Here is a 243,221-nt window from a genome sequence, read left to right as displayed (position 1 = left end):
TGCAAGGCCTCACATTCAGCCAGTGCATAACCTTGGACATGGGCACACCTTCCAGACCACCACGGATACGTGAGAGCTTATCAAGGTCTACTACGACTGTTCCCTGGGTCTCACTTAAATTTCTGGCTGCTCTATTGCTTGCCCCAACCAGTGCTGCAGTCTCAGCCAGCTGTAATATTAATTTTTGGTGATCATTTACCACTTATTTTCTAAGATCATTTGTTTCCAACAATACTCTGGACACCAAATTAAGCCATCACCCTCCAAGCAGCAGAGCTGCTGGTTTTCATGGCTTGTCCTGTCCTGATAGAATCATCATGTTGGAGTTGGGGGTAGGGAATAGGGAATGAGAACAGCCTCTGATGCCCCAGATCCCTACTTTTCTTAACAGAGGTTCGGTTGTTGTTGTTCTTTTAAATAATGCTTTTCAATTTGTTGTGTACTTCTGGTTAATTTCCCCCCCAAAATCTTGAAATGATTGTTTTGATAATTTTGTATTATTTTAATGTGACTTTTTGGATAGATGATTTGTCAATCTCCTCAGTCCATCATTCTGGAAGTGTTCCCAATGTGGAGGTTTTTTTTTTTTTTTTCCCTAGTCTTTTATTGGATGAATGTTGATAACAGTAATTTAAAGAATTGTAAGCCCTTTCTAAATACATTGAATAGACATTTATAGTTTGCTGTGAGGAGAAGAAGAAATGAGTAAGAAAGTCATTGTTTTTGAGAAGTTTATAATCTAAGAGTGGAGGTACGTACTATGTAAACATGAGGACTGAGTAACCGTGATGTACAGTGGAACTTGATAAGTAGCATAGAACAATGTCTGGGGAGTTGAGAGTGGCAGAGGTTACTTCCAGTTTGGCGACCTTGAGAGGTACCTGCACCAGGCTGGAAATCTAGGTATGATTCCAGAAAAAAAGTGCATCATGGAAAAAATCCCATGAAAGGGAAATATTCTTTGCATTTGGGGCAAATGAAAAATACATGCCAATGTGGAGTTTTAATGTCCTAAAAACTGACACAGTATATATTGACAGACCCAGCTGCTTTTTAAAAATTAATATATTGATCTTCCTGTTCCCTTCCAATTTTATAACCCTCCTAACCTTTTAAAATATAACTCTTTTAACTCTCTCTCTCTTTTTAATTGAAGTATAGTTGATTTACAAGGTTGTGTTAGTTTCAGATATACAGAAAAGTGATTCAGTTATACATACATATGTATGTATTTTTTTGAGATTCTTTTCCCTTATAGATTATTAAAAAATATTAAGTGTAGTTCTCTGTGCTATATAGTAGGTCCTTGTTGGTTATCTATTTTTTGTTTGTTTGGTTGGTTTTTGCAGTACGCAGGCCTCTCACTGTTGTGGCCTGTCCCATTGCGGAGCACAGGCTCTGGACGCACAGGCTCAGCAGCCATGGCGCACGGGCCCAGCCGCTCCGCGGCATGTGGGATCTTCCCGGACTGGGGCACGAACCCGTGTCCCCTGCATTGGCAGGCGGACTCTCAACCGCTGCACCACCAGGGAAGCCCGGTTATCTATTTTTAAAAAATATAGTTATTTATTTATTTGGTTGCACCAGCTCCTAGTTGTGGCAGGTGGGCTCCTTAGTCACGTCACGGGGGCTCCTTAGTTGTGGCATGAGAACTCTGAGTTGCGGCATGCATGTGGGATGTGGTTCCCTGACCAGGGATCGAACCCGGGCCCCCTGCATTGGAAGTGTAGAGTCTTATCCACTGTGCCACCAGGCAAGTCCCAGTTATCTATTTTATATGTAGTAGTGTGTTTATGTTAATCCCAAACTCCTAATAACTCTTAACTCTCTTAAGATTTACTTTTACATATTCTTTAGGATGAAATTTATGTTTATTCTTTCCATCAATATTTCTTTATTTGTTCAGTGGTCATTTATTAAGCCTCTGTTCTGTATTGATGTTTGGATGTATTTCCATTCCCGGAAGCTCTAACAAGTGGAGTAGGAAACCAAATTTCTAGGGTTAGTTTTATACCAGTCCTAGAGAAAACTTTACTTATATTTCCTGGTCTGTACTAAGTTTACCTAATTATAATTAAAGGTATACTCTATTTTAAGAAATAATAGAAATAAATTAAGATTTTAAAGAAATAATAGGGTGACTATATCATTTAAAATGTACTATTTACACTCAAATATTTGTATCTTTCAGTTTTGTGACTCTTTCATCCAGTCACATACCATCCCCTTCACATTTTGTGGAGAGTGCATAAAATGGTCTACACACAAAGTTTTGTTTTGTCTTGTTTTTTCCCATGAGGCCCAATAGTAACTAAGGTAAAGATGTTCTGTTTGGGAGGGAAGGAGCAGATTGGGTGGATATTGGAAGTAATGGCTGGTGGCTGTGGAATATGGAGAAGGACCTCATAGTTGCAGTGGCTCAAATTGTTATCTGAGGCGCCCTGACTACAGGATAAGGCAGGCAGGTGGAGAGGTATGCCACATTTCCTATTACTTTGTTACTTGGGCCAGGGAAATTTTGCTCTGGGTTGTGGACTGGGTAAGATTTGGCGTAAGATGAGTGGGGCATAGGATGCTTTCAGTGTGAGAAAAGGGGAAGACAATATGGGTGATGGGATTGTAGCAGAACAGAACAGGTAGGCTGGTGGAGAGAGGAGGTACAAAAAAGCTGACTAGGCTGTATACAAGGCAGGAGGTTTCTCTAGCTGATAGTAGGTGTTCTGAGTCAACACCTAGATCCTCATCATGCTTTTTGCAGTTTAAGAAAGTGAGGTGAGGTCAAAGGTTTATTTTAGTAGATATGACAGTAGGATTTTTGGATCCATTATCTGGTACATAGTGGGGACAGAAGGAAATGTACTAGAAAATATTTCAGACAAATAGGTTAGGTCTGGTCCTCTAACTTAATCTTTGATTTAATTTTTGTACTGACATCTCACGAGATGTTAGTTAGATGCTAGCTTAGCATCAATGCTAGCACTTGTAAAATAAAATGTTAGAACAAAAATTAAGATAATGGATGTAAAATATTTTGAAAAATTAATTGCTATATAAATGCAAGAAAATCTTATCATTGTATAATGCTAAAGTATTTAGAGCAGCTGCTAAATGAAAATTTCTTGTAAGATAAAGCTTCACCAAAATCATGATGAAAATTAATAGAAAGATAAGATTTAATTTACCAGCAAATTTCAACAACCATGTACTGAGTATATGCTTGTTGAGCAGTGAGGTCCATGTATGTTAAAAGTGACGGACAGATCACTTGTTAGAGATTCTAAAGATACCATCATTTAAAAATCCTCTGTGCCCTTTTCTGCTTATTGTGTTCATGATGCTAGTTAGACTCAGTACATTTGCTTTGTAAGAAGTCAAAGAAGAAGATTTTTCCAAAAAAAGATGATAGTCTGTTTATCTAGGCCCTCCAAAAGCATTTCCTGCCAGGCAGTTGACATGTAGCCTTGGCACAATTTCAGGAAACTATTTGCTTCTGTTTACCCTTTCCAGATACAGCATCTCCTAGGAATTGAGATGAGGAATCTCCTTTAACTCTTTTAAATTTTAGAAGCATACTTTATATAACACTTTAGAATCTACTCTTTATACTAGCACAATGAGAATTCTTGTGCCTTTAAAAGAAAAATGCGTCTGTTTTAGTAATTCCCTGCTAGGAAAATCAAAGCCTTTAACTGAGTTAACCCAATAAAATGTACTTAGAATATTCCTTTCCCCTAAGATTGTTAAGATAAATCTCTTTCAGAAAACTCAATGCAATTATATCTGAATATGTAAAACTTATTAAATTATGGGACAACTGATAACATTTCCAAAATCTTTCCTCACTAAGAAAAAGAACCCACCATTGAATTTCTTCTGAATAATATGTTCTACTTAATTCATTTATAATATTTTTCTTTTTATGTAACATTTCAGAAATATTTTGTTAAGTGGGCTGTACTATATTTAAAATAAATTACTCAAAATTTTTATTCCTTTTAGGGAGCCAATTTGTTTCTAAATGTTCTTAATACTCATTTTACAGTTAGGAATGCAAGAGCATACTATATATAGCTTTATTATAACCTCAGAAGACATGTTATTTTAATTAAGTATAAATATATCTTTGAGGGAATGTGATGGCAAATGTATTAATTTAAAGAGAGAAATTTGAGATACAGAAAGGTATAATTACGTGATGTACATACTACAGTTAAATGTGAGCAAATTTAGGTCTTCTCTGTACACTGTTGTTAGATAAACTAATTATTACTTACCTCCTTTGTCCTGCCAGAATGAGCTAGAAAGGATTCTAAAATTCTAGCCAGCCCCAAACTATAGGCAACAATGTATGCGGAAGGAGGACAAGAAACTGTGGTGAGACTGAAATAAGTGGCATGAGCATAGGTGGCAAGAGAATAAAGTTTGTGATCAGGCCTGGGCTAGGGATCCAGAGCCAGATAAGTGTTTGAGATTGGGCATATCCATGATCCAAGATCAGAACAAGGCCATGGATCAGAATCAGATAGCCTCTGAATGGCAAGGCTCAGGGCAAGCAACAGATCAAAGACAGAGTATAAGAGATTGACATACAAACACCAGTGGCATGGGTAGATGGGGAATAATGAGCACATGTCCAGGGTCTGGAGTCTCAAACTTAAGGTCTACCATTAGAATCTGACCCCTTATACATCTGGACGACATAGGTCTCTCACTTCCCACCCTCCTTTCTCTCTGTCATTTACAAGATTTCAGACTTAGTTGGAAGTCATGACCCTGCTTTCGCACACTGATACTGAAGGCTTAGGTGCTGAGATGAATGGCTCCCTGCTTTAAGGGAATCAGAAATCTACATAGCTTGCTGAGGTCCACAGAGTTCTGCCTTAGAGGCTGGAGTTGTAAGGGCAAAAGATTAAGCAAACCTAGGGTCATCACTGGTACCACAAACAAAGAGTTATCTTGGCCTTGTGAATTGGTGGCTTTGGTCCCTTCCGTGACTTCTTAATCTGTGTCTTGAAACCATATTGACTTCCGGACTGTGTGGCCCTATAACCATCTGATCACCGAGTGACTGCCTTAACCCGATACTCAGAATTTATACTACCTTGATTTTTAGGACTTCCAGCTACATATTCCAGAGGAAGTAAAGAATAGGAAATCCAGAATCAGGATGAAACAAGCAAAATGACTGAGACATCCATTCTATTAGTCAGGAAACTAGCATCACTGTTCTTTGTGGACTGAACTCATCCCCACCCTCACTGCATTGCCTGTCCTGGATTAAGCCCTTAATAAATATTGGTTGAGTATTGAATTATGGGGTCTGCAAGTGATGGAAGTAACTGAATGGGAGAAGGAGTGAGGGCATAACTCCTGACATAGGCACAGAGCCTGAATACAGCTTTCAGATGTGAGAAAGATGGAACTGTATTACTATATAGAAATGTCCTAGAAAAGAACTAAGGCACAAAGAAATTATTGACCTATCCAAGGTTATAGAACCATTCAGGGAAATTAACTGGAAATTAACAGTGTCTTTGTTCCTAGATTTTTGCTGTGCACACTAAACAAATGGGTTATAAATATTCAAAACAGTGCTTAGGCCAGCAAAAAAAGTTTTTTTAATTAATGTAAAATTTGAGTAAGTGAAATTTTGAAGATGGTGGAATCTAACTGATAACTTCCTTACTCTTTAACCTGTAAATAATCTCCCTTTTCAAAGTGCTCATTATGTATAGTAGTGATTATGCAGAGAAAAAGCCTGTGATGAAAATGTGGTATAAAATTGTGTTCTTTGTTCAGCAAGTTAAAACAAGCTGGTCTGTAAGCAATTATTATCTTCATCAAAATTCCTAGCTCTAATATTTTGGCTTCTTTGGCCCAGCACGTATGCCTTCTCAAACAATTGGATGGATTTAAAACACTTAGGAGATGTTTGTGCCTATATCTTAATGTAGCATCAGTTCAACAGGAAAAAGAAAAAAATGTAAGATTTGGCATTGTGGCATGGTTTTAAAAAGAAAAATCAAACCAAAACTAAACTAAACAAAAAGCCCCGAAAGCTTAAATCCCTGCATACCAAATGAACATTCTTTATTCAGCTCTTAGTAGCAATATACAAATGTTAATGTGAGTAACCTTTCAATAACTTAGTATTTTAACAGAAACTCCCTAAACATTTATCATTCCATTTGTCAAGAAAATAATTATTTTGTTATACTGTTTATTTGAAATCACTAAACGTGTAAACTTGGTCATTTTAGGATTAGACATCTCCTCCTTGACTCTAACCTGTAGTCTAGAATTTCCCATAGAGTTTTTTTCAGTTATAGGTGCCTAGACCCTACCTCTAGAGATTCTGGTTCAGAATATCTAGAGACACCCTGGACCAGAGCATTGCATTTTGAAAACCTCCTCGGATGATTTTTTTCCCCAGAGGACAAATATTTTATTCTTTACAGAAATATAAAGAAATTAGAAGATGACTATAGTTCTCCTCAGGTGATTTCTGATGTGCACCAGAGGTTGAGGATTGCTTTTGTTCATACTTTACTCAGCACATTGCATCCAGAATTATTTTCCTCAAGTACACATCATGTCACTTTTCTCCTCAAAAATATTGTTTCTCTACGCCCTTCAGAATAAGATTAAAATTTCTTAATATTGTTCTCATGGTCTTCCTGGATCTGACCCTCTATTAGTCAGAGTAGGATTAGTTTACACTGCAGTAACAACCCTTAAAATTTCAGTGATTTAAGATAGCAAAAGCATATTTCTTACTCATACGACAAGTCCAGCGTGGGCCAATAGGGAGGCCCTCATTTATTCAGGGACACAGTCTTCTCCATTGTCTCACAGGGCTTTGCAGGGGAGACAGGCATGGCCTCTCTTCTCTTACCCATTCTTCAGTACTTTGGCCAGGAAGTGACATGTGTTGCTTCTGCTCACAGCCTGTTTGCTAAAACAGCCCCATGGCCCTGCGTAACTGTAGGGTGACTGGATGATATAAACTTCTGAGGATTGGGAAGAATATTAGTAAGCACTAGTAGTTTGTACCACCGACCTTTAATCTACCATTTAAAAAAAAAATTGAGGTGGAATTCATACAACATAAAAGTTAATCATTTTAAAATGTGCAATTCAGTGGCATTAATTACATTCACAGTGTTGTGCAACCATCACTTCTAGTTTTCTTTCTGTCTCTATACATTTACCTGTTTTGGATAGTTCAGAGAAATCATACAATATAGTGACCTTTGTGTCTGGCTTCTTTCACTTATATGGTGTTTTAAATGTTCATCCACATTGTAGCATGTATTAATACCTCATTCCTTTCTGTGGCCAAATAATATTCCATTATATGAATATACTACATTTTGTTTGTCCATTCATTTGTTGATGAACAGTTGGGTTATTTCTCCCTTTTGGTTATTATGAATAGTGCTGCTGTGAACATTCGTGTACAAGTATTAATTTGAACATCTGTTTTTAATCTTTGGGGTATATACCTAGGAGTGGAATTGCTGGGTCATATGGTAATTCTGTGTTTAACTTTCTGAGGAACTGCCAAACTGTTTTCCACTGAATCTACATTTTTAGTCTGTGTTACCGTAGTCAAATGAGGACCGGTCATTGTTCCTAAAGCTACTATTTCACAGCTCAGGCAATTCCTTTGGTTTTGAATTATCTTCCCTTCTTTTCTATTTATTGAAATGGAAATTCTAACAATCATTTAAGGTTCAGTTCCAGCCCTCTCTCCCTCAGTTCTCAGTAAGAATCTCTACTACTTCTGCAAATTTCTATATTTCCTCCTCATTGTCTCTTTTATACCACTTATTTTATTCTGACTAGTTGTTTATATATAGATTATAAACTTGCTTGTACAATTTATTTCTCTTTTATTCCCTGTGATCAAAATCAGTTTATTGCAGGTGTTTAATAAACACTTGTTGAGTGAATAAATAGCTATATTTATATAATCATTTTTTCTTATTTATTGTAGGTTCTTTTTTTGCAAGTAATATGGACTAGAAGATATTACATTCTTATAATTCTTATTTCGGGGATGCTTGTTGGGCAAAATTCAGTGAACTTAGTGACAAGGGCAAGTCATTCTTTAATGTAGAGATATTTCTTCGATATAAGGCTGACTAAGCCAGCCTTTCTGAGCTTGTTCTTGTCTCTAATCCATCTAATGAGCACCTGGCATCTCATCTTATTCTCTGTCAGGTTCAGCCCACCCAGCATCATCAGTCAAGCTATCCTAATACTTTCTTTAAATAAATACTAAATAGCCTAGTATTTGGAATAAAACCCCAAACAACATTATAGAACAAGAAAAGAAATGAACTTAGGTCTGACCGAACCTTTTTGTAAACTGATTATAGAAAAAAAACCTTGCTCTTAGGTACTATATCTTTCATGTACTTTGGAAGGGGAGAGTGAAAGGCACTATTTAGGCAAGGAAAATAGATTCTACTATGAAAAAGGAGATAAGTGAAGTAGTTCAGTTCCATTATCCCTTAAATACTTTAACAAACTAATAACTTATTTGTAATTTTATGTTAAAATCCCAGTTAAAACACTTAAGAAAGTAATAATCACTGAAATCCAAAGGAGATTTACTATCTTGACAAAATTAATTTGTATCTTAAAGGATAGGTTCTTAAGATCTTTATTAATAACCTCAAACATATGTTAATTATATCTACCAGCAATACTGTTAATTTTCCCCTTTAAATTCTGTGTAGATATAAATAAAATCTTTATTTTATCCCAATAGAAAAATTTCAGGTTGTGAGAGAAAAATATCTACTGTCTTTGTGTATGTATATGCCAGAAATTTCTTACAGATTTTCATTGTCAGTCAGTCAACAGGAGGAACTATTTATTGGAGGAATTGTTTGAGAAAAACATAAAATTAGGAGGTTATTTACAAACAGATGTGGTATTTTTGAACCATATCTGTACGTTAACCAACATTGCTTGCTGAAGCTATTTTGTAGTCTGGAATTGTGCATAGTAATATTCACAAGCAAACTGAAAGTTGAATCCTGCTAATCCTACCAATACACTGGGGTAGAACTTGAACCCTTAGCCTTGCTGGTGATTTTTACCTTTTTTGAGATTATGAACCTCTTTGAAAATCTGTTACAGTATATGGACCTCTCCTCTCAAAAATGTATTATGCACACATAAATAATTTTGCATTCCCTTTGAAAATTTCTGAAAAAATATACAAGAAACTCCAGTGATTGCCTGAAGAGAGAGGAACTGGAGGACAAGAGTGGGAAGGAAGACTTTTTTATATTTTCTTTTATACTGTTTTTGAAGTTTTTAAACCAGGTATATATCTTACATATATATATATATATATATATATAATTTTTTTTTTTTTTGTGGTATGCGGGCCTCTCACTGTTGTGGCCTCTCCTGTTGTGGAGCACAGGCTCCAGATGTGCAGGCTCAGCAGCCATGGCTCACAGGCCCAGCTGCTCCACGGCATGTGGGATCTTCCCGGACCAGGGCACGAACCTGTGTCCCCTGCATCGGCAGGCGGACTCTCAACCACTGTGCCACCAGGGAAGCCCTATATATATATTTTAATGTGTTTTCTTAAGTCACAATGTTAAAAATTTTTGTACACAATTTTGGGTTCTGTAATTCTTCCCCCTACAATCAATTCCTCAATTTCAAAATCTTCTTAAACTTTTGTAAACAATGTGTAGTAGGAATAACTTTTTAAAGCATTCAGTTTAAGGATTTTTTTTTTTTTCAAAGTTAGGCTGTAAAGGTAACTGTGCTCCAGTATGTTGCTTACTGTGAAGGAAAGAACTATATTCTATTTCAATTCATATGATATCTTGCTTGATTCCTTTAGGAAAGCCTCTATGAATGTATGGTGATAGAGGGGCTTTCTTCTAAGGGAAAATTGCCATACATACAACTGACAAAGATCTTAGAATTAGTTTAGTCTAGTGTTTTTTAAATTTGGGGATTCTAATTCTGTAGATCTGGGACTGGAGCCAGAATCTGTATTTCTGACAAGCTTCTTATGTGATTCTGAAGGGTTAGGAGATGTAGGAATTAGTAATCTAGTACACACTATTACGCTTTACTGACTGCAAAAACTAGTTGCTAGGATTCATACTACTGACTTAGTTAACATCTGTGTGAATATAAGTAAGCCCCATTCGCCTTTTGAGGGGCTTGGAAAAGAGGAAAGTAAAAAGCCAAAGGGAGTGACAAGGTCATCCCTTTGCACTCTTGATAGCTATTTCTGAGGTGTGCTGGGCCCTGGAGATTACAGATCAGAGGTTGTTTTATGTCAAAACTGGCCCAAAGTCTTAAAGCTTATGGAAAAACTCCAAGGGTAAATAATGGGGTGCTTTAGAAATGAGGCTCTACTTACATTTAGGGAGAATGGAAAGCAGGATTGGATTAAATAGTACTTGTTGAGGTTATGGATTAGTGATTAGTAATTATTTTCTTTAAAAAATGTTTTAGGATGATTTCAGTCTTTAGCATTTAAGTGTAGCTGTTTCAACAAAACATACTATTTTTATTAAAAACAAAAATTTTTGAAAAAAGGAAGTGATATGTGGAAGAGCATGACCTAGAAAACTTAAAGGTCATCTGGGCCGACCATCTTTTCCAGTTGCCCACCTTAGAGAAACCTGGTTATTTGGATCATGTGGCATAAGTAAGCCACCATTGCCCTTTTAATGACCACATATAATATTATAGGCAGAGTACCTAGGAGGAAATAACTGCTTCATGAGTACTAGACCTGTACACCTGAAAGACTTCCTTGAAAATCTTAAGCCCTTTGTTCCTCAAAGGAAAAAAAAATGCCAAAGCAAAATCCATGAACCAGAAAACCCAAACTACTCACCATGCTCAAGCACAGAGTTTAAAATAGCAAAAGGAAGTAAAGCCCATCTCTGTGACATCAAGTGCTATTTTGGTATACGGCAAAATAGTTGAATTATAAATCCTTCAAAGTTAAAATATTAAACAGACCCTTAGCTATAAGATGTGTTGCCAGGCATCTGTATGGAATATAACCATGTAATCAGAGTGTATTGTACTTCTCCACACAAAGAGAACCAAAGCTACTGCTTCTAAAGATTAGGAAACTTTCATTAGACTGACAGAAGACAGTACAGAGGAAATGGCTTGGGGGTGGAGGAGATGTATGAGAGAGGATGAAAGGAACAGCATTCATACTATCCAAATTAGAGCCAGGATGTTTATGCTCAAATCTTGTCTTGGCTCTGTGTTGAGGGGACTGAATAATGGGGACATGGGAAAGTGTATCTCTGAGATCCCTAAATTAGGCACGAAATACACCAAATTCTTCTTATAAACGCTTCTTATTTGCAGCAGTCTCTGCACATTTCTGAATATATATTGTGATTAAAATCCAAACCCAGCTAATGCTAATGATTCCTTCCTCTCTTTTTGTTGCTGGTATCCTTTCTAAAGATGTTACTTCATTCTGTTGTTTTCAAGTCACATGCCTCTACTGAATTGTAACCTTATGAGGAGTGTTTATATTTATCTTTCATTTATTCAAATAGCATATATTTATTGTGCACCTCTTTCATGCTGGGCACTGTGTTAGGCACATAGGCTACAGTTTTTAGCAAGATAGGCCTAGTCCGTGTCCTCATAGAGCTTATACCTCCCTTAGCACCTTATACATAGTTGGCTTTTTTTGTCAAGTGATGTGGACATTAGGTTAATGCAAATCACTAAATTAATACCATTTAAAATAGCTTTAAAAACATTTCAGATGTCAGTGTCTCTAATAAATCTTTGGCTAGTATTAAGATGAACTAACACTGACATCAGTGGAGTTTAGACTCAAGACTATATTTAGAAAAGCTAAGGGATGTTACTTTTATTTCTGAAAGAGAATATCTAATTAAGGTTTTTCTTAGGAATTAAAAAAGTTTGACGCATAGTTTGCAAAGCATTGGCAAACAAAAAGAACAACTATTTGTATGTCATTATTGCTCTCTTACTTTTCTTTAGCACATGTAAGAGACAGCAGCAGCAGTAGCTGCCAGAGATGAAAACCGTTACTATCCTGGGTCTGAAGAGAGAACATCTTGATGCTTTCCAGTGAGTTGGCTTTCTTTACAGGTGTCACGCACAAGAAGAACAAGACTTTAATAGAAGTTTTAATAGTTTTGGAAGTGGGAAACTTAAGTACCTCTGTACAGAGCTTGGGAGCTGCAGGTGGAATTTGCCTGGAGCATTGTTAAGTTTTGTGGCTTGTGTTCCCTGAGGATTCTTCTACATGACTTCTCTTGTTGCTTGTGGAGGGTAGAACCACCCTAATTTGAGATTGGAGAAGACTGGAGAAGGCTCAGTCCATCCAGATAGCCCAAGTCTCCTGAAGGGTTCAAGCATGTCAGTGAACTTTTTGAGTTTGGAGTAAAGTTTGTTTTGATTTCCCTAGTTTCAGGTTTTCTCCTGTGTTTACCAGTAGAGAAATGAAAATCTTGGGTTTTCCTTATGTAGAACCAATTCACTTTACCAAAGACTGACATATTTTTCACACATAGATAACTATGTAAGGCCTTCTGCTAGAAAGGCCAAACATATGCTCTGGCACCAATTTTATTGAGATAAAGCATTAATACTAGTAATTCATGTTAATATCCTTTTTTGGCAAAGGAACAATAGACTATCAGTTTGGTTCTTGCCACTTTTTCTGTTGGATCAAGAACAAGTTAAATTATCTTCAAGATGTATCAATATCTTAAACTCCCCATTTTTTCCCCCCCATTATTTTTGATGCTTGCCCTGCAACTGAGTAAGTACTTCTTTAGGGTATGTGACAGTTGAATTGGCTTGGGCTTTGGAAACATGTCTTGGCCTTAGAGTCTGTTTATGGTCATTCTTTTTTTAAAAAAAACAAATTTTATTTATTTATTTAGTATATTTATTTATTTATTTATTTTTGGCAGTGCGGGCTTTCTCTAGCTGTGGCAAGTGGGGGTTACTCTTCGTTGTGGTGCGCAGACTTCTCATTGCAGTGGCTTCTCTTGTTGAGGAGCACAGGGTCTAGGGTGGGCAGGCTTCAGTAGTTGTAGCACACAGGTTCCGTAGTTGTGGCTCGCGGGCTCTAGAGCGCAGGCTCAGTAGTTGTGGTGCACGGGCTTAGTTGCTCTGAGGCATGTGGGATCTTCCCGAATCAGGTATGGTCATTCATATACGTTTGCTCCTACAAAATGTAACTAGGTTTGTGAAAGTCAATTTTGTGCATTTCAACATTAAGTTCTATTTATAGTGACTTATGGGATGAGAAATTGGGCTACATGGCTTCCTAACATCCCACCAAGTATGTATGGGTTTCGATTTTAAGTGATTTGCATTATTCTTTTACAAGTGGATAGTCATACTGAGTTAACAATTTCTTTAAGAATTCCGCTAATAAATCACAGATTCTCACTGCTAGTATTACATTGCTTTTTCTTTAATGACACCCTTTTCCAGTTTTTGGTTTTGCAAGCTAATGGAGTATTTAAAACAAATTCTCAGAATGCCCTTAGAACTTTCGGTTCAGACCAGACGCCTTGGAACCCTAGTGCTTTCAGAGTTCTTCCGCTACTCCTGCAATACCAAATGTAGCTTCTTTTAGCGTCTTTTTGGGTTTTGCAGGGCTCCCCTAGCCTAGGGCTGGGAGAGCGGAAAGAGCTCATCGGTTAGTTTGAAGGCAGGCGGGCTGTACAGGCAGCTTTTCCCAGACTCTCCCAGCTCCGGCTTTTCATGCATACCAGCAGAGCCGCTTTTTTCCTCCAGTGATTGAAACCATCTGGACTGCAGGGGGGTCACGTGTGTATGAGAAAATGACATAAAGTTTCAGACCCCCTTGTGCTTTGCTCCAGACCCAGACAATTCTTGGTCGGATGGTCCGAGGTGAGGGCCGGTCCAGTTTGAGGACCAACTCCTCACCCTGCCCCCGCGCCCTGTCTTCCCATCCCCAGCGCCCTCCCTTCCCCCTTTGCGCACTTTCAGCGCGGTTTTCTTGTTCCCTCCAGAGCCTCCGAGCACAACCCCTCCGCCAGGCTCCAGCAGCCCACCCTTTCTGTCTCGGGTGGAGGCACACCTCCTCCACGCCCCCCTCCGCTCAAATCTGTGCTCCCTCCCTTCCCTCTCCCTCCAGCCCGGCCGCAGCCCTGGGCGCGGATGCCCGCCCGACGACCGCCCTCTCTCCCGGAGCGGCTCCTCCTCCGGGCTGCGCGGCTGCAGTCAAGCCCCCATCCGTGCGAGCGCCCAGCCTGGCTGGGGAGCGCAGAGGTAAGTGCGTCCGGGCCGCCGCCCCGGCTTTCCCTGCCCGTCTTCTCGCCGGGAGGTTGCTTGCTTGTCCCAGTGCCCTTGCTCCAGGCCGGGTGGCGGGCAGGAGGGCCGCCGGTTCCGGCTCTGCGTCTGCCGCGCCCTGCCCTGCCGCTGCAGTCCTAGCCCTTTTCCCGCTATTCACCACTCCTCGCCCCGGAGGTGTTCCAGCTCTGGGAGTGTTTGCGTTCGGGGGCCTCTGAAGGCGCAGACGAGTTGGGCTGTTGGGGGCTGCCCTCCGGACGGTCGTGGCTAGCCCTACTTCCCGGCTCCGCTGGGGCGCGCAGTTAGGGGTGGGGAACATGGAGCCGAGGGTCTGGGGAAGTGCAGAGCTGTGGTGTGCGACGAGGAGCCCGAAGTCCGAGCGGTCCTGGGAGTAGGCTCTGTGCGAGCCCCTGGACGCGCCCGGGCTGCTCTGCAGCTCTTACCTGGAGCTGTGGTAGTTTGTGTGCAGGCTCCTTCAAGAGCACACACACACAACTCAAACAAAGGAAAATGAACTTCGCACTCTACTACTTTGATTACCTTTCCTTTCTCGCCCTTGTTCTGAAGTGCACTAAGTATTAAAAGTGTAGTGTTAAGTGACCCAAGACTAAAGGACCACACTTCAGCCAACGTTTTATGCCACCTTATTAAAGAATTCAGTAGTTTGTAGAGTTCAAGAGACTGAACGTTTTCAAGTGTTTCTAAAGAGAGATTATTGCATTTTCCTGTGGTCTTTATGAGAATGTGGTTTATAATTACTTGAACCTGAGTAAAACAACTAAGTGAGAGAATTGGCCTTAATGCTGCCTTAGTCCAGCTCTTATCCCCATGCAGGTGTTTCTGCTGTTTGGACCACAGGGTCTTGGGAATGGTGAAGGGGTCATTATCCCATCTCCAGGGCTGTTTTGAGCTATCCCTTATGTGCACATATGTCAATTGGCCATCTTAGGACGGGCCACAAGGTTAAAACCCAAGTGACTGTATTACTGTTTGTTTGTTTTTTTCTCCAAGTAATATTTTCAGAAAGTGAATCCCTTCACTGATGAGATTTTTCAGAAATAGGGGTTTCTAATGGATCAGAAATAGTCTAGGTTCCAGAAAGCTAATCAAAGGTAGAGACCAGATTGCTCTTAATCTGTCTCCCATGGTGAATTAAGGGCAGCACAAAGCAAGGGCTCAAAAAGAACCTGTTGAATGCATGGAGTGAATTAAAGCTTCTTGGACTCTGCCAGCTTGGCTGAGAGTCCCCCTGTGACTACATAGATGAAGGCTTCATTTTCATTTACCCCATAAGTATTACCCTTGGAAAAACTCTCCAAGATACGGGCGAGATTTGGTCAAGTGTATGTGGGAAGTGGTATTATCCCCTAATTGGGCCAGAAGGGCAACCATTATTGGTAGACAACCCCAAGGCAACTGAATCTTCAAAGTATTTTTCATTGAACACTTACATTGTTATTGGCTTGACAATTGATAAAAACTTTGCTCTTGTGTTGGTGGACTCATCGGGGAAAGAGGAGTGACACATAAGAGAACAATAAAAATTTTAGATCCATTGGCTTAGACTATAAGAACTATAGAAGCTCAGAGGAGAAAATGATTATGAGCCAGGGTAGTTTCATAGAAGAGAAAAGATTTCAATTAGGCGTTGAAACAAAGCATGGTTCTGAAATTAGTGGAAAGTTGATGGGGAGAATTTTCAAGAGAAGAGAGAGTCGACCTTTTGGATTGGAGCTAGGGAAAGAAGTGATGCTTACTGAGCATCTACTCTGTGCCATATGCCATGTTCTCTCTTCCATCTTGTAGTGCTATGAAGTAGGTATTGCTGTTCTTGTTTTAAAGAGAAATGATCAAAAAGATAAGCAACCTGTTCAAGATCACACAAATAGTAAGAGGTAAAGCTGGAATTGCAGCTCCCTGAGGTCTGATTCTAAAGCTTGTGCTTCCCCAGCTGCCTTCCACAATGGCAGTGGCAGGTTCAGTGGAAGCAGACTGGTCAGCTTGAATTCTGGCTCAGGAGCTGGAACTTTATCCTGTAACGTTGTCTAAAGATTTTTGAGAAAAGAAGTGATGGGCAATGTTTTTAGATTAATGTGACATCTGTGTACAGGAAGGTGACACACTCATCTTAGGTAAAGTGCAAGATGTAGTTCTTAATTAGCAGGTTAAAGAAAGTGAGTGTAGTCAGGATATCTGGGTGTGTAAATTCCTGCCCCGTTTCCCGTATCCTTCGATGGCTTTGTTCACTAGGTAAGAATGGGTTGCACAGACCACAGGGCTGCCAGGGATCAGAGAAGAGCTGGGTCCGAGCAGGTGAGCGTTGACATGGAACGTGTATGTGAAGCAGCACGACTGCTGGTTTGTCATTTATGTTCCCCATGTGTTTTTCAATGCTTTGGTTAAAAATTGTTTTCTTTCCTGACTACCCTGGGATGTAGATCAATGTTGTAATTTGTTTAAAAGCCTTTCCTAAGTGGCAAAGTTGAGCTCCCAAACTAGGGCCTCTGCCCTAAAGATGTTTAAGTTGAGATGCCCTTTTCCCCCCAACATTCTGTTGCTTCTTATAAATGCTGAATTTTTTTTTTTTTTTTTTTTTTTTTTTTGCGGTACGCGGGCCTCTCACTGTTGTGGCTTCTCCCGTTGCGGAGCACAGGCTCCGGACACGCAGGCTCAGCGGCCATGGCTCACGGGCCCAGCCGCTCCGCGGCATGTGGGATCTTCCCGGACCGGGGCACGAACCCGTGTCCCCTGCATCGGCAGGCGGACTCTCAACCACTGCGCCACCAGGGAAGCCCATAAATGCTGAATTTTAAAACTTGGCACTAGCAAGGTAAAAATGAATTGAGATTACCTTTCTTATTAATAAGACCAGTTAAGAGAAAATGTACATTTATTTCACTTTTTGTTATGGAGGAGCAATAGAATGCCTTGGGGTAGTTACTGTGTGGGAATTTAGAAGGGATAGGAAAGCCAGGATTTAGAGATGTGCAAAGCTCTTTCTACCTGGCCACATTTCTTACCAGTTAATTGTGTTATTCATGTGTACAGCTAGGGAGCTTACAGGGCCATAGACTATCCAAGTTTATAGGCAGGCCCTTTGATTCTCTGCAGATAATGGGCTCAGGAAGGGCAGCAGTGGGTGGAGCCATTTTGTTGGAATTGTCTCCCACTTTGAATGAATACAATCTAGATTTCTTGCTCTTCCTTGTGCAACCTCTAGGCCTTTTCCTCCTCTGAATGTGTCAGTGCTCTGAAGACTTGGTTCTTAGGCCAAGGAATATCAGGTAACAGGAGGCTGCACAAAAAAGGGCAGCTGACGGAAAAATCAAGTTTGTCAACTAGAGAAGTTTTAACTAATGTTAGAGTCAACCATTTTTTTTGTAAAATAAAAAAATGCAAAACCAAAATTTGATCTCAGTTCTCCAAATCCATTTTTACCTTTAGGAGCCTCTAACTGGAGAGCTTGCCCTATTTAATGAGGCTTTGGTGTGTAAAATTCTCACCAGCACCTCTAAATGTGTCAGGACATGACTCAGTTTGGGTTTTGGACCTCTGAGGAATGTGACCTCTTGGTGTAGGGGATTTAGAGTCCAAAGATATGGGTTAAGGTTCCAGCTTTGCCATTTATTTAGAAGTGTCTGGAATTCGATGTTGGAGGGATTTCTTAGCTCAGTTTATCTATTTCTTCTAGATCAGGGTAATCTCCCAGGATGAACTGTAGTTCATGCCCTGATAAATCCCTTGGTTCCTTCTCCCATTTTGTATCTTGTATCACCTGAAAGCCATTTTGTTTTATCTGTAGCCTGTGGTTATAGATGAGAAAGGAAAACCATCTAGGATTCTCTCCAGAGAATGGCAGATCTCATTGTTAGTTTACTGGTGATCTTTTGGTATGGATTTCTGTGAGAATGCCCTTGAGGTTAGTTTTGAGAGTTGGGGTCTCAGAAAGAGACTTTGGCAGTGCTCTTGTTTAAATGTCAGAGATGTTTGGTTGCATTTTTGGCTCATTGCTTACACGGTTGTTAATGTTTTTATATTTCGTAAGCATCTGTCATTTTTATAATTTATTAAAGGAGTGATTTAGATTTTCTAAGATAGCTAAAAGCTTAGAAAAATAAGACTAGAATATCCTTTTGATACTCAGATGTAATCTCCTAGTATAGTAGAACCACTTGACTATTTTAACCCACTCCATCTCCAAATATCCTTAAATCTCCACCTCCAAATATCCTTAAATTTTTCTCAAGAGATTTGCTCTCTCTCAAGAGACTTCGCAGCCTCTCCAGGAAATGTTTTCTGTCTTTCCAGACTGATGATCACAGATTATCTCCTTGTCGTTAGCCTGAGTTTTCTTTTAGTGTTTCTTACTTTTACTGTTTTCCCATCCCTCTTCAATGCATAGTTGTTCACAGAGTGGACAAATGGTCTTTCCTGGACCCTAACGTCAGCTACCAAAAGTGCAGATTGTTCCTTCTGTACCCATCCTTCCTTTCCCTTTCTCTGGCTAAACAAGCTGAGCTTTCTCCGTTTAAGTCTTGCTTTTTAGACAGATGATTATACTTGTTGTTTTGTGTGTTGTTTTATGCAGGAAGTCAATATCAGATATGTTGGCAATTAGAGCTTTCAGATTGAAGGGAGCCTTTTGGAAATAAAATGTGCTTTTTTTCTCCCCTATCAGCATGAGTAATTGTGGAACATATGTAAACTCTGGAGATGATCTTTTTAAAAAAAATTATCAACAAAAGAATTTTGCCCAGGTCCTTTAAGGACTTAAAAAGAATCCAGCCTTTGCAAGATTGCACTAAAAGTACCAGAGTAACCCAATTAAGGCCTTTCTAGAAGTGTGGGAATCATTTGTTCAAACCGGAATTTAGGACCCCCAAGCAAATATGATAGAAATAATCTGCTTAACCCTTTATTAATAGCATAAGAAAGAAAACCCTTTTTAATGGACCTCTTGTGATAAAGGGCCATAGTGATTAGAACATGCTGAGAGTCCTGATTGTCAGTGTTCTGGAAACTGCTTTGAGTGGACAAGTGTCAATGTTGGTGGCTTTTTGTCTTTCTTTGACATGTAGTTGGGATCTTGGTGTTAATTTAGCTAAGGACAAGTTTGAATATAGATATTTGTAGGGTTTTTTCCCCCTTCTCCCTACTCTTCCCTTTCTCGAAGGCTAGATTGGAGTAGATATAGCCTCTAGTGAAGGAGTCAGTGTCTTGGGACATTTTGTCAGACACTGGTCTTCAAGGAAGCACTCTGTATTGCTACCATTTGTACACTCTGGTGTTCAACTAATGTTATTTGAATATCTGCTATGGACAAAGCACTGGCTAGTGCTTTCAAGCATCTGTTTGTTCTCTTATTGCTTTTCTTCAGTGAACATGCTTAATATTAGGTGTTTGATGAATTGATTAGTGGGTAGAGTTAAGAAGTTAGATGGGAAGTAATTTTTGGATACCCCCGATTGGATTACTGCTATGGGTAAGTGGCTGTTTGTACATCACTCTGGCTTCTGCTCTAGATGCTGAGATGACCCCTGATAAAGAGGCTTAGCATGTGGGCATGTATTTTCTAGTGAGCGAACAGGGTGCTGTCAGTTATTTTTGCTATTAGTCACGTTAGGTTACGTATACTGTTGCCGGGAACTCCACTTAGTGTAATATCTCCTGCATTAGAAAGTGCCCAGTGCGTTAGTAGTAAGGATTGCCTGGAGAAGTTTTTCCTGAAAGTCTGGCCTTACCTCTTGAGCCAGGGATGGATTCTAGGTGCTTAGACCCGAAGGGCTTCTACACAAACCAGAGTGATCCTAACACTGGGATTCAAAGGGAATGGAAGTTCTCCTGAAATTTTGTACTGCTATGGGAGGGGAATCAAAGCTTTTGCTTCTCAGTGGACATTAGATTCTATACACAGAGACCTAGGGATGAAGAAAACCAGCTTACAAATGAATATTTAGTGCTGTATAGGGTTAGGAAGAGCATGGAAAAATGGGATTTAAGGTCAGAGTGTTCATTTGAGTCCTTAATGTACAATTAATCAGAGATAACAGCAGTGACGTTTTGTTTTGCTGTTTTTTTCCCTCCACATCTGTGTTTTGACAGGTCATTGCCTTGAATTAGAATAGAATTTAGTACCAAAGTGTTTATAAGGAAAGTGATAGCAGAGTCATGGGAGATGGGCAGAGGACACTTTGTATCTTATTTCAGATGGACCATTTTTACAACCCCCATAAGTAGCTCAGTGGTCCAAATTAGTTAGAAATAGCTTTGCTGAAATGTATTGGTAAAATAACATTTAGCAGCCTTTTGTCTGTTCCAGGTTTAGATATGAGTGAGAAAGCCAATTTGGAAGCAGTTTCATGTGCTCAGCTCTGCCCACATTCAAATCGCCGACATAGTTCCCATATCCTTGTCACTGTTACTGGTCCCTGGGGGCCCAGGGGCAGATCTCAGGATCTGAGGCGCAGATGTGGTTGAAGCCACATCAAGAGTTGGTCCTGGTGGGTCAGCATTATTTTCTGTGGTTATCACCAGCGCTGGGGGCGTGGGGAGGAAGGTGGGTGGGACAATGAAGAAAAACGGAAGGGCAGGGCTTCCCTGGTGGCGCAGTGGTTGAGAGTCCGCCTGCCGATGCAGGGGACGTGGGTTCGTGCCCCAGTCCGGGAGGATGGGCCCGTGAGCCATGGCCGCTGAGCCTGCGCGTCGGGAGCCTGTGCTCCACAACGGGAGAGGCCACAACAGTGAGAGGCCCGCGTACAGCAAAAAAAAAAAAAAACAAACAAAAAACCAAAAAAACCCCAGAAGGGCATATAGTTCTGTGGAAATTGAGTAAAGAAATAAACTCTTAGAACTTCTTTTCCCCCCTCATTGACTTTTACCGTTGTTCTGTTGGAAACTCGTATCACTTGAGGTCATTTTATAAATACTCAGAGTCACTAGCCAGAGGCATTGTGACACCTGTGCATTGGTGGAAGGAGCCCTCCTAGATGATTCTCTGGATGTGTATTTGGCTTCTGCCCATTTTCTTTCCCTCTTTTCACCTAAGTTTTGATGCTGTTGTTTTCTTAAGGAATAATTTGGCTTCAGTGTCCAGAATTCTTTAGGGCTATAGGGACTGGGGACCAGGGGCCTGAGTGTGACATGTTGCCAGATAGGAGAGACTTTTACACCTAGACAAATCTCCAGGAAAGAGGAGACAGAAAAGTTTATACACAAAGCATAAGGATTGGGAGTCAGAAGGGAAAATGGCGTGGCAGGTGCTTTGGCCATTGTGACTATCTCTAGCAAGATGGGCCTGATGGTTGGATGATGGTGTGATACTAAAGATATCTTATAATCCACATCATTCCTTGAAGAAGATGAAGAAGTTTTTTTGCTTAAGAGAAAAATATAATAATATATTGACTTTAAAATTTTTAACTTATGTGATGTGTCCACAAGTGTCTGACTCTGTGCCAAGCATGGTAGTGGGTATACAAGTATGTGAAAAAAACAAAAAAAAACAACCCTGAACTTAGAACATATAATTGTTGCCTAAAGAACTCTATAAAGTATTAAGTTATAAAGTTTTAAATTGTGAGTTACATACAGGGCCTTTGGGGCCCCAGACAAGGCTTAGGACATTGCAGGTTTATGGAAAAGCCTTGGGTTGAATGGAGGCCTTTGGAGATGTTGGAGTGCCCCAGGGCTCAGGCTCCAGCCCCCTTTTCTTCTCTATCCGCACTTTTCTTAGGTGATCCCATGGCTTTAAAGTACTAGCGTTCATGGAATGTTTACTTTGTGCCAGACTCTGTTCTAGGGGCTTTACATGCATTAGTTTAATCTTCAGACAACTTGGTGATGTAGGTACTATTACCCTCACTTAAAGATGTGGAAACTGAGGTCAGAGAAATGAACTTTTTTGAGATCACACAGTTCATAAACTGGAGAGTCAAGATGTGAACTTAGTTGGAGACTGGATGCCAAGCCCTTAACTGGTTCTGTTTAGCCTTCTAGCTGGTCCTGAACTCCTCTACCCCTGTCCCTTCTTCCCATAGCAACCTAAGTATTATGTTCGTCCCCTTCTTTAGCCCTTATAAGGAATCCTGCCCATCACACTCAGAAATAGAATTCACATTTACTACCAAGTCCTTACGTGCTCTAACTCGTAGCCCTCCCACCGGCTCTTCGCCTTCCCCCATCTCTTCTGTCTCAGAGCCTTGGCCCTGCACCTGGGATGCGCTTCTTGAATATTGCTCATCTGCACCCTCACTTCATTCAAGTGTCGGCTCAAATGCACCTCCTCGGGGAGGCTTTCCCTGACCATCCGATGTAAACTAGTCAATCTTTAATGCTTGCTTTGTTTTTCTTCCTAAAATTACATTACATATTTGTGTGTTTTTCCTGTCTGCTTTTACAAAAATAAACAAACGCCATGAGGTTAGGGAGTTGGTCCATCTGTTTCCTGGTATCTTTACTTTTTAGAACAGGACATGGAAAGTTTTCCTTAAATATTTGTTAAATGAATAAATGGTGTCATATGCATTTTATGTTCATGTTTAACATTACTTGGATAAAAAATAGTGGAGAGGAAAGGGATATACAGGTGATACATACAGGTCTGGGTCTTACTTGGCTTTATGTTTATTACCAAGGCTTTGCCATAATATCTGGCCAAGAAAATGCTCAGAAAATCTTAGTTGAATGAATACATTGTTTGATTTATTTTGAATTCCAGACATAGGAGTTCAGAGAAGAGAGAGTATTGTGGACTGGAGTGCTTAGAGAAAATTCACAGAGGACTTGCAGACTTTGAAGGAGAGGTGGATTTAGTTAGTCATATAGGAATCATAGAGTAGTTTTTAAAAATTAATTAATTAATTAATTAATTAATTTCTGGCTTTGTTGGGTCTTCATTGTTGCATGTGGTCTTCCTCTGGTTGCGGCGAATGGGGGCTACTCTTTGTTGCGGTGTGCGGGCCTCTCATTGCAGTGACTTCTCTTTGTTGTGGAGCACGGGCTCTAGGTGCGTGGGCTTCAGTAGTTGTGGCACGTGGGCTTCAGTAGTTGTAGCTCGTGGGCTCTAGAGCACAGGCTCAGTAGTTGTGGCGCATGGGCTTAGTTGCTCTGGGGCATGTGGGATCTTCCTGGACCAGGGCTTGAACCCATGTCCCCTGCGTTGGCAGGCAGATTCTTAACCACTGTGCCACCAGGGAAGTACCATAGTGTAATTTTTTTAACCTGGGAGGATTATTAAGATGATCTGGCTCAATCTTTCTATTTATAGACAGGGAAACTGAGCCCAGAGACGCAAAGGACTTATCCAAAGGTACACAACTAGTGTATGTCAGAAATGTCTCTGGAATCCAGGTATTAAGTTTCCTAGGTCAACTCTCTTTCCTCTATACAGTGATGTTGGCTTGTGTGGGATAGAAATTGGCATGGAAATTAGGCCATCCTAACTGAATCAGAAGGTTTATACAAGAGATACATGGGAGATATCGGAAGCTGAATAAAGTAAAGACGAGATCCTGGAGGATCTTGAATGTTATCGTGAAGACTTTAAATTCAGAATGACAGGGAGGCATGTGAAAATGCTTTAAGTCTTGCCCTGTCTTTTTTCTCCAATGAAGGTGACATAATTGGTAGTATAGAAAATGGATTGGAATTAAGAAAGAAAAGTGGAGCCTTGAGGAGTTAGGAGGCCCTTGTAACGATCCAGCTATTAGTGTAGTTAGGGGCCTAGTAGCATTTCAGTTTTTTTTCTTGTTTTTGGAAATTCGTGGTTTTTGAAGATGACATGTAATCCTTTGGTAAGATGTGTGTACCTAGGTTTTTAAGAGAGTTTGGGAGTAAAAAGCCTGGAGAACTGGTATTTTACTTTAATTCTGTACATGGTTGTAAATGACATTTTAGTATCTAAATGATAATTCCTCTTAAAGAAGCCAAGCCAGGTTAGCAAAGTAGGGATAGAAGATAACACTATACCAGTGTGAAAACAGTGATGGAGGGGATGGGGAAGGGCAGGAGGAACAGACGGATAATGAATGGGAGCAGCTTCTAAGAGAGGGCCTGGACCTCTCTGTCAGAGGAGCTGTGCTGTGTCTGGGGAGTCAGGCCTCCAGGGACCCCAACTTTGCACTGTTTTTTTAGGACTCAGGAGGCCGATGGAAGTAAGACCTGCCTCCTGGGCCCACAAATGCTTTGGGTGGATGGGTTGCAATAAAGCCCAGGCCCATACATGTAGTCCACATAAATTTTCCACCAGAGCTGATGAGAACAGATTGATACAGTCCTTACCAGGCCAGTGAATTGGCACAGGGTATGATATTTTATTTATTTATTTATTTATGGCATCAAAAAATCTGAGAGGTTTTTTTTATTTTAATTTTTTATGTTGTAACAAGATTTTGGACCAGAAAGGAACATTCCTTTTTAGACATTTTCAAAGAAAAGAGTTAATACAAATTCTTCTAAGGGAGGTATTATAAAATTAACTGTAGTTTCAGTGAGCATTTATTATTAGTTGAGGAATGACAGACTCTTCCAGCAAGTCAGGTTTATTCACATATGAATCACAGATGTTTGTATTTCAAAGTGTCAGTGGGTAAATTATTTTCTGAGCATTATAAAAAGCAATTCATTAACATTAGATGAAGATACGAGGTTATTACTGATTGTAACAGTGTTGAGCCAGGCTGAAAAGCTTGCTCAGGTTTTGCATGCCTCTATCCATCCTACCGAGCGTCTGAGCACAGATTTCGTATTAGGCACCGTGTTAAGTGCTTTGGGGAATTCAGAGATGAAGGAGATTACAATCCCTTTATATTTCAGAGCCAATCTTTCTAGCTGTATCTCCTGCCACTTCTGATAATGTCTACACCTGAACCACAGCACACTCACTGCACACTGTTTTCCAATCATAGCTACAAGTTTTGGCTCAGGTATTCTTTCTTTGAGAATGCCTTTCCTTTCCTTTTTTGCCTAGCAAAAAGCTTTCAGGGTGTGATACTTTAAAAGTTTTTTCCATCCTCAGGAATCTTTTTCCATCTCTAAGGAAAAACTTTAAAAGTCAGCAAGAAGTGAGAACACAGACCTTCAAATAATATCTCATACTGGATCTGAGAGTTTGGGTTGCAGAAAAAATCCTAGGGTATTCAGCATTCAACAGATACTTATTGAGCAGGGCCTATTAAACACCAGATACTGTGCTGAGCATTGGAGCTTTAATCTTTTGATCATATTGCATCAAATGTTATTAATATAGAATATTAACATTTGGTTCTATTTTTCATTAACGTCTTTAAGCCCCCAAGGTTATATGGCTCGGTCCATAAGATCTCAGTTAGTTCAGACTGTTCACTTATGCTTGCATTCACTTGTTGGATGTGTACTGTGTAACAGCCAATATGCTGAATGCTGAGACAGTTTTGAAGAAAAGTAAGAATTGGTGAGGGTCCTCAACTGGTTGACTGGAATTTGCCAGGTAGATCTGGTAGCTTCCAGTTTGCTGGGATTCCTGGCCAAGAGGGGAGTGTTGTCAGCAGTACTGTACCTCCTTCATTTGTTCTACCCACACTGGGCACTCCCCTCTCTCCCTTACCTCTGTCCCTGGCCCTGTCTTTAAATTTAAGAGAAATGAAAATTAGCTTCTTTGCATTAAGTTTGGGAAATTCCATTAAGGGCAGCACTTCCTGATGAAACCTGTAAGTTTGCAGTCTTTCCAGAAGAATTTCTTTTGCCCATGTGATCCCTAAGAAGAGCCTTTTCCATGGGAACTTTTTTCCTTCCTCTGAAAGTTGCTTTGCCTGTGTTGTAGACACTGGGCACGCAGAGTTTGGTATTTCTCTGACCCTTCACTTCTGCCTGCTTCATTGGCTCTTTGGGGTTGCTGAGAGGGGCATGGTGTCTTGTTTTCGTAGAATGAATGACACAAATGAGAGGGAGGCAATCATGCTAAATTTCCCCATCGTTTGGAAAAAGCAGCTGCTCAGAACAAAAGAAGACAGTTGCAAAAGAGGAGTGTTTTATTGAATCTTTGGATTGCCATCTGGAGTGAGGTTGTTTTCTCTTCCTTTGCTTGGCATCTGGAGCTAGCTTGTGTACAGTCTGAGGTTTGCTCTGCTTTCTTCGTGTCTGTGGGCTTCTTTAATAGAGAACTACAAAATATAAAATTATCTTTATCTTCAACTTTAAATTGGTTCTTTTAAAAATATAATATGTGGGACTTCCCTGGTGGTCCAGTGGATAAGACTCAGTGCTCCCAACGCAGGGGGCCCAGGTTTGATCTCTGGTAAGGGAACTAGATCCCACGTGCCACAACTAAGAGCCTGCATGCTGCAAGTGAAAGATTACGCATGCCGCAACTAAAGATCCCGCATGCCGCACTGAAGATCCTGCACGCCACAAGTAAAACCCAGAGCAGCCAAATAAATAAATGAATAAATAAATATTAAAAAAAAGTATATATATACACATATATATAAATATGTGTATTGCAGTAAATTATAAAAAAAATTAAAACCTTCACTTTCCCAACACCCAGAGATCACCACTGTTAACATCTTTGTGCACCCTCTTCTAGACCTTTCTCTAAGCATATCTATGTACATATTTGTATTCTTTGTTTTTCACCAAAGCAAGATCACGCTATACATACTGTATTTCATTCTATCTTATTTTTTAATTATCTCCATTTTTCCTGTTCAGTGAATTTATATTTTAACTAATTCCCAGGCCATGTTTCAGATTTCCCCATTGATCCTCAAGCATCCTGTCATTTTTTCTGTACCAACGTTGAACTTATAACCACATGCTATATCTGGTTGTTATGTCCCTTAAACTTCTTTTATTCTAACCCAGTCAGTCCCTTTTGTATGATATTATCTTGTTGAAGAATTATCCTTGGGCTTCCCTGGTGGCGCAGCAGTTGAGAGTCCGCCTGCCGATGCAGGGGACGTGGGTTCGTGCCCCGGTCCGGGAAGATCCCACATGCCGCGGAGCGGCTGGACCCGTGAGCCATGGCTGCTGAGTCTGCACGTTCGCAGCCTGTGCTCCGCAACGGGAGAGGCCACAACAGTGAGAGGCCCGTGTACTGCAGAAAAAAAAAAGAAAAAAAAAAAAAGAATTATCCTTAATAGACTCCTTTGACTGAGTGCTGACTCTGTGACCTGTGTATCACTAAGAGTTTTACAAATGTCATCTCATTTAACCCTTGTGACAACACTAAGAAGCATGTTATTCTGCATTTTTGCATACTCTCTTCCTGTGAGATCTCAGCTATCCCCAGGGCTTCAACTCTTTCCTTTATGTGAGAGACTATATCACCTATATCTCAGTGGTCACCTTAAGAGCCTGAACTCTTGAGCCAGATGGCCTAGGTTCAAATCCTTTTTCCACCACTTATATCTGGTCCTGGACAAGTCATTTAACCTCTCTGTGCCTCAGTTTCCTCATCCGTAAAATGGGGTAATAATAGTGGGTACCTCATAAGGTTTTTGTGAGGTTAAATGAATTAATATAATATAGGTAAAGTACTCAGAACTACCTGGCATGTAGTTAGTGTATATAATTATTGCTATTGGACAGCTGGATGATCCACAAGCACCTCAGACTGCCCGATTCAATACTTATCTGTGGAAAGCTGCTCTTTTTTCTCCTGTATTCACCAGCTCCTTTACAGACTCATCTCTGATTTTTCCTTCTCTCTCAGTAATCACACTCATAAAGTCTTGTCACGCCATTTCTCAAAAGTCCTCCTTGCTCTCTTGCTGCCTCTAACCCATTTAAAGTCTTAACCATCTTCTTCCTGGAATGCAGCTTTAATGTCTCAGAATGCCTGCCCCTGGATTTTCTTAAGTCAATCTCCCAGGCTGCTCCCAGAGTGAGCTTTCTAAAATACAAGTCACTTACCATACTTCCTTGCTAAAAACTTTCCTTTTTATGAGAAATAACATACAGTAAAGTGCACAAATATTAAGCATATAGCTTAATGGGCTTTAACATTTGTGTTTGCCCATATAACTACCACTCAGATCAAGGACATTTTCAGTGCCCCAGAAGGTTGCTTTCTGTCTCTTCCCAGCGAGTATATGCATCCTTATCCCTAACCACTCTTCTGTTACCATTTGTTTTGCCTTTTCTTGATCTTCATGTAAGTGAATCACAAAAGCTCTTTATTGAATCTTCTTTGACAGGATAATTCCAAACTCATTTAACATGACATTAAAAAATCTTTGTCATCTGGCTTTTACTTCAAGTCCTTCACACATGGCCTCCCCTTCCTGCCATGCTGAAATGGCCTGTGGTTTGCCAACACAGGCTCTTATTCCCTTTCATTTTTTGTGCTTGATATTCTCTTGGCCTTCTGACTTCATTCCCTGGCAAATTCATCCTTTAAAACTCAGCTCCAGACAGAATCCAGTGCAGAAAGCACTCTGGAGGCATGATTATTATAGGTAGTTACTTATTTACACGTCTTTCTCTCTATTCATCATTTAAGAGCCCATGGATGGGGCATTCCCCCCCTAATTAGTTTTATACAAGTAATTCATATTCTTTCTTGAAAAATTAGAAAACAGAGAGAAAAAAATCACCTACAGTTCTACTATACAGAGATGACCATTGCTTACATATATACCAAAATCTGTACCAACACTTTAAAACAAATAAATAAATATGCACTCATAAAATACTACTTATCCACTTTAACCTATTATTTAAATTTAATTTTTTCCCTATTTTTTCTATTATAAAAACACTGTGATGAACATCCTGATGCCTGTATTTTAGTGCAGTTCCCTGATTGTTTTTGGAGGATTCATTCAGAGGTAAAATGGATAGATGAAAGAGATGAACATTTTCAAGGGCTTTTGATGCATTTAGCCAAATCACCCTCCAGAAAGTCTTTAAGGTGTGTACATTTCTGCTAGGGTGAGTGAGTGTCTGTTTATAGCCATCCTTGCCAAGAATGAAAGAATGAAAGTATGAAAAGAATGAAAGTAATATTTGCAAATCTGATATGATAAAAATGGTATTGCATTGTTGTTTAATTTGCATTTCTTTGATTGCTACTGAGGTTGAATATTTTCTCATATGTTTAATGCCATTTAATTGTATTTCTTTTGTGATTTACATGTTCATGATTTTTATATTTTATTTTTACTGATTTTACCAACCCTTAATATTAGGGATATTGACTCAACACACACACACATATATATATATATATATATGTATTTATATATATATATATTTATATATTTATATTTCCCCCAGTTTAACTTTTGACTTTATTGCTTTCCACATATAAACAATTAAAGTAACTTAATGTAGTGAAATATATTAATCTTTTAACAAAAATTTTTTACCTGTAGTGTCATTCGTAGAAAGATCTTCCCTCAGCAAGATTAAGTAAACATCCATTATATATTCTTCTACCTCTTTTATGGTATCATTTTTTTAATTTTAATATTTACTCAATCTGGAATTTATTCTGTTATAATAGTAATAGCTAATATTTTTGAGTGCATATTATACACCAGGTACTAATGCCAGGCACATGCTTTACATGTAATGACTCATTTAATACATTCAACAAACCTGTGATGTCGGCACTGTTATTTTCTCTGTTGGTATCACTGTGAAATTGACCTGTTGACTGTTGCCTGGCTAGTAAATGGCAAAGACAGAATTCAGGTTCAAGTATTTGAACCACAGAGCCCATGCTTTAACTACTCTGCTAACTTTATTTTTGCCAAGGAATTGTCCTAATGTTATTTGTTAAAGAATCCATTCTTTCCCCACTGTTTTGAAAATGCCAATTTTAATCATGTGGTAAATTCATATATATAACAAAAGTCTAGAAACACACCTAAGTGTGTTTCTAGACTTTTGTTCCATTGGGCTGTCTGTCTGTTATGGTGATAATGCCAAACTGTTTTAATTTGTGTAGCTTAAAGACTATATTCTCCTCACCTTTGCACCCCCAGTGCCTAGTAGTGACTGTCACCTTGTAGATGTTTAATGAATATTTGCAGAATGTTGTAATCCTTGGAGGTTCATGGATAGAATTCAGAGGGTCTGCAACTTGGGTAGAAAAATTACATCATCATTTTCACTGACCCCTTACTGAGATTTAGTATTTCTTTTAATTATGAGTATAGGCGATAGAGCACAGTAGTAATAGTACTACCTGTGACTTTGTCACTGATAGAAATCATAGATATTTGCCTAGGTGAACCCTAGGTTAAGAACACTTACTTCACTGTGTTTCTTTCTTGAGGCCGTTTTATCACTGTGTCTAATACCAAGGCAGAGCATGATACTTAGTACGTGCCCAATAAATATGTTAATTAAAAAAACTTTAAATTTTCCCATATATCCTTATCCAGCATCAAATATTATCAACATTTTTCCAACTTTGTTTTATTTATTTAACTCTCTCATCATTTCTGGAATTTTGAGTTATTTTACCCAATAATATTTCAGAAAACATATCTAACTGATAAGGACTTTAAAAATATATAACCACCAGAAGTATTGTTTGATATCGCTTATATGTGGAATCTAAAAAAAAAAATGATACAAATGAACTTATTTACAAAACGGAAACAGACTCACAGACTTAGAGCTAATGAATTTATGGTTACCACGGGGGAAGGGTTAGGGGGGAGGGATAGTTAGGGAGGTTGGGATTGACATGGACGCACTGCTATATTTAAAATGGATAACCAGCAAGGACCTGCTGTACAGCACAGGGAACTCTGCCCAATATTCTGTAACAACCTAATTGGGAAAAGAATTTGAAAAAGAAAAAAAAAATTTTGTGCAAGTTAAAAAAAAAAAATATATATATATATATATAACCACTCTCATCACATTTAACAAAATTAGCAACAATTCCTTAATATCATCTATTACCCAGGCCACATTCAAATGTCCTCAGTTGTCTCAAAGATGTCTTTTACTTGAATTGGATGTTTGCATGGGGATCTACACAATGCCCACACTTTGCATTTGGTTGGTATGCCTCTTCTGTAAATGTCACTGACATTGTATAAATTACTTGTTAATTTATCTTCATGTTCTGATACTGCTTCTCCTCTTGTCTGTTGCTTCTTACTTTTTGTATATTTTTACTAATGACTTATTCTTGACAATTGTTATTTCCCTATTTAGCATTTTATTTATCTTTTTAATAAGAAATTGTTGATTGTGGCTATTTGATCTTATTTTTTAAACTTAAAACATTTAAGTCTCACTTAAAGTTGTTCTTTGATCTGTATTTTGGACTTGAGGTATGTGATGGGTATATTTCTTAATTTGTTTTCATTTTCTCAAGGCATCTTCTCATCTTGTTAAAAAATTTGAGGTGAAATACTTTCTCAGAGCTTTTCATACATATCTGGGCATTAATTATATCCTCTGCAAAACTGGAAGAAAGTCAAATTTGGGTCTTCTCCATACATAGAGTTTTTTCTTCTCTTCATACTTAAAAGGTATGAGAATGTCATACATAGTGTTAGTTCCTCATTGTTGATTTTGTTTAGGATTCTGTAATCTTATTTTCGGACCAAACTCTTTAATCACTTCTGGACAGTTTGCTTCTGTTAAAATTCTGATTACAGATTTGAGGTCATTTGTTCAAAGATTTCTGTTATTTGCAGGTGGTTCTCTGAGCTGCATCCCTTCTCATGATTGTGATTTTTTGCATTCTTTGAATCTATTTCTTTCATTAAAAATTTTTTCTGTATATTATATCTTTTTCTGATTAGCTTTTTCTGTAGCATCATTTCTATTTTTATTACATTCATCTATTCATTGATTTAGTATGGACCTCATGTTTTTACTATTTCTTTTGCAGCCTGTACTATTTATATAGTCAGTATGATAGTCTGTTTTATACCTCGAGAATCAATATCAGCCATTCTGTAAATTTAATTGATTGTTTACTGTGAGGAAGGCATCCAGTTAAAGGGATTGGCTTTGTTCTTCTTTTCTACCGTAAGGCTTTTTTTTTTTTCTTTGACTCATATCTTTTTCCTATTTATTCATTTTTGTAAGTTTACTTGTTGATCCTCCTTTCATAGCTTCAGACTATTTTTGTTTGTACTGTATTTACTGAGATTTGTGAGAAGTCCTTTTCAATATATCGAGATTTCATTTCAGGCTCATTATAAAGGTTAAGGAATTGGGCCATTTAAAATTTTGTGATGTTGAATTTAATTAATGGTCACTTAATTACAAACCCCTCATTTTGGAAAATGACTTTGTATAAGAGAAATGGAATTCTGAATTCCCATTTCATCTTTGTTAGGATTAACTTGAAGGAAGAGCCCTCCAGTGATAAGAGAAAGCTTTTGATGGACGTGGTTTGTACCTGAGAGACACACCGTTTGGTCCTGTTTCTGGAGCGCTGGCTGCTTGGTTCTACAGCCTCCAGGTCTGTGAATACAGTTGTACTCAAGATGTCCCCTTTCTCAGTCACTCTTCTCTCACTTTACAAAAAGAAGACATAGCATTTCTCATCCTGAATCTTGCTGTTTGTGTGCTGACTGTGTGAAAACTTCCCAGTTGGCTAGCAAAGGAGCAATTAAAAATACTTTTAGAGAAAGTGAATGACTCTGAGTAACAAATCCTTTTCTAAATCAGATGGTTTTTAGTTTTTGCTTTCAACAAAATTGAAAGAATTGTCAGTTGGTAGATCATTAAAAATTTTTGATGATAGACCACTGTCTAATTTTGGCATTTAGCTCAGGAGTGCAAAGGTTGACTGATATTACTGTAAAAAAAACTTCCTTCATTCCTGTCTAGTTATTTATGTAAACAGTTTCTTGGCACTTGCAACTATAAAAATGGAAAATTAATGTATTTGCAATACAATTTTACTTTTTATATTTAATAATACAAATTTGTAATATGTTTTGATCAATTGTATATTAATAACAAAGGTAATGAAAGCCCAATCCAGAAGAAAAAAATTTTTTTTAACGTTTAGAGCTTACTGTTATAGGAGAATTAAAAAATTTATATATATCAATTTATATATAATACTTATAATGCAGAGAACTATCATAGGCTTACCAGTAAAATATTTTCAAGCGTAAAATATTAGGGTAAAATTCTGAGGAGGAAGTAAAAATGATAAGTGTATATGGAAAAAAAAGAATGGCATAAAATTTCATGTTTTTTTTTAAATGAATGATGGTAGATTTCAAATCACTGTGGTATTTAGATTTCATTGGATTCATTTAAGAGAGTAACGTAGTAATTTTATTTTAAAATGTCAATGTTTATTACGTGCCAGAAGGTATATCTCTTAAATGTTGATTTAAATATATGGAAGGAGTACTTGTTTTGCAAAATTCACTTAGGGCATCTTTGAAAAATGAACATTTACAATAGAGTATGATAGCGAGGAAAGGGAAGAATAATAAGGAAAAATGCAAAGGAAGCCCCAGGGTCAGAGAAAGCAGCTAGAAGCGGTGCTGTGGGGACTGAATCTTGAGGGACTCTTGGAGCTGGCTAGCATAATAGAGGTGGGAAGACATTCCAGGAAGAGGGAACAGTTTATGCAAAAGGCTCAGAGGTATAAAAGAACATGAAAACTTTGGGGGAGATGGCAGGAGTGGCATGAACCAGATGGTGACTTAAAGCCAGCCCAGAAGTACACTTTGATGGCCCAAAAGGGAGATGCAGTGGGGTTGGAGGTATGGGGAGGGAGCTCTCGGCCAGGCATGAGGTAGTGAGGGCAAGAGCGATCCATTAATGGTGCTTCCTTCCCAGTGACTGTTTTCCTTATTGGTAATCTTCTGTTCCTTGTTTACATTTTGCTAGGGGAGTAAAATGAGGCCCACCCAGGGTTATTCCTCTTACAGGTTTTGTTACCTTAGTAGCAATGGGCAGACTGAGACTAGTGCTAGAGTCCAAGGGCTCTTACCTGCTTTGGCCACCTGCTTGGTTGAGGTCATCTGCTTGTCATTTAAAAGGGTGACTCTAATTTTGGAATTGAAATTTGAGATCTTTGGACCAATAAATACTTTTTTTTCCGATTTTTGAATTTGTTTACATGAAAAACTTTTACAAATTTCTGCAAATTAAATCAAGCTTAACATTTCCATTTACTAAATAACGCTTGTTATAAAGAATTCAACTGTGTAAAATTCTATGGTCCTGGAAAAGGTAGTATGTGAGGTCACTCTTCTGGCCCATCTCGTACTGGGAATTCTTTTGCTTTCCTGATGGAGAGGCTGCCATTAATAGGGATCAAAATAGGAGTACTATAACATGAGGCTGTATGTAGTCTTGAAAAAATTGATTATGGTTTTTTTGTTGCCTGTTTGGAACATTTGTTCAGCAAAGTACAAGAGACCTGATTCAGTATTTGCTCAGAGCAGATTGAAGGAACTCCAGAAGGGTTGATTCGATACTACACAGAAACATGAGGTGGTGAGCTGAGTGGTTTTTCCACATTTTAATAGTTTCCAGGATGACACTGAAAGCCCTGCCCTTAAAGAACCCTGAGCCACCTAATTATTTATTCTTCTAGGCTCTTAAGAAGGAGAAGAGGGAGATTTATACCATAAAATAGGTGCCCCGGCCTTTCCAAAAGAGGCTGGAAAGGAATTGTGGACAGCTATGGAATGTAACTAGCAAGGCAAGGTAAGGAAAGCCGCATGACTTTGAGTTCTTGTGGGAAAAGGTTGTACTTGGCTTCATTATTTCCAGATCTCTGTTTTCAAAGAACTCTCTGAAGAGCCTGGCTCTTGGGGGACAGTAGGAGGGAATGCTGACAAGCAAGAACTGAGTCAGTGCAGGAGACCTACTCTGTGCTAGTCACTGCTTGATACGCTCCTAAATTCCACTGATTGTCTTGAAGAGGAGGAAATCATGACTCAGAGAAATCAAGTAACTTTCCCAAGATCCCACATTTGAACCCAGGTTCATTTGATTCCAAAGCCCTTTCCACTACATTGTGATGATGCTTTGTGCTGAAATCATGGAAAATGAGCGATCTTCTGGATTGAATTAGGGAACTCATGGTATCCAGCTAACTTTTCTGAAAAACTCTGAGTACGCTTTATTTGGAGGCTTTTGGGGAGAGGAGTAATGCTGGTGAGGAGAGAGGTCTTGAGGAGGAAGATACTAGGAATTCTTCAGACTGTCTCTGTTTCATGTGAAGGGATGCTGTGGCATCTAGTCCTTGGTGGTTTGAAAGAAATGGCTCCTCAATTCATTTGCCACCAGTTGTCTCTGTGGAGGAAGATGGGAAAAGACTAGCATACTATAGGATATTGAATTTCATAAAACACAGTTGTTTGTTTGTTTATTTTTTGAGGCCAATATAGAATTCCTAGATTTTAAGATATTTTTCCCAGGAAAAGAGGCCAAAAATAAACAAAAACCCCAAACCTGTCATCATCACATCATATAAGAAAGGACATTTGAAAACCAGAATAATAAATTAAAAACAATAACTAAAATAGGATAATAGGGCAGCTCTTTGCAAGAAAGCACCTAATTCTCCTCTTTTACAAAATTAGGTTAGATTTAAACTATTTTGAATCAAGAAAAATTACAACATAAAATTTATTGATGTGTTTGTCAGTTTGGGGAATTTTTATTTGTTAGTACCTCAGGAGAAGCTTGACTCTCCAGCTTGTTTCACACTTTATTTTATCACAGTTACTGTTGATAGTGCATTTCAACAGGTATGTTGATGAAAACAGCATCAACCGTCAGAGTAATTCACACAACATGGAATATTCTGGTGAATGGAGAGAAGTGGGTAAGTTGTTCGGCTTTTAATTCTGTGGCCAGGCCAAGGAGAAAGCAGAAGTCATAGCTCTGGTGTCTGACTGGTGAGGGCTCCAGGAAGAGTGCTGCCAGAACCTGTCTGGGACTGGTTCATGTACCAGGCCAGGGCTGCACAGGACCCTTACTGCCCACTGTGGATCAGGTAGGAATTTGAGAGGGATGCTGTACATGATAAAAACTTTAATCATGGCCTGGGCCAGTATTTAAGAGAACCACTCCTCTAAAGGAATTATCCTGTTTGGTTCTCCAAGATAATCTAAAGGCAGAGGCACAGACAAAGGCCCATTGTTTTCTCCAGGGCAGCTGTTTATTGCATCGGAGCTAAGGAGGACTGTGGGAAGCCCGCAGGCCTGTGGCCTAGGTGCTCAGATTTGGAGGTTGTCCTGCTGTTCCTCCTGGTTATTTTCTTCTGATTCTCTCTTGTGGGAACTTTGGGCAAACTGCATTTTCCTCCAAGCAGTAAAGTCTTAGCTTTACCTTCTACTTGGTCTCTGTGCCCGGGAGTTTTTGTGAACTCTCTGAGTGCCTGGGAACTCGGAGGAAAAAAATGCCCAAGAGCAGCCTGGGAATTCCCCAACTCCCCCAGGCTGCCTGCCTCATCTAAGGGAACACCTAACTTCTGCATTTCCAGGGCCATGCTGGGGAAGTGTGTGTTTTGGCCTCTCTGGAGAAGGGCACATTAGCTTCCCTTGGCCTGTTTACATTAGTTTGGTCCTTTCTGCCTTTGATTACACATGAAGCTTTGGGGTGGGGGGTTTCCCTGTTTCCATGGAGTTCACTCCTTCCTTTTGTCTGCCTTCTCAAATTTTCCACCTGGGGAAGAGCTGCCCTCTCCATTCCCCCTATCCTTTTAAAATACTTTCCTTGGCTTAGCTCCTTGTCTCATAGACTTTGCCTAGTGAGTGAATCAGTTCACAATCAGGAAGCAATTCCTCTGTCTCCTAAAATTCCCTTTTGCTATGTTCTGTGACTATTAGACCATTTCTCATTTGCTCATCACTGTCTTAGTTGTCAGTACTCTCCTTTTTATTTTTTAAAGGTTTTTTTTTTTTTTATTTATTTATAATTTTGGCTGCCTTAGGTCTTCGTTGCTGCACGCGGGCTTTTCTCTAGTTGGGGTGAGTGGGGGCTACTCTTTGTTGTGGTGCACGGGTTTCTCATTGTGGTGGCTTCTTTTGTGGCAGAGCACGGGCTCTAGGCATGTGGGCTTCAGTAGTTGTGGCTCGCAGGCTCAGTAGGTGTGGCTCGCGGGCTCTAGAGCACAGGTTCAGTAGTTGTGGCGCACGGGCTTAGTTGCTCCGCAGCATGTGGGATCTTCCCGGACCAGGGCTCGAACCCATGTCCCCTGCATTGGCAGGCAGATTCTTAACCACTGCACCACCAGGGAAGCCCGGTACTCTTCTTTAAGAAAGGGAATAGTCTTCCAAGCCCAGAGGCTGGATGACTTATGGGAGCTTGTTGAGCTAAAGTGTTGATGCAGGATTTCTTAGTTCTTTGGGGGTTTTTTGTTTGTTTTTTTGTGTGTGTGGTAGTGGGCCACTCCGGACGCGCAGGCTCAGCGGCCATGACTCACGGTCCCAGCCGCTCCGCGGCATGTGGGATTTTCCCGAACCGGGGCACGAACCCGCATCCCCTGCGTCGGCAGGCAGACTCTCAACCACTGCGCCACCAGGGAAGCCCTCTTAGTTCTTTGGGATGTGTGTCTTGGCTGCTCAAATAGAACGTAAACCTGTTGAGGGTAAGAGCTCCAGGTTCTTTCTTTCCCTTTCCTCCAGCCCGAGGGTGACCACCAGTGGCCACGTTTGCTGGTGAGGTTACCTCATCCTTGCTCCCAATCAGCCTGCCTACGAGAATGCAGGCACAGCAAACAGCCTCTCTGAGGCTGACCTCACTGTGTGCTCTCTAAGATAACTGGTCACAGGAGTGCTAGAGAAAACCCTTTTGCCCCCAGGGTCAGTGGTAGAAGGCCTGCCTCAGACCTCTTTGTTCTGTTGTGGAAGCCTCCCTTTTCTTTTTGTTCATTTAACACAATTGAGGAGTCCTATGCCCTTTGAAGCCTTTTCTTTCTTAAAGGTTCCGGGAAAGCTCAAGTGGCGTTTCCTTGGTGGTAAGAACTGTCCCATTCCACAGCTTTCGAACTCTTTGGAGAGTTTCTCTCTTGCATCATCAGGTAGATTTCTTTTTTCTTTCTTTTTTTTTTTTTTAAACCAGGGGACCTAGTTTTGTACAGTGACGACTTCTGTTCCCCCAGCCTTCTTTCAGCTGAATGATCTTGGTGCTTTTTCTCCTTTTGGAAGAACCTTGTCTAGGTCCCTTGAGTTCCCTTCCAGTTCTACTAGTGATGCCCCGCGGTAGTGCTTCTCTGCCTCTAGCCTTGAGTTCCTAGGCACCCCCATCTCACTCCCATAGATTCCTGTCTTTATGACTTGATATTGTGATACATTTTCTTCTGGCTTCTCTTTAGTCAGTTCGTAGATGACAGTCTGTTTACATTCACGTTTAGATCTGGAATCCTAATTTTAAATCTCAACATTAAAGAAAAAATCTGATTCCTGTGCCCCTAGCTTGTCCTCAGTTTAATATTGCATTTTCCCTCTTTCGTCGCCCATCTGCTGGCCTTTGCAGTGGTTTTCTCTTCAGTTTCCCTGTGTCCTGTGCCTACCTCACTCCCACAGTCTTCCCCTCCGGCGTAGATCACAGAGGAAATATTTAGTTAGTCTCTGCCAAACATTCTGGCTGTGTTGTTTTGCTTAAGAAGACATGCAGATAAACTGTTTTGATTCTTGGTCTTGGTGCTCCAGAGCAGATGTTTCTCTTATAACGGAGGTATTGTGGTCAGTTGGAAACAGTGCTGGACTAGAGTTCAGAGAATTGGATTCTAATCCCTGCTGTGCTACTAATTTGCAGTGTGATCTTGTGCAAGTCACATTTCTATGTCTCAATTTCATTTTGTCAAAAGGGGCCTTATGATAAAGAAGACGGGAATCTATAGAGATAGGAACCCAGAGAGTAAGCCTGGGGGATCAAGGAGAGTAGATGGGCTAGAGGCAGAGAACCGTGACCATGACTATCATTAGTGGAGCCAGAAGGAAACTCACATCCAAATATAGATAAAATGAATATGTCTAGTCACTTTGAAAAAGTATAAACTGTGATAACAAAGTGGTGGAAATTCTCTGACAAGGATGACTTCAAGAGATAACTGCCTTGTCCACCACTGGGGCTGCTCTAGGTCCACACCTGTTTGCTGTCACCCTTGAGGTGTGGGAGGCTTGGCCTTTTGTGGGTTCAGTTCCAGAATTCTGCCTCCCACCTTCCACCTCCTTCATAAACCCAGAAATATTTGAAACTCAGCCCAGATCTTCACCTGGCTTTGATTTCCTCATCATGTGGAGAATGGTCCTTGGAAGTAGTAGTTTCCAGAAACCTTAAATGTTTGCTAACATGTCCAACTTCTGCATTTGTTGATCACTCCTTCTGTGCATGGCTGCGTTCCAGTTCTTGTGCCCTGAAGGTGGTATGGTTTGGTTCCAGCAAGGAAGGGGGTGATATTTGGGGGATCCTATCACCAGGAACTAGGAACTAAAAGTAGACAGAAGAACTGAGAGATGCCCCGTTGGTGTTCGTGAGAGGCAAGTCTTTGAAGAAGAACAAAGTAGTTTAACGTCTGCCTATGTAAACCATAGCTCTCACACACATACTCAGATAGGCAGAGGTACATTTCTTCCTGATCTCTCCCTGTCCCCTTCTGAAATGATTCTGGGATTTAATCAGGTCTTGCCTAGTTTATACTTTTTCTTTCCAGTTAAAGATTTGTGTTGGTTTCCTCCAGTGCAGATTTGGAAGACATCTCCACAGTCTTTTGCTGCCCTGTGATCCTGTGTCAGGCATAATCAGCAGAAACTTTGGTAAATGAGTTCAGAGGGATATTTGTCCCTGCAGGGTTAGTGATAAGGACCTGCACTCACTCTTGCTACACCCAACCTCAGGAGGCTCTCAGGCTGCTGCACCTTGCTAGGGAAAGTCATGGAACTGAGTAGAGTAGTTCTGGGGAGAAGAGTTACATAATTGACTCTGTATGTGTTCAACTGGGCCTTCTTTGCTATTCTGCAATCCTTTAATTTATCTTAAGTCCCTGTGACATACACCACAGTGCTCCTTTCTCTCTCTTTCTTCCTTTCTTCCTTCCTCCTTCCCTCCCTTCCTTTCTTCCTTCTTTCCTTCCTTCCTCTCTCTCTTTCTCTCTCTTTTGTTTTTGTTTTTTTAACATACTCTATATGCTCTGACTCCATCCTGACCCTACATCACCAGTGAGATGCCTTCTACTTTACTGGGACTGTTAGAGCTAGATGACGTGGAGCTCTGGGATAGTTCCTTTCCTTTAGATAGCTAGGTACTCCAACTCATCCAGCTCCAAGAGAACAGGCATAAACATTTCCTATAGGCTCTATAGATGTGTTTGTTGTGAATGCCAGCATCGTCTGGGCGAAATAATGGTTTGATTTGGGGCTTGATAAGAGTTGTGAGCCCATGTCTGGCTATTTGGTACTTTCCCCCGTCTCACTTGTTCTTAAACCAACTTGTCCTAGGAAGATGGCCCAACTGATAGCTGTCAGGTAATGCCCGATGTGTCCTCCCTGCCACTCCAGCCCTGGATACTCACAAACCCTCTGCCTTCTGTGTTTCTCACGAGTCATAGCTCATAGTTCCCCTTCAGGTAGGTGTTTTTCAAATCCTACTCACATCTTCTTTAACCTTCTTCCTCCACTCTCTTTCTCTTCTACCTATTTTGCGTAGTTACCTCAAGAAATACTCTCCTTGTCCCCTTCCCTCTTTGATTGTGGAGTGAAAGCTACCCCCAGTCATAGCTGATAAGCATGATACCAAGAATACTTTGGAAAGGAAAGTCGCACATTTGGGAGTGAAATGAGATGATGTGAAGAATGAGTGCTGTCAGTGTTGTCCTTGTGAATACCTTTTGGAATCCTTAAAAATACCTATCTTTCAATTAATCTGTCCTTCTTCCAGGACCACAATTTTGGGATATGTAAAAATTATTTAATTTTATTTCTCTTATGTTTTGTTGTATTGCAAGTATTTATTTACACAGGTAACTTTTCTTGTATCTTTATATAAACAGTATTTTAGCCATGTTCAGTAATGAGCCTATTTGGGCATGCAGCTACCATATCTAATATTGTTTCTTTGGGAAAATTTCTTCAACTTGTAAAGGTGACTGACTGACAAAGGAGTGTTCAGTGCAAAACCAGTCTTCATCCTCTGGCCCCTAAGGGTGATATTGCTGTGGAAGGGGCCAACTCCATTCCTGTCATATGGAGAGGAAGAAAAGTGCTTCCAAAGGAGGCCTGGTACTCCATCAGGAAAGCTGGGTCCTTCCTTTGGTCTGAGTCTCTGCGTGGCAGCTGGAGGTACTAGAGTGTGCCATGCCTGACTAAGCTCTTCTCTCTCCCTCTCCCTCTCCCTCTCTATTTTTATTTATTTATTTTTTTGCTATGTGTAACTTCAGGAAATACTTTAGCTTAAAGCCTGAAGACGTCCCCCTACTTTGAATATCATGATCCAATTATGACAGGACCACATTCTTGAAACAAGTTGTTTAGTGGAGTTAATTGAATTATCTGCTCCTATTCTTGAGTAGGAAATAATACATTCTTGTTGTGTTGCTGTGTCAGGTCTTAAATGGAAAGCTTCTAGTTTGAAGCTGTGTCTATTTCCAGTGGGATAAATCTGCTGCCAATTTATGAAAACTGATGATGTCCCTGTGCTCTGTGTGTAAACTGTAGCATCTCTTTGTGGAATGAAGAATTCAGGAAAATGGAACAATTTTTTGAATAAAATTCCAAGCTCTACTAGGTTCCAAGTGACTGAGAATTTCCTGTTAGAGTGGGAAAGTTTATCCATATGTTTTTGCCTGGGGATAGTATATGTCATGTAGTTCTAAAGAAGTAGGTCCGTAACTGATTACCTCTTCCTTTGTCTTTCTTTCTGTGGTGCCCAGAGATGGTTTGAGCTCATCTTTGGTCTCGTCTCTGCAAAAAGCAGCATGCATTTTGATCAAGGGACGGGAGTAAAACCTATGGCCACAGGGCAGGGTGAAACTAATGATTTGTATAAGGAGCAAACCTTTCACCTTTGTCTCACTGGTACCAGGCTGTAAGTAACTGAACTAACTAGCTCCAGACACTTATTTTGCAATCTTGAGGTGAGGATGGGCAAAATCCCAGAGGCTGGGAGGCAGACATGTGGCTACCAGAGAGATGACGTCAGCTGGTTTACTGGTGCTGTGGAGGAAGGGGGGATTCCAGGTGCTTAGCCTCCTTCCTGCACTTGGGGGTGTCTAAAGCCACCCCCAATCCTATTGGGAGACAAGGCCTTTGCTTGGGAAAAGCCTTCGTCTAATTCTTGCCTCCTGCTGTCCCCACAGGGACCTGAAGTTGGAAGGGGTCTTGTAACCTTGGCTGTGGGAACAAGGCTTTGAGGAGTGAACAGACGTGTGTGTCTCTGTGTGTCTGTGTGTATTTTGTTTTAATGCTGACAACTGATGAGGGTTTCCAAACTGGGGTTAGATATGAGAGGAGAAGGAGAAACGTTGTCTGGGTTTTTGGGAATCTGTATTAGGAATTGCCCTTTTCTTGGAAGGGAAAGCAGTTTATGATTTAACTCATTTTTCAATTAAAATTATTTGATTATTTTTGTTTGGTATGTTTAATGTGGCTGCTTAGTATACAACAGGAGGTGTTCCGAATCACCTCCTTTCTATGTTCTGCCCCTTCCCCTATGCTTATCCTAGAACAGAGCCTCACAAAGCCATAATATGTGACAAATTGGAGAAAGCACGTCTGCAGGGAAGATCTTCCTCTTTGCTCAGCCTTGCCTCTGTATGGGTTTCTGGGAACTGTGGTGGGGCTCCTTGGGAAGCCTACAACTCACAGTAGGAATGGAAGAAGCTTTGTGTCCTCTGGAGCATGACAAAGAGAACAGAGCTGGGAGGCACTGGAGCCTATGAAGCCCATCTGCTGAGTAGCTTTGTGTTCCTGTCAGATGTTGGGTACCTGCTCTCGTTCCATCCTCCTCCCCCAAGATGTGGAAAAAAATGAAGCCCCTGCATGGAAGGCAGGTGGTAAAGCCACCAGCAAAAGCTTATACTAGGTGGTTCAGACATCCCCATCCCAGGCCTGCCTTGGGTTCCTTTGGGGCCATCAATAGCTTCGGGTTTCTGTAAGACTCTTGCTCACGTTCAGCATAGCCACTGCTTACTGGAAGCCATCTGGGGCCAGCCCAGGCTTGTTCTGTCCAGGCGTATTCCCACCACGGTACTTTTCTCGTCTTTAGGGCTTTCAGATATGAGGACCTTCAAGGTCTCTGAGCTGCTGAAGTCTTTCTTCTGAGAGCCTAGTTCCTCCCCTTCTGGGCCCAGGAAGCTGTGGTAAGCTCTTGGTTTTCTTCTCTGCTGGGCACTTCTGGGAAGCGTCTGCATTCCTTTCTGCCTAACTCTCTGCCTCTGGGGCTCTGTGGGGTGCGGTTGCTTCGTGCCTCTGTGATGCAGAATGCGAGGGCAGTTCCATGGAGATCAGCCCCTGGAGATAACCAGGAGTTTGAATGTGGAGTTGCCCTTTCTTGCAGTCCTGGGACCAGGAGCTAGCTTTTCATGGGGTGCCGTGTGGTATTGATTCTCCTTAAAACTTTCTCTGACTTGCTTCCCTGTCTCCTTGCCACTCTGGAAGGAAGGGTCCGAGGAGGAAGATTAGTGCTCGGTTTCCTGTGATCTTTGGCTCTGGAGATGGGTGCAGCAGATGCCTTTTGTGAGGAAGGAGCTTAGAGGCGGCAGGTAAGAGCATGTGTCTTCTGGGTGTCTTTCCAGTCTGGTTACGTTGACGCTCTGGGTGGTGACAGCACATGTTAGCATCCCTTGGCAGGGATGGCCAGTCAGAGTCCCCACCTCCAGTTTGTTGGCTCCCTAAGGATGAGAAGCATTTTTGCAGTCCTCAGTGGCATGGCCTGTAGAGGTGTCTATGTGCTGACAGGTTACAGAGCCTTCCCATGGATGTCCTGCCTCTTTGGCGCTTGAGAACAGATGGGGCTTAATTTGAAGCAGACCTCCCTCAAGGGCCCAAATCTGAAATGTATATTACAAAATCCCTGCTAGTTTTTGGCTCTTCCTCCTTCTGCATTTCTCTCTTGCCTTTACCTTCCCGTCACTGTCAGGGGTTGTAAGCAGCTGCTGCTATCATGCGGACTGATCAAGACTGATCAGGATTAAGAATGGAGCTAAATATAACTGCCTAAATATAACTAAATATTACAGAGCATACTGCTCTGATGTGCTGAGACTCATCCTTAGGGAAGAAGTTGATTTGAACCTGTGATAGAGGGTTCAAACAGAATAGGTGAAAGTTGGGAGGAAATGGTGGGAAGGTACTTCAGGAGTTGGGGGAGTATTGATTCCACCCCTTCCCTTCCCCACTCCCCGCACCCCCAACGTTTCCTATGAAAGGTCAAGGGCAAAAGATCTTGCTTTTCAGCCATCAAACAGTCAATAATACTAGCTGAATTTTTCAGCTTAACCAACATTGTGATTCAAATATTATATAAAGCTTTTTTAATCACCGAGGGAATTTATCGTCTATTGGGAGAGACAAAATTTGTTAAACAAATAGAGAATATAGAGATCTTAACTGTGTTTGGTTACTAACTGTGAATGTGTTTATAGTTCAGAAATAAGAAGGTTCTTAAAACTATAGGAAAACTTTCTTGGCGGAGGCAGGATCTTTTCTGATCTTTGAAGTTTGGATCGACTTTATATAAGCAAAGGAGAGGTGTTCTGGTTGTGGAGAACAGCAGGGACATAGAAAGGGTGTGGCTTTCCAGGGTCCCTGTGACGACGATCTGCCTTGGTGCTCAGGGGATGGGAAGGGATGCAGCGAAAGTGGAATTTCGTGGGAAGCACTCTTGTGGAAGAGAGTAGGCTAATTTTGGAGAGGACAGAGATTGGCAGTAAGGAGACCCATCAAAGAGTATGGGTCATCCGCAACCAGAATAGAGAGGAAGGGGGTGAATCCTAGAGAATATTCAAAAGTAGAATAAGTAGGACCTGGACATGGGATATTAAGGGTAAAATTGAGGGGAAAGACGTAGGATGCCAACATTTCTGCCCTGTGAGAGTTGACCATTACGATATCTTATGTTTATGAAGTGCTTTTCAAAGCACTTTTTCATTCAGTACGTATCTCAGAGTTGTCTGGGCTCTTAGAGTTCATCTAATCTGGCTTCATTGTCCAGATGGGGAGATTAGAGCCAAGAAAGGAGAGGGTACTATTCCCAACTCGCACAACTATTTAGTGGTATAATGGGACCTCCAATCTTGGCCTTCTATCTCCTAGGGGAAATTTAAGACGAGAAGCATGGAGGAAGGAGTCTGGGGTCAGAGAAAAGTCCTGTCTAGTTAGGTGACATTAGGTGATTACCAGTCTCTCTGAGCAAAATGAAGCTTATTCAAGAAGCTTCAGACTAAATCAGTGGTTCTACTACTAGGAACTCTTTTTGAGAACCACTATATAAGGAGGACGGACTCCTTGGGTCCTTCTAGTTCTGAGATTCTTAAGAGTGCCTGAAAATAATGTATATGAAAAGTATTGAATTGGGTTTCCTCAGAGACTGTGGCTGGTTTCCAGGGTGGTGCCTTTTTAAGGGAATTTCAAGAGTAATTTGTTTCCACATGATTTTCATGTTATATGCTGACCCCAGAACCTAACTACCGAAGAGGACACACTCTGCTGTTAGTAGGCTGTGGCCGATATTTGAACTCAGTATTTGCAGAGTTATGGCTGTTTGTGTTATCCATGTCCTCTCCCCACCTCCTCTTAAAATACACACACACACACACACACACACACACACACACACACACACACGCATGCATGCACTTCTCTCCATTCCCCTTTTCCTCTTTCCTTCCTTTCCTTTTTTATTTTTTCTCCTTAACTATTTTTCTAGTCTAATTCCCCTTCCTCCATCTCTGTTCTCTCCACTCTTGTCTGTCTTGTCTAGATAACTTCCTGTGTTGGAGCAACTTCCTCTCTTGGTTAAACTCAGACATGACTACAGCATAGCACCTTGGAATATTCTGTTTTGTCTCTATTCCCTGCTGTGGTGGCTGGTGCTCAGCGATCAAGCCGGAACCTGGGAGTCATTCTGGACCCTCCTTCACCTCCACAGTCAATTACCCTTCAAGTTCTTGCTTTCTATTCAAAGAGCTCTTGATCTCCCTCCTTGTGTTCATTCTCACCGCCCCATACAGCAGGAGACAGAGCAGAGAGAGATCACGGTTGAAGAAAGAAAAATAGAGTTGGGGTCACCCTCACTGTCCTCAAAATCATTTTGCAAACCTCCACAGCCCAATTTAGTCTCCTCTTCGCCTCTCACAGCTCTCACAGCTGTCTCTGGGTCTCTGACCCTTCGTGATTGGCTGGTGGCTATGTTTCTGCGGGCTGTGTTTGGAGAAATCCTGAGTCTGAAGAGGAACACTAATTTAATAAGCAGTGGTTACTCTCTTGGAAGCACATAGACACAGTCATGCCTCATTTTCTTGGTGGATTTTTCCTGAGTAAACTTCCCCTCCTCAGCTCCTGTGGGCCTTTTCCTTGGAAGAGGAGTGTCCCTGCATCACTGACTGCAGATGTTATCTGCGTCGATGATGAGTGGCTGCAGTCTTTCATCACCTTGAGGACTCTTAACGTGGTTGACTTCCTTTGCTTGCTTGGGTATGAGGAGAGCCAGTGTCTCCCAGTTATAGCTTCTGGAGTCCCACGGCTTGTGAGAAAGAAGTCTTCTGCTGGCAACTGCTGTGCTGGGGACAGTAGTCCTTGATCTTTTGTGTGTTTTTTTGTTTGTTTGTTTTACTCTGCCCTCTTCCTAATAATGCTGTCATTAGCAGCGTCAGCTAACCCGTTACATGGGCTATAGACAATCATGTTCACCCAGGTAAGGAATATAGGCTTTCTGAATTTTTTTCTTTCCTTCAAAGGCTAAGTGCTACTCAGATATGTTCTTTGACATCCCAGGGAGTAATGCTCAGGAATTCCCCCAGATATGCTATTCTCAGACTTCCAAACAAGCTTCCTCCTGTTTCTGTCCTTCAGGATCTTAAATTGCACTCTTCTCTCCCTCCACGTTCCTCTGTTTTTCCTCTCATCATCTCACCTGTTCTCTGAGTTGATCTCTAAGTGAATGAATGTTTATAAGCACCTCTTTTTATACAAAAGGCAGACTAGCTCTATTTTACATAAAAATGGGATACACCTAGTGTATGTATTGTTAAGGAAGGAGCTAATCATTGCATAAATTAGAAACTTCTAGGTTCCTATCCTTGGGGGAAAAGAGAGAGAAGGGTTTAAAAAATGGCATCTTCTACCATAGGACATTGAAGTTTATTTAGTAGGACACTCATCTGTAGACCAGGGCCACCATCCATGTCCCTAGGATAAGCACCGAATTTTGAGGGGCCACTGCTCTTCTCTCCTCCTGATTCTTCTTAAGTCCTTAGAAGCACTGTAGTTTCTCATTACGGGAGATACACTGGTATGTATACGTCCCAGCAATGCCTGATGGAGCTGAACTGCTGCATTCCTACTGTCTAATGTTTCAGTTACAACAGTCAAAGCCGAGTCCTTGCTCACAAGAGCTATCAGATGACAGCTTAGTATAGAAGGTTAAAGATCCACAAGAATTCACTCTGATGGTTAAAAACATCACTTTGTAATTCTGATCATGATGAACCATGGTTTGGGGAGATGACGGGTAAGAATTGTTTGCATTCCTGAGCTTCTCAGCATCCTCACTAGAACTTGGATGATCAGAGCCCCAAATGAGAGGCTCTCATGTAAGTAGTGGAAGGCACAAAGGGCAGATCAGGCAGGGCTCAGCTGTCTCTTCTTTCTGTGAGCTTTCTTTATCGCATCTAGCCACTAGTTCCCAGAGATGACTCCATGGGGAGTAAGTTATGGGGTAGTTTTTTATCTTCCTGTTCTGTAGGGGGTCTTAAGAGCTTCATGAACCAGAGATGTTATCTTATTTCTCAATTTAAGGGACTCCACAGACTTGATTTTCTTTTTCTCTTCAGCATACTTGCCTGGGATATTATTAGGGCTTCTGTTACCCTTGGGTCTGCAAATATAGTGTGTGTCCCCTGGATACACTATTGTTCTAACCAGAATGGAGCAAAGTAAGACATGGACCTCATTTGATCTGGACTCTGTATGTCGGTCAGTAAACTCAAAATCACAGGGACTCATCAGTTGACTCATATTGAACCATTCCTCAAGTGTCTTTCACTTATACCATTCTTTTTTTTTATTCAAACAGAAAGTCACAAAAATTTACTTCTACCATTTTCGTCCTGTTGTCATGCAGTTTTTTTTAATAAACTTAAGTGTAAAATGATATCTTTTGTCCTTTTAAAATTTAATCTTGTTATACTTAACCTGTGGTTCTAAGTTTTTGGAGGCCCTTTTTTTGGAATTATCTCTAATATGTTAATTTTCCCTCCCAATTAATTTGTTATGTGCATTTTTGATAAGCGTGCCTTACCCAGTCATTGATAAAAAAGGGTGACCAGGCTAGGATTAGAACAGATGGGAATGTCCAGACTTCTAGGAGTTCCAGAGTACTCCTTCGTAGTTGATACTGATCCATTTTGCGCTTCCATTTGGACCCAGCTGTCCTGAGTTACCAGATGGTGCTACTGCCAGTGCCTTCCTGTTTTATCCATAAGATCAAGAGAGATTTTTCTGAAGTGCAGATAAATTGTGTCCTGGAATTCTTTGATATATGTGTGTGCATATGTTTATTTATGTGACACATAATATATATCATATGTAAATATATATTATGTAAATATGTGTGCATATTATTTTTAAACCCCCAGACTATTATTTATAGACCACTTACTATCTATTGCTGAGTGTGTTACATATATTATCTCCTTTATTCTCTACTATAATTCCATGTTAACTGTATTAAATAAAAGTAATGACTTTTTTAGCATGACTTTATTTAATCTCCAGTGATCAGTGCTTCCTTCTTTATGTCCTTGCTACTTTTTGTGTTTCATATACTCTGTTCTGGAGTTTTGCCTATGATATTGCCTATTTAATAAATACTTATTGAGCATTTGCTGTGTGTAAAGAAAACACTGCATTATAGCCTGTTGGAAGTTCAAAGATGAATAAGAAATGGTCCTTTTGCTCAGAAGAGCTTATATGTGATTTAAAGTATGAAGGCATAAACAATGGCTTAGTGGGAGGGGGGGGAAAGGGAAATCAAGGAAACACACTAAAAGAGAGTCCTGAGTGTGAATGGAACGCTGAAACTAGCCCACCTACAAAGTTCTAAATGGAAATCTTTAGGAGACAGGTTCTAACATGTTACAACCTGTTTACAAAAATGGAAGGTATCCATTTGACTGATGGTTTTAAATCCTATCCCACACTTTGTTGGAGTGTCTGCTTGAGTTTGAGGGTGAGGAGAGGCAGACCTGAAAAAATGGTCCACTTTTGCAATCTTTCATTTTAAAAATATTATTAAAATATAGTGTATATGTTTTTTATATGTACAGTTTAAATGTGAGTATTCATGTATCTACCACCCAGCTTAATACAGAAAACATTACCATTAGCTTTGAAATCTCCTATGTACCCTTGCCAATAATTGCATTAATTTTAGAAAATAAATATATGTTAAATTGTAGAAGTAAAACAGTAACCGTGTGGCATATGTAGAACTTAGTAAGAAGGAAAAAATTGCTAATGTGGTTATTGTTTTGGTATAATTTCCTTTTTCGCTTGTATGTGTTTTCTACATTTTAATGTAGTTATAACTTTGTTATGCAAAATTAGCATTGTCTGATACTGTTAAAGTCTTCACAGTCACTTTTTAAATAAATAATACATGTATGTATTGCAAATTCAAAAGGTACAAAAAGATGTACGGTGAAAAGCAAATCTTCCTCCTACGTTCTTTCTCTTTTCTTTCCCTAGAGCCAATCACTGTTACCAGTTTGTGGATTGTAGTCATTTCTTTTAATGGCTGCACAATTGTCCATCTAGTGCAGTGTTTCTCAGACTGCAGGTCATCATTAGTGGGATGGGGAATCAATCTAGTGGGGCTCTACAAGCTTTGTTTGTTTCCTTAATGAAATAGATTAGGGTAGAAAATGGCAGAGAGCATCACACATAGTAAAGATAAGTATTGTTTGCAGAAACTTTTTGGTTCAGTTTTGTATACATACACACGTGCACACACGCTCTCTCATACATGCACATTCTGTATTACTATATAAAATTTATTTTTTAGTATGGGTAGTGGTCAAAAAACACTTGACATTTACCAATTTAGTAATGACTCACATGGAGTTTGTTTCTAATTTTCATTATTATAAATAATGCTGGGAACATGCATTTTTTCCCCTTATACTTGGGCATTTTATTCTTAGGACAGCTTCCCAGAAATGAGGCCACTGAGTCACAGGATATGAGCATTTTAATTGATCTAGCCAAGATGCTTTCCAAAAGCTATATCCCATTTACTATTTAATAAATGCCATCTGTACTTGGTTCAGGATAGGTTATCTTTATTTCAATACAGACATTTTTTCTATGCATTATATATGTGGCATATATATATATATATTTAACAAAATGGGATAATTACTTTCTCTCCAAGTAATGTAAACTGAACACTTGCCCATTTCACTAAATATTCTTCTACAGCTGTTCTTCTTATTCTGGGGAAGCTTTCCTTGGAGGTAGGGTTTGAAGGGTGGCCACTCTTGCTTCTCAAACTTGAGTCATTCTCACCCATGTTTATGATATGTACCATATATACTTTTATTTATTTATCTTTAAATTAGCTTTTACAAGACTTTTTATTTTTAAATAATTTTAGAGTTGCAGAAAGTCTGCAAAGGCAGTACAAAGTCCCCTAATCTAACATAACTATGGTATACTTATCAACTAAGAAATTAACGTTGGTATAATGTGAACTATAGCCTTAATTGTATTTCATTAGTCTTTCCCATTACGGTCCTTTTTCTGTTCCAGGGTGGAATCCAGGATCCCACATTACATTTAGGTGTTGTGTCTTAGTCTCCTCCAGTCTATGGCAATTCTTCCGTCTGTCCTTACCTTTTATGACCTTGAGACTTTTGAGGAGTACTGGGAAGGTATTTTATACAATGTCCCTCAAGTTGGTTTGTTTGATGTTTTCTCATAATTAGATTAAGGTTATGGATTTTTGGGAAGAACACCACAGAAGTGCAGTGCCCTTCTCATTGCTTCATGTCAGGGGTACATTATGTCAGTGTATCTTATTACTAATAATGTTAACTTTGATCACTTGGTGAAGGTAATGTCTGCCAGGTTTCTCCACTGACAAGTTTCCTGTTTCTTCCTTTGTAATTAATATATATTCTGAGAGAGATACTTTGAGGTTGTGTAAGTATCCCATTTCTCTTTAAATGTTTACCCACTAATTTTAGCAAAACAAAACTAAATGCAAACAAAAAACATATATACCTTCTTTAGCATTGGTCTACTCAATGACTTCAGTGAAAATGGAGTTAATAGCTGGTTATCTTTTTAAAAAAATACACATTAAGATAAATACAAGAGCATTAAAAAATTTTTAAATGTTCTTATACCACTTGTAATCATCTTGTATATATGTACCACACCTTGAAAACCTTGGACCACCCTGAGGTGCTAAGCACCAAATGGTTTAGGTTCTGTGGTGATATTGTTGATCCCTTATTTGTTAGATCGATTAGTTGGTTGGTTTCTTTAGTCCATATGTTAAAAAATTATTAATTGTACTCGGTACAGAACCCTAAACTAGGCTTCAGAGTTAAGACATAGGCTAGTAGGAGAAATGAGCTGGGTAAGCCTTGGTGCACTAAAATATGAAAATATGAGCTAAATATCACTAAAATATGAACACGGCAGATGCAGGAGTAGTAGACTGTCCCAGGGAGTACAGGGGGTGGAGGTAGAGAATCCAGTCCAACCTGGGAAAATAAGGGGGGACAGTATGGAGGAGGTGATATGGCTGGACCCACATTTCCCACAGCTTTGCCCAGATCTTATTCTAAGGGATACTCCTTTCTGAGGCTCAAGGTGTTTTCTTGGTTATATCATGGAAAAGCTGTTTGAGTGCACATTCCTCTTATTCCTCCATCTCCTTTTCCTTCACTTTGTACCCTACCTGCAGCTTTAGTCATGACGGGTAAGATCTTGGTTGAGCTTGGAGTTCTGAGCCAAGTAAACATGAGAAGCCCATTCTGGAAGGGTAAATGGGGCTTCTAGAGGGGGTCTGGGATACTGCCTCCTTGGTCCAGTTGTTCCTGGCCCCAAGACTGTGTTTATGTGGCCCAGTGTTAAAATGCTTGGACTTAACAAGGGGCAGTGGTCAGGGGCCTGTGGATTTGAGAGAGTCCAGAAATTAGCCTATATATACACTCTGTGACAGATACTCTGAGGGACTGGATCAAGGCACTGAGTACCTTGTCTCCTGGGGATCTGAACTTTGAGCCTCATATTGAGGGTTGTGAGCCGAGTGGAGGTGGACTGGGGCCGGAAGGCTGGCGCACAGAAGGAGAGTGTGCTCAACCCAGCATGAAGATGTCCAGTAGCCGCTTCACCACAGGGCAGTGGGATCTAGGATAATTATAGGCTGAGCCCACACTTTCTGAGTTCAGAGCCTCAGGGTCGGAGGGGAGTAGGTGGGAAAAGGGTCGGAGGCAGGCGGGATTAGGTCAGGAATAAGGACCTGGAAGAATTTCCTACCATAAAATGCCAGGACTTGAGCAAAGAATCGGTATTTCTCTGTTTTCCCAGGAAGGCTGTGAAGCAAAGTATGTGTAGCAGTGGCCAGCGCACTGGAGGTCCTGCCAGCTGTGGCTCCCAGGCAGAGGAGGGCTGGAATTGCCATCTGGAGGAACGCGTTTGTTTTGTTGATGCAAAGGCCCTGGTAGAGCCCATGAAGAGACTGCTTGATTGGCAGTAAGCAGATTGTTTTCCAAGAGAACTTCATTAGATATTGCCAGTGCTTCTGCTTTGTAAAGGCTGCTTTGTCTCAGACTGATGGCTGGGAATGAGTCCCTGGCAGAGCTGCAGTCTTCTTCCAGGCACTTCCCAGGCCATTTCCTAATTTCCCCACCCTGTGTTTGGTGCCTTTCTTCTCTTAGGCCAGCTGCTTTTGGGCAGGGAGTCTGAATCTCCCATCTTTTCCTCTAGGAAAGGTTGCCTTATGTGGTGATGGTCTTCTTCTATCTGATCCCGAGCAGATGACTCCAGAGCCCCATGGGGTTCTGCTGAAAGGATTAGATGGAGGCTCTGTAGCTCCTGAAACAAGATGTCTTTCTGCTGCTTTGGATTCATTCAGAAAGCAAGGGGACTAGGTGACTAGGATAGAACCACGGATCTGGGTGACTGCCAAAGAACAATGCAGTAGAACATTGAAGCTAGAAGGGACCACTGGAGAACAGCTAGTTCCAACAGCCCAATACCCCTCTCATTATATGCAGGAAAAAGCAGAGGCCCTGTGGGGGACAGGGACTTGCTCAGGATCTCACCGCCCTGTAACCAGGACCTGGACTCCAGTCTGATGACTCTTTTCTCTACTCCTGAATTTTTAGTTTTTCCCTTCTTAACCACATTGCCACTCAGAGGTAGAAAAGGAAAACTGTAAAGTCCTAAAGAGCTCTTGTGTAAACCTGCCTACTCACATGGCAACCAGAGCCCAGTGTAGGAAAATGGGCAGGACACATGGGTAGAACTGGGTGTCTTCAGTGGACATGCTGCTGGACCCCAGTCTGGTGGGCACTGGGAGCTAGGCTCTCTAGAGGCATCTGAAGTTATACTGCATCTCTTAGGCATTCTAGGATCCAGCCAGTAATATTGAGATAACAGCTTTCTTTTCTTGAATTCCAATGATCCCAAAGTAAGGAGTGACTTTAAAAGATTTATTCTGCTCCTGTGTTTTCAGAATTGGCATTTCAGTTTTTAAAGAAAAGTTTTTTAAAGAAAAGACTATAATTTCTTCTAGTGATCAAATCTAGAACCTAATGATCATATACACACATATATATTAAAATATATATATATATATAATTTTTTTTCTTCTCTTGAATCTGAGTGGATAGACTATGTAAGGCTATCCACTCAAATTCCCTCATCTAATGGAGGGGGCAGCTGTTTCTGTGGGTTTTTTTTTTAAAGAGTCTTTTTAAGTGTTTCATTTATTGAACACATTAATTGGTTGCCCACTCTGAATGAAATATGAAAGTAGATAGACTTCAAGGGGCTCACAACTGTGGGGGAGAGGGAGTGCAAGTAGCAGTGATAAAATGATATAAATACCATGATAAAGGCATCCTAAACTGCTGTGGGCTTGCAGAGTAGACAAACAGATCCTGCCAGGAGATCAAGAAATATTTCACAGAGGAGGTGATGACTGAGTTGGGCCTTGAAGGCCATTTGGTTTTGCTAGTTAGGGAAGGGGAGGCACTCAGAAAAAGGTAACAGTGTGGGCAGCTGGGGAGGGAGAGGAGAAATGCAGTTTTCAGAGCACCAGCTGGTGTGTGATGGTTGTGCCTGTAATGGAGTGGTGGTCGTGGGGGAGTGTGGCAGGAGAGGAAGCCGGAAGGGATTTCAGATTTTGGTGGCCATGTCTGTCACGGGAGGGGTTTGGGCTTAGGCACACTGCTGTTGCTATTATTTAGGCCTTCATTATTTTTCCCCCAGACAGTAGTTTTCAGTTTCTTTTCAGTAATGGAAAAACATTTTTTCAAACAATATTTACACCCATCTCCAAATTATAAAACATAAGATGACTTTTTAAAGTAAAAGTGTATTTTCTGTAAGCACAGTGACCTGCACAGTGGAGGTGAGAGAAAACATTTTTGTCCTTGAATGGAGCTGACCCGGGAGAGCCTTCCCATCTGTGGGCGTTGAGCCATTCCTGCATCCCACTTGGTTTGGCAGTGATACTTGTGCTGGAGTGCCTGTGAGTGGGCACTCTGGGACTGGGAAAGGCTGTAAAACCCTGGAGTGCGTCCCCGGAAGAGTGACCTTACGAGGAAAGTTCTGGGAAACAAACCACAGGGAGACTTTACAGGAATTTTTGGTTGAGCCCACAGGCAAGGCACATGAGGAAAAGACATGTAATTATAGTTTGTAAGTCTATGAAAAGATACAATGAGTGACGTGAAATGGCTGTTCTAAGTTTCTTCTTCCTGTTGGACAGGAAGAAAGGGGGTTTTATGCATTCATTCAGCAGATTTTTATTGTGTGCCAGCTATGAGCTGGGCCCTATCCTAAATGCAGAGAATATGGTGGTTAGCAAAACTTTCAAGGTTCCTGCTCCTAAGGAACTCAGGGGGGAAGCAAGTAATCGCACAAATGAGCAATTGCAGGTTATGGTAAGTGCCATGGAGGGTGAGTCCTCATTTACACTGGAGGATCGTGAAAGACTTCTCTGCAGAGGTGAGAGGCAAGTTGAGGCTAGGCGAGTAAGATTCAGCTGGGTGAAGACTAGGGTGTGGGGGAGTGTCCCAGGCAAGGGGAGCAGCCTGGAGAAGATCTGACACTTTGGGAAACTAAAAGGTGGCCTGTGTAGCTGGCACCCAGAGTGGGAGGGTAGGAAATGTGCTGAGAGGAGAGGAGGCTGGAGAAAGATCATGCTGGGCCTTATAGGTCCTGGTAAGAATTCAGATTTTATCCTAAATGCAGTGGGAAGCCATTGAAGTGTGCTAAGCAGGAAATGACATGATTTGGTGTAAAAGGGTGATTCAGACAGCTCTGTGGAGAACGGAGGTGTGAGGGCAAGAGTGAAAGCTGGGGTGATTAGGAGGTTGGTGCAGTGGTTAAGGGGAAAGACTGGGGTGGCAATGGAGGTGCAGAAAAACGGACAGATAAAAGATAAATCTTGGAAGTAGAATTATTTGGAGTCGGTAAGTGGATTGGCTGCGGGGAGTGTGAGGTAGGGATGTGCAAGGATATCTCCTGGGTTTCTGGCTGAAGTCTGCATGTGGGCCTCCCAGCAGATACTAGACCACATACGGCTGTAAAAGCCCTATCCTTCCGGGAAGGTCAGGTAGGATTGATCTGAATCCAGCATTGCAGAGGCAGCAGAAGGATTCAGCTGTCCTTTCGCTCTGCCCAGTTCAAGGAGCTTATACACAATAGCAGCACCCAAGCAGCGATTTCAGTTCTCCCACTAATGCGGCCCTTACTATGTCCCTACCTGGTCCCCCCAGGGGAGGGCCCTAAGGAACCGCTGTAACCCCGGTGTGCCACTAGGGGGAGCATGGCCTGCATTCTGTGTCTGGTCTGGAGGGCTTTTTGAAGTTTGCATTACTTTAGAGACTGACTTGTATCAGCTTTAGTACTCAACCTTGTCCCTTCATGCTGCTTAGAAGAATGCCTGACATATGGTAGGTGCTCAATAAACATTAGTTGGTATTAATATTATAACTGTGACTATTGTCTTATTGTAAAAATGAATGGGCATCACCTCTGCTTTCTCATCATGGAGACTGGGCAAGTGGAATGTGCATTTTGGGCATCAGGAGCAGAGCAGAGGGCTGCCTGTTGGGAATGGGATGGGGGAGAAGTTTAGTGATTTGATGGTATTGCCCTTGCCGTTTCATCTTGTCTTCCTTTGCAGATGGGGGTGGGGGACACTAGGGCCTATGAGGAATTCCTGAGTTGGTACTTGGGTCAGGGTATTGGGTTGGGTATTTCTAGTAGGTGGTTGAGTATACCCTCTTTGAAGCTCTGATTGCTTCACTGAAGCAAAAGTGCCCCCCACTTAGGGTTTGTGCCATTCTGTTATTTCCTGTTGTATTTTGTGACATACCTCCTACCTTATCTCCTGACATATATTTACCTTTTAAACTTGACTGAATTAAAATCTTGTTTTAAGAAATTTGTGGTATATTGGACATTAGTGAAAAACACAGAAATTCTGCAAGGGATCTCAGCCTTAAAGATTCCATCAGAATCTCTCTAGCACGGTTTTAGGAAGCAACGTTGAAAAATGTCTTCCTTGAGCCTCAGGGGCCTCTTCTTGGGGGCAAACCAACTGCCCCAGGTTTTGTTTGTTTGTGGTGAAGAGCAGCTGAGATGAAGTTCTTAGCTCAGTGCCTGTGAAAGAGAATGCTTTCACACACATCTTTTCATGCTCATCCCAGCCCTGTCACTTGCCCAGGGGACAGGTTTTATATGGAGACTGGGAGGCTAGGTGATCTGCCCGGAGGCACATGGCTGCTGTGGAGCCGGGGCTACCTGATCTTCTGACCCCTGCTCTGTCTGGTGCTCTTGGAACTACTCTGCTTAATATACGGAAGAGGTTGAAAGGCTTGGCTACTATTTCTAGATCTGTTATCTTCTGGTTCTGTGACCTGGGCCAAGTTATTTGGCCTCTCTTTTAGATTTTTAAAAAAATCTGTTAAATTAGTATGATAGTACCATCCTAACTGTGGGTCTCTTGGGTTGAACAGATGAGCCAAGATTTGTAAGAGTACTTTGGAGAAGTGTAAGGTAATTTATAGCTATAGGGCAGGACTTTTTTTCTCTCATCTGTGCACCTGTATGTTTCATATCTCATAGAGGCTATCGTAGAGCCTTCAGGCTAAAAGATGATAGTAGGGCCTATTTGATCACGACTCAGAAGGAGTCTCTATCTTCCCCAGGGAACCCAGCCTTGTATCTCATAACTGGCTGTCAAAAAAACTGTTAGTTTGTAAGATCAGATGGCAGTGTACCTTAGAGGAAAGTACCAGACTAGGGGGCAGCGGACTGGTCTCTACTGTTAGTTCTTCGACTGCCAAACTGGCTTTGTAACTGTGGACTAGATATTTGATCCCTCTGAGCCTTAGTTTTCCCATCTATAAAATGGTGATAATGATATCTATCCAGTATACTTCAAAAGGTTTTGGGGATCGAACAAAATAGTGCATGTAAAAGAATATTACAAAGCAGAGGACTTCCCTGGTGGTCCAGTGGATAAGACTCCGTGCTCCCAATTTAGGGGGCCCGGGTTTGATCCCTGGTCAGGGAACTAGATCCCACATGCCACAACTAAGACCCGGCACAGCCAAATAAATAAATATTTTAAAAAATATATTACAGAGCAGAAATATGCATCGGGGGATTACGCTTAGAGGGCCTGCTGTGTCCCAGGCACTGTGCTAGCTCTTTAACAGCACTGATATTATTTCTGGCCATGACGACAGCTCACAGAAAGCCTGGGCTTTAGGCTGTATTTGTATCACATTTGTTGCTTGGGCTGTGACTCTGACTTGCCCAGGACACTTACTGGACCTGACCTGGTGTCTTTCCTCTCCATTGCAGGAAGATGAGAGACTGCTTTGGCACCAGCACTAGTACCATGAGTCCCTGCACTGGTTAAAGCCATCACCACGGCCTGGGCAGGCAGCAAGGTAAGAAGAGAGGCCAGTTCAGGCGAGCTCCAGGGAGGTGAATGCATTTCCGCCTCAGCTGCTGCCGGGGAAAATCCCAAGCGCACAAACAAGTCGAGGCAGTGCATCTGGGTCCTCCTACCCTCCCCTCACTCCAGGACCCAGAGGAAGGGCTTGCTTCCCCTCCAAGTGTTCCAGCTAGCTCCCTCCCCCCTGACCAGGACTCTTCCAAGTTATAAAAAAAATGAGACACTGGTGGGGAGCAGAACAAGTCCACTCACTGTCTTCTCCCTTCTCCCCTCTGAGCTGTTGAAGCGAGTTCCCAGGAGCAGCCCAGAGCCCTTGTCTGACTGGGAGGGAGGTAGGAGGAGTGGAATGCGTGCAGAGACCGAGCTGATCAAAAGACAGTGCTGTTTCATGAAAGCCTCCCAGAACTGAGGGAGAGAGAGGGAGACAGCGAGGGAGGGGTCGGGGGAGAGAAAGGGAGGGAGAGAGAGAAAGGGAGGGAGGGAGGGAGAGATCGGGAGCGAGCGCTGGCGAGAACAGGGTCTCCATGACGACTGGCCTGGCCGGCCAGCAGTGCTCCGCTCATTTGGCTGGAAGGAGCGCCACGAAAGGTCAGAGGAAGGAGCCGTGGGAAGCTCGCAGCAGGTATCCGAGCCGGAGCGAGTGGATTTGGGGGCCCTGGGCTCCCTAACAGACTGTGGTGTGAGCCAAACTGCTGAGAATGGAGTGGGCAGGAAAGCACCGGGACTTTCAGGTAAGGTCAGCTCCAGGCTTGGATTGTTTTTCCTCCTTTCCTGGCCAGTCTTGGGCTGTTTTCTGGGAGGCAGGCAAGTGTCTGTACTCTGTGCTCGGGGTTTGGGGCTCAGGAATGATGTCATGCTCCAACAGTTGGATTCTATTAGCTTAAGGAGGAGGGAAACAGCCAATTTTCTTGACTTTGCAGATCTAGCTGATCTCACTCTTACTGAACCTGAGGTGTTTAGACTTCACTATAGGAATCATCATCTTACTTTTATTTAGCACAAAGTCTCAGGATATTTTACAGGAAGGGTCTTTTATGTAGAAAAATGAGTTATCATCACTCCAGCATTGTGTTTGTAGTTCTTACGTGGAAACTCCAGTGTCTTTTGAGTGGCTTGGTTTGTTCTAGTGAACACTGTCTGTTTTGTCTCTTGGTGCTGCTATGTCTGACCTAATGAAAAAAAAAAAAAGCTAATTAACTCAGCTGGGAGCCTGTGGTGAGCTCCAAGTCTCTCCGGAGTAGTTATTAGGACAGAGGGACTGTCCTAGGGATATCTGAACCGGGGTTGGTCTCTCTCTCTGGCCCCCAGGTAGCTTGGTAAGAAGCAAGCTGTCCTCCTTCATTAATAAAGTCCATCACAGGCTTTCCTTAGAAAATACATGGGGTGGAGGCAGGTGGTGTCTGGGGGCTGGGGGACCTGCAAAGAGGTTTTTCTTATCCAGATATCTCAGAGTGAGCTGCTGCTAAGAGCTAGGTTACCTGAGGAGACATGAAGTGCTGTGGTTGTGCTGAATGGATTCCTTGGTTAATATTTTAACCAACTCTCAGGGCATGCAGTGTCCATGCCGCACGCCCCTTCTACACTGTCCTATGTTTCGGTAAAACTTGTTCTGACCTAGAGGACTAGTGTGTGGTGAACTCATTGTGGCCTAGGAGAGGAGACTGTTCCAGAAAGGCACTTTCATAGGTGATGAGGTAGCTAAGGTTGTCAGTGATCTTATCAGGAGGGTTAACGCAGTGGACACTCCCTGCAGTGGAGACCCATCGGGATGTGCTTCCGCTTCAGCCATGTTATATCTTAAACTTACTGCTGGGCCTCAGGAAACTTGGTGGGTGCCTTTGGTTTCTCTGTGGGATGAGGGAACAGCTGCCATCCTGGCTCTTTGGTTTTTCTTCTTGAACTTTCTGAACAGAATGTCTTTTGTACTCTGGCAAACAATGAGGGGGGCCTTCTGATTAACTTCGGGTCAGCTTGCCAATGAAAGCACTGGCCATGTCCCCAAGCGGGCTCCCTGAATGTGGACATGTGTACATCATTGTTGTGGCCTGAGGCTCCATAAGGGTGAACTCCATGGCCCTGGACCTCAGACGGGCCGCTTCTAAAGTGATGCCTCCTTTCACTGCACTCCAGGGCTCCTCTGCTTGGTTGACACCTCGGTTAACTGGGGGGATGTGGCATGGCGCTGTTGGCTGGGACTCAGTTTGGGGGATGTGAAGAGGAGGCCTCTCTGAGTCAGTGGCCCCTTCGGTGGACAACGCAAATCCAGGATCTCAGTTCTCCTCTACTCGTGTGGATGTGTTTGGGCAGCTCCTCCAATTTTATGGTCCCCGCACGTGTGAAGAGGGCTAGCAGATGATCTTTCTTTTGGTGTAGCAGAATGAATAATGGATTTGGGTTTAGGAGACGTGAACCGTGGCCAGGTTCTGCTACTTACCATAAAGGTAGCCATGGGCAAGACCCTCAACCTCTACGACCTTCAGATTTATTGGCTGTGAAATGGGGATAATGATAATAGCTCCTTCATAGGACTGTTGCGGGGAGCAAATGAAATAATTTCCATGAACGTAGTTTTAAACAAGTCAAGTCCTATATGATGTAAGATGTTATGAATTGACACTTGATGGATGGTCCCTCTTTCTTCTGGAAAGTCACTTTGTTCTGGTTTTCCCATTTATAAAGTCCCTTCTTCTCTTTTGCATTTATAAATAAAAATGAGAAAATCCTTTTAAAACTTCTTCAAGATGTGAAAAGAAACAAATAGTGCTTTCTTTGGGTTGGGAAGTTTAGTGATGTTCACTGTAGACTTTGAGCCATAAATGATCCTTCAGAGATGAAGCTTTCCTTGGGTCACCTGACTCACATGTTTTAGTATGGAGGAGAGGGACTCCAAGAGACCCTTTGCTTTTCCCACAGCTGCCTGGCGCTTACGGAGTCATAGATTTTAGAAGCTGGAAGAGAGGCTACTGGTTGCCAGGGCTGGTTCCCTCATCCTGTTAGGTTCTGCTGGGGAAACTGTTGCGAGTGAGCAGGGAGGCCTTTCTCCTCCGTTTTGGGTTTGAAAGGCAGGGTTCTAACTGGCAGGAAGTGTTATTGCTCTGAAAGGTCCTTGGGGGCTAGGCAGCTCTTTTAGGAACCTGTGGCTACAGCTTAGAGGGAAATAAGAAAGAAACAAGGAATTGGGAATTCCAAGGGCAGAGATACTCGATATGCCGTGGGACTGTGCAAGGAACAGAATAGCAGGGGAGTGGAGCCTCTGGGCAAGGGCGTCCCAGCTCTGTCCTCAGAGACTCCGGGAGGCTCCTGGCATACTAGGTGGGAACACGGGAAAGGGCCGGCACCCCACCTGCAGCCGCAGCTTTTGTTGTAGGGCAAGGGCACACCTGCCAGCCAGGCCCTGGAGTAGTGCCTTGGAAGAAGCCCCTGAACAGACAGATTTTTTTTTTTTTTTTTTTTTTAAATAACGGAGCCTTTTTTCCAGGTGAATCTTGTCACAGCAGCCTCTCCAGCCTGAGGGGAAGCTGTCCACAGCTTAGCTTGGGGCTGCAGCTGTTCCCCACTCCTTGTCAGTCCAGTTTCCCAGAGCTGAGTCACAAATCGGATCCCTCCATGTTCCTTAAGGATGAAAAAGTAACATTCTTGTTCTTACTCCCTCTCTCCCCCTTCCTTTACTCCTCTTCCTGCACTTTCTCCCCCTGGGCTCCTTCTCTCTGTAAAATTAGAATAATCAGTTACCCAGGGAAGTTGCAATTCTGAAATACTTTGGAGGACAGGCCAAGGCCGTCCTCAGTTCTGCTGGCTCTGCCCCTGTCCCTGGAATGCAGGGCTTGGGTGTACCATTTGGACAGGCTCCACAACTCCAGATATCACAGCCACACTGCTGGCCCGGGACTAAGAGAGGCTGCGTCCCGTCCCCACCTCACCTGATTCTAATGACTACTTCCGGGAGGTAGGAACCTGAGACAGGTAGAGGGTCTGAGTCCTGGGCTGTCCAAAGCACCTCCCTGCAGGCTGGCAGGACTGAGAGGCTGAGAGCATGTCATCCTGTTGCTTCTCTTAGCTGTTACCTGTCACTGCCCTGGAGACTCCTGATTTCTCATGTTGGGCCCAAGAGAGTTTGCTGAGGCAGCCAAGCAAAGGGAACGTGTGTGGAGCCTGGGGGAGGCCGGGCAGCAGCCCTGCACGGCTTTGGCTTGTCTTCCTTCTGTCCCTCCGCCTTAGCTTGGGAGAGCAGGCTGTAGGGAGGGGGCCTCACAGGAACCATGCGAAAGTGGAAAAGGGGCCAGGAGGGCATGAAAGAAAAAAAAAAGACCACCTGGCATGGTCTGCAGAGAGTTCTCTTTCTGTGGGAAAACTTGCACTAGTGAGTGGCTTCTTCTGGGGGTGGGGAGGGAGACTGTGCATCTCTTTTATGCTGGGGAGAAGCTGCTCTGTGCACCTGTCCCAATAGGTGGGTGGGGTGAAATGCGGGTGTATCCATCTGAGGGGAACATGCCACGTGATATATTGTCTGATAGAAAAAATCCAGGGTCTCTGTTTCTAGCCATGGGCCCTAGAAAACTGGCCTGCACGTGTGTATGTGTGTATGTGTGTTTTGAGGGGAGAGGAAGATGCTGAATGAGTCTAGACTACCTTATTGAAGGATTTCTCCAAAGATCCCTTCTCATTTTTTTTGGCTCAGGTATACTGCTGTTGAGGGGCTGTTGAAATGATCACAATACTCTTCTCTGAAAACTGCCTGAATCTTAGATTGCACTGTCTCTATAAAGGGTGAATTATATGCAATCAGGATATGAAGCCTTCTTAACCAAAGCTGACCTGTTCCTAAGAGTTTGTCATGAAACCACCTGTTTCTCAAAGATCCAGACTCTTTTTCTGTGTGACTTGTCACTGGGATTTGTATGTGAGCTGGAGATTGGCTAATAGGAAGCGTCACAGTGGATGAAGGACTATTTGAACCTGGGAAAAAGGAGATAAACATAGGGTTATGGGAGATCTGAAGCAGTAGGAAGATTACTAGAAGGAACAGGAGAAAGGCCCTGGGAGGGGGATTGAGGAGAGGGTAGTTGTCAGGGACAGGAAGGGTGATAGAGGGTGTACCTGGGCTGACCTAGGAGGCCTTCGTGATACTGCAGAATGCCGGCCCGCCCCCAGGGGCTCAAAGAGACAGTGTTGTGTAGATCCTAACAAGCACTGGGAGGGCAGGAGTGGGTGGGAGCGGCTGGCACTGCAGTCAACACCCCTGTTCATTTGCTCTTTGGGCCCAGAGACATCTCTGGTGCCCATATGTTCTCTTGGTCTGTTTACCCATTTAGTCAGTGAATACAGAGGGTCTGGGCCAAGAGCTGGGGAGGATCTAAAAAAGTATCAAGTGTGGGATTTATCCCATATATATATTGTATTACTTGTTGTAGTATAGTTATTTCCTCCCCAGTGTGAGCCTCTGTCCGTGTGACTGAGAAGAAACACAGACCTACTGAAGTTTTAGGTTTTGGTGGTAGGGTTAATGGCTGTCTCATGCGTTAGCCTGGGAAAAAGGAAGAGGGTCCAACTCTTAGACTCTGATTTGAAGCACTGTTTGAGTAATGGGAGAGAGCCCACTAAAGGACTGGAAATAGGAGGAGGGTGTTTGAGGCTTCTCTGACAGTGTCTGACCCTGGTGCGTGTGTGCAGGGGGTGGGGAACGGGAAAAGGGAAATGGGAAAATTGGAAAGAAAACTATAAAGTCAGCTAGTTTCTAGAACTCTTTAGATTTGTTTGAGGAACTGATTTTGGTATGTTCATTCATGTCTTGGAACACAGGCTCCCTTATGGAGTTCTGACAACTGAGTTTTATAGATTGCTTTTAAGTGAGTCAACCTGTAATGTGTTTGTTCAACTCTCAGTGACTATTAGATATTCAGTGAGTGTATGGTGCTGCCTTAGAGCAGCTCTGATGGAATTATTTGCACATAATGAGAGTATCTTACATGCAGTGTAGTGAAGTGATTAAGGGCTGGAACTCAGGGGTCATATAAACACAGGTTTAGAATCTGACATTACTCTTTACTAGCTGTGTGACCTTGGGTAATTTATCTAATCTCTCTGAGTCCCAGTTTTCTGTGAGGCATCTGTAAAATGGATATAATAATAACTCTTAGCTTGTTACAGTTGTGGTGAGGATTGAATGAAATGATACATGTAAAGCTCTCAGCCCAGTGCCTGGCACACAGTAAATGTTCAGTGCTTTCCATTATTATTATCAACTTGGAGCAGCTCTTTGAAGAGAGTAAGGCTGGAATCTCTTAATCAAGTTGGGGTTACTAGGCTAGGAAAGTCAAATCATATTCTTCTTTTAGAAGGAGTGTATACTTTGTACTTTATTCATCTCTCTGTCAAGACCCCAGGAGAGTTTCTGACGTGGTCCTTCTCAACCCAGCTTCATAGGCTCAGCTCTACCCTCTTGTAGGATGCTTACCCTTCATAGTCATGGGAGTATAGAACTGCTTCTTGCTTGCCCCATTCCTACAGGCTGGCCCAGGTAGGACCTTGAGGTCCCCCTTAACGCAGCATTGGAGGCCCTTCCCAAGCTGCTCTCAGTGCTCTGGACACTGGCTACCCTAGCACTCCTCACCTCTGCTTCCATGAATTCTATCCTGTATCCTTCAAGACCCAGCTTAGAACATAGGCTTTGTAGCCAGCTCTGGAGGTTCATAGTCTGGCGCTTCCTCTTACTATCTGTGGACCTCTGGAGTTAACCTTTGTAAACCTTAGTGTCTTAGTAATATTACCCATCTTAAAGATCTGTTGCAGGGGTTAAATGAGATAATTTACATAAAGCACTTAGCTTAGTTTCTGGCACACATATGCTCTCAAAAAATGCTAGCTGCTGGGGCTTCCCTGGTGGCGCAGTGGTTGGGAGTCCGCCTGCCGATGCAGGGGACACGGGTTCGTGCCCTGGTCCAGGAAGATCCCACATGCCATGGAGCGGCTGGGCCCGTGAGCCATGGCCGCTGAGCCTGCGTGTCCGGGGCCTGTGCTCTGCAACGGGAGAGACCACAACAGTGAGAGACCCGCGTACCACAAAAAAAAAAAATGCTAGCTGCTTCTGCTGTTAGAGATCTCTCCCTCCTAAGAACTTCTCTGCCCGCACACAGGAGTAGAAAGAGCCCTGGCCAGGTAGTAAGCAGATCTGAGCTTTAGTCCTGGCTCTAGCTACGACTTGCTGGGTGACCTTGGGGAAGTAACTTGGCTTCTCTAGGCTTCAGTTTCCTCTTCCAGGAAGTGGGAGGTTTGGATTGAGTGTTTTCATTGACATTCTGACTTGACTCTTGATATGCATTATCTTATCTTTCCAACTAGATTTCCCTAAAGTCCAATGAAGCTAAGTAAAATATTTGATACATTTTATTTCCTCAGACTGACCAACATACTTAATTTATGCTTAAAAACATATTTGGGTAACTTTTTTTTTTAACCCCATCAGCTGGATTCTAAGAAGCATTTTGCCTTGGTTCGTATAACTTGGAGACTGGGAACTTGTTCTCAGCTGCATAGGGCTCGGTTGCAACAACTTGCAGAGAGGCTCTAGCCCTTAGTAAGTTAGAAGGTCTCCCAGGTCATTAAGAAAGGAGGTGGTGGTTTCACTTAGTGCCTCTGGAAAAATTTTGGTCAACACATGTTTGGAGTACTCATTTGTTCTGCTGTAAAGACTTAGACCAGCTCTGTGAATAAATGCGGCCAACACTGTTTCCTTCTCTCAGTGGAGAAAACTGGCAGTGTTTTTTGACAGACCCTCTCTCCTTTAGAGTCTGGAGTGAGCCAGTTTTGCTCAGAGACAAACCTGTGTGTTAAGGGAAGAGCCATCCAATGAAAGAGTGATGTCTAGAGCCTGGTCGGGCTGTCGGGGTTCACATTCTGGCTCTGCCACGTCCCAGCTGTGTCGCCTTGGGTAAGGTACTTAGCCTCCCATGCCCCAGTCCCTCTTCTATAGAATGGAGGTGGTAATAGTACTATTTCATAGGGTCGTGGTGAGGCCTAAATGTCAAGTGCTGAGAATAGCACCTCGTATCTAGCACTTTATGCAATGTGAGCCACTATAGTTATATTTATTATTCCCTTGTAAGCCAAGCAGGCTTTGTTTCTGAGTGGCTAGTCTGTCTGTCCAGTTTGTTCTGCTGAGAAATGTGAGGCGCTATCCCCTTCCTCCATGTCTTGGACAGATATCTAGTATCGGCAGGGCAGTAGTAAGTGTCCCCTGTCAGTACAGAGGTCATAGCTCTTGTACCTTGCTTTTGTAAAGAATTATGTAAACCAGAGGGGGAATCTGGCGGAACAAAGGAGCATCTAGGTTGAAAGGACCCTCTCTGATGAGTAATGCATGTTCTGTGGCAGAGCCCTGGGCAAAAGAGGAAGAAGGGAAGTGGGCTGAGGGAGAGTGTAAATCAGGGGCAGAGAGAGCTAGGGAACGAAGAGTGGTGACTATCCCCAGGCAAATGGTTGTGGCTAAGACAGTGAGCTGTATAAGAAGCTCCTGGCACTTTATCTTCCAGGAGACACGTTGTCTCCACAGCCCCAGGTGAGACTTGCCCCCGAGGAGCGAGGAGCGGTGGATTGGGACGGGAGGTTCTAACCTGTTCCTCACAAGAAGGAGTAGTACCGAGTAGCTTGGTGCATCTTATCTACAAGTGTAATTATAAAGAGATTTCCTTGTTCAACTGCAAGAAACAGGAACTTTTGCTGCTGTATTTAGCAGCATGTTTTAAGTCCCTCAAATCTCCTTTGAGTGCTACCAAAGCTCTCAGCTTTGTTGTTATCTCTTGTTGAGCTAGAGTCTGGGAAGGTCATATCAACAGTGCCAATTTATGGGCCTGCTGAACCCAGGCTGGCCTAGGGCAGAATGGGGAGTTCCTGGGAGTAGGTGCTTCACAGATTTTCCCTTTGAATGAGGCTGTTTATAATTTAAGGTTCCTTTTGCTTTAGAAGACCAAACTCTGTGGATTAGGGTCAAACATTTTATTTCTTCTGCAGTTTTGCTTCTGTAGGCTCCCAGAGGCAGGAGCTCAGTCTCTACAGTAGCTCCCTGTACAGTCAGGAGACGCTCAGGCTTGATGGTACTTTCAGCTACCAACACTATGCCTCACACTCCTTACTGGAGGTAAGTTTTCTTGGCACAGAGTTATGTCAGACTCCCCTACCTCATTTAGTTTATTAGCAATTTTTGACCTATCGTGTGTTCTGAAGGAGTGATTAAAAGAAGTGAAGGGCTTCCCTAGTGGCGCAGTGGTTAGGAATCCGCCTGCCAATGCAGGGGACACGAGTTCAAGCCCTGGGCCGGGAAGATCCCACATGCTGCGGAGCAACTGAGCCCGTGCGCCACAACTACTGAGGTCCTCGTGCCTAGAGCCCGTGCTCCACAACGAGAGAAGCCACCGCAATGAGAAGCCCGCGCACCACAATGAAGACCCAATACAGCCAAAAAAAAAAAAAAAAAAACAAGTGAAGACCACAGTGTGTAGAAACCACACGTGGGGCCTTGTACTCATTTGTAGGGATCTAAGAATAAGAAGGTCAGACCCATGTGTACCTATACTTTGTCACTTGGCAAATGGATGCAAATAGGGAAAGGAAATTAAAGAACCTGACTGACCCTGGCACCTATAAAGAAGTGTGGTATTTGAATGCAAAAGGAAAGTACCTGGGGTAGCTGAGTTGAACTTGGCAATGTCAGTCTGTGACTGACTGTCAGTCTGCGGTCTGTGACTTCACTAACTCAGAGAACTGAGGCTTTGGAATCTAGAAAGAGAGCACTGAAGTTTATTTTCTTTGCCCCCCTCTAACCCCCAGATTTACTCACCCCTTAGGGTTCCAACATAAGTGGAAATGCCAGATAAATTGCTGTTTTTGAAATGGAGTGGGCAGCACTGTCCTCTGTGGGACCCGGTCTCTCTGGGTTGTGAGTCATCACTGCTGCTCAGGATTGGGTTACCGCTCAACGGTGCTGGGAGAGCCAGCTGTGAGGATACTGGTGGTAAGAAGGGCGGTGGGTTTTCTTAACGCTGAGTAAGTGCCCAAAGGGAAGTGGCAGGGGTCAAATTAAAAAGAAAACAATGAGGAACAACTGGAAAATTTTGTTGTATTTAAATCTCATTAAATGGAAGTAGAAAAGCTTCTTTTCTTTTCTTTTTTTTTAAAATCTCAAAACCCACATCTGTTTGGTAAACCCAGGTGAGTTTCAAAAGCAATGCTATCCAGACTCCTTTTCATCTGAAAAATACCCAAGGTCATATGTCTCCATAGCTTTGCTGGAAGAATTTGAGCCCTGGGAAGCTGTAGAAACTAAAGGAGAAAACCATGGAGTTACGTGTATTTTACCACAATAAGAAAAGTTAGTGGGGAGAAAAAGAAAGCTGTGGAGATTGCAACACTTATGACATCGTCCTGGCCCCGATAGCAGTTATTGTCAGTGGGGGAGTTGGGATGATTTATCCATTTGTGTTCCCTAAGGGTTTATTTCTCCCCAGCCCTTTCTCTTAATTTACATTCTTTCCTTGAGATCCCACTGAGGGGGCAGGGAGGGTGTCCAACTCTGCCTCTCTTGTTTAGAAACTTTTTATTTATTCATTCATTCAGTACATCTTTATTGAGTAGCCATCCTGTTCTAGGCACAGTTCTCTATGCTGGGGGTGTAGAGGTAACTAACACAGCAAAGTCCTTGTGTCATGGGGGGGCAGTAAGTAAAAAATCACACAAGTCAATAAATGAGATAAAGATAGTGATATGAGCCATGAAGGAAATAATGGTGATATAAAAGAGAGAGAAACAGGAACTTAAAAAAAAATTATTTATTTATTTATTTTGTGTGTGTATTTTTGGCTGCGTTGGGTGTTTGTTGCTGCACCCAGGCTTTCTCTAGTTGCGGCGAGTGGGGGCTGCTCTTTGTTGTGGTGTGCTGGCTTCTCCTTGCAGTGGCTTCTCTTGTTGCGGAGCACGTGCTCCAGTAGCTGTGGCATGCGGGTTCAGTAGTTGTGACTCGTAGGCTCTAGAGCGCAGGCTCAATAGTTGTGGTGCACGGGCTTAGTTGCTCTGCGGCATGTGGGATCTTCCTAGACCAGGGTTTGAACCTGTGTCCCCTGTGTTGGTAGGTGGATTCTTAACCACTGTGGCACCAGGGAAGCCCGAGAAACAGAAACTTGATAGCTATTTTCAAAAGAGAAGTTAGAGGAGACCTCTCTGAGAAGATGACATTTGAGCTGCAAGTTCAAGGATGAGAAGAAGCTGTGAATGTGAAGATTTGGGGAAAGTACATTCCTGGAAGAGGGAACAGCAAGGCAAAGCCCCTGAGGTAGGAAAGAGCTTGGCATGTTGAGAGAACAGAAAGTCGTCATTGTTAGAATATAGGGGGCAGGTGGATGTAGGGGGGTATAAGATGGTAGAGGCTAGTTCAGGTAGAGCCTTTTGGCCATGGTAAGGAGTTTGGAAAACCAGTATGAGGGGTCTGTATTCTAGGTGTGGCACAACTAGGGATAAAGTGTCAAAATATGGGGAAATAGAAGGGAGCTGGAGTGGGGATAGACACATAAATGATTAGCTAAAGGAAGTTGAATAAATATAATTCAATTCTGCATAATTCTTGGGATCAATATGTGTTTTAAAAATTTCTGTAGATTTTAGATTTGTGGTATATCATTAGTAGAATGAATGCTTACTCTATTCTAGACATTGTGTTTTACTAGGCGTTTTCACTTGCATCATTTTAGCAAATTCTCACAACAATCCATGAACGAATTTGTTGATATTCTGCTGTCTACAGCTGAGGAACTCAGACTGGCTAACTTGGTTAAAATCCAAATCTAAGTCTGTATGATTCCAAAGCATGTGCTCTTTCTATATCCCCACTCTGATTGATGCCACCTCCTCTTAGTTATACAAAATAGTTAATGAGCATTTTTTTCCTGAATTGTTAAGTGTTGTTTACTGTCATGTTCTCCTTTCTGTCCATTGGAAGCTAGGATAGATTTTGGATGTTTGTGGGGTTGAGTGAGGGGTTTTTTTTGTTTTTTTTCCCATCTTTTTCTGAAAGGAGTACCAGGTTAAATATTGAGACTACCAGTGCATATCAAAACCTGGAGAGGGTGGGGTGTGTGACAAGACTTGGAAACAGCCTGAATCACCTCTCTTTACCTGGGTAGGAAGAGTGATCTTTCTGATCAGTACTCCACAAGGAGCTCATTAGATGTCCTATTGTGATCCCCCCTATTTTGTAGTAAGAAGATGGAATTTGGTTTTGGAAATTTTAAGTAATTTGTCAGTAAACTGGCATTTGTAAGTAAACTCTGATTTTCTAGTTCACAGGTCTCTTTTTTTTTTTTTTTTTTTTTTGCGGTACGTGGGCCTCTCACTGCCGTGGCCTCTCCCGTCGCGGAGCACAGGCCCCAGACGCACAGGCCCAGCGGCCACGGCTCACGGTCCCAGCCGCTCCGTGGCACGCGGGATCCTCCTGGACCGGGGCACGAACCCGCGTCCCCTGCATCGGCAGGCGGACCCTCAACCACTGCGCCGCCAGGGAAGCCTCACAGGTCTCTTTTAGAGTCTTCAAGTTTGCTGGCAATGTTTGAGGAAAGAAATTTGTTAGGCCATAACTTTCACTTGCTGGGAATTGAACATTGACTAGTTTCTGTTGGTAGACACTTCTATTTCAAGGGACTGATCCTGTTTTGGATTCTATAAATCAAGAGTGAGGATTCTGAAATGAAAATGTATAGGGTGTTTATAAACTTTCAGTCCTTGGTGTTCATGAGATCTGTGTTCAGCCTGGTTCACCGGCTAGATGGAATAGTTTGTGAAGGGCAGAGCAGGGTGAGATTGAATTTCAGATTTAACATGGATTCCTGACACACAGAGGAATTTCTTTTTTAAGTAATGGGATTCTGCTTTCCTGTTTCCCCTATCCCTGTCTGTTTTAGTAACTACTTTGCTTCTGAAGGAAAAGCTCTGTGGTTAGGAAAGACTCCTTCAGAGAATGCTTTTATCTCCAGCACCTCTTCACTGAGCCCGCACCTACCATGAGCAGCGACACACAGATGAGCTAGCGGGAGGCCGAAAAGATTGGTGGAGGTCAGAACTTGAAGTGTTTGAACCCTCCAGGAATTGGGGAATCGTTGTTCTTCTGAAAGCAGGAAAGGAACACAACTGGGTTTAGTTGGTAGAAAAGAAACCTATGAGACCATGTGGAAGATAGAATTGGAGTGGGAAGAAACTTGTCTGTCTTATTGGGTGTAACTAGAGAGGTAATATTCCAGTTCCCCAAAATTCATTTAAAGCAGACTGTAAGGGAAGGCTGGATGGTGGGGAGGGAGAGTCTGTGCTCCAGATGACAGAGCTCTCTAGGGCCTTAGAGCAGTGGTGTTCAGACGGGAGCCGCCCCCAGCTCACCTGGAAATCTTGTTTCTAGTTCAGTAGGTCTGAAGTGGGGCCTGAGGATTTGCATTTTCAACGGGTTTCTAAGTTGCTGCTGCTGCTTCTGGAGGTTAGGAACCACTGCTTAACAGGCTCAGCAGCTGAGTTTCAAGTGAGGGTGAGAGGGCCAGATGTTAACTGGTGTTCTTCATTCACTTAGAATTTCATGTCTACACTTTATTCACTTCATTCACTTAGAATTTCATGTCTACACTTTAGAATCTCTTGGGTCACTAACCCCATAACATCAACAAAGCCTGGTCAAGGTTCGTGCCCTCTGTCCCTAGGACTCTTCTCACAATATTCCTGTCACCTCTGCATGAGGTTTTCCGCTGTGTGCTTGTCTCTAAACAGCTGTTGACTGATTTTTGGAAAATGCCTGTCCTGGGCACGTGATTCTTTTCGGATAGGTGACCTTAATGGCAGGATAAGCTCTCCCCTGCCCTTCAGCACAGCTACCTGGTTGGCAGGGCTGTTTCGGGGACTGCAGGCAGGCTCAACGTTGAGTGTGTTCTGTTGATTAGCCAGGTTTACACAGGACATGCCTGGGAGATTATCTCTTTAGCCCGGGAGTTGAATTTCAAGGGCGAAGTCCACAGTTGCCAGCTGATAGGCTGAGAACACCTGGACAGGGGGTTTCACTTGGCTTTCACTTAGCCAGGCCTCAGTGCCTCTTCCCACAGAGGTCAGGTTTTTTGCTTGTCTGCTGCCCAAGCAGGTAACTTCGGGATGCTTCTCCCAGAGCAGCATGGCTCCAGGCACTGCCCCTGGCTATCTCCTCAAGGACCTGTGACTTCAGGTGAGACATTAGACTTGTTAGACACAAGCTGCCTTCTCGTCGTGGAGTTCTCATTTCTTGATTCCCTGTGCTTGCTTCTCCCCTTGAGGGAGGATCTTCATCTCTCCTTCGTGGTCAGTGACGCTTAGATTTGTCCCAGGGCTCTTCTTTTCTTAGTTACCGTCGTTAGTCCAGAATTCTGCTTCAGTGTGGGAAGGGATATTAAAGGTTACCTGATTTACCTCTGCCCAACCTTTTTCATATCCCTGCACCCACAGAAAATGATGATTTTTGTAAGGTGCACTGGGATAAAAGGAGGAGGCTGCTGGTAACCCTGAGCTCTGGTGCTACCCCAGGGGTTGATGGAGTCTGCACAGCTGTAACCCATCCTTGGCATACTGATTGGGAACTCTGATCCGGTCCTAGGTGCATTAGAGCATAGCGGTGAGAAAACTGAGTGCCCAGGGTGGCAGAGCTAAGACTGGACTCAGATCTTTTCACTGCTGCTGATTCAGGGCATTGCTGTATACACAACACAAGAACTGTGAGGTGTTACAGTTTCAGACTAGCAAGCACGCATGAAACTGTCTCAGGCTAATTTTTGTTTAAGATTGTTTTCCTTTTTTTTGGTAACAAAAGCAATACATTTGTCCTAAAAACTTTTACAAAATAGAAAAATAAATAAGTCTGAATAGGAACCTATCCTGTAAACCCATACCCCAGAAATATAATCATTGTTAACAGTTGTGTAACAATGGATTTTTTTCTTACAATACATTTGTATATACATCGACTTTAGTTTTACAAAAAATGATTATACTCTAATAAAAGAAAAGAAAAGGAAAAAAAAGCATTGGCGACAGTGTGGAGGAATTTAGAACCCTTATACATTGCTGGTGGGAATGTAAGTGGTGCAGTTGTTGAGGGACTGAATTCTTTTGGTTCCTCAAAAAGCTAAAACTTGCCATATGACCCAGCAATTCCACTCCCAGGTGTAAACCCAACAGAAGTGAAAACAGGAACTCAGGTACTTTATGCCAGTGTTCATAGCAGCATTATTCACTGTCCCACAGGTGGAAACAACCCAAGTGTTCATCCATGAATGAATGAACGAAAATGTGGTGTATACGTACAGTGGAATATTAGCCGTAAAAGGGATGAAATTCTGATACATGCTACAACAGGGATGAACCTTTAAAACATTGTGCTAAGTGAAATAAATCAGACATAATAGGACAAATATTGTATGATTCTGCTTACATGAAATGTCTATAATAGGCAAATTGATAGAGACAGAAAATAGAGTAGAGGTTATCAGGAGCCTGGGGAGAGGGGAGAATTGGGAGCTCTTGCTTAGTGGTTACAGTGTTTCTGTTTGGGAGAGTGAAAGAGGTTTGGAAATAGTGGTGATGGTCACACAACATTGTGAATGTAATTAATGCCACTGAATTTTAAACTTAAAAATGCTTAAAATGTCAACTTTTATATATATTTTAACACAGTAAAAAAAATGGTTGAAATTTCTTCTCTTGATAATTTACCTAGGCTGTTTTTCCATGTCAGTACATTAGTTTTAACAGCAGCACTCTGTTTCTTCAGGTGGATGTATCATAATTTATTTAACCAAACCTCTATTGATGGACATTTGAGTTATTTCCAGTTTTTCCTATTATAAACAGTGCTGCAATAAACAGCAGTATATAGCTGTCTTTGCCCAAGCGTTTGAGTACTTGTATTACCTTAGGCAAAATTCCTAGAAGGGAAGATCTGCTGATTAAAGCTTATGCTCCTTTAAAATGTTAGTAAATATTGTCAAACTTCTTTCCAAAGAAGTAGCATCAATTTAGTTCTCATCAAAAGTATATTATGGAAGGGCTTCCCTGGTGGCGCAGTGGTTAAGAATCCGCCTGCCAATGCAGGGGACACGGGTTCAAGCCCTGGTCTGGGAAGATCCCACATGCCGTGGGGCAACTAAGCCTGTGCGCCACAACTACTGAGCCTGTGCTCTAGAGCCCGCAAGCCACAACTGCTGAGCCCGTGTGCTACAACTACTGAAGCCTGCGGGCCTAGAGCTTGTGCTCCACAACAAGAGAAGCCACCGCAAGCCCGCACGCAGCAACAAAGACCCAATGCAGCCAAAAATAAATTAAAAAAAAAAAAAAAGTATATTATGATGCCTGTTTCCACCACACCTTTGCCAACATGAGCGTTACAGAGTGTTTCAATCTTTGCCAATCTGATAGGTGAAAAAGGCTTTCTTATTGTTGCTTTATTTAGGATTTCTTTAATTATTAGTGAAATTGAATACCTTTTATGCTCACTGGCAGTTGTGCTTATTCTTATGTGAATTTTCTGTTCAAATACTTTGTTCAGTTTTGTATTTGGTCATTATTTTTTCTTGTCGATTTGTAAGAGCTTTTACATACATATTACATTAGAACTCTTTGCCATATGTATTGCTGGTATTTTTCCCCTCAGTTTGTTTTATTTTAATTTTTGACTTTGTGCTAATTATTTGCCTTTCACATGTTTTAAATTTTTATGTAGGTCAATGTATGATATTTTCCTTCATGGCTTTTTTTCCCCCCTTCATGGCTTTTGAGTTGAATTTTGTGTCATGCTTTGAAAAATTTTCTTCACTCATTAGAATTATAAAAATCATTAATTAATTTTTTCTAGTGTTTTTATGGTTCCAGTTTTTACATTTAGACTGTAATTAAGTTTGCAGTAGGGTGAAGTAGGAATTAACTTTTATTGATAAAAAACCAAAAATAACCTTTTTTCCTATTTGTAAATTTCTGTTCACTTTAGTGTTTTTAGTGAGTGAGGCTACCTATATTCGAATTCTTATATTTCTTATTTATTATGTACCATAACCATTGAAAACATTTTCTGCAACTTTTATAGAGGAACATTTCTGATTCAGTTTACAAAAAAAAAAAAAAAAGCCTTTAATGAGAGATTCAGATCAAGAAATTGTACCCAGGTCTTCTGATTCCCAATCCTGTTTTTTTGTTTGTTTGTTTTCTATTATTCTTACGCAACACAGCCAGATTCCTTTTCATAATGTTTTGGAATAATTGCATCACTCCCCTTCTGAAAATTTGACAGTGAATCCTATATGCGAGTGAATTTGACACACTAGACCTAGATGGTGACATAAAAGCCTCTCTCTTAAATTATACCTGGTGTGATGAGCTCAGCCTAGCTGAGGTGGGAGCAGGGTGGCAATTGCTTGTTAAATAAGTGCAGTTTGGTGCTGAGGAGATTCAGGGGCCAAGTCTGAAGGGATTTTAAGACCCAGGGAGGGTGTGACTGTGGGAGGGGAGCTGCTGGAAAAAGTATGAAGAAACTTGGCTGCTAGAAGACAGATTAAGGAAGATTTTTGAAGTGAGAGAAGGAAGAGGAATAATGTTTATTGAGGACCCACTTATGTCCCAGGTACTCAACTAATAGGTCCCCCCAATTGTGTTTTAAAAGTCAGCTTTTAGCAGCCGAGGCTTGCTGCTTCTAAGGGTCATGAACCCAGAAAAGAAAGCCTTATTCAAGGTCAGAGTAAGTAAAATCCTGGAACCGGAAGTCAGTGTGTGAGAGACCAAGGAGAGAACAGCATTGACCTGGGGTCATCTCTGCTCTTGTCAGCCAGAAGCTTAGATGGAAGTGTTTTTAGTGGAAGTAGACAAATACGGAAGCAGAAGGAGAGACTACTTCAGATCAGCAAAACACTCATTAGACCCTGGAGGACCAGCTGTATACAGACGTACAATCCCTACCCCTAAGGAACTAAATAACTGTTTACTGGACAAGACATATACAAGGTCAGTACACTACTGTGAGAATTATGCCACTATCCCAGTGGCACGGGGAGGAAAGGATTAATTCAGTCACTGGTGGGAAGACAGTGAGAAAGATAAGGGCAAAGTTGCACAGAGGGAATAGTGCTGGTTCAGATTTTGAAGTATGAATGGATTTTTTTTTTTTTTTAGTTTGTACCTTTTGGCCACTATGAATCGTTGTTTTTGAAATGGACAAGGCAAGGAGGGGCATTCCAGGTAGAGGGATTAGCATATGCAGAGACAGAGAAGAGTGAAGCAGTGTGTGCAAAGTTATGTGCACATAACTACTAATTGGTCATTTTTTCTGTGCATAGTAGGACAGAGAGAGCAGCATTAAGATGAGACTGTAGAGATGGGTGTCGGAATAGCTCTTGTAAGGCAGGATCTACCATTGTTCTGCGTACCAAGTCACCCCAAAACATTGTGCATGTTTAAGCAATAATTTTATTATCATCTCTCATGGTTTTGGGGGTCTTGCTTGGGCTCTTCTCACGTACTTTTTTTCAGAAGGTGGCTGGGCTGGACTCATCAGAAGAATCAGTCACTCCCATGTGTGGTGCCTGAGCAGGGGAAACTCAAGCAGCTGGGGCCCCTCAGCTCTCTGGCTCCTACTACCCCCCTTCCCATCATTGCTCCCTGTGGCCCCTCCAGCATGGTGGCTCAGGACTGGGAAGCCGGCGCCTCTAGAGACTGTCAGAGGTTGCTGGCCCCATCTAACCTAGCCTGGGAAGGTAAGCACCTTCACATAGGCCACATTCTGTTCCTTGAGGTACTTACAGAGGCCCTTCCAGTTCAAGGAGAGAAATATCAAACAATCTGTAAGCTTGTTTTGAAATCACCACAATCACACAGATTAATTTAAATTTTAAAACTGTAGGGCAGTTTTCCGCAGACTAAATTTTCATTGCCTACCATCTTCACAATATCATCATGGCCTCTCTGAACTATTATTTACATATTTAAGTCAGCTAACTTTCAAACTTAAATTTATTTTAAAAGGAAACATTGTCTCACTTTCTTAAAGTGGAAAATCAATATAACTTGCTATACACGGAAGATAAGTTTTAAAGTAAATACAAGGAAAGCAAAAAATGTTGAAAAAATTTTGCCAGATACTGCTGCCTATGAATGTCTCCTCTCCCTCCCTCCCCTTCTCCCTCTCCCTTCCCCCTCCCCTTTCCCCTCCCTCTCCCTCAGCAAGTGGAGACTTTCTTCTTAATCTAGTGAGAAGGTTTGAAAGATTTACAAAGTGAATGGCTCCATCACCTTGTGATTTCATGCCATTTAATTCTGTGTAATATGATGTTGAGTTCCTGCCATTCAATTCCTTACCACATTTTGAGAAGCACTACTGTGGGCGGTGGAGCCGCTAAAAGAATTTGAGCACTGGAGCACTATGGTTAAATCTGCTGGCAAGATCACTTTGGCTGAATTGCAGAGAGTAGATTTGAAGAAAGTAAAACTGGGAATAAGGAGATGGTTTTTAGGAGATTATTGCGGTAAGTCCAGCAATCAGTAATAAAGTCTGGGTCAGAGTGGCAGGGGAATGGAGGAGGTGCATATATGACATTAAGAAGGTAGCATTTGCAGCTTGGTGACAGATTGGACGAGAGTAAGAAGGAGAATGAAAAGTCAGGGATGACTTGGAGAAACGTGGGTAACATTGTGGAAAAAGCACAGGAGGGAATGTGTTTTATTAAAGGTGGAGTGGGAAATGACGAGTTCAGTTTTAGTCATTCCTTTTTCTTAAGTTTTTTAACATCTTCTTGCCACTTTATGGATTTGTCTGATTGTTTCTTTGGGGTGTTATTTAGATTCTTCCTCTTTCCCCTGTATTTTCTGTAAACTGCAGATTAGATATAGAGGCTTGATTGATTTAGGTTAAGCATTTTTGGGGAAAAAACTATAAATGGTGCAGCAGATCAGAGGCATGTAATGTCTGGTTTCGTCACTATTATTGATGCTAAATTTGGTCACTACTTAAGGTAGGGGAAGCCAAATTTCTTCATTGTGAAATTATAGCTTTTATTTTATAACTAACAGATAATCTGTGGGTGACCTTTGGCACTACTCCCCATCAATCTTCAACTTAAGCGGTTATTTATTTTTTGAACTTTTTATTATGGAAAATGTCAAACATACACAAAAGTAGAGAAAATAGAAGATGAATCCCCATATATCCATCATCCAGCTTCAGCTGTCATCAACACTTGGACTAGCTTCTTTTTTCTCTGTCCTTGTCCACTACCCCTCCTTTTTCTCCTGTGGATTTTTGCAAGTGAATTCCAGGCATCATACCATTTCATCCATAAACACTTCAGAATGTACCTGTAAAAGACCTTTCAGACATGTTGAGACATATTGATTTTTTTTTTAATTTATTTTTTTATTATTTATTTTTGGCTGTGTTGGGTCTTTGTTGCTGCATGCGGGCTCTCTCTAGCTGCGGCGAACGAGGGCTACTCTTTGTTGCGGTGCATGGGCTTTTCATTGTGGTGCCTTCTCTTGTTGAGGAGCACGGGCTCTAAGTGAGTGGGCTTCAGTAGTTGTGGCACACGGGCTCAGTAGTTGTGGCTCGTGGGCTCTAGAGTGCAGGCTCAGTAGTTGTGGCGCACGGGCTTAGCTGCCCCGCAGCATGTGGGGCCTTCCCAGACCAGGGCTCGAAGCCGTGTCCCCTGCATTGGCAGGCGGATTCTTAACCACTGCGCCACCAGGGAAGTCCCAACATACTGATTCCTAACGAGCAATTTTTAGTGGCCCTCAAGAAAGAACAGAGATTACTGATGATTGAATTGATCCAGAGTTAGGCTTTCATTTGGTCCTTTGTATCCATGGGTTCTGCCTCCACGGATTCAACCAGCCACAGATGGAAAATATTAGGGAAAAAACTTCCAGAAAGTTTCAAAAAGCAAAACTTGAGTTTGCCACACACATTTGCTATGTAAACAGACAACTGTTTACATAACATTCACATTGTATTTACAACTATTTACATATCACTTACATAGTATTAGGTATAAGTAATCTAGAGATGATTTAAAGTACATGAGAGGGTATGCATAGGTTATATGCAAGTACTACGCCATGTAAGAGACTTGAGCATCCGTGGATTTTGGTATCTGTGGTGGGTCCCTCTCGTCCCAAGGGACAACTGTACAGTGAAAGGAGACCAGGGCCAGGGATTTGAGGGTGTGATGGATCATGGATTCTTGCCTGGAAGGACAGAAAGGTGGGCTGATATAAGCTAGGAAAAAGAAGGAGGGCTCAAGGGATGAGTGACTTGACGAAGGTCAAAGAGCAGCTGTTGGATAGTAAAAAGACCAAGAGATAGGCAGGAAGGGAAATTGTGGTCAGGGTGTAGGATTTTGGAGGACAAGATTGAGATGTGTTGTCTCAGGCAATGACAAGGTCCAAGATTTGTCCATAGGCATGGGTGACAAAAGTAAACTTGAAGTCAGGGAGTCAGTTGTGAGACAGGGGTTTTGAGTGGGTCCATTCACATAGGTATTGAAGTTGCCAGGGTGAAGAAAGGGCTGTCAGGGAGAGAGCTGGTGTGTGTTAGGGTAGGAGATGGTGCGTACATCTGTGAAGAGTTGGAAGATGGGGAGTAGTTGCTTTATGGCAGAGCAGCAGCACTATGAAATAGATTGGAAGCACAGTCAGTGGTGGCAGAAGGCAAGGTGGGAAAAAAAGCACAACATTTTTTTTTTCCAATTGTGGTAAATTTTATTAATTTTTATTGGAGTATAGTTGCTTTACAATGTGATGTTAGTTTCTACTGTACAGCAAAGTGAATCAGTTATATGTATACATACATCCACTCTTTCTTAGACTGCCTTCCCATTTAGGTCACCACAGATCACTGAGTAGAGTTCCCTGTGCTATACAGCAGGTTCTCATTAGTTACCTATTTTATACATAGTACTGTATATATGTCAATCCCAATCTCCCAATTCATCCCACCCCCCACTTTCCCCCCTCGGTAACCATAAGTTTGTTCTCTACATCTGTGTCTCTATTTCTGCTTTGCAAATAAGTTCATCTGTACCATTTTCCTAGATTCCACATATAAGCGATATTATATGATATTGCAAAGTATCATTTTAAGAAGGTTTTAAGCCTGTGTACTCTAGTAGAGATTGCTGTCCACTGGTTGAGGTGGGGGAAAACTAATGGGGTAGGGGATTAAAAATGAACAGGGACAGGGCTTCCCTGGTGGCGCAGTGGTTGAGAGTCCGCCTGCCGATGCAGGGGACACGGGTTTGTGCCCCGGTCCGGGAAGATCCCACATGCCGCGGAGCGGCTGGGCCCGTGAGCCATGGCCGCTGAGCCTGCGCGTCCGGAGCCTGTGCTCCGCAACGGGAGAGGCCACAACAGTGAGAGGCCCCTGAACCACCAAAAAAAAAAAGAACAGGGACAGAGTTGTGATATGTGGGCGGGGGTTGAAGCAGGACGCCTCCAGAGAAGACATACTTGATCACCTAAGTAGCACTGGTATTAGGGAGATGGCCTAGTGAGTCCCTGCTCGCTGTTTTATCCCTAAGGGATCCCTTTGTGAAGTAGCCCCTGGTGCCATTTGATTGAGTGTTATTTTGTTAGCCAGTCTCTGTGAAGATTTGTGTTGCATTCTTTACATTTTGTTTATAGACTTTGGGTGGGGGCAGGTAGAGTGGGTGCCTGTCCCTGGATGAAGCACTGGCCCAGAGAACTCCTGGCATTTTCTTGCTGCTGGTGACCACTAGCCTCTTAAAGTTCTAAAAAGCTATTCATGCCTGAGGACTAGAGGTGGAGTGTCCCCTTTTCTGACTTTGGCTATTCTGATCCTTGTCTCTGAAATACCAGGGAAGGCATATATATATCTCCCCTGGGGTGTGGCCATCAAACTTACAGGAAAGAAGCCTATCGTGAGTTTCAGAGTTTTGAAGAACTTTGAGTTAAAGTTGTGGACTTGTGGGTGAGTCAGAAATGAAAACTCGAAACAATGATTCCTCCTCCTAAAGATAGTACCTCTTGAAATAGTGCTTTTAGGAAGGTCATCATGGAAGGAGAGGAGATTAAGGGGAATTGGGAGAAAAGAGGGCCTAGCTGACTTAATACCAGCATCTTCTTGATTCCGAAGCAAGTGGAGTCTGTGCCCAGGGGAGGCGACAACTGGGATGATTTCTCACTATCTTGCCAAACACCTATGTTTAAGGGAGTGTCTGGACCACACGCATTTATGGTTTAATGAGTTTTAATGTTGAGAGAAATGTTTTCCTGTTGGGCTGTACTTGGAGCTCATTTCCTGCTGACTGCTGGTGTGCACGCGTGTGTGCGTGTAAGCAGAGACGTCAGCCCAGCTTTCTGCATCTTCTCCTGGAGGATGATGATAGTTATTTACATTTGAATAATAACTTACAGTATATAAAATATTTTCACATACTCTCTTTCATTGGTTTTATATTCTTTCACAAGAGGAATTGAGGTGGCTGGCTACAGAAGGCATAATAAAAACAGCACCTGACTGTACTTTCCATGGGATAGTGGAAGGAACAGGAACTTTAGTCAGACCTCGTCTGAATTCTGGCTTTTCCTTTTACCAGCTATATGACCTTGGGCTTTAGTTTTCTTAGAATTGATAATATAGAATTGATAACATTTACCTCCTAGGATTGTTTTGGAGTGTTAAATTAATTAACACAGTTAACACATGGGGACAGTGCTTGGCACACAGTGGGTGACTGATAAAGGGAGATTTCTATAACATGGAAACAGATCATCAACATCAAAGAAGAGCATACAAGTGTCCTCGTCTTGTTAATTAAGATTGTTGCTATGAATGGCCTTTGACTTTGAGTCCTTTGGCAGTCTGCGAAACTGACCTTCTGACACCTTACCATTAAGAAAGAGGAAACATACCATTTTCTCAAGGTGGACAAAGTCTTATATATTAGTGGAGTTTTTTATATGGCTTTGTTGGAGATATTGAATGATACAATAGATAGTAATCCTTACTATTTTTTAAATCGAGAGTTATGTTTTCATTTTTTTCTTGTTTTTACAACCACAGGATATTTCTTTACCATTTTTACAACAAATGCTTATGTGATTTCAATTTCCAATAGTTCTCATATAGTGATTGCTGGTAAAATACAAATGTGTTACATGAAATTGCAACTCAGTGAAAACCACCCTATAAGGAGCTGAGCTAATGGTGTATCTATGTAGCTTTCCAGTGATCTGATAGAAAAATGGAGCTTAAAATACTCAGGATATTCATCATGCCCCATTAGATGGTCTTTAAATATCACTTTTTAAAGTTGGGATTTTCTAAGAGTTGGACAGCAATCAATTCAAGGCCCTGAGTTCTATATTCTTTGCTTATTTCCAAATAAAAGCAGATCCATGGACTTTGGAAAACAGATGGAAGGGTTGACTTCCTACATGACAGAGCCACGCAACTTGTACTCTTGCCTGCATTAAAACATTATTTTGTTTAATCTTTACAATAGCCCTGGGGTAGAAGGGGACTGACCAAACGTTTCATTCCCTCTGAAATACCAGGTATCGGGCTTTTCCTCCAATTACAAATGGGAGGCTGACTCAATGTTGAGAGATCAGGTGAACAAGCCCATTGCCTTCCTCCCTTCTCTTCTCCATCTCTTGGGTCATAAATGCTAGGCAGGGATTGTCCTTTGCTTTATCTCTGTGACTGTTTCTGATCTGGAAATGACTGTCATCACTTCTAGATAACACCAGTCCTGGGCAATTGCTGAATGAAGCTCACATCACAACAAATCATGGAATTATAGTGACAAGGGAGAGATTCTAGGTGGGAGTGGGTGATTTTTCCAGATGAAAAACAACAACAGGGCAGACAGGTGACTGCCTTCAACATGCAGGAAGTACCCCTAGCTCTGTGTCATCCTTGTTGGTCAGAGGTAGAAAGAGGAGAAATTGAGCCACAGAAGAATTTGCCTGTGTGTTCTTTTTTTTTTTTTTTTAATTTATTTATTTTTGGCTGCATTGGTGTTCGTTGCTGCGCGTGGGCTTTCTCTAGTTGTGGTGCACGGGCTTCTCATTGCGGTGGCTTCTCTTGCTACAGAGCACAGGCTCTAAGGCTCTAGGGCTCCCGGGCTTCAATAGTTGTGGCATGTGGGCTCAGTAGTTGTGGCGCATGGGCTTAGTTGCTCCATGGCATGTGGGATCTTCCTGGACCAGGGTTCGAACCCGAGTCCCCTGCATTGGCAGGCGGGTTCTTAACCACTGCGCCACCAGGGAAGTCCCATGCCTGTGTGTTCTTTTATACTCTTGTACCTTTTCCTCTTTGCAGCAGTGATCCTGGAAAACAGGAAAAACTGCTATGATTACAGTCAATTTTTTATTTTTTAATTTTTATTTTTTTATTTATTTATTTATGGTATGTGGGCCTCTCACTATTGTGGCCTCTCCCGTTGCGGAGCACAGGCTCCAGATGCGCAGGCTCAGTGGCCATGGCTCATGGGCCCAGCCGCTCCGCGGCATGTGGAATCTTCCCGGACCGGGGCATGAACCCGTGTCCCCTGCATCGGCAGGCGGACTCTCAACCACTGTGCCACCAGGGAAGCCCCAATTTTTTATTTTATTAATTTTTTTATTGAAGTATAGTTGATGTACAATGTTGTGTTAGTTTCTGGTGTACAGCAGAGTGATTCAGTTATATGTATATTATATAGTCTTTTTCATATTCTTTTCCATTATGATTTATTATAGGATATTGAATACAGTTCTCTGTACTATACAGTAGAACTTTGTTGTTTATCCATCCTATGTATAAGAGTTTGTCTCTGCTAATCCCAAACTCCTAATCCTTCCCTCCCCACCTCCCATCCCCCTTGGCAATCACAAGCCTGTTCTCTGTATCTGTGAGTCTGTTTCTGTTTTGTAGATATATTGATTTGTGTCATATTTTAGATTCTACATAAAAGTGATATCACACAGTATTTGTCTTTCTCTGACTGACTTCACTTAGCATGATAATCTCTAGATCCATCCATGTTGCTGCAAATGGCATTATTTCATTCTTTTTGATGGCTGAATAATATTCCACTGTATATATACCACATCTTCTTTATCCATTCATCTGTCGATGGACATTTAGGTTGCTTCTGTGTCTTGTCTATTGTAAATACTGCTGTTGTGAACATTGGGGTGCATGTATCTCTTTGAATTATAGTTTTCTCTGGCCATATGCCCAGGAGTAGGATTGCGGGATCATATGGCAACTCTATTTTTAGTTTTCTAAGGAACCTCCATACTGTTCTCCATAGTGGCTGCACTAACTTACATTTCCACCAACAGTGTAGGAGGATTTCCTTTTCTCCGCACCCTTTCCAGCATTTGTAATTTGTAGACTTTTAAGTGATGGCCATTCTGACCGGTGTGAGGTGGTAGCTCATTGTAGTTTTACACAGTCAGTTTTTAATGTAAAGAAAAGCTGCTGATGGGTTTTCACTGGCATAGCGCAAATTAAGGATTTGGGGCCTAGGAGTAAAGCTTGGCTGCTATGGAAATGCAGGCAGCTGGCTCCTTGTATGAAACCCACAGTTAGTGAAAGCACAAAGTGGCTTAATTTCAGTGGATACTCTTGGAGCCTCAGATGTTGTACCTTCCTGTGCTTTCTTAACAACTACTTGACCCTCTGGGGGCTTATGTGATAGGGGGTACTGTACCCGGAAAGAAGATATACTTGCCAAGAGAACATCTATGTCGGTTCGTAGATGCTGTACAGCCTTGATTGGTTTTAGGTTTTAGATGTTTCACATTTGCCTAAATGCAAGACTGGCTTGTGATTACCACCTTGCTCACTAGCCCACTTTTCTCATTCCGTTCCTTGAGTCTCCTTTGCCTTTCTCACTAATTCTAGAGAAACAGAATTGCTGGTTGTGCAGACTAGACCAAGGTCACTGTGAGGCCATTGCTTCTGTTGCCTCAGTCACCTTCCTCATCACAGATAATTCAGTCATGACTGGCATTTCCTTAAAGCTTCTGAGGGTGCATGAGGGGTGTGGGTGCGGGGTGAGTTGAATAAAGGGAAGATAGTTTGGGCTGAAAAGTCCACTCTTCTGGAGTCTGTTCTTATGACAGACGTTATACCCAGAAAGCTTAGCCTAGAGTCTTCTTTCCATCACTCAAGCTACACCAAAAGAAGCTGGTCTCCACGGCAGATTCAGGATCTGTGAAATGGAGGATAAATTATTATTAACATTTTGTGTGGAATTTGGGAACTGTGTAGTTCTCTCTGACCCACACTCTCTGCCCTTCAGTTACAAAGAGTTATCCCCAGCTGACCTCCTCCCTCTTGCTTTCTTCCTCTTGTTACTGAAGATTCTTACCCTGGGTGAAAACGTCTGAGCCCTGCTCTCCCAACCCTTTCATTTTTGTAGAGCCTTTGTTACACTTCTGTCTGCAACGTCTCCCTCTTTTTCTTCTAACCTCTTGAATTATTCCAGGTAAAACCCCCCCTCCTATTGGCAGACCAGCTCCTCCTATTTCCTTTTCCTTTTTCTATTCCTTTGTTGATTTTTTAAAATAATAAAAGAAATGCATGCTCATTGCAGAATATTTGTACATAACAAAAAATATTAAGAAGAAAGTAAAAATCATGTGTCATCACTTTACCAGAGATAGCATAATTACTGTTAATTTTTTGGTATATATCCTTTTGGATCTTTTTTTCTTACATGTTCTAGATATGCTCTTTTTTTTTCTTTCTTTCTTTTTTGGCTGTGTTGGGTCTTAGTTGCGGCATGCAGGATCTTTTACTGTGGCGCACGGGCTTCTCTCTAGTTGTGGCATGCAGGTTTTCTCTCTAGTTGTGGTGTGTGGATTTTCTCTCTAGTTGTGGCGCATGGGCTCTGTAGTTTGTGGCTCAGTAGTTGTGTTCAGGCTCAGTAATTGTGGTGTGTGGACTTAGTTGCCCCGCATGGCATGTGGGAGCTTAGTCCCCGACCAGGGATCAAACCTGCATCCCCTGCATTGGAAGGCGGATTCTTTACCACTGGACCACCAGGGAAGTCCCCTAGATATGCTTTTTTTAAATACAAACATAGCATTGTTTTGTAACTTCCTTCTTTGACTAATATTCTTACATGGGTATCTTCCAGGGACATATATAGAGCTACTTTGTAATGTTTAATGCTGAATAGAGAATTCCATTGTATGGATGAATCAATACTTACTTAATTAATCTCCTGACAGTGGACTTTGGGTTATTTCTATTATTTTGCTATTAAAAGCTATGTGGTAGTAAATATCTATCCCTAATTTTATGAGTATAACTTCAGGATAAATTCTAGAAATGGAATTGCTGTATCAAATGGTATATAATATACACAAATTATTTAATAATATCTTTTAAATTTTAAGCAAAAGAAAAAATAGATATAATAAAAACCTGTGTACCCATCACCCAGATTTAATAAATATTAACATTTACCATATTTGCTTCAGATCTCTTATTTAAAAAAAAATTAATATGACAGATATGACTAAGCTTTCCCTGTCCTTTCCTTTCAGAAATTGATATGCATATCATCCCATGCATATCTTATCCTCTCTATATATGTGTCCATAAGTAATGTATTGTTGTGTGTTTTAAAATTTTATACACATGACACCATTCCTGCATGCAGCCTTTTGCAGCTTGGTTTGTTTCACTCAGTGTCATTTTTGAAAAGTCTGCATGTATAAAATCATTCAGTTTAATTGGTATATGATGTACCATTGTATGATAGTGAGAGATGATTAAAGTCTTTCCACTTTTTGTGTGTTACAAGCAATGCTGTGGTGAGCATCCTTATACGAGGAACGCACAAGAGTTTGTGTACACCAGCCGCCTGGAGTGGGTATGGGATTCTTCAGCTTTGTTAGGTCATACCAGATTGCTGTTGAGAGTGATTGTAAGTATTTTGAGCAATGTATACAAGTTTTCATTTCCCTAAATTTTTGCTAACACTTGAAGATTCTACACTTCTCAGTATTTCCCCATCTGATGAATATGAAATAGCATCTCATTGCTTTAATTTGTGTTTTCCTGATTTCAGAGAGATTGAGCATTGTTTCATATTTTATTGATTATTTGAGTTTCCTTTTCTTTGAATTGTCTCTTCATATCTTTTACCTATTTTTCAACTGGGTTGTCTTTTTCCTATTGATTTTCTAAGTTCTTAACATGTTCTTATATTTAATCATTTGTCAGTTGTGTGCTTTGCAGTATTTTCTTCCTGGCTGTGGCTTGTCTTTTAACTTTGTATAGGGTATCATTGTGAGCGTGTATTTTTCAGAGCTTACGTATTCCTAAATTGTCCTCTAGAAAAGTTGTGCTGGTTTCCAGTACCTCCACCAGTGTCTGAGAGTGCTCCATTCACCACACCCTGCCTCACTCTGGGATTAGTTTTATCATTTGATTGCCTAATCTGATAGACAAAAAGTGGTATTGCCTCTTGTTTGCTACCTTCTCCTTGAGCATTCCTACCTGAAACCTGGCTTTTCCCTGAAGATCTCACTTCCCTTGGGACCCTCTCTAATGAAGCAACTTCCTCTCCTCCCCTGACTTTCACTCTCTACTCCCTGACCTTGCTTCCCGCCCTGCCTGGCAACCTGTCCTATTTGAAGTCAGTCTCTCCCTTCACATATATCTCCTTTCCTCATTCTTGATGCTGACTCCCCCTTGCCTTCCATGTTAGTTGCTTACAGCCTTCTTCGTAGGTCTCCTGTCTGGCCCAGTAGGACTTGGGACTTCATGCCGAGAATCCTTCAGCGCTCTGGCCTCAAGGTCCCTCAATCTTTTCAACTCTAAAGACTTTATCCTCATTCCAGTTAAGGTACTCATAGCTTTGGCCTCATCACTTGGAGCTATTCCACTTTCAGGATGCTAAACTCTGAAATTCTGCTCCCTCCCCAAGCCCCTGAATGATTACACCCCCTGACTCTTTCATGGCTCCCTCTGGACGGCTGGTTCTCCAGCCTTGCCCTGCCCTCAGGACTGCCCACTTATTGTCCCATCCGCCTGAACCTCAAAGACAAGAATTCCAGGCATATACTTGATTACTTGAGTTCCCTCCCTCTCTTATCCTAACTATAATCTTCAGTCCTGGTAGACCACAAAAACAGACTTTTCTGCTGTAGCCCCTAGATTTCTGAGTATGGCTTCATCTTGCAGAAGCACAGTTCCTGACCCATTATTCCTTTCTCAGAAAATTTCCTTGATTTCCCAGAGAAAAGACAGATCCTTAATTTGTTTCTCAAAGGCCTCTAAGATCTGACATTTCTCTGTCTTTCCAGCTCTCCTTCTCCCTGGTCTACTTCCAGTTAAACTTCCATCAGACTGAACATCTTACTGTCCTTCATATGTTTTCTACTTTCCTGCCTCTAAGACTCTGCTTATATAGTTCCATCTGCCCAGGATTTCCCCTCTATTCTTTTGCCATTTGATCTTCCAGGACCAGTGCAAGGGCCGTCCTCTCTATGAACCCTTCCTGCTTCTTCAGTTGGAAATAATTCCCCTCTAACCAAATCCACAGCCTTTTATCTCCCTAATGGCACCTAAAATAGTCTTCCTGGCATTTGTTATATTTATGTGTCTTTTGTATCCACCTTACTGGAATGTAAGCTCTTTGAGGATGGACCCATGTCTTTGGTATTTCGGTGTCCCAACCAGCACTAAGCACATTAGTTTACACGTGGTTGGTGTTCAATATATATTAGTTGAATATACATATGATGGTAAGTGTGAATGGAAGGAGGAGAGCCTGTTGCCCTGGCTAACTGGAGACTGTATTTAAATTTCATACCCCTTCTCCTGCTGTGGTGAGTGAAAAATCGGACTTAGCTTGACCTGACCCAGCAGAAGAATAGACCCAACTCCTGACCCGCTTTGCAGCTGTGGGAGCATGCAGGAGCCTAGAGTACCAGGAGTTCCCTCGGGGTGTTCTCAGGGCTAGGGAGCTGGGCCAGCTGCGCTCTGTGTACTCTATGGGAGAGGATTTCACAGTCGTGCAGCAAAAGGAGGCACTGAGCATGCTCTTGGCAGAGGCAGGAGCAGAGGGACTACAGAGCATGGTGACCCTGAGGGGAGGGTTTTATTTTTGTCATCAGGCCACTCTCTTTCCTTCTTACCTCCCAGGGCTGCCATTCTTCCTGCCTTGGGACCTTGAGTCTAACTCTAAATCTTACAACAGCCTTTTGTGTCATTCTGTCCAACTACTGTTTGTCCTTTAAAACTTGTCTCATGTTTCCTCTCCCACAGAAATCCTGTCGTGAGCCCCTCCACTCCCACCCACTGTACTTTAGAGCACTTTTAGTCTGTGTCTCACATTTGGATTATTTCCTATTGTGTCTTGTTTCCCTGAGTTAGCCTGTGAGCTCCTTGAGCGCAGTGCTAAAAACAAAGCAGTGATCAGTAGTTACTGTTGATTTTATTGAGGAGCCTGATACTAGAACTTGGAAGATTATCAGTAGCAGAAAAACTGAAGATGGGAAAGGACATGAAGGTAAAACTTAGCCTTGGGCTGCTTCTCTATAGAGTCTGGGTCTGGGGAGGCAATGCCTGTTCATCTTTACGGTCTCCTAGTGTACAAGGGAGGAGAGTGGGTTTCCTGAATTCTGGCGTTTGAAGCTCTGCCTTCCAGCAGTAGTCAGCATCTAGGCAGGTGAGAGAACGAGGTGTTCAGAGTGTGGCCTCCAGGGAAGAAGGGGGAGGGCCAGTGGTTGGGGCCCCAAACAGCTGTGTTTGACTTGGGGTGACCTGGCTCCATGCCAGCTCCCCTAGTACATGGGAGCTGTCAGCCCACATGGTCACTTGGAGCCCAAAGGATCCCTTACAGCCTCTTCCCTGAGCTGGAAGCAGGACGGGGAGTAGCAGGCCAGTTGGCCGCTTGCCTTTTCTGCCTTAAAGTACTTTGTTTCTGTTGCTAACAACAGACATGGGTAGTGTAAATAAAACGCAGACACACAGACACACATATGTGGAGACTGAAAATTTGAGTTGCAGGGGCAGGGGGAGGGGCTGAGATGGAAGGAGACTGAATGTGTAGCTCTGAAGATGCTTAGCGTGCCCTGGGCCCTCCCTCCAGCCTTTGGCGACGGGCCGCCCTCAGGGTAGCTGAGTGGGGGCAGCCTGCACGGTCGAGTACGAGATGATACTGTCTGGACGCCACGGGTTTCAGAGACTGGGTGCTTGTTACGGTTGGGTGCATAGCTTCGCTCAGGCACACACTCCTCTGAGCTAGGTGCTAGTGATCTGAGGGCTGACGGCAGCTTCTTCCTTCCGTGCTGCCTTTTCTGTAAGGCTTTCCTCACTGATCCCTTGTATTGCTCACATGTGGTGTACATTGATCAGCAGCAGCTGTGGCCTTTCTGGCAGCCCTGACCTATCAGAGCCCCTTGAGGTCTGCACACCTAAACACACGACTGGCGTTTTGGGCGAGCTCCTGAACGCTGTGAGCTTCCATTCCTTAGAATGGTTCCTGAGACCAATTCAGCCTTGCTAGGAAGGGTGATCTTTACTAGCAGGAGGCTGAATCGTTAACTGTAATAAGAAGTAATGGTTGAGTCTCACGTGGCATGAGCTTATTCAGAGACTTGAGGTTCAGATAGGTTGTGATGAGGAAGACTGTGAGTCTCCACTGCTGGAAATATAAATTGGGATGGGTTAGGTGTTCTCTCCTCCTTCCTCCCTGAGTCTAAAAGGTATCTAAGATTACTTCTGGAGGGCCTCTTCTGTTTCTGATTCAGGGGGAAAGAGCAACTGCATTGATATGATATGACATGTAGAGTTATTACATCTGTTACTACAGGAGTTAAAGGACCGAGGTACATGTGAATAGGTTATCCATTTTTACAATTTAGAAGGTATGCAGGATTATTCCTGTAATAATAGCAATCTGACTCCTATCCCAGTAACCCTTCTTGAATAGGAGAGAGAGAAGTGAAGTTATTATTAGGGTCTGAGAATTGTCTACCACCCTGGAGAGGCCTAAGGGAGTTTCCTCCCATGTGGCCTCCAATAGCTATGCAGTCACGGTGACACAAAGTCTGGGAACTCCTGAGGAAAGGGTTGGTTGTTTTCTTTCTTTTCCCGGGCTTAGGGTGGGGTTGTGAAGCTGTGTATCTGGTCCTTAGGAGGGGTATTGGCTAGGGTTATTATTGAATGGAATTGGACCCAGCCGACCTCTGAAGCTGATAAACTCCAAAGCAGGGCAGGAGACAAGGTGGTCAGAGAGAACGATGATTCTTGTAATAGAATACATTCTAAACCACCAAGCCTAGGGGGCTTCGTAGAAAGGCTGAAGGAGAGGCAAGAAGACCTCACCCAACTGGGGCTTCATCTCCCGCCTCCACCTTTGCCCCTACAAGTGTCACAACAAGCTGCCTCTGAGGTCTGGTTGTTGACTCTCTTACTTGCACAGTTCAGGTGAGCAGGGAGGTTCTTTTTTAAAAAAAAATAAATTTATTTATTTATTTATTTTTGGCTGCGTTGGGTCTTTGTTGCTGTGTGCGGGCTTTCTCTAGTTGCGGCGAGCGGGGGCTACTCTTCGTTGCAGCGCACAAGCTTCTCATTGCAGTGGCTTCTCTTGTTGCGGAGCATGGGCTCTAGGCGCACGGGCTTCAGTAGTTGTGGCACTCGGGCCCAGTAGTTGTGGCTCGCGGGCTCTAGCACGCAGGTTCAGTAGTTGTGGCACACGGGCTTAGTTGCTCCGCGGCATGTGGGATCTTCCCGGACCAGGGCTCGAACCCGTGTCCCCTGCATTGGCAGGCAGATTCTTAACCGCTGTGTCACCAAGGAGGCCCCCAGGGAGGTTCTTGTTGAAGCCGCTCCCACCAGTTAGGAGCATGGAGGACTGTGTTGTTTTCCTTACTGTGTCCTTAGTGAGTGGCGTAGTGCCTGGCACAGGGGAAGTGCTCGGTCATTGTTTGTGGATCTGATGGTTTCCCAACTTCAGTTTAAGAGGGACCTTAGACTGGGCCATGGAGCATGGATAGGATTTGGATAGCAGGGAGGAAAGGGAGTACTCCAGGCTGGAAATGGTTTGCACATAAAAAGATGGGCGCAGAAATGGATATGTATGGAGCAGGGAGGCATCCTGCCTGGAGAGAGAAGTTCAGTGCATTTGTGTGTGTGTGTGTGTGTGTGTCTATGCAAGTCTGTGTGGCTTTGTGTGAAGGGGAATGGAGGATGGTAGGGGAATGGTGGTGGTAAGGTGAGGGATGGTGGAACGAGGCGGAAGGAAGAAGAGGGAAGCCAGATTGGTTGGTAGCATTTGACAAGGTTCTGGAGGAACCGGAAGAATCTGGACTTGGCAGTTAAGGAGCCCAGAGGAATGACATGATGATATTGAGATTCGAGGACACTTAGTCTGTCATTTACGAGAAGGAGGACTAGAGATGGAAGAAGAAAGGAGAACTAGTAATGATAATAGTAACACTTCACATTTATTTACTGCCTCCATGGGCTGGCACTCGATAAAGAGCTCTGTGTAATCAGAGAGCATCGTAGTAAGCTTGATAAGAGGTGATTAGCTGGAGAAAAATTGCACAGAAGATGACATAGTTAGCTTCTTCATATTTGGCTATATTTGGCTCTTATTTGGTTAAATAAGAAATAGCTCCAAGGACATCTTCTTCCTGAGCTCTGCTTCCCAAAACGTGTCCTTGAAGCCGCTGGAGCTGGGGCTGTTATCTGGCTCGGCTGGGCTGCTGAGCTTTTGCATACTCCTTGCCAGGAACTAATGTCCTTGGGCCTCAGCTGGGGTGTGTCCCCAGTACAGCCATCTGGAAGGTCAGAGAAATTAGCCACTAGAATGTACCCATTAGTGCTTCGAGGGGTTGCAACCTGTCAGTGGAATCTCAAGCCTCGGAACTGCTTCTCTCACAGGGCTTTTCAAAGTTGGAGCAAGCTAACAGTTCTAGCACTGACTGCTCCCTTATTTGGACACTAAAATTTCAGGGTGAGATTAGCCTTCTCCTTTGTTTTAGGAGAGTTTTTAAGGACCTGATATCCTTGTGAGTGATTTTTAAAGAGATAATGTGACATCAGAGCCATACCTTTCTTCACCTGATTCTTTCCTTGGCCTCCAGCCCATCCACTTATGAGACCAGGATGGGGCCTCTGTCCACTCACCGCAGTCTTGCTGGGGGAAAGTGGACAGCACATCATGGAGCCAAGAGTCAGGGTGGCTGAGGCTTGAGAACCTGGCTCCAGGGCTTGGGCGCAACTTCACGCCTGACCTGGGGGCTTATCTCTTGGCTTTGGGGAACTTGCTGTGCCCATTAACTTGGCGGATTTGTAGTTTATCAACCCAGCTTCATGTGGAGCCTAGTGGGGAGCACGGGGCAGGGAGGGTGTGGGAGCTGTTGGGGGTAGTGGTGCTGCTGAGGGGTGCAGAGTCTTTTGTGGCAACTTGGAGAGCATACTTCTTCCCCTGCCCACCCTCTGCCAAGGATGGCTGATTGAACTGGGAGCCCAGCTCTGTCACCATCTGCCTTTCCTTCTGGTTGACCCCTGTGAACCGCAGGAAGGTAGTTCAGCTCCTGGCAGTGACATTGGATCCTACTGGAGGAAGGGAAAGCAGGAAGGAGAACATGTTTCTGTCAACAAAGGGGAGCTTTCACTAGTTGGACCTCGCTGTAAGGTGGCTTTCAGCCCTTTGGGTGATTACTGTGGGCTTAAAGTGTGATGCCATGTGTGGAAGAGGCTGTAAATCATAAAGACCACAGGGCCGTGGAGTGGAGGTAGGGCCTCCTACTGCAGTCGCCGAGAACCCACGGTGAAGGCTGACTGAACTGAGGAACTGCTACTGCCCAGGAAGAAAGCATTTTGGGCAGTGGTAAGGCCTTTGCAGGCCTTAGTGAACCTGCACGAGAACGCTGTCATCTCCACCTCATCCTTAAGGAAACTGAGGCCTAGAACGCTCATCCACAGCTTCGTAGCTGGTGGAGGTAGAGTTGGAATTTATACCCAGCGCTTCTCTTCTCCCATTGTTCCTTACAGAGGAAAGCATGACAAACCATTAATTTTAATCAACTTTCTATATTAGAAGAGTTATAGATTTACAGAAAAGTTGCAAAAATAGTACATAGAGTTCCTGTAGACCCTGCAAGCCATTCATTTTTTTCCTCTGCTTCTGGTCCATTTTATGAGGATTCATTGGGGGTGAGGTACAGATTTGGAGTAAGGACATTTTTTCCAAAGACTCCAACTTAGTGATTTTTCAGCTAGAGTTTTTGAAAGTCCGTCAGAGTATATTATTTCTTCCCCAGTTCTACCCTGTCTCAGCCTGCCGGACTGGGCTAGACCTGGCTTTGCCATCTGGTTCCAGAGTCAAATGCCCTACTTTCTTGACTGTCTCCATAGAGTTGGATAGCAGCTGAGTTTCAGAGAGGTAGGGAAGACAGATAGCTGTGGAGAGGATCCTTACCAGCTTGGCTTCTGGGCCTTCTTCTGCCTGGCATGGATGTGATGGGGAGTGGGGGTCTTAATAGTTTTAGCTGGTGTCTCCTGGCCTGGAGCCAGAGCCCTCCCAAGGGGGCATGGGGAACGTCTGTGCAGTAAGGCCCGTTTGCTTGGATGCTCTCCTGGGTCTGTCCTTGTACGGTGCAGAATGGTTTGTGGTGGTCACTGCTGTGGGCCCAGGCCTTGGTCTGCCAGCAGGCAGGCTGGCTGTGGGCAGAATAATATCCGTGGGCAGCTGGTGTGCTTTGCTTGGGCCCCAGGCACATTGTCCATTTAAGGGAAAGGGGTCTGCAATCTCCTTGGCTCTGGGTGTGAATGGGCTGGCCTGAAGTTTGCTCATGGCCTTTGCTGGGTGTGCTTTTTCAATGAGATCATTCCAGAATTACATTCCTATGAAATTATATTTCACTCAGGATGTGAAGCTGGATTTGTGTAAAAGCACTGGCACTAAAAGTCAGGCTCAGAGCGGGGCAGAAATGAGAATTGGGATAAACAGATCTTTAGAAGGAGGGAAGACAGAAGGAAAGAGAAAACAGTTGTTAGAGGATTTTGCATTTAAGACTGGTGCACTGTAAGCATACCAGGGAGTTGAGATTGCCACTCAGACTATGGAAAGGCAGACGTGACGCTTGTTGTCCCGGCTGCCTGCCACCCCCAGGCAGTATGGGTTCACCCACCTACATCTAATTTTTCTCTCTTCGCTTTTTCTGTCTCTCTCTGTCTCTGTTTCTGTCTCTTTTTCTGTTTCCCTCTCTCTGTCTTCCTCTCTCTCTCTCTCTCTCTCTCTCTTTCTCACACATACACACACACACACACACACACACACACACAGGAGGGCACACACATACAGCCCCTGCATGGTGGCAGTGTGAGATTATCATATTCTGTATGATTCTGCCTTGTAACCCTGTGTAAATGCTGTTCTCTTAGCTCTGAATGTCCTTCTCTCCCTTTGCCCAGAAAACTCTAGTCACTCTCTAAAACGCATTTCAAGCATTGCTGTTCTGAAATCTATTGTGCTGCCCTCAGAGTTATTTTCTGGCACTTCTGTGCTGTCACTCCCCTTGTGCACCCCACTCTTCCCGCACTTTTCATTTGGTGTGTTTGGAGGGCAAGGTATATTCCCCTCAGTGCTTGGTAGAGAGTCGGGTTCTCGTTATTGATTATTGAAGGGAGGAACCAAGTGAATGAAAAGTTGGGTACTGCAGGCAGGGTGAGCCACAGAATGGTGGCTAACATAGCATACGTGACATCGGAGGCCAGGAGACTAGAGAGTCAGATTTGCAGAAAGGTGGTATATGTGTGTATGCGTATGCACCCAAAAGCATGGAGAAGTTTGTGGAGTGGTAAGATAGAGGGCCCGGTGAGTTCCAGATTCCATAGGCAAATTGCAGGGACTGGGTCTGGACTCACTCAAGGTTAGATGAATCTGCCTCCTGAGTAATCCTTGCAAAGTTGCAGAAGGAGGGAGAGGAAAGAGCTTTAGGTTTTGAACTGGGGGTTCTGGGTGGTGGTGGTAATAGTACTCTTAAAAATAACAACAACAGCAACAGTAATAACGTAGTCCTCACGGTGGACCAGACACCATTCCAAGCACCTTTCGTATTTGAGCCTTTCATTCTTACAGTAAGCCCTATGAGTTTGCCGCTATTAATTGTTGACATATGAAGAACTGAGGTCGCACAGCTACAAAGTAGTTCTAGACCTGGTTCTGCACTTACTAGCTGAGTGACCTTGGGGCAAGACAGCCTCCCTGAGCCTGTCTTCTTTGTAAAAAGGAGAGAAAATACCTATTGCATTTAACTTCTGGGGTTTGTTTGGCAGACTCAAATGAGGTGGCATGTGAAAGTATTTTTGAAAAGTATAAAGCACGCTGAAGGACTTGGAGCCAGCGTTGTGGAAGAAGGGTAACTTGCATAGGAATTGTGGTTGAGCTATTGGGCTCATACTTAACGTGCATGCCGCTCTGAGTGTGGGCCATAGTCGTACTTCACAGCGCACTGGGCTGGCTAGTGGCAGTATCTTTGGTTATATTTAGAATCGGGATTTGAGCTTCCATTAAAGAATCAAGAAACCAGTTCTTAATGGAGCTAAATATATATCTGAAATATCACTAGAGACAGATCTTGAGGGCTAACCAAGCCTTCCCTTCTAGCCAGGGAAGCAGTGGGGAAGCATGGTGGTAGGCGTTTGCAAGGGGGAGAATTATTCTGTTGGGCTCTTGGGAGCAGTGAGGCCACTGCAACGGGTGGCAGAGAGTTTGGCTCAGAGAGGTGGCCCATGTCAGCTGCCACAGCCCAGCTGCACAGCAGTGGACGGCAGGATTCTGTGGCCTGGTGGGTGTGACCCGTTTTTCCTCAGGTGAGAGATTTGTAGGGAGTTTGAGAAATTGCTTTAAATTGCTATTGCCTTGGTAATGGAGATTGTGTCTGGCAAAGCGGTACATTTTTGTGGCACAATTTTGTGCCATTCCTTGGGCTTGGGGTTGAGCTGTGCTGAGCCAGGCAGTGGATGAGGAAGACTGGTGTAGGGGACAGAGAGGACAGTGTATCTGTGTATAGCCAAGGAAGAGCAATGTGGCCCCCTGAGGCCCGTCACTAACCAGTGTTCTCTGGGCCTCCTTAGAGCTGAGCAGCCTCTTCCGTGAGGTCTGAGCTCAGAGTGCCTTCCTTCAGCCTGATAGTTGCCTGGATTGGCCGTGATGCCTGTGTGAATAATTATAGGTCACTGAACAGAACTGTAGTTAGCTACACCCCTCAAAAATGCCTAATTGTAGGCTACAAATCTGAAAATATACAAGAGCTTTAGATACATGTCATACCTCATTACAGAGAGCAATGGCATGAGCCAGATGTGACTTGGGTGGCTTTTAGTGTGTCGGGAGCTGCTTGGTAGGCATGCTGGCCGGCCCAGAAGAAGGCAGGAGGCATATTCCCGGTGCTTCACAGGGAGACTGGGGACTTAGGGAAGGGGAGAAAATCTGTGCTGTGACCATAGCTTGCTCTTCATATGTGCACTTACACGGCTAAACACCTGTGGTTACCATAGGTAGATTTGATTCCTCTTTGGGAATTGTCTTCAGCACCAGTTTACAAACCACGTTAGAAAATGTCACATTTGAGTCTCAGGATCTTTGGCATTTGTAAGTCTGATATTTTGGGATTTAACTATTTCTAACACTCCTGAAGGCCTGTGATGTGTAGTAGTTTGTAAATTGCTGACATCCAGGTTTGAAAAAATGATGCAAGGACTCATGGAAGCAGGGTGCCTTTTTGCCACTCTCTCAGTGCCCAGTGTTGGCATACCTGCTGAGCTCTGTAGGCCTCCATTCAGAATTACCTGTGCACTTATGGGGCAGGTAAAATGGGTTAGGACAAGGATTCTTTTTTTTTTTTTTTTTTTTTTTGGTGGTACGCGGGCCTCTCACTGTTGTGGCCTCTCCCATTGCGGAGCACAGGCTCTGGACGCGCAGGTTCAGTGGCCATGGCTCACGGGCCCGGCCGCTCCGTGGCATGTGGGATCCTCCCAGACCAGGGCACAAACCCGTGTCCCTTGCATCGGCAGGTGGACTCCCAACCACTGCGCCACCAGGGAAGCCCAGGACAAGGATTCTTACAGTGAGTCTATGGAGGAACTTTGGGAGCTTGTGAACATCCTAAAAGGGTAGACAGAAGTTCATGTTCTTAGAAGTTTTCTATGGATGTTCTTGGGGTTTATTAGATACTCAGAGAGCTCTGTGAACTCATACAGCTGTACTCTAAAAAGTGGAGATTTGGGACAGTGTCGGTATGCATCCCCTTTGAGATCAGTATACAGTATGCTCCACAGTATACTTGACAGATACTGCTTATTCTGACCCAGGATGCTTTTCTCTCGTTTGCACCCTTTTTGCCACATGGCTCTGAATGAGTTAGCACCCTTGAAGGATGCAGATTTTCCTTCAGAGAAAATTCAGATAATGTTCCAAAGTCTCTGAGGGCAATTTCCAAACAGGAATTTCAGGAATGTTTTGAGAATGTATTGGAATAAACATTCAGGCCTCTAAGGACTACCCTGAAGAGGATAATGTCTGTGTGTATTGTGTCTCTGGTATATTGTATATCGTTATTGTTAAATCATCTGTTTCATTACCTCTAGTTGTACTCTTATGCCCTCAGAAGTTGGAACCAAGCCTGTATCCCTAGCACAGCCTAGAAGATCTTGGAATTATCTCCTTGAAAATTGTTCTGTAGTGACTATGTTGTCATTCAGATGGCCCCTAGAAGGATAATTGCCCTGAGGCTGTTGGGGAAATTTTAAGTTCCCTAGAGAAGTGAGGGTATCTGAAATACCTCATATTACCTAACTGGACTATACGTACTTATTGCTGGGCTGAGGGAGCCCAGGTTCACATGAGAGCCTACTGTGTCTTGTCTAGGGTGCTTGGGAGGCTTTGATAAAACGCCCAGTCTGGTTGGTCTGGTCTGGCCCAGCACAGGGCTGTCTCAGCATCAGGCCCCTCCCCAGTCGAGAAGGCAACCTTAGCTTGGTCTAGATTTCCAGGCTTGTGAATAACAGCAGCGGTGGTAGGTAGGGTTTATCTATGGCCTTTGGGGTCCTCTTTGCTCTCAGTTTAAAATATTTTAGTCATCTCTAAAAATCAAGGAGTCTCAATATTGGAAGGGACCTTACGTGCCATCTGTGCTAATCTACAAAGCAGGGGGAGAGGGAAGACTAACCTTATCCGCTTCTTTCACCCTTGTATCCCCAGCATCTTAACTGAGTGAGTGGCATGTGGTAGGGATTCAAAACTACTTATTGAATGAGTAAGCACCAACTTCAGCAGACCATTGTCCTTGCTTCGTTTGTTCATTTATTTCACAAATATTAATAAGCTCTTACTATGTGCCACTTATTCTAAATTCTGGGGTATACACTAAAGTGACCAAGACAGTCTTGTCCTCAAGAGCCTCGCCTGTAAGTAAGAAGTTAAGAATTTAAAAAAACTTATAGTCTCTAACTGGAATTTAAGAATAAAAAGTTCTCTCTCATATTGGCCATTCTGGATCTTCTCATTGTCTGAAGTCTCTTTGGGGGACCATAAATAGCATATGTAGTCCCTTCTTCACATGGGAGCCTTTCAGAATTCTCAAGGCAATTATCCGCCTCCCCCATCCGCAGCCTTCTCTTCTCCAGGGTAAACACTCTCAGTTCCTGTAGTCATTTCTCCTGTGACATGCCTCTGAGTGCCCTCTCCATTCTGGTCACTGTCCTCAGGATGCAGTCCAAACAGAGCCTATCCCTTGGACAGTGTAGAGTCCAGAACCCAATGCAGTATCCCAAACATTAATTTCCAGGGAACATTCCAGCCTGGAGCCTTTCCTGCAGTTCAGCTTTTCTCTGCTTACCCTGGGCTCAGATGATGGATAATGGAAAGAGAAAGTCCTGAACTTGGCCAGACTGAGAACATCTTCATATTTGGCTAATCCTGGAATTGAAAACTTCTGTCTCCTTTCTGCCCTAGCCCCCGAACTCCCCTTGGTGTAGGTGAATCTACACACAGCCTTGCTGCCAGTGGCTTGCTTGCCTTTCATTTTCTGAGTCACTGCCCTTCGCTACCAGGGAAATTAGCATGAAAAAGCAAATTCCAGTTCTATAACCTTATTCAATTCCAGCCCTTTGTCACATTCTCTAACCCCACTCCCCACTGAAAATGACAAAAGTTGAGTCTTGTGACATCATAACAGTTGGCTATTGTATCAACAGCTGTGATGTCACCAACAGAGGATTATGACTTCAGGGAAGAATGGAGGGAGGGAGTATATAGGGCCAGAAACCCCTGGGGAACAAAGGCGTTATTTTCATGTAAATCTTTACCCAAAAAACCCAGTTGGCCTTTTAGTGGATGGGCTGTCAGTGGAAGCTGTCTCCCAGATTCCCATCCCTCCCTCCCTCAGTGGATTAATGGTTTGGTTTGTGGACTTTGCCCAAGTCTGAGTGTGTGTGGAAGTCCCCTGCTGGCTTCTGGGCTGGCTTGGGTTTTATTCATGAGGTCCATACTGAATAGAGCTTTTCAGGGAGGGAGTTCAGAGGGGAGCCCGGGAGCCTGGGGTACAGCTGAGGCAGATGTGCACAGCCTCTGGGCTGAGAGGGAGCTACTGTGCAGCCTCATCTCTTCAGGCAGAGGGGCAGCTCTTCTGTCAGCTGCAGTGAAAGCCTGGGTGTGCCGTCCATAGGCCTGAGTGCTAGCTGCCCGCCGGCTTCTGGGGCAGGGTTGGGCCTGCCCTGGGAGCTCCTCCTTGACTCCTTGACACAGAGACTTAAAAAAACACCTGCTACCAGAGGTTCCCAAACTTTCTCAGTTCGTGGGCCTTTAGTGTTTTAGTAATTTTTCACAGTGCCCAGAGGCCAAAAGAGATACCTTATTTTTATTAAGTGTTTAGGTGTAAACAATTTAGTAAGTGCTTATATCCTGATAACTGAGTAGCCATTTGAAAAATATATGTATATAAATTGAAAGGAAAAATATTTTTAGAGGAGGGTTGGGGGAATGGGTGAAATAGGTGAAGGGGATTAAGAGGTATAGACCTCTAGTTATATATTAAATAAGTCACGAGGATGTAATATTCAGCATAAGGAATATGGTCAATAATATTGTAATAACTTTGTATGGGGACGGGTGGTTACTAGACTTATCATGGTGATCATTTCATAATATATGCAAATATCAAATCACTATGTAGTACACCTGAAACTAACATAATATTGTACGTCAATTTCAATTACAAACATTTTTTATTTCATTCTTAAAATAACCACAGTTACTAACTTATGGGATGTACTGGGCACTGTACAACATCTCACATCTTGGAATCAGATTGAATACTGCCATCCCATTTCCTGTTCCACATTGCTTTTCACACGGTTATTGCTTTTTAATCACAGCAGCTGCTGAAAACCCAGCTTCACAAAGAAATGACATCATCGAAAAGAATGTAGTGCAATCTAATGTTAAAACTGTGAACTCGCGGGGTGTCCAAACAAATGTTGGATATTGGTCTTGTTTCCCTCAAAAATTTAAAATATCGTCTAACACAACTTGTAAAACAACTATACCCCAATAAAAAAAGAAATTAATTTAAAAAATATATATCTTGCGGCACCCCCGTGAGTTCACTGCGGTGCTCTAGGGCACCTCAGCACACAGTTTGAGAACCACAGAAGCCAAGTAACACTTGCTTTATTTAAAGAAGGAAAAAGGCAAATTCTGTCCCCATCATAACCCTTAAAGAAGTTGGATAGATGGACAGACAGATGCCCCTTACCTTCAGTCTCAGCTCCAGCTGGACTGCATTGTTAGGGGAAGGCCTTTCTTTGACCAGGGTCCCCTAGGTGGGGAAGAATGATAAGGAGAAAAGGCTTGAAGAACAGCAAGAGAGGAGCATCTCTTACATTTATTTTTAATTGATTCAGGGCCCTCTGAACTAGATGGCTTAAAGAAAAATGGGATTTTAACACCAAGCATTTGGGGGCCAGGCATGAGACTACTGCCAATATCCGTTTCTAACTCTTTACAGACAGAGCTGGGCTGCAGGGGCACGCTTGGGTTGGAGGATGGCTTCCTGTCACAAGATATGACAGAGACCGGAGGACTTATGTGCTCTGGTGTCAATTAGAGGGCTCAGTGCCAACCTCTCTAGACTCTGAGGTCTGCCACTTACTGTGAAACCCTGAGCAAATTACTTAGCCTAAGCCTCAGTTTCCTTATTTTTTAAAAATTAATTAATTAATTTTTGGCCGCACTGGGTCTTCGTTGTTGCGTGCGGGCTTTTCTCTAGTTGCGGTGAGCGGGGGCTACTCTTTGTTGCGGTGAGCGGGCTTTTCATTGCGGTGGCTTCTCTTGTTGCGGAGCACGGGCTTTAGGTGCGTGGGCTTCAGTAGTTGTGGTGCACGGGCTCAGTAGTAGTGGCTCTGGGATCTTCCCAGACCAGGGCTTGAACCTGTGTCCCCTGCATTGGCAGGTGGATTCTTAACCATTGCGCCACCAGGGAAGTCCGAGCCTCAGTTTCTTCATCCGTAAAATAGAGATAATGACAGCTAGATTAAATGAGATAAATGCATACTTAGAACTAGCAGAGCCTGGCTGTGTATGTGCACTTTCTTCTACTCCCTTCCAAAACTGAGACTTTTATCCAAAGGGAAATTCAGCCCTAATGATCTGGCCAAGATCTGCAGTTTGAGAGTTACTCTACTTCTTGATAAGTTTCCTCTGTGTATCTAATGTTCCTAATCTGCTGAGTTCTGTAACCTGTGTACCCACTCCAAAGGTTCTTTTTTCACTCTCTAAGTGGCATTTTTTCATGAACAGAGTTCTTATTTAGTGTAGTCTGATTTATCAATGTTTTCCACTATGGTTATTGCCTTTTGTGTCCTGTTCTTGCTCTAAGATCTCCTTGGCTTTTGTTCATGGTTTTTCTTCTGCTTGCAGCAGTGTTCTTCTGCCTTCTTTATCTTCCACAAGTCCTGCAAGACTCAGCCCAGTGTTACTTCTTGTCTCCTCCAGAAACCCTCCCCTACCTCCGTCCTGTCCATCTGATTAGGTGTCTTTTCTCCTTGCTCTCAGAACTCTGTGTGCATACATCTATCACAGCTCTTGTTACAATGTGCCAGAATCTTTTCTTTACTTGTCTCTCTCAGGCAGGATGGGGAGCTGCTCAAGGGCAAGGACCAGAGTATAGCACAGTAGCATGGGGGCCTGGCTGGGAAGATGCCCTCAGAGGCTTCAAGTACGTAAACAAATAGAAGTCTTAGGTGCCACACCTGTCTCTACTTCTCTGACAGTATTCCCCCAACCTTTCTTAACCTGTGCCCTCTTTTGATGAGCGTGAGGATCCTCCAGGCAGATGGTAAAATGCTACCGCCAGAGACCGTACTCCAGATTGAGAGTTAACTACATTACAGTGCTTCAGAGAGGGCTGATCAGTAGTGTCCCAAACAGTAGACACGAGGAAAGGAAGGTCCTCTGATTCATTAAGCCCCAGAGAAAGGATCTTTGCATTTTATAATAGGAAAATCATTGCAATCTTTGCAGAGAGCAACTTCAGTTGTTCTGGGGCTGCAGCCACCCCTGCCCTGAATCTTTTGGGTGTTCATAGGATGTGGCCCACTTTTCAGTTTTCTGAGTGGGTGTGCTTGCTGAAGGTAGGTCAGACTCTGAACTGGGAAGGCTGGTGGGCTTGGAAGATGGGCCTGGACAGTGAAGCCCCCAGCCTGCTCACTCTGTCCGGGTAGAGCCACTCTGAAATGGTGGCAAATGTTTTTTCATTAAAAAAATTTTTCTTTTTTTTTTTTTTTTAAAGATTTATTTATTATTTATTTAATTTATTTTTGGCTGCGGCACACGGGGTCCTCGTTGAGGCATGCAGGCTCTTTTGTTGTGGTGTGCAGGCTTCTCTCTAGTTGTGGTGTGTGGGTTTTCTCTCTCTAGTTGTGGCACGCAGGTTCCAGAGTGCGTGGGCTCTGTAGTTTTGCGGCACGTGGTCTCTCTAGTTGAGGAGCGCAAGCTCAGTAATTGTGGCGCATGGGCTTAGCTGCCCCGCGGCATGTGGGATCTTAGTTCCCTGACCAGGGATCGAACCTGCGTACCCCGCATTGGAAGGCGGATTCTTAACCACTGCGCCACCAGGGAAGTCCCTAGTAGTAATTTCTTAACACTAAATTTTAGTGTGATCCAGGGAAGGCCTCACTAAGATGATGATGTCTGACCAAAGACCTGGGAGATGAGGGAGCAGGCTCTCTTGGGGGAGTATGTTCTAGTTACAGGGGACAGCAGGTGTGGAGGCCCGGAGTTGGAATGTGCCTGGTGTATTTGAAGAAATAATAAGGAGATAGTGTGGCTGGTGGGGAAAACGTAAAGGGAAAGAGTAGTTGAAATGAGGTCAGAGATCTCATAGAGACCTAGATGATGAAGACCTTGTAGGTCATTGTGAAGATTTTGGCTCTTACTTTTAGTGATTGGGATCCATGTTAGGGTTTTGAGCAGAAGTAGTGACAAGATCTGCCCTGTTGCTGGTGGTGGGTAAATGTGATGGTGGTAGTTTATTGAGGGTCTGTTCTGATTGTTTCTATTTTCTCAGTGAAATAGGAAACAGAGTAAGAGCTAAGAGAGTGAGGACAAGAGAAGAGGTCCTGAGGCTGAGAGTTGGGGGAAAGCCAGAGACTTCAAGTATGTTCCCTCTTGGTTCTGAGTATCCTCTGTTTTTTATACATGGCTTCTCATTGGTCTTCAAGTTCTCATTATAGAGGTAGAGTATTCTTCCTATACTACAGGTAGGAAAACGGAGGCATTGAGGCTTGCCCAGTCCCTTTAGCCCTTACTATTTCCTAGTCCTCTTCTGAGAAAGTTGGCTTGTGGGTGGTGTGTTTTTCTGGAGCAGGGCAGGCATCTTGCCATCAGTCAGGTTGAGTTCAGCTAGGCTGGAGAGCATGGGAAGGGTGAGAATGAGGTCAAGACGTAGGATTGGGAAAGGCTTCAGAAAGAAGTCAACATTTGAACTGGATATTTAAGAAAGAATGGTGGTGGAGGACTTGATGATGGAAGGAATTGGTTGAATAAAAGCTTGGAGGCATGAACGCTCCTGGCATGTGTAGGAAATGGCAGTTAGTCTGCTGTGACTGGCAGAGGGAAGGCACTGGTGTGAGATAGGTCTGTGGCCTTGGAATCATCATCATGTGTACAGGACCCACCAGGTTCTTCTTGCCAAGGGTGAAAGAGGGCAGGGCTCTTTGTGGGGCAGGCCTCCGTTCTATGGACAGAGCGGGCTCCATCGTCCTGGCAGAGCTGGGTTAAGCCGCTCGCTGAGAGGCTGAGTTTCCAGACTGGCAGAAACAGCCATGTCTAGATTTTTAAAACTGTCTTGGAAGCAACCAGGATTCCTTTGGCCTGGAATTGCCTAACAAGCCCTCACCCCATTTTAGGCTTTCAGGAAACATTTAAACCCAACTTCAAACCTCCACAGAATCTGTACTGAACTGGAGAAGGACCATCTGGCAGGAAAAGGGATTGAAAATGGTTGAGGTTGAAAACCCAAACTTAAAGACCTCTTTGGGGAGGAGAGTTGGGAAAGAGGATGTGGGAGTGATAAGTGGACAGTCAGGAGATGGAAAGAGAGCTTAATTTTTTTCTGGTTGTTATTCAGCAACAACAACAAAAATCATCTTTTTTGTGACTGGTTGAGACAGATTTCAGCCTCACAGGGACCTGTAAAAACCCCCAGCAATTCTTCTGATCTCCCAGCAAAACAAATCTTGGTTCCTCTCCACTTGACCAGGCTCATAATCCCCTCAACATTTTTGCTCAAAGGGCTTTCTGGACCTAGAGCCCCAGAGCTTGGGGCTGGAATGGAAAAGATCCAAGGTACCAGGTATGTAGAAGTGCCGACGGAGAAAAGGGGTCTGGAACTTTGGAGGGAATTAGGGGACAGACTTGAGAAAAACCTTCCTGGCTCCCTTTCTACAGCTTTTGATACCCACCCACCCAACCTCTGAGCCCACTTTCTCCCCTTTCCCTTGTGTAACCCCTTGACTTTAGGCACAACAGAACCAAAGACAAGGTTGTGGGCAGATAACCAGTGAGAAATGAGTCAGGAAAGGAAGCGGGGAAAAGAGGGGTGGGGGAGGAGAAAGCCAGCGTGGAGGTGAAGGCAGGTTTCCCAGGAGCAGCCTTTCTTCATGGGTGTGTTGGATGAGAACTGTTACCGCAGGAGGACCCTGGAAGATAATAGGGGCACTTGTGAGGAGATTGAAACTCCTGAGGTAGACAGGATTGGCTGAGGGCTGGGAGGAAAAGGCCTGCTGGTGACAATCCAACTGGGTGGCACCTACAGCTGGAAACCTCCCTTTCATTGGATTTATTGCAGCCATGACTTCGGGGAGCGGAAGAGTGCACCTTAAAGGATATGGCCAGTGCTAGAATTTCTAGGGCCCTTTGTCTTCCTGGCCTTTGACTCCTTGGGGGCCCTCTTTTGCCATCAGTTGGCAAATCAGTTAACGTTTATTTGCCTGTCTTTTATGTGCAGAAGTCTCTGCCAAGTACTGAGGATTGTTCAAAACATGGCGAAGAACTAGCTAGCACTGCCCTACAGCTTTCTCAGCCGCGTGGGGACAGAGCGGGCCAGGATGTCAGGGGACCTGTGGGATGGCTGAATTTCCTAGGAAGGCTGTGCAGGTGAGCCGCGACAGCAGAGCCTGAGCTGTCAGTCCAGGCAGAGCTATGAAAGGTAGATGAGGCGCCTCCCGCCTTGGCCCAGTCCAAGGACACCTGCAGGAGAGAAAGGGAGAATCAAACGCTCCCGCTTTCGAGAACTCTGGTTTGGGTACTTAAAAGGAACTCTCTCTAATGATGACCCTCCCTGAAACTTGCGGTGCCAGTGCTGGTTGCCGAGACTCTTGGAGGAAGAAATGAGAGACGTAGGCCCTCCTCTGGGGGAGCTGCCAGTCTGATCCTTTTCTGCTCGGCCTGCCGCAGGGCCTAGATGACCAAGGGCAGCAGGAGGGAGTCAGTGAGGGGGTGAGGACAGTCTGGTAGGTGTTCCCTGGGCAGGGTGAGTAGCAGGTTGACTCCAGGGCAGTCAGACCACAGCTGTACAGAGCCGGACTGGGCTGAAGCCAGGTTCTCGGGGCACACAGAGTTCCGTTCCCTTTCTCACCTTCTCCTTCCCTCTGGGCTGCTTCCTAAGCTATTACTTCCGCACCAGAGATTGCTTAAGAGATCAGTGGAATGTCGACGTGGGCAGAAATTCTCTCATGTGCTTTAGAGGTTTCCTTTGCCGGCGGCGGGCGGGGGGTGGCTCCTGACTTCTTACCTAGACCAGACAAGTAGGGTGCTGGGCAGTGTTTGTGTTTCCTCTCAGTGGCGACCTTATTAACCCCAGCAGAACGGTAGGCTTCCCTCCAAACACTTGCATCTGTTCTTCAGCGCTCTCAGGGCTCAAATGTCTCCTCCTCAGGGGCGAGGCATACTGTCATGTCCGAAATTAGGCCTGCGGAAAAGTACCACACAGACGTTTAGAAATGTCACTTAACGAGGGGAAACAGTTTTTTGCTCTAGGATAGTAAGGTCCATTCTTAGAGGCTGGGCACCCCTCAGAAGGAGCTCCTTTCAGAGACTGACCTCTAAGGGATCCCTTCTCAGACCCGGGCAGAGCATCTGTGGATTGGGTGATGAGACTGGATGGTAGGGAGAGGGAGCACTGAGGGAGCTGGAGAGACAACTGCAAGATGCAGGCTGGCCTGAGTGACAGCAGGGAGCCTTCCAGAGGGTCTTTCCTCCAGTGGCAGCGAGGGCAGTAGATGGAGGGTTTCAAGCGGCCGGCATAGGCTCCTCCCTGCACTGCTCAAGCCCAGCCCTCCAGGAGGCTTTGTGTGGCTGCTCCCAGGGCAGTGCCCCCTACCCCTTCCTTGCCGGGACGTGGGACACAGCACTCACCTGCTGACTGGGAGAGTCAGGCCACAGAGCTGAGCAAAGCTGGCCACCTGTAGGCGTTGGGTGGGGAGGGACAGTGGTAATTCGGAGAGAGCTTGCTACATCTAACTGGACTGCCAACTGCTGCCATATAGAAATGCAGACGGTGATGGCAGGTTTTCTAATTTTTCAAGAGAAGCCAGAATCTGAATTTTTATTTGCATTTCATTTATACTCACCCAATGTTTAAAACGTTTGATAACCAATTCAACTTTTTTTAAAAAAATGAAGGGAAAACCAAATGGAACATATTTTTGCTCTTGCAAACCACCAGTTAATATCTTCGGGTATAAACTCTTTTTTCCCAGGAGTTTGGAAGTGAGGGGAAAGTGAGGAAAGCGGTTGTTAGCTACCAGGGGTGGGTGGCAGGAAGAGCTGTTTTTTTTTTTTTTTTTTTTTTTTTTGCGGTACGCGGGCCTCTCACTTGTGGCCTCTCCCGTTGCGGAGCACAGGCTCCGGACGCGCAGGCTCAGCGGCCATGGCCCACGGGCCCAGCCGCTCCGCGGCATGTGGGATCTTCCCGGACCGGGGCACGAACCCGTGTCCCCTGCATCGGCAGGCGGACGCTCAACCACTGCGCCACCAGGGAAGCCCAGGAAGAGCTGTTTTGAGATACAAGAACTCAGAGTACAACAAAGACTGAGGGAACTGTTTAGAGCAGACATTGATAATGCTTTCACTGGATCCTGTGACATGCCTTCTCCTTTGTTGAGGGTCGGTGGGTCTGTGCAGGTGGAAGAAGCTGGGGGGGTGGGAGGAGGAAGAGGACCGAGTGTCCATCTTGTATTTGCTCACAGCTGGGCAGACTCTTGGGAGGATGGTCAGTAGTGACCCTTCATACCTTTACAAGTCCTCAGCACATTGTGGTACTCAAGTTTTCACACTTACAGGCGTGTAACACTAGCCTGAAGTGCTTCCTGAACATACAAATTCCTAGGCTCCGTTCAAGAGGGGGAGGTGGGACCTGGGATTCTGCATTTTTAACAAGCAGCCCCATCAATGTTAAGAAAAGTAAGTGGACAGTGGAGTCAGAGCTGAGTCCACTGTCCTGCCCTATTCCTTCACTAGGTGAGTGATCTTGGGCCAATCATTTAATCTCTCTCAATCTCAATTTCCTGATTGGAAAATTGGGCCTGTATTATCACTACGTCATGGGATGGTGAGAGCTGAAATGCAAGATGATTGGAGGCCATGCAGAGTGCTGACTCAGAGCCGCAAGGGCGCTGGTGCAGGCCACCTGGGCTCAAATTCCTGCCTTGCCACTTTCTAGCTGTGTGACTTGGGACAAGCGATTTAACTGCTCTGTACCTTGGTTTCCTTGGTAACGTGTAAATAATAATAGTACCCACTTCGTAGGGTTGTCACAAGGATTAAATGATTTAATCCTTTAAAATGCTTATAATTTTAGCTATTATAATTTTATAAAGAATCTAGCAGCACCTTTGATAATAAATGTGCCTTTGCTTTTTTTCTTAAGTCCTCTTTACCATGGGTAACAAACAGGTGAAGGCTTACTTTCAAATGTCACCTCTCTATAAGGCCTTCATAGAGTCCACTTTTTCCTTCACTTTTCTCCCTTTACAGTTAGCTTTTCCAGGGCAGGGACTGTATCTGTCCATTTTCATATCCTAGTACCTTGCACAGTGCCTAGCATAGAGTAAATGGATTGGATGGCAGTGCCGGGGAGTCTGAAAAATGAATCTAGCTTGGGAATGGAGAGGGTGTCTTCCAAATACGTAGAGAAGCATGATCTGGAAGAAAAATGATTTATTAAGCTTCAGTGTGCCAGAATAATAATCACGTGAGGTAGGTCATGTCATTATTATTGCTCTTATAGCGAGAATGTTGAGTCCTCGAAACTCACGTGTACGATGACCCTTGGCCAGCAGTTGCTAGAGGCAGGGTTGGGCTGACTCCAGGCTGGGTGTCCTTCTCACTGCACCTTGAGAACCTGGGACTGTGGTCTCTGTCTCGATGCAGAGTTTGTAGAGAAGTTCTAGTGGTACCTTATTCTGTTCCTTTCTCTGGGTTGTAACTCTTCAGATAGTTGCCTGTAATTTGTCAGAGCTGGGGTTTTGAGCAATTCGTGATCGGTGGTAGATGCTAATTGAACAATTTCATTTTCCAAACATGTAGTTTTTGCCGTTGATGGGCCTGGGAGCTAGCAAAACACCTCTCATCCTCTTGGCTTCTCTGCTCTATTCCCGGTGGGTGTTTCTTTTCCTTGGGAGTGTCTCTCTCTTTGCAGCCAGACTAGCCAAGCAATCAGGCTGAAAGCACAGATGGGAGCCTGGGCCGGCGCTTAGGGCCTTGGGAGAAGCAGTGTCCCCCAGGAAGCCTGCCATGCAGAGTGCTCAAGTCTGCGCTTCAGGTGTAAAGGGTTAGCCTGGTCCTTAGTTCCTCAGGCCGCTGGATTATTCCCTGAACCTGGTAGACCTGGCTAGAGAGAGCAGGTGGGAGGGAGCACAGCAAGTAAGCATCTCTGACTTAGTAGGCTCTCCTGGGGTTCTCAGCAGTGCCTGCCCAAGATGCCTCAACTCCTGGGCCACTGCTGAGAATAGCAGCTGTGTTCTTGCAGAAGTGTGACCAAGGGCTAATGCCGTGGGCCTGGTAGTTTTGACCCACTCCTCTCTTGGTTGCATCTTCACAGGATTTTTCTTCTTGGCCTAAGCAAAAATCACAGCTATCTACATTCTTCCTTCTGACTAAGTTGGCTCTGTGTTCTCATATTCAAGTATATGATTGCATTTCAGAGCATTTTAGATCAGAAATTCAGGGAAGGAAAGAATATATTTTTCATCATGTTCTTTTAATATATTTCAGTTTCTGGTCTTTCCACAAATCTTCTCTCCTTTCCCTGAGGGCCTGCCCTGGAGCTGGTAGAGCATGTCCAGTGTTGTTATGATGGGTTCTGATGATTATTGTGACCGTTGTTACCATGGGCACAGTTGAAAGCTGATGCTTAGCAAGTTGATTCCTTGTAGCACTGTGCTCCCTAAGGACCCTGAGAACTGGTCTGGGAAAGCTTCCAGAGGCTGCCTCTCCTTTCCCTTCTTTCTGTTTAACACACACAGCCATACGCCAAGCACTTAACTTGGCCCTTGGCTGGTGCAGGTAAAGAATATCTCACCAGAGCCGGCGTGCACAGGTGCTCTGGTGGCAGGATTGACTCCCCTTCTTCCTTCTCCTCATACTAACATTATGCTATATACTTAAGTTTATAAAGATTTTTTCCTCAATAGGTAGGGAAGGCTTTTCTTTGTTTTTGTTTTAAATTTATTTATTGTATTTTTGGCTGCATTGGGTCTTTGCGTGCTGCGAGCGGGAGCTACTCCTCGTTGAGGTGCGCGGGCTTCTCACTGCGGTGGCTTCTCGTTGTGGAGCACAGGCTGTAGGTGCGCGGGCTTCCTTAGTTGCAGCACCCTGGCTCAGTAGTTGTGGCTCACGGGCTCTAGAGCGCAGACTCAGTAGTTGTGGCGCACGGGCTTAGTTGCTCCGCGGCATGTGGGATCTTCCTGGACCAGGGCTCGAACCCGTGTCCCCTGCATTGGCAGGCGGACTCTCAACACTGCGCCACCAGGGAAGCCCGGGAAGGCTTTTCATGAAGGATAAAAATGAGGCTCAGGGTTTGTTTTCTTTCTCTAAAAGCATCGTGGGGGATGTTTCATTGCTATCACCATTGCTAGCACCTACGGGCTTCTTCCTCCCTTCCAGCTCCCGCTTCACTCACCACTACCATCACCAAAATGATAACCTTGAGAGATTGTATACAGGTAAGGAAATTAGAGAGAGTGCATTTCATGTTGAAATTAGGAAAGAATTATAAATGATATCAAGAATTAGGGTCTGGCTTATTTTTTATCATCGAAACCAATCACTTATTTGCACCAAGATAATAAGTAAGATGGCCTCCAGGATTAAGGTCATTAGTGGCCATAAATAAATATGTTTAACTTCCACATCCAAACATACTTCATTTTGGTCAGTGTGATGAGAATGCCAATCAGAGTGAGAGAACTATTGTTCCTGAACTGTTCAGCGTCTGTGAAGGTGCTGTTGGCCCAGAACAGAGTCCACATTCACATTAGAGATACTGTGAATTACTGTTGTCTCTCACATCTATTCTCCAAGGGACTTAAAATTTTTTTTAAGTTTTTTTTAACATCTAAATTGAGATATAATTCACATACCATAAAATTCACTTGTGTTATGTGTACAATTCATTTTTAAAATATATTCACAGTTATACAACCATCACCACTGTTTATCTAATTTCAGAACTTTTTTTCACTCCCCCAAAAGAAAACCCATACTCATTGCAGTCACTCCCCATTCTCCTACCCTCAACTCAACCCTAAGCAGCCATTAATTTATTTTCTGTCTCTGCAGATTTGCCTATTCTGTACATTTCATAAAAATGGCATGAGAGTTCATCCATGTTGTGGAATGTCTCCTTTTTATGTCTGAATAATATTCCATTTTATGGATATACGACACTTTGTTAATGCATTCGTCCACTGATGGACATTTGAGTTGTTTCCACTTTCTGGCTATTATGAACATTGGTATGAGTATTTGTGTGGACATGTTTTCATTTCTCTTGGCTGTATACCCAGGGGTGAATCATGCTGAGTCTTATGGTAACTCTATGTATCCCTTTTTGAGGAACTGCCAAAGTATTTTCCAAAGTGGCTGCACAATTTTACATTTCCACCAGCAGTGAATGAAGGTTTTCGTTTCTCCACAGTCTCACTAGCACTTGTTTTTATCTTTTTGACTGGAGTCATCCTGGTGGTGTGAAGTAATACCTCACTGTGGTTTTGATTTGTATTTCCCTAATGACTAGTGATGTTGAACATTGTTTCATGTGCTTCTTAGCCAACTTTATATCTTTGGAGAAATGTCTGTTTAAATTCTTTGTCTACTTTTTTTTTTAACATCTTTATTGGAGTATCATTGCTTTACAATGGTGTGTTCTGTTTGTCTACTTTTAAATTAGATTATGTCTTTTTATTATTGAGTTGGAAGAGTTCTTTATGTATTCTAGATACAAGTTGCTTAGCAGATATATATGATTTGCAAATAATTCTCCCATTCTGTGGGAGTCTTTTTACTTTCTTGTGGTATTTTTTACAGCACAAAAGTTTTTTATTTAGTATAATACAGTTTATATCTTTTTTCTTTTGTTGCTTGTGTCATATCTAAGAAACTGTTGCCTAATCCAGTGTTATAAAGCTTTACCTCTATGTTGTATTCCAGGCTTCGCTTTTGTCATTTGAACTGTTAAATTTAGGTCTATAATCCATTTTTACTTTTTTTTGTATAGTATAAGGATAAGGGTCCTGCTTTATTCTTTTGTATATGAATGTCCAGTTGTCTGAAAAGACTATTCTGGGCTTTCCTGGTGGCTCAGTGGTTGAGAGTCCGCCTGCCAATGCAGGGGACACGGGTTCGTGCCCCGGTCTGGGAAGATACCACATGCCGCGGAGTGGCTGGGCCCGTGAGCCATGGCCGTTGAGCCTGCGTGTCCGAAGCCTGTGCTCCGCAATGGGAGAGGCCACAACAGTGAGAGGCCCACATACCGCAAAAAAAAAAAAAACCAGACTCTTCTTTCCCTCTTGAATTGTCTTAGCATCCTTGTTGAAAATCAATTAACCGTAAATGTATGGGTTTATTTCTCAGCTCTCAATTCTATTCTGTTGATTTCTATTTCCGTTCTTACATCTGTGCACACTGTCTTGATTACCATGGCTTTGTAGTATGCTTTGAAATTGGTGAGTGTGAGTCCTCCAACTTTATTCTTCTTTTTCAAGATGGTTTTGACTGCTCTGGGTCCCTTGCACTGCCACAAAATTTTAGGATCAGCTTGTCAATTTCTGCAGTTGATGAGTATTCTGTTCAGTCTGTAGATCAATTCGGGGAATCTTGCCATCTTAACAACTTGGAGTTCTCTGATCATGAACCTGGGATGCCTTTCTATTTATTTATATCTTCTTTAATTTCTTTCCGTGATGTTTTGTAGTTTGTAGTGCATACGTCTTGCACTTCTTTTGTTAAGTTTATTCCTAAGTATTTTATTCTTTTTGCTGCTATTATTAATGGAATTTTTAAAATTTCATTTTCAGATTGTTCATTGCTGGTATGTAGAAAGAAAATTGATTTTTTAAATATTACTTTGTATCCTGCAAACTTGCTTGACTTTATACGTTAGTTTAAGAGTGTTTTAGTGGAATTGTTATGATTTTCTACATGGAGGATAATACCATCTGCAAATAGGAGACAATTTCCAGTCTGGATGTACCCTTAAGTTTTAACATTTTTCTTCCTTTTATTATTTTAGCATAAAATAATGTTACTATATTAGCTAACTGTATATGGTACATGTACAGACATTTTTCACTTTGTAAATACTTAAATACCTTAAAGTATATTAATTTTATCATATTTTAATGTTAAAAATATGATAACTCATAACTGTGGTTTCTGGCTCAGATGTCACTTTATCAGGATGTTCTTCCCTGAACATCCTATTTTAAAAAACAAATCTTCTTCACTCTCCCTCTACCTTGCTTCATGTTTTCTTCCTACCACTTATCACTATACATATTATACACAAATGTACACTTATGTATCACACACATGACTTGTGCCTGCTTATTGTCTGTTTCCCTCCATAAGGATGTAAGCTTCATGAGAGCAGAGACTTTGTTTCATTCTTTGCTGGATGGCAGTGCCTAGGACATGGGTGCTCACTCAGTAAATATTTGTCAATGATTAATTGTTTAGAACAAGATTAACTATTTTAAGAAAAGTAAGTCAGTTTCAAGTTGATTAAAGAAAAACATTGAATAAATGATTGTTCAGGAGGTAAGCAAATATGGTAAAATTCATAAAGGCTGTATGGCATGCCAGAAGTTTGGGAAACTCTAACTTAAGAAATGAGACGAAGCAGGATGGAAATGGAGTTTTTAAAATCATTTTCTGTGAAGTGATAAGTTATCTGTTAGCTCACAGACTCTTCCCCAACCCAGATCAGGGATCCCTTGAGGCTCTTAATCTGTAACACATGAAATTAAATATATGTGGGAAAGTGGTTCCTGCTAACCACCACAGAAACCCTGTTGGCAGTTTTGGAGGTCATCTGGAAATGTTTGAGGTGCTTTTCGCTGCCCATGGAAACTTGGCTTATAGGTCTTGTCTTCTTTGCAGGGCTCTGTGTTTGCAGAGAGCAGAAATGACCATGACTGCCAACAAGAATTCCAGTATCACCCACGGAGCTGGAGGCACTAAGGCCCCTCGAGGGACCCTGAGCAGGTGAGTCGGGGAGCACTGCTAAGGGAATGGGGCTCACTGGAAGGTAACATCAAAGGACACCTAGTGACCTGTGTCCTGGATAGGATTCCTGCCAAATGTCAATGATTATCATCATGATTCTGACAGTCATAGAGGTGCACAATCTGGGCCAAACTTTAACTGCTTACCAAATAGTGAGATCTCAGGGCATTTTCTTATGCCCTCTAACATTTTGGTTACTCATCTGTAAAATAATAATAGTACTTATCTCACAGAGTTTCTGTGAGGATTAAATGAGATAATATATGTCAGTGCTTAGCATAGTGCCTGGCAAAAAGCCACTCAGTAAATGTTAGCTTCCTCCCGGGGGTGGGGTAGAAGCTTCCAGAGCTGGCAGATAGCTGTACAACCCTCACCAGGGCTTCTCAGGTCTTGGCCAAGGCTGGATGCTGATGTCCTAGAAGAACCTCTTTTATTAAAGCCACATACCCTTCATAGCCCCTTCTGCTGAATCTCAGTTGGGCAGATTTGGCCTTTGGAACCTCAGCCGCTAGAACGGATAGTGATGAGAAGGATGCTCATCTTACCCTGGGATCGGGCTAGTTCCTTCCTGGAGGTCTGGGCTGTGCGTTACCAGGCTGAGTCCAGTGGAGTGTGGCACACAGTCACGTCTGGCCAGAGGTAGTGGTAGATGTTTGGTTCACTCAGAGCTAATATCCAGGTATGGTTGATAGAATGGGGCATAGGATGTGGCCCCTGGGGAGTGACTGGCGTGAATGAGGCAAGAGGAATTCTGTACACCATATGTGCAGTTTGGTCCCAGTGGAAATGGTCTGGATTGACTGTGCCAACCAAACAGAAATTGGTAGATTATGACTTGTTAGAGCTTGGGGCTTAGACAAACAAATTGAATATCTACTCTATGGCAGCAAGACCAGTGAGAACACCCCCTGCGCACGCACCCCGTCTAACCTGGACTAGAGTTACTTGCGTACTTGCTTCCCTGAACTAGGTGAGGCTGAGGATGGCAGGCACCAACAAACTCTTGGGTAAAGCAGATAGAAAAACTGACCTATCCCAGGGTGTGTCGGTGGCCAAGGCAGAAACAGGTCTAGATCTCAGAGTCTTTGTCTCCCATTATCTACTTTTCAGGAACCACTTTGCTGGGCTCCCCCCTCCCCCCCGAGTCTGGTGGCATTTCTTACTCTGCAGTCTGCCTCTGAGTTGGCAGATAGAGACTGGGAATTAAGGTTCCCAACTTTTTTATATGAGACTGTATGGGTGAAATAAGCATTGTGTGTGATTTTACCATTTTATTCTTAAATTAAAAGAAATAGTATATTTAGAACCTGAATTAGAAATTACTGTACCCAGCAGCCCTCAGCTCCTTCAAGTATTCTTTTTTTCTTCTAATTTCCGCTTTGTGGGGACCGGGATGGGAGATGCAGTGTTTATATAAAGTGACAAAGCAGAATCAGAACTGCTGACAGGCACCCTAGTTTCTATTTGGAGTATATACCTACATGTTTTAAACATTTTTAGAAATTGCTCTTCCTTTAGCTTCCCAGCCTGCTTGCCATCATAACATGACGGATGGTATTTGTAAATATCTGAGCCTCTGATGTGCCTAAAAAAAGGCATTTTTCCCTGCCAAGTCTTCACTTCCCTTCCTTCCTGCCACCTTTCCGCTTCCCTCCCTCCTCTCCTTGGCATGGAGTCACAGGCCTCTGTGGCTAGCTACAGTCTTCTCTCAGAGGCTACTGCTGGACGGTAGTTGTTATTATTTCAAAATTGTCATCTGGTGGTTTCTCTGGCTGCTTTCACCCCCAGCCAAATCTGGGACTGTTCTTAGGAAGTTGTCAGTGAACTCTGAGGGCTCTCCTCCGAGGTGCTGGGCTCTTTGGTGGACAGAGAAACTACCAGATGACAATTTTGAAAAACAAAAAGGGGAAAAGGGGGGGGGAATGATCCATTCTCTTTTTTCAAGGCTTTTACAGTTTGGATTGATGACCTTGGCACCCAGATTTCTTAGTCTGACCTTTCGATAGACATTTGCCTGTGACCTGGGGCCCTTTAATCATTGCCAGTCCAGGAGTTCCAGTGAGAAAAGACTCCCAGGTATGACCGGAACTTTGGTTGGGAAGTGCAGGGGTGCTAGGACCTTGGAAAGCTGGACCTTTGAACCCTGGCTGCTTTGGGGACCTCCACATCATCCACATGGAGGCAGAGGAAGCTGATGATACTGAGAGGCATTTGTATCTAGCATTGGGGGCAGGGGTACTTTGGGGCATGGAAAACTGGTGGGGACGGGCAAATGGGACCCTGTGGAACTGCCAAGATATGTATTTGCAAGGCCATATCCTTAATTTGAATAAGACTTCACCTGGTGCCACCACTAAGCTAGTTTGGGGTAAAGATCCTAGATTCCATTCCATTATTAGGTTCTTAGGAGTGTTTTGCTAGTTTATTCTCTTCCTTTTCCTTTATAGCCCATTCTTGATTTGGCAGGATATGCAGGAGGAGGAAACGTGAACCTCTCGTTTTACCACCAAAGTTTTGTTCTTTGCTATATTTTGGTCTCCTGGAGCAGGCTTCCCTTTCTCTCTGTTAGTGAGGACAAAGGGTCACGTTGCTTCACCCTTAGCTGCTTCACCTCCCCGCAGGCTGTTCCCACTCCAGCTCGTTAGATTTGGCTGCATCCATTTCTGGGGGTGGGAGGTGAGATTCTCAAAGCTCCTCTGAATTCCAGAGGGCAGGCTTTATGATGTTGGTGTTGATGACCTGGGTGGGACCAGAAGCAGCTTAGTGACTTGCTTGCTAAGAAATGGTCATGCTGGGCTTCCTTGGTGGCACAGTGGTTAAGAATCCACCTGCCAACGCAGGGGACACGGGTTCGATTCCTGATCTGGGAAGATCCCACATGCCACAAAGCAACTGAGCCCGTGCGCCACAATTGCTGAGCCTGTGCTCTAGAGCCCGCGAGCCACAACTACGGAAGCCCACATGCCACAACTACTGAAGCCCATGCACCTAGAGCCCGTGCTCCGCTACAAGAGAAGCCACCGCAATGAGAAACCCGCACACTTCAACCAAGAGTAGCCCCCGCTCACCGCAACTAGAGAAAGCCTGCATGCAGCAACAAAAAACCCAATGCAGCCAAAAAAAAAAAGAAATGGTCATGCTAATGGTTGCTAAGAAAGTGTTATGTTGAGAGCTAGTTCGGCCATCTAGATGGGGTAAACTTTGCCACTTGTTGCTCTCAGGAGATTTCACTTGTACTGTGAGACTTGGCAGGCAGCAGGGGCTGTTCTCAGAAGACTTGTCATGTCTGCTTATTTCCTCAACAGCTTCTTCACTGTGAAACTCCAGCATCTGGATCATTGTGACTTGCAAATATAGGCTGTCTGTATTGTGTTTTGGAAACCTTACCTCTGGATGTATGTGTGGGAAACTTGGGTGCCTGTAAAAGTGTAGACTTCTTGGGGTCAAGGACTTTGACTGCTTTCTGTTTCCTCTGAGCCTGGAACTGTGCCTGGTACCTAGAAGACTAACTGTTGGTTGACCAGTTGTTTAGATGGCTGGGAGATCAGCCTCTTAGAGCATAGGCTACTTGTACTATTTGACTCTTTATAGTATCTTCCATGATAGGTCTTGTTAACTTTGGATTCCCTTTCCATTCAGTCCATAGACTCTGAGAAAGGCAGAGCTGAAGAGGAACCTTGGAGCTCATTTGGTCTCACCCACTTGTTTGACAGTTTGACTAACAGACACAGAGAAGAGGAGGTACTCCCCAAGGATACAAAGCTAATGGGGGGAAGAACGCAAGCCTAGCTCTCCTGTTCCTTCTGTTATTTTATTGTACCTCTACATTCACCTCCCTATAAACATGACTGGGATTTCCCTGCTCAAAAACTACTGTCATCTATGATACAGTCAAACTTGGCTTGCTTTGTAAGGCTTCCATAAAAAACCCTGGTTTTTCTTTCTGTCTTAATCTTGCACTGCTCTCTAATGCAAACCTTACATTTCTGCCAGTCTGGATGCAGATGTTACTTCCCTCCCAGTCCTTTTCTTGACCACTCAGCTAGGAAGGATTCCCCTCCCCTCTCTGTATTCACTCTTAGAGCCCTTGGTTTAGAGCCTCCACATGGCACTTGTAGTACCTCAGAAGGTGGATAAGTGGATTTTTCCCTGTGAGATTGCTATGGGACACTGGTTGTTAAGAGTCTTAGAGGCCTTATTATTTACAGAGGATCTTCAGGGCTCACCCTTAAGGTCCTTAGAAGGCCTTTTGTCTGTCTGTGTGTAAGAGTCTGTGAGGCAGTACTTTAAATCTTCCTTAGGTCTTGGCAAAGGATCTTTCAGTCCCACTCTAGATTTTTTTAAAAAGATTTATTGAGGGATAATTAAAGTACCATAAATGCAATTTAAAGTTTTCAGTTTGAAACTAACACACCATTGTAAAGCAGTTATACTCCAATAAAGATGTTAAAACAAAACAAAACAAAAAAACAAAAGAATAAAGTTTTCAATTTGATGAGTTCATATACACACATACACACACCCACGGAGTGTAACTGTCACCACAATCTGGAAACCGTTTTTTTTGTTTTGTTTTGTTTTGTTTTTTTTCGGTACGCGGGCCTCTCACTGTTGCGACTTCTCCCGTTGCGGAGCACATGCTCCGGACACGCAGGCTCAGCAGCCATGGCTCACGGGCCCAGCCGCTCCGCGGCATGTGGGATCTTCCCGGACCGGGGCACAAACCCGTGTCCCCTGCATCGGTAGGCGGACTCTCAACCACTGCGCCACCAGGGAAGCCCTGGAAACCATTTTTTAATTTGAGAATTTTTTCTTGTCTAGAGAGACAGAGACTGAAACAAGTTTTATTTTCTAACTCAGAAAGCCCTTTCTCGTTTATGTTTCCTTTAAATTTTGTTTGAAAACGGTTCCCTGTTTGGCTCATCTCTTTTTCCTTTCACTAGAGACAGCGAGGAGTCAGAGGGCACCTTTGGCACTCTGCCTGGAAATGTCTTTGGCTAGTTCATCTAATATATTAGATATACTTCCTATTTTCCATGTTACCACAGGTGACAGAGTTGCCAAACTTTTCAACATTATGAGGGTCCCCTTTCCTCTAGCTTCTAACGTTTTCCTTATTTTTGCCTTAAGCACCCCCAACAACCATCACCCAGTCCCACGGTCAATGTTTTAGGACTTTGTGTCAATAGCATTCCACTTCTAGGTACCCAAATCTGTGTCAGGTATCTACCATTATAAAACTATCCTAAATTTTATAGTGTGAAACAACCATTTGATTCTGCTCACAGACTCTGTAGTTTAGGATTTCAGACAGAGACCACAGGGATGGCTGCTCCCTGCTCATGATGTCTGGGACCTCAGCTGGAAAGACTTCAAGGCTTAGGGTGACTCAGTGGCTAGGGGCTTGTGTTTCCTGGAGGCGTCTTACCTCACCTGTCTGGGGGTTGATGCTGGCTGTTGCTGGGACCCCAGCTGAGACTGTCCGTCAGAACACCTACCCTCTCCACATGCCCTGGGCTCTCTCACAGCCTGAGAGACAGGAAGTAGAAGCTGTTGGTTTCCTGAGGCCTGGGCCTGAAAAGTAGCACAGATTCAGTTCTACCATATTCCATTGGTCAAGCAATCACAGAGCCCAGATTCAAGAGAAGTGGTCATGTTGGCAGCAGGCATGTCAAAGAATTTGGGGACCACGTTTTGAAACCATCACAAATGTCTTTAGCATGGTTTCCTGCAGCTACCTTTCTCTCCCTCTTGGCTTTGCGTAGCGCCTGGTTCTGCTTTATACAGCAGTTCCATTTTTGCTGGACCTAGGGCATTGGGGACGTTCCCATAAGGCGTCATTTTTTTACCTGTCTCAGAGAAGGCGTCTGTCTTATAAATGCTCTCTTTATGTTCATTGCCATTACTTCCTAGAGGACTTGGGGTTCCTTCCCAGAGAAGAGCTCACCAATTCTCCTTGTGCTTCCCTAGAAATCAGCTAGATGACAGGCAGGTAGATGTGCTTTCTGGAGGTGACAAGGTGACTCAGTTTCTGCTCTGACCCTAGCTACTGTTCTACTTACCCTGACAAGCTGTGATTGACTTTGAGTCTCTGTAGGTAGTGGTCCAGATGTAGCCCCACTTGGAGGATGAGGCTGTCCTGGACCCTACTGAGGGCTTCCAGCCATTTGGGAGCAAGATGGTCAAGTTGTGAGTGTCACTCTCTTTTTGACTTTTTGACTTTTGTCCCAGAGTGGGGTGTCCGTTACTGAACTGAGCCCCTGCTCTGGCCTGGGGAACAAACTTCTGGACTTGCTGATAGGACTCAGGCAGACTTCCTCCCTTTTCTCCTTCTGGATGCCTCAGAATATGGCCTTAGGGGAGTGCAGTGAGCATGCCATCTCCAGACTTGGGGCGGTCACATAGTGATGGGAGGATGCTGCTGCCCACTGAGCCACCAGGACCTGCTTTAGTTGAGCAGCCCTGGGATGGTGGTTGGCCAACTCCCAGGCAGTTTCATTTGGAAGCAGGTTAGACACCGACTCAGTAGGGACTAGGCATGTTGGAAGCTGGGCCCTGTGTAACCTTAATCTGTGGACAGGCTCACTTCATGGAGCCCACAGCCCATCTTGGTGCCTCTGGGGCTGTTTCCTGGACTCCCAGGAGCCTTCTCCAACTGGCCCCAATTTGGTTTGCTTCCTGATACTGACACTTCAGGAGCTCTGTGGCCAGAGCATGCTGAGCTCAGAACTGTCTTGTCATCAAGGACTAAAGACAGCCTTCCCTCCCAAAAGGTCCCTAGGTGACCTTGACAATATATGGGGTGTCCCTTGGCATGCATGCTTCCTGCTGTGTTACTGGAGGATGCCCAGGTCACTAACCCAAGGGTTAGGTTGTATTCTTGTGAAACAGTACTGGAGGGAAGGGCACGTATTTTGCACTTTAACTCTCACTTTCTGTCTGTACATGCGCACGGGCATGAGCACACACACGTTGCCCTCTCTTTAAGTTTGTTTCTCATTCTACCTTAGTTCATGGCCTTTCTGTCCTACTCACTTGTCTTATACGTTTGTCTGTGTGTGTGCATGTGCGTGTGTGTGTGTGTGTGTGTGTGTTCATGTGTGTGTGTGTGTGCTTATGCTCCTCTGTTAAATTTCCTTTGCATTCTCCCCCGCCCCCTTTCTCTCTTTCTCCTTCTATCTGTTTATCTTACTCCCTCTCTTGTAAATGTTGGATTTGGCCAGTCATGTGCTGCAGCATTGGCATCCACGCCTTTGCTGAGGAGCAGAGCTGGCTGCCTGCTGACAAGGTGGTGGCACAAGGGCCCAGTTTCACAGTGTCTGCCTCCCCAGGGGCAAGCTCTGAGATTTTAGAATAAAGAGCAGTAAAGAGGTGATAAGAGCAGCATATTAAGTGTCTTAGCTGCTGTGTATTTACTTTTCTTTTATATTTCTCCTGTCTTCACGGAACTTTTAACGGTGTTCAAACATTTTTAAAATTTACATCATTTTAGTCACACAGCTAGTATGTGAGGATACTCAGAGCAAGTGTTTTCCTCCTGTTTTGTAGATAAAGAACCTGAGGGAACTTCCCTGGCGGTCCAGTCGTTAAGACTCCATGTTTCCAAGGCAGGGGGCACGGGTTTGATCCCTGGTCGGGGAACTAAGATCCCACAAGCCACGTGGTGTGGTAAAAAATAAATGCATACATACATACATATGTACATACATACGTACATACATGTATTTAACCATTCTTTAAAAAAAAAAAAAAAAAAGAACCTGAGGCTCAGAGAATTCAGGTGACTTTGCTTATGAACCCATCCAGGAAGTGATGGAACCAGGACCAGAGCAGAACCCAGGTCTCTAGACTCTTGGTCTAGGGTATGATTTTTGCCTTATGGGAGAGGGCTTTAGGGACTGACAGCCATGCTGGGCTGCACTAAGTGCTTTATGTACCTTTCTGTGTTGTTCTTCAGGTCATATGGCACAAAGAGAGAGGCAGTGAAGTCTGTAAACAGTGCCCTGAGGAGTAATAAGGAGACCTAGGTTTTAATCATTTATTTTTGTATTCATTCATTTAGTCACTCAGCACAAATGCATTAATTCCTACTAAATTCTAGATGCAGTACAAAGAGCAGGTTATATCAAGATTAATAAGACCCTGTCACCACCTTCAAGTACTTCACTCATAGTCTAGTAAGGGAGGCAGATGAGGAAAAATATAGTCCAGTAAAGTGTTACAAGTACCGTAGTAGACATTTTTCCAGGCACAGTGGAGGCATCAAAAATCAGACATCTCCACCTGGGTGAGGGGGTAGGGTGAAGAGAGATCCCATAGAGGAGTTACAGAGACATGTAAGTGGACACAAGGCAGCACTGCAGGCAAAGGGAATATTGAATGCATGAAGGCCTAAAGTTGTGAAAAGCAAGGAGTTTGATGTGACTAAGAGTGGGATGCAGATTTGTTTGGAGGAAAAGACAGTTATGAAATGATAAAGGAAAAATAGGGACCACATCATGGGGGCCTTGTGATCCATTCCAATGAATTTGCATTTCATTCTGTATATAGTGGGGAGTTTGAAGCATGATGAGTTTTGTATTTTTGAAAGATGTCAGGAGACGAGAGGATGGACTTGGAACTGGGTTAAGACGGAAGACAGAGAGAGAAGTTGAGAGCTTGTGTGAATGGTCCCGGTAGATAAGATCTGAATCAAGGCAGCAGCAGTAGCAGTGGGAATGGCACAGGAGGGACAGATCTGAGAGATATGAAGGACGTAGAATTGATAGGACTTAGGCATTGAGTAGATCATTGAGGTTGGGGAGGAAGCTGGATCCAGATGCTTGAAGGACAGGAAGAAAGAACATCTCTGGATCTTTTCTTCCCTCTGTGGAATGAATTGGAAATATATGCAGGAGTCAAAGCCATGGTGAAGGAAGCATAAAGCAACATAGGAATGAGATCGTGTGAGAAAACGCTCAGCCTGGGTACATGGGAATGAGAGCAAATGGGGTTCTTCAGTCTAAGGCGCCCCTTGTAGATGGGCATTGGGTCCCCAGCCCTTCACTGCCTGCTCACTTTGCTCACTGCCTGCACTTATACTCTTGTCCTGCATTAACGGCTTTTTCCCTCTCTACTGGATTATTCCAGTCATCATTTAAGCATGCTCTAATAACTCAGCTCAAACCCACCAACAAAACGCTCTGTACCCCACGTTCCCCTCGAACTGCCACCTCGTTGCCTTGTTCCTCCTTTAGGGAAACCCTTTGAAAGAGCTGTCTGGGCTCTTTATCTCCACTTTCTCTCTTCCATTTCTTGAATTCCTTCCAGTCAGCCTTCCCTCCCTACCTTGCCAGCAGAACCTCTCTTCTCAAGGTCCCAGTGACTACCTAAATCTAGGGATCACTCTGCAGTCTTCCCCTTGCTCAGTTGTTAGCAGATCTGGCTCAGCTGATCACTCCCTATTTCTCAAAGGTCTCAGGATATCCCTCCTCGTGGTTTCCTTCCTTCCTCACTACGTGCTCTTCCAGTCAGTTTCCTTTGCTAGTTGTTCCTCCTCTACATAAGCCGGAAATGCTGGAGTGCCCCAGGGTTCAACCCTTGGACTTCTCTAGATAGGCTGACTCCCTTGATGGTTCATCTAGCCATATAGTTTTACATAGTATCTATATACTACTGATGAATCCGAAATGGAAAGCTGTAACCTTGACTCCTTTCTACCAGGTGCTCAGGCCAGAAACTGTGATTCATCCTTGACTTCCCTTTGTCTCTCATACCTCTCATCCGCTTCCTCTGCAACTCTGATTGGCACAGCCCTCAAGATAGATGTTGATAGACCTGCCGTTCTAATCCAAGCAGTTGTAACCTCTTGCCTGGATTGTTACAGTAGCCTTTAAGTAATCTCCTTGTGGCCACCCCTGCATTCATGCACACTTCATTCTCTCATATGGAGTCAGAGCATGTCATTCTTCTGCTCGTATCCCTTCAAGAGCTTCCTTTCTCTCTCAGAGTAAAAGCCCAAGCCTCGTTGTCGGTCCATGGGATTCTCTGGTGCTTCTGACTGATCTCCAGCCCACTCCTCCTCTTCTTACTCCACGCTGGCCACGCTGGCCCCTTTGTTGCCCCCAGAGTACAGTAAGTTTGCAGTTGCCTCGAGCCTCTGCCCTACTGCTGCTCTTGTCTGGAACATTCCCGCTGCCCCCCTCCCCCACCCTGGATATACACATTGCTTACTTCCTCAAGGTTCTGTTCCCATGTTCCCTGGCAGAGGGGTCTCCCCTGATCTGCTTCACTGTTAAGCTCTACCCCTTTACCCTGCTTTATTCTTCTTCACTGGCCCCACAACCATCTCACAGGGTTGGTTTCTTTATTGTCTGTTCACTCGAGACAACTAAAGCCATACCGTCTCCCTCCACCAGAATGTAACCTGTAGAGGGACTTCCCTGGTGGCGCAGTGGTTAAGAATCCGCCTGCCATTGCAGGGGACATGGGTTCAATCCCTGGCCTGGGAAGATCCCACATGCTGCGAAGCAACTAAGCCTGTGTGCCACAACTATTGAGCCTGTGCTCTAGAGCCCACACGTCACAACTACTGAGCCTGCGTGCTGCAACTACTGAAGCCCACGCATGCGCCTAGAGCCTGTGCTCCACAACAAGAGAAGCCACCGTAATGAGAAGCCCACGCACTGCAACAAAGAGTAGCCCCTGCTTTCCACAACTAGAGAAAGCCTGCGTGCAGCAATGAAGACCCAACGCAGCCAATAAATAAATAAATAATAATAAATTAAAAAAAAAAAAAAAGAATGTAACCTGTAGAGAGAGACTGTCTATTTTTAGTCTCTGCCAGTCCTTAATGCCTAAAATAGTACCTGGTATATAGTTGGTGCTCAGTAAATACTGGTTGAATGGAGAACCAAGGTGTGTCTTAAGCCTGGTACAGTTAGCACACTGTGGCCTGGGGAGTAGGTGGCTTCCTTTGTTCTCTTGTTCAGGGTTCAGGGAAGGGTGGCAAGGAGCTGTCCAAGAGCCCTGAAGAAGTGAGGCTGGAGACGGTCAGTGGCAGAGATGGGAGACCAGACCCAAAAGAAGGCTTTGCTCAGGTGCTTGGCTTCCTAAGGCAGCCCGGGTCCCAGCACTGTCATTCTCTTGGCCGTAGCCTTTCCTTGTCCAACAGGGGGAGAATTGCTTTCACTTCCAACCTCAGTTTGAGGAACCGGGAAACAACTAGAGAGTGAAACTGAAGCCCAAGAGCGAGCACCCTCTCCCATCCATGCCAAGGACGTGCCACCTGTTGTGTAAACTCACTGTCACAAGGACACACGCATCCTGACTGCTAGCCCCCAGTGTGTTCCTCCTTAAGCCTCCCTGTTCTTAGGTAACAGATTCTCCTGAGCCCTCCCTCAACCTGGGAGCAAGGACTGATGGAAGCTGACTCTTGGGATTGCAGGACTAGCTTCATTTCTAGGGAGTGTTCAGGGGAGACTCCCAAAAGAGTGCCAGAGCCTCTAGTAGGGTGAGAGAGAGCCGGGGAGAGGGATGCAGTCCAAACATTCAGACCTTGGCAGCTGGTCTGTAGGGAAGTGGAGGAAGAGAGAGGCACGGGGTTGGAAGGCCCAGGGCCCTGGTCCTGCACTGGGGTGGGGAGGGCCAGTTACACACAGTGCCTCTCCCACAACATCATTTTACTATTGCATTGTAGCAAACCACCCTAAGACTTAGTGGGCTAGAACAATCTATGATTTCTCGTGTTTCTGTGCGTTCACTGAGAAGTTCCTCTACTGGCTTCCCCTGGGCTCGCTCATGTAACTGGTTCAGTTGGGTCCAAGATGACCTCACCATGTGTCAGGCCCATGTGGTGGCTGGCTGTCGGCTGAGGGACTGCAGTGATGCTGCGCATGGCCTCTCTTCCTCTGAAACACTAGACTGGCTTTCTTACGTGACAGTCTCAGGGCAGCGTTCCAAGCGCGTGAAGCGGAAACTGCAAGGCTTCTTGAGGCCTCAAGTTTGGAACTGAGACAACTTATTTTCCACCATATTCTATTCATCAAAGCAAATCACAAGGTCAGCCTAGATTCAAGGGGCAGAAGAATAGACTCAACCTTTTGATAGCATGAGCTGCAAAGAATTTATGGCCATATTTAATTTACTCCTTTCCCCTCGCACCCCAAATGTTTAGAATCCAAGGATAGAGGTAAACTGTTTTAAAAAGTTTGCCAAGTGATTATTCTGATTAGGCAGCTCCTTGTTAATATTAGTAATTATTAAGCTAAGATTGAGTACTAGTGTGAGCCGCGGAGCGCAACACTTGATGCGTATTGTCTCTATTCCTTACAACAATCCTCTGAGATATGTGTCCTTTTAACCTCCATTTTACAGATAAGGAAACTGAGGCTTAGAGAAAGTTATTTGCTCAAAGTCATGTAACTTGTTAGTGGCTGTGCTGGAACTTAAACCCAGCAACTGTGATGTTCTTACCCTCTACTGAGAACAACTGGCCTAGATAACCTGGTGAAAAACTTACTACTAATAATTAACAGTAATAATGAGTTACAATGTATGACATCGTTTCATATCCATAGTCACATGTGCCCGTTATGACAACCCTGTGATACAGTTGGAACAATTCTGAGGAATTGAAACTGGCAGCTCAAAGGGAGTGTGTGGCTTTGCCCACGGTCACATTCCTGATAACAGGTAGCATCAGAAACATGTAGAGAGATACCTTGAGTTCTACCCTCAGGTGAGCATCCGGAGCCCCATGAGGGCAGGGCCTTAATCTATGATCGTGGAGTGAGCAAACATTGCCTTCTCTGTGATGAACCAGTGGACGCCTGGGCTCCAGGTCAGCATAGGCAGGCCCGCTTTTCACCCCGAGTTGCTGGAGCACATTGGGCCTGGCCTGTGTGGGGTGGCTGGGCGAGGAGCGCTTGCAGCTCTGGGCCTCAGATCAGCAAAGATCCGAAGACCAGGACCTTTAAAGGAAAGGACCAGTCTCTTCTCTGTTTTATCCTTCACGAGAGGAGAAAAACTAAACCTCGGTTAAAGTGGACTAGGCATTGAGAGAATGTCTTAACTTGTGGGAATTTCTCCATGTTTGAACTACTGAGGGAAGTTACAGAATTATCCTTTCTGAAATCATTGGAAGCATGCTGGAATCAAACAGACCAGAGGTTCTCACTGTTTTTCTGTCCCCCTATGGGAGCCACCCCCCGCCCCTCCACCCCACCATAGGTGGCTTCATGGACCGGTGAATTCTCACCTTGAGGATTAAAGAGATACATCGCTAGGGGAGCATTTATCACAATGTCTGGAGAAATGAGGCATATGTAGTTTGAAAAGGCTTCCTAAAAGATTCTGCATCTCATTGGGTACTGGCCATCACCGACTAGAATTCAAGCTTCATGAGGACATGAATTTTTGTCTCTTGTTTATTCTTGTATCTAGCATGTAGAACAGGGCCTGGCACATAGTAGGTGCTCACTAAGTATTTATTAAATGAATAAACACATGATAAGGTCATCCTCTATAAAAGGCATCTTCTCCCGCCTCCAACTGAGAATAACTGAAACGTAGAGTCCTTTGTGTAGCCCAGACACTTGTTGGCTTACAGGGCTGGACTGATGACCTTTTGCATCCATGGTTCTGTGAAAAAAGTGAGGGACCTGGGCTTTTCTCGACTGTGAGTAGGTTGGGCTCTCCCCAGGCTCAAGCTTGGCTCATTGCCCTACCACTGCCTACCCTAGGGAGTACCGAGGCTTACTCTTTTCACACCTCCTTGCCGAGCAGAGTGTCTTTGGTCATCGGCTTGGCTGGGCACCGAATTTCTCTCATCTGTGCCCATGTACACGTGGGAGGGCTCTTGTTTGACTTGCCCTTTTAAAAACAACTTAAGCATGTTGAGGTTTCCTGTTGATCGGGGGCAGCCAGAGGCTATGACCCAACAGGGAATTGCTGGCCAATCCCTGACTCACCCGAGCTGCAGTTTTCTGTGTGTGATGGAGCAGTGACTGCAGCCTGGCTCAGGGGCAGCTGGCTGCGTTCCGTGGATGGCGTGGCGCTCTGGAGCCTGCGAGGCTGACCGCTTGGCTTTGAGGGCCACAGCATTAGGGTCAGGTAGGCCTTGGTAGCATGCAGTGTTGGCAGAGCCCTGCTGTCTTTGAACTAAAACGGTTTGGGAAAAATTCTGAAAGTTGACAGTGATGACCCTAGTAGACAACTAGAAAAGTGTGCTGAAGAGGACGTATGCCCATGGTTCTCTTCGGTAAGCTCACCTTTACCTTTTCTTGTCTTTATTTGTTCATCATTTACTGAGCACCTTCTAGACACTGAATATGTGTCCCTCTACCTGGAAGAAATCGTGGTCTAGTAGCGAAGACTAAAAGGTTCCCTGATACTTACAAACGCTACATTGGAGACAGGGCTGTGCTCAGTGCTGTAGGGATTTCTGCTGACCTATGTCTGGGGGCCAGGCAGTTCACAAAGGTGACAGAGGCCACTGCTTCCTCTTCAGAGCAGCAACATAGTGTAGTCCTGGCTTCACCACGTACCAGCTAGAGACCTTGAATGAGATATTTAATCTTTGTATGCCTCAGTGTTTTTCATTTGCAAAATGAAGATAATAATAAAGTATAATAATATGACAGAGTTTTTGTGAAGATTCAGTGAGTAAATATAGGTAAAAACATTGATTTAGAACTATTCCCGATAGTTGCTAAGACCAGGGTGTTGATTTGGAGCTGGGGAATGGCTGATGCTTGTTTGATGTGATGCCACTGCTAGAGGCTAGAGCTGCGAAGGAGCTGGTCTCCCCTCCCTGTTAGCCTTCTCATTGAGAGCGTGGAAAGGATTCTTTCTTTAAGGGCCCTCCTGATCCTTTTGAGACCTTCAAGAATCTGAGTTCTGATCAAGACCCGAGCTGAGGTGCGGTATCTCGCGTCTAGTAGCAGAAGCCTCGGGGGAGATGGGGCTTGTCAAGGAGGTAGATCAAAGGGCTTGAGTGCATATTTGGGGCCCCTCTGGGAAGTGGCATGCTGGAGATGCTTTGTAACAGTTCATGAGAGTTGATCATTAGTGTTTCTTCCCAAGTCCACATCCAATGAGGTCACATTGCTGGTTTGAAATCAGCCATAGTAGGAATATTTATGCTGTGGAAGTTGGCAGATGCTACATATCTATGCTTTCTCGCCCAAGGAGCCGATTGTTAAACATTTAGCAGCACACCACTGATCTTACTGTTCTCTGATTGGCAGATGTGGACTTTGGGGATACCCTGGCCTGTCGTAGAACTGGCTTCTGTTGCAGACAGTACTCAGGGTCTCTAGGGATGAATTGGGCAGAGAGGACCATTGAGTTTAGCCTGCTGTGGATAAGGAGCTGTTTCTTTCCTTGAGGACAGCCTTGGAAGGTCCGTTACTTGCATACAGTACTTTGAGCTTGCGAGTCCTATAGGAAAGGGATGCTGAGCTCTTTAAGAATGAAACAGTGTTGTCAGGCCACTCACTGCCATTTCTCTTCTTCTTTTTTTTTTTCCTCTTAGGTCTCAGTCAGTCTCTCCACCTCCAGTTCTCTCCCCACCGAGGAGTCCCATCTACCCGCTCAGTGACAGTGAAACGTCAGCCTGCAGGTACCCAAGCCGCTGCAGTTCCCGGCTGCTCCTCAAGGACTGGCATCCCCGTGATCCTTCACCCCAAAATCCTCAAGCCCCCTCCCCAGACACTTCACCACCCATCTGTCCCCTCAAGGCCACCAGCTTCGGTTATTTGGACAGAAGCCCTTCAGTGTGCAAGATAGAGGAGCAGAAGGAGAATGTCCAGGGGGCAGCCCAGGATGTAGAGGGAGTAGCTGCTTGCCTCCCCCTCGCCCAGAGCACTCCGTCCCTGGGGTCAGCAGCAGGCCCACGGAGCATCTTTCTGAACCGCACCGGCCCCCGTGCCCACAGCCTGGGCATCCGGGAGAAGATTTCAGCATGGGAGGGTCGCCGAGAGGCTTCGCCCAGGATGAGCGTTTGTGGAGAGAAGCGGGAGGGCTCTGGGGGCGAGTGGGTGGCCAGTGAGGGCTGCCCCAGTGTGGGCTGTCCCAGTGTGGTGCCGTCCCCCTGCAGCTCAGAAAAGACCTTCGACTTCAAGGGCCTCCGGAGGATGAGCAGGACCTTCTCCGAGTGTTCCTACCCTGAGACCGAGGAGGAGGGAGAGGCACTCCCCGTCCGGGACTCTTTCTACCGTCTGGAGAAACGGCCAGGCCGGAGTGAGCCCAGTGCCTTCCTCAGGGGGCACGGCAGCAGGAAGGAGAGCTCAGCGGTGCTGAGTCGGATCCAGAAAATTGAACAGGCCCTGAAGGAGCAGCCGGGTGGGGGGCTTCCCCAGCTCCCCAGCAGCTGCTACAGTGTAGACAGAGGGAGAAGGAAGACTGAGATCTTGGGCACCTTGGAGGAACCGACGGGGAGCGCGAGTGTGAGCGCTGGCAGCCGGGCAGGAGGAGTGGCTGGAGTTGGGGGGGAGGTGGGCTCACCCCCGGAGAGGGAAGGTAGTGGCTCCACTAAGCCGGGGACCCCTGGAAATAATAGCCCGACCTCCCAGCTGCTGCCATCGAAGAGCTCCCCTGATCCCGCTGTGAACCCTGTCCCCAAACCCAAGCGCACCTTTGAATATGAGGCTGACAAGAACCCCAAGAGTAAGCCAAGCAATGGTCTACCTCCTTCACCCACACCTGCTGCTCCACCCCCCCTGCCCTCCACCCCAGCCCCACCCGTCACCCGGAGACCCAAGAAGGACATGCGTGGTCACCGCAAGTCCCAGAGCAGGTAACGAATGCCCCTCCGGTGACGTAGAGCTGGGCACAGCGGCTTTCTTGTCAGTGGAGGATGCAGAAGCAGACTCTAGTTGTGGGTCACAGTCAGTAGTGCTTTATAAGTTCTGGAGCACCAAATAATGTTAGGTGAAGCATGAGCTAGGTGAGAAAGATTGATTTTTCTTCTGCTCTTGCAGGGTAAGGATACTTAAACGTGAGTGGGAGGGTGAAAGCGCTTCTTCCAAATGCTGTGTACTGAACATGCTGGCTGGGTTTGGCCTTTGGAGTAGAGCCCTGATGGAACTTCCTCTGTGGGAAGGGTAGGGCCACCTTACTTTTAGATAGAATTGGCAGTCCCTTGAGGACTAGTAAGATCTTAGCCTCGTAACTACCTGAAATGCCAGCTAGAGTTTTATTTCTTTGACTGAAGCATCATCTAAATATTGCATGTTACCATGAACACAGAAGTGTTGACACATTTAACATGATTTCCTCTTTCCTGAGGGCTTCCTGGCCATACAGGAACTCTGGGCTTATATGAAGAGGGGATCTTTGGATCCTGAAAGGGGAGACTGATGGAAAAAGGAGAGAGAGAACATTTCATCTGCTTCTTGGCCATGTCCAAGAAGGACCTGGTCACATTGGTTTCCTGGTCAGTCTCCTGACACGGGAGTACCCGGGCCACCTCCACAATTATAGTGACTTGGGAGCTGGAGCAGCTGGAGTTGGTGCAAGATGACAGGCATCTTGTTCTCTGAACTGGAGTAGGCTGGGAGCCAGCTTCCTTTGGAAGGCCTGTCCTCCTGCCCCTCACTGCCTTTCTCTTCTAACCCAGAGTCAGGTGGGCATTCAGGTTTGTTTGGCTTCTGGGGATTCTTCAATCTGACCCCATACTTCAGGCTTCCATCCAGCATATCCCATCTCATGTAGAAACTTTCCTGCCATGTGCAGAGAGGAAGACATCACAAAGGTTCAGACTCATGAGCCAGAAGAGCCCTTGGCTAAAGGTAATCCCACGTTTTGGCCCACCTCAGCATGCTCACGGACTCTTCATGTCAAGCCTGCCAAGAGTGTTTGCTTTGTCTTTAGTCATCCATTTCTAGAAATACCTGTCTAGAGCGTGCTGTGCACCAAGGCTTTGTGCTGGTCAAGGGGACACAGGGGCACATAAGATGTGGCTCTTCCATTCAAGGAGTTGGTGATCTGGTGCAGGAGATGTATAAATAAATCGTAGATGCTGTGCTGCGTGCCCTGATCCACGTCTGGGTGGGATGCTGCAGAAACCCAGAGGAAGAGGCATCTGAGTGGGGAGTGGGGGAAGGCTCTTCAGAGAGGGAGTTGCTGAGCTAAATTTTTTTTTTTTAATATATTTATTTATTTATTTTTGGCTGCATTGGGTCTTTGTTGCTGCGCACAGGCTTTCTCTAGTTGCGGAGAGCGGGGCTACTCTTTGTTGCGGTGCGTGGGCTTCTCATTGCGGTCGCTTCTCTTGTTGCGGAGCACGGGCTCTAGGCTCACAGGCTTCAGTAGTTGTGGCACTTGGGCTCAGTAGTTGTGGCTCACGGGCTCTAGAGCACAGGCTCAGTAGTTGTGGCGCACAGGCTTAGTTGCTCCGCGGCATGTGGGATCTTCCCAGACCAAGGCTCAAACCCGTGTTCCCTGCACTGGCAGGCGGATTCTCAACCACTGCGCCACTAGGGAAGTCCGCTGAGCTAAATTTAGAAGAGCAAGAAGCATTTAGCTAGGTGAAAAAAAGGGGATGGGAGGAGGTTACATCAACCTGAAGGTTCTACACATACACACACATTACATTTATAATATATACACACACATATACCATATATGGAGTCACTTCCGGTAAGAATTAACAGCAAATTTAAATCTGTGCTCTTGGGGAAAAAAAAAAAAACAGATAAAGAAAAACAGTTCAAAAAGCACAGGCTGTTTTATTTGCCTTTCCACACAGTGAGCATATTCCCCTGAGGAGCATGAAATAGTAAGTTTGTATCTGTTGTGCCAGGTATGATTCTTGTATTTAATATACTTTTTTATTTAAGAAAAAAATACAAGTCATATATTTCTCCTATTCAACCAAAGAGAAAGAAATCTGTTTTTAACTGACTATATCAGTTATAATGAAAGACAGTGTGTTGGTCCTCGACATGGAACCTTTCCGAGGGATTTTCAAGGATAATTTGCCTGAACGTGATTTGTGTCATTTGCTGATTTGAGAACTGCCTGCATAAGATGTTGACTCCACTGTATACATCAGTGAAAGCTTTTGCTCTCATACCAGCAGTGGTCTGCGGGCCAACATTCAGGAACCACTGTGCTCAGCCATTGGGTATTTAGCTGGTTGAAAAGTCTGGGCCAGTGACAGAGAGATCTGGGAGTCATCGTGGTAGAAATGGTAGATATGGTGATGGTTGTCAATATTGGGGCCCCAGAAAGTGCAGGGTGAGAAAGTCCTGAAGACAGGACTCTGAGACCGTGGCATTGAAAAGGCCAGCGGAAAAGGGGATGCCTCACAGGAGCTTGAGACGCGGTTGAAAACCAGGAGGGACCGTGTCACAGAGAGGAGGGAGGAGAGGGCCAACGTGAGGTGTTTGGCTGTGTCGAGGACTGCACAGTAGCTGGGCAAGCTGAGAACAAGATGTAGCCTTTAGGACACTTTTAGTCCTTGACTTGCACCCCAGGGCCCTTGGGGTGTTGTTCGTTAAACGAGAGAGAAAGGACTGCATCAGCTGAAAGATCTGATGGTTCCCAAAGATGAGGGAGGTGTTAATGGGTGAGAGGAGGGATTCAGTCAGTGCACTTCCTTCTCTCCCTCCCTGGGAGGGACCTGCCTTGGAGAGGGAGAGGATGCAGCTGGGACCAAGCCTTAGACGTTGAAGGGAAGAACCTCCCTGATGAAGGGGAGGAGTAGCAGGTACTGTGGGCTCAGGGTGTCTGAGAAGCTAACCAGCTGTGGTTTTGAAGTTCTGCAGTAGAAGGGAAGGTTATTTGGGGGATGGAAAGGAGCAGGTGACGAGCTGAAGGGAAGCTGGGTCAGGGAAGTAGCTGCTGGCTGCAACTGCCCCCTCCTAGTTCTACCTCAGAAGTGGTATGATTTGTTTTGAGGGCTCAGCGCCTTCATGTTTCAACAAACCACCCACCACCAGCTGCTTCCCCAACCCCCAAACAGCCGTGAGCATCACCCATCCAATGTTGAGCCCTTGCTGCCTACTCAGTGCCAGAGACCTTGCTCGGATACCGGCAGGATGTGAGACTCTTAAGAGCAGGTGAGGCACTCAATTCCTCTGGTAATGGCAGGTACTTCTCAAAAATGATGTTCTCCGGGGCTTGGAGGCCCAAGTCAAAAGCTCAGACCCTGGAGTCAGACGTCCTGGGCAAGTCTACCTCTATCAGTTCATCTCCCTGAGCCTCCAGCTAATCAGTCTTAAAGTGGCACGATACCTGGTAGCAGCATTGTGAAGATTAATGGGCCAACATGTGTAGAGCATATGACACAGCATCTGACACATAACATCCCTTTCGGCTGTGGTAGTTGTTATTGGTATTATTTGCAGGCACCAGGGCTGGGGCCTTTCAGACCATCTGTCTCTTCATCTGGATGGCAAGTTTGGACCCATCTTGATGCTTTGCTCGGTAGCTGGTTTTGTGAGGAGGACCTCCGGTCTTTGCTCTTGCCCTCAGCCATTCCCCACCAGGGCAGCAGGAGTCGGGTTCCGCCGGAATGACTCAAACTCTTTGTTATCCACAGAAAATCCTTTGAGTTTGAGGATGCATCCAGTCTCCAGTCCCTGTACCCCTCTTCTCCCACTGAGAATGGTACTGAGAGCCAACCCAAGTTTGGATCCAAAAGCACTTTAGAAGAGAATGCCTATGAAGATATTGTGGGTAAGCAGGGGTAGAGTGGGGGGCTGGCTCGTCTGTGGTGCTGCAAAAGAATGGCTACAGGAGGGGCACTTCCAGGTTCCACTTCATTCGCTGTGGGCAGACCTGGCCCAGCTTCTGGAACTTCTTCAGGAAACGGGCATCAGAGAAAGCAGCTTAAAAGACTGAGCAGCTAAGAGATTAAAGCCTGGCCTTGAATGAATTGGAACCCAAAGGGCTTCTGGGACCACAAGAAGGGGGAAACCACATCATCCCTTCCTTTTATTTTCGAAAGGCTTTGGAGTCCAACAGGTGCCCTTTCTTAGCTTGTGTATCCTTAGGCAAATCACTTAACTTTTTTGAAACCTTTTCTCTTATGAAATGGTGATGATGATATTTTGATGGTAACAACAACAATAATAATAGTAATAACACTTCACAGGATTATTGTTAGGATTAAATGAGATAAAATATATATCAAAGTACCTAGCACAATGCCTGGTCCTTAATATGTATCTCTCCTACTCTTCCCTTAAAGTAAGTGGTGTCAAGAACTGTGAAAGTATCTGAGATTTCACTCTGCTTGCAAGCTAACAAGTCTAGCCTGCCCCAGTTCACAGATGCTGGCAGAAGACACAGACGCTTGGATCACAGACAAAGGACTTTGTTACTCATGGCACAGCAGGCCACGTGACCTTGATGTTCACATGGGTTCCCCTTGCTCCCCAGTCCCATGCGGCAGTGGGGAGGAGGTCCAGGTAGAGGCTGCACACGTGGTGGGTCTGCAGCCCAGCTGAGGAACCTCAAGCTTAAGAAACCCCAAGCTTTTCAAGGGGCTGCTAGCAAACCTTTGCCCCATGAGGAGACTTATCCTTTTCATTCTGGTCAGCAAACAAATCTGCCTCTGCCCTGCAAGGAGACATGTCTTCCAAGGCTGTTTGCTCTATAAACATCTTTGAAAAGATAGTCTGGAACCATTAATTCCTCTTGCTCAGAAGGTCAGAAATGTAGGACACTGTGGAGAACGGCCCTCCAACAACTGGGAGGATGTTGCGTTGGCAAATTTGTGTTTGAGCAACAGCAAAAGGCCAGTTGTCTAGGCTGGGTTGGGTTTATTTTTGCCTTTTATTTTAATTCTGGCCTCATTCTCTTCAGTGGGGGCTTCAGTTTTGTTCAAGTAAAGCGTGTGTCTCAGCGTAGGTCTCTGAAGAGAAAGGAAGGTCAAGTGCCCTTGCCCTTGACCGCTCCCACCCTTGTCTCTGTCTCTGTGTTATCTCTGCCTTAGGCCGGGGTGGGGGGCTGAAGGACATAGTCTTAGTGAGTGAACATGATACAGAGAGGAGTGGCCCTAGTGGAGAACCCTCCAGATAAGACTGTGGGATCTTCGGAAGAGAGGGTCCTCTATTCCCTCATTTGATGGGAGCCATCGGTTTCCCAGTTTTCTCCGTACAACTTGCTGGGCCAGGATTTCTGGGAAGCCAGCAGCAGTGCTCAGGTCCACACAGGCACTGCTTTCCCAGGATGGGAGTGTATAGCATGTAGCCGTCCGAAATTCGGTCATATCAGAAGGACTGTGGGAACGAGATTCTCCAGAACAGCAAACGGGTTTGGGGAGGGAGGCTTCTTCCTTTACTACTGGGAAAAAGCTTTGTACACACGGTCGCCCAGAGCTGAGGTCCAGAGCTGTGGGGATCAGGGGCACAGCCCCATCTGCCTCCCGGCCCTGAGCAGGGTACAAGTCTGTTTCCTCTAGTTTGAGAGGAATTGTCATGTGTCGTTGCTGCCCAGGGCCCTTGGGAGCACCCAGTGTGGCTGCTGCAGGGGACAGGGCAGACTCCAGTTTTCAGCTGCCCCCCTGCTCAGGATCCAGGCGCTGCCAACGCTGGGGCCTCGCTGGCCTCTCTTCTCTGAGGAGGCTTTGCAGCCTTTCTGTGCTGCCCGGGGATCTCATGCAGGGGAATGTTCTTGCATCAGCTGAGCTGGAATAGAGAAAGGGCTGCTTCAACCATTTCTCCCTGTCCAGAGGAACGGGGAGGCAAGTGTGTCTGAGCCTCACTCAGTGGAGGGGGCTTGCGGCCACTGCGAGATGTTGCTCAAGGAGGCAAGAAGATAGAGGAGCAGCTTGCATGCTTCTTAGCTGGACGAGCCAGAAGCTAGGGGCGAGGGCTGGTATGAGGTGAGGTTGGGACTGGGGCATGTTCCTTAGCTGTTCCACTAGCTTCTGGGTCTTTGGAGCGTTGTGTAGAGAGTGGGGGAAGAGGGATGGGGAGGAGGGAGGAGGGAGGGCACCTGGGTGTTTTGCGTCGCCCTTGTGGTGTGAGGGTAGGGTGGGTTTCAGCGTCTCCGGTTGTTCAGTGCCCTGGGCACGTTTTCCTCCTTCAGTATCCCCAGAGCAGCCCCGCCTGAACTTCTCGACCTGACCAGGGAGGCCAGAGGGAAATACAAGGGAGAATCTCTCTCTTTCTCTCAGATTCTGGTTGACTTACCCTTTCTCCTTCCCTGGCGACAGGCCCAAGAATTTGGACCCACACCCTTAAAGGCTTTGGTGGGGGGCCCTTGTTGCTGAACTCTGAATGTCACTTTCACTTTTGCCTTCCACTGACCAGTGCCTGACTTCTTGGGAGCCTTCTCTGTCTTCTTGGCCCAGCCTGTGCTCTGCGAGGCTGAGGTGTTCGGGTTTGGACTATCCAGCTCTTTCTTGTGCTGCCTCCCTTGCCCAGGACGAGACGGAGCTTTGTTCTGGGGGTGTGATAATCGGGTTGTGGCGGGAGGTGGGCACGGGCCAGAGCTCCCGTGCTGAGTCTTTGTCTCGGGGACCAGCCCATTGGTCTGGAGTTCCGTGTCTGTAAGAGGCTGAGGGCCAGCTGGCCCAGAGACTAACACGTCTTCTCCGTGAGCCCTGGACCTGAACGAGGGGCCCTGGGGAGTGTGCTAGCCTCCTGCCCATACCAGGCATGACACCTTGGGAACTGGGGTGAAATACTCCAAAACAGGCTGAGGTTATCTTGCTAATTTGCAATAGAGTGGTTCAGAAATAAAGTTACTGCCATGTTGCTTCGTGGGGCTGGTTAATTCTCGCCTGTCCAATTTGACGTCTGCCTCTGGAAGACGCTGCTATCCTACAAAGCCTTATAATCGTTTGCGTTCTGAGCCTGACAGTTAAAAATGCACCCAAGGAAGCAGCTTATTAGAGAGTTATGTGGAGTGGCCTCGGCGCCTGACCAAGGAGCCTGGGCTGCATTCCTGCAGAGATTCCCACTCCCCTCAGCTAGCTGGGGCTGAGGGAGAGTTTCCAGGAACTTGAGCGGGGTGGGAGCTGGGGACAGAGCCAGTCAGCCTTACTGCAAAGCTTTTTGAGCCTCTGCTCTTTCTGCCTTCTTCTCTCATTTGTCCCAAGGCTGGGAAACAGAGACATCTAACAGCATAGAGGCTGCCGCCCAGAGGTGCGGTCCAGGGAACGGTGCCCGGGCAGTTGGTAAATGTTGTCCAGCCTCGGAGGGTGGTAACAACTGGCCCCTTAGAGCTCCCCATCTGATGTGCTATGTATTGTCGCGGGAGTTGGGCCCCTAATCTGGCCCTGTCTCCACTGTGCGAGGGTGGGGAGGAGGCTGAGAACCAGGAGAAACAGCTGGTTGGAAGCAGGAGAGGGCTGGGGAGGGAATCTGCAGACCCACGGCCCTAGCCATGGGTGTGGTCTGGGAAGCTTAAGATTCCGTTCGGGGAAATTCTCAGTGCTTGTGCACAGACACACCCCTTCTCTAACTGGTTCTTCCAGTTGTGCATTTGTTGGGGGGTGGGGTGCTTGGCACCTGTGGTTAGTGACCAAAGGAGACGTGGGGAGGAGTGGGGGCAGGGCTAGGTGGGACTGGGTTCTTCCTTCAAGAAGATCCATGTGATAAGTCTGGGCTCTGACCAGCGCCTTTAAAAGAGTGCAAAGCAGAAATTCTTGGCGATGCCCCTGTCCCTTGTCTCATCAGCAAAGCTGGGAAAGGTTGAGACCTCTGGCTTCCACAGCTGGGCTTGATGAGATGGAGCTGCTCAGGCCAGGCCTCGGGGGAGGAGGGCCTACCTCTTCTCTCTCTCCAAGGGCAGCGTGGAGCACCCTCGAGGAAGCTGCGTGGGCAAGAATGCAGGTGAAAGTCTTGAGGTCTGCCAGGCTTCCGGTCTCCCATCCATGTCCCTGCCAAAGCTTCCCCAGGTTTCTCCCCTCGGCTCCAGCTTCTTCCGCTTCGCTGTGGCTCTGCTCCTCCAGAGAAGGTTCCGAGCCCGGCTCTCCAGCCCTCCTCCTCTCCCAGCTCTGAGCCATTGCTTTGGGGTTGATTTGCTCTCAGCAGATTCCGTTTAGTGGCTCTAGGCCTCGGGGACTGCTTGGTCTCTGCACATCCCCATCCCCTGGGCACCCTTACTCCCTGGACAGATGGCTGGGAGTGTCTCCATGAGGCAGCTCCAGAAGGGTAGTCAGAACAGTCCAGGAAGCTGAGAGTAATAGGTGAACGGGGGCTGTGAAGGGCCCAAGCTAAGGCTGGGAGGCAGGGCTTGGGCCAGGGCCAGCCGTCATTTCCTGGAGAAATGATTAGTGGCCTGGTTATATCAGAGAGGATGTTAACCTTGCTGGAGAAGAAAGAGGCTGACGTTAGGGCTGAACAGTCGGGAGGAGCAGGCGTTTAAGGCTTTCCTGAAATTTAGTTTCCAGAGGCAATACTGGGCTTGAGACCCTGGTGTTCCCAACTGTTCTCAGTTCCCAGGTTATCACTGATGTGCATCTATTACTTCCCTGGGCCTCAGTCTCCTACATCTATTTCTTGGAGCTTTGGATTTTTTTTTTTTTTTAACTTTAAAAAAAAAATTCTTATTTATTTATTGGCTGTGTTGGGTGTTTGCTGCTGCGCACGGGCTTCCTCTAGTTGCGACAAGCGGCTACTCTTTGTTGCGGTGCACGGGCTTCTCATCGTGGTGGCTTCTCTGGTTGCGGAGCACAGGTTCTAGGCGTGCGGGCTTCAGTAGTTGTGGCACGCAGGCTCCGTAGTTGTGGCTCGCGGGCTCTAGAGCGCAGGCTCAGTAGTTGTAGCGCACGGGCTTAGTTGCTCCGTGGAGTGTGGGATCTTCCCGGACCAGGGATCGAACCCGGGTCGCCTGCATTGGCAGATGGACTCCTAACCACTGCTCCACCAGGGAAGTCCGGAACTTTGGATTTTATATTAATGTTCACAGCTTTGATTGTGGGGAAAGAAAGAAGGGAGAGAAGAGAAGGAGTGAAGGAGGGAGGAAAAGAGGGTTTGCCTTGGGACTCACGTCATGGCACTCAGAAGCTATTAGGAAGTTTAGAAACATCTGTCTAAAGCAGTGGTTCTTAATGGGGTGAGTGGGAATGGGGGCACAGTTTCGTCCACCCATCCACTCATCCACCTTTCCTTTCTTCCTCTCTTCCTTTCCTTTCCTCCTTCCTTCCTTCCTTCCTTCCATCGTCCATCTGTCCACCCATCCACCCATCATCCATTTATCCACCCATCTGCTCAGGGGACATTTGACAGTGTCTGGAGACATTTTTTTGTTTGTAACAACTGAGGGGATGCTACTGTCATCTGTCTGGTGGATTGAGGCCAGGGTTGTTACTAAACATCCTACAGATGCACAGGATAGTCCACCACCACAAGAATTATCCAGCACCAAGTGTCAGTAGTTTGGAGCAACTCTTCTAAAGGAGTTGAGACAGGGTCATCCTGTAGGTTGGGGCATGATGATAAGGACTCTGGCTGGTCATCCAGCCCAAAGCAGTTTAGATTTGATGAGCCTAGAATAAATGTTCTTCCTGACCCCTTCAGCTCTGTCCTGCTTCACAGGATCAGGAAGACTGTGTCCTGGCTTTCTCCAGTCCTTGGTCCCCCAACCTCACTGCTGTAGGATATATGTTGGAGAGGGACCAAGACATACAGAGTCTATCCTGATTCCTCCCAAAGTGCCCACAGTGGGGTAGGCTGGAGAAAACATGCAGGGGATGCCAGGTTTCATATTTGGCTTCTGGAGGCAGGGTTGCTGGGCCAGCTCTGCTTAGTCAGGGCTCTGGAATGGAGACAAGTCATTTTCATAGCATGACTGTGTTACAGGAAAACGTCTGTTCAATTGCTGGGGACTCTGCTGATGTTGGGAATCACTTAATTCAGTCCCAAATCCTTCCTTGACCCATCTTTGACTCATAAGTTTACAGAGATTTGTATTGCTCCCATGGCAGTCTAATTAGCTGTGACCGAAATCCCCCCTTCACAGCCCCCCCCATCCCTCCTCCTACACCTCTGTAAAGGCATTTTCTAAGTTCATGGTGGTTTTCCATGATAGTAATAAGTAGATACCACAACGGGGGGAGATCTTGGTTTTGGAAATGGAAAAATCTGAAAGAAGCATGTAGGGATTTGGTTTTTCTCCTGTGTCCTATCCTAGGAAAGCTTACACACCCAGTGGCCTTTGTGTCTAGTCTATGGCTCTTTCTTCTGTCTGCTCCCTGAGAAGTGACGTCTGAACTCCTCTATGGTGGGAGGCACGGGCAGGCATCCCTGGGGCTCAGTGATCACCCAAGCTCAATCCCGCTGCTGATTGGAGAAGCTGGAGTGAGCCCTGCTAGCAGCTTCCTGTGTGCCACCTCCAGCAAAGCCGCATTCTGGCCACTAGTACCTGCGTCCCAAACAGTGGCCTTGATACCGAGGGGAGGCTAAGGAAAGACAAGACAAAGGGCAGTAGAGGGCAGTATTTCCTCACAGTCCCCGTGGACCTTGTCACCACTGTGATTCTGCTGCACGACTGTGATTCTAGGACTGACCCTGCTCATGATATTATTATATTTTAGAAAAGTCCAGGTATGTGTTGGCAGGAAAGGGGCAGGAGGGCATGGCTTGTGGGAAGGGGTTTCTCTTCAAGGGCAGGGACTATGCTTTGGACTTTGAGTGCCAATACAGTGCCTACTGCCAGGGGTTTTAGAATTGAGTCCTGAGAAGAGAAACAAGAACTCCCCACCAACCCCACCCCTCCAGCCCAAACTCCTTTCAAGCCTTTCACATCTCCCATGTGTCATAGCAGGAGAGTTTATTCCAAAAGGGGATTGCTGACCATTGTCTTCTTGCTGAGGTCTGTGGTGGAGGAAGTGGAGTGACGCTGTAGTCAGAGCGGTTCATTGAACAAATAATACTGAGCGCTCACCACTTCGGTGTACCAGGCAAAAGCCCTGTCCTGAGAGAGCTGTGGCACAGCGTACAGGCAGGAGGGAGGGCTGGTGAAGCCCGGCACCCTAGAGTTCGCAGCGCCCTTCCATGCCCATCTCCAGAAGTGGTCCTCAGGGAGCAGTGGGTGAAGGGACAGCCGTGTGACCTCTGAAAGCCTTTTCTACCTTGAACTGTATATCTCTGGGGCTTTTGCAGCAAAGGGACTGGAGCCAAGGAGAGACGCCTGGTGTTGGCTTTGTCCTCTGGCTGGGCACAGGCATGGGTGGCTGAGCCAGTCTTGTGCAGTCCCTGAATTTACAAAGCAGAGGCCAGGCAAGGCTGAACTGAACTGGAGGTGGGGGGTTCAGCTTCTGGACTTGGAGCCAGCATCTGTTTGTAGCCTCCCCACTGCAGACGGGCAGCTGCATGACTCATGAGCTGAAGGGCCAGGCAGAAGCCACTCTCTTTGGCTCACAGGAATTCTGCTTGTTTATTTGTGTGTGTGTGTGTGTGTGTGTGTGTGTGTGTGTGTGTGTGTGTGTGTGTGTGTGTGTGTGTGTGTGTGTGTGTGTGTGTGTGTGTGTTTTTCCTTCTTGCCTTCTCCCCCTTCTCTAACTTTTCCTCCTCTGCAGGAGATCTGCCCAAGGAGAATCCGTATGAGGATGTGGACTTAAAGAGCCGAAGAGCAGGACGAAAATCCCAGCAACTGTCTGAGAACTCCTTGGACTCTTTGCACAGGATGTGGAGTCCTCAGGACAGGAAGTACAACAACCCACCCGCTCAGGTAACAGCAGCCCTGACTTGGGCCTGGAGGGTCAGCACGAGGCGTGGGCCAGCTTCCACTCAGGCTTTTTGCCTCACTAGTGCTAGGCGAAGGTGACGTCAGGGAAGAGCTCTGCACTCAGGGACTTCTGCCGTGTCGATATGCTTGTGGCCAATCGAGATGTGCTCTTAGGGGCACCCTGTCCCACCTTCTTCCCCTCACTGCTTGAGCTCTGAGCTGCAAAACTGAGGCAGGAGCCCCTGTCGTCTCCTGTCTAATCATTATTTCTCCTCCCCTTCCTGGAAACAGGAAGACAGGGCCCAGGTTGGAGTCTTGGTATTCTGCAGCTCTGGCAGAACTGATCTCAGCACTGGCATTTAGGGGCCAGGCGTAGGCCCAAGAACCTGATTTGGAGAACTAGACAGGTGTCTCCAGGACCTGGAACCACTCCCACTGAATAAATGGTTGAATGGATGAATCTCCGAGGAATGGACTGATAGAGGCAGAATGAGAAGAAAGGTGAAGAGTTGAAGGAAGCTCTTAGACTATAGCTCATTCTGGCCTTGTCCACGGTGGACAGGAGGCAGGAGAATAGAGATCCTATCTTGGACCTACCCAAGCAACTCTAACTCTCCTAGACTTTTTTTTTTTTTTAATAAATTTTATTTATTTATTTATTCATCTATCTATCTATTTATTTATTTTTGGCTGTGTTAGGTCTTCATTGCTACGCGCAGGCTTTCTCTAGTTGCGGCGAGTGGGGGCTACTCTCCGTCGCAGTGCGCAGGCTTCTCATCGCAGTGGCTTTTCTTGTTGCAGAGCACGGGCTCTAGGTGCACGGGCTTCAGTAGTTGTGGCACATGGGCTCAGTAGTTGTGGCGCACGGGCTTAATTGCTCCACGGCATGTGGAATCTTCCCGGACCAGGGCTCGAACTCGTGTCCCCTGCATTGGCAGGCGGATTCTTAACCACTGCACCACTAGGGAAGCCCCTCTCCTAGATATTTTATAACACTGGCTAGAGAATATAAAAATTATTTCTTCTGGCTTTGGAATGATGTGACTTTTTATAAAAGACTTACCTCTCTAATGTGCTCTGTTCAAATAAGCTTCCATTGAATTTGTATTTCCAGACTGATTGGGTGGGAAGGGGAAATTGGGGGATGGGAGGGAAGGAGGACTTGCTGAAGAGTGATGAGAGGCAATGCCACAACCAGACGGCAGGTGGAAGGCATGCCAAGTTTGCGGGGGTGCTGGCTTTTTGGTGGTGAGCCGGATCCGCCAAGAGTAAGGTGCCCTGTGCTGAAGGGTGTCAGTCTAGACAGAGGGAGGCAGAAAGTAGATCCAGGCAGGGATGGGAGCAGTCCAGGACCATGTAGGTGAGGGAGCCACTGGCTCCGAGGCCTGCCTTGCCAGGCTTTGGTGGTCAGAGCCCTGTATTCTCCCTGGAAGAAGTGAGCAGGGCTGGGTTGACATGTATTCTGGCCTCTGCTAGAGAAGCCTTTTAGGACTAACTCAGGGGCTGAGTGGGGGAGACTGGCTCCGTCGACCACACCCAGTAATGAGCAGAGTCTAAGCCGTGTCCCAGAGCTCAGGAGGGGCCCGCAGATTTCTCACTTGGTCTTCTTTTTCCACTCAGATAGACAGCCCAGTTTTCTTAGTCTCTGCTTTCTTTTTTCTGGAAGAAGTAGTTAAGCTTCCTTTGTGGAAGCAAGTATCGAATCTAGCCCTGAGCTGCTGATCAGCAGCTGAGCTCTTAAAAGAGGAAACCCTGGTAGATGGAAATTCCAGGTGGGATTTGGAGGAGTCTGGGATGCCAGCCTGTGGCTTCTCTGTCCAGGTCCCAGCAGACAGGTGCCAGCCAAGGCATCTGTGCTGAGTCCTTCTCCCATGTCCCCTCTCCCATGCCAGCTCTCCCTGAAACCCGGCAGCCAGTCCCTACGCAGTGGGAACTGGTCAGAAAGGAAGAGCCACCGGCTGCCACGATTACCCAAGAGGCACAGCCATGACGACATGCTGCTGCTGGCTCAGTTGAGCCTGCCATCTTCACCCTCCAGCCTCAATGAGGACAGCCTCAGCACCACGAGTGAACTGCTGTCCAGCCGCCGGGCCCGCCGCATTCCCAAGGTAGCCTCCCCAGCTGGAGCTGGCTGGGGCTGGGCAGGTGGGCAGGCAGGCAGTGGCTCTTTTCTCCTCCCCCCTCCCCCCCTCCCTCCCTCCCTCCCTTCCTCCCTTCCTCCCTTTCTTCCTTCCTTCCTTCCTTCCCTCCCTCCCTCCCTCCCTAATCTGGGCCTGCTTCCTCAATTCTCCTGAAATCAATTTCAGGTCCAGGCACTGGCCTTTCTTTTTCATCTGGCTTATTTCCTTTTCTTATCAATAAAGATGCCCTAAGTGATTAATGCTGTGCAGATGTTAGGGGAAAACAGGCTAGCCTGGCCCCCAGGGAGTACTCTACGCCACTGGGTGGATGGAAACAGTCCTTAAGAAGCTCCCCATTAGTGAGTGTGGGGTGCACGAAGTCTCTGTGTATGCAGAGACATCTCCAGGCTTTGAAGGACATAGGACCCAAACATGGGTCTTCCTTTCTATAACTCTCAGAATTGAGAGTTTTCAGCAATGATTTGCACACATAGATAGCCAGGCCCAAATCCCCAGCCCAAAGCAGCAGGATTTAGCCAAGTGGTATTTTTAGCCTGCAAACAATGCTTGGGTATATTGGGAATTTAGCTCCTTCCTGCCAGGGCCCCAGGTTGTAGCCCAGAGGAGAAAGGCTCAATCCTTGTTCCTGTTATTGCCTCTGAGCAGCTCTTTGTCTCACTTGGTTCAGGGACTCTTGAGACCCAGGAGCTCCCATCCTGTCTAGTTTGATCACAGTTCCTTCCTCTGGGGAGCTAAGTGTAAAGTCCTTGTCTTGGGGGCAGGAGACCACTAAGGGGACAAGTAGATGGGGAGCCACCAGTCTGCCCTTGGGGCCAGTGCAGGAGGGAGACCAGTACTGGGCCCATTGCGGAGAGGGCAGAAGGCTTGTACCAATAAGGGAATGGACGGCCTCTGTAAATCAGCCTTCTGAGGAGCTGGGGCAGTTGGTGTTAGGGTTGCCTCACCCTCCCTGCTTTTCTCACCCAGCTTGTCCAAAGAATTAACTCCATCTACAATGCCAAGCGGGGAAAGAAGAGGTTAAAAAAGCTGTCCATGTCCAGCATTGAGACATCATCACTGAGAGGTAGGCCTGGATGCCTGAGCTGGCTCAGGTTTCTGGGGCCCTTGGGCATTAGAAGTGGGGAGAGGCATGGACTAGCCTCAGTTTACCCTTCCATGGGGCAATCGTGGGATCCTCCTGTCTTCTAGGAGGGTAGAGCCTTGTGAAAAAGTGGCCACATAGGAGGGGAGGGCCAAAGAGGGAAGAAAGCCTTGGGAAGGGTTAGTGCAGACTTTGGGCTGTGAGGCCCTGAATAGGAAAGTGGGTGTGGGAATCTGCATCTGGCAAAAGGAAAGGCCAGACTTACTGAGCACTGTGGTCTGTTTCCCATTTCAAATCTTGGCCTCCTGGAGGCAAGACCCTTGTGTTCCAGGCTGATAGGCCTCTCTGCTGGCTCAGCCTCCAACTTCGGCCCTCAGCTTGCCCCGAACCAGGACTGGGTGGATAGGGGTTTGGATATAGATTAGCACCTGCAGTTTGAGCTCTGAGGGACCCTGGCCCCGGGCCACGCAGCACCTAGCCAGGGGCCCACTGGAGCCCAGACGAGGTACATCCCTCATGAGAAGAGCTGGGTGGGGGGCACAGAAAACATTTGCTGTGGGGCAATGGCTCAGCAAGCATGCACTCTGCTCTTAACTTTTCTAGATGAGAATAGTGAGAGCGAGAGCGACTCCGACGACAGGTTCAAAGGTGAGGCATGGCTCCCCAAGAGCATGGACCCCTTTCCTGCCCTGGCTGTGGGGAATCAGCCTTCCCTTATCTGCACATGCAGTTCCAATATCCCAGAGTGGCCCCATTTGGAGAGGCGATGGCAGGCAGGATACGAGGCCAACAGAGCAAGGAGCTCTAGGGGAGTCCATTCCTACAGTCATGGAGCTCGACCCTGAGAGATTAAATGCAACCATCTCCTTTTCCCAAATTTAAGGCTGGTGACCCTGCCTTACTTTCCCAAGCTGTTGTCCATGAAAATTGGGTGCTAGGTTTGCCTGGTAAGTTTTGTGAATCTGGAGAGTCAGAGATGGGTTCGGTAGGTTACAAGTACCTCTTCTGGTTGTAAGAAGTGTGCCAAAGTCTGAGGAAACTGGTACTCTGGAGGCCCTGAGGCCACTCACCTTCCCTCTCCCTAGAGAGGGGAGCTACCACCTCCCTGGAAAGGTTCTGGGACCTTCATGTTCCAGGGGGCCTTGGGCAAACCTCTGTTCCTTCTCTACTGGGAAGCCCTGCCTAGACCTTCCTGGATGATTAAAGTATGTGGGAACTAGCTCCCTCCTTCCCTCCTCTGCTGGTCCCCCAGGCAAGTGGGCAAGTGGACTTTGTGCCTGGGGACAGGGAAAAAGGGTCCAAGTCCAAGGACTGATAGGGGCCCTAGGGTGAAGGCTTCGTGGATGTTCATATCTTCTAGTCCTGTTGGCACAGGGGCAGGGGTGGCTGGGTGCCATTGATGCATCCCTGGATGTGCCTGGCTCAGGCAGTCTGTTGGCCCCAGCTCAGCCTCCAGAGGCTCCAGGACGCCCTGACTGTGTCAGGGCAGACAGGCTACACACCTTGCTCCTGCCACTTCTCCCCCAGACCTCGTTGTGTCAGGCCGTCAGACTAGGCTCCTGCACTTAGAGGTGACCCCTGGGGATGGAGCCCTGAGCGTGGGGTGGAGGGGGCTAACGTGGGGGTCTCGTCCCTGACGTGTGACCTGCCCCCAGCCCACACGCAGCGCCTGGTCCACATCCAGTCCATGCTGAAGCGCGCACCCAGCTACCGGACCCTGGAGCTGGAGCTGCTCGAGTGGCAGGAACGGGAGCTGTTCGAGTGCTTCGTGGTGGTGTCGCTCAAGAGGAAGCCATCCCGAAACACGTACCTCCCTGAGGTCTCCTACCAGTTTCCCAAGGTGAGGCCGCCTCCCTCCTTCCCTGCCCCTTCCTCTGCCTCCTCCTTTCTGCCTGGCCCATCTGGGGAAGAAGAGAGATCCTGTTCCTGCCTTAGCAACTCACCTCACTGCACTGAGCGTGTCTGCCTGTAGCCGGGAGGGAGGAGAGGGGGTGGGTTTGGGCCAGTGAGCATTCGGAGGATGAGGGCGGAGAGAACACCCCCCAGCGTGCCTAGAATGAGATCCACGTTGTTTCCAGGACTTCAAGGGTCCTGAGGAAGGGCCCCCAGCTACTTCTCCTACCTTATTACTTTTCTTTTCTCTTTTTTAACCACTTTATTGAGATACAATTCACATACTATATAATTCACCTGTTTAAAGCATACAATTCAATAACTTTTAGTATAGTCACAGTTATGTGATCAATTTTAGAACATTTTCATCACCCTCAAAAGAAACCCTGTACCCATTAGCACTCACTCCCCATTTCCCCCACGTACCTGAGCTCTTACCACTCCTTCCCTGCTTGCCCCCAGCCAGCCCGCCTGGCCTCCTTTCTCTTCCTGTAACACTCGGGCCCTTTCTCTCTGCCATTGCCTCTGCCGGGAATCTTCTTTCCCCAGCTCTTCACTTGGCTGCTGGCTCTTTCTCATTCTTCATTCTCCGATCAAATAGGAGATCTTTCTAGACACTCTAAAGTAGCCCCACCCACCCACTTATCTCTGTCATATCGCCCTGTGTATTTCCTTCGTGCACCCTCTGAAATTTTGTTGTCGATTGTCTCACTCTGCTGACCAGAATGCACAGGGACAGGGACCTTGTCCGCTTGGTTTTCTATTGGTAGCCCAGCACATGCCAGGTGCCACATAGAAAGTGCTAGTTTGGCATATACTGAATGAATAAATGATGACTCAGCCCACACCCGGACCTCTCTGTGAGAAATGGGAGTGGGGTCAGGGTAGGGTTGCTGAGAAGCATGCCAGTTGGGCAAGTGCCACCTAGGACTCTCGGGGGAGGAGATATTTGTCAGCTACCCCCCACCAGTTCCAAGTTCCACGTCTTCTCTTATCTCTCTCTCCCCATATTCCTCTTCCTTGCAGCTGGACCGACCCACCAAGCAGATGCGGGAGGCAGAAGAGAGGCTCAAGGCCATTCCCCAGTTTTGCTTCCCTGATGCCAAGGACTGGCTTCCTGTGTCAGAGTACAGCAGGTGAGGCCTGGTCTAGCATAGCCTCCTTTACCCCCATAACAGTGGGCAGCTGACTCTGGCCCACCCTAGTCCCAGCCTCCTCTCCTACCGCAGCCTGGTCTTTCACCCCCTTCCTGGGCGGTCCCTCTTCTTGGGGGCTGTTTCCTGGGTCCTCTGATATTTCCCTGATGCCAGACTTCTCCCTGTTCCAGTGAGACGTTCTCTTTCATGCTGACTGGGGAGGATGGCAGCAGACGCTTTGGCTACTGCAGGCGCTTACTAGTAAGTAGGGCCATTCGGTCCTCAGGGACTGGGCCACAGTGTTTGTATGTGTGTACGCTCTTCTTTAACTTGAGCTGGTAGAAACTCAAGTTGTTCTATGTTCTGCTTCCTTGTATGCTGCCTGAGGACGGACACACACACACACACACACACACACACACACACACACAGACGCACACACATTCCACGAAGCACTCCCTGGGATGGCAGGACTTAAAGTTCCCCTCTGATTGGGCCCCAGGATCTAAGATAATCTACAATAAGGGAAGAGATTGGATCACTTTCTACTGGGCTGTCATATGTTTTTAGCTCTTCTATACTTTTTCTTTTTGTTCATTTACTTTGGGCTTACAGGCTCAGATTGCTGATCCTGATTGCAGGATCACATCAACCCAGCAGTATGTGTGTGTGCATCAGATTGGGGTGGAGGACAACCTTCCTCACCCCCATACCTGGACAACCTCATGTGCATCCTGTCCATGGTCTGGTAGGGCTGGAGGCTGAGCAGGGACAGAGCAGTACCTTCTGTGGGATTCTGGGAGAGATGCCTTGAACTCAAGGGAAAGGGAGGGTTTTGAAAATATAAGCCATGTTGTAGAGAGAGAAGCACTACACCATCCCTCTTCTCATTAGTCCTGGGAAATAGATTGAGGTAAAGGTAAAGAGAGTCCTGTCACACACTCCCCTGGGGCTCACCAGGGGTATTGTTGACAGAGTTTCAGGGTTCCCAGGCCTTAGTGGGAGAAGGGGCAGATGAGGGGGATCTTCGGCAAAGGTGATGCATAGCAGGGACTCCAGGTGAAGGGTTCTGGGCTGTTCATTCATTCATTCAGAAACATGTAGCATACACCTGCTGAGGGTTAGGCAGCATACGCTAAAGGCACATAAAGATGAGCTAGACATGGCACCTATCTTCAAGGAACGTTAGATAGTCCAGTAGAGGAGGTAGGACTTTCAATGTAGAAGGCAGGGCAAAGGGAATGAACTGTGATTTGGGATCTGTTTATGTTCCAGGCTAGATGCTTTAAGTATGTCATTTTCTTTATTACTCATAATAGCCCATGAGGCATTGGGTTGGCCAAAAAGTTGGTTTGGGTTTTTCCATAGCATCGTATGGAAAAACCCAAACCAACTTTTTGGCCAACCCAGTATTATTATATATGTTCTTTAGATTAAGAAACCGAGACTCAGAGGTAGAATGACTTGCCTAGGGTCATACAGCCAATCAGGGCCAGAGCCAGGTTGACTCCAAGTCCTTTAACACCAAGTCTGGTATCCTGGATCACCCCAAAGGGTAGTCTGGGGAGAAGGAGTACTTGGAGATAGAATGCCTGGTGAGTGGGGCTAAGGGAAGGTAGAGCAGTACAGATGCCAGGTGGGGAGCCAGGCAGCTTTACCTGGGCCTGGGGGGGGCGGGTAGCGTTCCAAAGGCTGCCTTTGCAGGAGCAGAGATGGAGCAGAGCTGCTCCTTTGCAGTGGGCCTGCTGCCCCCAGGGAAGAGCATGTTTGTCCTGGCGTGCTCAGAGAGGGCCTGGGCTGGGTCCCTGCCAAGGGGGCTGGCACTAGCTCGGCATTCCTGCAGATTGGACACAATGATTCTAACCCAAATCCCACATACTTGTTTTAATCACTTGGGGCTTTAGGGGAGGCGGGGGAGAGAGAAGAAGAGAGGAGTGAGTTTCAGGCCTAATATGGACAAAAACAGATTCTGCCTTCTCTTTAGATCTGTGACGTGTGGCCAGCAGGTTTGGAGACTGAAATAGCCCATCTGCATTTGCTTAGCAGCCTGCATGAGGGGCCAGCACCTGCTGCTCTGCTCCCTCCCCGCTCGGCCTTGCTGGGCACTCCAGGCCTCTGAGCCAGAGGCAGCCACAGAGCCCTGCCAGCCCCTGGCTGGAGAAGTCAACTCCTGTGGACTCACTCCAGCCTGCATTTGGGGGCTCCAGGCCTGGGGAGCTCTCAGTGCACATCTCCTTCAGCTGCCTACCTTTTAAACCCCCCTTTTACTTTGTTCTCCTCTACTCTGTACATGCCTCTGCCCAGTCTCTTTGTGTTTCTTTCCCTTCCTTTCTGTCAGAAGGCAGCATACTTTAGAGGTAATACAGCAAATCAGAGGCAGAAACAGACTCCTGGTTCCATGACTTCTATACATGACCTTGGACAATGGCTTAATAATTTTGAGCTCAGTTTCCTCATCAATAAAAGGGGGATAATAATGCCTATCTAACAAGTTTTTGGAAAGTTCCAAGCCCAGGACTCGGATACGGTAAATATTCAATAAATAGTAGTTTGCTTCTCTTATCTGGTGTCAGTTTGCTTTCCTAGAATGGGGATGGATCAAGGAAGGGAGAAAAGAGCAACTGAGAACAGGAATGTTTTGCAGAATGTCCCCTCTGGGAGGCAGAAGACCGCCTGGCTTGCTCCTAAGGATGTACACAAGTCCCTCCCTTACCACTGGGGGCCTGGGGATTTAGGGATATAAATCCACAATCACCCTATAGCCTCTGCCCAACCGCTTTGTCCTTTGCCAGCCCCCATCAGTGTCTTCCTGGGGGGGAAGGGCGGAGCCTGTGTAGAGCTTGGCAGGAGTCTGGTACCTTGGGCTGGAAGGCCCAGCAGAGGCTGAAGCCTGCCCCCAAAGAGTGACAGCCCTTTCCTTGGGGGCCTGGTTGAGTAGAGGTTTAGAAGAGGCCCAGAGTCTTCACTAGAAGACTGGTGCTTCGTCCTCAGTTCCCAAGGAAAAGGAGTCAGATATAGTAACCATGCGTCCTCTGTGTCTGTGTCTCTCTCCTCCTTGTCCTGGCCCAGCCAAGTGGGAAGGGGCCTCGGTTGCCAGAGGTGTACTGTGTCATCAGCCGCCTTGGCTGCTTCGGCTTGTTTTCCAAGGTAAGAGGGCTCTGGCTTACTTCCCTCCCCCTTCCCCCAGCTGACAGCTCCCATAGGAGTATCTGCATGTGGCTTAGATGAGAAAACCACCTGTCTGTGTGTGAGAGGGTGAGAGAAGGCGAGAATGCAAGGGCAAGTGCAAGCGAGCTCTCCGACTCCCTCCCCATATACCAGCTCCTGCACCGGCAGTGTCTGCTAATGTCACAGCTCACCCTGGGCCGTGGGCGGAGCTGAGTCCTTGGGGACAGAGACCCTGCGGGAAGCCAAGTGCCCAGGAACCCGACCTCAAGTGGTATTTCCTTTGCCCAGCTACTCAGATCTTGGAGTCTGAGGCAAGGACTAGTTAGGGAGTAGAGCCGACACCGAGTGGCCAGGGAGACGGGAAGGGTAGGGTATGAAGCTCCTGGCGAGATAGTCCATCATCTCCCAGCTTTCGGCCCGGGCTGGTCAGATGCCGGGCTGCCCTCTTCTCTGCCCAGGAGGTAGGGGAGGGTGGCGCCCTGACACCCTTCCTCTTTGGGCTGCTGGCGGTGGGCACAGGTCCTAGATGAGGTGGAGCGCCGGCGTGGGATCTCCGCCGCTTTGGTCTATCCCTTCATGAGAAGTCTCATGGAATCACCCTTCCCTGCCCCAGGGAAGACCATCAAAGTGAAGACATTCCTGCCGGGGGCTGGCAATGAGGTAGGGATTTCTGCTGCCTCTTCTCTCAGACCATGGACTGGGGCTGGCGTGGGACCTGCTGGGCCAAGCTCAGTCTCTGGGGGTGCCGAGCACGGCCCCTTCCTTGCTCAGCACATTTGCACACCTCACCAACAGGGACTAAAAAGAGTGAATGACAGAACTGTAATCGTTGCTCAACTCTCTGCAGCTTCTAGGGGCCTTCCCTGACCTGTTTGGACTAAACTGCAGGCCACCTTTTATTCATTCATCAAATGTTGACAGAATATGTGCTCTCTCACAGTCAGGGTTCCTGCAGACCTTGAGGCAGAGTCATATAGTTAAAGAGGGGCACAGCTTGGTCCTTGTGGAGTTCATAGTCTAGTGGGAGAGACGGACACTAAATAAATACTTGTACATAGAAACAGATAACCCCTAAAAGTGTTAGGTGCCAAGTGAAAGCACAGAGTGAGAGTGTGTAACGGGATGTGCTTTAGATTAGGGGCCAGGAAAGCCCTTCTCTGAGGAAATGACATTTTACTGGGGACCCAAGGTGAGTAGAGTCAACCAGATGAAGTGGGAGGAGGGAGACTAAAAGAGAAGGGTATGGGCGGGAGAGGATTATTCCAGGTAGAGGGACAGCATGTAAAAGCAAAAGTTGGGAAAGTGTGGACGCTTGCCAAGGAACGGGGTAAAAAGGCCAGGATGGTTGAAAAAGGGAGTGAGCAGGGTGGATAGACAGCAGGGCCAAATCACAAGGTACCTGTAGGCCAAGTTCAGGGTTTGGAATGTCTCTAAAGCAGGGTTATGAGATCCGAGATGTGATTTTAAAAGCTCACTCTGGCTGCTGTGTAGATTATGGACTGGAGTGAAAACAGGGAGACCAGCTTGGATATGTTGCAGTAGTACAGGCAAGAGATGATCGGAGTTTGGATTAAGGTGTGGACGAAAAGGTGAAGAGAATAGATGGACTGGAGATGTGCCTTAGAATTAGGGTCAATAGCACATTGTGTTTGATTGGAAATAGGGAATAGTGTTGGGGAGATTTGAAGGCGAATTCCCAGTTTTCTGGCTTGAGCAACAGGTCAGCGGATGGAGCACCTGAGGGAGGTTTGTGAGGAGGAAGAGCTTGACTCCGTGCACGTTACATTCACGATGCCTGCGAGACATCCCGGAGAAGATGTTTAGTAGCAAACAGTGTAGACAGGGAAGAGAAGATAGTCCCGAGGGCCTCCAGCATTTAGAGGGCCTGCAGCAGAGGAGCAGCAGACCTGAAAACTAAGACAGGAGGAGTCCCAGGAAGCCAAGGAAGGGGCCCTCTCAAGAAAGGAAGGAGGGCTCAGGCGAGGTCAGGATGAGATGTGGCGGGACGCCTTGAGTTTCAGAAACGGGGGCGGTCAGGGGACCGAGAAGCTTGAGTAGAGAGAGCTGAGAAGTGAATGGGGTTGAGGAGGGGGACTAGCCTGTAGAGACAGCTTTTAAGAGGTTTGGCTGTGGGGAGAAATGGGGAAGGGGCAGTGCTTGAAGGGTAACGTGGAGCCAGGGCAGAGTCTGTTGAAGGTGGTTGTCTGGGTGCTGGTGGGAGTGGCCCATTGGAGGAAGAGGTTAAAGCAGCAGCAGAGGGAAGGGACAGTCAGACTGTCAGTGAGAAGGCAGGGCGGTGGGATCCAGGGAGAGACTGGCTTTTCAGGAGAGAAGGGCACTTCCTTGTGTAACAGCAAGGAAGGGCCATGGCTTGTAGATTCTGGATTCTCATCTGATGGCTGCAGTTTTCTCACAATGGAAAAGAAGGTCATCCTCCGAGAGTCAGAGGTGGATGTTGGGTTTGAGGAGAGGGAAGAAGAAATAACTTAGTTGCTGCAGGGAGTGGAGACGGTCTGACTAAAGAAACATTGGGTTTGCTGGGAGTGGCGAATGCCATTTAAGGCCTTTCTTGTAGCATCTTTTCTCCCACGCTCTTTTGGAGGGACTTCCTGCTTCATGCATGACCTGGGGGCAGGACCACCGACCCTACCCTGAGAGCCCAGTAGCATGCCTGGGAGTCAGTCCTTCAGGATGGGGCCCAGCCCACGCACCAGCCTCGTCTCAACGCTCTGACTTGACTCGCTTACTGTCCCTGAACCCTGCTTCCTTTTGCCTAGTAGACACTTCCCTTCTTCTCTCCTTGGACAACCAAGTTAAGCATCTTGTGCTCTGAGCTGCTGCCCTGACCTCTCAGCCCTCTCAGCGCCCTGTGCAGATGTTAATGACGCCTTTCCCCTATCCTGACACGTAGCTGGTGGGCTGTGATGGTTTAGGCTCATTCAGCCTCACTGGACTGTGATCTCCTTGAGGGCAGGTGAATGAAGAGAGGCCCAGGTCCTGTGAGCTTCCTGTGTGAACCCTCACTCCCTGGAGGAGCCCGGACCCTCGGGGTAGTAGGAGTGGGGCGCTGACCGCATGCAGGCTCTCAGGAGGGAGGCTTGGGGGAGCTTCACTGTGACTTCTTCCAGGTGGGGCAAGGGCAGGAGGGGTGCAGAGGCCTCTGGCGTGATTGTGGTAAGGGATCCCTTCAGCGCACGTTCACTGAGCACTTTGGGTGTACCCCACATCCTGCTAATCACTGGGCCTTCTGGGGCTTCGCCATCCGGTGGGAGAGACAGAGTGTAAACAGAACCCTATAAAAGAGACACATCCTTAGGGCAACTTGTGCCCATGTTGCTGCTTCCCTTGGGCCCAGAGGGATGACTACTGAACTAGGAGTTAGAGCTTCACTTGTTTAGACTCTGAGGAACAAATGAGATAAGGCAGGGTGAAGCCTCTTGAGGAGGGCTCTGATACCATAGGGCTAAAAGAGGGCATGCGTCTTCCCTCCTGGCTCTCAGGAGACCTACACATCTGTGCTGCCCACATACGCTGAGGAAGCGAGGGGAAGCCTAGGCAGGCCCGGGTGAGAGCTGCTTTGGCCTGGCCTGAGCGTCAGCACTTCCTGTTGCTCTCATTGCCAGGGTCAGTTGCCACCCTCCACCCTCATGACTGCCCCCAGGGAAGTGGTCCCTGCGCCTCAGCACCAACCTTCAGAGTGGCCTTGCAACCTCTCCGGAGGGAAGATTGCTAGGTCTGGCCCTGATAAAGAGAGTCCTGCTTCCTGGCAAGGTTGTGGAATGGCCAGCTTGTGTTTCCCTTGTCCCTGGCACAGGGATTAGACAAGCCAATAGAGATAGAGGCCAGGACAGAGCCTCTGGAAGGAAACTCTTCCTAGCAGGAAAGAGAGAGGGCATGGCAACAAGGACACTGGCACTGTCTGTCCAGAGATGGGTGAGCAGAGCCGCGCGGAGGGGCAGCGATCAGCTGTGGAGCTGGGCAGCGCAGAGCCAAGTCCTTTCCTTGGGGAGACGGGCAGGAGGGCAGGGAGGGCAGTGCAGATGAAGCTGTGTGGCTCCCTGCCTCCCTCATCTGTAAGAGCAGCCAGCTCTCCTCCCCCCTTTCCTGAGAGCCTGGCACATGGCTCTCCAGCTCCTTCCTTCCAGAGCCTCCCCCATGTTCAGTTAGCCCTGTTGCCCACAGGCTGGGCGTCTGAGTACTGTGGGGGCAGAGCTGTGGTCTGAGTGGAGGAGGAGACTGGGTCTTACTACACAGTGGGGTGGGTTAGAGGCCTTGGGAAAGCAGGTGGGAAGGGGAGCCAGCTTCCGGTCGCTTTGTGTATGACCCAGGAGTGGCACCCACCTGATCTGGCTTGCCCCACTTGCCCCACTGTTCTCCTGCAGGTGTTAGAGCTGCGGCGGCCCATGGATTCCCGGCTGGAGCATGTGGACTTCGAGTGCCTTTTTACCTGCCTCAGTGTGCGCCAGCTTATCCGAATCTTTGCCTCACTGCTGCTGGAGCGCCGCGTCATTTTTGTAGCAGATAAGCTCAGGTAGGGCCCAGCAGGTGAAGTGAAGAAGGGGGGGAGGCACATCCACTAATTGATCCAATGTGATTTACGAGCCCTAGTATATGCCAGCCAGTCGTATTTGTGCATAGAGTGTGTGTGTATGTGTATGTGTGCGTCTGTGTGTGGTGAGAAAAAGATCAAATGGAGAGGAAAGGTTAGCAGACCCGGGCAGAGAGGATGACTGAGGGAGCAGGGCTTGCGAGCACACAAGATGGCAGGGTTGAGAACCCAATGGAGGACTTGGCTGGAGGGAAAAAGACAGACGCTGCTGCTTTTGCAACAGCCAAGATTGTAGAGGTACAAATCTATTTATGTGGAGGAAGGAAGTAAGAAAGTAAGATTTCTAGCTTATGGCCACATTTCCTCTGGAGGGGGAGGCAAGGCCACCTCTGTGGGATGCTGAATTATAAGAGAGTGATGAACTTTAGGAAGAGCCACAGTGAGGAAGGGGCAAGGGCATGACTAGGGATAGTATGAGGGGTGCTGAGCCATCCAGTGAGGGGGCCAGTGAGGGTGTCACCTGGAGAAGGCAACTGGATGGAGTGACCCAGGGCCAGGCATGTGGGGATTTGCAGAGAAGGACCAGGTGAGGGTCTTGAGAGTGCTGGGGAGGAGAGTGGTTGTAGGGAGGTTGGCCAAACTAGGAAAGGGAGAAAGAAGCCCAGGGACTGGAGAGGTCATTGAGGCAGGGGAGCTGGATTAAGAAGAATAAGAAAAGAGCTGAACAGATCACAAGTCTTAGTCTGAAATGTTGGCATTTATGATTTTAGAGGCAGAGGAGGTCCAGATGGTTGTGGCCATGGGAGGGGGCGGCAGAAACGTCACTGGACATGAGGTGTTCTGGAAGAGGCCGAGCTCTTCTAGGCAGCCAAGGTTTTTTTTTCCTCTTTAAAAGAGCGTCTTAGGGCTTCCCTGGTGGCGCAGTGGTTGAGAGTCCACCTGCCGATGCAGGGGACACGGGTTCGTGCCCCCGTCTGGGAAGATCCCACATGCTGCAGAGCGGCTGGGCCCGTGAGCCATGGCCACTGAGCCTGCGCGTCTGGAGCCTGTGGTCCGCAACAGGAGAGGCCACAACAGTGAGAGGCCCGCGTACCGCAAAAAAAAAAAAAAAAAAAAAGAGCGTCTTAGTCCATTCAGGCTGCTATAACAAAATACCACAGACTGGGTAGCTTATAAACAACAGAAATTTATTTCTCACAGTTCTGGAGGCTGGAAGTCCAAGATCAGGGTGCCAGCCTGGTCACGTTCTGGTCAGGGCCTTCTTCCTAGTTCATAGCTGTTGGCGTCTCTCTGTGTCCTCACATGCTGGAAGGGGGGTTCTTTTTTTATAAGAACACTGATCCCATTCATGAGGTCTCTCATGACCTAAGCACCTCCCAAAGGCCCTATGTCCTAATATCATCATATTTGGGGGTTAGGATTTCAACAAAGAATTTGGGGGGACACAAACATTCAGACCATAGCAAAGGGTATATGTAGGGGATGGGACAGGCAGGGAAAGGATGAGATCTCGGCAACACATTGTATAATTTTTCATCAAAGAACCCATCACGGGGGGCAATAGTTTCTTTAGAGTGGTGGAATTAATTTAGCCATTTAGACGTTTATTAAGCTATGTGCCATAACGTACGCTAGGCGCTGATATGAGAGGCAGAAAAGAAGAATCCTCGTCCTGGTTTGTCCCCAATAAGCCCACGATCCCTGGGGTCTTTCTTTTGTGTGTATGAGAGGGTCATGAGGAAATGGACTCCCAAATGCCCTCACAGGGCATTGGCGCAGGAACTCAGGGCCACCCTCAGCCCAGAAGAAGTAAAGAGGAGGAAAACCCAGAGCTTCTGGCTTTTCCAGAGAGAGCCAGGTTTAGAAAAGAAGATTGCTCTCCACTTCCCGTCACAGCCTCAGTGTTTCTGTACACCACAGTTCTGTGTGTGTCATGGGCCCATCAGGCCTTGTGAAGGGACCGAGCCGGCAACCGGAACTAGCCAGCTATGGCAGCTCCCTGGGGCCCCGTCTGTGCCTTTCTGCCATCCGTGTTCACTGTCTGCCAGCAAAGCCCCCGCTACCCAGCTGTGAGGCTCTGGTCTGGTCAGACCTTGATGCCCCTAGCAGAGCCTGGACCCCGAGGTTTCTTTTCTTGAAAGTTCCACTCCCTTACCCAGGACAGAGCCTCCTCTTGGCCACCCCCGTGGCCCTCAGCCTGGCTCCAACAGGGCTGTGAATACAGTGATCGTTTCCTGTGGCTTCAGCTGCCTCTGAACACACTCCTGGACCATCTGGGGAGGAAAATACCCCAGGGCCCTGATCTGGCCTGGCTCAGCATTCAAGTCCTGCCAATCTTGGGTCTTAGAAAAGATGTCTTCCCTGCTTGGGGTCTGCCTCTGACTGAAAAGGGGCAGAATAGGCAGCCCAGTGAGGGCACACAGGCCTGGACTGGGGTCAAGACTCAGTAAGTCCAGCCAGCTCTTGTTCCGTTGCTCACCTTTTAGGTTTTCCACAAGTCCTTGGTCCCTCTGGCCTAGGGTGTGTGTGTGTGTGTGTGTGTGTGTGTGTGTGTGTGTGTGTGTGTGTGTGTGTGTGTGTGTGTGTGTGTGTGTGTGTGTGTGTGTGTGTGTGTGTGTGTGTGGTGTGTGTGTGTGTGTGTGTGGTGTGTGTGTGTGGTGTGTGTGTGTGTGTGTGGTGTGTGTGTGTGTGTGGTGTGTGTGTTGTGTGTGTGTGTGTGTGTGTGTGTGGTGTGTGTGTGTGTGTGTGGTGTGTGTGTGTGTGTGGTGTGTGTGTGTGTGTGTGTGTGTGTGCGCCCTAAGGGTTGTACAAGCCTTCTGCCTCCCAAGTCCCAGGCCCACTGTAAGGCATTGTGGAGCTGTGTTTCCTTTGACCCTGGACAGCCCCTTTCCAGATATTTTTCAGATGGCTGTCCTTGGGGTGTGGGGAGCTGCTGTCCTTAGGGGAAGGACTCTCAGGGCCAGGATACCTGTGTCTCTGCCTCAAGGCCCAGCAGTATTTTAGTCGTCCATGGGGTGGTAGGACAGCCAAGCAAGGCACTGGCTGCCAAAACGCTTGTGAACGTCCCCCGAGGTCCTTCTGGAAAGGAGGGGTTGTTTCTGTCATGGATTGGAACCATGTTCTCTGACTGGTGGGCATTAGTCATGAAAGGGTGAGAGAATCCCTGTTGGAGCTGATCAAGTGGAGCCCAGGGCTTTCATAGCTAATAGGTGGGGCCAATAGATGCGGAGAGACAGGGCGGGAAAGGCAGGCTTGAGAAGGAACTTGACTCTGGGCCTCTGTCTCCTCATATGTAATATGGCCCTTAGGGGAGTGCTTTCGACTCCTTTCCTGACGGGTGGATGGTTAAAGCCGGGTGTGTCTCCTGTGTTGACTGGTGACCCATACTGTCCCTCAGCACTCACTTCTGTGCCTTCTAGTTAGCATCGGGGAGATCCTCCTTCCAGTCTCCCACTGGTCATTCTGCCTGGCCACCCAGCCCTGTGGTGCTGGAGGCCTGGAGCCCCCCTCTAGGCCAAGAGAAGGATGGCCCCACTGAGGCCTCTGGCTATGTCCTGGAGCATGAGAGGACAGATGGGAGTGGTTAAGAATGGTGCCAGCCTCACCTCAGTCAGTGGCCCTCAGTCAGACCACTTTTTCCAATTAGGAGAAGGAGGAATGGATAGAGAAGAAGAATGGTAGAAGTAACACTGGGCTGGGAGACAGGAGAGCTGGTTGTGTCCCAGGTGTGCCACTTATGACCAGACTGACCCTGGGTATCAATGGCCCCAGCTGTAAAATGTGGACCTGATAAGATGACCTTCCAGCTCTTACTATGAATTTGTGATCAGCCCTTGCTCAGGTTACCTTTGTACTCCCTGGCCTGAGCTGATACTCCCACACTAAGGCAGGCCCACCTGTGCATTTGGGTGGCTCTTGGGGGTGTATATGTGTGTTCAAGTGTTGCTGTGTACCTTTATGACTGTTCCTAGGTAGAGCCACCAAAGAGGGTAGCGCCGTTGTCCCTGAGGTCCCGAGAAGTGGCAATGTGGGAGCTTTACCAGTCCGCAAGGTCAGACCCAGGCAGGCCCAAGACTCCTTAGCATTTTTGTGGCACTGGGAGGTTTAACATGAAAGGATGTCCTGAGCCTGGCCCAGCAGGCTGTAACGCCCCTTCCCCGAAGGTGCTGGGCCTGGGCTCAGTGCTTTGTCTGTCTGTCTGTCTGCCAGTACCCTATCCAGCTGCTCCCATGCGGTGGTGGCCTTGCTCTACCCCTTCTCCTGGCAGCACACCTTCATTCCTGTCCTCCCGGCCTCCATGATTGACATCGTCTGCTGTCCCACCCCCTTCCTGGTTGGCCTGCTCTCCAGCTCCCTCCCCAAACTGAAGGAGCTGCCTGTGGAGGAGGTGGGCCACCTGGGGAGCCAGCGGCGGGGGGTGGTGGGGGGGAGGTTGGTGTGGAGGAAGGAAGGGACAGAAGGGACAGAAGGAACAGAAACCCCCAGGAGGGGTGGGGGTGGGGGCCCGAGGCTGCTGGGATCTTCTTTGTGTACCCAGCTCTTATCCTTTCTCCTTGGGAGGTCTTTCCCTGGCTGGAGTTATTCCTGTTATCTGACCCTGGGAATCCAGGAGGGCTGGAGGCCTGGGAAGGGCACTACAGGGATTCATATCGTGAATCACTGTCCCTCGTGACTCTTTCTCAGGCACTGATGGTGAATCTGGGGTCTGACCGATTCATCCGACAGGTAAGAGTGGGATGCTGCAGAGCATGGCCTGACCCAGGGTGGGTGCTTGTTTGATGCAGAGCACCCAACACTGTCACACACACGACTCCACCTTCACAGCCTGATTGTTGAGCCCTCTGGGTTCCACATTCACAGAACAGACAAGGGTAGAAAGAAGCTGGTCTGAGAAGTCTTGACCTCAGCAGGATCTGCTGTTCTGGTCGGCATCGTCAGCTTCTGGAAGGCAGTGTGAGTGTGTGAAGAACATGGCCTGGATCCAAAGGCTTGACCTCTGCCCTCTGCCCCCTCTGAGACACATGATCTTGAACAGGCCTCTGAACTTCTCTGAACCAGAATTCTCATCTCTAAAACACGCATGGTGATAACACCTGCCTTGAAATGTTGCTGGAGGATTATACATGACACACAGAATGCAGTGGAATGTAAAGGTTTGCAATCATTGTCAACTTCAAAAAGCCTCTGTTGGTGGTGGAAATCCTCCTAGCTCTCTATAAAGGAACACAACCCAATGCCATAGCCTTTGGGAATGTAGTCTGTTACACACCACTGACAGAGCTACGACTCCTGGGTACGAACGTCACGATGCAGACACTGAACCAGAATACAGAGACAGGCACAACAGCCTCGCCTCACGCCTGAGACACAGGCTGGGCCACAATCTCCCCTCCCCCAGCCAACCGTGCTTCCCCCCTGGAGCCGAAGATGGAGGAACTGGGGAGACTTCATCGTGGTGCTGGGGTAGGAAGCCCTGTTGGTCCTGGGCAGTGAATGCCACCTGCTCCACCACTTTTTATCTTTGTGACCCTGGCCAAGTTTCTCAACCTCTCTCTGAGCCTCAGCTTCTCATCTTAAAATGAGGTTGATAATAGTATCAGGGTTCTTGGGAGAATGAAACGAGATTATATATTCAGGCTCTTCAAACAGGGCTGGCACGAAGTTAAGTGCTCAGTCAGTGTCACTGTGTGGTTTCCTTCTCCTGCAGATGGATGACGAGGACACGTTGTTACCTAGGAAGTTGCAGGCGGCTCTGGAGCAGGCTCTAGAGAGGAAGAATGAACTGATCTCCCAGGACTCTGACAGCGACTCCGATGATGGTGAGTGAGGCTTGCCCCAGTTAGAATCAGTTCTGGTCCCAGACTCCCTCTGCTCTGGGCCTGGGCCTGGGCCTCATGGGGCTTGGACCCTGATTCTATGCACCAGACCCTTCTGGCTAGTGAAGCTCAGGTATAGGACCTTGGTCTCGCTTTAGCCTAGAATTCTCTAGCCCCACTAGTGTGGCTCTAGGAGTTGTGGCTTGACTGGGTCTCAGGGGAGAGAAATAGTGTGGTATTTTATCAGAGGGAGTTCAGAAACTTAAACATTGGGGCTGCTTCTAGGGTGGCCCAGGCTACAGAGCTACCTCTTGCCTCTAATTCTCTACCTCAGGAAGTTTGGGGAGAAAAACCCTGAAGACAGTTGGCAACCGCAGAGACTCTTCTCGCTGACCGGACACTAGTTATTCCTCCCTCTCAGGCCCTGCCTCGAGCCACTGCAGGAGATGGAGGGAGCTTCCTCTTCCTGTGAAGCCAGGGAAACCACTGAGGGTGAGGGTGTGTGGGGAGTGGCGCTCTGGTCCCTAATCTCCATCTTCATTCATCCAGCAAGTATTCCCCAGCTTCCGTGTTCAGAGCACAGTTTCCGATCTCCTGGCTCAGGAACGAGTTACAAGCCTGGGAGCACGAGAGCTAAGGTTTCAAAAACAGAGAAGTGGTTCTGGCTGGAGTTCCGTCGAGGAGAGGGAGACACCACCAGCTGGAGGCTGGGGATGCAGGCTCTTGACCTGAACCTCAAAGATTTTCTCTTCTCTTCCAGAATGTAATACCCTCAATGGGCTGGTGTCAGAGGTGTTTATCCGGTTCTTTGTGGAGACTGTTGGGCACTACTCCCTCTTCCTGACCCAGAGTGAGAAGGGGGAGCGGGCCTTTCAGCGAGAGGCCTTCCGCAAGTCTGTGGCCTCCAAAAGCATCCGCCGTTTTCTTGAAGTTTTTATGGAGTCTCAGATGTTTGCTGGCTTCATCCAAGACAGGGAGCTAAGAAAGTGTCGGGCAAAGGGTAAGGCCAGAAGAGCCTGGGGTAGGGTGTTCTGGGGGGATGTCAGGAGTCCTCCAACTTTTCTGCTACCCACAGGGCTGAGTAGCCAGGCACTGGTGAGCTTCCATCAGGAAGCTCTTGAGTTATTAGCCAGGGCAGGCCTCCTAACATCCCTTTTCTTCTGAGAGAGACTGCCAAGGGCACCTTCTCCTCCTGCCCCAGTACGTGCATTCACAAGCCTGGGCACAGGCTGGAGCCACGTGGCAAGAGTGGGGCTTATCTCCACCTATCCCCGCAGCATTCACAGGTCCTTCCTTACTCAGAGAAAAAGACCAGACTGTGCAGTTTAGGGAGTCCTGAGAATCCAGGGTTGAGAAAGCCCCTGAAGAGAACTGAGCTAGCTCACTGTCTTAGGTTGGTGACAGTCTGCCCTCAGAGCACAAAGGTTATCTTATCTCTGTTATTTCATCAGCTCTGCCCACCCTAGGGCTTTTTCATCTCATCAAGACCTTTCTAACCTCAGGGTTATTATTTATTCTGCCCACTAATACTGTCCATTTAGTGTAACAAACCTTTTGAAACAACATGGTAGTGTGGTCTAAAAGGAGCTGGAGAAGGTGTCCACTTGGGGGCAGCTCTGTTACGAGGAGTGGCATCCTCACCATAATGCAGCTCAGGAACGTGCACTGGGAGGCAAGGGGCTCTTGCCATCAGCAGTGAACATGGGCCAGTCTGATAAGCCCAGTCTGAATGGATGAGCCAGTCTGAATTCTGGTAGGATGCTCTTATAATTGCAGATCTTTGGTTTCCCCCTTTTTGGGATCTGTGCCCTTTGGTCTCCCTCCAGGAGGCCTCCCCTTCCCTTCCTCCAATGACTGTTCTCTTCTCTGTTCCTGTTTCTCCTCTTCCCCAGGCCTCTTTGAGCAGCGAGTGGAGCAGTATTTAGAGGAACTGCCAGACACTGAGCAGAGTGGAATGAACAAGTTTCTCCGTGGTTTGGGTAAGTAGCTTTGTCACTAATGAGACATATTCAGCAAGAAGGGAGGGTCTGGGGGAATCTGTACCCCAAACTACTCTAAACCCATGCCAGTATTTATATCGGGGCTGTAGACAGAACAGGAAGAGATCTCATAGAGCCTCACCTAGGTCAGGTCTTCCTGGGTGCACTCCTTCCTGAGTGAGCACAAGGGCCATTAGGACCAGTGAGCTTTCCTCGAGGCTATAAGGGGTCTAACTACAAAAGTGGCAGCACCAGAGTGCCTTTCAAAGAGCTGAGCCAACTAAATCACAGCATCATAGCATGTCTCACTTTAAAAGGAAAATTGAGACTGAAGAAGTTAAATGGCTTGCCCAAATCCATACATGATTAATACCAGTGCTCTGATTAGAGCTCTAGAGTGTTTTCACCATCCTGGATCATACCTAGCTGTAATCCAGTCTTTCTAATCCTTCTCTCCCACTGAGAGGGTTAGGGCTGTTGGAAGAGATGATACTGAAACATTCTCACTCTTGCCCTCCTCTGGCCCACAGGCAACAAAATGAAGTTCCTCCACAAGAAGAATTAAGCCCCCTTTCCCAGTAACAGAGTCCAGTGCCTTGCAGAGCCTGGAGCCTGGGGAGGGGGCCCAGCCTTGGACCCTCTGGGCTGCTATGGCTGCTCTGCCCCCACAGACCCCACCCTCCAAGCCAGCCCACCTCTGCCTTCACAATATCCCAGGATACTGTTTGTAAATAATCTGCTGTAAGCTTTCTTATCTGTTTCTGTAACGAGCAGAGAATCCGGTAAATATTTGTGTATTCCCAAGAGGCCGGGTGCTTTCCTGCCCTGCCCGAGCACGGATGAAGTTTTGCTGGGTGCTGGCGACTGGCCAATTATGTGCAGCTGACTGTCTCAGCCGAACCACTGATCTTCCCCTGGAGGCTCCTGGCCTGCCTGCCTAAGGCCCCTGCTGCCAGTCTCGGGCCCTGGAGAGCAGATGCTGTCTTGTTATGTACAGGACTATTTTTTTTTAATCTTAGAGTTTCTATTTTTTTCTAGTAGTCCCCCTCCCCTAATCCTCTGTTTCTGAAAAGCAAAGACCAATCAACCCCCGTTTGCAGCATGGTACCAGGCTCTTGGGCCTGGCCTTCTCCTATTCCTCCCACCTTTGTGATGGTCAGTGAGTCATGGGAAGCCCACCCCCCAGCTCTGCTAGTGTTCTCTGGGCCCGGCTCCCACTCAGTGGTAGCCATGATGCGGTACAGGGCACCCCTCCTTCCCGTCATCTACGGGTGTTCTCAATAAACAGTGTATAGTTGTTTGGGCCCAGAGCCCCATGTGTTTCTTGGCTTTATTATCTAGAGTTCTCTCTCCAGGGGAATGGGCTGAGGCAGGCCCATCAGGGATGAAACACCTTCATGCAGGGAACTGAGTACTTGATTTAAGAGTTTACCTTTAGTGTGGGTCACTGACCTCCCCTGAAATTGAGTTCTCTGGCCCGAGCTGTATGACTGCTCTTAGAAGATACCTAATCATTGCTCTAGCTCAGCTTCCCTCTCCAACAGCTAACTGTTCAGATCCTATGTGTTTCCAGTGATGGAAAGAATGTTCATTGCCCCTTGGCTCCACTATTAGGTGAATCTTGACATTTTCCTATTCAGTATGAAGCCCTTAAGACATCATTGGGTATCTTAACATTGGTGGAGTCAAGCCCAGCTAAAGCCAATCCAGGGCTGGCTTATAGCCCTGGCCCATTGTCTACGGCTCTTCCATGTCACTCTGTGAAGTTTTTTTTCCATTGGAAGTCTAGGTGTGCATATAGAAAATTCTGCTATATTCCTTGGAAAAGCAAGGAGAGAAGCAAGGTGGGGAATATGGGTGGCTTAGGCTTTCCACTCACCCAAGGCCTTCACAGAGCTGAGACCTTGAAAATTCCCAGGATGAGGCATTAAGCTGGAAGTCTCTTCATTGGTATTGGCTTTGAGTCTGGTGGATTTGAATCATAGAGTGAAGTTTTCCTGTCCTTCCACCTTAGCCTGCTTGTTAAACAGGAGATGATCCCTTCCTGAATCCCCTTTCCTTCTTTTCCCCATCTCCACTGAGCCCTGCACAGGTCCCAACCTGTCCATAGTTTGGGGTTGCTGTCTGCCTCATAAAGCAAAGTAGAAGGTTTGTCTTCTAGGAAGACAAATTCGTCTTCTCCTCTGAGAAAGCCTCTTACATAGTTGGCTTTGGCATCTTCCAGGAATAGGAGGGCAGGGATTGAGGCCTCATGAGTCTGGGTTTTCAGCTGAGGTAGAGAGAGGACAGTGGTTATAACTGGAAAGTCCAGAGTAGGGTGTTGTTACCTCCAGAACTTGTCACTGTTAACTCATCCTGGGCTTCGTGAGTCATAGAAGTGGATTCCTTAATAAAATAAGTTTACAAAAGGTGCTATTTCTTTCTCCTTTCCTCTCCCTCTCTTTTTTAATGTGCCTCCACAGAATCCTCGACATGTGATCAGATCACAAGGTATATAGGTGTAAATTATTATTTTTAAAAATCTGTAACTTGTATGTAGCTTTAAAGTACAGTGCATTTTAACCCTAGGGGTTCCCGCCTCCTCCCATGGCCACAGCTCTCATCCCAATCTAGAAAACCGATATTGGTACACAGTGGCTTGGAATGGGCTGCAAGGGCCCGTACAGTGACTGCTCTGTGCCTCGCCCAGAAGTCTCATCTGGAAGGTAGAGGAGGGTGTGTCCAGGGGGCCTGGTTTGGGGTTGACAAAAAGTATGTAGGGCTTCTTTCCAAGTTCTGCTTTCACGTGATCTCTGGACACCTAAACTGATGGTTCTCAATCCTAGCAGATGCAACACTCTTTCTCTATAGCAAATACTGTTAACTCTCGCTTTTATTATCCTGAAATGAAATTCATAGATAATGTAACCTACCTAAACACATCTTAACTGTAATATAGTCTTAACCATAATATAAAAGGGGAGAAATAAAAGGAAAAGTATTTTGTCATAAAATAACATGTACTTAAAATATGTGAATGCTTGGGCACAACTGTATTATAAGACATAAGTCAGATGCTTACGCCCGTACACAGAATTACTGTGAATGCAACAGCTACACATGCAGAAGAAGTGTTGAATTAGCAACTCAGATTCTACTAAGTGGGTGTTAACCACTTAGTAAGAGAGTTTTCTGAAATGAACAATTTTTGGCAATATTTTAAACAAAACACATTTTGAGCTTCCCCTGATTTAAACAATAGTTGGAATCCTGGAAAACCGAGAAGTATATGAAACCTGCAAAAAACAAAAACAAAACAAACACAAAAAACCAATAACACATCTTTTTGATTCTGATTGTGTGTAAAATGAAGGTAGGTTCTAAGCTAGGTTTTCCTTTGCTGTTTAGAGCAGCAGTCCCCAGCCTTTTTGGCACCAGGGACCAGTGTCACGGAAGACAGTTCTTCCAGGTAAGGGGTGGGGCTGGGGGGTGGCTCGGGCAGTAACGTGAGCGATGGGGAGCAGCAGAGGCGGCTTTGCTCACTTGCCCACTGCTCCCCTCCTGCTGTGCAGCCCAGTTCCTAACAGACCGCGGACCCCTGGTTTAGAATCAACCCATACATTGCAGGACATCAAGCATCTCTGGTTGCTTCCCTTCCATAATTGTGACCAAAAATGCTCCCGTACCTTTACAAAATGCGCCCCACTCCCCCGAGGATGGTGTCCACACTACTGAAAATAACAGTGCTTAGACAGTGCCTTTCTGGGAAATTGCTCAGGGGCAGCGCAATGCTGTCTCCTCTACCAGAAGTCCCAGTGCCTATGAACTGTCAGCCCTCCTCCATTCTGGAGTTAAGAAAGGCCCTGGGGTTTTCTCCAGTAATCGGTCTGCTAACTTTTAGAGCAGGGCAGGTTGCGCTATTACATCTTTCTAAATGCTCTTTTCGGTAAATTACCATGCTCTGGTAAACACAATGTTGAAATGAGAAGTATGGGCTTTTTAAAGGCAATATTTTGGAATGCTCTTGGAAAGCAACTGTGGTTCACGCTGGATGGTATGTGGAATTAGGACCCCAAGAAAATTATTCTAATTATATCACAGATCAGTTTAAATTGTGTTAAAAATAATACCCTTTGTTTTGCAAATAAGACTTATAACTCACCTTGTACCCCAAAGGACTGATTTATAAGGATACATAAATTGGGGTTTGTTTTTTTTTTAAACCAACTTTAAGTAGAAATGAAAGTAAAACAAAAACTGGGCTGCAAAACAGAGCCAGAAATGAAACATACACTTAACCTATATTCTTCCTAGGGGCGACACACAAAATTAGTTTCTAGAGCCACACAGTATGGCATTCCAAAACATCTTGAATTTACTTGCCTATGGGCTGTGGGGGTGGGTGTAATTTAAAAGGTCATGAAGTTCTAGAATAAGAGAAAATATTACTTTTCAGCACTGACAAGCTACCATAACTTGTAGTTAAAGTTGTCTATTTATATTGCTTTTTAACGTGAAAGTAATATGCATTTGGTTAAGGAAGAAACAAACTACCAAAGCATACATCATCTTCCTCACCTCCCAAAACTCATGAGGAAAAAAATCCCTTCTGCATTGTTCTTCCAGAACCTTCCCATGCACGTACAAGTTTTTCTTTTGTTTTGTTTATTTTTAATCCCAAAGTACGTCGAACTCTCATTATCTTTTAATGGCAACGTAATTTGAGAGATATGGAAATTCCCATCTTGAAAGTGCATCAAAAGGCCACAGCTTCTCTTCTTCCGCGCAGCCAAAGCGGAAATTGAGTGCGGCGAGGCAGGCGACCTAGGCTGTGCGCCCACCACGCCGCACTTGGACACTGGCCGGGTTAAACCTCCCGCCTCGTCCGCGCGCCACGGGCCAGCCCCGCCCCCTGCCGGAAATGGCGGATCGGCGCCTATCATGCTTCCGGCCCTGGGGTGGGATGGGACAGAGATCAAAGTGACGCCGGAACCAGAACCTCGCACCCTCAGGAAGTGGCTCAGCGGCAAGGGAGAGGAGAGCGGCTGTGCGGTGCGGACGGTTTGAGTGCGCCAAGGACGTCGGGCGGTAGGGACCAACGAGAGCGGCTGCTAGGGCGCCAGCCTCCACAGGGCTCCAGCCGCTGGCATCCCGGTAACCTCCCACCCCGCAGCGCAGGTACGCGAGCGCTGCCTGCCTCTCGCCGGTGGTGCACGCCTTTGGCTGCTTTTCATCCCGGGCTGGCTGCTACTGGGCTAGTTAGCCATCGCATAGTAATATTTATTTGAATTGAAAAGTTAAAATCCTATTTAGCTGGTTTTGACAATGAGGGCTTTTGCAAATTATGTGGCGGACATTTCCCATAAATTGGAAGTCACAGTGGCAGCTCCGAGGTTTGAATAACAATGTATTTAAAGCACATACATTAATTATTAGGCTAGAAATATACTTAGCAATTCAAGCTGATAGAGAATTTAGCCGTTAACCTGAGTTAGGGGGCACCTGTTAAGTAATGGGGCACCTGCTCCCCCTACATGGGAGAATCTCATCAACACCGTGCACTTATCATCGGCCACTAAAGAGGCAGTGGCAGTATGGGTCTCTGTGCCTACCGGACAGGCTAATCAAAGCTCGACAATCTAATGCATGAACTTTTCCTATGCATCGGCTATATTATGTATCTCAGCATTGGCACGTTTCACTCTCAGATATAAAACCAAAGCGTAAGGTTTGCCTTTGGTCCTATTAAAGATAAGCACTTGCTCTAGGTCCGTGTCCTCCATTATCCTGAACATGTTTGGCTTTTCACCAGTAACCCAGCTTCCTTTGGCAACAGTATTACCTGGGAGTAATCAGAGCATCTCCCCAGTTATTACCTGTAGATAATGGTGAGTGAGCAAGCCAGAACATGGCAGCTCACACAGATCAGCAGCTATACTCTTGAGGCATCCTCCCTATTCAGAATGGCTGTACTAGTGACTGACTTTCATACTTAGCATCCATGTCCAACAGCAGCACCTCCATATAGGATTGGGATGAGCATTATCCCACCCAGTTTCAGGACAGTTATACTGCAAGGTTCTAGCAATGAAACCTTGGAGGAAGCTAGCCATAAAGGGACTACTGACCACCTATCCTCCCCCTAAACCATATTTTGCTGCCAGCCCCACCCCAATTCAGTCACCAAGTCCTGTCTGTCCCTTATGTCTTCTGAATCCTGTCTTCCATCCTCATGGTCCCGCCTCCAGCCTTCCACTGTAGCCTTGTGCCCTTAAACTACAGCCGGGCCAGAATAACTGTTCGCTCCATGCTCCTCTCCCATATAACACCTCCCAACTTGCCTAACCTTTCCAAACTGGGTTTCCTAAATGCATGTTTGCTCTTTCCTGTGTTTAGACCACTTTCCCATTGACTGAATCACACCAAGGTTAACTGACTTGTCTGCTCGGGTAATAATGGTTCACTTACATGCTGGTTACTAAGAGCGAAACACAAAAATTTAGTAAATGCTTTCCATCTTACTTAATCCACACAATCCTCAAGTAGGTACGTTTACGTAAATTTAAAGATGAGAAAACTGGACTAAGCCTAAGTCACACAGCTATTAGGTTTAGATATAAATTTCAAATCCGGCCTGAATCTTAAGACACTGTATTTACACATTTATGTACCTTCAATGTCTAGAAGGCATTGAAGCTTCCCTATTATAAGTCCTCCAAAAGACATTAAGGGAAACCCGATTTTTACCTTTCTCCACCAGTACCAACAGAAGATGTTAATGATCGTTATTAGCTTATCCAGCTGAGTGCCTTCCTGACACCTTTAACTCTCCATTATACAAATCAATTACATTTCCTCCCCTGTCTTTCCTTACATTTGACCATCCCCAATATCTTCTGAAGGCTGTCATGACAAATTAGTCTCACAGAAAGTCATAGTTCCCAGTCTATTTATGATCCCACAAAACAATACAGAAACCACCCTCTACCAAACTAAACATGTAAGTAGAGTTTTAGGGGGCTTAAGTGCCATCTTAACTATTCTTTGGTCAGGGTTCTAGACTGCAAGTTCTATTATGGGCCAAAAAACTTTTAAAATCTTGGAAAACTATACCAAATTATAATTTACCAGGATCTAAGAGGGTCCTATCTGCACACAAGCATTGCTCATCTTCTTGGTTTTGCAGGAGGTAACAAACCCTAGGAAACCTGATTCTGGTTTCTGGCCTTTTAGCATTCCCCAAATTTCTCTATTAGATACATTTCACGCTGGAAGGAAAATCATTAGCATTTCATGATGTTATTTCTTTGAACATGAAGACTCCTATGCACAAGGACCCATAAATCCTGACAACTGCTTTCTAGAATCTAAACCACTCTGATGTGTAAAAGCCCTGGTGTGTTTAAAATTCAGACTGTTGGGCCCCATTCCAACATTTTGATTATCAACAGAATGGTTTGGTCTGAGATGAGGAAGCCAGGTGTAAGAACCTTAAACTGACGAAGTAAGTCCCAAAGAACCACTTCTATCCTACCACTGACCCATCTTTCCAACATGACTCATCAAAATCTTGTAAAGATCATGAGTTTTCCCCCTTGACATGGAACAATTAAGGGCACATTGTCCCACTCATTTATAAAGTCAGAGCACACAATGCCAACAGGCCTTTCAATGGTATGACGGCACCAACAGGTATCATTCTCGCTTTGTAAGTGAGAAGCCTCAAATTAGGTAACCAGCCAAGGCCTTATTCTCAGTGTTGGTGCCATCTCTTCCATACTTTGAGGGGAGCTGGTGGAAGAGCCCAGGTCCTCAAACCCTTACTCCTAGAACCTGTTAGGTGGGTTTCTGTACAGGTAGGGAGGTAGAAGTGCCAAAGAACCCTCACTCAGACCAGAAGAGAAAAGCACTTGTTATCATTTAATGAATCTCCCACCACGTGGCTTCAAGCTACCAGGACACAAGCCCCACCAACACCCTTAATCTTCTCCTCAGCTCTTCTGCTGAAGAATTTGGCCTTCACGATGACAGGCTGCTTTGGGAGCTTTCCCTTCCCCAGAACTTTGTAGTAACCCTAGAACAGAGAAAAGGGTTTATAATGCACCGTGGCAGTCACCAACTCTGTGATGGGTACGAAGAAAAATGCCTACCAATCCACTCCATCTAGGGGCCAGGGAGGGCATGTTTCTGATCTGGGCACTCCCGGGGGCACTGACTGCCCTCGCCAGTGAATCAAGACCAGCAGATTCTCTCCGAGGACTCTAGCACACCAGGACAAGAGCTGTCAGGATGTGACTCTAGTCTCGGGCAGAGCTCAAACCCTTTCTCCTATTCAATTACGACTTGATAAGCAAAAAAGGAAAATCACATTTCCAGCAATGCTCCAAGTCGTGGTCATCAGAATTGCTCAAAGAAAAGGCTGAGAAAGGGAAATTTAAAACTTTACTGAAAGCCCCCTCAGGATTCCCACCACCTCCATACCCACAGTGGGTAAGACTGACACAAGGACCAGAACTCCTAATGATATACAAAAATGCTTTTTTTTGGGGAGGGGGGCGGGGGTTCTCTTCAGATAATGTCAGGCCTTAAATAACAATTGAACATATTAGGATTTTATTCTGTAAGAAACATAAAGAGCCAAGGGCTGTGCCTCATGCAGTCTTGTGTAAAACAGACCAGAGCCAGCTGACCTAAATTACTACCAATAGTTCAGGTGAGAAACCCGTACAAATCAGGGCACTGACACTAGGAATAAGATAACCGATCGGAAAACGTTCAAGTAAAAAATGAAGTAAATGAATGAGGGAGTGGAAGAACTACTCTTCAAATGTTTTGCATGAATCACAATTGAACAAGAGTTCAATTTTGATCAGTAAGTACCCGTGGAAATGCTACGGAAAGTGTAACTGTCTAGTAGGTATCTGGGTATAGACTCTAGGTGCAAGTATATTATCCAGAATTTTGAAAGGCAAAAAATATTCAATTCACTCACCGATCGCACCACATCAATGATAGGAGCAGCTCCAGTCTTGTTCTTGGCAGCATTTACCCGTGTCTGCTCACTGACCAAGGTCCACAATTTATCAAGGTTGACAGTTGGGCAGAAGCTCTGGTTCCTCTTTAAGTGGTAATGCCTCATACCAACTTTCCCAAAGTATCCTGGGTGACTGAGAAAAGAAGGCAACCATTTCCATTACCTCACTCCAACTAAAAAGCTATGCTTACCATCTCCACAGTCCATCTCCCCCCATTACAGTGTAAGGTGTGCACTCATGCAGAAGAGTGACAAAGCAGGTACTCCACTTCTTGAATAAAACAAATCTTTAAAAAGCCACCAAAGACTATCGGGTGGAAAAGACTAGCCTTATTTCACGGAACCAAAGTAAGTCACTGAGAAAGTGAGAGGCAGTGCCAAGACTAGGATTCAGGTCACTTGACAGCTTCCCCACACTCCTGTAACACAGGTCTCCTAAACAAATAGTTAAAACACAACCCCGCTAATTTGTGGGCGTTAAACGGATCTAACAGTTGTGTAAGTCAATCTGATGCATGTCACTAACCCGGTGACTGACTATGCCACGAGGGCCACAGCCAGTGAATAAGGTCAGCAGTTTCTCTTCGAGGACTCTAGCACACTAAGGCAATAGCCGATACCCAAGCGTGACTCTAGCCTCGGTGACAAGTTCTCAGTTCACATCAAATATTAACTTGACGAAACCCAGCCACAGGCAAGGTTTCTGAGTGGTAAGAGCCTTGCTTCCCGTTGAAGATGTTCTTAACTACCCTCTACCCCTAAATCCAAAGCTGTCAGTGTCAGGAAAGGCAGAGTCCGAAAAACACTCACTATTTGTCGAAGTTGATCCTGTGGTGATGCATGCCACCAGCATTACCGCGGCCTCCCGGGTGCTTCCGGTGTTTGCCTGCAGAAACACAAAGCTACATGGCTAAAATAGCCTTCTCCAACCCCTCGATATTACTTCTCGCAAAAGCATTTCCCCATACCTCTGTGCCTTTGCTTAATACCCCTCTTCCAGCAATGCTGTTCCTTCAAGACTCTGGGATAATCATCACTTTGCAGTGTTCCACCTCACAACACTAGCACAGTAGTCCATACCTTCAACCAATTCAATACTGGACCCCGCTCAATTTCCAACCCCCCAACTGACGTGAAATTCTCTAAAACTGGAGTACTAGAGAATTCTCAAAGATAAAGCCAACAGCTAATGATCAAATTCAATCCGACTCGACCGCCAAGAGCTCTAACTAACCCACTTCTCTAAGTTACCTACTTCCTGACAAGCTAGCACCATGCAGAGATAGCCCAAGGACGACCAGGATGTGGAGACAGTACTTACCGATGCGGCCGTGGCCGTGGCTCACGTGCCCCCTAAGTTTCCGGGTCTTCCTTAGTCTGGATGGCTGTGTGGGAAAAGGTGCTTGGTGATAAGGCCTAAGGGAAGAGGGGCAGGGGGCGAAGCTTGCCAGTCTGTGAGAGGCCTATAGGCCTGGGGGTCAAGGATCTGCTTTGTTGCACCTTCAGCAAAGTCGAGGTTACGGCTTGGCCCGGGGCCGTGCGGCCTCATCAGGGAGGCGCCCGGGAACCCCGGACCGCGTGTCTCGAGAAACCGAACCGCAGGATGAACACGCGGCCCCAGGCTCCCCGCCCCGCCCCGGACCCACGCCGGCTACCCCGCCCTGCGGCTGGCCATGCGCGGCCTGGAGGACCGGGCCAAGCTCGGGAGTAGGTGGCTGGGGTGCAAGGTGAGTAAAGATCGCGGCCTAGGCCAGCAACTATGCGGACGCATCAGAAAAATCACCTACCATGTCAGCGACCGAGACGAAAAAGGAAGGGCTCTGTAAAGTCTCGCGAGCTATCGAGCTCGGGGGCGGAGCCAACGCCTCACTTCCGGTCCGGAGGCCGGGCCGTGGGCGGAGCTTTTTTGGCGTCGCGGGTCTTGAGCTGCTGCGGGTTTTGCTGTTTCCACTTCCTGTGGGGTGAACTCTCCGTCATAGAGTTGTTCCGGAGGCTGCGGGGGCCGAGAGCCTTCTCCGTGCTGTCACGCGTGCGCTCGGGCTCAGAGGCGGAGCGCTGGCGCGGAAGGCGGGGCTTGGGACGCTGTAGTGCACGCAGCTGGGGTCCAGGTGGGCCGGGCGCTTTTCCCAGGGACATGGCCCAGGAACCTGCTGGGGCCACTGTATTTCTCTGCTGCTCACCAACCGCCCCATCCTGAGCAGCCCCATGCGTCTCGCTGTTTTTGGTGGTCGGCTCGGCTCGGGCGGTAGCGGTTGCTTGCTTGTCCCCTGGCCGCAGTGAGAAATCGCAAGGTCCTGTTTGACCCTGTGTGCCCACCCGATGTCTCTTCCTGCTCCCTTTATTCCTGCTCCCTTTAAAGTCTTTCTAGATGTCTCTACCACCCTCCGGGACCTTCTCGCCCACACTACTGAGTGGGCTCAAGGTCTTCCTTTCTCCTTTGCCCTTGTGCTATCGTCCCGGTCGTCCTCATTTGGAACAACCTGAGTTCAGGGACCTCTAACGCCTGGTCGCTTTAGGGTTCTTTATTCTCCAGACCCTGTAAATCTTCTACCCGCCACATTTTAATTTTACTGCATGCCCGTGACCCCCTCCTCTCCTGGACCAGAGAACCCCTGCTCAATCTGGACCCTATGCAAGGGTCTCCTCTTGTAATACTTCTCTGACCCATTCAGCCATAGTTGCTCACCTCCCCCCACTGTGCCACCTCAAAATCTAGTACAGAGCTCTTATGTAATTGTTGATCCGCATTTGTCTTTCCTACTAGACCAAATTTCTTAAAGGCTGGAGGATTACTTTCTTTTATCCATGGACTCCTAGCTCCTGGCATGTAGTACATGTTCAACAAATGATCGTTAAGTGAATGAATGCACCTACCCTCACCACCCTTTCTAAACTAAAGTGCAAGAGACATCCTTTCCGTCTTAAGTCTCAGCCAATGTTCAAGATCACATTCCCTCAGTCACTCAGTGTGTGTTTGGGTGTATTTTCTGTGCCTTGTTCCCTTCAGCTAAAATACATTTTAGCTAAAATATCCTAAATTCTCCTTGTTTCTATTTATTACCCTTGCTCTTTCCTTTTCAGCCAAGCTCCCCAAAAGAATAGTCAACAAATCCTGTCCATTTGCTAGCTTCCCATTCATTGTTTAATCCACTGCAGTCTAGCTCTCAGCCCCATTATTTCAATGAAATTGCTCTTATGGAGGTCATCAATTAACCAAACACTGACCTGAATGTACTCTTCCTCATACCACTTATTCTTTGTTGTACTTTACCCATTTGACTTCTTTTTCTAACTAATCTCTTGCCTTCCTCCTATCTTTCTGGCTACTTCTCTGTCTTCCTTTCAGGTTCTTCTATATTTGTCCACCATTTAAGTATTGGTGTCTTCAGCCTTCTGTCCTTGCCTCTCTTAACTTTTCATAGTACACAGTGTTCTTGGGTGAACTCATCTTGGGTGGCTTCAATTCACATCTCTGTTGCTGAGCTCCAGACTCATATATTCACTTAATTTCTGGTTAGTATCCCTTGGACATTCTAAGACATCCTAGATAGACATATCCAAATACTTTGATCTTCCCGGTTCTCTGGTGTCTTCTTTATTCTGTAGCTTGGTGAGCAGCCTTGTCCACCCAGATAGTGATGTCAGGGAGACTTGAAAATTGTCCCCAAGCATTCTTTTCCTCTAATACGCTGTCACCGTGTCTTTTTTTCTATACCTGTCTCTCAAATCTGCTTTCTCCTCTTTAGCCCTCGTGCCATGGCCTTCATTAAGGCCCTCATCTTCTGTCTTATCTGGAGTTCGGCACCCTCCTGTGATCACCCTGCCTGTATTCTAACCCTCCTCCAATCGTCCATCCTTCACACCCCTGTCAGTTTGATCTTCCTAAAACGTGACTCTCATCCTTTCACTTACTTGATCAAAAAGTGTGATAGCTCCCTATTACCAGCAGAATACAGCCCACTTGCCTTTCCAAACTAACTTCGGCTTCTTCCCTGCACAAGCTTTCTACTGCAGCCAAACTTGGTACATCCCTTCTACCTTTTTTCCTGTGCTAGTGCCATTTCTCATGCCTGGAGTACTCATCTTCTTTCTGACCAGATGTCCTGAAGCTTCCTCAACCTTTAAGCCCTACCTTACATTCTGCTCTTCCCAGAACACTCCAGCCCACAGTGAGAATAACCAAATATACCTTGCAGTTTACAAAATGTGTCTGCCTGAGAGGTCAACTCTACTAGTCCCATTTTATGAATGAGAGAGTTGAGGCACAGAAGGTTGACTGACTTGCCAGAGGCTATAGAGCTGCTAAGATATAGAGCCTGGGCCTAGCCTTTAGTCTTTTTTCTCCAAATCTCCTGCTTTTACCTTAGCATCTCCTCCCTCTCTGACCTCACAGCATTATGGGCTTCATCACTCTTTCAGTCCTTAATCACATACTGTCTGTTACCAGCAGAAAGAGAGGCCTTGAGAGTTGGCGGCAAGGCCTAAGAAGAGATCGTCCTCTATTTGACATCAAAACTGGCCAGTAAGTGCACAAGTGATGAGCTGAGCTACCTAGAAACTACCCTTGGGAAGATGGTCTGTGAATGGAGGTAAGCTGGGCAGAGTTTTGGGAATGAAAGGTTACCTTCAGGTGTCTAGTAAATGGGGACCGAAGTAAGGACCAAGACTGCCCAGGGCATGGAGGTAGAGTCTGGTTGATGGGACACTGCTTCTGGATAGTTTTGTCAGGTTCCTTGGTTACAGAGGGGCTGCATCCTATCCTTCAGGCCATCCTTCTGAATGGAAGGCCTCCCTGAGCAGACTAGTACTCTGTGTTGGGTTCTGTGCTCACCTAACATTCTCCTCATTGGTGGTTTGATCTCCAGGGTAGGGGGAGTGCCCTGGACAGTTGTCTGGTTTTGGTTTTCTAGCCAGCTCCCTCTTCTTCCCAAGGAAACCATGTAGCTTTAACATAAGGCTCCTGTGGGATTTGTCATTGTGGGTCGGCCAGCTCTGAGAGAGCAAACAAAGCTGAATTCTGTATATAGCAGCCAGACATGAGGCACTAGGTGATCTGTCCCTCCTCACCAGGCACACGGGGCGTGATGGTGGACCTGACCCGTAAGAGGCCTCTTTCTCTGTGGCATCTCTTCTGAAGTAAAACATGGCCTTGTGACATCTCAGACATCTGGGCTCCCCCAGAGGGTCAGGGCCTCAGAAAATGCCTGTGAAATGAGCAGAAGGGAGAGGATGCCAGACAGCCGCCTGGTGAGGCAGGTATATGCAGTGCTGACCTTTTTGCTCCCTCAGCCCTCTCTCCAGGTGGCCTTGTAAACATACTGCCACCCTGAAGAGGGCCCTGTGGTCCCTCTCTCTTCCTCTCCTCTCTGGGAGCCTGATTTCATCAGCAGTCCTTCAGACAGCAACAACAGCATGGGTGCATCCAGCCTTGTTTTCTTGCTCTCCACCTTTAGACTTGGACATTTGGAAATATTATGTTGCTTTCCTTTTTCAAGTAGAAGATTGTCAATTTAAGATGGGAAGAGTCAGGATGTCGTTTCTAAGTGAGAATTTGAGAAAAACTCAGAAATCCAAATTTACTTCAGAAAGAATTTTAAAACTTATATGTAATAGACAAGACAGTAAAACATGAAAGAAAATTTTTTTTTAAAAAAAGTGTAAACATCTCAAATTATAATACCTTACAATGCTGTTTTCATGTCTGAATATTACCTTTCAGTTTTTATTTACATCTAGACATAGCTATCTGCAAAGCTGATGATCATAGTATGCAAATCCTTTTGTCTTCTGCTTCTCGTTTAATACTATTACATTTTTTCTGTATCACTACCCAGTATCCATGATTATTATTTTTAACAGCTGAAGAGTAATTTATCTTCAGCACATACTATAATTTACTAAGCCATTTTCTCATGTATTTTGTTTCCTTGTTCTCATTGTGTTTTTTGCTATTGGAGAAAATGATGCAGTGAACATTTGTGTATATGTGGCTTTTTTCTTCTTCTGTTGAATAACTTGTCTAGGATAAATTCCCAGGAGTGAGATTGCTGTATTATAGGGTATAAACATTTTTATGATTCATTTTATGTTGCTATATGTGTGTATATATATATATATATATATATTTTTTTTTTTTTTTCCAAATGGATTGTACCTGTACGAATTTATGCACCAGCAGCATGTATAGTTTCCAATTTAAACTACACCAGGTTCAGGGTTTTTGTTTGTTTTGTTTTGTTTTTGCTTTTATCAGTAGTTTTTGATATACGACAATATGGCATTTAGGGGAAAATTCATAGGACCACACAAGGTTTTCTTCATTACAAAGTAAAAATAAATATAACTCGAGGACTAAGTGTCCTTCCTTTCTGTGCTGGATAGATTTTCAAAAGTCTCATTATACTACGTGGCAAATGCTTTCCTAACAGCTTTGTTGGAAGCTAGGATGGAAAACCCCGCTGCCATTAAACTCAGAATAGCAGAATGTGAAGGGAGGAATGCCAGGATCTTTGAGGGCAATTCATCCAATAGCACAACAAATTCAACTGCTCCTCGGTTTTAATTTAATTTTAGATGATAAAATTCATGGAAAGAACACAAAAATTTTGGTTCATTTCCTACCTCTGTTTTCACTAGCTGAATGATTTTGAACAAGTAGCATATTCTCTTTGAGTCTTAGTTTTCTTGTCTGTATAGTGAAAAATTACTGAGATTCATTTGTTCATTTTAGAAATATTTATTGAGTGTGTGCTATGTTCAGGCACTATATATAGGTGCCAGGCAAAGAGGGGAAGGTACCATGGTGAACAAGAAAGACAAAGTCCTGGCCTAGGACTGTGTCTAAAACAAACAGTGAACAAGTAAACAAATAAATAATATATCACATTCAACACAGTCTAGCATTAGAGTAGGTGCTCTCTCATTACTTGGTGTTTCTCCCTCCCATTTTTTCCCCGGAAAATGTATACTATTTTGATGATAATTTGTTCTGTACTACCCATGCAAACAATCTTTGAAATTCTAACTCCCAATGTGGCATGCAATGACCTGCTCTGTTATTCCTTGGCAAGGTTACAGAAACCCAGTTAATATCTCCCTTCTCTCACATCTGGGTGTGGGATATTAAAAGAGGTGGTTTGTAAACAAGGTAATATAGGTGCGGTTTCCTGTGCGTCCTTCCAGTCTTCACCTGATGTTTCATTTAGTTCAGGTCTCTTCATGACTTAAAGCAGAGCTGATTGCTGGTATATTTTGTTTGACTCACGCTGTTTTCTTATGTTTTTTTAAAATTTAATTGGTTGCCAACGTTTAAAAATTTAAATAAAAATCCGGAATTCTGGTGTTTTGAATAAACTAAGATTTGGCAACACTGAACCCACAGTCTTTATATGGCTGGCCCCTGGAGGCATTTGAATTGGCTACTCCTGGCTTAAGTACATTCTGCCAAACTATCCCCTTCCCTCTCCCAGGTCAGGGGAGATAGGAAGGAGAGGGAAGAGGTAAGTTATGGTGAGAAGGAGGAAGGGGATAAAAAAGAGATCATTTGACCTTCCCCCCTTCTCCTTAAGTCAGAGACCCATTGCTGTGCCTTTAATTTAACCTTTACCCTCATAGAGTTAATTCAATTGCTCTTCTAAGACAGAAATGAAATACTTATTTCTTTATATTCTTACCCTGGGTAGTGCCCACTGGTTTGGAAAGCTATGCCACGCCCCCAAATGCCCAGAATTGTTTTTCAGAGTCTAGTGCAGCAGTTCTCAAAGTGTGGTCTAAAGGCCCATCAGGGGTCCCTGAGACCCTTTCAGGGGTTCCACAAGGTCAAACAATTTTCATAGTAATACTAAGATGTTATTTGCCCTTTTCACTGGGTTGACATTTGCACTGATGGTGCCAAAGCCAAAGCCAAAGACAAGTCAGTGTGTTCTTCACTGCCAGGCATTTGCTTGTAAAGAAAAGAAAAGAAAAAGAAAAGAGCCAGTTTCACTGAAGAATGTCCATTTTTATTAAATTTCAATTCTTGAATACAAGTCTTTTTAATATTCTATGTGAAGAAATTAGAAGTATGCAAAAAGCACCTCTGCTACTTAGTGAGGAACTAAGTAGGAACTGAAGTGAGGAACTGCACTTGTGCTACTATTTGAGTTGCACGCTGCACTAGCCTTATTATTATATTATTATATTATTATTATTGTAGAACAATAGTTTTATTTGAAAGAACAACTGACAGACAAACTGTGATTATTCAGTCTTGAGAATTTGGCAGATATTTTCTCAAAGAATGAAGTGAGCCTGTCACCTCAAGAAAGAAAACTGACAGTATTTGTTGCCAATGATAAAATTTGAGTTTGCAAGCAAAAATTAGAATTTGGGTAAAGTTATAGCTGCCTCCATGAGTTTGACAACTTCATAATAGTTACAGAATTTTCTGATGCAATTAGAGGTGATATTAAAGAGTGTGATTTTTTTTCTATAATGAAACATGTCAATATTTGGAGCATCTGTGTAAATCATTGAACCAATATTTTCCAAATCACCAGTGCTTGGTGTTATAAAAATTATGCCTGAGTAAAAGAGCAGTTCAAAGTGTAATACAGACCAGTGGATGTTAATATAACAGAGTAAGAAAAGTTCATTGATGTAGTTTCAGATTCCACATTACAACTAACCTTTAAGAAACTACCGCTTGTTAAATTTTGCAGTAGTATCAAAGAATATCCACAATTATCTGATAAGGCTACTAAAATACTCCTATCTTTTCCAACTGTATAGCTGTGTGAGGCTGGCTTTTCTTCATATACTGTAAACAAAACAACATGTAACTGCAGAAGCAGGTATGGAAAGCCAGCTTCTATTAAGTCTTCTGTTAAGCCAGACATTAATGCAATTTGCAAAAAGGGAAAAACAATGTCACTCTTCTCACTAAATTTATTTGAAAGTAGTTAATTTTTCCTGAAAAGTATGTTATTCATGTTGACTTATAATAGGTTTATTGTTTTTTAATGAATTAGTATTTTTAAATTATCTCAGTTTTACTTTATAATACGGTAAATGGCAGTAGCTATAACCACATAAACAAAATCTCTTTGGGGTGCTCAATAATTAAAATATGTAAAGCAGTTCTAAGACTAAAAGGTCTGGTATTCTCAAAGTCTAATGAAATAAACTCTACCACATTTAAACCTTCTAAGAGAGATTGCCCTCACCTCGCCTACTAGGGCTGCTGTCTGGGGAATAACTGCCCTTAGAGCCTCAGAATGAACTAGAGGGGAGAGCCCCCCCATTGCTTTATTTAGTGGCATCTTGCTGGGCCCGCAAGAAGCCTGGTCTCCCCCAACCCCGTCGTCCTTTGTCCTTAATGGGCTTGGTTCTGAAAGACTGTGGATTGAAGTGAAAGTTCTCTGAAATTTGCATAATTACAGAGCTCCGGATTTGAATTAAATGATCTTTGGTTTTTTTCTTAAATAAGTACAAATATAAAACTAGGTGCACTCTTTCTGCTCTTATACAATTACAAAACCTAATACAGTTTATAAATTATAAAAAACCAAAACAATCAAATTAACAATGTTAGTTTCATTTGCAGATGATGTGTTGCTAAACGAAACTGTCACTACAGCTTAAGTGTGGTGCACCCTGATGTGGCTAAGTTTAGCAAACTTGTGCCGCAGTGATGGTGCCCCACTTTCCCTCCCACCTTTGTCTATTCCAGGTACTGTGAAACATTCATCATTGTGTGCCATAATCTCATTTTAGCTTCATGGGGCAGGAGGGCATCATTTACATATTGTCTGCTCCCTTCTCTTCTCATTACCCTGAGACAAAGTAATACTGCTTGGTAAGAACTAGATCCTAACTCTCAACACTGCCTCTAAAATCTCATCATGATGAATATATAGATGATCCAGAATATTTATACTTTAAAAAACTCATCAGAATGAAACACTAATTTAAAAATGTTGGTGGAGAGAGCTCCTGAGGACATGTGTGTGGACCTCAGCTTGAGAAACATTTCAGTTAAGAGTATGGAGTCTGAAATCAGACTGACCTGGATTTGAATTTGAATTTGAATTCTGCTGTTTACTGTCTGTCTTTGTGCAATTACCCAACCTCTCTGAACCTCAGTTTCCTCATCCTGTCTCTGATGGTTTTATTTAATTTTTTAAAATATCATAGTCCCTATCTCCAAGGGTAATTGTGAGGATGGAGATAAAGTATGTAAAGCACCTGGTATAAACTTGGCATTTAATACATTTCCTTCTCTTTTCCAACATGAACTCTTGGATCAAGCTTGTCCACTAACAAAGAGAGGCACAGGTAGATCTGGGACACTTGAAGGCAAACAAACCCTGTAATAAACACACAACCTGGCAGACCCCTCCAGGCTTTGTTTTCCACAGCAGAGATGCTGGACTGTCTTTTGGGCCCAAGTGAGAGGTTGAATCTGTGCCCTGTTGTAGGGCATGAGCCTCCAGTTCTGGAGAGGGACATAGCCTGGACTTCTGAGGCCTTGGTCTCTGAGTCCTTTCTGGCCTGTCCAGGAGTATCTGTCTCCCCAGAGAAGCAAATCACTCTGCTTTGTGCTTCACTTACAGGGAGTGGAGCTTGCTCACTCTACACACTGCTTCACGCTTGAGGATATTAATGGAAAAGCCCCGGTTCTGGGCACATGCATGGGCATGGATATAAGTGTGAGCTTTATGGGGCGACCTCTAGTTGACCAGAAACACAGAAGTGGACAGATAGAGGCGGTACTGATCTGCTCATTATGCCAACAGGACGTGCAAGATATAGGTGCCTGGCTCCTACCCTGTCAGCATTTGCTCTGTAAGGACTGCTTCCAGGGCTTGATCCAGGAGCTAGGGCAGGTTGCTGGGCTTCATGGGACTGTCCCAGATGGTAAGTACAAAAATACCACAGGTTCACCTCCTTCTATATAACAGATCTCTTCCCATTTCATAGGTACTGAATTTCAGGTGTAGAAAGAATCAGAATGTAAGAGCCCAGGGATACTCATTGCTGAAAGCAACTCTTTGGGGAATCTGTGAGACAAAGCAAATCCTCCTGATGCTTAATATATGTTTTGTAAACTGGGATTTTTCATGTTTGGGATTTCCTTAAATTGGTGGCAGGCTAAGAAACCTGGGAAGATTTTGATTCAAGGTTTGGCTGACTCCCCAGAAGAAGAGGACATGTCCTGACCCACTGAACTTCCAAGGCGGGGGGAGAATGGCTGGGCTCCTAGGGTCATTCAGGAACAGATTTTGAACAGACTCACACTGACTAATGAACCATTCACCATCTAAGCTGCTCCCTCCTCCAGCAGGGAGGAGCTTCTGTCTTTCTTCTGAAGGTCAGGTTTCCTAGGAAACAATCTCATTGAGAACTGTGAAGTCCTTGGAGACAAGAGCCAAGTCCCTTCGTTTCAGTATTCTAGCACAGGGCATGTAACAGAGATGCAGTGAGTGTCTGCTGAATGAACTCGTGGGATGAAAAAGCCAAATAAGTTGACAGCATTTAGAAGCATCATCATTGTTGTTTGTTTTGTTGTCTGCAGTTTTTTCAAAGTGATTTGTAGCACAAGTCTAGGCTATTTTTGAGGCATTATAGTATTGCAGTTGTCTTTAGATCTGAATTTCAAGGCCTCTAAACCCTTGGGCAAGCTACCTAAGCTCTCTGAGTCTCTGTTGAGAGTTCAGAGTACAGAAAAGGTATTGTATACTTTGATTTTTTAAATTAATACATGATTTTTAAACTTACTACTTAGACTTTGTTCTTCCTTAAGCTTTTAATTTTAACTTACAAATCTTGTTCTATTTATAAATATAGCAAATTTAACAATCACTTTTAAAGGGCCTTTCATTAATATTTAAACATATTTACAGTTAATATTTGCTTTTATAAACTAAATTTTTAAAAATAATTCAATTGTCCAGCAAATAAGCATTCTAAATTACTTAAAGAACTCTTGGAAATACAGTAAGTTAAATGTATAAATAAGGTGAATCTTAAATATGTCTTAAAAGTTCTAGCACTGTTGGGTTATTATCCAGAATATGTAAAGAACTCTTACAACTCAAGAATAAAAACAAACAAACAACCCAAATAAAAACTGGGCAAAGAACTTGGAATAGACATTTCTCCAAACAAGATATCCAAACGCCCAGCAAGCACATGAAAAAATGTTTACTATCACTAATATTCAGGGAAATACAAATCAAAACCATAATGAGGTACCACCTCACATGTGTTAGGATGGCTAGTATTAAAAAAAAGAACAGAAAATAAGTGTTTGCGAGGATGTGGAGAAATTGGAATCCTGTGCACTGTTGGTGGGAATATAAAATGGTGCAGACTCCACGGAGAACAGTAAAGTGATTCCTCAAAAAATTTAAATATACAATCACCAGCAATTCCACTTCTGGATATATACCCAAAGTAATTAAAAGCAGGGACTAGAAGAGATATTTTTATGCCTGTGTTAATAGCAGCCTTATTTGCAATAGCCAAAAGGTAGAAGGAACCTAAGAATCCGTGGAAAGATGAATGGATAAATAATTGTGGTATACACATATAATGAAATATTATTCAGCCTTAATAAGGAAGGAAATTCTGACACATGCTACAACATGAATGACCTTTGAGAACAGTATGTTAAATGAAATAAGCCAGCCATAAAAAGACAAATACTCTATGATTCTACTTACATGAGGTACCTAAAGTAGCCAGATTTATAGAGATAGAAAGTAGAACGGTGGTTACCAAGGGGTGGGGGAAGGAGGGAACGGGGAGTTGTTTAATGATATAGAGTTTCAGTTTTGCCTTTTTTTTAATTTTAATTTTTCTATTGGAGTATAGTTGATTTACAGTGTTGTTAGTTTCAAGTTTTTCCCATTTTTTAATCAGGTTTTTGTTGTTGCTGTTGTTGTTGAGTTCTTTATGTATTCTCAATACTAGACCCTTATCAGATAAATGATTTGCAGATATTTTCTCCCATTCCATGGGTTGCCTTTTGTTTTGTTGATAGTGTCCTGTTAACATAGTGAAAGTTTTAAATCTTAAAGAAGTCCAACGTACCTATTTTTTCCAAAAGCCTGTGCTTTTGGTGTCATATCCAGGAAATTATTGCCAAATCCACTGTCATAAAGCTTTTCCCCTATGTTTTCTTCTAAGAGTTTTATAGTTTTGATTCTTACGTTTAGGTCTTTAATCTCATTTTAGATTTTTTTTTTAAATGTTTTAAAATTTTATTTATTTATTTATTTATTTTTGGCTGTGTTGGGTGTTCGTTTCTGTGCGTGGGCTTTCTCTAGTTGCGGTGAGCGGGTGCCACTCTTCATCGCGGTGCGCAGGCCTCTCACTGTCGCAGCCTCTCTTGTTGCGGAGCACAAGCTCCAGACGCGCAGGCTCAGTAGTTGTGGCTCACGGGCCTCGTTGCTCCGCAGCATGTGGGATCTTCCCAGACCAGGGCTCGAACCCCTGTCCCCTACATTGGCAGGCAGATTCTCAACCACTGCGCCACCAGGGAAGCCCCTCACTTAAGATTTTTACCATGAACTAGGGACTTCTTTGGTGGTCCAGTGGGTGAGACTCGGTGCTCCCAATGCAGGGGGCCTGGGTTTGATCCGTGGTCTGGGAACTAGATCCCGCGTGCATGCCGCAACTAAGACCTGGTGCGGCCTAAACAAATAAATAAACAAAATACATTAAAAAAAAAAACAACAGAATGCCTTAAAAAAATAAAAGATTTTTAACATGAACTAATTATGCATGTTTCAAGGATATGTTTGACTCTAAAGTCAGAAAACTAAATTCATACTAATGACAATTTTTAGAATCATAGTGTTTGTTGCCAGGTTATTCTAAGTGCAAGGGAGAATGAAAACGTAAGCTTTGGTGTCAGTATATCTGGGCATCAGAGTGTGAGTCCTAATCTACCTGCCACTTAATACAGCAGTTGTATAGCTTGGTAAGTTTTCCTCCCTGTAAAATGGGGATGATGATGGTAGTAATTAACTTATAGGATTGTTATGAAGATTAAATGAGAACATACACATAAAACATTCTGTACTGTGCTTAGGATATAGTAAGAGACCAAGAAATGTGAAGAAATACCGTTATTTAGAACTTGTGAAACTGAAGTGGAAAAAAATCTGTTAGATGCAAACATGCTTGACTTGGAACCAGAGAGGCAATTTCTTGAATATGTGGCATCTTACATTATTTAGTATGTCCTGCAGTCTGGCCAGGCTATTGCTACCTTCCATATTTGCATTTGTGGATCAGAGTGGAATAAGCTTCCTCTGCTACTTGGAGGTTTTAGGATTCTATGCTGTGTGGTATTTGTTGGTTTGTATGTCAGTCTCCTTCACAGGTAGTTATTGACTTTTATGTACCAGGCCCTATGGCGTTTAGGGTGCAGAGATGAAAAGACAGGGCCCTTGCCTTCAAGGAACTCATATTTTATTGAAGGGCAGATAACTAAACAGATGACAATAATACAGTGTGGTAAGAATGTGAAGAGAAGACTGTTTAAAGTTTAGGCAAAGGAGCAATACCTCTGGGAGATTTTCCATGCACAAGGACTGGTGGATATCAGTTGCTCACTGAATGTTTTCTGAAGGACTAAAAGAATGGCACTCAAATGCCACGCTGATGAAAAGCAGAGATGTCACCTATCTCTGGGAAGTCCAGTGAGATACCCAGTACCTGAACTTAGATTCCTGTTGTAATTTGAGAAGCCATGCTTTGGGAGTTTGGTTCTTTGGAAAGAGCTTTTAGCACTGCCACTTTATCCAGCAGAGTAGGAGTACAGACTTGCTAAAAGGCTTATCCTATTTCTGCCAATCTGGGGCTTTCAAAAGTTAAATATGGGAATAGGTAGAGGGTTGGCAGGGGAGATGGATAGAGGCTGACGAATTAAATAGGTCCTTAGCATCAACGCTTCCATCCAGTTGCGGCCACATTGCATGGGGATGAGTCCATTTCCATAAATCTATTCCTGCTGGTTGCTGGGCAGAACTGAGAAGTTGCTGAGTTGAGTGGAAGAGGGGCTGTGCCTGGGCTCAGTGTCTGTCCAGCTGGTTTTCAACTCTGATCCCTCAGTGGAGCCTCACCAGGCCTGCATGTTTGCAGTGGGGCTCAGCACTGGGGGAGGGAGTGAGGTGGGCATCTCATTCAACTGGGCTGTGCCTTTCATCTCTACAATGCCACAGCCCAACATAGAACCTGACACAGGACGAGGGCCTAAGTGAATATTTGTTGAACAAATGATTTAATCAGTGGATCCACAAAGATCTCCCATGGCTCTTGCCTGGAAGGAAAACTTTTTTCACTTAAGACACTGCCCCTTTCTAGTCCTCAAGTTGTGAGGTGCAAATCACATTTATCAAGCACCTTCTGGCTGGCAGATGCTGTACCTAGTGCTTATGCCTGTATTATCTTTTCTAAACTTCACAACAACCCTATAAGGTAGCTGATGATGGGGACCAAAGCAAAGGCAGTAGTATGCTGAACACACAATGTCTTAGCTGTGCTGTGGGATGACTGGAGTGGAAGGCTCCAGAAAGGCTGGATATTGGAAACGGATCTACTCAGCCAATGAGAATATCTTCTTGGGACTGTTTGCTTTTAAGCCTATTTGAAAATGGTCCCAGGTCAAATTCTACGTGGAAAGTTGGCCATTGAGTCCCCAAGTGATACTTTAAATAAGTGTAGCAAGCTCTGAAGGAAGCTGGCATGCCTGAAACTGTTTACTATGTGCTGGATCTGTCTTCAGAATTCTCAGGGCGCCTATGGTTTTATGTGTTGTTTTAGGGGAGGAAGGCCATTACTTGAATATTTCCTTCCCCATGTGAATAAAAGGAACATTATTCTTTCTCTTCAAATCTACTAAAAGACATATCCTAGATGGGAGACCTTGATTCCGAGGTCCAGATTCCAGAATCTCTTTGTTTAGTATCTTAATTTTCCCAATCTCAGTGTGGATGATGCAGTCTACATATGGGCAGAGCCCTGGTCTGGAAGTCAGGGGCCCTGGAGCTCGGTCTGGACTCTAGCACTAACTGACTAGGTGATCCTGGGTATTCTCTGGGACTGGACTTGAAGAGCTCTAAGAACACCAAATAACCACCATAGCCTCCTGCTTCCTGAAGCTAGTGATGGGTAACAGCATATCCCTTGAAAAGTACAAATGCTGAAATGGGGAGCAATCTTTGTTCCTCAGTGGGCAGGCCTTGGGGATTTGGGAAGATCCAAAGAGAGGGACCCGATGCACGATGCTACAACCTCAGAGTCAGAGAGGGAAATGATACTTATCTTAATGAGCAGCTCCGCTGGATGGGCTCTAATGGCCTGGGGTGAGAGTGGGAGGTAGAGGGGATGAGATCTCAGAACCAGGAGCTTGGCAGGCGAGGTGCCTGCTATTTGCTCACTCCAGGTGAGGAACAGTGTGTGCAACTATTTGGGATCTGTTGTGGGCAGTGCCCCAAGTTTCCCAGGTGGAGGGCAGGTTGCTGAGCTGGGCTGAGCTGGGTGTGCAGCAGGTGCAGAAGCTGGAGCTCCAGAGCCTATCAGCAGGATGGTTTTTCAGTTCATGAACAGTTTCCCCACCTTAATTGGCTCTCTAGGGCCCTGGGAGTAGCACTGGTACCTCAGAGCCGTTCCTGGGAGAGCAATTCCCCTGGTGACGGGAAGGAGGCAGGCAGTGTTTTGGGGGATGTGCTTGCTGCCGCTGGCACTACTTGGAAAGCTATAGCTAGGGAGGGAGTTCAATGTAGATGTGATTGATGGACAGGGTCTTGGAGGGGCCTCTTGTCTGCGGGAACTCTCACTCAAGAGGGACCAGTCATTGGTTAACTGCTATGACGGCTGGAGAGCAGGAAAGGCCCTTAAGAGTATATCTCTGACCCCTCATTGAATAAATGGGACATCAGGATTCCAGAAAGTTCTAGAATTCTGCTGAATGTCACGTAATTGGTCACTTACAGAGAGCCAGAAAAAAAATCCGGCTCCCTTGCCTGCCAATCTGGAGCTTGTCTGGGCTTCAGGGACAGTAGGAACCACAGACCTAGAGTAGGGTGCTGCCCTTGGTTCCCCCACTGGTCCTCTGTCCAGGCCCAGTTGGAAATGGAGACAGTGGCTTTGCATGGAGTATGTCAATGCATCAGCCCTTGGATTGACTCTTGAGATAGGAAGTGAAAAGAGATAAAGATGCCACTCTATCAGAAGAGATGAATCCAGGGTCATCCTACCCATACCTTCTGCATTCCACTATGGGTACTTTCTTGACACAGAAAGCTTACTTCACAGTCAGGTGGTTCCTAGGAGCATGGACTCTGAAGGCTGTGGATAACCCATCTCCAGCTTCAATCTGTCACCTGGCTCTTATGCCCAGATTCTGACTCTTGGCTCAGATCTGCTACCTGGCCCTGCCCCACAGTCCCTGGATCCCCCTACCTGACCTTACTTCACCTGTTGCCTTTGTGGATTATGCTCCCAAATCCTCTAGCTTCAACTCTGATCACTCTCTCCTATCCTGAGCTTGAATTTCTAGCTACCTAAAGGGCTCCTAATTGCTTGCAGTTCAGAACAGAAGCTTAGCATGGCCTTTAGGGCTCTTCCCAGTCTGACCCCGTGCTAACTTTAGAGCCTCATCTGTCATTCCTCTGCATGGGCTAGCTTCATCACTCATTCCCTGAGGGGCCTCGTATTTTGTCATCTGTAATCCTCTGTTTATGGTGTTCCCGCCTTCTGAAATGTCCTTTCCTTGTTTGTTACATCCTACCCCAAACTGAAGTTCTAGCTCAAATGTGACCCAGTTAGCAGAACTAGAGCACACAGGGATGGGAGTTGACTTGGGAATAAGCAGGATCCCCATTACCAGAAGGGAACCTCAAAGGGAGAGACTAAACAAAGTAGCTGTTGCTTTAGTTCGGGGGTCAGCAAACCTTTTCTGTAAAGGACTAGATAGAAAGTATTTTGGGCTCTGCAGGTCATAGAGGCTCTGTTACGACTACTCAACTCTGCCACTGCAGCACAAAAGCAGTCAAAGACAATATGGAAATGAATGGGCATGACTGTGTTCTAATAAAAGTTTATTTACAAAAACAGGTGAGCTATAGTTTTCTGACCCCTGTTTTAGGCTCTGCCTGGGGAAATTGGGTGGATTTGAACCTGTGGGTGGCATCAAGCAGGAATAGCTGTGTAGGAGCCAGGCAGGGCCAGAAGAATATGGAAGGGAATCACAGGTAGGGGATAGTGTTAGCATGAGGCACAGGGAGGAGAGGGCAGGAGGAACAGAAGGGCGTGAACTTTGGTTGGAATATAGGATTGCTTGAAGGAGAGAAGTAGGAACTCTGTTTGGAAAGGAAATTTTGAGCCAAATTTCCTTTCCAAACAGAAGGGTCTTGACCAATTTAGGCTACTCAGTAGACAGTGGGGAGCCATTGAAAGTTTTGGGTCAGTGGAATATAATCAAATCTGTATTTTTGAAAAGTCTTTCTGGCTTCCTGAGAAGAATGAATGGAGGAGACAAGACTGGATGCAGTAAGAACTGCTAGGAAGCTACTGTAGTTGTCCAGGCCACTGGTTCCTGATTACTGGTCCTTGAACCAGTGCTGGTCTGGATGCCTAAGAATTATTTGGGAAACTTGCTAAAAACATAGATTCCTGGTCCTGTACCCACACCCAAGAGATTTGGATTTGGGATTTCTAACAAACCCTACAGATTTGTGAATCATTGGTCCAGCAAGGCAGAATGAGGCCTGATCCTTTTAAGAAGGAACGGATGCCAGAGAAAGTAGGATACAGGTACGATAAGATTTGGCAACTGCCCTCTTCCTCCTCCTGTTACCTATCTCTGTTCATGGCAGCCCATCCATGTGACCCTTTTTCCTTCACACACCACCACTCCCTTCAGCATCCTACTTTGGTCATGTCCTCTTGGTTCTCTTTGAAACAACTCTTCTGTCCCTTTTTTTTCCACTTCTACCCTCATTCAGGATCCCATTAATCCTTAACTGGACAAGCCTTCTCCCTGCCCTACCCCCACCCCCAATCTCCAGTCCATCAAGATAGTCATAAAGCCAGAACCTTTTTGGGTGGCCTTTGCTTTTAGGATAAATGTCAAGCCAAGCCTCTTGGCTTAGAATCCAGGGCTCTTCAGGCACTTACTCTACTGCCAGTCTTTCCAAGTTCATTCCCTGTCACTTCCCCTCTGTGCTCTTGAAATTTGCCTGTACTCTGGGCTTTAGCAATTATACTGGACTCGTAGTCTTGCCCCATCCTAATATCTTTCCTCTAACCCTGTTTTTCCTTCCTCTTTCTCTCCCAGCTTGTGTGTGACTGTATCCCCCTGGGGGGAGGGGTAGAGTTAGCTGCCGAGGGACACCTCTCAGGACCGTTGTGCATTATAAATGTGTCTTCTCCATCTGAAGTCCTAATCCTCCGCTGTGACGGACAATTGGTCACTATGGCAACTGACTGTGACATCACAGGATAAGGACTTCAGGTGAAGTGGCAGGAGCAGGTGAGTGTGTAGGAGACAGACTTTAATGTCTGTCGAAGCCCCCTCACCCCCACCCTCCTTTAGTGCCGGGGGCATGGAGGGCTCTCTCGGGCTCCTGCTGATTTTTAAAATGCTGTGGTGAGAGTGTGTGCCTGGCATCTGCGTGCTGCAGTAGTGTGGGGCTGACAGAGTGTGTCAAGTTGAGCTCTGGCTGTGCAGGCACCGCTGCTGCGTGAGCCTGTTATTCCATTCTGGATTGCTATTTTGATACCCAGATTGCATCATTCTTCCTACGTATAAACAAGGGGTCCCCAGGGCCCTGCAGCTACTCACTTCTCTACCAACACTGTTGTTGTGATGAGCTCTATTTAAATGAGCTGCCGGATCGGGGCAGGTTCCAGCCACACATGAGCAGTGTCATTTTGGGGAACATGGAGGGCTGAAGGATTTTTGGATCGAGTCCTAAAAGGCTGAGAGTGATGGCCTCCTGAGCTATGCAGAGGGCGACAGAGCTAGTTCCTGAAAGTTGAAAATCTCGTTTTCTTTCTTCTGAGCTTCTGTTCCAAGGCACCCAGAGGATTAGGAAGGAGATGCAGCTAGGAAGAGTCGCCTCTTTGAGGTCTCCCTCTTGCTGTTCAGTTTGGGAAAAATACTGCAGAGCCTTCGAGATAAACAGGAACAGGAGGAGTCAACCAAGCCCTTTCTTGCAGAAGCGTCTCAGGTGAGCTGGAGAAATGCAGCCCTGGCTGAGGATGCATCAGGGACAGGAGGAGAGGACCCAGGCTGCTCCCCCTTCCCCACCCTGCACCCAGCTCCCTGAGGCTTAGGCCCTGCAGCCCAGCTGGCTGCAGAGTGCAGGGTGGGTGTTCCTGGGCACTTGGTGAGCACCATCCTCTGGGACCTGTGGTGGTCTCACCTGTCGCTCTTCTGACTTCTCCCCCAGGTGTTGCTCCAATCACAGGGCAGCAGGCCCCACAGGTAAGCCTGCTGGCAGCCAGGGGCAGGAGCAGAATCACCTTAGGATCGAAATCTGTCTTTCTAGCAGGGTCTGGGCATCTGGGGAGTGGGTGCAGCGTGTTTCTCAAAGGTGGTGCTGCTCTGAGCTATGGGCTAGAGGAAGGCTTCGGGGGCTTGTGTGGTGGGGGCCTTAGCTGATGCCCAGTACCCTGGGGCTGCCTTGGGTGGGAGGGCAGGAATGGTTAGTGAGGATGGCCAGCCTGCCAGAGAATGTAACTGGAGTGTTTTTTCTCCTTGCATAGTGTCTGATAGAGGCATACCCCTGACAGAGGTAATCAGGGACTGCTCAGTGTTTCAAGGTGCCACCTGTGATTTACAAGGATCTGTGGTTTTTAGCTATGTCCCTGCCTCTTTCTGGGCCTCTGTGTCACCATCTTTATGATGAGGGAACTGGGTAGATGAACAGTGGAAAAAGCTAGGTCTGGAAGCTGGGTTTGTCCAGCTTTGGTTCTACAGGTGAGAGCTGGCAGTGGAGCATCAGTCTTCTCCAGATGATGCCACTGCTCTACTGGAGTCAGAGCTTGGGCCCCAGCGGCAAAGTTTCACGGAGCCCTGGACAAGAGCTCTAGAATGAAGGGCTTTTTAACCCTCAGAGTGTTGCTTAGCACTGAGCTCGGGCTTATGTGCATGTGTCCCGACCTGGTGTGCTGAGCTGACCCATGCTAGTTTTCTGAGACCTCCTTGGGATTTCTCTCCCACCCCAGCCCCATGCCCAGGTTGCCTTGGCACTGCCGTTCATGTCTAAGGGTGGACTACCTAGTCTTGACCCACCTCCCTTGCTGCCTCACTAAGTCCTGGGCTCAGCACACTCTCTAGGCCTCAGCAGCAGTCGTTGTAGTGCCGAACCTCAGGCTGCACCCTAAGCCTGCTCATGGGTCCTTCAGTGAAGCTGGGAGTTAGGGGACGCAAAAGGTGTCCTCCAATTCCCCACCAACCCCCAGGGTACCTAGGTATCAGGACACCCTTCTGTCTGTTGGGCATCTGCCCTTTTCTCTTCTCTGCCAGAGGGGAAATACATGACGGCTGCATTCAGAGTCTTCCTTAACTTGTTGGAGCCTCTTTAAAACTGGGTGAGCTTGCCTTTCTCAGCTGCATGATACAGGGGGCAGGTCTATCCAGCTCAGCCACAGGGGAAAGGGGTACTCTCTCTTTGGCACTGGTCCTCAAACTTGGTTGTACATTGTAATCACCTGGGGAATTTTTCTAAAAATAAATTTATTTATTTATTTATGGCTGCGTTGGGTCCTCATTGCTGGGTGTGGGCTTTCTCTAGTGGCAGCGAACAGGTACGGGGGCCCCTCATTGCAGTGGCTTCTCTTGTAAAGCCTGGGCTCTACGCGTGTGGGCTCAGCAGCTGCAGCGCATGGGCTCAGCTGCTCCGCAGCAAGTGGGGTACTCCCAGGCCAGGGCCCGAACCCGTGTCCCCTGCACCGGCGGGCGGACTCTCAACCACTGCGCCACCAGGGAGTCCCCTCACCTGGGGAATTTTAAAAAATACTGATGCCTGGCTCCTACCTCCTGAAACTCTGATTTAATTGATATGGGGTGTGGACTGGACATCAGGATGTTTAAAAGTACCTCATATGATTCAAATATGTAACAAAGTTTGAGAACCACTGATCTGTAGAATGAAACTGCCCCCAGATTTATTTTTTCTAGGCAGAAAAACTCTGCTTCATTTGCCTTTTCTCAAAGATCATATTTCTTAAAACTTTAAGCATAGCTGGGGCTGGCTTCCAGCTCCTTCTCGATTCCAAGTTCAAAGCTGGGTCCAGGTCATCATTAGAGTCTGATCATTATTATGGAATATTTTACTTAAAATCAAATCATTTAGTTAATTAAAATAAAATTACCTTGTTTATTTACACTTGAATTAGAGAAGAGTATAGCATAGTGGACAGGGCTGAGTTTTAGAGGTGGACAGACTTGGGGCTCCAATTGTAGCTCTGCCTCTGCTTTCTATGATCTTTGGTAGGTGACAACTTCTTGGAGCCTCAGTCTATCCAACTATGAAATGGGGACAATGCCTACCTCTAAGAGATGGTTTGACGATTATATAAGACATGTAAAGTGCCTAATATAGGGAGTGGTGGTAAAAGAATAATTTGTCCCATACCTCCCAGGGACCAGAAGTGCTCACTCTTGTGACAGATGGATTGAACATCTTCAGTTTTCAGAGAACCTCTGCTGCCTGTGTGTTCTTCATTCTGGAAGCAGAAGCCCACCCCCTTTGGGGATGGTTGTGTGGCCCCTGGGCCCTGGTCCTGCATTTCTCAGAATTGATGTTCTTCTGTATGAAATAAAAGCTCAATGCTGTTGCTTGAATAATTCAAGTAGAAAGAAAAAAGCAATATATCTAAATAATATTTTATGTAATATGTGATTTAAATATGTATTAAAAACTAAATTAATGTTAAATATTGTAAGCTGATGTTAGGTCATTTTATATATATCCACAGCCCTAAGAGTTCATGTATTCCAATTGTCTAAAAAAAACTTTGTTTTGATATCCTCATTGAAAAATGGGGAATCCTCTTTAAAAAACAAAGAGCTCAAGGTTGACACAGCTCTAGGGGGGTTAGGGACCTTCTGAGGGAAGATAAGAATTTCTGGGCAAAAGTTGTGACACAAAGAGAGCCCATGTCCTCTGTGTCCACTCTGGTCCCCACAGTCACCCTGGTACCTGTGTGTATCACTGCCACGGTTCTCCAGCCCTGCTGTCTGCTGCAGCAGCCCCTGATCAGACTGGAGGAGGTCTTAGATCCAGGCCTCCCTCAGCCACAAGCCTGTCCCTGACTTGCTGACAAGGGTGGCTGGCTGTCCCTTCCCATCTTGCCCAGGGGAATATTTCTGAAGCCTGGTTGCAGTAGGCAGAGGAGGAGGGTTGGATAATCCATACTTCCCTTCTATTCCCATTCCCCTCATCTAAGGGTGTAGAAAGTACAGTTCAGAGAAAAGGGGTCGCTTACCTAAGGTTGCACAGTTAGTGACAGTCCTGGGCCTGGAACCCACATCTCCCAGTTCACAGCCTTTCCCAAGCCCCACACCTCTGCTCTGGATCAGACCTGATTCCTTTATTTTCCTGGGCTGGTTTTTTCCACCACCCCGAAAACTTCCAAATGGCTTTTGACTACTTTCATTGGCTGTGAGTGCAAGGAACACACCTGGAATACTCAAACCCACAAGAAACATAAAAATCATGCAATATCTTTTAGTATCAAATTGTGGATTATTTTTGTATGTAGACATATGAACAGATAGTTAAAATGCAATGTGATATTTGTTGTACTAGAAGGATGTTCAGGATGCTGTGGGAACCCTGAAGAGGGAATAATTAACTCTTCCTAAGGGAAATCAACACTGCTTCTCAAAGGTAGAACATTTGAACAAGTTTGGAAGGTTGAATAGGAGTTTATCTGAAAAGGAGTGGGACAGCAAGAAAGGGTGTTTTAGGGAGAGGGAACATTCACTTTCACAAACATAGAGTTATGCAAAGGTTTGGTGCATTTAGGGATAGCAGAGGTATTTGGCATGGCAAGGACATAGGGTGTGTGGCAGGTGAAGCTAGAGATGAGACTAGAGAGAGTTAAGGCCAACTCAGAAAGGGCCTTGAGTGACAAGCTGAAGATTTCGATCTTTAAGGCCAGGGGAGGTACAGGATGTGTGATGAGGCCTTGTCTGATCTATTCAGTTATTTCTCTCTTTCTCATGCTGATAATGAGGCTGTATGACTATGACAAATGTTTGAGCATCTGGTACCAGGGAGTCAGAAACCTTGTGGAAATTATTTCCAACAATTAGAACAGCATTTCTGACCTGGGAGTAGATGAGGAGGATCTTCCCTGGGCAGCCAGGTGGTAGGGAGGGACAGTCACGTGATGCCCCTGGATGACGCCACCTGTAGAGAGCATCCTTCTCTACCACGGGCCACTGTTCTTGACACGCAGGAGAGTATCTAGGAGATTGCAGATCCAGTTCTGTCATTAAAGTCCATGGCTCTGTGGAGGCTAGGGGAGGGGTTTTTTGCGGGGCGGGGGAGTGGAGTGGTAGGTGGGGGAAAGAAGATTATTAAAATATTATTTTGCATGATTTTGTAGATTTTGATTTTTCCAGAATATATCAGTTATCTTTTGCTGCATAAAAAACCACTCCAAAACTTAGTGGTTAAAACAACAACCAAGCTTTATTTATGATTCTACAGGTTGAGGGTTTGGGCTGGGATGCTCTGGGTAGTTCTTCTGGGCTGGGCTGGGCTTGGCTAATCTCTGCTGTGCTTACCCATGTCTGTGTTCAGCTTGTGGGTCAGTTGGGGCTACCTGGTTTGTGACGGCTGCAGGTGGGATACCTGAGACAACTGAGGCCTCTCTCCACATGGTTTCTCATCTTCCAGCAGTCTAACCTGGGGTTGTTCACGTGGCAGTCTTAGAGTTTTGAGAGCGAGAGCAGAGTCATATAAAGCCACTTGAGGCCTGGGCTTAGAACTTAGTGTCATTTTTGCTACATTCTGTTGGCCAAAGCGGGTCATGAGGGCAGCCTAGCTTCAAAGGATAGAGAAGACTCCACTTTTAATGGATAGGATTGCAAGGCATGGACACAGGGAGGAGAATTTGTGACCACTTTTTCAATCTCCCTCTCAGACTATCTGACTTTCATCACCTGGGAGAGTTGATAATTGAGGTTATTGCCCTACCATGAATGGGATATGAGAAATCTTTTGAATTCAAAGTCAACATTCATGGAGGATCATGTGAATTCTCAAGTATTGTTTAATTCAGTCCTCATAGCAACTCCTGTTTTTCCTTTCTATTTTACATCTGGGGCACAGAGGAGTTAAGTGAGACTAAGTGACTTGCCCAACCAAGGTCGCTGAGTGGTAGACCTTGGTGGTGTTTGGGCTTAAGTCTGTCTGCCTGCAAGTCTAGAGCAACTGCCATTGTATCATTTTGGTGATATGGGGCAGAGAAGACTGTGGTGGTATTGCTGCATGCACTGGCATAGCCAGCCGCTTTTCAGGGTGTCCTCATCCCTGGGCGCAGGCACCTGGACCTCCTCAGGAAGCTCATCTCCTTGTACCCAGTGGACTGAGTGCCAGTGGGGTGGACCTGAAGTACTACAATCTCCAGGGTGGCAGCAGTGTCATGCTGCTTATATAGTTCAGGAGTCCACCATGCTGATGAATGTGTTGGAGACTGCTGCATTTCTCTGGGGAGAGGGGAGTAGGACAAGATGTTCATGTTCACGGGTGAAACACACATATATGTGGTGCACCCAACATGGACTGGGTGGAGAAGGCCCAGCAAAACCTCTTTGAGCCCCAGAGGCAGACCAACTGGTATTGGTTGTAACAAGAGAAGAATACCTCCTAGATGAGCAGGCAGGGAGTCCTTGCCTTTCTCTGGCTAGAACCTTCTTGGAAGCTCTAGCTTTGAGATCTTTAAAGTAATTCTACTACACAGTAATGTAAATGGCTGGAGCTGTGCCCTGGGCTAAACTGACCCCTTTGAACTTAGCCAATAGTGGGAACCAGGCTCTCAGGACTGTGGAATGCAGAGTGGGAGCAGCAGGAAGGCACCTGATTATCAGAAGTGGAGCAGGGTTGGGCCTCTAGTAACATGGCTTGTAGGGAGGAAAGGAATGTAGGATCAGGCAAAGATGAGGATGTGGGAAGTTCTGTAGGGCAGGCCGCTAATTGGATGGTCATGTCCGGAGCACCTAGATGGTAAGTGCAGGCTATGGCATCAAACATATTTCATTTTGGCACAAGTGGTATTGGTACATACCTTGGTGTTGTGTATTAGAAAGCCTTGTGTCTAGGTCCTATGTTATGTATAATCTGCAGTGTTGCCCTGACTTTGCTATCTTTCCCACCTTCTCCCAGAGCTCATCTCCTGTCCTGGGTGTAAGCGAGTATACCTTACCAGGGATGTAACTGAACATTTTTTTGCTGCAGTGCTTTCCTTCTGAGCAATCCAAGATGGCCAGGGTAAGTCAGGACAAGCAAAGAAACAGCTGATCCTGTTCAGAAATCTATGGAACCCCTGTCCATAAGTCTGTCTGTCCACCCATCACTCCATCTGACTTGTTACCCTTCCACCAGTTTGCCTAATCATCCATCCACCCATCCATCCATCCATCCATCCATCTATCCATCCATCCATACTTCTATCCAGAAGAGAACCAAAATGTTTCAGTTGGGGAAGCAAAATTGGGGTGTTTTCTCTCTCTTATAGCTCTTACTGAAAACTATGGGTACTAAGCTTTTATTCCCCACCCTCCACCCACCCCGGCACACTGAGTTGAAACTCATGCACCAGCCTGGGATAAATGGGTTCATCAGTTATGCTTATATTTAACAACTAATGCGTGAGTTTCTGAAATTTCACATCACTTACTGACTGGTATCCCTTCTGTTCCTTTCTCCACTGGGGTATCCTTGCCCACTACATTTTATTCATTTGCCGTTTTACTTACTTGCACCTGTATTAAATTCTTACTGAATGTCTGATATGCCAGGGCCTGGGTGCTAGGAAGACAGAGACCCATGTCTCTACCCTCAAAGAATTCATAGTTTGGTCAGTAAAACTTGTATTTCTCCTCTTTTTTCTTTTTCTTGCTGTGGGTTTGTCAGATCCCAGTGTGAGGACAAAGCTGTCAGGATCCACATCAGTTTGGTGGCCTGTATTATTCATGCACAGACAGACTAATTTTTCTTCTTCTCCACCTTTTATATCAGCCCTGCATGATGTTTGCTGACCAATGAATGAACATTTGTACTAGAAGAAGGCTAGGGACTCTTGGTCCTGGCAGGCCGCAGCAGTGGAAACACAGCTCTGAGAGTTGGTCCATCTCACTTTTTCCTGGCTGTGTATGATCATCTTTCTGTGTACTCATACAGCTGCAGCTTCTTCCTCTCCATAGGCACATTACAGTTTTCGCTCTCGCCTGTGCTTTCCATTTTTCTCCCTTGTCTGCCTGGTGAACTTCTACTTGTCATTCAATATCCAACTCAAATGTCAGCTCTTTATGGAACCTTTCCTGGCTGCTCCTGGATGGAACTCCTGGAAACCTCTCTTTGCTTCCTTAGCACTTGGTGCATCCTTTCATCACAGCATTACCCACTGAATGTCTGCCACCCCGTCCAGGCTGTGTGTACCTTGAGAGCAGATCCTTGCCTTATTCATCTGCGTATCCTCAGCTGCAGCACGGGACTTGTGTGAATAGCTCCCGAGGGCAGTACGCTTAGTCACAAAGGGCGCTATGCCTCACACGCCCCTGCATGTCACTCCCAGGCAGCTCTCCAGAATTGACTGCACTCCAAAACAGTGGAGGAACAGCCCTGCAGGACCCCAGTGCCTAGAGTATTTACCACTCATAAAAGCAGGCCCAAGTGATGAAGATACGTCAGTAATTCTAGAACTCTCTACCTCTAGAACTGCTCCGAGTGCAAGGAGAAGAGGGCGGCACACATCCTCTGTACCTACTGCAACCGCTGGCTGTGCAGCTCCTGCACGGAGGAGCACCGGCACGGCCCTGCCCCTGGGGGCCCACTCTTTCCCCGGACCCAGAAGGGATCTCCAGGTATCACTCCTCACCCTCTCCACTAGCTCACATGCACTTAAGTAGTAGCAAACCATAGAATCTTTGGAGAATAGCTCTCTGACCTCGTTTCCCTGCTGGGGGTGAGAGTAGGGGTGGTCTCAGAGCCTTTCCTGAAGGAAAGCTGTCCCCTGCAGAGTCACATCACAGTGTAAACTCACTCTAGGCTCTCCCTGCTGGGGGGAGCAGCGGGGGCGTGGGTGAGGGTGGGTGAGGCAGTGCAGGGAGGAATAGTCTCGAATTACCACAGAAGGTAATTGAGTTCCCTATCTTTCACCTCTGTTTCAAGCAAACGGCCCTCACTTCTGTTTAGTTACTTGATTAATTCAGCAGACTGGATCAGGGTTTGTCCATTTATCCATCCAGCACCATCTGTTTTAAGTGGCAGTCTTCTTGAAAGTCTTTTCTCAAGGCCCTCGAACTCTGAGAAGGGTTTTACCTTCGTCAGACAGGAACCAAAGTTCATGACCCATGTGATCTGGTCTGGAGCCTGGCAAGGTTGGATAGCTTGTTTCAGCCTCACCATAACAGAATCCTGGTTAATGAGGAGATTTAGGTTGAGTTTTAGAGGACTCACTATTCTGCAGGAGATCCGTGTACAGCAGGTAGCAAGCCCCTTCCTCAGGCTCACCAGGTGGTGGGGTGCCTGGGGCTTGATGGCCAGTTATTTCTGGACAGATGGGCAAATCCAGCCAGTCTAAGCCTGCCTTCCTCCTTGTGTTCCTGGAACCTCACTGGTCCAGAGAGAGGCCTCTCTTACTTTGTACCACCTTCCCTCCAAGCTCTGTGTCTTCCCTGTGTCCATAGATGGCTGAGGGATGCTCAGTGGAACTTAAACTAAGAGGTCTTCCTGAGCAAGAGAAGCCCACTTTCTCCATCTTCTCTGGCAGGAGTGAATGGTGGTTCTGGAGACTTCGCCTTGTACTGTCCTCTACACACACAGGAAGTGCTCAAGCTATTCTGTGAGACCTGTGATGTGCTCACATGCCATAGCTGCCTCATGGTGGAACACAAAGAGCACAGGTGGGGCCGGCGGGCTGCCCAAAGGGGAACTGGGAGGGCTCTGGACTCTACCTATGAGAGCACTGGGCTCCCAGTACTTCAGAATCCTCTCCCTGCTCAAGCCAACCTTCAGCCCCTGGGCTGAAGTTTTTCCCTGTTCCTGTTGTGGGCTTTCTCTGGAGAGGGCCTGAAGGGCCAAGAGTCTCTGACTCACTACATGTAACCCCAGCCTCCATGGACCTGGCTGAGACAATGCACTGTGGGGATTCTCTCTTGGCTGGCGTGCTCAGAATAAGACTCAGTCCTCCTCAGCTTTTTCTCTGCCTCCTGCTCTAGGTGTAGACATCTTGAAGAAGTTTTGCAAAACCAGAGGATGCTTCTGGAAAGTGTGACTACACAGGTGGCACATAAGAAATCTAATCTACAGACATCTGCAAAGCAAATTGAGGACAGGTAACATCGGCTAGCCCCTTGTCAGCACTGGAAATGCACTGTTCCCTCTCATCCTGGGTCACAGTACTAGGATGGAGTACTTATAAGGAAGACATGCAGACATTGGCATATGTCCTGGCCTTAGAGGTCTCAGGGCCAGGGAGGGGGTTTTGGGTCATCACTTGGTGCATGGGGCCAAGCTAGGTCAGGATGATCACAGTGAGCCTGGGCTAAAGTACATGCCTTCTGAAAGTGGCCATGAAGTAGCCAAAGGTAGGTGCTTAAGGACAAGGGCACAGAGTAGATATTGGGGAAGAGTGCTGCTTATCATGTGGGTACAAGTCAGTGGCAATCTACCCTTTATCACCCCTTTCCCAGTGTTTTCCATATAGACCTACACATGACGTGAAATCATCTGTATTTTCTGTGGAAAGAGAAACAAGTATGTACTGAGAGATCATCACGACAGGCACTGGGTTGGGCATCATGCATGCATCATTTTGATCAGTTCTTATAATTCTTTGAGTTGGGGTTATCTCCATTCTACTGATGAGGAGGCTAAGGTTCAGATAGGTTAGGTGACTTGTCTGAGATCACACAGCTAGTCAGAGACTGAGCTGGGTTTGGAAGCTAGATCTATGTGGCTTCAAAGCCCATGTTTGTTTTTTTTTAATGGCTTTTTAAAATGGCTTTAATGACTTTATATATAATTTATATACCATAAAATTGCCCTTTTAAAATGTACAATTCAGTGAGTTTTTTTGCATATTCATAGAGTTATATAACCATTATTACTGTCTATGTTTTTTTTTAATATATGAATATATTTATTTATTTTTAGCTGTGTTGGGTCTTCATTGCTGCTCATGGGCTTTCTCTAGTTGCAGCTAGCAGGGGCTACTCTTTGTTGTGGTGTGTGGGCTTCTCATTGTGGTGGCTTCTCTTGTTGCAGAGCACAGACTCTAGGCGCACGGTCTCAGTAGTTGTGGCACACAGGCTTAGTTGCTCCACGGCATGTGGGATCTTCCTGGGCCAGGGCTCAAACCCTTGTCCCCTGCATTGGCAGGTGGATTCTTAACCACTGCACCACCAGGGAAGTCCCCTACTGTCTACTTTTGAAAGACCCTTTTTATCACCCTAAAAAGAGACCCCATACACATTAGTAGTCACTCCCCATTCACCGTGCAACATCCCCAGCCCTTGACAACCACTAGTCTACTTTCTGTCTCTACCTGTGCTCTTTTTACTGCATGACGGTGTTTAGTGACGCTGTTTACATGAAGTCATAACTGTACTCACTCTCTCTGTCCTGCCTCTAGTGCTGTGTGAACTGGTGAGCTACTGGGTTGACCTGGGCGTGGCCCTGCAGTTTACCTAGAGAAAACTGCGTTGAACTTTGGGCCATTGTCCCACTTAGATCAAGTGGGCTGGGTTGTACAAAGAGTGGGATGGGTGGTGGAGGAAGGTTCTTGTTTCTTTACATTTGGTACCTGGTGGGCCCTGATCTCAGTAGGCAGCCTCCACACTGTAGGCTCTTACGTTTGCTGTCTGTAGGCTCTCGTTGGCCTGGGGGGAAGGTCTCACCATGCTCTGTCTCATCCTGTTGTTTACAGGATTTTTGAGGTGAAGCATCAGCACAGGAAGGTGGAAAACCAGATCAAAATGGCCAAGATGGTTCTGATGAACGAGCTGAACAAACAGGCCAGTGGGCTCATAGAGGAGCTGGAGGTATATGTGAGCAGATGGATGGGTTCTGTTCTTTCCCTGGGGCAGAAACCAGGCACATATCAACCTTGTCTCAGGGCTCAGAGATGCCTGGGCTAGAATTCAGATATGTAGTTTCCATAGCTCTCTGCTGCTCCCTGTATCTTAAAATGTCCAGTCTAATTTTGGGAAGTTGGCTCATTAAGGGCTAGAGAATCAGATCAAACTCCCATTAATGCTGTGGCAGTAAGGCAACTGCCTTCCTGGACTATGCAGGGTTATAGCCTTGAAAGAGATATGAAACAAGCTATGCCCAAGAGATGCAGACATTCATTCATTTTCTCATTCATTTATTAGCCATTCCATGTTTGTACTATAAAATCTACCTACCCTGTCTCCCTCCCTCCCTCCCTCCCTCCATCCATCCCTCAGCAGCCCATGTCCTCCTCTCAGGGGTGCAGTTTCATCTGATTCCATCTGTGTTTACACTGATACACACAGACCACCAGACTTCCCAAGCATGTGGCCTGCAGTCCAAGAACAGGATCAGGGACTCTGTCTTCTCTCTTCGTAACCAGGGCATTACTAATGAAAGGAAGCGGAAGCTGGAGCAGCAGTTGCAGAGCATCATGGTTCTCAACCGTCAATTTGAGCATGTGCAGAATTTCATTAATTGGGCTGTCTGCAGCAAAACCAGCATCCCTTTCCTTTTCAGCAAAGAGCTGGTAAGAAGAACTCCCACTCCTCAATCACTGACTTTGGGTTAGTAAGTGAAAACCATCTTTGACCAAACCCCACAGTGCAAAGGACCCAGGTGCTGGAATAGACCTGCCTTCCTCCAAGCAACTCAGCTGGGAAGTTCTGTAGTTCTGTCTTAGGTCATGGATCCAGGCATTAATACTAGCAGTGTGCTGAACATTCCATAGGAAGTTATTTGGATTTAAATGGGACCTAAGAGGAAAGGAGGAGTTGAGGATGACATTGAAGTGTTGGGCTTGGGAGGGTGATGATCCCCAGGAAAAGAAGCAAGAATTTTGAAGGATGTTGATGGGGTTTATATTTGGATATGTTGAAGTGAAGGTGCCTATAGGGCATTTAAAGGGAGCTGTCCCAAACCTGCTTTGATAGATGGGTCTGGAGGTCAGAAGAAAAGTCAGGGTTAGAGAGAGAGAGATGTGGGAGTCACTGGGATATCAGTGATATTGGAAGAGTGTGTGAAGGAAGAAGAGAAGAACAAACCTGGAGCCCAAGGAAATGCCGTCATTTTCACATAGACAGAGGAAGAAGATGAGTGAAAGAGATGAGAAGCAAGCATCAGAGGTGAGAGGAGAAATAGGAGAGTGTGGTGCACAGAAATTAACAGAGTTTCACATTTTAAGTAATCAATGTTATCATTGCTACATAGGTGAAGGGGCATGAGTAGTGAAGCGAAGCCTTGAGGTCTGGGAATCAGGAGGTCCCTGGTAATCTTTTGGAAGACATTCCCACAAAGTAGAAGGGTCAAAAGCTAGAATGAGGAAGCTGAGGATGGGAGGTGAGGAAGTAGAGACAGAAGTGAAAAGAAGGGAAGTAAGAAGGTAGCTTGAGAAGGAGACAGGGTTGGAATACTTTTTTAAAGTAAGGAAGACATTTGCACATCTTTATTTGGGAGAAGTGGTTGAAGGTAGAAGAGATGTGTGGTAGAGGAAGCATACTGGAAGGGCAGAAAGAAGTGGGACCTAGAGTGAACTGGTTGACCTTAAACAAGAGGCACTCCTTTCCTCTGAGATCAGAGGACAGGAAGGTGTCAATATAATGTAGTTAAGTTTGGAGATAGGAGGGATACAAGTTTGAGGGAAATTGTCTTTTATGGGTTTTTTCACCCTCTGTGAAGTTGGAGGTGATAATGAGAGGGTTAGTCATTGGGTAAATGACATTGAGGAGAGAAGTAAAAATTTTAGATAGTCATTAAGGACCATGGTAGAGGAAGCTGACAAGATAGGAAGTGACAAGAAGAAGGACTGAAGGGTACCCCTGAGGGTAATGATCAGTGTAGTGACCCCAGATAACATGGCTTTGGGATGGCTGGATTGACCCAAGGTCAGACATTGGGGATGGGAAGGGAACTAGGGCACTAGTGACATTGTTACTGAAAATGATGGAAAGCTGGGACGACCCTATGGACTAAGGGAGCAGGGCTTGGGGAGTCCAATGAGGCTGAAGAGCATGCTCAGAGTGAGAGCTGGTTATGATCAGGGGGTGGGTTGTTGGAGTTTAAGGTCTCATAGGTAGAATGGTTCTAGATGATGAAAATGGTCTAGATATGGTGAGTGAACTGAAAAGAGAGGTGAAGGTGATTTACATTAAAGAGATCAAGGACGTAAGAGGCCAAGATGCTGATTAGGACATTGGTTAACTAGATGTTGTCAGGGCAGTTGGATACTTGCCAAAGTCCTAGATAAATGGGAGAGTTAGCGATAGGAGATAGATGAAAGGAATGAGGGAGGAAGAGGGCAGTTGACTAGGATGTAATGGAGTTTTACAAGCCGATGGAAGGACAGCTATGGGGAACTCAGAGAATGTCTGCCCCCATTGGCTTTTCATGTGAGATTATGGTAGAATGAAAGGAACTCTCTTGAGAGGCTTCCAGCCAAGTGATATTCTGAGGGAGAATTAAAATCATTCGAGGCCTGGAAGAGATAAGAATGTAGGCTTTCCATAAGCCTCAGTAAGAAGAAGGGGATCAGTAGGGGTGGGGGAAAGCGGAGGAATGTGAAGATACTAACGTGTAAGGAAATAAGCAAGCATATGGGGGAGGACCACAGGCTAAACAGCCAGGACTTTGGCCTTCAACTTGTCCAAAGAGTGAGGGAGAGGGCGTTGTCATTCAGGCGCAAGATGCCCAAAGAAATGACCTTTGGTGCTGTTGTCAGATTGTGTTTCAGATGCAGCGATTGCTGGAGACCAATTGTAACACAGACCCTGGTTCCCCTTGGAGTATCAGATTCACCTGGGAGCCTAACTTCTGGACCAAGCAGCTGGCTTCCCTTGGTGAGCCCAGGGCCTACTCTGTGGGCCTGTGCATGATTGCTAAGAACACATATAGACCATCTGCTTAGCTTACTGGCTAGATCAGCATATGCCCAAGAGAAAGCACTCCCTGAGACTGCCAGAGCAAACCTGAATGACTGGGGGTGATGAGGGTAGGGTTGGGGTGGGGGGTGGGGAGAGTTGATAGCGTAAATAGCAATGGCAATACAGGACTTCTGTAACAGGACCAGCTGAGATCTGAGCTTCCTATTCTGCATGAATGTCCCTCTTCCCTTGTTTTCATTGCTAGAAGAGGAGACAAGACAGTGGCCCTACTCTCCAGAATGCTGTATGGCAGTGCACATGTGTGTGGGCACAAACAGAGATATTTCAGCAACACAGAGAGGAGACAGACAGACAGTGTCACACATGTCCTTTGGAGTTGAGATATAAGCAGATAATTCATGACCTTGTGCGTTTTTCTTCCCTGCTGCAATAACTTGCTGGCATTCAGTCTTTAGGCAGAATGTAGACAACTTGAAGTTGTGCCTGTGTTGACAACCTAATGGTAGGTTTGTTAAACTAATGGCCAACTGCTACCTTCATCCGGGCTGTTATTCTCAGTGAAAGTGTTTTGAACTTAACAGAGCGATAAATGATATATTTAGGTTTATTTTTTGCTTCCCTTACCCTTTTGATTTAATTCAACAGACCTTTGGTGAGCACCTGCTCTGAGTCAGGCCCCACCCTGGCCACCAAGTGACCAAAGGTGAATAAAACACACCTCCTGCCCTCAAGACACTTGGTCTTCCCCAAATAAGCCTCAGATGAGCTGAAGGAGCCGTTAGCCTGAAACAGCAATGGATATCATCTACTCATGTATGAGGGCCCAGGGGCCTCAGTCCGCAGCACTGGCGCCTGGCATTGACCCTGGTGTTAGAGCTTCCCCACTCTCTTCCATCCTACTTGCCCAACACACAGTTCCCCAGAACCATATTTGAAGACTTGCTCATTTGTCCTGGGGATGAATCTCCTTTGCCACTTTCCAACACACTCCTTCTTCTCCCCCAGTGTTGATTTTTTTTTGGTCTGAGTCTCTCTTGGGCTATTCTGTTAAAAAAGAAGTAGGTGCTCTTTGAGGGAGCCCGTGGTTTCTCTAGTGAGATAGAGTCAGGACTGAGCATCTGGTAAAAGCTGAGCTAATTTCTAAGTGTCCCAGGCCCCAAAAGCAGGTCTATATAGGTCCAATTGCTGGAAGCATTCTAGACTGAGTCTTGGGGATCAGGGGTTGAATTTCTTAATCTCTGCATCTGGTACAAGTTTTTTTGAATGCTATCCTTCGGTCCCAGGAGTGGGAGGTAGCAGAGGGGGAACAACTGCAGATTACCTTTGGAAACACTCTCTATTTTGAATTCTTAGGCTGTATAACTACTGAGGGTGGACAACTGTCCCCGGCAGATACTCCTGCGTATGGAAGCTTACAGGGACCATCATCTTTTTATCAAAGCCACCAGTCCCCAGGGGCTCAGCAGGAGACTCTCAGCCATCCCTCACGCAAGTTCCAGCCTCCAGCACTGTGTTCCTCCTCTGTGTGCTGCTCCCACTGCTCCCCAGTCTTGCCCTCCCTCAAAGGCCAGGTCCCGCCGCCCAGCATACACCCAGCCCACAGCTTTAGGCAGCCCTCCGAGACGGTGCCCCAACAGCTGAGGTCACTGCAGTGCTCCCCACTGCTGCCCAGGGAAAAAGAACTGCCCTGCCGTCCTCATCCACCAAAGCTACTTCAACCCTGGCTGGAAACCCAGCCCCCTGCGGAGCAAGAGCGCACATCCCAGCGGCTGGGGCAGCAGCTGACTTCCCAGCCCGTGTGCATCGTCCCTCCGCAGGATGTTCAGCAAGGAGCCCACGCCCCGCCCACCTTTCAGACACCGTCTGTCCAGGTGCAGTTGGGCCACCACCAGAAGCTGAAGCTCAGCCACTTTCAGCAGCAGCCGCCGCCTCCGCCCCAACAGCAGCCACCCCCACCTCTCCCTCCATCCCAGCATCTGGCTTCTAGTCAGCACGAGAGCCCTCCTGGGCCTGCCTGTTCCCAGAATGTGGACATAATGCACCACAAGTTTGAGCTGGAGGAAATGCAGAAGGACCTGGAGCTTCTCCTTCAGGCTCAACAGCCCAGCCTGCAGCTGAGTCAGGCCAAATCGCCGCAGCATCTTCAGCAAACCATCGTGGGGCAGATCAACTACATTGTGAGGCAGCCGGCACCCGTCCAGTCCCAGAGCCAGGAGGACACAGTGCAGGTGAGCCTCAGGGTGGCATGGAACACACATTCTCCCTAGGACAGTGCAGGAAACACAGCCTCCCAGTCACAGGGTGGCACAAGAGCACAGTTTCTTCATTTTAGGGTGGCCTTGAACTCAGCCCTCACAATTCAAGACTGCGCTGGGCTCCACCTCCCATCTCAGGAAAGCTCCAGAGAACGGAGTACTTAGCCCCAACATAGATCTGGGCTTGATACTGTCCAGAGTGGCCTGGCTTAGCCCTGTCCTCCTGGGTGACACTAGGGACCTTGTCCACGAATGGAACTTCCTGAGCTGTGCTGGATTCTAGCTAGCGCCAGGGCAGAAGGGAGGCTGTCTCTTACCTTTGTAACCTCACTTGCCTTGCTGTAACTTGTATATCCCAGACAGGGGGAAGGGCAGTGAAGGTGTGCCCTACATGCTAGTGGACAGCAACTTCATAACACTTCATAACACTAAGAGACTTAGAGTTTATTCCAAGCCTACTAAGCTAGGAATGTTTTGTATACACTATGTCATTTGTCCTATCAACAATGTTGTTATGTAGGCATTACCATCTGTTTTTCTAGGTGCAGAAGTGGAGGTCAGAGAGGGCAAGCAGTTTGCCTAGAGATCCTAAAACATTGAGTGGTAGAGCAAAGACTTGGATCCGGGGCTGCTGACTCTGAAATGCCACAGAGGAGGCCCTGTTCTCTCCCTAGGGGGATTCTGAAGGCTGCTCCTCTCTTTTTTCAGCTAAGAGACAATTGAAGAGGTGCAGTTTGTGCCTCTGGGATTTTTGCAGCACTCCACATCTTCATCCTTAACTCTTGCTTTTCTTTGTCCCCAGAGCTTCCTGTTCCAGCCCCTTCCTCCTCCCCTCTCACTTTTTTCATAGTGGTGTCTCCTTTAAACATGTAACCACATTTATATCTTCAAAGCAGCTCTACAGACTTTTACTATATTACAAAATATAAGGCCTCACATTTATGCTTCAGGACTGACAGCTTCAGATCATGCTTCAGATGTCTTCCTCTGAGGCTCAGTTCCTTTGAGGGGATATGGAATAATCCTTATGATGGCAGAGAAGGGTCTAGGGTTTATAGAGGACCATAAACTCTTTAAATGTAAGTCAAAACTGTTATGATTGCTAAGGTGAATATGACAGAGTTAGCTCATAATTCTTGGTTTGGGTTCTGTCCTAAGATTGTCATATTAGGAAGAATTTAGATAAGACTATCTTTCTTTCTGAAAAAGTTTCAAGCAGTTCACAATGTGTAGGTGGTAACAACGGACAGTGCAGGGTGGGCATTAGCCTTTGCTGCTGCTGCTACTCTTTGCGGTAAAACCCACCCAAGTTCTTATTTTCTTCTCCAGGCTACAGATGAGTCCCCAGCATCTGAAGGCCCAAAGCCAATTCTCCCTCTTGACAAGAATACAACTGCTAACTTGCCCCAGGCATCTGGGGAAGAAACTCCTCACAGTGTTCCCCCACTGGACAGCGCCATCCAGCACTCCTCTCCGAATGTGGTGAGAAAGGTACTAACAGAGCCTGCTTTTGCTGACCATACGGGACCCACTGCCTGTCAAGACCCCAGGGACCTGGATGAGGATGATTGGGTGGGGGGAGGAGTGTCCCTGTTCCATCCCTGGATGTTACACAACCCTGACTCATGCCTTCTGTCCTAATGAGTCTGCAAGGTCCTCCTCTACCCCATTTCCACCCACATACAGTAAAAATGGGAGCAACTGAGCTTCATTTAGAGAGGAAGGGGAAAGGGAAAGAAAGCCGACTTATTGAACCCTCACTCGGTACCTAGAACTGCGCATGGTGCTTCACAGGGTGATTTCACTTAACCTTCCCAACAGTACTGTGAGGTGGGCACCCCAATTTTATGGCTAAGGAAACTGAGATCCAGGGTCCTACAGCTAGTACATAAGAGGGCTAAGGTTTATTTAAAATGAGAATCCAAAGCCTGAACTTTCTTCTGTCTGCAATGAATGAAAATGGGGAAAATGTTTTATGTGGTCCCACAATCCAAAGTTCGTTGGCCTTAGAATTTGGATTAATGGAATTTATTGGGTGAGTGCTCTACAGGGATATCCTGCAGAGGTAGCTGAGCATCTAGGGGCACTGGGATCTCTTGGAGATAAGCTATTGGAGCCCTTCCTGTCCATCTACCTACCTGCTGGTGGAAGCGTTCATGGCAATAACCCAGAATCCCACGACTCCTCAGCTGTCCTACTCTAACCCCTGCCCTTCATCCCTACCCTGGTCATCCTCCTAGCTGGAACCTCAGTGCTGTGCCATGCCTTCCCATCAGCACTCCGTGTGTTCCTTGGCCCTGCTCCACTTATCCAATTGCCTTTTCTGGTCTAGTCCCCTCAACCTTCCTGGTACTTCCACTCAGCCCTGTACCTGAAGCTCTGTCAGCTATTCTGTATCCTTCCAGCCTGCACCCTCGGTCCTGCAGCATCCCTTAGGCTATACAACTCCAGTTCCACTAGTTGTTCTGTGTACCTACCCTTCATCATGTTTCTCCCAGTAGCACCATTGCCATATATGTTTTAGATCAGTCTAACTCAATGATACTTGAGAAGAGAATTTTAAAAAGTAAGAGATGGCAAAAATGAAGTGTTAACTTGGAAATCCCTTGAAGTCTGGGCAGGCCTCTGGTACTAATGGCTTTTTGTCTATGCCCATCCTGCCCCATCCTTTTGAAAATTGTCTGGCCTAGAGGCCATAGAGATGCTGTAAATTGGTCCTTTGTGGCTCTTAGTGGTGTACATTCTTACACCTGGGGTAGATACCTATCCATCCAACCATCCATCTATCCACCCATTTGTGTATTCACTCAATGTTCAAAAAATATAGGTTAATCTCCTATTATATGCCAAATAGTTTTCTACGTGTCAGACACACATTGGTGAATAAGAGTCTCACACTGGAGCTTATATTCTAGTGGGAGAGAGAGTTAAACAAGCAACAACAATAAAGCATGATAAAGTGCTGTGATAGTCATTGGGTTGTATAGAAGAAGCACCAACTCTGGGAGAAGGGACTGTTCACAGACTTCCTAGAGGACATGATTTTAAGCTGAGATTTGAAGGAGGAGAAGTTAGGCTGGTAAAGGAAGGAAGGGGGAAAGTATAGAATAAATAGTCAAAGGGAATGGCAAATAGGAAGGTCCAGAAGTGAGAGAAAGCCTGGGGTACTTAGGGGGTTTCAGATGATTTGGCTCGGTAGGAACATGAGATGTACTGGAGAATGGACGTGATTGAAACCAGAGTGGTTGGAAGGCCTTGTAAATTATGCTCTGGAGTTGGGATTCAGTCTTGGGGGTTGCGAGGCGTGAATGAAGGATTTCTAGCAAGGAGGGACATGGTTTGAATTAAATTTTAGAAAGGTCACTTTAGTTGTAGTAAGAGAGACCAAAATAGTACAGAGGAGAAATAGGAGAAGTTGAATGAAATCAGGTAATGATGGGAATGATGAGGCAGCAAGAACTTCAAGAGATCAGATCACAGGAGCTTTTGGGCTTGGAGTCTGACTGGCAATGGGAAGTGAGGGAAAGACAGTCCGAGGTGTGTCTTAGCTCACTGAGTTGCCATTCACCTGAGCTGGGAGCATGGGAAGAAAAGCATATTTGGGGGGGAGGAAAACGTTAAGTCTTGAATTGTTGGTGCTCTCCTGTGGAAGTTACATTATAAGATGAATATAAGATGAATGGAAGGCAGCTAGCTTTAGAGGTCAGTAGGAAGCATGGGCACTGCCAGTGCTCAACTGGTAGTGGGAGCCATGCTAAAAATGCTTCTGCTTATTTAATGAGTCTCAGTTCTGCTCCTCCACCCAGTACAGAGGAAAGGAGGTGAGCCACATGCAAGCATGGAGTCCGTGCTGCCTGTGTGGGTGGCCCACAGGGTGCTCTGAGCAGTGAGGGGAGGGGGATGCTGCCCTCCTGTGTGGCTGCAGGGTGGCAGTGGGGTTAAAGAAGATCCTAAGAACTCTAACTTCTCGTTTTGAGCTGCCCCTGGCCGTTAACCTGGGTTCGTGCAGAGGTGTGGAGGGGCAAGTGGCCTGACATTTTTCAGATGCTTTGTAGGCTTCTTTGTGGCTTGGACTCCCAGAAAAAGGAACCTCAAGGTTGCCATCCTGGCCCAGAGGAACCTTTGGGTCTACTTGACTGAGAGGGGTACTGCTTATACACAAAGCTCCTGAAATAAGAAGAAGGGCTTTCTTTTTGAGGGAATTCATTGCCTTGAATCTGGGATCGGGCAGGGTGGGGGTATGAAGGTCAAGGTTACCAAACAACATTTTGAGCATCTTATCATTGATTGATAATACTTTGTATAGCACTTTCTACTTTTTTCATAGGTTTTTACAAGGATTATTCCATTGTATCTCTTTGTTTATCCTAGCAGTACTATGAGGAAGCCACTTTCTTACTCCCCTTTGAAAGATGTGGAAACTGAGACACAGAGAGGTTCAGTGATCACCTAAGAGTTACACAGCCAACGATTGGCAGTGTTAGGACCAGAGCACAGGTTCCTGCCTCAGCCCTGTGTTCAGTGATTAGGTTAAATTGCCTCTCTCTGTGCACTGCAGTGGGAGAAGTAGGACTCCATGTGGTCTCTCACCTGCTGGATTTTCCTATCTTTATACTCTCTGAAGTAGCCTGAGGCCTTGCTGGGGAGAGGTCTTAGGACCCAGCCTAGTTTGGTCTTGGCTATCTTTATCTGGTAAAGGCATTTAGCCCCCAGCCGACTCCTCAGCCTGTACTGGCCTGTGAGTGCCGGGGGATGTCAGAAGTCTATCTGAGGCCACAGATGAGAGGAACCTGTGGCTCCAGGCACCACTCTGTGTTCCACAGGGACCTAGTCATGCTCAGAGCTGCTTTGTGTCACCACATGGAGGACTTCTGTTACAGCTGAGCAGCTGTGCACAAGTACCTAGGAGCTGGTACTAAATAAGCTGATGGTGAAAACAGATTGCTGCTGAAAATGAGAAGTGAAAGTTCTAGAATGGGTTTTCTAGCGGCTTGAGCTCTGCAGTCTCGGGAACATTTTATCCCACCACCTTCCCTGCCTCCAGCAGGATGTTTTTGTATGAACTTGGACATTTGTTTGGCACTAGCTGTTGCCTATGCTTCTTAATCTTGGTTCAGCCACCCTGAAGAAAGACGATGAAGAAAGACAACTCTGCAACAGAACCCCTTTAAATTCCAAGTGAAACTGGAAGCCGTTTTGATGGCTTCATTTCAAACTTAACTAGTCAACTGCTGAAAAATACACACATTCCTTTCCTCAAAACACTCATGGAGTCAAGGCTGTGCACGTCACAGAGAGCCCTATCTGAACCCCAGTTCACTTGCAAGAGGGACCTCTTTTCTGCTCATAATGTGGCCCCAGATCTTCAACAAAGGACTTTGAGGCCACCAAGATGCTGCTTAAGGCTTGAGAGGAGTCTTTGATGTATTTTCAGCAAATGATACAGAAGTAGTAGGCATTCCTGTGGTCCAGATTATTAAGAGTGATGCAGAAGAGTCAAGGATAATGACTCAGATGAATAACGTTTATGCCATTATCAAAGCATTTTGATGCCTGAGCTCTTGATTTGATTCTTAAAACTCAGTGAGATTTACATTAACCTCTAGAGGAGGAAATTAAAGCCCAGAGATGGAAAATGATTTGCTTAAATACATACTCTAAACCTTGACATAAGTGAATACTAGGCATCCCGCCTTCACAGTCTCCAAATACACTACTACGGACCAGGTCATGGGTTCTCAGCCTTAGCAACCTTCTTTTCCTCATAGTCTGCCACTGACAGCAGCGTTTCTCAGAATGTTCCCAGGGCCTGGTGTGGCTTTCTTAGGGCATAGCCTGTGTCCAGTTAACATGTGCAGAACTGTACAGAGATGTGCTCTGTCCAACAGAGCTAACACTCCCCAGGTCTGGCTCCCTGAATTTTGTACTCTCTAGGAAGCCTGTCTCCTTCATTCTAACCTGATTTTATTCACAGACCAAACCCAAGATCTTTGTCTATCTCTTGGTTCATGTGAAAACAGGTTCTTGTTCCTAGGCCTTAAATTTCCTTAACCCAGCCTGGGAAAAATACCTCTGGCCTAAGTTTTCCTAGTCTCCAAAATTTGGGTTTTGACGATTCTACTCATTCTGGCTTTTACTTCAGATTTACTGGAATCCACTTATTCTTTTCCTCTTCCTTCCACCTCAGACTCTGGGATCCTCTTTGCTTTTTCCATCTTCTTGTATCATCAGGGCACTGGGCAGTCTTCATTTCTTCTCTCTTCACCAGCCATGATTGTTTTCCCTTTTGACTTTGGTCAGTTAGCAGATATCAACATAGTTACATCTATAGCAATAGCCTTACTTCATACAAGAGTATTTTGTTGAGCCGGAGGGGCACTCACCATCAGCAAGAGCAACTTTCCTATTGAAAATCAACTTGTGAAACCACTTGCAAGAAAAGTTAGTTAGTTCCCCCCTCAGCTGTCTGATTCAGCTGTGTCAAGATCTCCTGCTGTTAAACCAGTCTACTTTATATGAAGCTGTTGAAATTCTCAAATATCTCAAGGATTTAATTCACAAATCGATTTACCTCCATCCTTGTCTCCTTATCTGTTTCTTCAGCCAGGGTGAAGGCCTTCAGTATGTTTCCAAAACATGACACATTGGTCTCTTCTTCTACTGTACATTTACATGGTGATGAGTTTTTGACGAGTTTAACTTCTAGAACAAAAACCTGAAAGCAGAAGTGAGCAGGCAAAGCTTCAGAGCAGCAACAAGAACAGATGTCACAAACCTCACTCATTATATTCTATATGCGACTATAAGCCTGATCTAGTCAGCATTCTTTTTTTTTCTTATTTTTTGGCGGTTCTCGGGCCTCTCACTGTTGTGGCCTCTCCCGTTGTGGAGCACAGGCTCCAGACGCACAGGCTCAGCGGCCATGGCTCACGGGCCCAGCCGCTCCGCGGCATGTGGGATCTTCCCAGACCGGGGCACGAACCCGTGTCCCCTGCATCGGCAGGCGGACTCTTAACCACTGCGCCACCAGGGAAGCCCCCAGTCATCATTCTTGATCTAGCAAGCTTAGTTATATGGTTTTCTTTGGAAATTTTTAGTTTTCCTATATTATAGCAGTAAGCAGAGTAAAAGCAGGAAGGCAGAACTTCTATAATGGCAGCTAACAACAGGGGAGAAGACAAGAAACTTCACCTGGAAATGTGCCATGATGTGAAGTCATTCACTGAAAGGACAAGCTAAGCCCTACATTCCTAGAAGTTCCCTAAAGCACCAATGAACTGCAGAACACCCCAGCAATAGAGGTTCATCAAAGTTCTTTTACATCACTAAGAATTGGTCTCATTAGGCATCATGTGCTCTGTTTAGTAAGACAGGGTAGGGTGCAAAGCATTTGAAAAATACTCCCCTTCAAAATAATATTTTAAAGCTAACTGCATTTTGTTATCGAAAGAGATATGTTTCAGATATCTGGAAAATTGACTTCTGTGGAACACCACCCTATCTGTGCCACTTTATCCTCAGCAATATTATCTTTCTGTAACAACCTGAAATTTGTATTAAACTCAGGGTATGTGCACCAAGTGTCTGTTTATTGACTTCTTAATCACATCATACTAGGGCACTAGCTTTCTACCTAATGGCACAAAATCAAGACCAGCCAGCAGATTTCTAAGGCTGGGCCCAGTCTTGGATTCCTTTATAAGCTTGGAAAATTTGGGTAATCACTCTGTGTCTCAATTTCCCTTCCTGTTAAAATGAAAGAACAATGTTTTCTCTGAATTTTGACAACATCTTGTGGCAGTCATTAGAATGGCAATATTAGGCACATTGAACTCCAGAAAAAGATCTGGGTGGTGAGAATGGGGAGAGGAAAGGCAGCAGGTAACAGAGCACAGATCAACAGGATTAGATGGGTAAAGGACTACATAGGTGACTAGGAGAAAAGGTTGAAAGTCATACAATTCAGACAGGTCACAGGTCAGGCAGGTGGCAAACAGAGATAAAGAGATAAGAGACAAGGAGAACAAAGGGACAGGGACATACAATTTGGGAGGAGAGAAAATTAGGGGCAAGTGAGGAGATACTAGGTCATGGAGGTAAAAGGGAGCTCCCTTCATACGTCAAAGATGACCTGAGCTGATGACCAGTGTATGTTTTTTGCATTTTGGACTTTTCTTCCTCCCTGAACTAGAAAATAATTTATTTTTACTTGCAAACCTCAAAATACTTATTTTCCCTCATGAAATCTGAAGGTTTTATATGTGAAGATGAAGTCAAGGTGCCAGTTAAGCTTGGCGGTGTCAGTGATTGCCCTATACAGACTTTCCAGCTGGCCATACGCTTTCACCTTCTCTCATTTGACCTCTGAACAATCCTGGGTGTTGGAGAGGGCAGGTGGCATCATCTCCATTGACATATGAGCTCCTCCTGTGTGTGAGGCACCAAATGTCAGACAACTTGGTCACATTCCCAAGTCCTTCTCCAACCCTAGTATGTTCTCAAGAAGACTCTTCCTTACAGGCCCTAGAGACTCAGCCTGCTTTCCTGGCCCTGAAAGTTGGCCCCTCCCCTTGCCCCTACTCACCTTGTAGCAGGGTAGGATGGAGGGTCTCAACTCCTCTCTTTCTTCCTGTACATGAAATAAGGACCTTTTGTTTTAGTATTTTGTAGCTCTTCACTCCAGAGAGCCAGATGAAGTATCAGAAATAACTAACACACAGCATAATGGGTTCCAGAAATGCCACTGTATTTGCATAGCCTATAGATATGGGACTGGGGCCGGCTTCCTCATAGCAGTCTCTCTGAGTCCCTTCTCAGAATTTCCCTATAGATGTTTCCCAGGTTCTTGTTACTGTTACCAGAGCTTTCTTTACACCACTTACTGATAGCCTTGGCCTCCTTGAGATTGGCTGTAGATATGGACAGGAAAGAGACCAGTCTAGTCTTCAGTATCTTAGGACATGTTACCGACCTCGTGCCATCTGCTAGGTGTTGTGGGAGCAGGTCCAGCAGGCGCAACTCAAAATAAGCTGCAACAGAGTTTCTACAATTCTTCCATGGCTCAATCTGCATGCCCTCTCTTCTCTATCACTGTATTAACTCACATTTCATGATGTGCAATAAGTGATCAGGAAAGGGGAGTCGGTATCATACAAATGTGATCTCTACCCCTAATCTGGAAAGTTTTGTGTTTGGGGATTTAATCTTGTGCATGTCTTGTGACATACAGCATCTGACTATTATTACTCAGAATGGTCCCAGAGGGATTTTGGTGCTCTTACTGCTTGGCACCAAGGACCTCACTGAGAGTCATCTATGTAGATGAGATGACTGCATTAAATATACATGTCAGATAGGGACAAGGTGAAAGAGTCCAGCTCAAAGGATTAGACAGTCCTATATTACAAAAGGGAATACAATGATCGTTGGTTATTCTTATCCAAAGATAAGGAAATACAGTATATTAGAGAGCTATGTTAGTGCATTACCAGGACAACAAGACGACGCCAAGGGATGCAGGCCAGGGCATGTTTGAGATGGCCCTTGGCCTCTGGCCTCAGTCCCTTAAGCTGGGCTCTATGCCTACTTTATTCCATTTGGTTTGAGCATTCCCCCCCATTGCTTTTTCTCCTCACCTTTCTTATCTTGGGACTTAGACTATACAGCAAATTGAAGGCTTTTTATTGAAGACCATTGAAATACCAAGAAACATATAAAAAGCAAACTTTTCTTTGGAGAAATAAAGGGTATTTAGCTCATCTACTTTTAAAACTAAAAATTAAGAATAGAAAATATAAGCTTTATTAAAGCAGTTAAACAAATAATAAGGGGAAAGCGTTGGGGGAGAAGAAAAAGAGATGAGAAGAAAGAAAAAGAGAGGAGAAGAAGAGAGAAAAGGTCAAGAGAGACAAAGGGCAGGTGAAGGAAGGACAAAGAGATGGAAGAACAGAATGTGGGAGAGATCAGGGAAGGGGGTGAGCACAGAGAGGGGCAGAGGCAAGCAGACCAGAATGAAGAGTGTGGCTTTGGTGCCAGAGATCTGGATTCTAAATCTATAAAATCCTATGTCAAATATCGTACTTAGTGGCGAATAGTGAAAGGATCCCCCTGAGATTAAGAATGAGAGTAGGATGGCTACTGTCACTACTTCTATTCAACCTCATACTGGAAGTCTTAGCTAGTGGAGTAAGGCAAGAAAACCAAATGTAAGCAAAGGGAGAAATAAAACTCAGTAGTCACAGGCGACATGATTTATATGCACAGAAAATCCCAGAGTGACTTTAGTAAGGTCCCTGGATGCAAGTTCATGAACACAAACAAAGAGAAATGGAGATTTATAAAATTATGTTTTCAATAACATAAAAAACTGCAGATGCCCTTCTGAGCTTCATTTTTTCTCAGGTATAAAATTAGGGCTACGACAATAATAGCAATAACAATAATAGCAGCAACAGCAGCTGGGATTTATTGAGTACCTACTGCCAGACATTGCTCTAAATGTTTACATGGATTATTTCTTTTAACCTTCACAACCCTTTAATGTTTGTTGTGAGGATTAAGTGAGGAAATATATGTAAAACACTAAGCAAATTGCCTTGTGTATAATAAATTCTCAATAAATTTTAGCTATATAAAAATAGGCAGGTACTTCCCTGGTGGCGCAGTGGTTGGGAGTCCGCCTGCCAATGCAGGGGACACAGGTTCCAGCCCTGGTCCCGGAGGACCACACATGCCGCGGAGCAGCTGACCCTGTGCGCTACAACTACTGAACCTGTGTTCTAGAGCCTGCGCACCACAACTACTGAAGCCCACGTGCCTAGAGCCCGTGCTCTGCAACAAGAGAAGCCACTGCAATGAGAAGCCCACGCACCACAACAAAGGGTAGCCCCCACTCGCTGCAACTAGAGAAAGCCCATGTGCAGCAACGAAGACCCAACACAGCCAAAAATAAATAAATAAATTAATTAACTAATTATTTTAAAAATAGGTATTATTTTAGAGAAACTTATAGACTTAGTTGTTAGTAGAACTAAGCTGCTATTCATTTGGCTTACAATTTGTGGAATAAACAGTCATGCATTGTTGTTTTAAAAAAATTGTGAATAGCTCATTTTTTTTTTAACATCTTTATTGGAGTATAATTGCTTTACAATGGTGTGTTAGTTTCTGCTTTATAACAAAGTGAATCAGTTATATATATACATATGTTCCCATATCTCTTCCCTCTTGTGTCTCCTTCCCTCCCACCCTCCCTATTCCACCCCTCTAGGTGGTCACAAAGCACCAAGCTGATCTCCCTGTGCTATGCGGCTGCTTCCCACTAGCTATCTACCTTACGTTTGGTAGTGTATATATGTCCATGCCACTCTCTCACTTTGTCACAGCTTACCCTTCCCCCTCCCCATATCCTCAAGTCCATGCTCTAGTAGGTCTGTGTCTTTATTCCCGTCTTACCCCTAGGTTCTTCATGACATTTTTTTTTTCTTAGATTCCATATATATGTGTTAGCATATGGTATTTGTCTTTCTCTTTCTGACTTACTTCACTCTGTATGACAGACTCTAGGTCCATCCACCTCACTACAAATAACCCAATTTTGTTTCTTTTTATGGCTGAGTAATATTCCATTGTATATATGTGCCACATCTTCTTTATCCATTCATCCGATGATGGACACTTAGGTTACTTCCATCTCCTGGCTATTGTAAATAGAGGTGCAATGAACATTTTGGTACATGACTCTTTTTGAATTATGGTTTTCTCAGGGTATATGCCCAGTAGTAGGATTGCCGGGTCATATGGTAGTTCTATTTTTAGTTTTTTAAGGAACCTCCATACTGTCCTCCATAGTGGCTGTACCAATTTACATTCCCACCAGCAGTGCAAGAGGGTTCCCTTTTCTCCACACCCTCTCCAGCATTTACTGTTTCTAGATTTTTTGATGATGGCCGTTCTGACCGGTGTGAGGTGATACCTCATTGTAGTTTTGATTTGCATTTCTCTAATGATTAGTGATGTTGAGCATCCTTTCATGTGTTTGTTGGCAATCTGTATATCTTCTTTGGAGAAATGTCTATTTAGGTCTTCCGTCCATTTTTGGATTGGGTTGTTTGTTTTTTTGTTATTGAGCTGCATGAGCTGCTTGTAAAGTTTGGAGATTAATCCTTTGTCAGTTGCTTCATTTGCAAATAGTTTCTCTCATTCTGAGGGTTGTCTTTTGGTCTTGTTTATGGTTTCCTTTGCTGTGCAAAAGCTCTGAAGTTTCATTAGGTCCCATTTGTTTATTTTTGTTTTTATTTCCATTTCTCTAGGAGGTGGGTCAAAAAGGATCTTGTTGTGATTTATGTCATAGAGTGTTCTGCCTATGTTTTCCTCTAAGAGTTTGATAGTTTCTGGCCTTACATTTAGGTCTTTAATCCATTTTGAGCTTAGTGAATAGCTCATTAATTCATTTATTCAGCCAAGCACTGCTCTTGCGTCTAGAAATACAGTGGATAAGCAAAACAGACAAAGTCCACACTCTAATGGAGTTTACAGTTTAGTAGGAGAAATAGATATTAACCAAATGGTATCACAGATTGGGCTATGAGAATAAGGTCCAGGAGTTATGAGAGCATAAAATGGGGAGCTGGTCTGGGTTAGAGCGAAAATTCACGGGTGAGCTGAATTCAGAAGGTAAGTGGAACAGGGGCAGGGCTAGGAGAATGTTCCATGCAGAAGAAGCGGTCTGTCTGAAGAGAGAGGTTGCATGTTTCAGGAACTGAAAAATTGTCTGAGTGGCTGGAGTTCAGAGAATGAGGAGAGAGCTGTTGTATGGACTGTGGCTGCAAAGCAGGACAGGGAAGAGGTCATCAAGGCCTTAGGAGCCTTGTTGAGCACTTTCTCAGTGGAGCGCAGTACAGTTTTATGCAGAGGACTGATGTGCTCATATTTGTGTTTTGAAACTATTTCTCCACTGAGGAGACCACTACTGTAGTCTGGAAAAATATGAATGTGTAACCCAGGCTAGGACACCAGCAGCAGAGAGGAATAGTGGGAATATTTGAGAGATGTTTAAGGGGTGGAATTGATGAGGTCTGGTATTAGCTTGGGTGAGGGAGGAAGGATGCTCTACTGTTGTCTTCCTCCTAGGATTCAGCTTGAAGAACTGGGTGACTAGGGTGACATTCACTGATGTGAGGACAGTCTTTTCTTCACTGTTAATTAGCTTTACTAACTTAATATGGAAACTTGAGAGGGTATTTGAAGTATTTCTTTTCCTGTGGAAATCTGAATGTCTTATTCATGGGAAAAAGAATGACAGGTTTATGACACTGATTTTGGAAACTTAGAGATATTTACTCCTTGTTTCCCCTTCGATTTTCAAAAGATGTCAAATTATTATATCTTTTGTCTTAAAAAAAGGCAAAGATATCAAACTTTTAAATTCCTGAATGTTGCATTTAGAACAGGTCTTCCCACCGTCTCCCCTCCATCAAATCTCTTTCTCCAACATGAAAAACTGAAATGGATTCAGTGCAGTATCTATGTCTTTAACTTCTTTTTATCAAGCTTTTAAGTCTCTTCTGCCTAGGTCACCAAGCAGTTAGAAACGAGAAAGGAATTATGGGGGTTGGAATATTATTGCCTCATCCAATGATTGTCCAGATTGTCCATATTAAGATTTAGCTGCTCTGATGTTCTTTGCATCTGGTTTAGAATGTCTTTGGCAGGTATAGCAGGGCTAGAAAAGACCTTCACATCTCTTGGTCAAAGTCTTCAATCTGATGCTGGTGGTGCTGGAATTGATCTGAACAAGGCTGTGAGAAGGCTCTGGAGTTTGACCCAGGTTACCCAGGACTGACTGGGGCTTCCCAAGCCTTGGCACTATCTCAGAGAATGTCTGCAGCAGATCAGGGTTTGAGCCTTCTGAACTTCCTCCCATTTTTATGTAGCAGAAACTATCCTGTAGGACCCCCAGAAGGGAAGAGAGGCCACTAGTGCTGTAGTCAGAGGGGAATGTGAAGTGGGAGGGTAGTCCTACAGTCTGACCCTTTGCTTAGGTACTGGAAAGGGGGTGAAGGGTGTGGTTGATAGTGTGTGTGTGTATGTGTGAGTGTGTACCACCCTCAGGTCAGGTGGTAGGCTGTCCCTCTCTCTCTCCCTCTCATCGTCTGTCAGTCTGTCTCTCTCTCTTTCTCACACACACACACACACACACACATGCACACACGCATGCACACTAGTGTCCTCAGCCGTGCCTGCCTCTGTGTCATAGCCCACCAACCTCCTTGGTGTAGGGCAATGGAAATAGGACTTCTTGTGCTGTCTGCGTTCCCTGCAGCTATGAGACTGAGGCAGAGTGAGATCTGAGCATGGAACTCTTGTGGGCTGCATCTGTCCTCTCCCTCCCACCATTCCTAGCTAACAGCCTGACTGTCCCCTGTCTTCTTCGCTCCTGCAGCACTCCACTTCTGTGAGCATCATGGGCTTTTCCAACACACTGGAGATGGAACTGTCATCTACCAGGCTGGCGAGGACCTTAGAGCCACAGATCCAGAGTGCGAGCAGCCTGACAGCTGCCCCACCCCAGGTGGTACCAAGCCTGCTGAGTGGCCCCTCACCAACCGTGTCCAGCCTGGTGGGCGGTCAGAACCAGGCTATGCCCAGCCTGACAGCCAGTCACCTGCCGACCATGCCCAGCCTTGTGTGTGGCACACCCCACTCCATGCCCAACCTGATGAGTGATCCCTCCCAGGCCATCACAAGCCTGGCAAATGATCACTCTCAGACTGGGCCCAGCCTGATGTCTGGTCCCACCCACACTGTACCAAGCCTGGCAACTTGTCCTCTGCAGAGCGTGCCTCCGGCTTCTAACATGCAGTCGGAAACCGGATCCAGCTGCAGTCCTGGCTCTGGCCGAAATGCAGGGAGCCTGCGCCCTGGGGATGGGGCTGACCCCTCCCTGGGGAATGCCTTGTGTAAGGTAGGTCTTGGGGAGATGCCATTCAACTTCCTCTGCTCATCGCTGGGCAAAAGGGTAGCCCCTGAAGGCTTTATTCTGGCCTTAGCTTAACAGCTCTGTGACCACCAACAGGAAAAACGTCTGATTTCTTTGATTCTTGTTGGCCTTTCACTTTTGAAAGATGGAAAGTGAGGATTCTACCCGCTTCACTGACTCTCTGGGACAAGGCCCCACAGCCCCTGGTCCGGACACTTCCAAGGATTTGGCTATCCCCTCAGAACTGGAGGAGCCAATTAACCTCTCTGTGAAAAAACCTGCACTGGTCCCAGTGGTCAGCAAATCCGTGGCCCTGCAGCAGTACCGGAGCCCAGAAGGTGAGACTCAGCAGCCTGCCTTTCGTGCTGACCACACACTTGAGCAGATGGGCTCAGCGCTGCCGTGAGACAGAGGTCAGCAGAGCTGCTCTGAGCCTGAGGGAGCAGTGTTTCTCTCGGGCTAAATTCACTTCTCCCCCAGAACTGACTTATTGATGTCTGTTCTGTTTCCCTCACTGTAGCCATGACTGATCCAGGCATGGCCAGAAATCAGCCTCCTTGTAAAATTCCCCATGCAGAATTTCGGGGGTCTGGGTTATAGGTAAGGGGAAGCAGGAAAAGCACATTCCAGAAGGGCTAGCCTTGGCAAAATATTTTAGGGGAAAGAGCATGTCTGACTTTGGAGTGTGATAGATCTAAGTTAGCAGACCTGCTCTATCTCTTTATGTTTGAACCTGGGCAAGATACCTAACCTTTCTGAGTTAGTTTCTTTCTCTGTAAATGGGGCTAATCATAGCTACTTCATAGGCTATTGGGACAAATAACTACAGTGAAATCATTTGATGACTTACTCTGTAGTAACAAGAATTTGCCTTGCACCTGGCATTAATGTAGATTTGTGCTTCACAGTAAAGGGAATGTGGACTGGTGGAGGTTGGCTCTGATTCTCTTCTGAGCTACCCACACCCCTTCTCAAATGCGGCTAGGCTAAGGCTCCTTCCTTCTGGAGAAAGTGAGGGAGTTGGGAAGTAGCAACTGCCTAGTGAGCATTGGGGGCCTTCTCATTTCAGTGTATGATTCATAAATGTTTAGTGTGTAATGATCAGTCTATTTCCTACATAATTAATAGATGAAAATGAAGCAATCTTTCTGTTTTTTTCCTCATACTGGTTCTTCTTAACTACACAATAATGTAACCCTGAATTTTAAGCACTTAAATTTTTGAACCCTGCTTGCCCATGGAAAGTGCTCAGGACAGTGCCTGGTGCCGAGTGGGCGCTCAGTAAATGCTAGTGTCCTCCTCTTTCCCCACACTGCTCCCTGCCCATCGCCACAGACTGCACTTCTCAGGGGAGGGTTCCTGGGAGCCTCTTGCCCCTGGAGGGTGAGCTGGATTCTCAGGCTGTGCTGAAAAGGCAGGGGTTGGACAGAATGACTCCTTAGAGCAGGTGACACCAGTGTATGTATGGGGAACAAGTGATTCCTGAGCTCATTTTGAAGGTGAGAAGCTGGCCCCTTGGCACCTGACCGAGCCCTCACCCCCAGGCAGCCTCTGAGTGTTACCTGTGTTTATCTTTTTAAAAGAAAGTGGCCTTCTTGCCCTCTCAGGAGGGGGAGATATGGTAGGATTGTCACCACTATGAGTGATTACAGTGTTGGTAACAATGGTGTGACAGGTGTGTGGCCAAAGCATGAGTAGCAGATATGAGTAGAAGGTGTGGGTGACAGGGTGTGTTATCATAAGTGTATTTGTTTGTCTTTTGCCTTAGAGTGTGAGAATTTTGAACAAGGAGCCCTAGGCCTGGGTACAAAAGGGAACCAGAGCATCAGGTAACAGACGCTGGGCCCACCCTCCCTCTCTCACCCTCCAACCTCATGTCCTGGGAGGTTGGCACAGGAAGTGAGCATCCTTGATGACTTAACTAGAAGAAGACGTTTGCCTGCAGCTGTCTTCTTCAACCCCCAGACCCTGGGGTCGGGTGTGTGGTTGGGCGTCTGGGATGGTTGTGGGAGGATGTCCTGGCTCCTGCGGCGTGAGGCACGCAGTCTGTGTGCAGTCCTCCCTCTTCGGGGACCCCCCTTCTTTGATCAAAGGGCTCCCAGAGGTTGGCAGGACCCGGCCAGGCAGAGCTGGTAGCAGGGTGGAATAGGGGCCTGTAGAGGGTTGGACTGAGGAGATCTTGAGCAGCAATTCAGTTGTAGGATCATGGATGAGCCTGACTTAGAGGTTGGGGCCAGAGGAGGCTCCCACCGAGACCCAGGGATGTCGTTCTTGCCCTAGACCCTTCAATAGTGAGCCCAAGATTCCCTATGTGCGACTGGAGCGGCTCAAGATCTGTGCTGCCTCCTCAGGAGAGATGCCTGTGTTCAAGCTGAAGCCACAGAAGAATGAGCAGGATGGGAGCTTCCTGCTGATCATTGAATGTGGTGCTGAGTCCTCCAGCATGTCCATTAAGGTACCACTTTTCTCTGCCTTCTCCTTGAACCTTGGCCCAGCCTAGGAGCCTCTCTTTCCTCTCTGCTACTGGGAGAATTCTGGCTCTGGCATTGTTCTGAGTCTCTGAATGGGGCTGTAGCTTGGCCAGACCTTGTACCCTGCTACAAGTGGTCTGTGAGCTGCGCACTAGGAGTGAGCTGTCCTGGTGTTCCAGGGGCTTGGCTGTCTTGGGGTCCTGGAATAAGTCGGTACCCAGGGCTTGTCATCTTTCCTCTCCCTCCCTCCACAACTTGGTGCCGTGCCCTGACTGCTCAGACTCACTTCTTCCCCAAGGTCAGCCAGGACCACCTGTCTGATGCCATCCAGGCCCCAAACCTGGGGGGTAGAAAGGTCACTGTCACATCTCTGGCTGGGCAGCGGCCACCAGAAGTGGAGAGTGCATCTCCTGAAGAACACAGGCTCATTCCTCGACCCCCTGGAGCCAAGAAGGGACCCCCAGTACCAATAGAGAATGAGGATTTCTGTGCTGTGTGCCTCAACGGGGGAGAGTTGCTGTGCTGTGACCGCTGCCCCAAAGTGTACCACCTTTCCTGCCACTTGCCAGCCTTGCTCAGCTTCCCAGGGTGAGTCATGCCAACCGCAGGCCAGGCCCACAGAGCTCCCTCAGGTGGGCTTCCTCCCTTCTCTGGGCCTGCATGAATTACGGGTCTGTGACTTCGTGGCGCTATAGCTGTGTGTCTTCTGCACACAGACAGGTGGATGCTTCCCTTCCTCCTCTGTTCCCAGCTTCCTCCTGTCCAGATTTGTCCCTCTACCCCTCTCCCAGCCTCTTGTAACTCCTAGTTTTCTGGATTCACTAAATCCTGAGTTACTAAATTTCTTTCAAGCTTGTGGCTAGGAAGCCGTTCTCTACAGGGCAGGGCTAGGGACTCAGTTTCTCATGTCACCACTCCCCAAGCTTGTCTTAGGGTAGTGGGACAAGGGAGGGGGCTCTGGGTGATGTGCTGAGGGCTAACTTGGCCTCACTTGCCTCTTCAGGGGAGATTGGGTGTGTACCTTGTGCCGCAGCCTGAGCCAGCCTGAGATGGAGTACGACTGCGAGAACGCCCGCTATAACCAGCCTGGAGTGCGGGCCCCTCCTGGCCTGAGCGCGTATGACCAGAAGGTAGGGAGGGGTCTCTGGGGCAGCCTGCCTGTGCCCATGGGAGCTGAGTCTTTTCTGAGGGGGTGAGAGGCCTCTCTGGATACCTCTCTTTTGGGCTGTGCCTATGGGGGCTCACTACGATTTTTCTTCTGCCAGCTGTTTTCCTCTGGCCTGGGAGGCTGAACTGTGCGTTAGTATAGCGACTCGTACCCTGTGGGACAGAGCCATCAGGGTCGCTATCGTTAGTCCTTACTGAGGTGGGGCCAGAACAAAGTAACACGGTTGCCAACTCTGCTTTCTGCAGAAGTGTGAGAAGCTGGTACTGTCCTTGTGCTGCAACAGCCTCAGCCTGCCCTTCCACGAGCCTGTCAGCCCGCTGGTAAGGAAAGCCTCACTGCTTCTGCCGGCTACTGGACTTGCTGCTCAGAGCGCCCTGGGCCTGGAGCAGATCATGGCGGTGCCCAGGGTGGGCTCAGAGCGTGGCCACTGGACGCAGGAGTAATTTGTGCATGGCGTAGGGGACCCGGGGGCCATGGCCACTACAGCCCCCCAACCAACAGCTGCTGCTGCGTCAGACCTGACTTGACATGTAAACCACTCCTCCTTTTCCCTCTCTCTTTGTCTTTTCCCTCCACATGTTTCTTCTTGCTGCCTTTGTCTTATGTTCTATTATTTCCATTCCAACTCATTCTCTATCTCTCCTTCCTTCTTATCCTTCGCTTTTTCCTCTACTTCTCTCTTCCTATTTGCTTCCCCTTCTCCTCCTGCAAGGCCCGGCATTACTACCAGATTATCAAGAGACCCATGGACCTGTCGATCATCCGGAGGAAGCTGCAAAAGAAGGACCCAGCCCACTACACCACCCCGGAGGAGGTGGTATCAGACGTCCGCCTCATGTTCTGGAACTGTGCTAAGTTCAATTATGTATGTCTTCCCTGTTTTCCCTCTCCCCTATTTCCAGTGACCCCAAGACTGTCATGGCTGGACAGAAGTGTCTGGTTCGGGCCTGGGCTGCCAGGAGGAGCTGGGAGCAGACCTCCTGGGGCCTACTGCAGTGAATGTTTATAAGCTCTTTCCCACATCGGGGCCTCAGCGTGGACTCAGGAGGAATATGGGGGCTGCTAGTGACTGGCCATCTGTGGGTAACTGTCAGGGTCACGTCTGCTTTAAGAGCTGATACTAAACTGGTTATCCTGGGCCCTGAGGAGAAAATGTAAAGTTCCAGACATCCCAGAGACCCAGCCAGGCTTTGCGCTCTCTGTATAGCTCTTGAGGGGCCAGGAAGAGATGGGCTGGTGGAAGGGGGCCAGACCATCACTGCTCTCCTCCCCCTTCAGCCCGACTCAGAGGTTGCAGAGGCAGGCCGCTGCCTGGAAGTGTTCTTTGAGGGCTGGTTGAAGGAGATCTACCCGGAGAAACGGTTTGCTCAGCCAAGGCAGGAGGACTCAGACTCTGAAGAGGTGTCTAGTGAGAGTGGGTATTCCACTCCCCAGGGCTTTCCATGGCCCCACTGCATGCAGGAGGGCATCCAGCCCAAGAGGCGGCGGCGACATATGGTAAGGAGGTGTTGCCAGCTGGCAGGCAGGTGGGTGGGTGATTGGGCTGGCAGGGGGCACCCACGCAGCATGTACAGAGTAACCTGAAGTGAAGCTGCTCAGGTGGCACAAGAGAGTGGTGACAATGAGCCCTCACTTCCAACCCCTTAGCCTCAGACAAAGGCAAGGCAGTGCAGGGCTCATCAGCTCCAAGGACCACTGAGGCTCAGAACCCTGAGACATGGGGGTACCTGCCCAGGGTCACCCAGAAAATTAGCAGCAGGACCAGTGCAGCAGGACCAGCTCAGTGCAGTGATTACCCCACACTGTGATGCCCATAAGAAGAGAAGGACCTGGTCTCAGTACCTGATCTCAACTTGGGTTTGGGAGAAAGGGAGAGTCTTTTCAGCCCCTTGGTGTAGAGAAGGAAGGAGAGGTTTTGCTTGCAGGAAAGACATCTAATCTGACCTTTTGTCTGGTCTCACCTGTGCAGACCTGAAACGTCGATTCAGTGCTATTTAATTCTGCTGAAATGTATTGCCTTCCCACTGTGTGCCAGGATCTGACTAGCCATCCCCGGTGGTTTGCAGCACTTGGCACACAGTGTTTAGTGGCTTCAGTGAGTTTTGCTGTTGCATTCCTGGGGTGGAATAAAACACTTTGGCTGTGGGGAATCCCCGTCTGGACAGTTGGTCTTTTCACATTGATAAACCCTACACTGGGCCATTCTGATGCCAAATATTTTTTTCTTCTTTCAGGAGAATGAAAGAGCAAAAAGAGTGTCGTTCCGCCTGGCCAACAGCATCTCCCAGGTGTGAGGGCTGGAAGGAGACCAAGTACTCCGGCAGCTGGCGCCCCGTCCTGTTGACCACTCCTCCCCACCTTTCAGCTCATTCTCTTTGGATTGTGGATGTGAGACAAGTCTTGTTGAGCTTGTAGTGCCCTTCTTTGCCGTTTGCATCTTACAGCGTTTATTTGGGAGCCGTAGTGCATCCACTACAGAGAGTAAACAGCAAAGAGGGGGGTGTTCCCTATTACCAGAACGATCAGTCGTGTAGGGTCCACTTGACAAGACCAAGCCCAGTTAGGCTCGGAAGGACCAAACTTCCTTGGTGAATTCTTTCTGCTGAGGAAGGCCGACATTTCTCACCTTTCAGTGTGCAGGGCTCAGGAGCAATGTATATATCTGAACTCCTCCTGGGCCCAGAAGAGGGTAAAAGAAGGGAGAGAGGTTCTGACATATGGCAGGCCTGTGATCCCTGGCCCAGCACAGCCAAAGACTGTCACTGTTTGCCTTTGTTTGGCCTGCTCGGACAGAGGCACCTGCCCTGCACAGCGCAATGAGGCTTCTAGAGGCCATAGGTCTCAACTGGTGCCTATTCGGGTTCTAACGGTTTTCAGGGTATTTGTTTTTCATGCCCCCTTTCCTGATGCTGACTTAGGTGGCCGCTGTGAAGCTCTGGATGGTGTGGCATTCTTGATGGGGCTGGGTGGCTGTGCAGAGACCACTTACATCTTTAGGCTCCGATTTCACTGGCAGGCTTAAGAAGATGTTAACTTCAGAGCCTGCCATCTGTGCCACTGCTTTGGTGTCAGAACCTGCTTCTTAGAAGTGATTGTTGGCGGCCACCCCTTCATTATGTCCATTCAGAGGTCCAGACCCTGAGTTCTGCTTGGGAAAACTATGAGGAAGCTGCTGTCTGCTTCACATACAGAGGTTCTAGGCCAAGGAGAATGACCCACAACCAGCTCTCTCTGCTGGGTCTCTCCTCCTGCGTAGAGATCCTAATTCTCAGCTTCTCCACTTCACAGAGCCAAAGATCAGAAGTGAGTCCTCTGACTCGCCTGCCCTCAGGCTGTCCACTGCCCAGAAAAAGCCAAGACTCTGCTGGCAGCCCTTTTTTTGCTGGAGGTTGGAGAAGGCCAGAGGGACCAGCAGGAGCCAGACCTAAGCATTCGTGGAAGTTCTATCTGGCGTGGAAAAGGGGAAAACTGAGAGGCGAGAAGGCTCTTTGGTGTCCTTTGGTGACCCTGAAGCAACTTCAGGCCTTTATTTCTCCTAGAATGCAGAGAGAAGTGTTCTGGAGGTCACAGGCATGGGAGCGGAGCTCCAGGCTGCATCTCGGATGGATTGGTGTGGTCTGTGCAAGGTGTTTGGGAGGAAAAGGCATAGGCAGGTGCTGGGGGTCAGGCCACTTCACGAGCAAGGGCTTGGTTGAGAGGGAACCTATTGCTGATGTTGGCTTGGCCTGGGGACGGCTCTCCCTGGTCCTGTCATGGCTTAGCTAATTTCAAGGGAGCCGTAGGTCATGGCTTTACTTTTGCTAAGAGATGCAGTTTATTTGTAGGGCCCTTGTTAATGGGATAATTTTGATCAGAGAAAACATTTCTTCTCTCCTTGTGAGTGGATGGAACTGCTCGTTTCTTTTCCACCCAGGCTGAGAGAGCATCTTCACTTCAAAGCAGACTGTGCCCACTGACTTGCCATTCTTTCACCAGCACATGCCAAGCTCTCCTAAGCAGATGAACTTCCATAATCCTGTTTTCTAGTTTGGGGTAACTAGGTCTTGAATAATCCAGTAGCCAGGCGATCTTTGCATGTAACCCTCTACTCTTTGGAGCTCACATGACTTTACGGTTTGGGCTCTGACCACTTCCTTTTCAATTTTCAAATCTTTTTCTCTGTTTAGTTGGCTTGGCAAGGTTCTCTCTGTAATTACCTCATTAATTCCTCCTCTTGGTCATCTTTCCTTTGTGTGGCCCACCTTCACACCTTCTTTGAATGAGCTTCACCAGTGTTTTGTGTTGGGCAGCTGGGTGAGGGCTATGACAGGCTCAAACCCAACTGACATCTTTCCCCAAGACCAGCTAGAAACCACAAATGTGAAGGAAAATACCTAGTTAAGTGCTTGGCTTCACTTCTATCAGTGAAGTTCCCAGCTTGAGTGTAGCCTGCTGGGCCAGGGGACCTTAGTAATGTGGTAGAGAGTCACATATTCCCTTCCCACTGCAGAGACCCTGCATGCTGAGAAGCTCCCTTTAGGCACCTGAGCAGTGGGGGAGGGGTGGGAGGTAGGGTGTCCTTTCCTCCAAGGGTGTGAAGCCCCGGCCCACCATCCATCCCTACGTTGGTTACCCCACAACAGTGCCCTCTCCCTGGCTTTTCCTGTGTACTTAGCACCAGTGTTTTAACTGCTGGTTTTGTTTTGTTTTTGCATGCAGAAAACAACATGATGTTTCAGAAGTTGAACAAAAGGCTACTAGCTGAGTGACTGACTTCACTGGCTCTTTGCTAACATTTGAGCTAATCCCGTTTTTGACTTATTCCCATAATGGCCCCATTGTGGAGTCAGTTAAGTCCTTTGGTCATTGACAAAGTCATGAAATGGAAATACAATGAATTCTGGATTCTTATGGTACAGAATGCAGTCCTAGAAGAGGAATTGGGTTTCTTGGGTATACTGAGAAACAGAAGAATGGAGTGGCTTCAGTTGATGCAAAGGAGATTTTAGTGCACTCTTCTAGAAAACGGGTAGGTTGGCCTTGCCTAACTTCCAGCAATTGCCAACTACACACCCTGCCTGTCTTTGCAGGTACCCCCTCCCTAACAGCAGCCACCAGATCCTCTGTAGGCTCTGCTCCACAGAAGACCCTACCATCAACCCTGGCGGACTCTGGCTCTCTGTACCCATTTCTGGCAACAGGTCTTTGCCTTGCCTCTAAGACCTACACCTCTCCTTGTTTGTTCCTGGGCTCTGCTCTGCTTTCTGTCTCACTCCATGGTGTCACCTATAGTCTTCTCTTCTGAACTCCTGAACTGAGACTTTGCTCTTTTTGGATTACCATCCCCTATGCTTCCTCTTCTCCCACTCCTCCACTGCTATTAAATAAATTGCTTGCTCCTTTAGCCCAGTTCCAAGACCTTAGCTTTCTGTTCTCCCAGTCTTTCAGCTTTCTCCTGGACTTCTTCCTCTCCTGAGCCTAAACCCATGGCCCAGGACACACTGATGGTTTTGTCAGCATCCTGAACTTCCTCATCTCCTCCAACTCTTGCTGAAACTATCAACCATTCTCCATTTTCTGCATCAACCTATTTTTTGCTCCCTTTTTCTGGGCTCCTAAGCATGAAAAATTCAGAGTTGACAGTCTCAGTTGGGCTCTCAGTATTGATTGGTGTGTCTCTGACTTGTTACTACTCTGCTTTCTATCCATGCCCTTCATCTTTGCTGTCAGCAAATGACTGGCCTCATTGCCCGCTTCACAGAAGAGAGGCCCTAAAGCAAAAACTTGGCTGTCCGTATGCTCCTCTCCCCCTCCCATCCCTCTGTGTCTGTATCCCTCCTCAGCGCCTTTCCAGTTGCTCCTGTTTGGTGCTCTATTCTTGAATCCTGCTCTATGTCTTCCAAGACTTTGCTCCATTGCATATCCCACAGCTCCCATTTTCCAGGGTCTTCAAACTCCCTCTCCATTGGTTACCTCCACATAGCTTACAAACAAACAAAGTTTTCCCCAAGATTAAAACAGAATTTCTTAGAGTCTGTTGCACTTACAGTTTTTTCCTCAATAGCCAAGTTTCTTTAAAAAAAAAATCTGTTCATTGATTTCTTCTTCATCACTTTCCAATCCTCTATAGATTTTCATAAAAGTCACCAGTGACCACCCAGTTGCCAAATCAAGTGAATACCTTTCTGTCCTCAACTGTCTTGAACTCTCTACAGCATTTCACATCGTCTGCCCCTTGCTGTTTGAAAAACCCTCTTCACCTGGCTTTCATGACTCCACAATTCTCTGGATTCCTCTTACCTTTCAGCCACACAGGCTGAGCCTTCCTTGAAATACTGACAGGGGGACACATCTGCAGCTTTCTGTGGTCTCTCCTCTTCAGGAGTAGGATAGGCAGGAGGGAGCACAGCTGCCCCTGCTCCCTGCCCTCTGTGTCTGCCTGTTCTCTTTGAGTTCATTTCTTCTCCTGGACTCAGTTCTCCTCATGCCAAGCATGTGTATGAGCTCTGCTGGGAGGACACCATCTGTGATTCTTTCTGTCCGTCTCTCCCAGTGCAGCACAGAGACAGATTTTAGCCATGTTTGCTAAGAGGCCCTATATAAATCAGCCCAAGAATGTGGATTGGATCTTACCAAGAAGGAATTTGGTGAGCTGGATTACCCAGCTGGTGGGCAGCTCAGCACCAGGATCCTCATGCCAGTTAGAGCCTGCCTTGGTCGGTAAGGTCTTGGAATCTCAGTAAGCATGTTTCCATGCATGGTTCAGTTCTGCTAGCCAGGAGGAGAATCCTGGCAGGGGTGGGTGTCTGCCACTGATAACATTCTGATGGAGGGAAACTGGGCAGTGCTGTGATTCATCACTTGCTTGGGGTTCAGCTGGGGTCAGCCTGGCCCCTTTAGCCGGATCTTTCCCGTCTGTTCTGGTCACCACCACCTGCTTGCTCCAGTTGTTCCTGGAGCTAGAGGCAGATGCCGGTTGTTTTCTTGGAGGCAGGAGGGTATGGTAGAAAGATATCTGATTTGAGATGCTGAACATCAAAATTTTGGCTCTGCCAGTTGTGAACTGTGTGACCTTGGGTACAGTTTCCCCATCTATAAAGTTGTGGGGAGGAAGGATGGTGAAAACAGTGCCCTCTCAGAGGCTCTACAGCTCTAAAGATGGTAATGGTGATTCTAATTCTAAAGCTCAGGCCACACAGGGAACAAGGGAACACTGGAGCAGTTCACAGCTAGGGAGTCTTGACCAAGGCAGGGCAAAGGGACTCACAGGCCAAAATGAGCTGCTTTGAGGAAAGTCTTTAGTAGCTGGTGCTGCTTCTGGAGCCATATACCCATTCCTCAAACTGCACCCCTTCGTTGGCTATGTAGGGCGAGTTCCTCCTAGGCCTTTTCTAGAAGTGGCCATTGGATCCAAAGTGGTTGGGGGCATGAGGGAGGAACATGATAAGGGGAAGTGTCACTGATCTTAATAGGACCTACACATTCTAGAACAAATTAAAAGATAGCACTTTTCTTTACCAGTAATTGTGTCCTGGAGTGTTTTTTGAGTGGAGATGGTTGAACATGCTTCATGGTCTTCTCACCCCCAGACTCCAACATCGTTAAGACACAAGGTGGGGAAGAGTAGATTGGGGAGCTTTCTCTCTAGGGAAGAACTCAGCTCTCTGCTTCTTATTGCATGAACACATCCTGTTCTTTAAAATACAGGCAGCAAGTCTGAAGGAGAGTTAGGGGGAAAAGCATCTTAAGAATGCTGTGGCTGATAGCTTAATCCTTGTCCAGCTGGGTGGTGAGCAATGCTCTTTGTTCTTCTTTGTTTGCAAGGGGAAGTATCTCTTTCAGAAGTTTTCAGACTAATAATGGAAGGGTTGGTAAACTGGAATATCACCATTTTCCAACCCCCAGTGAATGAATGGATCTAGGCAGTGACCATCCAAGGTGTCCCATATCACAGAGACATCCAGACATTACGTGTCTCCTGATACACAACATCATCTATGAAGTGTTTCCAAACAAATAGAATCTGAATCTAATCAAGTCTCTAGATTTAACTACCAATTTACAGATGTAGTTCCCAATTGAGAGGAAAAGCAAAGAACAGAGGAACATTTAAAATGACATCACAAGGATACAATCAGTAAAATCCAGTCTGTGAGCAATGACAGAACAAATGACCTGGTTTCTTCAGCAAATGTATTGCAAGGAAAAAAAAAAAAAGAGATGGGGAAACCTACAGACTAAAGAGACTTAAAAAAGCATATAAAACAATTGCAAAGTATGCAACTTATTTGCATCCTGGTTTAAAGAATATTATGAGATGATTGGGAAAAGATGAAAACTCAAGATATTTGATGATATTAGGATTTATTATTTTTAGTGTTATTATTACTTTTTATCTTTAATTTTTATGTTACTTTTTAGGTATGATCAAGATTTGTAATGGTAGAATATTAGAAACAATGAAAAGCCTATAGAAGATGGTTAAATAATTAATATGATATAATTAAAAATGATATTTAAAGAGTCTATAGGCATACTTGAACCGAGACAAAGACTCTCAAAGCCTTTGTTTGAATTAGGAATCCAACAGAGTCAGAAGATACATAAAGGGAGAAAGAAGTTCTAAACTTCTTCTGGCTTGAGAAACCTCTCAAGTATTTCAGAAAGCAGAGATATCAGTTAAAATAATTATCGAGCTCATTTGAAAAGACATTATTGGGACAAGTGGGGAGATTTTAATACGGGCTGATAATTTGTATTAATATTAAGCTTCCTGAGAGCGATACTTTGAGCTGTGGTTACAGAGGAAAAAGGCCTTGTTTTTAGGTGGTACGTGCTAAAGTGTTTAGGGACAAAGGATCATGATGTCTGCAACTAACTCTCAGGGGTAGAAAAACTACATATTACGTTATTAGAGAGAAGTAAAACAGATGTGGCCAAAAGTTAACAATTGGTAAATCTAGATGAAGGGGACATGGATGTTTATTGAACTGTTCTTGGGAGGGAAAAAGAGCAAATAATTTTAACAAATGGAATATGAGGCATGCAATGTTTGCATCTAGAATAACAACATGGAAAATAATTAGGAGATGATGCTAAATTGAAAAAAGCAAAACAGAATTATATGTAAAATAAAAGAAAAAAGATACAAATACAAATATATAAAATGTTATTATCCTAAAATATATTAGGGTGGTAGCATTATGCATAATTTTTCTTTTTCCCAAACTTTGGTGTTAAAATGCTGTACTGCTTTTATACTTATACAAATACTTTTATATGTATTTTTAAACTTTTATCATGGTATATTTCAAATATCATATTTTATGTCTTAGCCAAAACCCCTCTTCCGAGAGTTTTTCCTAACTACCCAATCTAAAGTGGACCCCAGGCACTCGCTCTCACAATCTTGTTTTATTGTCAGCATAGCACTTACTACTATGTGTATTTATCCATTTCCTTAATTTGTTTTCTTACATTGTCTAGGTCACCCCTCATATGGTGTAAGCTCCCTGAAAGCAGAAATCTTGCCCAGATCCTAGAACAGTGCCTGTAGTTGCTCAACAAATATTTGTTGAATGAATGAATGAAATCAGGTCTTTGTCATCCAACTTCCCATTTTACTGGGAACACTGAAGTCTTGAGAAGGGGAAGGACTTGTCCCAGTTTCCTCATGAGTTGGTGGCGATGTCAGAGCTAGAACTCAAGCCTTGTGACTCAAGTCTCAAAAAGCTCTTCTTTCAAAATGTCTAAGGCCAAAAAAGCTCCTGGGCACCAGACAAGTGGCAGGAGTGAGGGAGGATCCACAGCCCATTCCCTTTGTTGCAGTGTGCCAGAAGCCCCATAGGTGGCGCCAGCGGTGCTCATTTAGCTCTCTGGCAAAGTCAGGAAAGTGTGCAAGGGAGACATTTTGATGAGGAGCGGGATATTTGCACAGCCTTAAATTGCCTTTCTACCGATGGCTCATTAGTTGTGAGGGAGAAAAAAATGCACAGTAATTAAACAGAGGAGAAATAAGATAACTCCTTGACTGTGTGATCAAAATAACGTCACCAGTGAGGCACAGGTGGACACGTGCATCCGGAAGTGATACCCTGAGAAGGACACAACATCACCCATCCAATATCGCAGCCTAGAATGCATACTCTGAACCTAATTATGGAGAAACATCAGACAAACCCAAAATGAGGAACGTTATGTTAAAGTCAGGGGATAGGGGGCTGGATTTTAAAAAAATGTCTATGTCACTAAGACAAAGAAAAGCTATGAAAATGTTCCACATTAAAAAAGGCTAAAGACACATGAGAACTAAATGCAATATCCAGGACTAAACTGGGTCCTGTAGTGGAAGGGGGGAAGTGCTTAAAGGACATCATTGGGTCCACTGACAAAATTGGAATATGGACAGTAGATTACAGTATTTTATCAATGCTAAATATACTACAGTTGATAACTGTGCTGTGGTTATATAATAAATTACCCTTTTTTTAAGGAGTATGCACTGGAGTATTTAGGAGTAAAAGGCCATAGTGTATGTAACTTACATTCAAATGGTGCAAAAAATATTTTTTTTTATAATTTAAATATGTAAATATATATTTTAATATAATTTATCTACATTGTATTTTTCAACATATTTATATATTTAATTAGAAAAATATCTAATTAGAAAAAATAGAAAAAATATATACAGGATACAAATAAAGCAAATGGGGTAAAATATTAATAGGTGAATCTGGGTTTAGAGGGTATATGGGTATTCTTTCTATTTTTATTTTCACAACTTTTCTGTAAGTTTGAAATTTTTACCAAATGAAAATTTAAGAAGAGAAAACAATGAATTAAAGGATGGTGATTCCAGGCACCTCCTCTGCCCACCCATTCCTCTTTCCATTATGCAACAGTTCAGAGCTGGTACCCTGCCTTATTTGGGTGTGTCTTCTGTTGTCCTCTTTGCTTCCGTCTTTTCTCTACTGAAAGGATTGTGTTTGGCTTCCGGACTCTGAGGCCGAGGCCTAAGCTGGAGGAGGTGAAATTACGTCATGGCTGGAAAATGCTACTGCTAGCCTCTGTAAGGGGATGTGGAGTGGCAGTGAAGGGCGTTGAGTTTAGTCTCCATCCTCACTCTGGCCTCCAGGAACTGAGTGTGTCTGTGGGGTCAGCTTGTTGGAAGCAATCTGGCTTCGGCTAGGTTTCCCCAGTCATCTTAAAGAGGCATCTGGTGTCCAAGGGGCTCAGCTGGGGTGGGTGTGGCAAGAGCCTTGGCAGAATGGGGACAGGGAGGGCTTAGCTATCCTTTCTTTCTGCCTATAGTTTCTTGGAAGTGATACAATCCATTTTCTCTCCTGAGCCTGGAATGCTATACACCCTTGAATCCTCAGGAGTCCTTCCAATCTTCCAACGATTGACTTTGCATTAAATCAGCAAGGTTGGATGTCAGGTAATAGGGAGGTGGAATATTTGCCTCAGGTTTGATCCTGCACTTCTTCCTGAGATGGCTTCTGGTGGTGTTTCCTCTGGCTCCACATCCTTCGCACATGAGTTAGAGACTTCATCCCTCCATCCCCGTGCTGGGACCTGGTCTGCCCTGTCCCTTACCCAGTCAGGCTCATAGGAGAAGGAGGTCAGTCTCTGCAGTCAGCTGGGAAAAATGAGGAGGGTCTGGACTAAAGCTCCAGCTCCCTTTACTCACCTTGTAAGTCAAGCAGGAAGCGGTTACTCCCTCTTATCTGAGCTCTGTAAATGAAGTTCCAGGCTGTGAACTCCCTTAGACATAGCCAAAAGATGTTTGAATGAACCAGTCAAACTTCCAAATGAATGGTGTTTTTAGTCACTGAACCACTGCAAGACTCATTATTAGCTTTCGTTACTCTTTTGGCCAACTTTGGTAGGAATCCTTGAAGACCGTTGACAGTAATGGCTGTCTTGCACTCACAGGTAAGTGAGGCAGTGAAGCCTAATGGTTAGGAGCACAGACTCTGGACCAGAACAGCCTGGATGGGACTCACACGAACCAGCTGTGTGATCTTGGACAAATCACTCCAGCACACTATACTTTTGTTTCTTTGTCTGTAAAATAAGGATAATAACAGTACTTATCTCATGGAGCTGTTGTGAGGGTTGAATAAGTTAAAATACAGAAAGCATTTGGAACAGTGCCTGGAACAGAGTTGATAACATTAGGTGAGTGAATATCACCTGTATTTTGTGAAAACTAAGACACCAAGATGCTGGCACTCTCTTGGTCCTTCAGGAAGACTTTTACACGTCAGGACTGCTACCTGGCTGACAGCAATAGTAATATGTAATCAATTATGCAACCCAATTTCAAAGAAGTTTAAAAAGTGAAAACAGTGTGGGTTTTAGAATCCATGAAATATAAAGTATTATTTAGTTTTTTTTACTTTACTCTTTAAGTTGAGACATAATTCATATACCTAATATTCACTTTTTAAAAGTGTAAAATTCAATGGTTTTTAGTATATTCACAAGGTTGTTCAACCATCACCACTGTCTAATTTTAGAACATTTTTATCACCTCCAAAAGAAATTCTATACCTGTTAACAGTCTTTCCCCATTCCCTCTTCCCAGTCCCTGGCAACCACTAATTTACTTTTTCTCTATACAGACTTGCCTATTTGGGA

At 45.6% G+C, this 243,221-nt stretch overlaps 3 protein-coding genes across 8 annotated transcripts; 2 read left to right on the top strand and 1 right to left on the bottom strand.

Moving 5' to 3' along the window:
- Positions 1-58,527: 58,527 nt before the first annotated feature.
- On the top strand, positions 58,528-167,684 carry DENND2B (DENN domain containing 2B; the record flags this gene model as incomplete). Of its 6 annotated transcripts, none has more annotated exons than XM_082659778.1 (20): positions 59,226-59,381; positions 115,881-115,985; positions 131,521-132,783; positions 136,534-136,670; positions 144,469-144,620; positions 146,510-146,725; positions 147,725-147,821; positions 148,443-148,487; positions 149,495-149,679; positions 150,759-150,868; positions 151,060-151,129; positions 153,938-154,015; positions 154,556-154,696; positions 158,419-158,567; positions 162,795-162,972; positions 163,269-163,310; positions 164,293-164,404; positions 165,162-165,401; positions 166,294-166,380; positions 166,911-167,684. In XM_082659778.1, the coding sequence occupies exons 2-20, from the start codon at positions 115,906-115,908 to the stop codon at positions 166,943-166,945; spliced, it is 3,417 nt and encodes a 1,138-aa protein (XP_082515904.1). In that variant the 5' UTR covers positions 59,226-59,381; positions 115,881-115,905. The 6 variants fall into 6 exon arrangements, with proteins under 6 accessions (XP_082515903.1, XP_082515904.1, XP_082515902.1 ...); XM_082659779.1 differs by lacking the exon at positions 59,226-59,381 and adding an exon at positions 69,951-69,970; XM_082659776.1 differs by lacking the exons at positions 166,294-166,380; positions 166,911-167,684 and adding an exon at positions 69,771-69,970 and having other exon boundaries at positions 165,162-165,565.
- A 6,576-nt stretch (positions 167,685-174,260) lies between these two features.
- RPL27A (ribosomal protein L27a) lies at positions 174,261-177,274 on the bottom strand. Its single transcript, XM_082661099.1, has 5 exons — positions 177,181-177,274; positions 176,715-176,778; positions 176,204-176,279; positions 175,352-175,526; positions 174,261-174,433 (listed from the first exon to the last, which is right to left on the bottom strand). Exons 1-5 carry the CDS (start codon positions 177,181-177,183, stop codon positions 174,305-174,307), a joined length of 447 nt encoding a protein of 148 aa, XP_082517225.1. The 5' UTR covers positions 177,184-177,274; the 3' UTR covers positions 174,261-174,304.
- An 8,789-nt stretch (positions 177,275-186,063) lies between these two features.
- Positions 186,064-232,891, top strand: TRIM66 (tripartite motif containing 66; the record flags this gene model as incomplete). Its single annotated transcript, XM_082660576.1, is given in 21 exon segments — positions 186,064-186,289; positions 201,793-201,857; positions 201,859-201,897; positions 203,345-203,492; positions 204,401-204,533; positions 204,849-204,965; positions 206,558-206,672; positions 207,227-207,373; positions 209,561-209,678; positions 211,077-211,951; positions 213,308-213,469; positions 226,422-226,943; positions 227,104-227,296; positions 228,727-228,787; positions 229,239-229,413; positions 229,728-230,017; positions 230,433-230,559; positions 230,843-230,917; positions 231,310-231,462; positions 231,876-232,094; positions 232,832-232,891. Coding segments are annotated over 21 exon segments (4,020 nt in total).
- Positions 232,892-243,221: the final 10,330 nt, after the last annotated feature.

The sequence above is a fragment of the Grampus griseus genome, assembly GCF_964374135.1.
Source record: "Grampus griseus genome assembly, chromosome: 8".
In the NCBI taxonomy this organism is placed as follows: domain Eukaryota; kingdom Metazoa; phylum Chordata; class Mammalia; order Artiodactyla; family Delphinidae; genus Grampus; species Grampus griseus.
The sequence above is the reverse complement of the archived record's forward strand: the minus strand, read 5'-3'. Positions and strand labels throughout refer to the sequence as shown.

Bases quoted from the DNA above. Each gene is read 5' to 3' on its own strand.
- RPL27A (XM_082661099.1), bottom strand. The intron at 176,280-176,714 runs GTAAGTACTGTC...GTGTTTCTGCAG, and splicing joins CCACGGCCACGGCCGCATCG to GCAAACACCGGAAGCACCCG. The intron at 175,527-176,203 runs GTGAGTGTTTTT...TTCTTTTCTCAG, and splicing joins AGGATCAACTTCGACAAATA to TCACCCAGGATACTTTGGGA.